The 240694-nt window shown below is 31.6% G+C and overlaps 2 protein-coding genes across 4 annotated transcripts; both read right to left on the reverse strand.

The window, feature by feature from the left end:
* Positions 1 to 20727: 20727 nt before the first annotated feature.
* Positions 20728 to 220460, reverse strand: LOC145293107 (uncharacterized). Of its 3 annotated transcripts, XM_080139496.1 has the most exons (20): positions 220333 to 220460; positions 211355 to 211568; positions 145892 to 145937; positions 133837 to 133856; positions 107741 to 107846; positions 77952 to 78251; positions 67301 to 67427; positions 40077 to 40428; positions 38627 to 38781; positions 37809 to 37872; positions 30772 to 30835; positions 29496 to 29653; positions 28541 to 28666; positions 27854 to 28004; positions 26712 to 27031; positions 26007 to 26114; positions 25623 to 25881; positions 25403 to 25509; positions 25198 to 25320; positions 20728 to 22188 (listed from the first exon to the last, which is right to left on the reverse strand). In XM_080139496.1, exons 2-20 carry the CDS (start codon positions 211421 to 211423, stop codon positions 21988 to 21990), a joined length of 2856 nt encoding a protein of 951 aa, XP_079995622.1. In that variant the 5' UTR covers positions 211424 to 211568; positions 220333 to 220460; the 3' UTR covers positions 20728 to 21987. The 3 variants fall into 3 exon arrangements, with proteins under 3 accessions (XP_079995622.1, XP_079995614.1, XP_079995632.1); XM_080139488.1 differs by lacking the exons at positions 211355 to 211568; positions 220333 to 220460 and adding an exon at positions 196960 to 197382; XM_080139506.1 differs by lacking the exons at positions 107741 to 107846; positions 133837 to 133856; positions 145892 to 145937; positions 211355 to 211568; positions 220333 to 220460 and adding an exon at positions 90338 to 90428.
* On the reverse strand, positions 49231 to 50918 carry LOC145293121 (uncharacterized). Its single transcript, XM_080139518.1, has 2 exons — positions 50789 to 50918; positions 49231 to 49639 (listed from the first exon to the last, which is right to left on the reverse strand). The coding sequence occupies exons 1-2, from the start codon at positions 50791 to 50793 to the stop codon at positions 49285 to 49287; spliced, it is 360 nt and encodes a 119-aa protein (XP_079995644.1). The 5' UTR covers positions 50794 to 50918; the 3' UTR covers positions 49231 to 49284.
* Positions 220461 to 240694: the final 20234 nt, after the last annotated feature.

Consider the following 240694-nt stretch of genomic DNA (forward strand, 5'->3'; position numbering starts at 1 on the left):
GTAAGGGCCTGCCGAACACTGACCGCTTGGTCGCAGAAGAGAAAGAAAGGAAAATAATAAAAAGCGACCTTTACATTTATTGAAGGAAGAAAGAGATTTTCCTCTCTCATCTTCTCTCCACTCACGCCTCTCTCAACACGTCAGTAAGGAGATAACGTCCCCTCACCAGGAATACGAGCCGTCACGTCTAATTAACAGAAGGTCTTTGCCACGCATGCCAGCGCGAGTGGTCCATCAGCACACGAGTCTATCTGTTAATTTTTGGAATTATTTTTATGACCTCATTCTGACGTAGACACGCGTTGTAGTACCCATTCCCGGGGAGGGTGAGGGGAGATCATTTTGATTATCCATCAAGAAACACATGTATTCTGTTTAAAACAACATCAAACCATAATCATCATTATCAGAGGCCAGCCGTGCGAATTCTCCTGAATCCATGTCAATGGGCCACTCAGACTACAAGCTGTTCTTTAATATACTAGCAAGGTCTCCCGGCATCGCCCGGTCCCCATCGGGTCACAAGAATGTGAAATAATTGATCATCATTCAATCGCGGGCAACGTCTGGTCACTCTGCTAGTATATATATATATATATATATATATATATATATATATATATATATATATATATATATATATATATATATATATATATTCACTTAATTCACATTCATATTATTTTATTACTGTGTCTTACACGTTTTTCATTGAATGGCATGATTATACTAAGCAAAGACTTACATGAGTTCTCCAGGTAAAAGATGCAGTTTTAAGTCAGTTTCTCATTATATGTTTGGTATATTCATGTCATTCAATGAAACACGTATAAGGCATAGCAATAAAACAAAATGAATATGAATTAAGCGAATACTTCTGTAACTTTTGAATGTTTAATAAAGTTTCATAATCTGTAAAAGTGTATAGGTGTTGCATAGTGGGGTGTACATATCAGAGTGTGTATATATCGGGGACACATTTATACCGGAATGACATTTATATCAGAGAAGGGGATACATTATTGATGATGGTGGTGGAGGACAAAAAATACTTGGAGGGAATCATTTACCGATGATAAACTAAAACCTTTACCTTTTATTTTCAAAAGACGACAACGAAGACAAGTTTACAAATATTAATGATCATTCTTTATTCTTCATCCAGATGATTGATGTATCAGGAATTCAAGCTTTTACGATTACATGGTGTTATCTTTCCTTCTCGCCTCCGAGAAGACGTAGCTAACTCTAACTGACTGTTTCTGACCAAGTCACTCTCTGACTCTGTCTCTTCTTCTCACTAACTGACTCAAACCCATCTCAATATATAAGGAATTCCCTTCTTTATGACGTCAGAGGCGCGGTCAACAATGTGATTCTCTCACGTTTTAAATTGCACGTGCACTTTGCACATGCATCCATACGCCTTTGGTAAACAAAGAAATTCCTAAATTGAATTGTATCGTTTTTAACCTATTTTATTAATCATTATTTCTAAACTCGTATCGTCCATTCTTTTAACTGACATAATTTAATATAGCCAGTTATTTCTAAAAAAAAAACAATAAACAATCGGTTGCATTCCTAAATTGAATACCTATTATCTTTTTAACACTTGCTTACTGGGTGCGATTCTATCCTTTTCCAAATATCTTTTACTTACTGGGGTCTGTCTCCTTTCATAACAAATCCCTTTTTTTTCGAGCTTAATTAAGTGTGGCAGTTTGGAATAAATTTATTAAATATATACATTATAAGTATATATCTATTTACAAACATACGTATATATATATATATATATGTGTGTGTGTGTGTGTGTGTGTGTGTGCGTGTGCAGCCGCACTGATGAGCTGTGAAACAGCGAAACAGTACTGTATGTGGACGACTATAATGCTTCCTATCTTAGATTGAGCATCCTCGGAAGTGATATACAAATTACCATTAGCGTATGAAGCGATGCTCTTTGTGTAAACAAATTGAGCTTAGGTGTTTGGACAATGTCAAAATATTGTTAATTCACTGCCCGCATAGCAGCAGCCATATATCGGAACAATTAGAAGCTCCGACTGTCATATGGGCGGTCGAGTTTCGATCCTGGCTTGAGGTAGTTGCTTGTCTAGCCGCATTGATGAGCTATGAAACAGCGAAACAGTACTGTATGTGGATGACTATATATATATATATATATATATATATATATATATATATATATATATATGATAATAAAAAGTATTTTTTTAAATCCGGGATCAACTTGTAGGTTTATGGGTTTTTATATTAATAACAGAACACAGAGTGCCGGGATTTTTCCATTTAAGACACCTTGTATTACAGACAGAGAAAACAGAACAAGCATGCGACAGCGCAAAACCACCGACGTATGATTTAAACAGGAATATTTGTTAACGGCAAATAATTAAAAGAACAAAGTTTTACAGAACAAAAATAAAAGAGAGATGCAAAGAGGGGGGGGATCTAGCTCGAAACGAGCAAAGGAAGAAAAAACGATTACCTTCAATCACTGAAAACAGTGTACAAAAGAAAGGATTTAACTTAACACGATGTAGATGGCTGGCATAAAGAGTACTCTGAAATAAGGTTCAGTAAAAAGGAGGGTGAGTTCTAGTAAAACGGTCGGGTGGTCTCGAAACGTTTTTCTTTCCATGCGAACGGGTAATGATGATTTTGTTCGTTCGTAATCGCGACAGAAATTTATTCAGGCAGGATCTAAATTTGTGTCAGGCAGACTTTATAACTTGATGTCGTCTTCGGCAATTAAGGACATTTTCTTTCTTTTCCTTATTTTCGTGTTCGTAGACTTTTTATTTCTCATCTACTACTACTGACATGTTCGCTTCGACAGCTTTTCGCCAAATCACGAGTTCAAAAAAAATGGGTAGGTAAGAAACACTGGCAGAAAGTGATATGTCTTTAGCTCCTCCCCCCCCTCTTCATACACTGTCCGATAAGAATATATGTGATGACAATATACTAATCGCCAATAGACATACACACCAATATACATAACCACCAGTACTGACCAGTGTTATTTATCTATCTATCTACAGGGTGGTCAAAAAGTCAGGTAACATGTTAAAGGTAGAAAAAACAATATGATCCATTATAATCTCTATTCGTTTAATATTATTTCTTGGATGAAATTTTTCCACAACGATGGATTGGTCGCCGTGGCCCAGTTGAATGGCCAGCCAGATCTCCGGATCTTACCCCTCCTGATTTCTGGTTTTGGGGCTATGTAAAGGATAGCGTTTATGGCAAGAAGCCTGATACAATAGCGTCTTTAAAGTTATTTATTGAAGAGGAGATTGCGCGGATATCAGCTGACATGATTACACGTGTTACACAATCAGTGGTTAATCGTTTCCAGCGATTGATAGAGAGAAATGGACGACAATTAACAAAATAAACATATTTCATGTTTGTTTCATTTTATATTTCAATGTATGGTACTTAAATATACGTGTATTGCTAATATCGTTTTTCTTTAAAATGTTACCTGACTTTTTGACCACCCTGTATGTGTGTGTGTGTGTGTGTGTGTGTGTGTGTGTGTGTGTGTGTGTGTGTGTGTGTGTGTGTGTGTGAGAGTGTGTGTGTGTGTGCGTGTGTGTGTGTTTTATAATTTCAACCTCGAGGATTTTTACTTTAATCATTACAAGTTGTTTCAATATACAGGACAATAAATTATCCTGCCGATCTCGTCAGACGATCTAACCTAAAAAATCTTTATTTGCTGGTCGACAATATAGTTTGGAAACATTTGCTTTTTGGCTTAGACCGTCTGACGAGATCGACAGGATAATTTATTGTCCTGTCTATTGAAACAACTTGTAATGATTTAAGTCAAAATCCATGAGATTGAAATGATAAAAACATATTAAGCTCCACTAACGTATTGAGCATTTTCTCCTGTTTTTTTTTTGTTTTTTTTACTAAATATACCTCCTAAGTAATTCAATATAAACTTTGTAAATTAGAAATTACAACAATTTATTATTCCAAAACTAATACAAATTTTTAAAATAAGTTTCTGTTGTGTTCGGAGAAATATATTTTGACACATTTTATTCACGGTAGAAACATTATTACGATACTGAAAGATTTGCTAGTCTTTCCCTGGCCATTTGAACTCAAGGGATGTAACTCAGGGCAAAGGGCCATAACTCAGAGTAAAAGACGATAATTCTTAACTTTTTTATTTAGAATTATGTGCCCTTTTATCGCTATAACACCTCCCCTTTGAAAAGTGGTGGTTGTAGGATATTTGATATGGGTCTACTTGTAGAGTTGAAGTTGGTTTGCACTTCCGTCGTGTCTTTCGGATTTGACCTCCAATATTAACACTCACACACACTCACACACCCACCCACTGCCAGAATCATCAGTAACTATTTATTTCGATTCGAGCAGAAATATTTTTCTTTCTTAGTTCCAGCAGTAAACTCAAAAACTCTACACGTTTTTTATTATTATTTTATTTTTTATTGCTTAATTTAAAGTTAGTATTTTATTCTTTTTCCAAGTAATCGTGTTAACTTAACATTGTATTAGCCAAGTAATGTTACCAGTATCTTAAGAAAAGATGGGAAACCTATGTGGTTCATATGACACTAGACCAGCATTTTGATTAACCTAACAGATTATTTTGATTTACCTTATAGATTAACCTTTTGTTCCGATGACTTATCGTAGGGTTGTATCTAATACCCCACACAAGTAGTTCAAATCTTCGAACACATCTTTTTAGAGGAAAGAGAATATGACTAAGGACTGTGCACATTCCATCTCGTGCAATTGATGGAGGAGGAGGAGGTATAAAAGTAAAACATGTTGTCCAATGAAAGAGTGTGATAAACGTTAGTTTGAGAGGAGGCATTAAAATCAGGCATGGCTGATCACGTATTGTGAAATTTCATTTCACTGTCGCAGATATTGACGGTGTGAAAAGAAAGGAAGTAATCATTGACATCAGATTTGGGTTAAAATAATAGGACTATGCATGACGATCAGGAAAATCAAAATAATCTGCGCATATGTTAGGCTACACTGATATCTTAAGACAAGAGATGGGGAGTATAAAATGTATTAATAAAATGCAACATGAATTAAAGCAAATACATTGAGGATATTGCCAAGGCTGCTGCGAAAAACTTGGGCTCCCTCAACCGTGCTAGAAAACTACTCACACTAGAGAATATCCTACATCCTTACGAAGTTACAATTCTCCAATACATGGAATATTATTGCCACACCAAGGTTGTTGCATCTACCACTAGTCTCTCACTCTTAGACACAGCCCAAAAAAGAGTCTCAAATCCCGCACTATCGAACAAGCTCCAACCTCTGTCACATCACCGCAATGTTGCATCCCTGTACCTGTTTTACAAGTATTTTAATGCAATATTCTCTGATGCACTAACTCATAACACTTGTGCCCACTCGTTGTACATACTTCCGACTAACCTGACAAGCATCAAACTCCCACCCCTTCACCGTTAAGGTCCTTATTCCAGAAAGTTTTCTACTCTAATAGTTTCTTCCCTCGGGCTGCTAGACTTTGGAATTCCCTCCCTGTTCCCTGCTTCTCTGATTGTACTAACCCACAGCAGTTTAGATGTTCTGTGAACAGACATCTTGCTGCTCAAATCCCCACAATTCCTTGTCAGGCATGATCCCAAATAGTAGCCAATACTTTCCAAGTAGTATTATATTTTGTTATAGGTAAAATAAATAAATAAATAAATAAAAAATAAAAATAATTTTTTTTTAATTTAAAAAAAGGGCAAAAAAAAAAACGCTCGCAATGCAGAGGTGCACATTTGGAGCATACGTCACAATTTATTAAAATGACAGTAGCTTATAATTATTAGGGAAAAATTATAACCTGAAATTTTGTAGCTTAAATACGTGGGGCGTTCCAAAAGTACGGCCTTCATTGTTTTTAACTAAAAAAAAACTAAAACGTTGGAGAGTTACGAAAATAGGAGCGGTACCATTAAAACGAGCGACCTGTTGTGCTCCAGAATTTATTTTTCTACATAGTCATCACATTCTCAATGTACTTTTGTCAGCCTCTTTTGATGCCTCGAAATCAATGACCCATTTCTGCTTCTGACGCACGTCTATGACAGGGTTTGCTTTCTTAGAGTCTCACACCGTCAATATCTGCGACAGTGAAATGAATTTTTCAGGTTATGAATGCATAGGTTCAGTCATCATAACAACGTAATTTGTAATCCCCTTTGATCCATTCTAGATGGATAAAAATAAGAGGCATTACTGTTAAAACGTCCCTTGTATTATTAATCAGAAAAGTTTAACAATTTGTTTTTGTTGGACTTGTGTTAGAGAGAGACGGGGGAGAGTGTTTGGGGTGCTTAGTTTTTACGGTCGTAAACAAGGAAAATACTAAAATCATACTAGTCCTTCACCACCTACTCCAGCAATGGTTCTCTCGTAGTGTTTCATTTCTCCTTGCCACTGGACTTAAAACACACACACACACACATTGGGCTAGAAAAGACACGTTTAATGATTGCGCAACTCTAGTTTCACTATGAACGTCTCGCCGCGTCTCTTTCACAGGGTAACGTTTGTACAGAGCGTGCAAAGAGTCAATGAAGGGTTGAAAATCTTTGTCAATGTACTATTAATGATTATTATTTTTTTCTCTCTATTTAAGACATTTTACAGATAATATTTTGGAAATTAATTATGAATAGCATTGAACAACATTCGCAAGCTGTGAAATTGTTTAACCAAAATCAGGGGTCAATTGTTTTGACTCAAACGGCTTATCAACGGCATTTTCATGTAAGAGATAGCCCAAGTCACAACACAATTCAGAACATTGTGCGCTGATTTAAAGATTCTATGTTAATAAGCCCTAAACCTTGCAAGAATTAAAGGAAAACATCAGGAACGAAATAAGAGAGTGAAATCGCAATCCAGAAATTCTGCAATCTGCCATGAATAATGTTTTTGAAAGAGCACAAACATGCGAAGCTGAAAATGGGCAACATTTAATAGACATAATTTTTTTCATGAATAACGATTGCTTGATTTTGCATTTTTAAAAATGTCCTAATGTCTTAGTAAGATTGTTAAAATTACAGAAATATGTCATCAGAAATAAAGAATCAAAACCATTCAGTGACTTTTTTGGACACCTTGTATCTATTAGATACGTGTAAAATTAATGCCTATGATCATAATGTATAAATATTTTGACTGCTCCCTTACTTAAAAATTCACCAAAAATCAGGAAAATTAACCAATTTTAATGAAATAATCAAATAATGATCACGGAATATAATGAACACATTATTTTTACTTGAATCTTAGTGGAAATGTATTATTTTGTTCAAACAAAACTACCTTTACTAAAGTTATGGTTTTCAGTAGTAAAAAAATGCATGAATTTATTTTTGCTTTTTTTATGAAAATAAAGCATCGTAAATTGTAACAATTAAAAATAATATGATTAATTTTTACAGGCACATTACAAAAAAGCCCCTAAAGTTCGTATTAATGAATTCACTATAACTCGAAGAAAAATTAATTTCTAGAACTACCGATATTATTATTGAATTAAGCATTGTTTATTTAATATTTTCATACAAAAAATTATAATTGCAAAAAATATTTCTACTTTATTATTTTTTTTTAATTACATATTTCGCATAATTTTTATATGTGCGATTCTAATAGTTTCCTTGCTAGCATGAATGTGAAACTTTCGGCGTAACATAATTTATATATAATCTTGAAAAATAAAACTTTTTTTATAATTTAAAAGTAGGAACATAGAAAAATAATTAAATTAAAAATGGTAAAAATTAGACAAACGTTAACGATAGGAATGTACGGATACACAACTGGGAGAAAAAAGAAAAACAGTCCCTCTACTTCTCTTTAACTACCTGACGTCATTTTCAGACAGTCTTTCGACTGTCTAAGATTTTATGCTTCCGTATAATCCATGTGACGAGGACTTTGTTTTCTTTTGGGTGAATGAAGAGATAATCTCTTTTGGGGACGAATTAAGCTATTTTTGTACAAACAAGGTGTTTATTATTATTATTATTATCATCATCATCATTATTATTATTTAATTCTATATCTTAGGACTTAATTTTACTAATCATCTTTGAAGTAGATCTAGAAAACTTATATTTATCTTTCAAAGGACTTTTACAGTGAATTTATTTATTAATTGGCTTGCCGTGAAAACATTTTTCATAATTTTTTTTTTTTTTTTTTCGCGTGTACAATTTTTTTTTTTTTTTTTTTTTTTTCGGAAATTAACTTTAGTCTTTAATCTTTCAAAGATAATCAAAAAGTAATCAAAACCTACAAAAAAACTATGATAAATCGGCTTTCAAAACTATGTCCCCCATCTTTACTCTACCATTTTTGGTCGTACATAGTACCTATTTACTTGCCTTCCCATGAGAACAGAGTTAGACACAACGTTGAGTTCTTTTTTTTTTTTTTTTTTTTTTTTTGTGAGAAAAACAAGATCCTTAAAAAGAGGCAATCTCAATTAGAAACAGAATTAAAAATCGTCCCAGTCTACTAAGATTTCTCCTTCGCTGACCAACGACAGTAAAGAAATTCTGGCGCTGTTTTACAATCGTCCACTGCGCAGAGGGAGACAACTCTCTTTTACTAAAAGATTCGTTCATTTTTTTTTTTTTTTTTTTTTTTTCATCTAAGAATTTTGGACACTCGATCAGCTGCGTTTACAATTCCTCTACAACTATAGTCGCATTTTCATTTTCGTAATGTTAAAAAGTAGATGTTGGTGTTATTAATATTAAAATCTTTGTTACAGTAAAAAAAAAAAAAATGTTGCCGCAGTTTTAAAAGTTTCATCCTTTTGTATTTTCTAATTTTTTTAAAAAAACCTTACCATAACATTTACTTTTCAATTAAAAAGAAAAATTTGCCGCAACTTCTTTTTGAAAGTCCATCTCCACGCAGAAAATTAATCGTATGGCGTACGCGCGTTTAACGTCCCGGGAACAGAACAGAGATCGATGTTGATGCTTACAGCATGCTGATTGCTGATCAAATGTCGACTGACTCGTTTGGGCGCAAAATGCCCTTTTTATAGATCCAAACCGACTCCACGGAGACAAAAAAAAAAAAAAAAAAAAAATTATCAACTTTGTTACATTAAAAAAAATCGTCGCAGGTTTCTTTTTTTAATATTTTGATTTAATAAAAAAAAAATATCGTTAGATCGAACATCCTAAATTACGAGATGAAAAAATGTACGAATATCTTAGTAAAAGAGAGTTGTCTCCCTTTGCGCAGTGAACTATAGTAAAACAGCGCCAAGAGAGGTTACACTTTCAATCACGAATCAAATTTGAATCACGGGAGATAATAGTATTTAAATAAATACATAGTTACTTCCCTTTAAAGAAGAAAAAATTTAAAATCAAACGAAAAAAGTGAATTTATATTATTTTTAAATACTGTTACTGAAGTTTTTAATGAAGTTAAATAAAAAAAAAAAAGAAGAGGAATTAATCTTAAGAACTTTGTGTTATTTCCAATATTACGTTGGTAAGTTCAACTAATTGGAAATAAGAAAAATTCTTTAGTTTAATTAACGCTTCTTCGTCATGACCGAAATTCGAAAATCGAAATATTGGATTTCAAATAAAACCAATGGTATCTACTTAATTGTCATGTCTGAAACGAATTCTTTTTTTTTTTTTTTTTTTTTTTTTTTTTTCTTACGAAAAACGATAAGGTGGAAAATTCATTATCAATGAAAATTGTTTTCAAAGAAAATGAACGAAAATTGAGTTTTGCTAGGTAAATATTTTCAAACCATAAAAAAAATTCGATTTAAAAAAGTTGGATCTCTTATGTGTTCATTTAAAAAAATTGTGAAAAAGAAATTATTAATCACCCATATCCTCCAAAAATTCAAACGCTTGCTAAAAATAGTGGGTAACAGTCTTTTTTATGAGCACCGTTGGGCGTTGGTCTGTTACTGATTTCAAAATCTGAAGTCATAAATTACATTGTTGGTTGCTCTTATACTCCACGTCTTTCTAAACGATATTATTTGTTGAGAAGAAAAACAAATGACCAAAAGTCTCTCAGTTTTATAGTGCCTCAAGAATTGACTAACCTGTAATGGAGAAGTAGTATTTGGGATAGAGGGCATTTAGGAGTTAAGCGATCTTATTTCAAACTATGACGAAAATCAAACCAAAACAAATCATTAAAAATACAAGTACGCCCGTGAAAATTTATAAGGGAAATAACCGAAATTATTGCAAACGAGAATCATCTCCCTTGGATCTGTCAGAATTTTAAGTTTTAATGAATAAAATTGAAATTCAAGAAATCTAATATTTTTTTTTTTTTTTTTTTTTTATTACATTTTCACCCCAAACAAGGCAAATTGCCACTTTGGTGTAGGGGGCTACTATCAGGGGCAACAACTACTGGGGTACTATGTAGGGATTTGGGCAGCAAGGTGTCGGTTCACGTTACACTTGAACTTCTGCACGTCAGTACTGTTGGGGAAGCAGGGACCTGGAATGGAATTCCAGAGTCTTGCGGTTCTGGGGAAGAAACTATTGGAGTAAAACGATCTTTTACATCTAGGGACCTCTACAGTGTGGGGGTGGGATCTAGTAGCCTGTCGGGTTTGTCGAGGGTGCTCGCGTCGTGGGGGCACAAGTGATTGCAGTTCATCAGAGCATTCACCACTAAAATACTTGTAGAACAGGCAGAGGGATGCAACATTTCGTCGATGGGACAGAGGCTGAAGCTTAGATGCCAGTTCAGGGCCTATCAGATTTGCGACTCTCTTTTGAACCTTGTCAAGGAGCGAGAGACTAGTAGCAGATGCACCAGCCCAGATGTGGCAGCAATACTCCATACATGGGCGAATGGTGGCCTTATAGAGGTACAGGATACTTTCGGGTGTTAGTAGTTTTCTAGCACGGTAGAGAGAGCCTACCTTTCTTGCAGCGGCCCTGGCAATGCCTTCAATGTAATTGTTCCAACTCATGTTTCCTGTGAACGTTAGGCCAAGGAGTTTGAAAGATGGACTCTCAGATAAAGGGTCGTTGGCCATTGCTATTGGTGGTAGAGAGGGTTTCTTGTAATTATTGAATGAAACTAGTTTAGTCTTGGCAGCATTGAACGCGACCAACCACTTTTGTCCCCATTCCACTACAGATTGGAGGTCTTCCTCTAGTGTTTCTGCCATTTCTTTAGAAATGTGTTCATTCGTCTTCCTGTCGTGTCTGCCATAGAGTGTAGTGTCATCAGCATATATACCCATCTCAGAGGCAATGTTGTCGGGGAGGTCATTTATGAATATCAGGAACAATAGAGGTCCAAGGATAGAACCCTGGGGCACTCCCGCATTTATATCATATTGTTTAGATGTGCGACCGTCGAGGACTACCTGGATTTTTCTCTTATCTAAGAAGGATTTAATTATGTTAAGTATTCTACCAGTGATACCGTAAGATCTAATCTTCCTGAGGAGACCCTCATGCCATACCCTGTCAAAAGCCTTAGATATATCTAGAGCTACCGCTCTGCCTTCCCCCGCTTTGTCCAGTGATTGGTATATACGTTCAGAGATCACGGTGAGGATGTCTGCTGTGGAACGGGCTTGTCTAAATCCATATTGTTTGTCAGTCAGTAGTTTAGCATCTGTAATATAACAATTAGTTTATGGAACATCAATTAGTTTATGGAACATCAATCCTATTTGGTATTGTATTATAAGTTGATAAGAAGGTTCTTGCGGAATTTTTAATTTTGATTTCAAATGATGTATTTTCAAACAAGTTTTCGTTATTTACTTTATATATCATTTTAAACAGCGTTTTTCGCTCTGTCACTTAAAAACAATTGTCTTCTTTTCAAAACGTCGAAGACAAGATGGAAAAAAAATCGCACAATTGTCTTATTTCAATTCAAACTAGGCCGAAAGATTTTGCAAAGACAAAAAAAAACTGACAAATGGGTGCCTCACGAATTGAAAAACAACCAAAAGAAACGCCTTCTTTTATGCAACAATAACGATTGGTTTCTCGATCGGGTTGTGACTTGCGATGAAAAGTGGGTTCTTTGCGACAGTCGGCGATGCTCAACTCAGTAGTTAGACGTCGACAAAGCTTCACGACATTCCTGAAGCCAGAGTTGCACCAAAAGAAGGTCATGCTTACTGGTGGTCTGCAATCTTTTTTATCCATTATAGTTTTTTGAATACAGGCAAAACCATTACAGCAGTGAAATACTGTCAACAAATGAATGAAATGCATCAGAAACTTTGGCAACAACACCCAGCATCAGTCAAAAGAAAAGGCACAATTCTCCACGACAATGTCTGGCCGCACATTGCTAAGCTGACCCTGCAGAAGTTGAACGAATTGGGCTACGAAACTCTGCATCATCTGCCATACTCTCCAAACCTATTACCTACTGACTACCACTTTTTCAAGCATAATGACAACTTTCAGCGTAAAAAATGCTTCAAAGTTTTAAGTCATATCAAAAACGTCTTCAGCAACTTCATCGCCACCAAAGCGCAAGATTTTTATGTTACTGGCAAAAATACATTTGCTTTGCGTTGGCAATAGTGTGTTGATTCTGATGTTGCTTATAATAAAATTTTGTTTGAGTTAAGATATGTTCATTTGAATTTAAAAGTTAAAAACTGCAATAACTTTCTTGTCAATCTGATATTCTACTTTTCCCATCTTGAGTGTGATTTTCACAACGTTTCGGTCGATGTAACCTCTGACCTTCTTCAGGCGTATCTTGTTGAACTCAGGAATGTGGACGGAATTTCGAGTGGAACCTTTTATTTATTTCACAGGGGTAGCATCCTCTTGTTCCATCAGCCATGACTGGATGGAGGTCGTAAGTAATTCGAAATTGTATTTTTTTTTTGGTCACCCACATTAAGGATTGAACCTTTAACCTTCAGGAGAATATCACTTTTTACAAAAGTAAAACTTTAGGTGTCTTGTCAAATTCGGAAATCTTCATTGAACTCAGGAATCTGCATGGAATTTCAAACGGGACACGTTAGTTAATCCAAGAGGTTAACATGCAAGGGTAGAAATATTAGGTGATAAATATTTTCAACCTTCAGAACAAGGTCACAGTTTAATTTACCAAGAACTTTGTTAGTTCTTTACAGACAATTCTAGTATGAATTTGGAGAATTTTTAACTTATTCTTGTTTTTTTTTTAGAAGTATAATCTTACTACTTATCACTAGTACGCATATATATATATATATATATATATATATATATATATATATAAGTGAACGTGTCTGTTTGTGTGTGTGTCTGTGTGTGTACATTTCTCTACGCAATAACTCTGTCAATTTTAAGTCTACAGACACGAAATTTGGCTTTCGTCCAGGCAGAGGAACCACGGACATGATCTTCTCTGCTCGGCTATTGCAGGAGAAATGTACTGAACACCATGTTCCGCTTTATCAGGTTTTTGTTGATTTGACTAGGGCTTTTGATACGGTGAACAGAAGTGCCCTATGGATAATTCTGGGGAAGTTGGGATGTCCACCTCAATTTCTACGATTACTCAGGGAGCTCCACACTAATATGAAGGTTCGCCTGAACTTCAACGGATGCCTGTTGGAACCCATCTCGGTTGACAATGGTGTGAAGTAGGGCGATATCCTCGCACCTACACTTTTTTCAATTTATTTTGCAACTATGTTATCGTATGCCTTTAGGGAATGTTCTCTAGGTGTTTATTTGTGTTTCAGAACCACAGGTAGGGTCTTTGATCTTCGTCGTTTTTATGCCTCTACAAGGACCTTTCAGCACCTGGTTTGTGAATTGCTTTATGCGGATGACGCCGATCTCGTGGCTCATGGTGAGAGGGATATGCAGGGTATCATGGATCTGTTTTCGGGGGCCTGTGCATCTTTTGGGCTTACTGTTAGTCTTAAGAAGACTAAGGTCATGTTCAGACCTCCACCCGGTAGTTTGTATGTGGAACCAAATATTTTTGTCAACAACCAGAGACTTGCCGTGGTTGACACATTTGTGTATTTGGATTGTACTCTCGCCAGAGATGGAACCCTGGATGCTGAGGTCAACTATAGGATACAGCGTGCCACTAAGGCTTTTGGTGGCTTAGAGAAGCGAGTGTGGTCTGACAGGGGATTAACTATTCATACAAAGATCAGTGTCTATAAATCTTGTATTTTACCATCCCTGCTTTACGCTTCTGAGGCCTGGATAACTTATGGTAGACACATAAAAGTCATGGAGAGAGTGCACCAGAAATTCCTGAGACACATTCTGGGCATCAGGTGGAGCACTTTTATACCTGATATGGATGTTCTCATGCGAGCTGACGTACCTTGTATCGAGAAGTTGATTATACGCAACCAGATGAGGTGGGCTGGACATCTGACAAGGATGGACGACGATAGATTGCCAAAGCGCCTGTTCTATGGTGAAATTATACAAGGAAAGCGTCCACAACATAAACCGAGGAAACGCTTTAAGGATAACATCAAAGATAATCTTAAAGCTCTTGGTATTGACGGGTTCAGTTGGAAAAGTGCTTCCAATGATCATAAAAAGTGGTGCTCCTTGGTCTATCATGGCTGTGATAGTTTTGAGAAGAAAAAATATGAGCATGCAAAAATGAAGCGTGATATCCGGAAGAAACATCTGTCGGAGGATTTCATGCAGAACCACACCTGTGATTTATACGGTAAAATGACTTTATCCGGAGCTGGCCTAGCTAGCCACAAGCATTCACATGGAGATCAATCTTTCTTTGATGGGGAAAACATTGCAGGGCACAGATGTTCTGTTTGCTCTGTGGTCTGTAAATCAAGTGGAGGCCTGGAGCATCATATGAGCGTCCACAGTAGAGCTGCATCAGTTGGCATCCCTCAATCTCAGCTTAAGTGTGACCTTTGCAACAGTCTGTAAGAGCAGGGATGGTCTGAAGAGCCACCTTCGTTCCCACAGAAAATAGGAATTAATGCATCTTGATCACATCTCCACATGTACATATGTATATGTGTATAAGTGTATATAATTTTTAAAAAAAATAAAATTTCAAAAATACATGAAAATGAATGAGTAATCAACAATAAAGGAAGGGAAAGATGGTCTTCTTCTGTCAAGAAGTGACAATCACCATATATATATATATATATATATATATATATATATATATATATCTATATATATATAAAAATGTAATTTTTGGTTCGTTATAAGTGAATAAAACCATATTTCTACGTTACCAACTTATTTGAAATTTTCAGACAACCCGTCTTTAGAGTCGAGGTATGTTTTTATGTTATTAAAATAAATTTACCTTGCGAATTATTAAAATATTAAATAAAATAAATATATTTTCGTAACAGTGCGAACCTGTTTTGTTGATAAAACTGAACTTCCGGTTCGATTCATTTCACAGCCACAAATTGACGAAACGAAGTAGATTTCATTTTCTGTTTACTCGATAAGTAAAAAAAAAACAAAAAAAAAGAAACATAATTCATTTGTTTATCTTCCAAATTTTTTAATTTGAACATTTTTTCTTTATTATATAAGGCAAAAAAAAAAGTTTGTCGCTTGCTTTTTGAGTTTTGTTTTTGTTTTTCGATATAAGATTGGTTGGTAAAAGTAGTTTTTTTTTACGGATTGGTAACTTACTTAAATAATATTTCGTGCTAATGCAAAGAGTGGTCCACGCTATTTTTTAAATCGTATTTCTAGGTTTAATTAAAGTTTTATTATATGTTTTTTTATTCAATTGTAAGGTTAAAATACAGATTAGGTACAAAACACCCTCCCCTCCCCATGTTAAGAATGGCTTTTTAAATAATAACGTTATTATTTCAACAGATCACTCTCTGCATGAGTACTGTACTTTCACCTAACAATTTAATAAACAAAACATGGTACTTATGCAGAGAAAGTACCATAATAATATAATAATAGAATAATAACGTTATTTAGAAAGCCATTCTTAACATGGGGAGGACGTTTTGTTACTATTCTATACTTTCACCTAACAATTTAATAAACAAAACATGGTACTTATGCAGAGAAGGTACCGTGCTGAAATAACACTATTAAGAAAGCCATTCTTAACATGGGAAAGGGAGAGTGTTCTGTAACTATTTTATATTTTCACCTAACAATTTAATAAACAAAAGATAGTACTTATGCAGAGAAGGTACCATGCTGAAATAATACCGTTATTTAGAAAGCTATTCTTAACATGGGGAGGGAGTTTTGCATCTATTCTATACTTTCACCTAACAATTTAATAAACAAAAATAGATAGTACGTATGCATAGAAAATATCGTGCTGAAATAATATTATTTAGAAAGACATTCTTAACATGGGGATGGTATTTTGTAACTATTCTGTCCTTTCACCTAACAATTTAAAAACAAAACATGGTACTTATGCAGAGAAGCTACCCTGCTGAAATAATGACATTATTTAGAAAGCCATTCTTAACATGGGGATAGGAGTATTTTGTAACTATTCTGGACTTTCACCTAACAATTTAATAAACAAAAGTTAAACTTAAGCAGACAAGGAACAGTACTGAATCATTAATATTATTTAGAAAGCCATTCTTAACATGGGGAAGGAGGATGTTTTCTAACTATTCTGTACTTTCGGTGCTAATGCAGAGTGATCTGCGCTATTTTTTAAATCGCATTTCCACATTTAATTAAAGTTTTATGATGTTTTTTATTCAATTGTAAGGTTAAAGTACAGATTAGGTACAAACCCCCTCCCCTCCCCATGTTAAGAATGGCTTTTTAAATAATAACGTTATTATTTCAGCACGGATCACTCTCTGTATGAATACCGATTAACGTTTTGTTCTTTGCTTTTTTTACCGTATTTTTTTTTGGGGGGGAGGTCAAGAAAACCTTTTATAACAAAGATTGAAAGTGCACGTTTTTTCCTTTTTTTTTTTTTTTTTACAGAAGTTGTTTTTATATAAGAAAATATGAATGCTTTTAAAGAAATTGGGTACTCGTGCACTTATTGATCCGTGCTGAAATAATAACGTTATTATTTAAAAAGCCATTCTTAACATTGGGAGAAGAGGGTGTTTCGTACCTATTCTGTACAATTGAATGAAAAAAACAGTAAATTTTTAGATTAGGTCCACCTCCACAATTTTCTTTTGAATGACGACTTTTGTAGGTTTTCGACTATGCTGAATACGGAAATCTCATTGAAATTTTGCAGAATAATAAATATTAATAATACAAAATGTAGTCTCTAGCGACTATTAAGAGAATCGTTTCTGTTTTCATATAATTCACGATGCTAAAACCAACGAACAACTGATATTTGCATTAGATGGAAAAATTTTCAAATAAAGCTGTGGCAATTTTTTTTTAATTAAAAAGTAAATGTTATGGTAAGGTTTTAAAAAAAAATAGTCTTTAACCTTAAAAGAAAATACAAAAAATGAAACCTTTAAAGATGCGGCGACTTTTTTTTTTTTTTACTGTAACAATGAATAACATTAATAATACAAAATGTAGTCTTTACGTAACTATTAAGAGAAAACCAACGATATTTTCATTAGATGAAAACATTTTTAAAAAAAAGCTACATTTTGTATTATTAATGTTATCAACTTTGTTATATTAAAAAAAAAAAAAAAAATCATTGCAGCTTTCTTTTTTTAATGTTTTGATTTAATAAAAAATATATAGCGTTCTAAATTATGAGATGAAAAAAAATGAATCTTTAAGTAAACGAGAGTTGTCTCCCTCTGCACAGTGACAAACTGTAAAACAGCGTCCATTATGAATATCTCCAGTATCAAATAATCTATATATATATACTGTGAAAGTTACTTTATGCATGAAAACCAAACAGGGGAAATATAACATATGAGAAATATTTAGAATCCAGTCTCACCTTGCTGTTATTTCAGATCATTTGAAACCATAATAGCAAGTTTTAGTCTCCCCTCTATCAAGGCCAAGCGTTTGGAGGAAATATCAGATATTTTGTGATTTGTATGCAAAACTAGGAAAATAAATGACTATGATTGAAGCATTTTATGACTGAAAAAAATGTCAAAAATAGACTCTGGATGATGGATGATCCCCTTAATGTGTGACCTTAAGGGCAAATGTCACATAGCTAACTATACAATTCAGGTCATTACCTTTCCAACAAGCCTTCATTTGTTAAATTCTTATCAAGTCGCTCAGATATTGTCAAAAATGGTGATCATATATATATATATATATATATATATATATATACTTGTAGCCAAATTGAATATTGAAATGTTCATATCTTTGGTCTTATTGGACGAAACTACATGAAAAATTGCAGGCTTCTTGAAGATTATAATACGATTCTATGGTTGAAATTTTATGACAATTGGTAAAAAAGAACCTATATTTTACAACCAATAAAATATGCCCAAATTTGTCTGCATTTGTGTGTGTATATGTGTGTCCTGGCAAGCCAGCTTTAGTTTTGCTGCTTTGGGATGAATTTTGCTTGGTTGTCTCCCTTGTCAGGCCACTAAAATATATATATATATATATATATATATATATATATATATACACACACACACACACACACATACATACACAAATTAGAACCCTAGGATACGGCATTAAAAAAATAGTAAGAAAATACAGTACAGTATAGTACATAATCAAATAACATTATAAATAACACCATAAGGCGGAGCAAATACCGTAAACAGGGGTTGGAAAACTCATACTCCACATCGTCACCTGAAAAAACCGTATCCTAGGGCCATCATATCGCAGAGTTCTACTGTGTGTGTGTGTGTGTATATATATATATATATATATATATATATATATACAGGATGACCCAAAAAACGAGCCTACTTAGAGTTGGGGCACGGGTCACCCTGATTGAGATATATATATATATATATATATTTTAATATGTTACAGAAAGTATGAAAAACATCCATTCCATTGGTTTCAAATCTAATACAGTCTATGGTCGATTATATTAGACTCTCTTCAGCCTGTTCAGAGATATAAACAGAGGTTGAAGAGAGTCTGTTTTTACTCAAAAACTGTAATTTTTTCATGGACTCATCGACTAAACAATGTGCTCAGGGATGTATAGACAACAAAATAGAAAAGTTTAAGTGTAACATCTTTTCATTTTAACTTCTATTTCCTTCTCTACATTTATCCCATTACTCTTCAATCTCTCAAATCAAGGATTTCCCATCCTTCAATAGAGGGCAGAACAGAATATGATGATGATGATGTGTGTGTTAGTATGAAGGCAAGTTTCAGATCAACAGTTGATGAAAAGAAATTGCTTTAAATGTTGACCATCCTTGATTCATTTTGTACCTGTTGACACTCGCACTTCATCAAAAAGTTGATATAAATCAACTTCACTTTACATATTTGGCAGACAGCCATTATATAATTCAGAGTTGGCCAGGAATATGGGCAACATAATGTGTTCTTAACTAAAAAAATTTCATTTCAGTTATTCTCCATTTTTCTATTGTCTCCTCTTTCCAATATTAAGTCGATTGTGTACCATTATTGTTTAACTCTTTCTCTGACGACAAAAATCATAAAGACAAAACATTTTTGATAAAATTTGCAATGATATAGCTGCAGATCACCTTCTGCCATATATTTTTTTTTTCAAATCCAATAGAAAATATTCATTAGGCTTCTAACTTGCATCCTAAAAGTAATAAAACAAAAATGTTAACTGTCCTAAAATGATCTGGAAATAGGGGATCATTTTACATTAAATCTAAATATATATAAAAGTAACCTTGTCTGTTCGTGTACAGAACAGTCTGCCAAACTACTGTCAATTTTTGGTTGACAAACTTGAAATTTGATATACAGAGGATTTGGACCTGTAAAAGAAATTCAATTTGGTTTTTAGTAAAAATAGCTGCTAAGGGATCAAAATTAAAACTTGGCTAAGGGTGTTATTTCTATGCATGCACAAGTATAAATTTATACTGTTACCGTTACTTTTTGTCTATATGCGTAAGGACATAGTACAGATGGTAATAGATAAGGATGGAGGGTTATAGGTTTTGGTTCTAGCTGATGGCACTAAAGTTTTTTTTTTTTCTTTAAACATTTTAAACCACTACTACATACTGGGTACAATAAAATAATCAAAGAATTGCTTCTATAATACAAAATCTGCATAAATTAAACATCATATTGAAGCGTATTTTACGACTGAGCAACACAGGGTGACCTGCTAGTTTATATGTAACAGATTCCCTCACTCTAAATTCTAAAATATGTTAGCTTTTTTTTTTTTTTTTTTTTTTATAATTTAAAGCTAATCACACTTATTGATAGGTGGACATTAAAATCCTCTTCACTATTGGAAAATTATATTGCAACTCAATACTTTCGAATATCTCTGGCGCTAGACAAAAACTATCATTTTTTTATTCAACAAACTTTTTAATGTTTTAACTCAAGTTATATATTACGTATGTTTTCTTTCTATATTCTAGTCTATGCTTATTATGATCATGCTATCATGGGATTTTATGCATTTTTTAGATGCAAAGAGCAATACTGTCATAAAAACAATTTTCTTTTTCTGATTTTGTAATTTTTGATGTTTAAAATAAAAACAAAACAAGTGTACTTACAAAAGGAAAAATGGTTTTTGTTTTTATTTTACAAGAGTCACAAAAGATGGACAATAAAAATGTTAAAATAACAACCTTCAAAATGAAGATCTTAAATCTGTACAGAACAACGACCAATAAATTATCTATTTGATTGGTCAGTGCATTGTGTTTTTTAACAGATGAAAAGGTATTTCATTAGCCCCACCCACCCCTTTTTTAGAGACAATCTCTGGATGCAGAAGCAAAAGGGGGAAAAAAATGTTTGAAATTTGAAAACTTTCTTGTCTATCATATTGACGAGCTAAATGGTTTAAAGATTAAAAACATTTTAAAATAGCTAATAAAAGTAACAAAAGTAAATTGTTTCCTCAGATCTTTCAACATTCATCAGAAAAACATAGCATAAGACATTTAAATCCTTTAAATATTAGTAATAGTTTCACAGAATCAATTCTTTCTCTTGATCAAATATATAACTTTGCTGTTCTGTTGAATTTATTTCTCTAATGATTGTTAAAAAATCTTACGAGACGATTTACTCAAATGAAGCTTCAACTTTTGTTAGCTATTTTAATATGTGCTTATAAAGAGGAGGATTTTTCTTTATAAGCTACAAGTATTATTGTCTTTAAAAGAAAATGTTGCACAAGTCAAAAAATATCACAAGAGGCAATCCACACCCACACACTTGCACACACTTTCACCTACCCTCCATACACACAGAAGACTGCTGAATAATCAATGCATACAACCTCAAAATGCAACAATGTTCATCTTTTAAATTAAAAAAATGCTTAAATTAAAAAAAAAAATTTTGTAAAGAAAATTTTTTTAAGAAATGTTAATTTTTTTTTTGTTCTTAAATAAAAAAAAGAAATATAAAGAAATAAAATACATAAATATAAGATTAAATTTAGAAGGAATAGCCCTAAACAAGAGAGAAAGTAAACAGAAATTAAATGCTAAAAGCATCAAAAAGTTGGGGCTGACATTTTAAGAGTTTTATGAATGGAGCAAGAAAGAAAAATAGAGTTAAACAAAGAAGCTTCATGCATCCAAAATATCAAAAAGTAAAAAAAGGGTTAGAATGTGGGAGGGGAATAAATTATTTTTTAAATTAAGTTTTATTTCAAAGTCCAACGCGTGTTATTCATGTGTGGGGGCAGGGGGAGGATTTTAAAATGAGTGAAATAAAAAGGGCAGAGGTTCTTAATATGATGCTAATGAGGAAGATGATGATGATGATGATGTGTGTGTGTGTGTATGCAACATAGTTAATGCCGTCGACCTCGACTTCGGCTCCTTGACACTGGTCGACGATTCTGGCGCCAGTTACTATTGTCATCCCTTTTGTCCTTTCGGTTCCGATCTGGAGTAGCAGTATTACCACCACCACCGCCTCTTCCGCCACCACCACTACTTCCACCGGGAGCATTTCCACCACCTCCACCACGTCTATCTCGATCTGGCCGTTCCTTAATAAAAGAAGAAAAAAGGATTATTATAAATGTTTTGTGTGATTTTTAATCAACATTTTTCTCATAGGACATTTACAATTATATGAGAATGAAATTCATTAAAAAAAAAAAAAAAAAATATCAAATTGATTATTTTTTTCTCTCTATTATCAATTAAAGATGGTAGAAAATAAACATTTTTTTTTTTTAAATAATACAAATTCTAAATTGGATAAATAGACACTCACCAAAAGGAGAGTAAAAAAATGGTAAAAGAAATGACAATGTGGGATTTGCATTAATCCAGCACATCATAGACGATTATCTCTAATATGAAGACACCACGCAGTCTTGTGATGCGGAGTTTGTTGACTTAAAATAGTAAATTAATATATTAATTATATAAAATTCTACTCGCTTATTTTCCATAATTTTAGGTGTACACTAATATTTTTTTTAAATGATTTGAAGAACCATATTTCACATCTGCTTCTTTATAAATAAGCACCAAACATTTATTCCCACACAATCATTTTGATCCTTCTTTAACGAGTGTCTAGTTATTCTAGTTAGAATTTGTACTATTTTTAATGTTTTTGTAAGATAAATCTATTCTAATGGACATGGAATTAAATATGTAACCAAGTTAATCAGAAAATAGGATACTTTAAGTAAAACCACTGTTATAATAGGATGACACTAGATTTAAAAATCATGGTGCATATTTAGAATAACACTTATTTAAAGAAAAAAAAATATATAGAAACATCTTTATGGTGTACATTCTCATCGCAGAACAAAGATGTTATTTTCTAAAAATCATGTAAATTGATTAAGCAGATTTTTGTTGTTTTTTTTATTGAAGAAAATTTTACAATTTTTAGCAATTAAGTATATTTTTCAGTTATTGATGAACTCTTATGGAGAAGTAAATCTTGACAGTCAAATCAAATTGCCATCCCTTGAATTTTAATGCAACCTAAAAAATATTGATTACCATATGTCCCCCAAGTAAGCAAAAAAGTTTGATTTTCTTTAAAAAAAAAAAAAAAAACTTGATCAATTGACATAATTTTTGGAATATGACATCATTGCTCTATGACAGGTATATACAAAGATTTTTCTGTATTTTTGTTTTTAAAAATAAGTGTAATTCTAAATAAGAATAACCATAATTTTAAGATTGCGATATTACTTTTGATAATTGATATTAACTCTCTTCAGACGATTGCTGTTATCAAAATTACATACTGTATATTTTGGCATATAAGACAACCTTTAAAGTTAAAAAATCATCTTTAAAAACTAATATTTCATAAGATACCAGGTGTTGCAATCTCTAGCCTAGGCTAAACAAACATGGTTTCATGATTTAGCAGTTGTGTTATACAACCAATATATGGTAAATTTATTAAAATTTGCTCCAATTTTGTACAGCCACCTTATATGCTGAAATATACGGTACTTCTTAATATATTGAAATGCAAAAAGGAAGCAGTAGACAAAATTTTTGTTCACCTTAGTGTTTTCAGAGAGCAATAAAATTGTCATTATTAACATTACTGTATTTGGCATCTGAATGGGAGTAAAATAATCTTTTTCTACTTAAAGTTGTGCAAAGTTTCTTTGGACTAATTCATCTTCGTATTATTGTGAACATGAGTGATGGGAACAGTATTACTCAGGATCAAAAATGTGATTCTGTTTTATTCTACTTAGTGTTGGCTTGGAGCAATAAATATAAAATTACATTTAAAAGGGATAGTTTCAATAAATAAATTACATTATTTTTTCAGGCTACTAAAACGAGAGGAATGAGTTGAGGAAACGAGAAAGATATTACACACACTAACTTCTAATTAATTGTTTGATGGGCGCCAGGCAATGCCAAGTAGCTCAGCTAATATATATATATATATATATATATATATATTATATATATATATATATATAAAAGTGAACGTGTCTGTGTGTGTGTGTACATTTCCCTACGCAATAACTCTCTCAATTTTTAGTCTACAGACTCAAACGATTTGACCTTTGAGAACGCTACAAAACTCCTCCGACAATTTTGGGTTTACGCACTTGAAATTTTAGATATAGGTTCCTTGGACATGGATCTAACTTAATAACTTAATTTGAGCCCAAAACAATAAATTTTAAGGGGTCATAATAGGGGGCAAAGTTTTTAAAAAATTGACCTCTGCGGTCTTTTCCAAATTACTCAGAGAATTTCTGGTCTAAATATTTGAAATTTTACATAAAGGGTATTCAGAGATAGGACAAGCTTTTTCATCAGTTTGGGTCGAAAATTTTTAGTTACCAATATATGTATGTATGTCTGTTTGCATGTCTGCCTTAAACTTTCAATAGAGGCGACGGATTTTACCAAGATCAGTATCGTTTTAAAGTTCGACCTTTCATACGACAAATATCGAAAAATTGGCTAAAAACATTAATATCTTCCCCTTCAACTAGGCACTTTTCTACAGGGGGGGGGTCACTTTTTTCGCCGATATTTTTTAAAGTTATCCTCTCCTTTAGATTGTCTAGCCTTAATTTTTAAAAATGTTACTTCTGGTTTAGCGGTGGTCATAACAGCATAAATGTCAGGTTTTACCCCATTCTTTTCCTCCTTTGCAGTAAGGGTTTGAGCCTGCCTTCCTACTACCACTTTTTTTTTTTGTTTGCTCAACATACACATCCGGGCAACGCCGGGCTGAAATGCTAGTTGAAATATATTTCAGAAGGGGAGGAAAGACCAAAAACCAACAAAATCTTCCATTACTTCCTCACTTAGTTAAAATCTCATGTGAAATCTTTTACATTAATAAAACACGAATGCACTAAACAATCTAATATCCACCCATGTATCAGACAACAGTTGACTGTTGTCAGACTTGTCAATTATACTTATTAAACTCCTGTTTTTGGATAGCTTTATCTACACATAACCTCAAAAGTATATTACTGAATCAGGAGTCCAATTTTTTTCAGTTGACCACACATTAAAAAAAAAATTTCTACCTTTCTCTTTTCCTCCATTTCTCGTCTTTTTTTTCGCTCGGCTTCTTCCTGTTTCTCCAATTCTCGACGCCTTTGTTCCCGTTCTAACTGCCGTTGACGTCGTTCTCGTTCTCTCTCAGCAATCTAAAATAAAAACAATGGTTTTATATATTTACACAAATCAAATTTATTGGGATTTAAAATAGGAAAGTTAAAAAATATTAACCTGAGTTTCTGTCAAAGGCAACCAATATATGTAAGGAGTTGTCTTCGTTTTTCTGAACAAATCGTCAAGTAATTTGGCTGGTGCTTCTTCCTCAACAACTTTTTTCTCTATTAAAATAAAATCACATATTTAATAATTTCAGATTTTGAAGAAGAAAAAAAAATCCTAAATTATAAATTTGCAAAAAAGAAAAAAAAAAGTATTTTATTTATACCCTAACCTTTTCTTTCTCTCTTCTCACGACTCAGTGCACGTCTTCTTCGTTCTCGGGAACGGGATCTTGAGCGTGAACGAGACAGAGAACGTGATCTCCTTCGAAGCTTTCCTCGATCCCATTCACGGACTTTTTTAGTCTCTTCTTTTTTCTTTATTTCCCGTATACTTTTTTCCGTAGGTTTGATAGGTTTCACCATAACATCCTGTTGAATCTCTCGAATGATATCCTGCGGGCCATCTTCTCTCGACCGATAATAATTTACCTGAGAGAGAAACAGAACAGAAGAAATGCAATTAAATAATTTGCATAATTTTTAACTGATAAAGTTAGAATTTGATGCAAAAATAGACTGGTAAAATTGAGGAAGAAAAAATAACAAACCCTTACCTCATCATCTGTAGCATATTCAACACGTAAAATCTTAGGATTTGACGATGGCCACTTAGTTCCATGGAGAGCTTTCCTCGTTAAGATGGCTTCATCTTCGGTACCATACTAAATGAAGTAAAGACAGAAACAATCTTAACACAGAAACTAAATGACAAAAAAAACATTCATGTGTTTTTACATCTTTGTACATCAGTCGTCGAAATAGAAATTGAAATGACGCATCTTATTTTAGATTTTTAGAAGAGGTTCTGTTGGTTAAACATAAGTTTGAAATAGACTTTATATTTCCAGTTCAGATTAATGGATCCTTTAGGAAACTATTTAATAATGTACTTATTTCTGTGGTAGTACAACTGTTACAACCTCTGTTATTACCGATTTGGAATCCTGGATTTTGCCAAAAGGTTACTAATTTAAAATTTATGTCTAATGCCATTAAAGTTCTGTTTTTTATTTCTATTTTGAAAACTAATATTTTTTTTTAATGTTTTGGAATTTTGAATATGTTTTCTCAACAGCAGACAAAAATAGTAATAAGTTGATAATAAAAAAAAGGACATCGACAGCAATGAAATAATAACAATACCACATAATTTATATGGGTTCAGCTAACAAATAAAATTACTTTTCAGTCAAATATGTAATTTAAACATCTAAGTTTAATTAACGGAAAAATGTGATCTCAATCAACCCTATTCTCACCTTGGCAAAACAATGTGATTTGATTTTATCAATCCAGAATCCATTGTCGACAACTGTACCCGTCCTCTTTAAAAGTTCTTTCAGCTGGCCAAGAGTGAATGGACGTACCAAGTTACGGACATGGATTATTTTACTAACTGGATTGTGTGCTGGGGACGGAGAGCGACGAGCTGCCATGGGTTCTTCAGGCTCTGGCATAGAGGATAACTGGTGACTTACTCGCCTGTGTGTAATAGGAGTGGTCAGAGCTGACTTGTTACAGACAACAACAGTTGTTGATGTCTGTTGGGGAGCTGTCGGCTGTGTTGAGGTAACAGGTTCTGAAAATACAATCATGTAAAATAGCACTTTTTGAAAAATGAAATAAAAAAATTTTTATTGTAGTTATAAATAAATTTTTTAATTTTATAAAATCAACAAGGTATTAAAATATATAGTTTTTCAAATTGAAAACTAAAGCAAAAAATATGAATTAAATAGAAGAGTGAACCATAAAAATTAACATTAGTTATAAGAAATAAATATCTGTTTTGCAAAAGTGAACTATATAAAATTTTATAATGGCAGACATATACAGTGGATTTCTAAACATAAGCAAAAACAAGAAAAAGATATTGCTGAATTTTAATATTTTATTAAAAATTCTAAACTATATTTTTAAGATTTCTCAGAAGAGTCTAAAATTTATGAAAAATAAAAAACAAATTTTGATAATGTATTGTATTTTGCTGCTTTGGTAGAATTTATTCTTTAGATAATACAAAAATTTGGTCATATCTAGTGTATTTCTTACATTTCTTGATGATGATGATGATTTTTTACAGATCAGATATAATCATACCCAACGATTTAATATATTTTTTTTTTATTAATTGAAATTACTCTCGGTTAAGTATTAAAATTTAATTTAAAAAGAAAATACCTCTTTCCAATGTTCTAACCTGTCGGTAGGCCAAAATAGCATGTTCACAAATGTCTTTTTGAAATTTTGAGCAAGTGGTTCATCTTATTTACACAAGGAAACCTAACAGCAAATAACCCTAACCTTGACATAATCATAATTTCCAGATGAACCTAGATCAGATGAAACTACTCCTTTCCCCCAACTTAGATATATGATAATAAAGCAAATTAAATCCTACCCTTTTCTACATTAATGGTTGCAGCTCCAGTGGAAAGTCCAGTCGTCACTGGAATGATAGTTGGTTTGTCTAATTCTAAGTCAAGATCCGTTACTCGTTCACGGGTCAAAATAGCTGGTTCCATTTCCTCTTCCTCCTCCTCTTCTTTCATCTGCAACAAAAGTTTAATCTCTTAAGATAAAAACAAAAAAATATGAGAAATAGCAACTTAGATCAAACCATTTATTTTCCAGAAAAAATTGTGATCCTTCTTTATAATAAAGAAGCATCTTGTTTTAAAATCGATCAATTTTCTGTGTTTTTTTTTTAATTAATTCATTAAATTTTAATGCATTTCGATAATAGTTTTTGCAGTTTTTATTTTATTTATTTGAAAATATTGCCCTACTGATTATGCTTTAAAACTATGACAGCACAAAATGCCTACTATATTAATGCTCAACGATGTCAAACCATTTTTCTGATGCTTTGAGATGCCAAATGTTAAATTGATGAACTTTTTTGAGGCAACACCAATATTGTAGCATCTGATGAGTCAATTTATTTTTGCTTTTTATATTACAGAAACTAAACATTTATGTGCACAGATTCTAAAAGATTATGACAAAGAATTTATTTGAAAAATTAAGCAGAAAATTTTTTTATTATATGTGAATTTGAAAATAATCTTATGTGAAATCTTCCTACCTGTACAGTTCTTCTGAATTTGACTTCCGTTTTCTCTTCTTCTGGCTCAGAGAAAGAACAATCATCATGGCCGAGTTCTAAAATTGCTTCCTTAATGGAACTTGGCTTAATCTCTGGAATTAGACCCTACAATAGAAAAGCCAAAATGAGATATTCAAAAACAAAACATATCCCAAAAGTTTAAAATGATTTCATTTTCCATTCAGTCATCAAAATTTTAAATTAGATGAAAGACTCAATCATAATTTTATTTTAGCATACAATATTTTCAAAGGAAAATAAATTTTGCAAAGAACATTTTCTATTTTTACTGAAAAAAAAAATTTCATTTTTCTCCCCCATTTATTCACCTTCTCTGAAAAGACAAAGCTCCTTAAATTCTACTATAGCAAAATATTTTTCTCTAACAGTACATATGCTCTTTTTTAAATTTTTTGAAAATAAACAAGCTTTAAAATTGATAGCAAAACAATCAAAATAAAGACTATTTTATACTTATTTCACAATAAAACTGGAAACTGTGCTATTTTCTATTCAATTAATTTTTTTTTTATATTTTTTATTTAAAAATGCTTTGTTGTTTTCTACTCTTAGGTATAACTTTTTAAATAAGAGAATAAAAATAGTGGTATAACTTACCAAAAATCACTAATCATGATCACAAAAGAAAAACTACTAAATAATAAAACGAAAGCAAACTCAAAACAAAGGTATGAAGGAACTAACAGCAAAATTAAAATTGCAAGAGTGCCAAACTCTAATCAACATTCACAATGGAGTATAATTAACAATGCAAATCAATGTAAATGGATGAAATAATTTTTTTATCTGTCAGAAGTCTTAATGATACAAAAAAAAAAAAAAAGGGGGGGGAACTTTCCTTCATCCCCATAAAAGTAGATCTATAAATATAAAAACAAAACAGATAAAAAAAAAAAAAGAGAAGGGAGGTCACCTTTAGGGAATCTGTGGAAATATCAATGGTTGTAGATTTATTCGGTTTGACACTTGTCCCCCATTTCCGTTTACGTGGAACATTCGATGCTGCTGTCAAGGTTGGTTTATCTTCTGTTTTCTCTTCACCTTCCGTTTCATCACGATGTTGTAATTTCACTAGAATTACAAAAGTAAATAGCAATTCACTAAGTTTTATATACACAAAAATCTTATATGATTTGGTCTGTAACCAAAACTATGTTTCAATTCCCTAAGTCATATTCTCATTCTTAATGATTTTATTGAAAATCTCAAGATTCAAAATTATTTTTTATACTTACATCACATCAGTTTTATACATACACACTTTAAAGCTGCAATTTTACTTGTGGCAATATAGACTGTATGAGATTACTAATTTAAAAATTAAATTTTTATTGCTATAACTACAAGAGAATTTGATTGAGATATGTTGCATAAAGAGATAACATTTTGGATCACTAAACACTATTAAATAGAGAGATGGATCAGAGAAAGGCAGAGCAAAATTGTCTTGCACATCTTAAAAAAAATTGATAGTTCTAAAAAAAATTTTTGAATTGCATGTGATAAGAGGAGGCGCAATTAAAAATTTGCAAATGAAAGCAATCACAAACTGGACGAATAGACTTTCAGTTTGATTGAGATTGTCAGACTGACTTCCTCATCTTGGTTGGCCGAGTGGTCCTAGACGTTGTATCAAAGTTTACAGTTACCCAAAGGTGCTGAGTTCAATCCTGAATGAAGGCAGTGAAAAAAAGTAACATCCAAAACAGAGAATCAGCAACTATGTCCCAGAGCCTAGCTGGAGTCCGAACACGGTACCCCCGTAATAATAATAAAGGGTTGGGTTCAAGACTCCTAACAAACGGTTCCCCAGTTCGATATAAAACACCTGACGAAGGCCGGAGGGCAAAACGTCCGAAACGTTGTGACAATAACAATCAAGATGAGGAAGTCAGTCCGACAATCTCAATCAATGAAAACACCTCATCTCAAAAATACAGACAATTACTAGACTTTCAGTTTCTCAAAAAGGAGGCATTTTGGCACAAAAATAGAAATTGCCTTAGTATAAAAAGGTTTTCCCTACATTGACTAAGGACAAATTAACTTAAGTGTAGCATCAGAACAGATACTACACTTGGATCTTAGCTTAAAGGTCATACTTTATTTATTTTCTTAAAATATCTATCATGGAAAAGATGAAAAGCCTGTTAAACAAATATGATGAAGGAAAAATAGAAAATACTAACGGCATAATTGTAAAGCTGGCCGAGGGGTGCTATCAGTCATCATTGGATCTTTATTTTCTCTTGGCTGAAAATAATAGTGATCAATATTAAAAAAAAAAATACATTTATATTCATTAGATTTAAATTGATAATTATCAAAAGTAAATTACTAAGTTGGCTACCAAAAATAAATTCAGAAATGAGATCAATTTCCCGTTAACTACATAAAATTGCACAATTCCTTTTATAATTTTACAAAGTTATTTGCATTGCTTTTCTTTGGATGATTGTTATTTTCTATGTTTCAGCCGATGTGCTCTTTTGCTTTCTCCAAGTGTATTGTTCATCCTCAGTTGTGTTTTTCTGTATTTAATATTAATTACTTTTGCATACTCTGATCTTCCCTATTCAATATTGATTGAATATTTGTATGTTTCTGAAATAATTAAAATCCAAAAATTGATTAACACTTATGCATAATAGACATGAACATTCTTATATGTCATGCATAAACCTAGTTGAAAAATACATAGGAAAGCTAAGGACAATAGTCAAAATAAAAGCAATGCAAATAACTTTTCATTCCAAAAAATCAATACAAACTATTCCTCCCCAGATTAAAAAATTATCTGATTTTCAAAATATCATTGTTGCTCGAAAATAAAAATTTCTGATTGTTAAGAGAATCCTATAATCTTTCATAACATTTTTAATTATTCTTTTTTCTCATAAAGAGAACTAATAAAAACGTTAGTTGTAATGATATATTTTTTAGTATCATCTTCACAATTGAAACTTGACAGACACCCTTTTTAAGCATTGCTCGTTTTTATAATAAGGTGCGCCCTACAGAAAACCTACAGCAAAAAAAAACAAAAAAACATAGCATCAGTGGCTAAATATTTACTCCATATTCATCAATCAAAATCCATGTCTAAATTTAATTGATTAGAAAAACTGTCAGTCGAATTAATACAATTGATTCACTTAAATTATAATTTAAAAAAAAAATCAAGAGAAATCCTAATCTACGTAATCCCACTAAAACAAAGACACAAAGGTATCATGTAAATATTAATAAAATAGAAAATTAGACACCATTGAGTGATATTTTATTTTGGTGTTAGTTAAAATAAACTACATTAAATTTCACATATTTCTATCTATATTAAAGAAATGAAGTTCAGAAATTTACTGTATTTTCTGCCACACAAGATGCAGAGATTAATTGAAAATGTCAAAAAACAAATGATGCAAATTTGGCGAAATTTTTGCATACCTACTTTTACATCATTAGATGTAAACATTTATTGAGGATTTTTTGTTGTTGTTAAAAAAAAAAAGCCATCTTGTGTGACACAAAATAAAATTTTTTAAAAATGATAAATTATATAAAATTTCTGTTTTTTTTTTTTTTTTGTTTTTTTTTTTGTTTTTTACAATTACACAAAAAATGTTTCATTATTTTTAAATCTAATTTTTGACGTGGATACTCCAATTCTCATAAACTCTTAGAATTTTGATTAAAATGAGAAACCAGTTTGTTTTGTTAATTTTTACTTAGTACACAAGAACATTAGAGGTTGGAAATACACCAAGATTCTAAGAGTTTATAATTCTTTTAGCCCCCATGTCAAAATTGGACTATTGGAAAAATAATGAAACATTTTTTTCATAGCTACGTGATTATAAAAAAGCACCAAATGGCCCCAAAAAATTTAGTATAATTTGAAAATGTTTTTTTTCTTTCTTCTTTTAGGTGTTGGCTATAAACAATAGATATTTTTTTACTGTAAAGTGAACAGAATATTATGTTTAAGTTGTTTTTTTTATTATTTTGGTTTCTAGTAAAGAGAAATGATAAACACCAATAGTAGTAGTAGTACTAATAATAGTAATAATGATGAAGATGATAAACTAGAGAGCCTTTTATATATATAGATGTTAAAAAAAGAAAAGATCAAATTGGCCAAAGTATTCATTGCTGGCCAATGTATAATAAGCATTGGCGAAAATACCAGCCTCAAAAATGTGTGCTCTCTCGCACGCCCTCTCTCTCTCTCTCTTTCTGTTTCTGTTGGTTCCAAAGAGAATGGACAAAGAAGCCACCATGCCGCAGGGAGGGTAGAACATCAGACCACTGTCAGCTCATCTTATAGATCACGTGGTGGTGGTGGTGTTGGGTTGGGTTACCAGTATCAGCAAACAGCATCACAGTGGTGGACCATCAATGGGTATGACGTGAGGGCATGGAACACAAAATAATATCTTCTACCGAGTCAGTTCAGGTATCATTGGTGCGTGATGGTGGCCACTCTGTTTAGGTGTGAAGAGTGTGAGAATAAAAAAAAAAAAGTTCAGTCAAATTATTGGAGGTTTTTTTTTTTTGTTGTTTTTGACACTTTGATCAAAAGTTGACAGAATTGATTTTGGTTCCTTCCTATTTTGATGAAATTTGTGTTAAGGAAGGCATATGAATTAGAGAAAGTCAGAGAACAACTTTTAAATGAGGATTTAGAGTCGTAGATTGACAAACAAATGCTGTCAAATATGACGAGATTTTTTTTGTTGAAATAAGGCAAAACATTGTTTTTTTGTTTGTTTTTTTTGTATTGGCTTTATTTTTTGTATTAGCTTTTTTTTAGTTTTCTCAATGTTCAAATAAAATGTTGCCCATGAAGTTCACATTTTTATGGCTGAGTGTTTACCGTTTTTGATGTTTAAACAAAGCAAGAAACATCCAACAAGTAATAACATTTTTGAAAGTTTAAAAGTCATTGTGGAAAAAAAAAAAAAAAAAATGTTCTCTCCATATTAAAAAAAAAAAAAAATTAGAAATTTCACAAGCGTTGAAATTTACATTTTTGTTTGCTTTCATTTTTTTTTTTTTTTTTTAATAGCTAAAATAAAAAAATCTCAGTCTTTTGTGCTTTAAAAATCAAAATATTGTTTTTAGAGATTTATGTGAATACACTAGAAACATGAATGTGTCAATTATACTTTCAAGCAGTAATAAATTACGTGATTTTGCATTGGTCTCATTCAGTAAGCAGAAAGAAGACAGTCACAAAGATTGTAAGGTGACCAGTAGATGTTTAATGGTGAAGTGTTAGTCTGTAAGATATTCTTTCACATAATATAAGTTGTTATGGTTCCACAGAAGAGTCTCTTTGGAAGACTTTTTTGGTATGAATATTGGTTATTCAAACTCAGACAACATCGAATAAATAAAAAGTCTCTTTTAGTGTCTGCCTTCGAATCATTCAAAAAGAAAAATGGTTGTAGTTGATGTCATTTGTTGGTTGTGCTGCATTTGATTACAGTTTTGCCTTTTGTACTTTTTAATACAATTTAATTTTTATCTTGGAGTTTGGTAATAATTAACTTTCAAGACTGATGACAAGGTTTCATCAAAACTTTTGTTGTCATGGAAAAAAAAAAAACATGGGCCATTTTTTGTGAGGAATTTTTCTAGCACAGTTAAATATGCCATAGACAACATCTTGGAAGAATGCAAAGGCACAGTATAATAAGTTGGTGATGAAGAATGGTGCCGAGTAAAGTTATCATCTGCAAAGACGATCCTTTTTCATTTATAATAAAAAGGACGTCTTCTTGTGTGAAGATAGCCTTTTTCATGGATTGCAATAACAGGTCAATGCGTCCTTTTTTTCTGGTTTCATTCGTAGTAGACAGCTTTTCTCCTGCATACTCAACGACTGGTCATCACAGAGGGGGTCAACAAGGGTGAGAGAGCCGCGTCGGGTAACAATTTCAGAGCAACACCTAGAAGCGCCTGATGGTGATGATCGCCCCTCTTCACTGCTCCCAGAAGATTTGCAATTCTCTATTGCATTGAGTAGACAGTAAGGTGGAATTAAAAACAATGGGGAGGTACTGCACAACAAAAAATAGTATCAAATAGGAGAAAGGAGGAGAAAGGCGCATTCAGTGTTTATCTTAAATTTTGATACCCAAATTTTTTTAAATTCCAAAATGTTAAAATAAATGGGAGCTTAACTGTATTCTGACAACAAAACTGTATTTGACTTTTTAAAATCAACAACTGAAATGTACATTGATAAACTTATTGAATTGACAATTTACATATGAAATGAAAAATATTAATACCAATGAACAGTCTTTACATATGTGCAAAAAGACCTCCCAATATTAATGGATTATTGAATTCTTTGAATTACTTATTAAGCACCAAATTTGCAGATTATGATTTTTCTTTAAACTCACATTTTTAATATTTAGAGAAATCAAATTCAAACTTATTTTAATATAAAAAAGGATTACTGTTGGCCCCTTTTTTATATCAAAATGATTATTAAAAAAGTAATATATTTGAAAATGCCAAAAATGGTTTATTTTTTAATATTAAACTCATCAAACCTACTTAGTAGTGAGCAAGAGTATTTTGATTTCCATTCTTTAGTTTTTCAAAAATCATGCCTTTATATTTGAGAGTTTTTACCAGATTATTTTTAAATAAGACTTTTACAGTTAAATTTAATTAAAGTTCATTAAATTAAGTGAACCAAATTGGTATACAGTTATGTTAATCTCTATAAAATGACTAAAAGGTAAATAGTTTTCCAAACTTTCAATCTATTAATGTACAAAGATTTGCTAATAATTTTAAAGCCAGAAAATATTTTCTATTCAACAGTTGAAAATGCTTCCCCTTTCTTTCAAATTTCGATGAGTTATACATTCATTTTCTTTTCTTTACTATAAACAAAAGATTAAAATGGCCGACTTATTTCAAAGAAATAAAAATGCATTTTTGATTTGAATAATTGATTAATTTGACAAACCTTAATCCCAAGTATGCATCATAATCTGAAAATTTGGCAATAATTGTGTTACTGGTGGGGGGGGGGGTCATATACATGTGTTGTGTACAACAGAAATGCTACCAAAAGACTTAATTATAAAAACTAATGTATAATAAACTAAAAGATAACAGAATAATAAAGGGAGAGAATTTAGTTTTTAATATTAACTTTGAGAAATTTAAAATATTATTTAACAGTATTTTGACCGTCTAACAAAAGATTATAACTGTACATTTCAGTTGATCATGTGTCCTACAAACAATTCAGAATCTACAATGTGTGAGCAAATATGGAAAATAACTGCTTTTAAAGAGAATAAAAAAAATAAACATAAAATGCAAGATTTTAGAAAAAAAAAATACAAAATAGCCAATATCTTCCATTTCATGATATTACAATTTTATATGCATGTAAACAATATGTACGGAAGATTGAAAACTATTTTTAAATAACAATGTCAGCTTAATTGATAAGAAAATTTTAAAATCTTTTAAATCTTAAGAGATTTGTTTTAACAATGAAATAAAAACTGATAAGCAAGTCTGTTTTACCGAGACACACATGAATAGATTCTGAGACAAAATTACTTGCAATTAGAAAAACAAAAGAATACCATCTGCATGAAAGAATACCATAGTAAAAATAAAACCATTTCAAATTAGACATTCAGAATTTTTTTAAATTTTATTCTAAGATTTTGGTTTTTTGATGTGAGGGGGTGGATCTTCAAAAATTCATAGTACTTGACTTGATTTTAAACTTTAATTCAAACCAGAAATTATTTTCTATTTAACAATTTAAAGGCTGTAAAATTATTTTCAATTTTTAAATGCTATTGTAGTAAATAATGTTAAACAATTATTAATACATGGAACAAAAATGTCTGAAGCATGTTTGTTTTTTGACAATGCAAAATTCCAAAATAATTCTGAAATCTTCATGCTGATAAATACAAATTTATGGCTGGAATTAAAGTTTAAAGGCAAAAGTTGAATATCGGTGTACAGTTGTGCTCATAAACCCAACACATGAATTTAAATTCACCCTTGTCATCTCAAACAACCAAAAAGTTAATTGTAAAACACTTTTTCATTATTTATTAGAGAAAAACAAAATTGAATATTTAAGAAATGATATATAAACATTGTTTCTTCATTGTTAAAAAAGAGAATGAAACAAAAGTTCTATTACAAAGAGCATGGAAACATGGGAAATAGTCTTTCAACTTTTGTTATTTTCTGTAAAAACAACAATGTTTGGTTTACATTTACTTTTAGGACATTTCCCCTTCATTTAGCAAAGTATAAAAAACGGGAGAATAAAATTAGGAGAGAAAGTGAAGACAAACGATAGTAGAGATTAAGATCCTTTTACAGACATTTAGAGTTGGGCTTGAATACTTTTGTTATTTAACTGTATCTTTTAGAATTGCCTAGAGATGTCAATAAAATGGAAATGTTCTTTTTTTAAATCATAATTTTAAAATAGACCCTAGAGTAAATCTATGGCTGTTAATCTTCAACTTAATATTCATTATGCAGCCTCTTGACACCCAAACTATTAAACATAGAAAACTCAAAATCTATAGGAATTATCTCATGTTCTTAGATTCCTCAATTCAGTTGTGTAACCTATTTTCACCATGTTTTTGTTTTGAAGTATTTTTGTTTCATTTTTATTTTTTTAAACTTTGTTTTCTTTTTGCACTTAGTTATGCATTTCATTATTATAAACATCTACTCCAGCTAATTATAAAAAATTTGAAACTCACCAATACAATGAAGAGGAAGAGAAAAGGAAATATTTTATTTACCGTAAGAAAAAAAAAAGATAATGGCAAACTCTTTCATGTAGATACACACCCACACACACACACACACAAAGAAGGTGTACATGAATGAAAATATAAAGAAAAACCTATGCAGGACACATTTTAGATTCAAATACAGAGTTCAGCAATCACTTGTATTATTTATTACAAGTGTGAAGAGAATACAGTAGTCAAAGAGATGCCACATTTCAATAGATGGTGGTCAATAAGAGGAAGGAGTTGAGAGGTCAAACAGACAGGAAGAAGAAAAACAGAAATTTAATTTTTTTTTTTTTGCAATTCTAAAAATCAAAACAAAATAAGACAATTATTAAAAAAGAAAAAGGAACAGTATCCTCCCCAAAAACAATAAAGATGTAATATAAAGTACAATATCTTACCTCGTTAGTTTTGCTTACTGAAGAATTGCTCTCCTTATGTTGTGACCCTTCATTCTCTAAATCACTACAAGATAAAAATGGAGAAATTGGATTGGTTTGCCTTTTTTATATCTCCCTCCCCATTTTTGTTTTAGTTATTTAACAGCAATATACAACTATGATTAACAATCCACTGAAGATAAATTGCTTTCATTTTGTCAAGTATTAACTAGGGAGTAAATATTGGTTAATACCTTTCCAACAATTTTAATATGTAAATGGTCACACAAGAAGCAGAAGGATTTGAACAGCCATTAAGATAGATTAAAGAGTAACTTAAAAATCCATTTAGATGTTAAAATAGAAAACTTGGAAAGCAATAAATTTATGCCTTTTTATTCTGAACATGTGTAACTGCCTAGCAAATGGAAGTTTCTAAGGATCTACAGAAATAAAAAAGGTGATTTGTTGTCATATTCAACAAGAACTTTCTCATGTGAACAACTATTCTGCACAATAATCAAATGTATTTATGGATGGTGTTCATGCATAAAACTATTCATGAAAACATTGACGGAATGGACTGACAGATTAGGAAACTTGCGGCTAGGGAGATGTTATTGTCTCAAAATCATAAAATCTCCTTTGAATAAGATTCATCAAGCAAAAAGAAAATAAGATTTTGGACAGCAAAAAAAGGTGTAATGCATTTTTAAGCTTTCTTCAGAATTATCAAATGCATATATAGTTATTCAGATTAATCAAAAACAATTTTCAAAAAATTATATTAGAACCAAGACATCTTTGTAGGGGGCACTCTCTTCAATTCCTACACTAACCTATCATCAGCAGCAATCTCGCCATCTTCTTTTTCTTCCTTCTCTTTCTTTTCTGCTTTAACATCCTTCTCTTCTTCTTTAGCAACAGATTCTTCAACCTTAGGGTTTGCGGCTTTATCAGCTTCCATTGATTCTTCTTCTGGTTCCTTGGGTTTCTACAATTCAAAAATTTGAATTTTGATCAATCAAATCATTTTTTTCTTCTTAAATGAAATCCAATTTAAGCAAATATTCTGTTCATATTCATTCTGGGTTTTAAAACTTTCATAGGATATTGTCATAAGAAGGAGTAATTGGGTAGAAGGAGATGGAACAGAAACAGGAGGTGGTTATATGCTATACATATAATAATAAGCAATTGGGGAAGGGGGGTACAGAGTAAACAGAAACATTAATATTACTGATAGTACAAGAATAAAAACTTGTTAAAATGAGGTAGTTTACTAAATATTTTTGAAAGAAAATATTTTTTAACTTGTGTGAAAATTTTTCCATTAACATTTGCCAATGAGAAAGCTGTGTTTGATCAAAAACAATAACGCATTGAGGATTTAGAGTGTTGTTTGGAATTATTTCAATGCAATAAAAAGTTTTTTGTGTCAATATGTGACAATAGATAAAACATGGATCCACTACTTTGTTCCAGAGTCAAATCAGCCGAGTGGACAGCTGCAGGTGAAAACTGTCAAAAGTGACCAAAGACACAAACATCAGAAGCAGGAATGAGTAGGGTATTTTGTTCAATTACCATCAGAAAGGAAGGACCATCAATAGTGAATATTATACAATATTAAAGATGCATTGAAAGAAATTACCAAAAATTGGATAACAAATGAATAAAAGAAAGTGCTCATTCACCAAGACAATGCACAAGAAAACCACTATAATGAAAAAAACTATATAAATTGTTCACACATTTCTCCTAATCTGACTTTAAGCGACTACTAGCTGTTTGCAGAACTAGACAAAAAAAAAAATGCTCCAGAGATTTGGCTTCAAATTGAGGATAAAGACAAATCCTCATACAAAAAAGACATAAAATTAAAGAAGCATTGGAATCAGTGTATCATGTTGATAAATAAAGTCAAATTTTGCCTGAAAGTTGCTGCTTTATTAGTTAGTCTCGGAACTTATTGAGTGATGTGTTATCTTACAAATTGAATGAATCCAATTGCTATTTTTAAGGATGATAACTATCAAACTAATTCAAGTTATAATATCTGGGTAATGACAACAGTTTTTTTCTATTTGAATAGGATCAAAATTTGAAAATCTTGTTGCTTTAATTTAAACTTGAAATATTACTTTTCTACACAATAAATCTGGATGGCATAAAATCAGAATTGTTATCTCAAAAAGGAGTTACACATGTGATAAACAATACTTGTTAGCAAATCATTGGCAGATTTTCATGAATCATGAAGGAGGGGAAAAAGTGAAGAGAATATACCTGAACATCATCTGGATTCTTGGTTGGTTGTTGTTTCTTTTTCTCTGGAGAATTTGAAACAGATCTTGATCGTGAACGCGACTTGGACTTTGAACATGACCTAGATTGAGAAGGCGAACGAGACCGGGATGCTGCAGGAGACCGTGACCAGGAACGCGATCGCGACCTTGAATGAGACCTTGAATCTGATCTCGAACGTGATCTAGATGACTCCGACTGGGATTTGGACTGTGATCTGGTTCTAGTTTCAGTAGGTTTACTTTCTGGCCGTCTGCTAGGAGAGCTGCCACTTGAAGACGACGACTGCGACCGAGAACGAGAACGGGATGCCTGAGAATGAGAAGACGGTGACCTGTAACAAAATAAAAAAGTAATTGATTAACTCTTAGATAAGAAAAAGGGGAGTTAAATAACTAAAGTTACCATCAACAGTTTTCTTCATTAACCTCATCTGCTGCAATTTTAACAAGATAACAATTGGAGAAAATGTATTTTTAAAAAAATAAAATGTACCCAAAATTCAGACACTGGAATTTAACACAAAATAAAAAGAGGGAAGAAAAAATTTTATTGATTAGGAATAAAAGTATTTCTGGACGGTTTCTTTTAAATATAATCTAAACTGTTAATAAGTATAATTGATATTCTAATGACAAAAGGTTTTATTTTATGGCTTATCACAGTTTGATTATTTAGTGACGAAAAATGAGATTTTCTTTTGTGAGGACAATGTTTATAACAATAAAACTTCAAACCAAATTTGATCTTGAAAAATATTTGAAAGTATTCTAAATGCATCCACACATTTATGAAATGTCTATCATTGTTTAAATTTGAAATAACATTTTCATATCTATACAGATAAACTTGAATGCCTACTAGACACCATCCTCGAATGTCTAAGATCTCTCTGTTCAGGGGTTTGTCAGGATAACCTGGCATGAGGATATTTTTCCCAACAAGTAAACCCTGACTAAATATTCCAAATAACAGTATTCGCTGCCTAATATGTCACCTCCTCGATATGGCTAACCAATACTGACTTTTATGGGGAATGGTGCACCTTCTCTATTACCTCAAGTAACAGCATGAAGCTGGATACATCACCAGAAAAGATGAATTCTTGTACTGGAATCCAGTAAGACTAAGAGACTACAAGAAAGGTATACTATAACATATTTAAATGGTCAATTGGGAAGAGGAAAATTATGGTAACTCCTTTACTAACTCACTGTTTGAGAGGTAAGCAAGAACTTTAATGGATTTTTCAAATATTTATTCATTTCATAAAGAGATCAAGTTGAAGTAAATGATAGGAAAGTGCCACTATTGTGAGCACTAAACAATATCTGATGAAATCCCAAAATCCAAACCACAAAATGATTTCTGAACATCACAAAAGATACGGCAGAACAATCTTCATCACAAAACTAGCCAAACATTTCCAACAAGACTTTCTTACAAATTTGACAAAATCAGAAAACAAGGAAATAGCCAAAAAAAAGTCCCCAAAAATATACTAAGATTTTCATTGAAAAAAATAAATTAATTAAACTGGAACAATGGGCCAATCAACAGTGCTAAGTATTTTCTGGATGAATTGAGTCAGGATTATAGATGAGGAAAGCTCCATAGACTGACTAAAAAGAAGGATAGCCCTACTATGACCAGGAGAAGATCATAATAGCTGGCCAAGATCAAGGCTTGATGACCAATGCTTTTAAAATGAGTGGTCTAAGCAATGATAACAAGTGCAGGTTCTGCCACACAGAAGTAGAGAGTTTGAGCCACCTGACATCCAGCTGTAAGGTTCTGCTGATAATCTATAAAATTCAGCAACAAGTCTTGGGAACATATACTAGAAAAAAAACAGTTGGAAAGAAATCATACACCATCCACTATGACTATGCAATACTTACAGTGACACACCAAGAAAACAGAGCTATTAAACCTGACATAATGATAAAAGACAAATGCTGAGTTAAACAGAGCTGAGAGGGAAAAGATTTAAAAAAATATCAAGGTCTTATGTAATACATGAAAAGAAACTGAAATCTTAGGAAGATCTCCATTATTCCAGTAATTATAGGAACAATCAAACTTATGAAACACTTTCAAAAATTACTTGGCAAATATAGTCTGTGAATCAAATGCAAGAGAGATTGCACTTAAAGGAACGGTTAAAATCTTAAAAAGATGTCAGTTGGAATATATGAGATATTGGATAAATGTCTATCATCCATTAGGATACCCTATCTCCATCTTGGACAAAAAGAGAGACACGTTCACATGGAAGCATCTCCAGAATGCTTCTTTTTTTTAATCTATTTTATTTTTACATAATTTATTTTCATTTTTTAATATCTGGAGAGAAAAAGAAATCATGTTACCCAATGTTATTAAAATTATATTTATATTAAAATTTAGGAGCTATTATTAGTTTTTAAGTTAAAAGTAAAATTAACTTGACTAAAACAGCAGGTTTAGATTTAAACTTTGAAAATCAATTACTTTAAAGATGAGCCAATCAACAGATATAAGAACTTACAAACAAAAAGGCTTCATTTATTTTATCAGTGCATTGTTACACTTTTCTTGTAATTACATTTCAGTTGCTACCAAAGCTTACAAATCCAAATCATTTCTTTCAACAATCATATTGAATAAATACGCAAGTGTGTTTATATAGTTACTTGATATTTTTGTTTTAAACAAAAATAAACTAAAAAATAACTACCAAAGTTGATGGTAACAAAGTCTATTTGATCTATTTATGAAAAAAAAATTGTTTACTGTTGGAATAGATGTGTGAGTATCTTATATAAGAAATAAAAACCATCAGTTTTAAGCAGAATATAAAAATATTTGCTACTAAAAGGGTGATAGAATTAAAAATTTTGCAGTTTGGGAACGTATTGTGTAGTTCACTTGGCACAAGTATATTTTTATATTTCTACATAGTTCTGTTCATGTATTGAGCAGGGCTGAAAAACAAAAATTTTTCCATTAATAAATTACATTGTTCAAAAAAAAAAAAAAAAAAAAAAACTATCCCCATGATGAAGACTGTATTAGCAACATCCACCTCAAATTGAATGTCATGGATTACTTTAAAAATATATTCTATACAGTTTAATTGAATGACAAACAATTATATCCCTTTTTTTTTTTCAAGGAGAAATAATACTAATTAAAATAAGAGATGATTTCTAAGCTATATGGTCTGAAGGGTGAAGTATTTCTTTCTGAAACAGCCAACTTTAAATTCAACCAAGAGTTATTTTTTTCTAAAGCTTGTATAAAAATATGCTTTTTTTTTTTTTTTCTGATATCCTCAATTTACAAAATGCTGAACATTTTTCAAATTAATTTACAGACTGTTTTGAAACTTTGTTAAAGGCATAACAGAACTTAACAATTGAGTTATAATAAACACAAAAGATTAGGATAATGATAAGTATTTAAAATCAGTATTTAAAAAAAAATCATGAGAATGAACTATTTGATATAATACAATATATTCCTTTACATTTACACAAAGTCTAAGAGATTACTTTTATGATGTACAAACAAACGTTTGGAATAATGGAATCATCAATTAAAAAAATAAAATTTTTAAATGCTATTAAGTGGTAACTAAAGTATATATATATATATATATATATATATATATATATATTGAAGAACAGTCTTCAAAATTATGCAATAAATTATCACATTTTAAAGAATTTTTAGTACAGTAGAACCACAGGATACAGCATTAAAAATTGGTAACAAAATACAGGTCAGTATATAATCAAATAACATTATAAATAACACCGTAAGGTGGGGCAAATACTGTAACCAGAGACTGGAAAAACATATTTCACATCATAACCTGAAAAAAAAAAAAAAAAAAAAAAACTGTATCCTAGGGCTACCGTATCCCGGGTTCCACTATATTGTCAAATATTTTATGTAAAATTTAAAGATGTGTTATTGTATGAAATAATTTGTACTATTTTGTATAGTGAGTAATCATGAAAGCAATTGAGTCCTAATTTTGAATTTCAGATTAATATTTAGTATTTTTTCAGTAATTATAGCAATTTGCAGTGTCAAGAGATTACAGGGTGGAATGATAAAATTGTCGCCCTAGAAAAGATGGCATGATTCGATTTCATTGAATGAAAACCGGTTTTCTTTTGTTGCAGACTATCTACTAGTTGACCAGTTGTGTACAAATCCCAAAAGTGATAGGAGCCTTCTATCATGTCTGAAAGTGATACAATGTTCAACAAGCGAGATCTGAGAGGCGCCGCTGTACAACTCATGCTCTCTACCGATCCAAATTATGACAACAGGACCATTGCCAGCACCCTCAAAATGCATCATGACACCTTACATCTTTGAAGTCGGCTTGTAAGTCAACACCAAAGTGTACCTGGATATGCTGCAAAGTGTGGTGATCCCATGGTGGCTGCTGATAGACCCTGATTGTAGCAGCAGGATTCTGTGCCGATCAAGATTCAAAGAGACCCAGGCTTGGCTTCAGGAATGCTACAACTTTGTACCCTTCTCTCACTGGCCCCCTCCTTCCTCAACCTGAACCTGCTAGACCACTTTGTTTGGACATATGTCAAGAACATCACCAACATGACTTCCCACAACGCCAAAGACAGCCTGATCGCTGCCATCCACTGAGTATTTGCCGAGCTTCCAGCTGCGCTTGTGAAAAAGGCATGTTTTCAGTTCCAGACCCGTATCGAGGGGATATTGAAGTTGAAGGTGGTTACATTATATAGATGTCAGCTCCACTACATAATCATATTACCTGAATTGATTTTTTCAAAGTGTTTTAAAATAAAGATGTAGTGTTGTTTTCGTTAGGGCGACACTAATCATTCCACCTTGTATTTGCAAAAACTAGTATTTAGTATAATAGCTTATAAAAAAGAACAATCAATGAAAAGAACTATATAATCAAAACAATTAACAAAGGAAAATCTTTGCTTTAAATTTCTCAAGAATTTAAATAAGGATCATTGAACAATCAAGAGAATATGTCCAATGGGAATTTAACTAAGGAAAAAATGTCTCAGGATGAATTCAGGAATTTAACAAAGCAAGATTTATTACATATCTAGAGAGAATTAATAAGAAATCCAAATACATCAATTGTGTTAATATTTGAGGCCAGTGGAGCTCCTATGTTGTCAAGGTAAACCAGAAAAGCATTAAGGGAGTTTACTGAATGAAATAAGATTGCAGTGGGCAAAAAATACATGAAAACAGATTTCAGTAAAGTGTTTTTTACAAATTAATCAAGGATCACCCTCGATAAGTCCCATGAATAGGTTCGTAAAGGGTTTTTAAGCTACATGATTTGAGACAAATTTTTAAACCCAGCAAGGGGAGGTTTATCATGATATGAGCTGGGATTATTAGTAATGAGTTTGTGGGTCCATTTAAGGTGATAGATGGAGTTAAAATGAATTCCAAATGTTATTGTGATTTTCTAGAGCAATATTTCTTTGAATGTCTTGAGAATCAGTCTTTATCTAAGCACAGATCTACGATCTTTAGGCAAGACAACATACCAAGTCATGCATCAAAGTTTACTAAATTCTTATTGAATGAAAAGGGATTTTTGGAAGATTCTCTTACAGACTGGCCTTCAAATAGCTGGGACTTGAATCCCATTGAGAACCTGTGGAGCATCCTCAAGAGAGATATTCTTATGAAATGCAATTCAACAGCATGTGTGACTTCTGAAAGTCAGTTAACATTGCTGCAAACAACTAACCAGTAACTACAATTGCAAATCTAACATCAGATGTTGACAATAACCTGTAAAGAGTTATTGAAAAGAAAAAACCATTTGGGCAATAAATTTTTGTAGCTTATTTTCTGTCTTACTTTTTAAATTAAGTGCTTTCTTTCCTTTTTTGCCTGTAATTGACAAATTTGTTCTAAAATCTTTTCATATTATGTTTAACAAGGTATAATAATGTAAAAGTATCAATAAATAATTGAAAATAAACTACTGAGTCAATTTAGTCTTGTTTTGTTAACCAAGTAATTTTTTTTCTAAACAAAAACAATTTTTTCTATCACAATATATCTCAGTTAATAATATTGAGAATTTAATCATAATAGAAGTTAATATTAAAGACAACTCTTTATAGCAATTCATAACTTGCATATAATCTCATAGTTTAAAATGTTCCTAATAAAGTGATATATTCTTTTTAATAGAGCTTGTTAACATATTGCACAAAAATTACAAACATTTGGAATAAAAATTAGTATATGCACTTCTAAAAAAGAAAACAAAAGGTGAAAATAAATTAAATTTTGATGTGAATCCATAAAAAAGGAGGCTGTTACCTAATGCTTCATCCACCCATGGACGGATTAAGCCAGCTTCCACTGAGGGAAAAAGTTTCTAAGGCAGATTAAACTCATAAATGGTTCCCAGTTACATGCATAGTCTGAACAGAGGAGAGGACATTAATTTTTAGCAAGTTCTATTTTGTTGCAGAGGTGTCAGTTCTTCTATATACACCTATTTGGTATTGAGCAGGCTAAACATCACTATCTTTTAGAGATCTAACGAGAACCAGTGTGTCAACGTGATTAGATAGTATGAGAAAGGGGGACATACCTTATCACACAAAGGAAAGAAGGAATAAGTGAAAGAAGAAGAATAAACTAGAACAAAGAAATAAAAAAAATTAATGGTAACTCTTAACATTACATTGAGAAAGAATTATGAAGCACATTAAATACTATTTAAACTGAGAAGAAACATTAAGAAAAATTATTTTGCTTATTCAAGACTAAAGTCAGACCTAATCCAATTCACACAAAATTACTCATGAATCGGCACAAGTTGAAAAAGTAACCAAAACAAATTTGCAGAAAGTACTTATCTCCACTACCTACCACCTACCTATGAATATTGATCCAGTAGGTGCTAGAGGAGAATTGTGATAGGATGTAGAAGGAGGAGTGCAGTAAGATCCAGGCAAGGCAATGTAGACTTTGGAGAAAAAGAAGAGTGCCAGAATGATGTCTATGAAGAAAGCTATAAATGAGGATGTTCACTACTACCCATACTAGAGTTGCAAAAGGCAATTACTCACCACTAAGGCCTAAGAGAACAGCCAAGAAATTTCTTAAAGTTAACGTCCAGTAGAGCTAAGGACGCTCTGCTTCTCAAAACCAGGAGTCAACTGATTTACAGTTTGCAAAGTTTTATATGCCATGAAGATCAAGTTTCCAAAGAGTATGATAGGCTTTGAGAGTTTCCAGCAAATGACACGTCATGCCACCTCACATATTCAAAAAGGGAAACTCAATTCAGAGATCTATATTGATCAGCAGTCCACTGTTGTCAAGCACTAGGGTGACTGCAGGAAAGCCATACTAGTAGCAGTATAACTTGGCTTCACGAATATCCAGAAGTGACTAAGAACTTCCATAACTTCAGCAGTATGAAAATCTGCCCTCCTATCCTTATCACACGATTGCAATATGTGCAAACGTAGTTAAGACATCAACGATAAAACTAGCAATACCAAGGAGAATCAGGATCAAACTTGTGTTCTCTCATCTCTCAATATTGTGATGGCCATGCACTTTGTTTAGATTCAGTATTGAATCGTGGTCATGACTCAGAGGATTTCTCAAAGAAACCGATCTAAGAGATACACTTTAAATTTTGAGAATGCATATAATTGATGCAAAGTCATTTTTTTTCTTTTTAAAAGTGTTAAATTCATCTCAAACAATATATACACTTTTTCTTATAAAGAGTTTTCTGAGAGAACATGGAACATCCAAGTGATTTCGCTCCCATTCCCTATTTCAACACTATTTATTTAACATACATAAGTTTTTTAAATTTATATTTCTAGCCTTAACATTTCTTATTCTTTTTCTGAATAAAATAGACTCACCATCTACATAAAAGACATGTTTGTGCGAGTTCATCGCTAATACCTTTAGAACTAGTATATTAAACAATATATCTTCATAAGTTCAACATATCTTCATAAGTTCAACATCTTCATAAGTTCTTGAAAAATATTTGTAAAATTAGTAAGAATACAGATCTGTGCAAGTTACAAAATTAGTAATAAACAAAATATGCCATCATTTAAGTTAGAATAGATAAAATATTTTGTTGTATTCTGAATGTTTAATTCATGTAAAATGTATTTATTGAAATAGCAAAGAAATTAGATTGTAAAAAAAACGATCCTGAGTGTGAGCATTATTGGAGTACAAATTGTTTTTTTTCTAAGCTTTCAAATGTTGAAAATTAAATGCTTTTATTTTATTTGTCACTGATATTTTTTATATTAATACATGGACAACTAAGTGTACGAGAGTTTTAAACAAAAAGAAAAAGTATTTAATTTATTAAATCTTGTTGCAGGTGATCAAAATTTTATAAAAAATGCATCAAAATAAAATAAAAAAGTAGTTCATAGACAGAAAAAAAAGATTGAACTATAAAAATGCCTTACAGCATGCAAGAAGTTAAGAAAAAGAAACAAGAATAATAATACATTTATGTGCAGAGTATACAGAGTGGAGGGGATAATTTAAAAGATAATGAGGGGGGGTCTCTCTCTCTATACTAGACATTTCTATTAAAACAAATATCAGAAAAATACTTTTCAAAATAATGTTAAACCGTTTTAAGATTTCCAAACTTAAAAATTAATGTTTAATTTTAAATCAAAGGGGAACAATAATATTGTATGTTTTGTTTTGATGCTGAATACCCATCAAAAGGAAATACATTTTACTTACAAGGTGAAAATTGTAGAAATTAAAAAATAAGAGGTTCAATAGTATGCATTGATTTCCAGGAAACAAGTATTTAAGTTGATAACTTTATAAAAAAATTCAATTTCACTATACTTACACCCACCCAATCAAGCTTCAATAGATCCTTTATCCTCACTTCAAAAGCTGAAGGTTATACAACATATCAAATAAAGATTTAATGTCAAAGTGAAGGTCAAGATTCCTTAATGAAACTCAGGCAACACCAGGATTTTTCTGCTTGCTCATATATATATATATATATATATATTAGTGTTGTAGCAAAATCAGACACTTTACAAAAAAATAATGAAATAGGCAATGAAAACAAAAATTGTATATACAGAGACCCAACAGTTTATTTAACAACAGTTAAGACTTACATACATTATTTTTCAATGTAACCACCACGGTGAGATGAATAACCAATGTCCTTAACTGTTCGACAGATCGTCGATTTGTGACAACCCATATTGGCAGCAATCTTGGCATAGCTCTGGCTTGAATCACTGTCAATTGTCTCCTTAACAGCAGCAATGAAATCATCAGTCCTAATGGCCGAAGAACGAACTCTGTGGGTCTTTCGTTTGACACTAAACTCCTCTTTGTTCTTACATGCTTTCCATTTCCTCCAAATGTCCATGACCATAGTCCTCTTGAACCCAAACCAGGTCATTACTTCTGCAGGCTTCTTCCCTGCACGAAAAGAAGCTACTACCGTTTCTCTGCGCACATATTCTACCCTGGAAAACGGTAGAGAAAGGGAAACGTTAGTTTGTTGCCAAACTGTTGAGTATCTGAATATACTTTTTTTAATTGCCTATTTCATTTACTTTTGTCAAGTTGCTGCAACATGATATATATGTATTCCACATGTTTCTACGGAAGTATTTAAAGGATGGTGGTATATGAAGCAAAAAATATTGTTTCATAATTATTTTTTATTTTGATCCATTCTCTGCTCTTTGTCCAAAACTGATATGAAATTAATAAAATTAAAACCATTGAGAAAACTGGAATTTTCAACTTTGCACAACACTAATTTTCAATGGCTACACAAAATTGTATGTTTAGGATGAGAAAGCTACTTTGTAATGAGCACTTTTGCAATAATAAATATTGGGAAATATATTCATAAGTTTTGATTATTATATTTAGTATATAAAGTTATCTTGTGGATTTCTTGTCAACAGATTGGATCAGTCAAATACTTATTTTATTTTGCTTAGTAAATCAAATATAGAATTAGTCATATATACTATATCTACCTATACACATATTAAGAAAAACTTTCAAATAAACGCTATTTTCCAAAGCTCAGTAAGATAAATATTCTTTAATTAAAATCTTGTATTGATTTATCACAGAATATATCGATATATAGTTATTGGAGTTTTTTTTTTAGGGAGAGGGTCCTTTTTTTTAGATCACGTATGAAAAAAACTGAATACAGACCAAAAAAAAATAAACATGGATTTTGAAATAAATTTCTTAAAACTTATACTCATTTTACTTATTCAGATAAAAATATACTTTGACTGCTGTCAACAAAAAAAAAATGCTTTTTACTAAAATTATATAGCATTATACCCAACAGCAAGTATATATAAGAGCTTAAAACCCAGATTCTGCATATTTGACTGTTTATTATTTAATGATTTCATTAATTCTTTAAAAAGTTGATAATTAAACATTCTTCCTCTAAACATTATATATTTTTTTTGCTATTTGTATTAAAAAGGTGTTAATTTAAAATTTCTCCTATCATATGGTTAATTTTTTTCTTTATCAGACAGTGTTGCAGCAAAATTTTACCAAAAGAAAAAATAGATAATTAAAAAAAGTGATATATGAAAAGATTTGGCAGTTTATCAACAGTTGGAGTTACGTACATCATTTTTCAATGTAACCACTACTAGCAGAGGTGAACATCTCCTTGTTTATAAACGGCATATGTCTCCACGATGATAGTCTTCAGAGAGTTAACCACATTATGCAGGTGTTTGATCTTGATTACACCTCAAAAGTAATAGTCAAGGAGGTTGCAGTTGGTGAGGAGTGGAGGTCAGTGATGAATGATGAAAAACACTGTTGAGTAGTCATGCCTAGTTTCTCATTGTTTTTTGTGCAGGAGCAGAATCCTGCTAGAAGACATAGGCACATCAGGTAATGATCTTATCCAGCCAAGGCTTCATTATGCTCTTCAGCCTCTTCCAGTAGATCTAAGCAGTGATTTTCAAGCCTGTTTGAAAGAAAGACAAGCGGTATAACATCCTGTTCAGGGAAGATGATGCTAAGGACCCTGTCGAAGGAGGAAAACTTTATATATTTTACCACAGAAATCTCTTCAATGTCTTTACAGATCCACTTATTCTGCCTGTTCAAAATTCTTTTCACCAGAAAAAAAGACCCAACATCCTGACAGACCCATGCTTGAGCTTGTTTAGCAAAGTTGTTGCCTTTAACTTCTTAGATTCTTTGGAGGCATTCGTGATGATCATGTGGTGAGACATGATAGGAGTAACCAATGTCCTTCTTAGTCGTTTGGTAGATCAAAGATTTGTAACAGTCCATGTCAGCAGCAATCTTGACATAGCTCTGGTTTCATATTTTGTTGCAACAGCCTGTAAATTTAATGTAGTGCTATTTAACTACCCATGATCAAATTTTATGTATATTCTATATACATTTTCTTGCTTTATACTACAATTTATTTCTATTATTTTACATACTTTTCAGGTAATTTTTTTTAGGAAATATTATATAAAAATGTATTTTAATTTTTTTTTTATTTCAAGGTAGATTAAACCAAATTACACATTGTTTTATATTGTACTCATTTAAATTCATATTATTGGAATTTGTAGATATTAGATAACTTATTCAAGTAGTAATTTGTTTATTTAGGTTAAAAGTTATATTTAAAAAAGATTTTTCATCTAAATTTCTGTTCAAGGTATTTTGAAATATAAAACCATCCTCCTGTAAATATCTTTTTTTTTTGTCAATCATTGAAGATAGTTTATTCATTATAAATATTCTCGTTAGTCTATATTTCAACTCAATTATTATTTCAACTTATATTAGTATTCAGTTACATCAAAATTTGTCAATTGATTTTCTATATCGATTTAGTATATTTATATTTCAAATAATAAATTAAATCTTTTTCTTTGAATGATAATCTTGTATTTAAAACTGCATGTATCTCAATATTTTAAATCATTTAATTGTTGCATTTGTTATATTTTGTTAAATGGTTAAATGAATCAGAATACATTTCTTAATTTTATATTTTGACTAATATTTTACTGATTTTATATTAACTTTTGTAGGATTACTCTTCAATGGCATTTTATAAGAAACTAGCAGGGCACCCAGCATTTCACAATCGTAAAATATGCTTAAATATGATATTTTGATTATGCAGATTTCAAATTTATTATTATATTGGACCCATTATACAGTAATGATTCAAAAAGTTTTTAAAAAAAATTTTTTTTTTAAATTGTGCGCCACCATCGAGAATCGAAACCAAAACGTTTAGCTTACGATATATTTTTTCCTCTGCCATTAATGACTGAGCAATGAAGGCATGTTTGCTGCAAAGCTAAAAATTAAAACGAAGCAATAGCTACTACATTATGCATGCATATTCGTAATGCTAGCGTTCGATCTTCAACTGGCAATTTTTTTTTTTTTTAAATTATTTTTCACACTTGTGTACCGATTTTCCTGGGCTAAAACCCAAATATAAAGTTTCACATGGGCTTAAATATCTTATATATGATGTTTCATGTCTGTAAAACAAAAACTCTAGGAGTTTGATAGGGAAAATTATTTTAACAAAAATATATACAAATACATAAATATATGGAAAGAGTTTTGTGTTTGCTATAAACTTTTCACGCAAGTATAAATCATATAGAATATCTGCATGAATATAATTACACGTAATTATTCAACTAAAGATGATCATACCATAATAAAACCGAAAAATCTAATAGGGAATTAATGAATGTTTAAAAGAATCTTTTGCTAATGAATGCAATTCCACGTCCTATATATAAGTTGTATTTTCTTTTTAAATAAATAGAAAAAGGGTTTTTAATATGAATATCAATATACAAAATACTCCAAATTTATGGGAGTATAGATTATCTTTTAAAAGAATGAAGAGTTTTATCTTTATAGATTTTATTCTGTTTAGAACTTAAGAAACACTTCAAGTTTAATTTCTGAACAATGTATTCATTTTTGGAGAAACCATACCATCTGTGAACATATTGAAATCAAAAATAAAATAAAGGAAAATTAAAATGAAACTAAAAATCCTATTAAAAAATGCAAACATGACTATATTTTTTTTTAATTCCAGCAATGCTAAATGCATAATGGTTATTCATAAAAATTACAAAATTAAACAAAAGCTGCTTTTATCAATTTGATTTATGAATGATTATGATGTCATTTTAAATAAATTTCCCCTTTATGAGAAGACCAATATAAAATGGATTTTTAAATTTGAAATTAAAATGTAAAAATTCTATGGGAATTCTATTATTTTTGTTCAACAAAAGATAAGACATCCATTAAAAAAAAAAGACTGTCAGACACTTTATGCAAAGTTCTAAGAAAAAACAAAAAAAAAAGGTAACAAATTAAAATGGCGGCCAAGAAACTAATGAATGACAAAAATGTTGAAAATCAAGCTCTTCACAAAGTGAGATGTCAACAATCAACTATTTAAAAATTAACATCAATACAAAAACTTGTATTTCTTGACTTTCTAATTTTAAGTTTGTTGTAGACTTACATATTTTACTTTTTATAGTAAAGCACCAACAATCTTAGAATAAATCTTTAATCTGATACTAATGGTGAATACAAAACATTGACATTTTCGATTTTATAATTGCTGATAACATTTTAAATAAAAGAGAAAATAAAAATTGAAGGAATGTGTCAAAACAGACAAATGGTTTCATACATTTATTTACATTGAAAAAGTCATGGACCATTTTTATCAAGTACACCATTAATAATTTGATACAATAAGAGTTTAAAAAAATAAAAATAGACAAATGTTTCACTTCAAAGTAGTTGGGGTTAGTTGTGTCTTTTAATCATCCTTTTGCTTTTTCATCCAGTTTTTTGTCTTTTTTGTTGTGTCTAATCCTTCTTTTAATTCTTAACCGTTATAATTTCTTGGCAATAGTCAGCTAATGTACTTCCTAACTTCTAGTGTGTCTGCCATCGGAAGTGGTGACAAAGCAAATCAGTTTCTTCGTTTTTTTTCTCTCACGCCTATATCTCTCTTGTACATGTACTTTTTTTTTTTTTTTTTTACGTTTTACCGATCATTCTTTTTTATTTGATCATTGTAAAATTTTTTGGTTTTATTCTAATTAAAATTATTGAAAACACTTTCTGCATTTTTTGTTTTTTAATTATTGAAATCATGTTTAAAAGTTTAAAGAATTATTGAGATTAGTTTTATTCTTTTTAAAGAATTATTGAAAACGTGTTTAAAAATCTTTTTAAGTACTACCAGAAATTTTAAATTATTTTTAAAACATTTCTTATAAAATTTCAAAAATAAAAACTTACTTTATTGTTATTATCAGTGCAAATAAACAATTGTTAATTTTTATTGTATATTTTTCAATGTCCTTTTCTTATATTTTATGTTAATAAATTGCTTTACAATAGAAATATTGATAAATAATAAAAGTGAAAGAATTGATTTGCCTTGTCACACAAGAAATATGTCAGCGGACTATACCCATTGTTTTTATATTCTTATTTTTAAATGGTTTTCTAAGTATTACAATTATAATCTTTTTACTAAATAACATGAATTACAAGTAAATTAGTTTTAGAACATTAATAATTCAATAGAGATGACCAATTAGGAAAATTTGAGAATACGCGAAAAGAATTATAAATGAAAAATCAAGATTTTCTGTAAGACTAAAATTTAGTCACAAATTCCTAGTAAAAAATAAGAAAAAATTCATTGGTAATTTGAGAAAAGTCAAGAGTTAATAGACCAAGTTTTGGTGGAAAAAAGTGTTTTAAAGGAAATATTGCTTTGTTTTCTACTAAAAATACTTTTTTATAATACAATCATGCATTTGTGAAGACAAAACAAAAAAATGAATTACAGCCATCCTTATATTAGTTGTTTTTTTTTTTTTTTTGGAATGGTATCATATAATACTTATAATCTAACTGCTGTACATATATTTCAGAAAAACATTTCATTTTTCATTAATATTCAAAATGCTAAATGTTTATTCTTATTTCAGTTTCCAACCTAATTTTCAGATATAGGACAATTGACAGTTTTCATTAATGATTTTCTGCTTCATATGATTATATTTCTCTATATTAATAAACATTAATATTCATAATTTACTATAAAAACAAAGAAAAAATTTTTTTTTAAGTTATCAGAGTCGTTTTAATTAAAATTCTTAAGATACACAAAATACTTTTTATTCTTTTCTAAAAATGTATTTTGAATAACACCGACCCCTTTCTGGCCACTAATTTTCAATCACAGGAAAATATGGCAATCTTTATTATTTAAAAGCACAAACAAGACGAGACGAATCATCTAGGGAAGAAATTGGAGTATTCATCGAAGCCAGCACTAACATGATTATTTCTGTAATTAAACTACAAACCAGTGCTTTGTTTTTGAATTTATAACTTTAGTCATCTTAATTCCTGTTATAGAAACCTTTTAAACATTTACATCTTGCTAAAGGTTTTTTAAACAGTTAAAAAATTCTTCAAATTCTCCCAAATCAGAGGTTACATGATAAATGGAATTTAACATAAGAATAAAAAAAAAAATGACTAAGTTCAGCATTTGGCCACCCACCCCACAAATCCCCAGTGGACGTCAAATTCTGGTGAAAATAAACAAACGGTGCAGTTTTAGGCCTTATCATATGTAAATTCAACTTCTGCACCATGCAAAAAAAAGAAATGACTAAGTTCATCATTTGCCTCCTCCCCCATTTAGCCCCAAAAGTTCCCATATTTAAATTTGAGTTCAGCATCATGCAAAACTGCTAATTAGACATACACAGAAAATTTTGGACAAATATGGTAAAATAGTCCCAAAAGTGAAGTGTTTTTATTAGTTCTAAAAGAGCCCCTGTGACACACCTAAGAGTTATCGCGAAATATAGACAAACAAAATTATATAGAAATCAGTTACGACTTTTCAGAAAGTTTTATAAAAATCCAAGGCATCAATTTTTTTTAATAAGAACCAAGTGTCAATTTTAGCCATTTTAACCTGAAAGGCATCCCTAGGGAGGCAACCGGAGTTGTCTCAGAAAATTCGTTCTGTTACTTTTTTACTCATCATGTTTAATGTTGTGCCGAATTTCAAAAAATTCCAAGGCGTAGTTATTGAGAAAAGTGTGGACAGACGAACGGACAAGGGTGAATTTACAGGTCCACTCTTATTGTCGGGGGACCAACAAAATTATGCCTTCTATGAAATTTATAAAGAATAAAGTTTTTTTCTCTTTACACAACATAGGCTGCAAACAGGAATACAAAATAGCCACCAAATGGCTTTATGAAAGAATATTACAAAAAAAGGAAAACATTTTAAAAAAGTTTTCTTAACAGTTTCATTTTCTCAACATTTTCTTTATCAGAATAAAAAATTATACAAGTCCAAAAGAATGCAGCAGAAAACAATTTTTAAAATAAAAAAATCACGAAACAATTGCTTCCAGAACATTTCGACAATGTCTAGAGTTGAAAAACATTGTTTTAAACAAAGGTGTTAAAAACGTGGCTTATTAGAACTTTTTTTTTATTTATTCTGCCTCTTTAGGTATCTTATTTTGCATTAATACTATTTGAAGATTTAGGGGAAAAAAAAAAATCAAAAACAGATCAAATTGTCAAATATTTTATCAGACCAAGAAATAACTATGTAAAAGTTTATTCTGAACGTTTTCTACAAGTGTCATTTTTCGCAGAAATTCTGGATTCCTCCGTGCTAAATAATTATTTAAGAAAAAAAAATAAATAAAAGTATTTAACTAAAATCAAATTTTTCATGTTTACAGATGCCAATAAAACCCAAGAAATCTCATTCAAATTGTAAACAGTTCCTAAATACTATTTCTGTGAAATGAAAAGTAATAAAATAGTTGTTCATATCCATTCCACCTAGAGAATAATTTTATGGTTTCAGAACAAAGTTGACCCTAATGAGGCAGTATCCTACAATTTATACTTATCTGTAGAGATTAGATGGGGGAAAAAAAAGAACTTAATCTCCATTTTATCAAGTCATTAAATTAAATAAGATAGAGATTGTATGTAAGTGTACATTATGGAATAATTCCAACATGTTATTAATAAAACAATCTAAAAGTAGATAAATTGTATTTAGACTGTGTCTTTGCATATATGCACACATTGTGCATACGGCTAGTCTAAAAAAATGCAAAACAAGTGAAAAATGCAGAATCCTCAATGTCGAAAGCAGAACGAAATAATGGAGCTAAAAAATGACCATTGAAAACAAATTTCAAACGTTAGTTGTTCTTGAAACTAGTTAAATTTCATCAAGTCTAAATAAATTTGCAGCCTTGCTATTTGTAATCTTTACATGTAAAGCAGTCGTTCTAACTGTGCAAATGAGAGAGAGAGATGGTGTCCTGAACAGCAAGTAAAGAAGGCCATGTATTTCTGTGCAACTGAATTGCAAACGTTTATAAAGGCAAATACAATCAGCCTTACGATAAACTGTTATGAATGAAAGAGAGGGGATAAGTGCTCATTAACAAAGGAGAGGAATGAAGAAAAAAGAAAGAAAAGATCAAAGAGAATTTCCTAAGTTAACACTTACTTCGTTTTACGTACAGCCACAGCCATTGCACTTGTCATACTGGCGACTCCCCAAGAGAAGAATTTCAGGACTTGAGTTCAAGAATCACCAAGAGTCTAGGAGGAGACTGGAAGCAGCAGGCAACGCACAGTTCTTTGTCTTTCAGGGCTGGCAGAGTACAATCAAGTTGCTACCAGATGAAACACACAGCCTCTCTCTCTCTCTCTCTCTCCCACTCATACACGCTTGTTACTGTTGAATTCTAGAGTTTAAGCTTGGGGTAAGATTCAAAATTTGAGGAAATTCTAACTATTGATGTAACCCATCTGGATTGACTCAAATCAAAATTACATTTGAACTTTTTTTTCTTCTAAAAAAGTATCAAATCAGTATAGATTATTGAAATATGAAAACATTTTAATGATCAGTTGGCAGAAAGTTAAGCATGTAGATGGATTAAAAACAGTTTGAAAGTCTATAGAGAAGTAATTGATAAAATGCACTAAAATGTTCAAATGTGAATTTTCTTAAAATCAATTTTTTTTATTATGGAAATGTAGAATTGATATTTTTTTTTGTCTTAAGAGTATGTTTTTTTTTTTAAACCAAATCCGAAAAATAAATTAAAGTTAAATTATATCTCATTCTTCACAATCAAAAAATAATAGAAATTAAAACAAAAATTTATTAGAATAGAAATAAAGAAATGAAAATATTAGTTTTCGTTGCTTTGTCAAAATCAAACCGCCATGAGAGAAAAAAATGTTTTCCTTTCTTCAAATTCATTTTTGGTGTGGGTACTCCAGATAGCCATATTTAGAATCTGCATTCACACAAGTGATTTTATTTTACTTTTAATTAACATTCATGCCTTGTGTTTATTTTCACCCAAAACTTACAAAATACAATTCATTAAAATATGTATAACTTAAATATTTTTCTCTATCTCATTTGTTTTTTGTGATAATCTTATCTCATAAAAAAAAATCAAATTTATATTCAAAAAGGACCTAAACATAAAAATTAAGCTAGAAAGTATCTGAAACTCATAATACTACCATTTAAAATAAAAATTTATTAAAACAGTGATATAAGTTTACAATTATCAGAGTACCCAGGCCAAAAACTACTATTTAAAAAATGGCTTGCTTTTTTTCGTTGTTTGATTATAGTAGCAAGAATAATAGTAATACTAAAACTAGTACAAATTCACAGTTAAGAGGTTTAATAAAGTCCTTAATTAACCATGTAAGTACGATTGTGAAATATACATGCGTAAGATGAGATTTATGTCTTTCATCTAAACATGCTTAGAGAGATAAGGGAAATAATGCAAGAGTTTGAAAAAAAAAAAAAAAAAGCTTAATCCCTGAATTCAACAGAAAAACAAAAAAAAAAAAGAGCAAGCATCATTGAGAAACAACTAACAAGGCCTGTTAAATTGAAACTTCTTTATTTTGTACTTAGAAGGTACAAAGGACTTTATTACAGGTAAATTGCAAAGAGATTTCTGCAAAGTATTTGCTGAGAGTTGGCCAGCCGGACATACATGGGGCATGCTATACAATTTCTAGCATTCTTTGACAATTTAAAAAATAAAATAAACAAAAATGAATACAAAAAAATTAAAACTTTTATTTGTTAAAAACATTTAAAAAATGAAAAATTTAAAGCACCAACTACAACTAAGAGTTAAAAAAGAAAGAAACAGTGTTTTTAGGAGGAGGAGGAGGGAGTCATTGTAGACTGGCTATAAAACGTAGCACAATATAAAATACAATTCATGAGACAGATTAGATGCAATTTATAGAGATGTTGGTGAATGTTCAGATTGCCACCATTTTATAAAGTAATTTTTTTTTTCTTTCTGCGATAAATACAATTGAACCAAATAGAACAAATAATAACTATTAACATGTCCACATTCAGTTTGTCCAAATTTAACAAGCCCCTCAGATTTTAAATTAAAACGTACATTGAAAATATTCCTTTTTTAAAAGTAGATTAAAAAAAGAAAAGCTCATTAAAAAAATGTGAGCACTGCATCCCATATTCATGAAAACGTCAATTGATAACAAAAGTCTAATTGTTGTTTAAGAGTTAGCATAAAATTTTTAAATGATTTCAGAAAAGCAGATTGCAAACTTAAAGGAAATTCATCAAATGATCAGAAATTTAAAGAAAATATATATTGGGGAACAAAATTCTGAATTAAAGAAAAATAATGTTCAAGGCCATGATCCCAGACTATAAATAAAAATTACATTATATTTGAAAATTTCATTTTTTTCTTTCTTCTATGAAGAGTATGATACTGATGAGACCTCAAATTTCTCATCTCACAAAACATTGCTAATACCTGATGCATCATTCCAATGTATTTTTTATAACAAATGGAACGGTTTTATTTGAGGGGGTTTCTATTTAAAAAAATCCCTGAAGAGAAAGTTATTTAGTCTAAAATGCCCAAAGTAGTCACCCTAACCCATCCTCACTTTAACTCCTTTTAGTCCTAGCATGAAGTTCCTGCTTGCTTTACAACATTGAAACTGTTTGTATGGCACTAATGGCAGAAGTACAGAATGTCTAACCAATTGGATGAGATATGAAAAGTGACTTGATGGAAATAAATATCAAGATGAAAAAGAAAAAAATAAATCCCCTGAAGTTTGGATGAAAGATGAAAAGCTAACAATGCACATACATGTACAAGTGTGTGATATATGTATTGTGCAGGTAAATGATCCATGTAACAGCACTAATGGATCATGTAGACATTATGCCAGAATAATCAATCTGCAACGCAAGCTAAGCAAAAGTAACAAAGACAAGAACCCCACCCCGCTCCAAAGCATAAAATGGAAGTCATTTAAAAAATATAATTATGACTTTTTACAAAATTTTGGAATATATATATATATATATATATATATAAAAAAAAAAAAGCTGCGATTAATCAAAGCCCATTTTTTAAATGTGAAAATAAAATTATTTCCTTCTCACAAGTAGGTTTTTGCTAAGTATGGTGGCCTTGAGAATTTTTGAGAAGCGATATTTCTCTCAATTCAACTAGAATGATTTTTTCTGGAAGAAAAATAAATGTTTATATATATATATTATAAAATACTCTGAAAATCGATACATTGCAGTAATATGTTAGAGTATCAGCAAAACATTGAAGAAAAATGCACCCCCCTCCTCCGTTCCAACATTTTAGACAGAGCTATAGAGTGGTCCCCTTTAGGGTGAAGGTTTGAACCTTATCAAGAATTGAGTATTTTTCTTCACTACATACATATAGTGCTTAGTGCTTAACTTTCCAGGTTGCAGTAATTAAAAAAAAAAAAAAAAAAAAAAAAAATGCTTTCTATCATTTATAATGTATCTATTTTCAGAAAGTTTCATTAAATAAAATGTTGGATTTATTTATCTATAAAAACTTAAGTTTAAAGAGAAGGTAACTAGTGAACTGTAACATTTGCATAAAAAGTGCAACAATTGATTTCATACAGGAGGTTTTATGAATGACAATGATTAGTTTCGTTACATGATCAAAAGTTTGTATTATTTTCACACCATTTAAAAAAAAAAAAGGGAAAAGAAAATTGCAGCCAAATTTCAGAGTCAAAAAATTTAAATACAGAAATATACATAGGTGATTTTTTTTTCTTACAACATGCCTTTTATCTTCATCATAATGAAGACTTGCAACAAGGTTAATTTTTTTAAATTTTTTTACAATAATGCCTTGGCGTTTAGTGAAATTCCTTGGTCAGACATCAACATAAAATGGCTACAGAATTCAAGCCACAGAATATAGAATGGGGGAAAAATGAAAAACACAGTTACATGATACAATAGTGGTGCTGTTGAACCAGTTTTCTTCAGAGGCACAAATGAATTATAATAGTTGATTTTGGTCTATAAACTTGCATTTTAGCCACAAACTACTTAAAATTCTTCAAAATCAATTGTTTGTCAACAAAATAAAAAAACAGGTCAACATGATGTAGACAGACATCAATAATGGATTGTGAAGCTTTGAAATTTGTGGATATAAAAATAATTTATGGTGTGAACTAAAGTTTAGAGACCAAAATTGAGCATTATGATTCAGTTGTGCTCTTAAAGCAAAGAAAAACAATATTTTTCAAATGCACTAATATTATATAATAAAAAATGTTCATGTGACAATCTTTATAAAAGGTGAAGAGCCAATGACTTTCACCCCCACATACGAAATAATTGGATTGTTTCCTTAGAAGCCTAAATTACATACACACCTTCCCATGTATAATGGGAATGAAGAGATTAAAAAGCCAGCGTTGATATGTAGTCAATTTTAACAATACATTCAAAATTTAAAAGATAAATTTGGTTTTAATGATTAAAAACAAAAAATGATTAATGCCCGAGAAATTGTCTTTTCTTTTGGCACGTTTGTTTCCAAGAGAAAAAGGAAACCTGGTATACACAGGGCCTAATATATATGCAATAGAGAAAAGCAAATTTAAAGAGACTAGAATTTTATTCATTTTTTTTTTATTGTAAATAGTATTTTCTGCCATAATTTAATCCTTTTAAAAAGGGAAAAATATTGAACTTAAGAGGAAATTATTCAATGATTTTGAAGATAATTCAAATTTTATGTTATTCATATTTATCAGTGTCAAAAAGTAAGTTTTGATGAAAAGTTTTTGTTTTTTGTAAAGGTCTTCAAATTTTCTAATTTTTTGGAAGACAATTCTTACATGAGGCAAAGTCACTTTTAATTCTAGTCAAAGACTTAAATTTGAAAATATTTTAAGTTTTCAATGAAAACTGCATACATAAAATTAAAATAACTTACGTTAGTTACTAAGAATTGTTATCCCACTACTAAAAACCATAAGTATTTTCTATATTCTCTGCCAGATTAAAAGATGAAAAAAGGATTTGTCAAGATGAAATCAGAGACGTGTCACCTTACCCAAACACTTTTGCATTTTAAAGCAGATTATATATATATATATATATATATATATATATATATATATATAGATACATACATACATACATACACACACACACCAGACTTGTAGTTAAATACAATCAAAATGTTAGAAAAGACCAATATTTTAAAGCGATGGCAAAGATTCATGGAAACTACCATTTTGTGTCCAACTACAATATTTTAACTTGAAAAATTGTGAAAGTTTATTATAAATACATTAAGTAATGACAGGTATATAATTTAATATTAAAAATAAGCCTTTTTGTGTGCTGAAGAGGATAAAAAGAATTTAACAGCAATTCTTACAAGATTAAATAAACCAATAAGATGATCCTAGTGGAGAAGTAAAAAGCACCAAAGTTATTGATTTGAAGTATATTGTTTTGGTCCACAAAAATTTCTTAAAAGTGTCAATGTTATCCATAAATAAATTAAACATCAATACTAAAATACTCCCCTCTCATTTCTGTTCCCTACATTAAGAATCATTTAAATAATCAGCTTTCTAAAGAAATATTCTAAGTTCTAAAGCATACAGGGTGACCAAAAAAAAAAAAAAAAAAAAAACAGAGGATATTCAATTGTTTTTCTGAGCATTTTACAGTCAATGGAGAAAAAAAGGCCAAACCCCCTAGTGTTTTGAGGTGATGTTTTGAATATAATAAACTAGTTATGACATAAGTTTCATTTCATTCGGACAAAACACTTAGAAAGAAATGAGGCCTAATTAGAATTGGGGCCCATTTTTTTTTGGGGGGGGGGTCACCCTGTGTGTATGTATATATATATATATATATATATATATATATATATATATATATATATATATATAATTTTTTTGTTTTTGTTTTTTTCCCCATTCCAGTTCATGGCTATCCCTTTACACCTACATTCTGTCTGATTTTACTTCATGTTGAGGTAAGTAAATGATTTTTTTTTTTATTTCTTTCCTTTTTTGAAGTAGTGGGGACGAGGGGCAATGGCCAGCAAGAAAGTCACAATGAAAACAAGTTAGATGTAGATTAAAGATTTTAACAGGAAATTATGAGTGAGGGAAGGGGGCAAAAAAAAAAAAATACAGTATTCACCCAGCCTTCACTTTCACCATTATTTTGATATTGAGATGAAAAGGAAAAGCTTTTAAAAATGAAAAACATTTTCCCTGCAAACATGGACGCCATAAATGTGAAGACATCAACAATTTAAGATGATTGTCAATACAAGGAAGATTCATTTTTAATTTGAAAACTTGTCATTTCTGAAACAGTTCTTTCCGGGATAACTATAAAAATCACGGGGCAAATGTTATTTCATATCAAAGTTTAAAAAAATATTACTTAGATATTTTTATTGAAGAAAAACAACTTTGTATGTTTATGCAGGATTCGTGTTATGGCTTGTAAATAATTACATTCATCCCAAATTAAGAAAATCTATGAAATACAAAATGTTTTAAATAATTAATCAGGAAATTTTATTAGTCTAGAAAAATCAAAATTCAGAACAAAAATCTGCTTGTCCAATAAAATTAAGTGTCTGTACCCTGCGAAATGTAGTCACTAAGGAAATTAAGGACACATCTGGCATATGTACATCTAAGTTTGAAGAGGAGTCAACCATGCAGTAACATAGTGACTGTAGAACACAAGAAATTGGCAGTCATCTGACCTACTGTTGACCTCAAACTTAGATATAACACAACCAAAATATACTAAAACATTTGAGAGCATGTTCCAGTATTTATTTTAAGTGTCCAATACATATAATACAGAGTGAGTCATGGTAAACGGATGTTTTTAGAATGCTCTTTGCTCTCCTAGAGTAAGGAATAGGGAGTGAGGAAGGTAGTCTTTATGTACATAAAATTTTTGTTGAAATATTTGCAGTTTTTTTGTTTTTTTTTTAAAGAAAACAAAACATCCATTTCCCATGACTAATCTTGTTTAATAGTATTATGATAGATTGTTTTAATCATTAATAAATGATTTGGATCAGTGATAGAAACAACTAATTGAGTGGCTCTTCAACATTGCATTTTTGTATGCCACATGTTCTGTTACGCATTATAGAAAATAGATAAACTAAATAGAGAAAGCGAATATTTTTTAAAGGAGATATGTGTGTACATATGTAGGTAAAAAAAACAAAAACTTTTATTACTTTTATAAATGACAAAGGAAATAGATGCCAAAACAGAAGTAAAAAGAGCAAAACGTCACATTGGTGACTTAATATTTCCACGGTTTTCTTTTCGTTGTCTCTCATAAAAAGAGAAAAGGTGCTTACAACCCAATCTCAAATCTGTAAATATGATTCTAATTTTATTATGCAGACAATATAAAGTTTTAGTCAAAAAAAAGTTTTATATATTTAAGATTTACACACTTTTGTACCCTGTGAATATTTCTTCTTAGAAAAACACAAAACTGCTAAGAACGATAACTCAATTTGGCAAAGTTATAATCTATAACAGTTTGTTAGATCTAACAAACATGGTCATGAGAGACATTCTATTAAAACAGTAAAATTTGAAAATATCTTTTTAAACCTACTAGCTTTTTTTTCACTCAAAACTTTAAATGACTTTTTTATCCATTAACAAGTTTACATAATTAGGATTGTATTCACCTTCGGACTGATCTTGGGTTAACTCGAAAAAGAAAACAGGATGTTTATTTTTCCTTTTTAAAGAGAAAAGAGCAGGTAAGACAAAGATGGATTTTTATATGCTGTAAATTATATTATTTCATCAAAAACTGAATTTCTACCAAATTGCTCTTTAGAAAGTTTTTTTTTTTTTTAAACTTATATTAAGTTGTTTTAGAAGAGTAATTAAATGTTTGTTTTTTTTATTTGGATTTTGAAAATTTCAGCAAAAAGATAATATTAATCAAAATATAATTATACCTTGTAAGAAATACAAGTTAATTTTCTATTCATTTTAATATTTAAGTTTTTACAATTATTCAAAAATATTGAAAATATAAAATTGTACCAAGTAAATGGTTGCTCCATTTCAAAACTGAAACTTGTTACTTTCAATAATCTTTATGATGAGATAGCAAAATTTGGTGCTAATTCAGAATTAAACTTATTTTCAAAACAAAAATGCAGAAAAATCTTTAAAAGAACTAATGTACGCACCTGTCATGAAAAAAAATATCATATTCCAAAAATCACAAACTGATCAAGTAGTTTTTTATAGCCAAGAAAATCAAATTTTATGACAAAGTGAGATATGTTTTAATCCATCATGTGTAATAAATAAGCATATGACAACTCAATTTGACTATAGAGGTCAAAGTCAACATTGTAATGGCTAGAATTTCCTATTAAAATCATTAAAAATCAAAATGATTTTGTATATATAAAAAAACTACATCAATTTACATAATTTTTTAAATACATCTTTGTTACGTGACAGGTATGTATGTCATACAGATTTTTCAGCAATTTAGTTTTTTTTTTTTTTTTAAAATAGGTTTAATTTTAAATAAGCACTCAAAATTTGAATTAAAACCAGAAAAAAAATGTGCATGTATGTGTGTATATATATATATATATATATATATATATATATATATATATACACACACACACACACACACACACACACATTTTATTTTTTTGTTTCCATTTCAATTTTGGTATACCATCACAAAGATTAATTTTGAAATTATTTGATACTGTGTATACAACCAACAGTTAGAAAAGCAAACTGACTAACATGCAAAAATAAAAAAATAATTTTTTTAAAAATCAGTCACTAACAGGATTTAAACCTGCATCACAAAGGGTCCTTTATGATAATCAGAAAATGCTTAACCCTTCAGTTCACAATTGCACATTAGGTTTCAATCTGAAACGATTATTTAGTGTTTGATTTTCAGATTATAGGCTGTACACACAGTAAATAGAAAAACCAATCATTCCTATAAAAGTTAACATTTCATTATTTGTATATAGCTTTTGGGGGGAGGTATGGCAATGGGAGAGGGATACATACATATACAGTATTTTTGTGGGGTTATGTACATATACAGCTTTTGGGGGAATTGAGTATGTATATAGCTTTTCAGAGTCATTTGCTTCCGTCATTGTATAATAGATTTCAAGCTGAAATGTTGGTTCATGGAGAGAAATGTTGGTTTTATTGAAATAATGGGGAAGATTTTGATAGTTTAAAGAGATGACAAAGATATATCAAAATTGCTAAAACAGCAACAATCCAATTTGGAAATGTTATTCTAAAAGAGAAAAACTTTAAAAGTGATTATTTTTATAGCCAAACATTGTTGGCTAACAAGTGAAGACATTACAAATTAACCTAAATCTTTTATCAGGTCATTTTAATTTTATGAAATTTGTTGTATTAAATGTTTTAATAAATCAAATTGAATGACAAGTATTATTTCTTTTGTTCCACACTGGTTATTTAAAAGAAAGCTTTCATTGGGGTTAAAGCGAGAGGAATGAACTCAATAAAAAAATAATCATAGTGATGAGTGAAGGCCTAGAAGAAAGGAGGGAAATACTTACGAACTAGAACTGGATCGAGAATGTGACCTTGAACTTGAGCTAAGAGAACGTGACCAAGTTTCTTTTCTCTTTTTTTTATCATTTTTTGGACACGTTTCTTCAGCTCTTTCTTTTCTTTTCTTGTCATCTGAAAGAGAAGACAGATGCCATTGTCAAGAGAAAATGAAAATACTTTTAGATTTTTTTCATTAGATGCATTTTGAAATCTTAGTAGTTAACCAATTATTCAAGGAGTAAAACTAACAGGTAGATAAGGCATCAACCTTTATCAGAAATTTGTTTTAATTACAGAGGAATTAAAGAAATCATTCATTTGACCAAGTTATTTAAAAGAGAATATTTATTTACTTGCTTCTGCACGAGAAGCATGTTAAAGACAAGGTTGTTTTTTTAATGAGAAAATCAAGCTCCTAAAAAAAGGGGAATTCTGAATTGAAAACTAAAAATTGCTATTGTCTAAAAGAATTTCTCTTTCACTGAGAACAAAAAAGATAGTGTAGTATCTGCTCTGATACTACACTTTGCTCTTAGCCAAAATGTCTAGGATAATGCTTTCTTGTTTCTGTTGATTGTTCTGACAAGAGATTTAAAATCCCATTAATCAGGATTGTCAATGACTTATATCTGACTGAAATAAGAAAGCTCTTATTTGTAATACTTTATATTATCAATGTATTAATTTTAGGATAAGGATGTTTTTAAGGATCTGTGAATTTGTCTTTTTTCTGTAAATTTTATTTAATGAAGGAAATTTAATGAATTCATTTTTTTTAAAGTGATATGCAATGAAAATTGACCAAAATAAAATCAAAATTTGTGTTCCTTTTTACTCATCTCCCCAGGAGGGTAGAGTTAAATACAAAATCAGTTTTTAAGAGGGGGGGGGTCACTTCCCAAAAGAGAGGAACTTTAACTTTAGATTGAGACAAAATTAAAACTTGTCTCAATCTAGAAAGGTTTCTTCTTCACTTACCAAGAACAAAAAAGATGTAATATCAGAGCAGATACTACACTTTGTTCCTAGTCAATATCTGTCATTAAATGAGGTTTGTTATTTATATAAAAAAACAAAACCACTCACTGAGACAAAGATTTGAAATTATTTTCTTGTTTTAACTGTTTCATGTAATTTCTTTTTTCATTTGAATTGGTCAATTTTCACCAACTCTTAAAGGAGTACAATTAATTTGACTGAAGCTACAGATCTGCCATTAATAAAATTCATCCATTCAGTTTAGTTCATGCCCATATTTGGGTAAGCATGTTAATCCTGATTTAAAAAAAAAAGAAAAAATTAAATTTTATACTTTGTCCACTAATAACAGTAAACCAGCTGTGAGTTTGTCAACTGGTAAAACAACTGCATATAGTCTAACTTTATATAACACACGTGACTCGAAATGTTGCCCATATGGTGAACATTGTTTCTTTTTTTATTCATGTTGAGGTGACAGTTAAATAAAAACATTAAAAAAAAAAAAACATGTTCTGAGCATCTTCTTAAAGAGTGTGTTTTATAAATTCTACAATTCATGCAATACATTAGAATAAATATTCTGGATCAAATCAATTTCAAGCACCCCAGAACGAACAATGACCAAAAGATATTGCCATCATAAGACAATATTTTAACATAGAAAAAAAAGAAAATGGCTGTAAATCTATCTTTTAGGTTATTAGTTGATCGACACGTCTATCACGAGTTTGAAATAGAATTTGCATTATTAAATGTGCACATTAAATGATGTATTTTATTTTGAATAAATACGAGTAGATTAATCAAGTATTTCAGTTTTCAATATTAATAATTTGCATACTGAAATAAGACTTCTTTTAAAAATTATAGAAAAAAAAAATTAAAACATTGTCCACTAATAACAGTAAACCAGCTGAAAGTTTGTCAACTGGTAAAACAACTGCATATAGTTAAACTTTATATAACACACGTGACTCGAAGTGTTGCCCATATGGTGAACATTGTTCGTTTGTTTTTTTTTCCATTCACGTTAAGGTGACAGTGAAATAAAAAAAATTAAAATACAAACATGTTCTGAGCATCTTCTTAAAGAGTGTGTTTCATAAATTCTACAACTCGTGCAACATGTTGGGATAAAGATTTTTTTCATTATAGATTTGAAGTTTTTATTATTAATACCAAATAAAATCCTTAAATTATTTGCAATCTGTAGACACAAAAAAATGTCTTGTGTTCAGAAAAATGAAAATTAGGAAGATGAATTTTGCTACAAATGATAACCTATTTATACAAGTTATCCCTAAGGTTAAATATTTTTCTTTATAAAAAGGGATCATGAAACTGCTACTGAAAAATGTCATTTGATGTAGCTAGGGTTAAAAAAAAAAAACTTAACACAAAATTCTAGATTTTTACAGCTTAAGCAAATTTGTTTTGATAATGTCCTTTCATGAGGTTTAAAAAGAAAAATATACCAATGTTTGAATTTCATATTTTCCACCAGTTTTATTTTTGTTTTTAAATATTTTGGCTTATTAAATTTTATTACTTGACTAAATGGTAGAGGGCTATTGATGCAAAAAGAGGAAACTAATTTTGTGTCTTTACAACATTTCAACAAGTGTAAAATTATGTAGCTATGATGCCCAACACAATCTAACAATTCATATTCACTATTTTATTATGCAACTAGCAGGCCGCCCAGCATCGCCTGGTCATAAAATACGCATTTAAGCATATTTTATAATAATAATTGATAATTTAATAATTATAATAATTGATATTTAAGCGTATTTTAATATTTTAATATTTTGATTAATGCAGATTTCGTATTTATTATTATACTAGCAGGGGGTACCCGGCGTTGCTCGGGTGTTTGTAGGTGTGTGTGCTCGGGCGGGGGTGAGGGGTGTTAATCAAAACATAAGAATAAGCGACGTAAAAAAAAAACTAACGTAAGGCAAACGAACGATGTTAAATGTAAAAATGGGAAAAACAAAAAAGAAAACACGAAAATCTGGGGGGGGGGGAAGTGAAAAATGGCTTAAATAACCCTGCTTCAATATTAAAATTTAAAAAAAAATCGGGAAAAAAAAAAGAAGACATCTCACACCACGATTCGAAGCCAAAACCTTTAGATAATGAGGCAGCGCTCTAAGCAACTGAGCTAAGATGACATTGACAAAATTAGGTTGCTTTTTTTAAATCTTTAAACTAAATCAGGTTCCGATGTCATTTGCACATGCGTAGAACCGAACTCATGAGAATCGAAACCAAAACGTTTAGCTTACGATTTATTTTCCTTTGACGTTAATGCCTGAGCTATGAAAACGTTTGCTGCAAGGCTAAAAATGAAAACATGAACCAATCGTTATTATGCTACGCAAGCATATTTGTAACGCTGTCGTTCAACCTTCACCTAGAAATTTTTTAACACTTTTGCACGGATTTTCCCCGGTTAAAACCCAAATATAAAGTTTTGCATGAGTTCAATTACCCTATATATTAAGTTTCATGTCTGTAGACCAAAACCTGGCAAAGGAGTTTGGTAAACAAAATTTTTTAAACAAATATATATGCATACATAAACATATATGGAAAAAGGTTTGTATTTACTATAACTTTTTTACGCAAATATTACGCAAGTATAAATCATGTAGAATATCTGCATGAATATAATTGTAACAGTTAACTAAAGATGATCATCCCATAAGAAAGCTAAAAAAAAAAAAAAAAAACTAATAGGGAATTAATTAAAGTGAATACTTAAAAGAATATGCAAATTTGCTACATCTTTTGCAGATGAATGCAATTCCATGATCCATATATAACAAAGTTGTATTTGCATTTTAAATAACTAGAAGAAAAGGGGTTTTAATATGAATATCAAAAAACACAAAGTATAGATTCTTTTAGTACTGACAGTAACCAAAACTATCATTCATTCATTTTACAAAGATAATGAACCTTCCAATATTTCATAAGAGATTAAAAGAAAATTATTTTCACTAACTCCATAAAACATTTAATTACTTGTTTAATTTCAATATGGAACATCTCTTAATTCAGTACTTATGCAATATAAATACTGTTATCATTGGAATCATCTAAGTAGTTTATGGAAAGCGCTGGAAGGTATTAAACTAAAGTTTGATTTTCCCCACAAACACAAAAGTTGGCCAATTTTTTTTCAACAAATAATATATTTGTCAAGATAAAGTTATTATAATGTAAAATTAATTGAAAAATAAAAATAATATTCTTGAATTATTAGATAATTTTTAGAAAATTTAAATTCAAATCAATAAAAAGAAAAATCTTTCATTGTAAGTTTTATAAATACATATTTTTTAAATAAATTTTTATTTTTTCCTTTTATGATAAATATTTAAAGATATTTTTTCAGATAATGAATCAATGTTAGCAAACAAATGTTATAAATTTTTTTGTATTAAGATTATGGCCTCAGTGTTTCAGCACTTTCCAGAATTTTCTGTAAAACGCCAGGATGATTCCAACAATAGCACAATACTAATATTTGCACGATTACTTGCATTTGAATGCAGCATAAAATATCAAGTACAGATAAAAAAGGTTTTCATTTGATCCAATCACTATTCATTCAAATAGCAATTAAATCTTCCCATGATAATATAGAAAATAATGACTACAAACTCAAACATCTCTTAAGTTGATCGACTTGCCTGTCACACTAGTTTGAAATAGAATTTGTAGTGTTATATATGCACATTGAATGATGCATTTTAAGATTGTGTCCTCTTGCATAAATACAAATATTCAAGCATTTCATTTTTTAATATTAATATTTAAACTTAAGCTTATTTTTGTTTTAAAAATTCTATTAACATAAAGAAGAAATTAAAACATTGTCCACTAATAACAGTAAATCAGCTGTGAGTTTGTCAACTGGTAAAATAACTGCATATAGATTTTTATATAATACATGTGACTCAAAGTGTTGCCCATATGGTGAACACTGTTTTTTTTTTTTTCATTCACATTGAGGTGACAGCGAAATAAATAAATAAAAAAAAACGTTCTGAGCATCTTCTTAAAGAGTGTTTTTCATAAATTCTATAATTCATGCAATACATTAGAATGTAAATTTTGGGATCAAATCAATTTCAAGTACTTCAGAATGAGTAATGACTAAAAGGATATAGTTTGCCAGAAAAGATTGTTTTTTTTTTTTAATTTACTTCTGGTTGAATCATAAACAAAACCATATAACTTTGCCTTCACAGATTATTTGAAAATAGAGTTTACAAAATTTTACTATTAAAGAAAGAATTTATTTACAAAAAGTTTTACTAATGGCCTAGAAAAAAATAAATAAATACAGGGTCATTTACAAAACCGTTCGAATCATACACAAAATACACTTTTATGAGTGTCATCAGATTTTTAGTAAAAGTTCTACTATAAAATAAAAATTTACAAAATATTTTTAATTAAAAATGTGCATACGAAAAACTGACCTTGTACCTAATTCCTCCATCGTGGGGAAACAAATAAGAGCATTGCACAGAAAATACCTTTTTCAAAACTAATTGATTTTTTGGGTTAAGTCTTACCTGTCCCCGGGTCAGTGGAGGAGAAATTTTAATTTTTGTCCCAATCAGCAGAGCCTCCTTTTGGGAACTGATTTTCACTACATTAAAAACTGACCTTATATATAATCTACCCTAGTGAAGAAGAGGCAAAAAGCTTGTAATTTTTTTTTTTTATGTATTCTATAAATTTCTAAGGTTGGTTCTAATGTAGCATCCACCCATTCACCCTAAAAAAGAGAGGGCACTCTACCTTAGAAAATTTTAATTGCATCAGCATCGGATTTTTTTGTTTGTTTTTGTATTCTTACTAACATGATGCATCAATCATCAAAACTGAGAATGATTAAGTGTGTCAGAATTTTGGGGGAGTTTTTGACACCCTTAACACAAAACTGCAAATAAAATCTACAAAACTTGTAATTTCTTTTTTTAAAGTGAGTTGCTTGATTTCTTTATGGAACATACTTCCAAAATAAACTAAGTTTTTTAAAAAAATAATAGAAATATTCTTTCTTTTTCAGAGAAAAGTGTTTACAAAGTGCATGCGAGCTGATGCAGCCATTTTTTTCTACGTAATTAAATGAATTGAATTTTACGAATTAAATTTTTTTCAGTTTAAAAATTTATCAAAATTTTTCTATTGGTTCAATTTTTAAGACATTTTCAGGTTTAATGTGAAATTTTATGCTCTTTCCAAAGACAAACATTTTTTTTTAATTCACTCCCACCCCTCATTTTGAAATGTCTATTAAAAAGTAAATAATTTTCTTACCCAAAGTTTATATATCACAAATTGAAGATAAAAGATCAATAAATAAAATAATCTAATTTAAAACAAAAACAAAACAATAGTTATGTGCAAATTTACCTGTAAAGTTAAAAGTTTAAAAAAAAAAAAAAAAAAATCATGTTTTTTTTAAGTTAACCTCACATTTTGAAAATATTGTCATGTAAAACTTGGACACCTACATTAATTTTTTTCTATTTCATTCAATGTTTTTTTTTTTTTTAGATTTTTGGAAAAAAAAAAAATTCATTGCATAAAGAAATCAAATATTTTAAATCAAAAACTCATGTAATTCTTTAAGAAAAAAAAAAAAGAAATGGAAAATTTGTAGGTAGGGTTTTTTTTTTTTTTTTTATAAAGTAAACTTTGATGAGTGAAATATGATCATTTTTCAAATACGGTGACCCACACTTGACTAATTTGATTGTTGACAGTAACCACATGTCAGAAATTCAAAGAGGAGATAAGACACATATCAGCACTTCAAATGTTTGTTTCTTTATATAGTTGTTACTACCGGAAAATATATTTGGTCTGTGTTGTTTTTACGTTTTTTTAATAATTAATTATGACGCTTTTCAGCCTCGTTATTTGTCAACTGGAAGAAAGGAAGGCAACTCCGCTCTGCGACCACATGTTATTAGATTTTAAAACCGCGGTCTTTTCGGATGTTTGCTTAAAAAATTCTTTTATTTAAAAAGTATATAGAATATAAAATATAAATATGGACAAATTCTTATAAATGAAGAATGGAAGACCCATTGATTAGTATTTTTTATAGGCAAGTGATTTTTTTGGAATTTATATATATTTATTATAATTGGAGCAAGTTAAAATTTGTTGAATTTCTTGAAATCTTTTTTTAAAGAAAACTGATTTTAAAAAAATATTGCATATTTTTCTATTAAACCTTTTATTATTTTAAAATTTGGTCTTTGCTCCTTTTATTGAAAAAGAAATTAGGTTTAAATTACATTTTTCAAGTAGTTATAAGCTTCGAAAGATAGGGAGTCTAATTATTCAAATTTTTTTTAATGGCGACATCTGACACTACTAAAGAATGATATAAAAAAAATTAGTTTAAATTCCTAGACTGCAGCTTTGAAAAATTTGCAACCCAAAGGAAGTAATTTTTCATGATCGCAAAACTGTAAATCTGATACAGAATTTGTTTTTCAATATATAAATCATTTCAATTGTTCCATGTATTTTTAAAAAACGTAACTACTTGCAATTTTGTTAAAAATGTAACATTCATAAAAGAACATAAAAAATTAGTTATTTTCTTCAAATATGTTCTTACAAATTAATCATTTCTTCATCTACTACTTTAAAATAAATAAAACTGAGGATGGGGGCATCTCTAAATAGAAAATAACATTGATATACAGATATACAAATTGGAAGTACACAAAATGACATCCCTAAGTTTAACAGTGAGTATTTATTGTTTATAGCTCAGAGGGGCATTAAAATTTTGTATGAGTGGAAGAAACAAGTAATTAGGAGAAACTCATTTCTGGCTTGATTAAAATTTTTGTAAGTCAAAGTAAAATATTGGAATTCTAAACAAAAATATTTTTCAACCATACAAGTTGAAAGAAACAAAATTTCCATGTTGAGTTATTTTTTATTTGCCTCCCCACAAGAGAAAAATTAGACACACGATAGAAAATCCAGCTACTAAAACAACTGCTAGATTTTATTCGAAATATAAGTACATCTGTAAGGTACGTGCAAAATGAACAGCCAATGCTCAAAATGTATAAATATTATGACCTCTCCCTTTACTAAAAATCCACCAAAAATCAGGAACTTAATCACTTTTAATGAAATTTTCAGTGTTTATCAAATAATAATAATGGAATATAATGAACACATTTCTATTTGACTCCTAGTGGAAACGTATTATTTTGTTTAAACAAAAAACACCTTTACTATGTTATAGGTTTCAGTAGTAGTAAAAAAAAAAAATTATAAATTGTAACAATAAAAAGAAAAGTTAATTTTTTCAGGAGCATTATGAAAAAAGTCTCTAAAGTCCATATTAATGAATTCGATATACCTCGAAAAATTAATTTCTCAAACTAAGGATATTATCATTGAATTAAGCATTATTTAACATTTTCACACAAAAAAATTATAATTGTGAAAAATATTTCCCCTTTGTTTTTTAGATTACAGGTTTCACATAATTTTTATATGTAAGATTCTAATATTTTCCTTGCTGGAATGAACGTGAAACTTTCAATGTAACAATTTTTATAATCTGGAAAAATAAAAAATTTAATTTAAAAGCAGGAAGACAGAAAAATTGATTAAAAAAAATAGTAAAAATTATACAAACGTTCATGATAGGAATGTACAGATGCACAGCTTTGGGGGTGGGAACCAGCACTCCCTACCTCCCTCCAACTACCAGATGTCATTTTCAGACAGTCTTTTGACTTTCTGAGCTTCAGTAGAATGCATTCTTAGACGACTGTTTTTGCTTGTGCAAAGCCAGAATCTCTTGTTTTGGAGGCTAATCAAGCTGGGTTTTTTTGTACAAACAAGGTGTTTTTTTTTTTTATTTAATTCAATATCTTAGGACTTTACTAATTATCTTTGAAATAGACTCAGAAAACTAATATCTTACAATGGATTTTTACAATGAATCTATAACTTAAAAATTTAGCTGCATTTGTCAGTTTCTGAATGTTGTCATGAAAACATTTTTCATTATAACCTTTTTTTTTCAGGTGTACGAGGGGTGTGCAATAAGTAATGCCCCTGACTCACTTCCCATAGCAGTAGAGCAACAAAACTTGGCACAGTTATTAGTCTTTCTCTACATAGGAACCACCCAGAGTTATGCATCTCTCATTGTTTGATGCAGCTCTGGAGACCGTTTTTTTAGAACACCCCAGGTTGGTCCTACAACCACAACATGACTTCAGAAATCAAGGCTGCATCATCTGGGAAACGCTTTCCTTTCAAAAACAACTTCATGGCTGGGAAGAGGTGAAAGTCAGAGGGTGCAAGGTCAGGAGAGTAGGGAGGATGGGAGAGGATTTCATAACCACACGCCCATGCTTCTGATGTGGCAACATGCGAGTTGTGGACCGGAGTATTGTCCTGCAGGAGGAGGGTACCTTTGCTGATCTTGCCCCGCCTCTTGATTTTGATAGCTTCCCTTAATTTCCTCAAAAGTGAAGTATAATAGGCTCCTGTAATTGTGGTACCCTTTGCCAGGAAATCTGTCATCACTACTCTGTCCTGGTCCCAGAAGACTGTGAGTATGACTGACAGCAGAGGGCTGCACCCTTGCTTTCTTTGGAGGTGGTGAGTCCAAGTGCTTCCACTGCATTGACTGGGCTTTGGTCTCTGGATCATAGTGATGGATCCTGTGTAATCTGTCTTTTGAAAAACTTTGACTCATATTGGCACATCTCCAAATTCATCCTCAAGCACTTGACGCGTTCTCGCTTTTGGAATGGTGTGAGCAACCTGGGAATTCATCTGGCAGACACATTCATATGCAAATGGTCATGAATGATAGTTTCCACAGACCCTGTACTAATCTTGACATCTTGAGCTATTTGGCGAATAGTAATGCGCTGATCTTTCAAAATGGCAGCCTCAACTTGACGGACAGATGCCTCATCAATGGCAGATGGGCGACCAGGTCTGGGAGCTGTTTCCACAGACTTCCGGCTATGTTTGAATTCACGATGCCAGCGTTTTACAAGGTCATATGACGGGGCATTATCACCATAAGTTTCATTTCATCAAAAGTCCTGTGGTGTGCATCCTTTCAAATACAAAAACCAGATCACTGCTCAACATTCAATAGGCTCCATTTCACACCCGACTCAGTTCAAACACCTGTAAAACACAAACCACAATTAGTTCAGAGCTGTAATTTGCCACATAACCCGTAGAGATATAAATCATTGCACATGCAAAATTTCAGCTAGATCAGACAACTGGAAGTGGATCAGGGGCATTACTTATTGCATGCCTTTCATACAGATATTTTTTTTTTTCCTTTTTGAAAATAACTTTAGGCTTTAATCTTTCAAATACTATCAAAAAAGTAACCTATAAAAAAAAAAATTAAACCAGCTTTCAAAACTATGTCCCCCTATCGTTTTTCTGTCATTTTTACCTGTACCCAACATCTGCACTTCCTCAGGTGACAAGCAATACCATTTTGTCCCCTCCAAAAAAAAGAAACCTGAGAGGATGAGCTTGGAACAAAAAAAATAAGTTAAAAGGCGAGATTGTATTAAATGGTCATCGCAAAAAAAAAAAAAAAAGAAAAAAACTTACCTAATTTTATGCCATCATTTTTATGTTCTTCGTCGACTTTTTTCTCTTTCTTTTCTATTTCTTTTTCTACATTATTTTCATTAACAACTTTAGCCTTTTTCTTAGCCATTTTGTTATTGATGATATTAGACGGTTCTCTAACTTTAGAATCAACTAAAGGAACGTTCTTTTCGATGGTCGCCTGCTGGATGTCTTTATCGACCAAAACTTCTTTTACTTTATCTATAGTTTCACTGGACTCTTGAGAACTTTCATCGACTGAGTGTTCACTCTCACGCTGTTTTCTTTGCAATTCTTCTTCTGCAAAAAAATCGGTAAAAATAAAGAAGCATTAGTTTACTCATGCTTTTTTAATAGAAATTATATGTATAGATAAATAGTAAACTCACACGCTCCAGCTTTTTTTTTTTTAATGTATTATTTGACAATTTAGCCTAATTGATGGTAATTCAAAGATATTAAACTTTTTTTTATATAAAAATGAGAGCGGGCGGGGTCAACTTAAAATTATCAATCCTTTTAGACAAATAATTTTTTTTTTAAATAAAAACATTGGCATTAATATTGAACAGCATTTTTACTTAACTTAAAAGAAACCAAAATACAGTGTTTGATTTAATTTTGTATTTCTTTAAATCAGATTTTTTTCTATTACATTTTTTAATTCAATAAATAGGCTTATTTGATAATTAATTTTGAAAAATAAATTTAATGTACAAATCAGAAGAGTACCTAACTCAGCAGCAAACAATGTTTAGTCACTAGGAATATATTTCTTTGTGCAAAAATCAAAATCTATCTATATAATTATAATACTCAAATGATCTTGTAACGGGTGTTGTAACCCAACATTCAGTTTACGACTTCCAGTTGCGCATGCATACATGAACAAACAATCAACGCGACAATAAAACGTACTGTTTTATTGTGTACATTTTCAGCGTCCCAATTGTTTTGGGGGGTTTTTTCACATTTAAATTATCCAAATAAATTGTTAATACTTTCTGCATTTTTTTTTTTTTTACATCGTTCATTTCCGTATTACGTTTAAGTTATTTTAACGCAATTTTCTTACAAATACATCTACTTTAACCCGTTGACAATCATAAGAGCATTTTACGACGATTTACCCACCACCTTAATTTTTTGTTTTAAATTTATTCTCCATTTTTTAATACATCTTTCTTAAAAAATATTCACACATTTTCTTCTACACTACCAACATAAATAAATAACCCCGAAAATGTTTTTTAATTTGTGTTACAAATAAATAATCAACGTGACAATAAAACATATTGTTTTACTGTGTATGTTTTCAGCGTCCCAATTGTTTTTTGGGGGTTTTTTTCGCATTTAAATTAATATATATTAAAATTTCAATTTAACTAAGTATTATGGTATTTGTTCAGTGCACATTTACCTATAAGTATGGCAAACCACTTATAATTCAATGGCTGTAAATTTTTTTTTCAAAAATAAACAATTATAAACAAAATGACTTGTAGAAATCTATGTATATTTTTTTTCATTTTAATATACTTTCATAGAAATGTTTCTGTTATGTCACAAAAAACTATTTTCTTTTCGTCACAAGTGTCACGCTCATACATTAATTCCATAACTAATATAACATACTGATCCAACGGGTCACGGCTAGTCTAGTTTTAAGTAAAATTAGTAACGTCATTATTTTGTGTAAATTTGACAGTTGGTCAAAAGCGTTAAATATAAATAATGGAAGTAACGTCTTTTTGCTTTTGTTTTGTTAGATTACGATATCTAAACAAATATATTTATTACAAATTTATTATTTTAAAATAAATATTTGTCTGCTGGGACTTTTTTTTTTTTCTGAAATATGTAAAGTCAAATGGCTAAAATATAAGTTTTACATTATGTTAACATAACTTATTTGTTATAGGTTCCCATATTTTTTTTTTGGGGGGGGGGTCAATCGCTGTTAAAATCTGAAGGCACTAGTATCAAATAAATCATTTTTACAATATACTTTTAAATTGGTGATTTTGATATTTTACAGATGGTAATAACCATGTACCTATATTAAAAAAAATTTTTTTTTTTAATTGTAACCTTATTCTAAATTCTATGCTTAAAACTGATCATTCAGAATTATCGAATTTAAATCTTTTAAAAATTATTTTGGAGAATTTTATTTTTTAGCACTTTAATTGATTATATATCATTGAGAATTTTTTTTTTCTTTTTTCTTTTTACAAAACATAATATAGAATTCATTTCTATTTACGAATTCAAGTAAAAAGCGAATATTGGGGGGGGGGGGATGTTGCTCAAATATAATTAATGCAAATATTTGTAAACATTTTGGTGCTTCTTCATTATTGTAGCGAAAGTCTGAAATCGAAAGTGAAACCCGTAGTATCTAATGAACTGACATGTCACAGTAATTAAAATATCCAAAACGCACAGAAAATGAGGTAGAATTTAATAAAAAGAATTTCCGAAGAAATTAGAAATTTTATCTATTTCCATTGTGTTTACGGCCATTAGCCAAAATCATTTTTTTTGTTGAATCATGAAAGACTTAATTGACATGACAATTAGGTAGATAATATTGTTTATTGTTGAAATTGACAAAAAATGTAAATAATTGTGTTTTTAATTAAAAATTAACTTTTCGGCTGTCGGATTTCACTATTACAAAGAATCATCCATTTTATCAGCCAACCTGTACAATGAACACTCTGCATAAAATTTTTTGGTACTTTTGCAGAAATTGACCCAGATCATCGTGATTTTCCATCAATTATGGCTCGGGCTTGACCAGTAGTCACCGGATGAAGCTGAGCAAAGTAACAGACACAGACAAATTTCAAAAATAAACCAGAAAAAAACTGAAATACAATAGAAAATAAAAATCTACTGTAAATTTACTGTATATATATATATATATATATTTTTTTTTTTTTTTTTTTCAAGAAAAGTTGAATTTTGTATTGTTTATTTACATTTCAACCGAACACATGCATCAGAAATTGGAAGATTATGTTAGGTCTGTATGTATTAGCCAGTTACTGTCGGTGAAATCAAGAATCTGTGGAACGTGTACAAAACAACTGGTAGTACTAAATATTTAGAGAAAAATGGACTCTTTCCTTTAAAGATGTTGCAATTGTGACGGTGTTGCTCATAGGATGTAATGTAGTATTTTTATATCACGACTGAATATGTCCAAAATGGTGTTCGAAAGCTACATAACATAGTGGCATCTGTTGTTTCAAACCTATGATACTTTGGTCCAGAGGAGAATTTCTGCAGTCATTTTATATATGGAGATGATTTTGAACCAAAAAAAACTTAAATATGTTAAAAACACACACACAAAAAAAAAAAAAAAAGAAACCATTCAGATAGGTAAAAGGGTAATTATCTTGCCTTTGTTAACATTTATTTAGGTATGAGAACTAATAAAGGCAGAATTTTCGATCATCATAACAAATAAAAACTTGTAAACTGATTTATTGTAATTTTTGCATTATCCTCAAGCAAAAAGATTCTAAAACCGGTGAATTTTAAAAAAATTACCCAGAAAGTTAAAAACAGGAAAAATGGAACCACATGTTATTTGTACATATTTTGATGTAAGTAATGAAAATACATTTTTTTAAATTCTCAAAAATCAAATAATTGATCAATTTCATCAATTTTAATTCAGAATTATTAAAAAAAAAAAAGCTGAACTATATATAAACTGAAATAAAATATACAAAACAAAATAATTCCTATATATCTCACCTCCCAACGCGATAATATTAGAATATGGGGGGGGGGGCAATTTTTTTTTTTACGTTTAAAAATTTACTGGAATGATGAAATAAAATATTTTGGGTCACAAACATTGCCAATTATTTGGAAAAAAGTTAGAAAATATTAAAATTATTAAAGTTTTAGGGAAAATGTTTAAATTATTTACTTTTGATAGTTTTTGCCTGTAATTTCAAACGATTTTCAAAATTTTTTTTAACGATTGAATTTTTCAAGGTTTGTGAAAAAAATGTGGAAGATTTGATCTTAAACTTATTAATGAATAAAATATTTTGTGACGTTCAAATCAAATTTCATCTGTATTATTTATTCAGTGTAAAATGTGATTAAACCCTGGGCCTTCCTCCTAAATATATAGAAAAAATTATGATAGATTAATTTAATTTTACTAGTTTTAACTTGTATCTTTTGTTATGGGCATCAACAATTTTTTTTTTATACCTATTTTTGGTTTTGTTGGCTATTGTTAAAAATGTCCGTTTGGGTTGTTTTTTATTTATATAATGAACCATCTTTTATGAAAATATTTTTTTAAAAATATTTTTAATAGTTTTTTTACAAGAGTGGTTAAAAATACTTCTTTGTTCATTATAAATACATAATAGTGAAAATGTTTTGGTGCTTGAATCGGTAGATCGATTTTTTTAAATGTCGTTTTAGACAGTACTTGTCATGTCGAAAATAGTAATATACCCTCAAAATTATAAAAATTCATTGAGTAAAATCGCTATTGTGTTTAGTAAAAAATGTCTATCGCTATGGTCCAAAACAAAACGTCGGCCATTGAAGTGGTAAAAAAGAGATAAGTATTTCTTAGTGTTCGTAATATTCAAGGTGTTCACATCTAGGAAAAATGCAACTTCCCTCCAACATTAACTATAATTTTCTACTCAAATTTTTTAATATACTACTAGGCGGACGTACACGATTAAGGCCCCCATAGCAAAATACGCATCAACTCCGATGTTGTACATAGCATGTTTATTATTTTGAAAAGGAAAGAATTTTGGCATCTGTGATCTTTAGGGACTGCCAAACGAATGTGAAGAATTGTGAAGAACAGAACGCATAATCCCATGATGTCAAACTTGTGTTAACTTTACGAACTATGGAAAAGCAGAAGCGACTTAATGATTTTTTTTTAAAAGTTTGTTTATCTTCCTCAAACTGCAATTAATAATTAATCTTTGTTATAATTTTGTTAGCTTTTAAGATTTACAGTTTAATGATTAATATCATAAAAATTTGTATATTAAATATGAAATAAAGTTTTACTAAATATATACAAGTGTTCATTTGGTTAATTACCAGCTTACATACTTTTGTTTGGAAAAAAGATACAAGGTATGAGAGTGGTCTACAAAATGTTTATTTTTTTTGTGCAATAATATTTTTAATTGGTTTTAATCTGGCGATAAAATAGATGGCAAGAGCCATGTTTATATTAATATTTTTTTTTTAAATTTAAACAATTAAAAAATTTATGTTGTAACAGAACATTTTGAAATAATGGAATTTTAATCTTTTAAAAATCAATTTTTAGGAAGTTTCTTTTTCTTGGCAATTCAACTGATTACAGTATATATTAATTAGAAAAAAAACGCTATTTATAAAAAACAATATTAAATTTATATCAATTTTTTAATTGCAACTTCAAGGTAAGTTTTTGTTTAATATGTGTATTTAAATTTTTAAAAGATAAATATTTTTTACTTATTTGAACTCATATTTCATAAATAGAAATATCGATCAATGTAAATATATTTTTAAATTTCGAAGTGCCTTGTGGTCTTTTTTTTTTATTTTGGCTTGAAGTTTGCGCTTTTCGGATTATTTTGGATTTTTTTTTTTTTTGGACGGAGATCATAGTTAACGATAATTATTAACAGGAAGATTGGTGCAAGTCCGGAAACAAAAACCTTATCGAGTAGGTTTTTTTTATTCAAGAAAATAAAAGGTACTCATGCACTTATTGATCCGTGCTGATATTATTTAGAAAACCATTCTTAACATGAGGACAGGAAGGTGTTGTGTACCTATTCTGTACTTTCACCTAATAATTTAATAAAACATAACTTTAAACTTGAAAATACTATTTAAAAAATAGCGCGGATCAATGAGGGTACTTCTACAGTTTATCGTGGAAAATGGAGACCACATTTTTTTCGAGCACCTGTCGTTAAAAATCAGAGGGAGAAATAAGTATTTTAAACTATGACCAAAGTAGGAAATAACAAAAAGATTACAAAATTGTTTTATTAAAATTATATTTCCTTACAGACTTTTCAATATCTTTACAATTATATTGAGACATTTTTATACAATAAATGTTTTGGTTTTCAAATAGTGCTCGCTCGCCCAGTTTAAACAATTATGAATATGTCTTTTTCATTTTCTGTTTTTAATAATAAAAACATACGTTTCATGAAAAACTTTCCTGTTTTCATTAATTAAATCGAAATATTTCCAATTAAACAATTACGGATATACGTTCTCTAGGGTCTGCCAAACGATTGTGAAAAACGGATCGCATGTTTCCGTGACGTCAGATTTGCGTTAACTATACGAACTATGGAAAAGCAGAAGCAACTTAATTATTTTTTAAAACCTTTGTTTATCTTCTTCAAACTACAATTAATAATTAATCTTTGTTATAATTTTGTTAGCTTTTAAGATTTACACAGTTTAACGATTAATAATATTATAAACATCTGTATATTAAATATGAAATACGGTTTTACTGAATGTCCTTTTGGTTACCTACAGGCTTCCATATTTTGTTCGGTAAAAAGAGACGAACAAAATATGAGGGGGGGGGCTACAAAATGCTTAATATTTGTGCAATAATATTTTCAAATCGGTTTTAATCTGGCGATAAAATAGCTGACAAGAGCCATGTTTATGTAAAAAGTTAATATTTAAAAAAAAATTCAACAATTAAAAATATATGTTGTAACGGAACATTTTGAAATAATGGAATTTTAATCGTTTTAATCTTAAAAATTAATGTTTACGAAGTTTCTTTTTCTTGGCAATTCAACTGATTATAGTATATATTAATTCGAAAAACGCTATTTAAAAAAAAATGTTTCATAATAGAAATTTCGGTGCTTCTACACTTTATTGCCGAAATTGGAGACGCCGTTTTATTTTTTATTTCACGCACCTGCTGTCCAAATTTAGGAGAGAAACCATTATATTATAAACTATGGCTGAAGCATGAAATAAACAAGAATTTAACTGGCGAAAAACGACTGCCTCCGGAAAGGAAAAGAATAAATTTACCTAAAATTAACATTTATTATATTGACCCTTCAAAAGTGCTTTAATTTTAAAAAAATGTATAAAATTATTTGTTCGAAAAAACAAAAAAAGCTATTTTATAAAAATCCAATGTTTTCATTACAAAATTTTTTTTTATTAAAAAAATTTTTTTTTTTTTTACGCGAACTTTTCAATGTTTTTCCAATTATATTTTGATAAATTTTTATACAATAAATGTTTTGGTTTTCAAATGGTGCTCGCCCAGTTTAAACCATTATGAATATGTCATTTCATTTTCTGTTTTTAATAAAAAATAATAAATAAATAAAATGTTCCATGAAAAACTTTCCCGTTTTCATTAATTAAATCGAAACATTTCCAATTAAACAATTATGGATATATGTTCTCTTTCACTTCCTTTATTTACTTTTTTTCATAGTTCTTTACGGGAGTTTAATTTCTTTATTTATTTATTGTTTACTTCAGTCATAGTTTAATATGATTTCTCCCCTAAATTTGGACAGCAGGTGCGTGAAATAAAATGGCGTCTCCAATTTTGGCAATAAAGTGTAGAAGCACCGAAATTTCGATAGATTTAAATATATTTCGTTCGAATTTCGAAAGATAAATATGGGGGGGGGACGCATTAAAAAAATATTTCCCCTCATATTTTACGGAAACTGCATTTTATATGTAATTTCATTCTAAAATGGATAAGTATCGAAAATTTCACGAAAATCTGACGATTAGTTGATTTTTGCTAGATTTATTAAACACGGGTATGTTTTCACGTTCGGAATGTCTACTACATGGGAACGTTATTTTAAAGCGCTAATTATGTAAACATGATTTTCGTCTCGCAATTTCATTATTTTCGTTCGATGAAGAAAAAATTTTTTTTAATTATTACTGGTTTATTTTGCCCTTCGGGTTTGTTTTACTGTACACAGATCCGAAAAAGTTGTCACAAAACAAATATAGAACAAATAAATTATCAAGGGCAAGATAAGTTACTTTTCTACTCAACTGGATATGTTTTTAGTGTTTATATTTAATGTAACACGTTTATTCAGCTCGAAAAATATACAGTGTTTACCGATGTATTGGAAAATTTTAAATGGCGGCCGACTCTTTCTCGGAGACGGTAAGTTTGGGAAAAGGAGTTATAAATAAAAAAAAAGTCAAAATACTGTTAAAAACCTGCCGAATATATGTCAGCCAATGTCACGGTAACATATATTGAGCGAGTTTCAGTTTCTAATAGTATTTTGTCTGGTTTTTTATTTATAACTCATTTCCCAAACTTACCGCCTCAGAGAGAGAGAGTCGGCTGCCATTTTAAATTTTCCAATCGGTAAACACTGTTTTTCGAGCTGAATAAGCATGTTACATTATATAAAAGCACTAAAAACATACAGTTAGGTAGAAAAGTAACTTATCTTGCCTTTGATAACATTTATTTGTTATATATTTGTTTTGTGACAACTTTTTCGAATCTATGTGTACAGTAAAACCAACCCTGCCCTTCTTTTAAATGGTACAAAAGTTATACTGATAATATTAATTTATAATAAAGTTACATCGTATTACATATAGGGTGGGGTAATACTACTGTGGTGAATTTTGACGGTCCCTAATAATTACCTATAACTATAATTCCGTACCCAAAGAAAATATCCATAAAAAAAACATAAAATAATCCGAAAAGCGCAAAGTTCAAGTCAAAATAATTATAATAAAAAAAAAAAAAAAACAAGACTACACACGCCAAAATTGTTTCCTTTTCAAAACAATGAACGCTCTCTCGAACGTACTACTGCTTGCGCACAACATCGGAGACCATGCGTATTTCGCTATGGGGCCCCCTAATTCGTGTACGTCAGCCCACAAAATGTTTTAATATATAAAGTTTAACGTAATTAAAACTCATCTGAAATCATGTTGGTGCTAATGCACTTACTGATCCGCATTATTTTTTAAATCCTGTTTCCAAGTTTAATTAAAGTTTTATGTTTTTTTATTCAATTGTAAGGTTAAAGTACAGAATAGGTACAAAACATGTTAAGAATGGCTTTTTAAATAATACTATTTCATTCTCCAAAAACGATTATTAAAGAAAAATAACGAAGATAGATTTTAACCCTTTTGCACTGAAACTACTTCTAAACAAAAAGTCAGGACAATCGAGTGAGATTCGTTTTTGTCAAATTGTCTTTAAAATTCTTAGCAAATGCTTAAATGATTTTATAAAGTCCAAATAATTTTTAGTATCAAACAATGTCGTAAATGTAAATCTTAAATACTATTTAAAAACAAATAAACAAAACAAAAATGAAAATAACGCCGGGTTGGCACATATATAGTATGCGTGCATACACACACACATAATTCGTGTGTGCCTATGGGCTCTTGTCAATCATGTACGCATGTGCCCGCTCTTTTTATGAAAATCGAAAAACTGGGTCAGCGTTCATTGTTTAAAAATGTTTGAAAAAAAAAAAAAAAAGACGTTTTATATCATCACGGTGGTCGAGTTTTGACATGCTCTCAGTTCAAAATAAATTAAAAAAAAAAATACACGAGAAATTAAAATAAGATCCATCGGTTCATCAATAGAACAATTGCGAGTTGCGCGATCGAAAAAAAAAAAAATCGCCCTTGTGCAGTTTAACATTCCTAACAAATTACGAAAGCCATTTTTAACATGGGGATGAGGGGGGGGTATTTGATAATTCTACGAAATTCTAAAATAATAACAGTTTTGGTACTTATGCACTTATGCTACCGTGCTGAAAAAAAAACATTTAGAAAGCGATTTTTAACAGGGGGGGGTTGTAATTATTCTGTACTTTCACCTAACAATTTAATAAAAAAATTACAAAACTTGAAAATATTTTAAATAGAACGGTAAAATAAGCATAAAAGCATCACATTGGGGGGGGGGCTATACTAAACTGCCGTAATGTTTACACACAGCGGTCTAGAAACATAGCCGCCGAGTTTAGTTTTATGTAACAAGGGAAACTAAAAAAACTACCATAAATACATATTTGAAACACAGATTCGTTAATTTGGACGGAGGTGAACGAGTGAACGAACGACTAATTTGGGAGTCTCACTTTGCTGTGGTTTTCTTTGTTTATTCTTAGCCTCGTCTACTAAATTAGTGTAGTAAGATGATTTCCTCACAAAAAAAAAAAAAAATGAAAAGAAATGCTGGTACTTATGCAACTACAAACCGTGCTGAAATAACGTCATTTTTGTTTCTATACAGAGACCATTGTGTGTAAACATTGCACTACTGACAAAAAATAATTTTGAAAGCAATATTTGATTTTGTCCAAAACTTTCGTTTTAATTCCACTTTTTTGTAGTTCAATGTGATAGCAGGCAGTTACACAGAAATCATCGCAGACAATTTTCCAATCTCTATATTAAAAACTATCAGACAAGATATAGGGTTTCTTGTAATTATTGGAATCAAAAATAAGTAAACGCTACTTAGTTTTGAGGAAACACAGCTAAGAAATTAGTCAAAAATAATTTATTTTGTTTACCTACTCATGTGTGACGTATTTACGTTAAAAAATTAACAGAAGTTATTCACATTTTAAGTTCCATAATTGTTACAAGGGTGAACCCCTTATTACTTTACTAACAACCAATAATTACGGAACTTAAAATAGTATACTGATAAATTTTAACGCAAATACGTCAAAAATGAGTAGGTAAACCAAAATGGTTTTTACTTATTTCTTAACTGTATTTCTTTTAAATGTTGTCAATAATGTTTATCGGTAAACTATTTATATCTTAAAATTATTAGCTATTTATATTTTTTTAATGTGTAAACATAGACTATTCTGAATTATTTTCCGAGCAATGTCGAATAAATACCGCTAGTTAATAAAGTGAGATGGAATGCATTATTATTAGTGATATTGAAATCTTTAAATTAGAAATTTAATAAAAATCATTTATAACGAAAAAAAATTGATTCGAGTGTTTTTAGCCGGCGTCACTATTGTACCAATGAACCGCCATTTTATTATTAGTTTCTTGTGTACTGTACTATGAAGAGAAAGACAAAAACACAGCACATGACTGGTTTTTAAATAACAAAAAAAAATTATGTAGTAAAAGAAATCAGTTTAGTTTCAAAATTTAAATAGATGCTAATTTATAGTTTCATAATAAAGTATGAAAGATTTTGTCAAAAGGACAAAAAAAGAAAAATTTACAAATATGTCCCCCATTGAACGAAGAGAAGACGACCTCCAACTAAAATTTTAATTTCAAAAGGTTTTTTATGTCTAATTTGATTAATGTCAATCCATTAAACAGAAGCATTAAGCCAATAAGGTTTCTTTTATATATATATATAGATATATATATCCAAAACGTAGAAATAACTTTTATAAAAGTAATTAAAGATAAAACTTAATCTCTCTTTCTTCCAAGCCTAAATAGACTTCATTTTGCAGGGAAATCAGTTTAGCAGTAGTGTGGCTATAAAATCGGGGATCAAAGTACTACATTCTAACAACTACATAATGATCCCCCACTATTTTACTAGTGGAAAGTTCATTTCTACGCAAAGAATTGAGAAGCGATCCCTCATTTTATGATCACATCAGTTTTAACAAGGTTTTTTTAATGTCCTATTTGATTTCTAATGAAGATCCATTTCGAAAATGAATGCATTTTTTAATTTCCAGTAAAGATGGTTGGATATATCTTTTTAGTTAAACGTAATTATTCTAGAAACGAAAACTAAAATGATTGGCGCCAACCTTTTTCCTGATAATATTTGAAAATTATTGGGAAATAAATAAAACGCGATCCTTTCAAACAAATGGTTTAAGATTATTCCCATTGTTAATCTTGTTTTCCTTGGTTTTATGATGAAGTGATTTCTTCATGAAAAAAATATTAGAATAAAAAAAATAATAATAAAATACCGGCCGGCCTTATATATATAGGTTTCAACAAAAGCTAAACTTTAATAATAAAAATTTTAAAGAAAAAAATATCAACTTTTTAAACCGTGAAATTAAGTATATTAAAATGGTTAAATAAAAACGGAAGAAATTATTTTCTTTCGTTTTTTTTTTTTTTTTTTTTTTTTTTTGTTTAATATTTCGTCTAGCCAACGATAGAACAAATACTGAAATAAACGTTTACTAAAAACTAGAGACTAAAATCGTGTCTCCATTTTCTTATCTGAAACAGTTTATTATATTTACTAGGTAATAATATAATATTTAAAAAAAAAAAAAAAAAAAGGGGATAATTATATATCTCGGTCTAATACTTACATTTGTTTCTGGAAAGTGTTGGAGCAGGAGTGACGAGTGAGAGAGAAAGGTCACATGTTCGTATAATAGATTTGATTATTCTAGAATAAGTGACCAATAATGAGAATAACGGAATGACTGGGTGAGAATAACGGAATCATTGATCAAAAAAAAAGGTAATTGGGTTATTCTGTTATTCCACTGAACCGGAATAAAACGCAGTTACATTAAAGCTTCTTTAAAGAGTTTCCTTTTCACTTTCCACAATTTGTTTAAATTCATCGAAAGAAAAAAAAAAGTAATATTTTTATTATCATAATTCAATAATTGAAAATTACAGTTTGTCAAAAAAAAAAAAAAAAAAAAAAGATGACGATATATTTCCGTATTCATTCTATGATTCCGAAACCAGTTTATACGAATAGAATAACAGATTGGACATTTTTAATGAATATTAATTGAATATATAGTGTACCTATTTACTATGCCTCCCCACGGGACAGAGTTAGACACCAGGGTCGTTTTTTAACGTGGAGAAAAGGTACAAAAATAAAAATTGTCTCAGTCGTGAAGGATTTCTCCTCCACCGAAAGAGAACAAGAAATAGAAGTGCAGCAATCTGAAGAACAGATACTACACTTTGATCTTAGTGTAGTGTACATTAAACATGACTAAGGGGCCCTATATTCTTGCTCCCAGGTTACCATTTCTAAATAAATTCGTTTGTGCGGTTTTGAGTTTATGAATAATGAGTGCGAACAAAAATCCCACAATATTTCTGTAAAATTCTATTATAAAATCACTCAGTAAATTTTACTCAACAAAGAAGTGTTAATGTTCGATTTTAAGGAAGAACTTTGTTTTTATAATTGCCTCCCCATTTATCTTATATGGACGGACAATAAACGTGTAATACATAGGGATTGAAAAAATAAATACACAAAAATCAGAAAATTATTCGATTTTATTAAATAAACAATGAAAATTTCCTTAGCAAAAAAAAAAAAAAAAAAGTGGGAGGAGGAAGGCAGGCTCGAACACGTACCATGAAGGAGGAAAAGAACGGGGAAAAAAACGTGACGTCTTTCCTGTTACGATCACCGCCAAACCGGAAGTGACATAGGTTTAAATTAAGGCTAGACAATCAAAACGAGGGGATGGCTTTCGAAAATATCGGTGAAAAAAGTGACCCCCTCATTGTAGAAAAGTGCCCAGTTGAGGGTGAAGATATTAATGTTTTTAGCCAATTTTTCAGTATTTGTTGTCTGAAGGGTCGAGCTTCAAAACGATACTGATCTTGTGAAAATCTGTCAAAAGTTTTAGGCAGACATGCAAACATACATACATACATACATTTATATATTGGTAGCTCAAAAAAGCTTGCCCTATCTCTGAATACCCTTTATGTAAAATTTCAAATGTTTAAACCAGAAATTGTCTGAGTAATTTGGTATAGACCGCAGAGGTCAAATATTTTTTAACTTTGATCCCTATTATGACCTCTTAACATTTATTGTTTTGGGCTCAAATCAAGTTAAGTTAGATTGATGTCCAAGGGACCTATATCTAAAATTTCAAGTGTTTAGACCCAAAATTGGCAAAGGAGTTTAGTAGAGTTCTCAAAGGTCAAATCGTTGAACTTTGACCCCTTAACAGCCAAATTTCTGGCCGAAAATGGATTACAAAGATTTTCCCAAATCTCACTACTCCGTATATCAAATTTCGAGTCTGTAGACTGAAAATTGACAGTTATTGTGTCGGGAAATATACACAGACACACATTTTCACTTTTATAGATATATAGATTGAATGGTTGTTTATTTTTTATTAAAATGCGTTATGTATTTAAAAAATTATTAAAATCAATAAATAAATACAAGGTCGCTTAAATTGCTTTATTATTGATTTCAAAGGTGAAATTCATATATTATACTCAGTTAAAAACCACCTTTTGTAAAGATAAGATGCAAACAGGAAAAAAATAAATTTCGGTGGAAAATAGTACCCAAAAAGGTATAGCACCATAGTAGGTGGAAAACATTTATATATACTGTGGTCTACAAACAATCGTGAAACCCTATCAGAAGTAACAACAGCAGAGAAATGATATATGTAAAATATTCCACGTCTATTATTTGAAATACTTACTATTACGTTTGCATCTGTACCACTGTGGTACTACAGTCTGTGTCGTCAAAAAATGTTTTTTTCAGTCGGTCAACGCTGATCAAGTCATGTATGCCATTCTTATCTATCACGAAATGTTTTGGATATCTTTTAAGAACCTTGTAAGAACCGAAGGAGGATGGCTGCAGGTGCATGAGTACTCCGTCGTTTCTTACGAAGGCATGTGTCCATGCGTGAATGTCTTGAGGAAAGTGAATCATAGTTTTTTGAGACCTTGCTTTGACGTGCATTGCTCTCAACATGTACTTCTTTAAGCGAGATGTATAGCTTATCGGGTCTAGTGTGCTTTTACTGCCGGTCGGTGCAATCATTTGTCCTAGTAAGGTCAGAGGTGTTTCATACATGATCTCAGCAGCTGTAAGTCTGATGTCCATTTTAATGATAGATCTGATACCGAGAAGTACAAGACGAAGAAATTCTATCCAATTATTAGGATCGGAATATGCTTTCAAAGAAGCTTTCAGTTAGCGATGGAAACATTCAACCAAACTGTTCAAGGATGGATGATAAGGTGTGGTCCATATATGCTTGCATCCAAAGTAAACGTGAAAGTTCGGCAAAAAGATAGGAATCAAACTGTTTACCTCTGTCAGTAGTAATAATTTCCGGAACACCAAAACTTGATATCCCCTGTGAAACAAGCGTTTTGGCGACAGTCTCGGCAGAGATGTCAGTGATGGGTAAGGCTTCAAGCCATCAAGAGAATCTGTCGACACAAGTGAGCAGATATGTAAAATTCTTCAAAGGTGGTAATGAACCCATGTCAATCTGAACATGTTTAAATCGAGACTCAAGAACAGGGAACTTTGATAGGAGGCTCTTAATATGTTGAGTGACTTTGGATTTCTGGCAAGAGATACAACTCCGTGACCAGTTACGTACGTCCTTGTTAATAGCAGTCCATATGAAATGTGATGTAACCAATTTCTGTGTTGCCCAGATGCCTGGATGCAATAAATTGTGAAGTCTCAAAAAAAACTGTTCATCTGATTGGAGAGGTACATATGGACGTTCATGTCCAGTCGAAGCGTCACACCAAATAAAATTGTTTGAGGAAGTTGAAATTGGGAGATCATCATAAGTTGTTTAATTCTCCATCATTCTCCTGATCCTTTGCGATCTAATGAAGATCCATATCATAAACAGGCTGAAAGGCATTGATGTGCATACATGATAGTGTGTCAGTGGCCATATTTTTGGAGCCTTTAATATATCCGATGTCCAAAGTAAATTGTGAAATGTAATTCAAGTGACGAGCTTCTCTGGGCGAATGTTTGACGGACTTTGCAGATAAAGTATGTGACAGTGGTTTGTGATCGGTAAAAATAGTGAAATGTTTTACCGCGGAATAAGTAGCAAGCAATTTCCTTCCAAAAGTACTGTATTTTCTTTCAGCATCTTGAAGTCTTCTAGAAAAGAAGGATAAATGTTGCCAACAACCATCAACGAGTTGTTGTAAGATGCCCACATCGGAAGCATCTACGAATAACGCAAGCGGAGCGTCTGTCTTGGAAAAAAAAATCAACAATGTAGCGTTTGCTAAGGTCTTTATTAAAACTGAGAAAGAGTTTATTCATGTTCGCTTGAAGTAATCCCTTCACCTTTTTTCTTTCTATTCCGGAGAAGATCGGTAAAGAGCTGTGCCAATTTGGTGCAGTGAGATAAGAATCGTCTGTAAAAGTTAATTAAACCAAGACATTCCCATAGTTTACAAAGAGAAATAGGAACAGGGTAATCAATAATAGATTGAACCTTCTCAAGCACGAGACGAATGCTGTCCTTGTCAATAATATGACCAAGAAAAGATAATGACAAAACACCAAACTCACATTTGCTAGAGTTGATAATCACGTCGTATTCCGATAGTCTGTGAAATAATTCATTAAGGTGCTGAATATGCTCCTCTGTGGGTGAGCTTGCCACTAATAAATGGTGATGTGTAAGGCAATCCACATGTAACTGCGTCTATGAAGTGTCGAAAAGCCTGGGCGCTGTTTCTCAAAAAGTCCGAATAGAGTAGTGATGGCGCTATTGGAGATGTCTTCAGGATCAACAGGGATTTGATTGTATGCGGGCACGAGGTCAATTTTAGAGAAAACCGATTTTCCGTTGAGCGAATTGGAAAAATCATGCAAGTGAGGAATTGGGTAATTATTCAGTACTGTTCGGTTGTTAAGTGTCCTATAATTCCTGCAAGGACATCAGTCACCCGGTGTCGTCTGAGGGACCATGTGGAGCGGTGATGACCAGTTGCTTTGAGATAGACGAATGATGACTAGGTCCAGCATGTGTTGAAACTCTTGCTTAACTGGCTTCAAGCGGTCAGGTCGGAGTCTGCGCAAGCTTGCACTTCACTTACAGGTGGACCTCGAGTCTGTATATGATGTGTGATATCATGTTTGACAGTATCGTCCATGTCAATAGGTTGTGTAACATTTGGAAAACGTCAAAGTATTTTAGTATATACGTCTTCCGTGATTTTTGATATGACTGGGCTTATTTTTGCCAATTTGCTGATTCTGCCTTGCACTGATAATCTAGTATATTCTCCCACATTTGACGTCGATGAGTATGCTGAAACAGTGTAGGAAATCTGCCTCAAGTGTTGCAAAAGGGAGCTTCACTACCATGAACATCCATTGAAATGTGCATTTTAAACCTAGGTCTAATGTCATCAATTTGTGACCATAGGTTGAAATGGGGGAATGGTTCCCTGCTTGTAAAAGAAACAGTGTCTGTACATCGTTTTACTAGCTTGCTTGGGATAACACTATATCAACACTGTATCAACGAGACAATGTATGCCTGAATTCTTGTCAGTGACGTAGAAAATGTGATGTATACGATGTCAGCCAGGGGTGTCAGTTGCATTTACCACCTGACCATGTCATTTTGCAACGATTTAGATGTTTGTGTAAATGCACAGGGCTGTCAGTATCTCACAGATTTTTCTCCGTAATGCCGATGATAATAGAATAATCACATATCATCGTTGTTGTCTCAATAATAATCTGTTCCAACTCTCAGAACATTGGCAATAAAAGTTGTTCTATTGAGGCTTGTGCTGCCTCGTGGTCAAATTCTGCATCTGGTTGCTTAACTCCTGTACGCATTTAGCTTGTTTTTTAAGCATCTCTCCAACATCCGTGGTGTCTTTATCAGCTTCAGATCTTGTGAGGGAAATGGTCTGAGTTGCAGTTTGGTTGATTGGGGAGACTAACGCTGTAATCTCCATAATTTTGTCGATAAGGTCATCTCCCGAGTGGGCGTGAGTATCATTTGGACTCCGGATGGCAGTCTATTGCCAAATAGCTGTTTCAAAATGTCCGGTTGCAGTCAGCTCTCACCTAATAATTGTTTCATCCTTCTCAAAAATTGAGATGGTTTCCTATCACCCAGTTCTTCCTCCATGAGGACCTGGCGAAGGCGTTTTTGTTGCAAATCCGACATTTGTTTAACCAATTCTGACTTAAGTGTCCCAGGTGGGGCCATGATTAAATCACCCACTTCAGCCAGTACTTTGTGTGATAGTGACGTCACAACATGGTTGAGTTTGGTAAGTTTGCTATGAATCCTTTGCATATAAAATTGGGCTTCCACATGTACGAACCAGTGTGTGGGATCATCTGCCTAAAAAGATGGGACTTTAACCAATGCCAGCATGGTTAAATTTGATTACACTGTGTTGTTCTCCATTATGTGCCACACAAGTGTTCTGGTTTGCCGCTCAACCAGTAATTCCTTGATCACAGTCCACATACTGCAGGAATTATGATTTAATGAATTTTGTCATTATTATTTATTCAGTGACGCTATTCAAAATGAGCAGTCATATTCCGCCTGAGTAGTCATCAGTTTCCGGATTCATGAGAGGGTCACCAATTTGTAGGTCTCCGGATGGGGAGCGCCAAGGTCGCATGATGAATTTATATAAAATGAACAACAGTTATGATCATGTTAAGAATATTAATTCAAATCATTCCAACATAAGTGTTTTCTTGTAATGAGCGTTCATTATGCAGGAGCGTTCATAATGAGGATTTTGTGAGAATTGCATGAAGTTTAAGATTACTGACTTTTATGAACAGAGTGTTACACATGGCTTGAAATTAAACAGTCTTTAAAGCATGTAAGCATGTGTGTGTTCATTACATTAGGAAACAGTAGTTCAAGATAAAAAGATTTTAAAACAAAAATTAATTTTTGTTTGATGTGGTAATTTCAATGATGAGAATTAAGGTTCATGTGCGTAGTGCACAAATTCAAGGCAGGGGGATTTTAACGCCTCTCAGTGATGGAGTTATTCTAACATCCAGTCTTGGGGTAGACAAGAGAAAAACTAATAAACTGATTTGATTTCCGCGTCAAATCTTTATATACAGATATTCTTGAACATTCCAGCCTATTTGCCGTATCACTACAAACGGAAACATAACATAGTTCCTTTGTTCCATGTGTGCTTAGGCATTCTGATACTCGTGGGCATTGAAAACGGCGATTGTTACGAAAATGTTCCCGCCAAAGATTTGTTCCGGTTATATGTAGTGGTCACTATAAACTTCTGGAGGAATAATTGCCGTTGATGAGTATGCCGAAACAGTGTAGGAAATCTGTCCCAAGTATCGGAAAAGGGAGCTTTGCTACAGTGAACATCTACTGAAATGTGCGTTTTAAACCTCGGTCTTCTAGGTTTTAAACCTTCGGAATCCCTGGCAGATTGGAGACCCAGGGCACATGGTGGAAGTGGACAAATTTGTACTTAGATGGAAGTACAATGTCAGAAGGGTCGTTGAACCACTCTGGATCTTCGCATGATACAACCCTGCTGACAAGGAGAGTTTTCTAGTGACAGTCCCAGTTCGTAAGGCAGAAACCTTCCTTCTGATAATTAAGAAATATATACTGCCATGGACCACGATAGTCTTTGACTGCTAGAAAGCGTACAATAAAGTATGATCTGAAGGGTACAAACATCTTACAGTAAACCACAGCCTTAATTCCGTAGAGCCTACGACTAGGGCTACCACAAATCATGTGGAGAAAATGTGGAAAGAGGCAAAATAAAGACATAAAAGAGAGTGTGGAAACAACCACAATCTGCTGAAGTTATTTGATTGAATTTATGTGGAGATAAAAATTTGGAAAGAATCTTTTTGTCTATCATAAATCATATTGCAGAAAGCTACCTGGTTGACGAACTTCTTCGTTCTACATTCCCTAAGAAGCCTATTTTGCTTTCCTTCAACTGGCAGAAACTACTATTCCTAAGGAAATAGCTTCTCATCAGGAACCAAAAAATTGCCAAAAAAAGTGTAAGAGGTTGGAGCTTAGCTGATGTGGATGACCTATTAGATTTGAGATTCCTTTTTAGACTCTGTACAAGAGGAAAAGACTCTTGGTAGATGCCCCAGTTCAAATGTGGCAATAATACTCCACTCATGTGCAAATGGTGGCTTTGTAGGCTTGTAAACTATTCTAGTCAATTCTATTAAAACTGAATTTCGATTATTACCGAAATTAAACTTAAACCAATCAGAAAGCCTGGTTGGTTATGTTACACAATCAAGATCAGCAAGATCGCATTGTGAGTTATTGTATTTTGTCTTAATGCCAAACTGACAAAACCTTGTTCCAAGCAAATATAGACAAAGTAGCAGAATCAGAAAAAAAAAAAAAAACAAGCAGCAGAGTCAAAAAAATAAAAATAAAATAAAAATAACGATTTCTGTAAGATGCACAATTTTGATTGGCTAACTGCTTTAACTCTGATAAATTATCAAGATCTGATTTTTTTAAATATAAAAAATTCTAATTTTCAAATAAGTGTTTATCAACAAACAGCATCAACAAAAAAAATTAAATTTAACATACCATCAACTCAATTCAGATTTTGTCAGACAACAAAAAAAAAATAATTTAAAATATATTTATGCTACATAGACATACCTTTATTTTTTTTTATTTTTATTCAAACAGAAAAATAAATTCAATTTTTACAAGAAAATCCAGTTAGTACAGATAAAACGAGTTAATGCACTTTGCATATACACATCACATTTATCTCAACCAGAGCGAATATCTCAGATCAACCTGCCTTCTTCAACATATCTCACTATTGAACCATTTCAATTACAACCTATGCTACCAACATTGGAAGGAGCAACAATATTTTAAGCTAATTAGATACATCAAGTATCATCCAGATATAAAATCAATCAAAATTCCTGAAAAATTGCAATTTATGAATTTTTTAAAGAAATGAATGATCATCTGTGGAACAGCACAGACTATTTTATCCCAAATGACAAGTGCTGAATTGTGAGGCAAAAGTTGCACAATCTCTAACCACTCCTCTTCTGAGTTGGTTCCAGTGGCAAGAAATCCAGGATGACTGGAAACAATGCCAAGGTAAACAGAGAGCACATACAACACATGGTATTCCCAAATGGTTACCCATTTAATACTGACCAGGTTCAACGATGCATAACTTCAATGATCCAATGGAAACCAAAATAGTTCCCTCATCGACACCTATATTACATATGCAGAAATCAGAATGAGATCTGGAGGAGTTGTTACACAATCATTGGGAAAATGCAGTTTCGAATTACTAAGTTTTCCTTCTGACTAATAGATAACACCTTACTGATAGAACACTATTCCGAGTAAACAAAAGCAACAGAAGCAGAAAAAAAAATTCTTTAAAATACTCCATTTTGATTGGCTAACGAGATCCAATTTCAGTTAATAAGAAAAAGTTACTCTAGGAGCCAAGCACCTATTGGGTATGACTACAACTACCAACTTGCCAAAAAACCTCCCCCCCCCCCGTTTTATCATTTTATTCTAGCTGGGGATGAGGCATCACACTGAATGTTAGACGTGCATCCACATTCTCACATATTCCAGCCGAGAGACCTTTTTAAGATTCTAACCATCTCTTTAAGCGCAATTGTTCGAATCTCTCTTGCACTTGGTTCACTGGGTATATCTGCCAGTTAGTTTTTGAAATTCAGTCATAATATAACTACTCAGACATCAGCAAGCAAATCAATTTAACCTTGGCAATGGGCTCCTGATGAAGACATTACACTGTTATTGTTATGAAAAATATTTCTTCCACACTTTGCTGAATTGGCTTTAATGAAATAGTGGCATGGCGCACAACTATTATCAAAATCATATCAACAGGATATTTCACAAATTATTACTGACAAATGAACGAATGACCCAAACCATCAAGAAATTTTCATTTCACTCAGCAGACAAGAACTGACTATCACGAAATTGCGATCAAGACCTACAAAATATTATCAATGATACAAATGACTGGAGAATGTCAAAATATCGCTATTATTGCTATTGCTTTATAAAAAATAAAAAACATGAGTTAAAACTTTCATCAAAAACGTTTCTTAGCAGAAAACCATTTTCTTTGAATATTATTTGAAAATAAATCATTGAATTAGTTGTTTCTTTCTTGTCACCATATGCTTATTAGTAATATAACAGCTACATGAGCAAGAACCCAAGTACAGCCTGCAATTAGAGACTCAACTTGCATAAGAAACCATTGTCAGTCACAACACTGCAACACAGATTCCTTGCAGGCAAATTAAATCAAACTGGCTGTTAGATTACAGACATCTCAGTAGATGACACAAGAGTTATGGATTACTAAATATAGCGGCATGTTAGTTTCATAAACTCATTTGCACACAAGCCCACACACATACAACACTGAACTCTTCTTAATTTTAATTGCATTATCATCTCGTAAACAAATCTGATATACAACGTGTCTTCAAATGTAATTGAAGAATCATCTTCGCAAATGTTCAAATTGATGACCATTATTATGCAGCCAATGCTAATAACATAATAAGTGTGAGTACATATTTTGAGACAAGTTGTATTTATGCATAGACAAACTACGTAATTTCTTAGATTAGATGCTCTTTCCACAAAATAATTGCATAAGTGGTCTTTTGGTCTTATAAACGGACTTATTATTCCTGGTTACGCTAAGTCAATTCTTATCTCAACTATTTTTTGCCCATAAATATTTTTAATGTATTCCTTTTTAACATGAATGGTACTAATCACGTCCTCCAACTAATCCAACCTTTTCTTACAAAGATACTGATTTACCTCAATGTTCTCATGGCAACTCAGTAAACATGCGCTCGTCTGTCTCTACAGCATGCAACAGTGAAGAGCATGCACATGGAGACTATATTTTGACTAATTTCATCAAAATGCCACATTTTCTTATATATCATTACAATTGGACAGAATTAAATTGAAATATCTTTATTTTATACAATGTGGTAACTTACATTTTCCAATACTGTGGTTGGCTGATCAAAACATTTTTAACTTTTATTTATTATGCAATCCTGAACAGGTTTTCCCCACAATATTCAATTGTTTCGCCTTTTTATCGCTTGTTAAAAGGGAGTTCTGAATGAGATATGCTGTACTACCTACCAACGTGTCTTCCAAATGAACTAATCAGTTTTAAACCAGAAATAACTTTTCTATTCATCACTAAATGCTTCCAAATTCCTTTACAGTCACAAGGGATCATGAATTACTTCCTCTTTCAACAAAACAATTTAAAAACATTGTTTTCTTACAGTTACAATGATATTAGTTTCATTTTCAGCCTTATTTCTTTTTATTTTTTTAGCATCAACTGTCATGCAAATTGTTAAGTTTCAAATACTATATACAACATACATTTGGATCTTTGCTTGACAAATTGTATTTTTTTTTCTTCGTTGTCTTTTTTTAAAAAAAAACATTATTTAAAAGGGTTTTCACCAAACTACATGCCTAAATATTTTTATCACCTAATACACAATTCTGTTGTTTTTTTGTAATATATATATATATATTTGCAAAACATGCTGATTTAATAATAACTTTAATTCACACAATTTGGGCAAAATATGTGTGGTATTCCAACAGCTTATACTACAAATAAACTTTTTTTTTAAAGAATTGAAGAGGTGGAGGGGGGGGCCAATCAAAGTAATCCCAGTCAATGCCTGGTCGGGATAGCTAGTATATAACAAAAAGTTTATTATAGAGATTGTTTCTATATATATTCCTATATTGCATCCAATGAATAGGTGATGGCCATTGTTGCTTAACATACTTGGCTTTATCTGTGATAAGTGGAATAAATTTAAAAAATAATCCCTTTTCCTCTTAAATAAGTTTTCATATCTTTTTAGTAGATCCGTCTGTCATGCTTAAGTTTCTTTTTTGTTTGTTTTTTTATATAAATTTTAATATTTTAAACTACATAACTAAGTTTTAAAAGAATTGCTATTAATTATAATAAACTTGAATATGTAAATTATATTAACTCACAAGTTTTGAAGTTCGTTTATCAAGTTGAAGTTTGAAATTCATTGCATCGAAGACTAAGCACTTTCCTTGGCTATATCAAAAGACTATCATTCCATTTGGTAACTTCTCAGTGCCATGGTCAACCATTGGATAATTAAAAAATTGATGGTACTCAAGAATTTGTTTCACGATACCATTTAGCATAGTGTTGCAAGTAATGATGCGAATAATTCCAATAATTTTCCTGATTCTAATACAAATTCTAAAAATTTAGCTATAGAGTTGTTTTTACTTTTTTCAAATTACCATAAAAACCCATGTAATATATGTAAACGTGAAAATACACTTGTGGGAGATGGTGTATATATTTTAGTTTTACTGGTAGTTTAAAATCAATTAATATTTATCATTTTATCATTAATATCAGCAATGGAAAATTAAGTTTGGAAAAAGAAAAAAGAAAAGAATCATTTTTGGCATCGGAAAATAGGCATAGATTTTTATGATTTTAATACTGATTTCAACATCCCCAAAAGTTCTGATTTTCTAATTTTGATTAATCATCCCAGTCCTAGTGGCAAGGGACTCTCCCAGTGTTAAAATGGGATAATATAGGATGTATCCACCCACCCACTCACACACAAAAAAAATAGATTATGGCCTACGTTGTGTATTTTCAGATATGTTTTATGATCTAAAAATGTTCCACAACTTAAACCAAGTAATGAAAAGAGTTGAACAGACCTGGCAGCAAAATGAAGCAAAGGCCAATACATTCAAGCAGACACTATTGTTTTTTCTCAGAACCAGAGTAAATGAAGAGAAGAGTCTTACTAAAAATTTACAAACAGTTTGACAGTTCTAATCAACAACTCTTAAAGAGATACTAGAGTTCACTCTAACAGGTAGAATCCATGTATAAGCAGGGGAAAGAAGGTTGCTAGTTTATAACTGCAATACCATGTTTCGACTTCGACATTGCATTTGTATCTACCTTTTGAAGGGGAAGAACCCTTATTCATGCAGGAGTGAAGACAGGCAATATACAGGTTACTTTTCTTCCAAGTGCAAATAGTTACTTCAGCTAATAATGATTTTTTTTTCAAAAAAGGAAAGAAAAATCAAAATATTCAAACATTTTACAAAAATTGTAATATCAAGGGGAAAAAATAAATAAAACAAAAAAAACATGAAAGTGGTTGAAAATTTTTAATAAGATTTAAAAATGTCATTTTATTTAAATTAAAAAATAATGCGAAAACTTTGCACATTATGATAGACTTGTTTCAGAATTTGAGACAAGGATTCATAAATTTGTATTATTCAAACAATTATCTTGGTTGTTATATTCACAACATGGTTCCATGGCGTTACGGTTATTAGCTTGGTTAATAATCAGCAGAAGTCTTCTCAAGATTGATGGTTCAATACTTACTGTAAGCAAAAATAACTAAAAATTAACACAAAGAATTAAATAAATGGCTCAATTCGAAATTCCATAGAGGTTCCCAAGTTTGATTATTAGGTTTCCAACTTTAACAAGATCTATTTGAATAAGGTCTGAGGTTACATTAGCTGAAACATGAATATAACAACCAAGATGTGAATAATAGTCTGAATAATCCAAACAATACATTTGAATTTTTTTTAATAATTCACCTCCACAAAACAGTTATTGCAGAAAAAAGACCAATGTCTTTTGGGATTCTATTTTGAAGTTCATAGTCTCAAAATCAATTTAAGCTAATTATATCTGAAACTTCTTGACATTAAAACTGTCGGACAGAGTAAGCTGAAATTCGCTAACATAGATCTCTTTTCTATAATGGGTTAGAAAAATCAAACTTGAACATCGATTTTCACATCAACTTTGCAAGTAATACACTGGCATTTCTTATTGACTGAATAATGTTATTTTTTTTCCAATTTTCACACACTTACAATTCTTAGCACTTTAATTTTTTTTTATTGCTTTTAAGTATTTATGTATCTGGTCTCTTGTATTTGTTAAAGGTTCCAAGTATGAACACATCCTGGTACAGGTATTGTAATTAGTTAAAGTTGAAGTATAAAATTGATAATTTTTAAATAATTTATTTTTGAACCTCGAAAGCCACTTATATGGGATACACTTGCTCCAACCATTTCATGGCATCAAGAATTACAGAATCTGTTGCTAATCCTTGCACCGCAGCTCAGTTCGCTAAAACTAGAAAAATGAAACAAATACAGCTCACTAACCAACCATTTCATTTTGTAACCCGAGTTGAAACATTAAGAGTCTTCAGTTCTGATACTTTACATTTCATATATGGCATTGGATGGATGATAATCACTTGTAGTAATAAGCCCTGAGAGACTGCTTGGATGTCCCAGCATATCTTCCCAGTTATCATTCACCATGGCACCATGTTCATTTAAATCTTGATGAAGAAAACAAAGAACTTTGTCCTCGTGTGGAAAATAGTAAATAGAAACTTAGTGAAATAATTCTTTTTATTGTCCACAAATAATTTATTTTACTATTTTTTTTTTTTTCTTAAATCTCATTTATATTTGTTTTTAAATCTACCAACAATTTCTCCTCATTTTCGTTTATTTTTTTTGTTTTTTGGAAGATAAAAATTATAAAAGTGTAGTTTTTCTTAATTTATTGCTATCAAAAACAAAAATATCTTACATTTTATGATAAATTTATATGATTCATATTTAAATCATATACATGTTCCCAACAGTTGCCCTTATCTGGGTTGCTGCCATTTGCTGTTGAACTAATTGGCCTTTTTCAACGCCTTTGTCATCATAACTTTCTATGAATTTTCAACAAAATACTTTATTCACACACACCAGGATAAACTACTCTAATTCCATGCCTTTTTAGATATCTTGCATCAGTGTATTCTTACTAGAAGTTCTTTCATCAGGCATCAAACCCAGAATTTTCGGATAGAATATCTTTTAATAAATGTACTCACTGTAGGCAAATTTAAGATGACTTTCTGGAATTTATAAACTGATGGTTTTATATGATTATTTCTATATACTCATATTGCATGCATGTGGTTATTTTATTTTTTTATTCCAAACAAGACATATTGCCACTTAGAACATAAAGGGCTACTATTTGGAATCATATCTAACAGGGAACTGTTGGGAATTGAACAGCAAGTCTGTTCACATTACATTTAAACTTCTGCAGGTTAGTACAGTGAAGGAAGCAGGAAACAGGGAGGGAATTCCAAAATCTAGCAGTCCAAGAGGAAAAACTATTAGAGTAGAAGGATTTCCGGCATTTAGGGATCTCAACTATTAATTTTTATTACTATTATAAATTTTTAATTCTCAGATCAATTATAACATGATTCTTTGCTAGGAAGTGTAACTTAATGTGTCCATGCTATGGGGTCAGGTTACATTCTCAAATTATATAATCAGCTCCCTGGTTGTAAACAATAGGCAACATTCCCTGTATCTGAAGGGGTTAATACCGTCTGCAGTTTTGACGGAGTTTTTCGACTTTTAGGCATCATTAATTCTCTTCAGAGAATTATTTGGGTTCGCACCATCAGCTGAAATAAAACACTTGCTAAAAAAGAATAAACAAAACATTTTTATAGATAAAACCATACCATTTATTTTTACATTTCAAAGAGACTTATAAAACCCAAGAGTTGGCTGAGCTGGCTTCATTCGACCAACACAAATAAAATAAAAATTTCAACTGCAAAATCTTCTCACTCGTAACAATAAAAAAAAGAGACATGAATACACATCAAAAGAGAAAGAGAGAAGACAATAGTCATTGGCAGTGTTACCAGTTCAACATATCCCAGGCAGCAGTTCATATGACCTTTAATCTAGTAGTCAGCAAATCAAGTTGTTGATATTTACTGCTGTCCCAATAATGCCTGGCAACCTATGACATCATAACAATTCTGAATTGAAGTAAACTGACACAATGTTTTAATATAATTTCGATTTTAATCGTCTCCCCACAAATACAGAGAAAGTTAACAACAAGGCTTTTAAATGTGGTGAGCTCCAGTTCCTCCACAAGGCTGCTTATCATTGCACCATATAATTGCTATTTCTTTAATTTATGGGCTCCAATATTATGTTTATCTTTATACCTGGTTTATTCAAGCGGTCACTGGAATCCAACAAATGCACTGACTTAAGAGTTTCTTGATCTTCTAGTGTTGTTCTATCTACTATTTTGTAACCTCATTTTATAGGGATTGGTGAACTCCTTTTTGTATCCATGTATAATCAGCTTTGCTTGATGTTAATGTCTTCCTTCAGACTATGATTTTTGGACATATAAATAATGTAAATCAAAAAAATTCTTTATCTTAACAATAGTGTCAAATATTTAGTTTGTCTTTGACTTTTTATTTGTGAGGTTGATCCACTAAGGCTTGAAAGATGAAAGATGGATTCATGTCTTTCCGAAGGGAATTAGTGAAAGTAATGGCAATAATGTAAAAAGAACAAATTTAAAAGAAATCGCAAAAGGTTGTTGCAGATAATTATTTTAATAAGTTTTATTTGCCTTCATTAGCAGAAAGCATTAAAGAAAACTTTTAAAAAAGAGAAGATGCAATTAAAAAAAAAATTTTATTTTCTGATTCTTGTAACTTTCTCTATTCACCTTCTTTAATGCGGAATAGCTTTTTCTTTTAATGATAAATAGACCTTTTGTGGGTCATTTAGTGCTGACTCCAGATTCTTAATATAATTTGTAGTTATATAAGAGTAACTAATATAGATAATTTGTTCAATTGTATATGCAGATTCCACATCTTTAATTTTTTAGTATCATTTCACTTGAATAGAATGTTGTCTATATTGATGTCTTCAAAGAGGCTTTTCAGGTTTGCTATGTATAAGTGCTGTTAGCTTTTCTATAACATAAGAAATGACAATAAGTCTGCAGATAAAAAAAAATTATCTTACTAAATACAAAATATTTTCCATCAAAGAAAACAAAAAGAAAAACAAAACATTAAAAGAATTTTTTGAATCCTTTTAAATAATACAACTTTTGGGATAGCAGCACTTCAATAGTAACTTTTGGAATATCAGTAATAACATTTTATTTTTATTTTATCGTATTTACTTCATAAAAGAATTATACACTTTTCAACTGTGTTGTTCTCCTATATACAACCTGAAAGTAAATCCTATGGTAAGTCCTCAATTTAGGAACATTTTTATACTTTTTACTTGCACAGGTTCACTTTGACCAACAGCAGGAGTATCTAACAGTGTCCCACCTATGTGAAAAATAGAATCTATCATTTGCAGATTATAATAAATTAATCTGTAAATATTTTAAGATATTTGGAACTTGAAGCATAAAAAGTTTTACCAAAATGGTTAGGCATTAAATGACTCCAAAAGAATCGATAGGCTTTAAAAACAACCAACTAAACCAATATTTGTGTCTGTATTAGACAACAGAGGCAGACATATGGTGGTGCTCCGTGAACCTCTTCTTTACAGACATAGAATAATCTATATATATAAAAACAGAAATAATTATTAAATAATTTGTTTTATCAGTTCTCATTTTTTTCGTTGATTTTAAAAATGAACTATTTTAAATTTTCTTTGGTTTATGATCATTTTTTTTTCATTTGTTTTATGCAATTGTAAGCTTAATAGAATGAGAAAAAACATGGCTGAAATTCATGCCTTTAAAAATGAAATAAAATTAAAAGTACTTTTTTATAAAATATACATGACAAGTTTATGACTATTGAAATATTCATATCAAAATTTGTACGATTTATAAAAAAAAAAAAAAATCAAAAAAAAGGTGCTTTTATTCATGATCGTGTCTGGAAGTCGGAAATCTCCTTTAAACTTCCTTACCTTCAACTCTTTTCTTCACCTGTCTCTGCATTTCAAACAGTTTCTTTTGCTGTTCAAGATATTGCTTGATGAATTCGCTTTGCCCTGTAACTTCATCATTCTGCAACTAGAAAAATACAATCCATATAAATAAAGGAGTTCCAAAAACAAGTTGTTCTTTATATAAAAAAGAAAAGTTTAATTATTAAAAAAAATTCTGATCTAAAAGGTTGAAAAGATGCTTAGTATTTTTTTTTAAGAGGTGAACTTTAAAATAACATCTGCAATCAAATTGTGAAGCAGCAAACTTGGCATCATGAACCTGGCAGAAGAATCGTTGTTTAAACCAGTAATCTGGTTGGTATGCTATGTGGCATATCAACTTTTTCTAGGTTATTTAATGCTGAACCCCAATATTTATAATATAAACAATTGAACACAAGTTGCTATTTTTATCCATACATGAGAGAAAACTACGAGCTTATGCCTTTCCCGGGAGTATTGACATGAAACTGAACACAAAATAAATCAAAAGTAGGATTGAAAGACAAAACGATACCATTTAAAATGCAAAATATTTATAGTGAAAAAAGGGTTGCGTAGTCTCCTACTGCACTCATTTTCCTTTTGCAGTACGAATAAAAGGACCCTTAGTGACTGCAGAGTCACACGATAATGAGAGAAGTACTTTATCTTCTTGATCAGCAAGTTTCATTGAAGATACTCAACTCATAGTGTGTCAGAGGGTGTGTGTAAAAATGTCCAGACTGATCATCACAACCCACACAGTATATTCAAAATTTGTAAGAATGCTTTGTATTTCGGAAATTCGAATTTGGGTCAGTTAACATTAAACTTTCATGAGAAACTAAAAAACATTCTAAAATTTAAATGCCCAAGTTTTCAAAATTAACAGAAAAAGTGATAATTTAATGGATCTAATAATCTGATAATTTTAGAGAGGGGGGGGGGGTAATAATATCTTTCAACTCCACTGTGATATGTACATTCAACTTATTTAGCCAACCTTGTAGTTGAATCATGCAAAGTCAAAGGCGAATATCTATTGTATACAATTAGTCGAACAGAACCTGCTATTTTACCCATAACTAAAGAGAGGAATTGCAGATTAATTCTGCGAGGATTTCAACTCGCCACAGCCAATTCAATGGTTTGTGATGCTTTACACTATGCACTTGGCTTCTGTACAGATTAAGGCCAAAAACAACCATTAGCATTTTAGTATATATCATGCTCCAAAGAAATATAATGGTCAGCCTTTGTCTCAAAGATGTCTAGGATTGTTATTTTTTAACAAATTTTCTCTATTAATAAAACTGTGCAACTACTTCTCATGTGTCTCGGCATCTATATTTCTCATCGTCACATAATTTACATGTTTGTTCTTTTTACTACTAATTGGTTATTAAAATAAAAAATATGATAGCATAAAGTACCAAAAAATAACTTGAAAAATATTTTATTTAGAAAATATAATTTCATTGCAAAATTAAATATCCCATAATGCATTTTTGTTTAATTCAAACAAGTCAGCCATTTTAATAAATAAGGTAGATATTTTAAAGAATATTTTCTTCAATCAGGTGTTATAAATACTAAAAAATACATTTTGTATAAAATAATCAAAATATTTAGAAAAATGTTTCATTAGTTCAATTGAAATATCACTTCAGTCAATTATGGAAATGAGTCAAGAGATCCTGAATTTTTAAGATGAGGATTGGTTATTCGTATTATTTGGATTGATCAGACTACTATTCCCATCTTGAGAGTAATTTTCGCAACGTTTCAGTCGATGTAACCTCCAACCTTCTTCAGGTGTATCTTGTCGAACTCGGGAATGTTTTGTCAAACTCGGGAATTTGAACCAAATTTCAAACAGAACCCTTTATTTACTGCACAAGGGCAGTATGCTCTTGTTCCGTCAGTCATTAATTAAATCGCAATTGTATTTTTCAGTCCCCCACACTGAGAATTGAACCGTCAATCTTCAGGAGAATATCACTTTTACAATAGACTAGCGAGGGGTACCCGGCGTTGCCCGGGTGTTTGGAGGTGGGGGGGGGAAGTAAGTATGAGGATCAAACCCGAACCATTGAGGCAAAGTTGTAAATTAAAGTGTGAAAAAAAAAATGTGCGACGTTAACCATTGCTCCACCGCGAGATGCTAACGGAAATACGTTTGAATTTATTTAATTACTTGGATTTAGCAGGTGCCCGTTTTAATGAGTTAATGAGGTCAAGTTTGACTGCGGGATAGTATTCATTTACTGCTGAACGCTTTTTTCGCCCTCCCCCAAGATGTTATAGGAAAAAGACTAACCCACATGCGGCGAGCGACAAATATTGAATATTTCTCTTCCCGAAATCGAGCAAATTAAATAGACAGGCGATCTTCGTTGTTAACTGTGAAATATTACGATTTATATGTGATATAAAAAGTTTTAAAAAGTTGTGAAGCAAGCAACCACTTCTCTGAAAAAAGCCTTTTGTAGACACACAGAAAAAGCGAACACACATACATACATACATACATACATACATACATTTTCGCTTTTATATTTATAGATTTTTCCAAGTACTCTAACCACTGTACCACAGGTCCTTGCAGACAGTTCTAGTACAAATTTTAGGAATCTTAAACCTATTCTTATTTCTAGTTGTAAATATCACTATTTACTTGCATATAGTATCTATTATTTATAATTAACAGTTTCCATATTGTATTAAATTCTATACTAGGTCTACTTGGTAATTGGTTGTCTCCCAACATGTGTTGTTTATTTGAGTAGCAATACACACGGACGATAAAAACGCTTTGGATAATTACGGATTTCAAGGGGGTTCTGCTAAAATCGTCATATTTTAAAAACCAAAGCATCTTAAGTCCTCAAAATACCACCGTTTTGTTCGAAATTGAATACACTTTCCAATAAATTAATACATAATAATGTACATTATATATTTTAAAAGTTTTAAGCAAATGAAGTGCTAAAAATGTTAACACATAAAACAGCGTTTTCGGTAAGATTTTGTAATGACCCCCCTCTGATTTGTAAATGGTCATACCGCGATTCTCTTAAGAATTTTGTCATGAAATTTGGAAATTAACTAGAGGAAATATCACTTTTAATAGATTCGGTTGTCCGAAATTCTTTTGACAACTCATTTTTTTGTTGTGTTAAAAAAAAAAACTTGAACATGACGAGTTTGGAAAATTTTGGAAATAAATTTCTTTGGACACCCACTGTTAAATAAATCAATCTTTTTACTACATTTATCTGTTAAAAATAAAAATGTAATCAGCTTTATCTTGCAATACGGTACCGAGCAATTTAAAATCATGATACCTGGAAAAAATCGTTCTATTTTTAAAAAGAATCTAAAAACGATCTGTAGAAGCAGCAGCAGCTACTATTGCTGATATTAATTACTTTACTGTAAACAAACTTTTTTTGTGTTGTTTTTTATTCCAGAACGAATTAAAAAATTAAAAAAATGAAAATATGAATATAAAAAAAATGTTCTTACATATTTAGTTGAAGCTCATATCATCAGCACATAATTAGCTTAACAAGAGCTATTCGGTTATCAGAATATATAATTTTAAAGCAATCCAGCATTATTTTTGGTTGAATCTTAAAAATATAGTTGCAAAAGAAGTATGTAACGTGTGCACTTTTATCCATTAAATTAGTTTTTTTTAATGGTGAATTAAACAGTCTTTTGTTTCACAAAAAAAAAAAAAAAAAACGAAAATGTAAAATATGATTTTTTTTGCTTCACGTGAGCGAGCAGTACCCTCCCTCCCACTCCCAATATATTTTTCGTCTTTTTTTACAATTTTTTTCAACAGATTATAATCGAATGGACACTACCCAATTATATATATATTTAAAAAAAAAAAAAAAAAATACAAAATCAATATTTAAATATTTGTAGGAGATGCTCAGTTTCTAGCTAAGTTCTTATTTACTTGCCTCCTCACAAGGACAGTTAGACACAAGGTGAGGAAACTCCAGCTTCCCAAAAAGGGTCAATCTGGATAAAAACAAACATAAAAATTGTCTCAGTCATGAAGGATTTCTCCTTCATTGACAGAGGACAGAAAAGGCGAAGTGTAGCATCAGAATACAACACTTTGATCTTTGCCCGAAGTCCAGGTAGAAAAATAAAAAAAAACGTCTTAAACTGGAAAGTTTAACAAAATAATGTGTCACTGTGTCACTCGAACAAGAAATGTAATTGAAAATAAAAACCAAATTAATAAATAATTTGTGAACGATTTGTTAGCTTTAGCAAAAAATATTTTTTGATATTTAAATAAGTGGGCAAAAATACTTAAGTTTTCCAAACGTCACGTTTTTTTGTTAGTGACGTCACTTGTTTCAAATGAAATTTATTTTTGTCTATTTGTTGTAATTCTTCACACCCCTTAAGAATTATGACAAATAAACAAAAATAAATTGCATATTTAAAAGTAATTTGATGTCCAAAATCTAAGGTATAACATTTTCCAAAGTCAATAATTATGACCCACTAATCGTAAACACCTCCTTAAAAAAAAACTTCCTTAATCCTACCCCTAGGTACGAGTGGCAAGCCTCCTCCTCTTAAAACCTTCTTTAGCGCTAACAATTATGCTAAGTCTAAGTGGCAAGCTCCTCACTAAACAAAGTTCCTTGGTAAGCTACATATAAGTGTCTAAAAAAAAAAAAATCCTTCCTTAAAGAAAAGTGCACCATTTATCACATATCATAAAAAATTATCACATATCATAAAAAATTAGTCAACTGTCCTAAAACGCTAGAATGGTCTTGAAATGGTCAATTATTTTACATTAAATTTATGTGAAAATAACCCCCACTCTAAATTCTAAAATTGTTTTTATTTTGTTTCTATCAAGTTTTTAGAGTATTCACACATAATTTTCCGTAGCTCTATCATTAACCCAAAGTCAGCGTGGCCACCTCCCCACCCTCTCATAATTGCACAAAGACCCTCTTAAAACCACGCATAATCGTCTTTAGAAAAAAAAAAAAAAAAGCGCACACAAATTATCTCCGATAAAAAAAAAAAAAATGGTTTACTGCCCGAAAACACTAGAATAGCTCAAAATGGGGAATCATTTTTCATTAAATTCTAAAATAATACTTGTTTATCTTTCATTAAAGTTTTTTAAGGTATTCACACGTAATTGCCTACAAAGGTAAAATCGCATATTTTGAAGAGGTGGTCAGATGGAGGGGGGGTAACGGAACGTATTAATCTACAATAATACCAAAGAAATATTGCAATATATTCATTTTTAAACAGTCCTAGATTTCGATTTCAGTTATTTGTACATATAATGCATTACAATTCAGCTCTGAGTTCTTTAAGTTCTTTTAATGGATACATGGCATTTTTAAGGAATTGAAGCATATTTATGTGCATTTACTGCAAATTATTTGGAAACCATTCAATTTTGGAAATTTTCAGTAGCATATTCTAATCCCTAGCACAAAAATACACTTATATGGTAAATTTCATTGCTTAATCGTCTGTTTTAACAAAGATCTGGCATTTTTACTGAAAAAGTAGTGTAAAAAAAAAATGTGACAAAATGCATATGGTCTTAAAGAGGGAAAAAATATCCAAACATGTGAGGCACAAAAATAGTCATAACTTCCTTAATTTTAATTGGATTTAAAAAAATTTAAAAAGATTCTTTCTTAGCTCATCAAGCTCTTTCTATAGATACCAATATTGAAATATTTTAAGCTATTTCAATTTTTTCATGTCTATTGCTATTTTGAGTCATCTTACTCTCCACCGTTCTTCTCTATTTATAATTTTTATTTCGTCCCATAACGGTAGATGGTTTCCATTTTCCCTCATATGGTCAGCTATACACGGTCTTTCAATCTCACCACCTACTATGGCTTTTCAATGTTCTTCTAACCGTACTTTTAGTGGACGACATGTCTCACCTTTGAACAGTTTTTCATATTTACATAAGATCTCATATATACAGTTCTTAGTCATAATTTTTTTTTGTAGGCTCATCCATATTTGCTTGCCTTTTTTTTTTTTTTTAAATCCATTTCTGGTGGTAGGAATCCCAAAACTAAAAGGGTCAAGCAGTGCTCCACTACCATGGCCTTATCAAATGGCAGACTCATCCTTACAAGGTGGAGGGGGTGTTGAGACATGTTAAGCCTTGTCTTTGACTCTCATCCTCTCTCTTTCTCCCTACATCCTCTCTTTCCCTTGATTCAGCCTCTCTCTCAGTTCTTTTACTAGTGTGATAATTAAAACAAAAAAAGCAAGATATATCTTCCGTTGACAAAAAAAAAAAAAAGTGAAATTTAAAATGCTTTCTTTCTAAAACACATAATCCAATGCTGAAATTATGTGACAGTATACAGATGACATAAACCCCTGACCAATGTAGGGGTCAGCACATCTAGGAACAATAATATGTTGCTATATTTTTTTTTTCATAGTGAACTGTATAGTTGGACGGATCAAGTTTACATTGTCTATTAATGTTTGAATAACTTCCTGATAGGGCCAGACTATGAATGTGTCATCCACATATCGCAACCACATTGTTGATTTTAGTAATGTTAATCCCAACACCATTTCCTCAAAGTATTCCATGTATGCATTGGCCAGTACTGGGGACAATGGTGATCGATATGCTGTGAAAATTATACTTAAGATGAGAACAGTAGTCCGATGAATTCAAATAATACAAGTCAAGAGTTGTTTTGTAAAATGTTTAAAGAGATTTTATTTTTTCCCCTCTAAATTAATACTATTTAATAAAGGCAAAAATGAACTTCTTTAACAAACAAATTCATAAAAAGTGTCTGGCACAAGTTTCTTTTGTGTGCAAGTAAAATTTCAATTCAATGGAAAAAAACTAAATAAAACTACCTATGTTAAAGTACTTAAAAATGTCAGGAAAATCCCACTGCAACTTATGCCCCCAATAGTAGCCCCCTACTTTAAAGTGGCACTGTGCCTTGTTAGGGGTGAAAATTGATTTTAAAAAAATAAATAATAAATAAAAATAAGGGGGAGAAAAAAGGGTGTGAAATATGTAAAGAAAAATTAACTTTTTAAATGTCCAAACTACAATTTCATAAGCCATGATTTAACTCATTCGTCACCCCTCCCCACCAGCACCATCTGAATTCAATTGAGAATGATTTTAGACAAGCAGCAACAGCAGCTGCCGGCTCCAGAAAAGGGTATACATGTGTTCCATTTTTCAATTCTGAAATGTCAGCTTGTAAATGGTGGGAGTGGGGTGCTATAGGGATGACATGACAATGAAATGAAATATTTCTATTCTTCTTCAGATTGAAAAGAAGATTAAATGTCTGCATTTCTTAATCAGGTAAATTAATCAGAAACCAGATCTAGAAATAGATTTAATTATTTTTCAAGATGGTGGACACAACTTGCCTTAACAGAATTATCAACCCAATGGAGAGAGAAGGACTAAACCTGGAAATAAATGCGAACAAGCGGATCTTTCTCCAAAATGGCTTCCTTGTGTTACACAAGGAGCAACATCCAAAGTTTCCATTATGTGCTTTTCCAAATAACCTCTAAATCTATTCAAAAGCCTTGTTGTATGTTTATTTTAGCATGTTTTTAATAGTATGACATGTAGTTGATAAAATGAAAAATAATCAAAATCCCACAACTGAAGAAACATTGAGGTACTTTTAATGCTGTCAAATAATGATAACTAATATATATATATATATATATGCGTAGATCACTCTGACAGATGTTAAAAGCATTAAAAAAAAAAAAAAAAGTTTACATTTCAACAGTATTTCTCGTGGTCAACGGTGACCGAATGGATTAGGCCCTTGCTAATGAAGTCAGAGGTGGCTTCCGTTGCCGGGTGGGAATCTATCGACCAGTGTTAATCGTGATACCCTGCACTGATGATTCCTGAAAGGATGAAACACTAGTATCTGTAAGCATTTTATGATTATTATAGTAAATAATTATATATATATATATATATATATATATATATATATATATATATATATATATACACACACACTAGCATTTCAGCCCAGCGTTGCCCGGGTGTTTGGATGTGTATGTTGAGCAAAAAAAAAAAAAAAAAAAAATGGTAGTAGGAAGGCAGGCTCGAACCCGTACCGCAAAGGAGGAAAAGAACGGGGTAAAACCTAACGTTTATGCTGTTACGACCACGGCCAAACCGGAAGCGACATCTTTTAAAATTAAGGCTTGACAATCTTAAGGAGAGGATAACTTTAAAAAATATCGGCAAAAAAAGTGCCCCCCCCCCCCCCCGTAGAAAAGTGCCTAGTTGAAGGGGAAGATATTAATGTTTTTAGCCAATTTTTCGATATTTTCGTATGAAAGGTCGGACTTTAAAACGATACTGATCTTGGTAAAATCCGTCACCTCTATTGAAAGTTTAAGGTAGACATGCAAACAGACATACATACATACATTTATATATTGGTAACTAAAAATTTTTGACCCAAACTGATAAAAAAGCTTGCCCTATCTCTGAATACCCTTTATGTAAAATTTCAAATATTTAGACCAGAAATTGTCTGAGTAATTTGGAAGAGACTGCAGAGGTCAATTTATTTTTAACTTTGACCCCTATTATGACCCCTTAAAATTTATTGTTTTGGGCTCAAATTAAGTTATTAAGTTAGATCCATGTCCAAGGAACCTATATCTAAAATTTCAAGTGTGTAGACCCAAAATTGTTGGAGGAGTTCGGTAGAGTTCTCAAAGGTCAAATCGTTGAACTTTGACCCCTTAATCGCCAAATTTCTGGCCAAAAACCGATCACATCGATTTTCCCAAATCTTAGTACCCTGTATATCAAATTTAGAGTCTGTAGACTAAAAATTGACAGAGTTATTGCGTAGGGAAATGTACACAGACACACACACACGTTCACTTTTATATAGATATCTAGATGCCCGCCAAATTCACATCTACAGGCACTTGATTTCTCTTAATTCTTGTGTCAATTGACAGTGGCCTTGAGATAGAATGCTTGCCTATGAAGCCAAGGGGTGACTTCGTGACTGGGTTTAAATCTTCTAACAGTAATCATCACTTCCTACACTGATAATTATGTAAGTATAAAACACTAGTCTGTAGGTATAAAAATAATTAACATGCACTAAAAACCAATATTTGTTCAAATGTGCTCAATTGGGAGGTATCCAAAACGACAGTAGGCAGTTTGAGTGGAGAGAGGTGTTGTTAAAAAAAAGAAAAAAGTGGTAGTAGGCAGGCAGGCTCGAACCTGCAATGCGAAGGAGGGGGAAAAAAAAGTAACACCTTGGCTGATGCGCTCATGGCACAAGCAGAGGTCTAGAGCATTGAAATTAAGCGTAGTCAATCCAACAGAGATGATGACTTGTAAAAATGTCGATGAAAAAAACAAACCAAAAATGCTCCGTTTCAAATGCACAATGCCCTCCCGTCATATCAAAGAACCTGCTGTTGATTTTATATGTTGGACCTTTTGGCTTGTGTGGTAATAAAACTTCTTAAATGCACTTGTGATGTTAGGCTGTGTAAGGTGTTAACTTTGATTAAAATTGACAGTTCCTTCTTTCATCGGTTTATTTTGATTATTGATACTTATTGAAGATATTCAGGTATAAAATCCAAGAACACTGCCAGGCACATAAATTACCTTCATGTAAAATTTCATAAAAACCGACCCGCCCATTTTCAAGTTCATAAGGAACAAACTTACACACAGATAAAGTTCCTTTAATATAACAGTAGAGATATATTACACATAAAAAAGATTAGTGATTACATTGGTGAAAACTTTGTGAGCATAACACTCAAAATGTGAACAATAATCCAAATTATCAATCCTCATCGCAAAAATTCAAATAATTTTTGTCAAAAATGCAAATTATTTTAAATCTAAAAAATACCAATAAAAATAATGACTAAATGATTAAATCTACTTTTAAATACATTCTTAGCAGAGATAGTTAGTGCTAAATTTTATGAATAAAAAACAAATTTATTTAAAAAAAAATAAATTTTGTTTCTTTACATTCCATTTCAGTTATTTTATGGAATTAATCGATGCACCTAGTGATCCCAGATGGATTAGAAGGAAAATTTCAATAGTGCTTAGATTTCTGGAAAAATCTCATGCTTACTGAAATTTATTTGAATGTTCTATCAGAAAATTTTTTATATACTAACAAATTACCACTTATCAAGGCCACACAAGGATATGCTGAATGAATGTCAAGAGAACAGTGAGATTACAATGTGAGGATGGGTAATAATTGTTGTAGAATGATTATTTAATAGGACAGCTCAACAAGAAACACTAAATTTGAAAATGAAAACGTTGTATTCAGCTGAGAAGCAGACCCATGGTATTGTGTTCCACAGATAGGCAAGTTCTTAGAAAGCAATTTTACTCATGGAAGTTCAATTTAGTTTTAGGTAAACAAAATGAAAATTATTTACAGTGGTTGTAGTTAGACGAGATTTTGTTTTGAATGTTCCACAGGGAAGAACCATAGATTGAAGCTCAAACACCTACCATAAAAATAACAGAGCATCTATTTCGTTGAAAGCAATTGAAATAATGATTTCTGTGAGCAATGGTAGCAGCACATTCATTTTTTTTTTTTATTTTAGTTTTGTTTGAATTTTATGGAAGATATAAAGCACTCAATACTGACCATTAACCACTCAGTTATATCAGAAATAATACAGGACATGGTCTTTTTAAAAAATTTTTGATGATAATACAGGACATGTTCTTTTTAAAAAATTTTGATGATAATACAGGACATGTTCTTTTTAAAAAAATTTGATAAAATCTGAAATGTTTCAGTCAGTCATCAAGTATCAATACACTTTGCGATGAAAATGAACATTGGGGGTCTTATTGCACTTTGCTTTGATCTAAATTGAGACAACCGAGTGATCAAAAGAAAACAGTGGAGGCAGAATAGTGGATGAGCATAGTTTAGAAGTTGTCAGGAAAAGATCAAGAACACTTGCAAAATTTTATCAGCATCAAGTACACAAATAAGTTTGTCAACAATCTGTGTTAGATTACAAACAAGATAAAAATCATAAAATCTCCATCATGAGTCTTGTTTGAATGGACTAACCATTCAACATCATGAACATTAAAGTCACTGTGGATATGAATGCTGGCAGAAAAGTGAACAAACATGATACGACAAATTTTCTTAGAGATACTTTCAAGGATAGTAACTGTGACTGCTATACAGATACATAATAGGACAATTTAGAGTATTTTTTGGAGATGTCTCTATTACATGAAAAGCAATCCCTAATATATGCACAAATACCATATCCATGGCAATTGTGGGGGTTGAGTTTTGATGTCATGTTTGAGTAGCCTTAAATCATCAGGAGAAGCTAAAAGGCTAATTAAGTTTCACACAAAACAGATCTGGTTTGGTATTTTGTAAGTAGATTTCAACCTCTGGAAGGTTGAAACATCTAATGTTGGAATAGGAGACCTGATCGTATAGATACACATTAGAAGCAGGGGAACAGGGCCAAAGCTTATTCTTTGTTTTAGAACTTTTTATGTTGCGATTTGTAAAATTGGTGGAAGAGATCATTAAAAGAGTTGAAAGACGAAACACACAGAGACTGAGTAAGAAGATTATCTTTGTAAACCATTGAAGAAAGAAGAGCCATTGCAATTCCCACATATATAGCATCAAGACGCTACACCTGAAACTACTGCAGAGCCAAGACTATTTACAAACTAGCAATACAGTAGACCCAGTATTTTACATCTGCCGATAGGACACTCTTTTTGTGAGTTACTCTGAGGTTTGGGCCCTTGAACTATCAAATGGATAACATCAGGCCAGATAAAACAGTTATCTCCAGCACCTTTATTAATGACGTGACAACAAAAATAGTGGAAATAAAATTTACTCAACTCATCTTTATGTCTGGCTAAGACTAACCAACTCAAGAAACAAAATTTTCTTCCCTTTTTGTTAGAAACATTACTTTTGGAGGGTCAAAACTGAAGAAAAGACTAAGTGCAGTGCGAGTAACAGGGCTACCGAAATTGTAGTCATGGTACAGTTTCTACCTTTCCATTAGTGTGAGTAGACAAATTAAATGACAGTGTTGCACAAATCACACAATCGCTCACTCCTTCTATATCTGATTTCCAAATGATTGAAAAGGCACAATGTAGAGCACAAATTTTACACCAGAGCTTTCTTCTAGATGAAAGATTTACTGATTCATCTCTCCAAATGCAATAACTCTGCGTCTGAGTACTATGCCATGTATTTCTGTGCATGCACAGGGGGAAAAAAAATAGTTTCTATCTAGAATAAGTTTTCATATTTCTTCCAAAAAAGAAAAAAAAAAAGAAGATAGAAGAAAAACAGGGGAAAGGAATGGAGGATAACAAGAAAAAATTCATGGATTAACAAAAAGTGACACAAACATCAATGAAGGATTAGGTAAGCTTAATATACAAATAAATTTATGTAAACATCTATGTCAGCTAGTTATACACACAAATAAATGTATATAATTCTTTATGTAAATTTAGTTTTGAAAGCCAATATTAAAAAAAAAAAAATATGTGAAAGATTTTAAATTGTATTCACCCCACATCTGAATCTAAATGCATTTTAAAAAGGTCATTTTGTAATTTAATCGAATTAGAATTTCTTCTTAAATTTACTAACCATCTGTTTCAATTTTATTGATTTTAAAACTTTATACAAAACATTTTTTATCAATTTGCTTTTGTCATGTTGCAACACTTTTTGCTTTTTAAATCAATTCAATCATAAAAATGTATGCTTTTCTATTCCTAGATATTTGAAACAGTTTTAAAAATTAAAACCTCAATAAAAAAATTAGTATTCTTCAATTGTTTTCATTCAATTTGCATATTTAGTGATGAAAATGGTATTTTATAGTTAAAAATGACAAACTGTAATCACATATTCACAACTATTATCACAACGTCAATTTCTATAAACTATATATCAGGGATACGAGTGACCAATGGTAAAAAAAAGCTGAAATCAAGATGAGTTCCACAATCTGGACAGAGTCATGGTCTTCTCTCCCTCCAACCTGTACAATTTAAATTTTTTTTTTCTTTTTTAGATGATTCTAGCACTTTTGGATAGTTACCAAAAAAGTTTACTTTGCTATGGGAAATAAATTATGTCACTACCTTATCCATGAAGAAATTGCTAAAGTTGTTTTACCACATGACATTCCTTAGTTTGAATGGATGCATGCAGAAATTTGTAAGCATATCTGGGCAAAGATATGGAAATAGAAATCAAGAATATTCATCAATCATAATGAGTAGATATGTATTTCTGATTTTTTATTCTAAAGAACATTTAAAATTCATGTTTAGCCTTTTGAAGAGTTGAGTGGCTTTTATAGGGATATTTATTGTTAGGCTATAATATCATTTGTTCACCACAGATTCAGTATGGGATATTGTAATCTTCCTTGATAAAGCAAGACAAATTTCTGTTTCATACTACATGTGTCATTCTGGCTATGATTAATTTTGATTCTTGACTTGATATTAACAGAAATAAAACTGATTCTGAAGCGATACCAGATTAGGTATTCTTTCCATTTCTTTAATTCCTCTATGATAATGGAGGCTTTTTTTTTTTATTGACAGCTGAGTGTTATTGTTCAACCTACAACAGGATTTTGGGGGAAAAAAAGAACAATCAAGTAAGCATTTTACTTCAGCAATGCAGGAATGTGACTCAAATTCATAAAGAGTTCTTCAGGCTCCATCAGATGGCCAATAATTTTTTTTTATTGACAGAAAACAGTTGAATCTTTTGCTGTTATATAAACAAACAACTCCATGAATAGTAACATCTCTCAGCAGTGGCAAGAGTAGCAGTTAGATGTTTTTTTTTTCTCTTTGTGACTAAAATAATAGAAGAGATTGAATATAACAATTATTTGCTCAGAGATTTGGTATACTTTTTACATTAATTTACAGCAAATGCATCTGCATCTGTCTGGCCAACTCATGTAGGTAAAGTGGTAGCCTCAAAAGCAGACATCCACTTGCTTTAACACCAACATAGAATAATTGATATTGCAACTAGATGGCCCAAACTAGAGAGATTGGCAGGTCTATAACAAATCTCAGAATGTGTTGTTTTTTATTTTGGAGAATATCTCAACAGCAGAGATAAGATGAAACTATTAGTTTGTACGAGTGAATATATCTTCTCTGAAAAAAACAAAACAAAATACTTCACTGCACATAATGTGCAAACATGCCCACAGCTCACTGAAGTGATGGCATTTACATTAATTTACAGCAAATACATCTAAGTAAACTGTATCCATCTGACCAACTCATCTATGGCAGTCAAGCAAAGGTTTAAATTATTCAGCATGTGGCCTCATCTCTGTGTACTCTTTGAGACTTCCAGTTTTCACAGCAAACATACATTTGTTTACATTATTTAATATGAGATTATTTGTTAACAGTTGCTATGAACCATTTCAGATTGTGATCATGGTCTGATCGAGTCTACAGACTCTTTACATCATCAACATTCTGATCCACATCTGGCATCAATTGAAATGAATGGCTCTTGTCTTCAGGAGGCCTCAAGTTTTGACAAGCTTCTGGGCTTGACCATTACTCCTGATCTTAAATGGAACATGTACATCAAATCTGTTGCCAAGGCCGCTGGAAAAATGGTGGGATCTTTCTATCGATCCAGTAGATATCTCACTGCTGATGCAATTCTCTATCTATATAAGAGCCAGGTACGTCCAAGGATGGAATACTGTTGCCACATCTGGGCAGGAGCTGCTAGAAAGGACTTGGCCTGCCTTGATAGAGTTCAAAATAGACTTCGTAGCCTCGTAGGAGATGTCCTTTTCTCTTCCTTGCAACCTCTATCTCACAGAAGAGATGTTGCGAGTTTGTCTCTGATGTATCGTTATTTTCATGGAAAGTGTTCGACTGAGCTTCAATCTATGGTCCCCCCTCGCCAAACTTTCACAAGAAACACTCGTCTAGCTGTAAACACTATCAATAATTCCCCCACTCTTTATCTGTGCCTAAACCTAAACGTAGATTCCATGAACAAAGCTTTTTTATTAGAACTGCACGCCTGTGGAATTGTCTTCCGTTTTCCTGCTTTCCGGCTGACTACAATATGGTTGTCTTCAAGTCTAACGTAAATAAGTTCTTGATGAGCCGTTCCATATAAGTTATCAAATTTAACAAATTTTCATTACTAATGATTATTATATTGTCCAATTTCTACTGTACACTCTTTAACCCTTATCCTTGAGTGGCCTCTTGGCCTTGATAATGAGTTGATACCTATGAAAAAAAAAAAAAAAAAAAAAAGAAAAGAAAAAGTCCAATGTGAACAAGTTCTAATTGAATCGTCCCCCTAAGTAATCCAAGTTTCAAAATTCCCACTGTTTACTATGCTAAAATCACAATGACTAATGTATACCTATTAACCCTTATCCTCGAGTGGCCTCTGGGCCTTGATAAGTGGTGACACCCTTGTAAAAAAAAAAAAAATCTACGTAAGCAGATGTGTTATACAATTTTAATTTTTCAGAAGAAATTATAAATACCTGCATCTCCCATGGATACTGATTTGATTCAATAACTTCTTATACAAGTATTTTCAATACTGAGGTTGTAATAAATTGAAACCGTATTAATACTAACTTGATTCTACTGTAAGAGTGTTCTAGTCTAGTGTTAAGCCATTAAAAAGAGATAGGTGCTGAAAGTTAATTGCAAATTTTCAAGCTCCATTTGAATTTGACAAAGGAAATTATGGAACTAGAGTGCTGACATATCATATCCTAGTATTATGCTGCAATAAACATGCTTCATTATTGTTAGTTTTGTACAAATGTAATAATTAATTTTTAACTGAAGTTTGATCAAGTAGTACCAATTATTTGAGTGCACAAAATAATATTTCACCACATATAAATCTATGTAGCTGGTAAAACTGTTATAATATGGTTGTCCATAAGTACATTGTTAAATTTTCTTAGTATGGCTTTTGAAAAGCAATCTTGAGATGCAGCAATTATGACAGAAATATCAGAGTGACTCCTTGTTTGAAGGAATGCAGATTGGCAGACCTTATAAAAATATCATTTTTTTACATTAATGACACCTGGTGTTTCTAAATAAACAGGAATGTCATGTGGAAGAGAAATTTTTTTTTTTGTAGAAACTGCCATGGCTGGTTGTTAAAACGAAGAAATCTGGTCATGAGAATTTGGCATATAAAAAACAGAGGCTCTGAGTTTCCCCAAGTTAGGAGACTAAATTGTGGTCCGTTTTGTTTGTAGACAGTTCTTAATAGTATAGTCATGTTTTCAAAGTCTTTGCCATGCTTGAATATTTTTACAAGCTATTTATGAAAGTATCCATGTTCATCCTGGCATGGATTGCTTTAAAATTACTCTTTGCTTATAGCTTAGTTCAATCAAGTAGTTACTTTCTGCTTACAAGTGGAAAGTGGGTGTTGGGTAAAAAACTTTTAAAAAACTTTTAGGTCTGATAGATTGTGTGCAACATGTTTCTAGATTGCTTGTGGCGAGGGGAATCTAAAACAAGTCCATCAGCTTTGTCATACTTATTTGTTCTAACCATTTCTACAGTTTTCAAAGGCGAGCAGTTTTGTGGTCTCATGCAGTGTTCTATGTTTTTTCTTAGTTGAATAAAGTGTAATGCAAAGACGAATGAAGAAACAACTTATATTAATGAGTTAAAAAAAAAAAACAGACAAATGTGATGCAATATCACTAGGTAAAATAAATTGTTTATTCTGATTGACCAATAAAATAATGAACAAAGTTCAAATAGGAAATAAGACAATAGAAAAATCAAGAATATAATTTAAAATTTTTTTATTTCAATTTTATTTAAAAAAAAAAAAAAAGATTAAATTTTTCAATATTCATTGTGCTAATGAAATACTTTTACTCAATGATTAAAATTTAAAAAGATGCAGACAAGCTTTAAAACAATTTCAAGTTTATTTGCATTGCTTTTTTTTCTTTTACATATCACACAATTGTTTATTCTTTTCTTCAGTTACAGTAGCAAAACCATTGATCATGAAATGCTTTGGATAATCACAGATTTCAAGATAGTTTTAGTAAAATAGTCTTATTTTAAAAACCAAACCATTTTAGGTCCTCAATATACCACAGTTTTGTTCAGAAATGATTATTCTCTCACATGCTTTAATAAATAATAATCTACATGCTATATTTGAAGAGTTTGGGATACATCTAATAAAGTAAATCAATAATGTCTTTATTATTTCATAACTTCTTTTTTTTTATGGACCCCCTCTCTTTAAAAGCTTGGTACGTTTGTTTGAGGAATTTTATCAAGAAATTTTGAAAACAATCAGAAAAACATCAACCTCACTTATTGTTGAGTACAAAATAAACTGATCCATTTGTTATTTTATTGTCTGAAAACTTCAACATGACGTGTATCGAACATTTTTTCTAAATATCTTTCATACCCCAACTAATAAGTAAATCAATGTCTTTATTATTTTGATGCATTAAAATGATGATTCGATGTTGATTTCTCTTTTAGTAGCTGCAATTTTTTTATTAGTTAAACTCTAAAAAATGTAACCCTTTTTTCAATAAAAGTAAACAATTTTACTTGATCGCTCATTGTTGGCTGTTTACTTTGAAATTGACGATAGTTTTGTGAACTCCGTTTATAGGTTTATTTTAAAAAAAAAACAAAAAAAAACAAAAAAAAAAAGTTTTTTGTTTAAAATTAATACGGCTTGTGGTTCTTTTATAAAATAGTGGCTATTTCAAGAAATATTCGTTCTTAAATATATTCAACTTTCAAATTTTAATTGTAATAATAAATGACTTTCTAGCTGCCAATTAAAAAAAACTAAACCAGATTCTTTTTTTTTTTTTTTTAAAAAAAAAAAAAAAAAAAAAAAAAAGATTATGTATAATACCCTAAAAAATACTTGGTGGAAACAAAGGAAAAATTGACACAAAAATCATTTAGAATTTAGTGGGGGTGATCAGTTTCGTAAGTTAATTTAATGTGTAATGATCTATTTTCTGGCCATTGTTGACTTTTAAAGCAATTAATACTCCAAATTCTTTTGATATTAAAAGAAAAAAAAAAAAATGGTTTCGTCCTAAAACATTAGAATGCCCCTGAAATCTAAGATTATTTTAGATTAAATTTTTATGTTAAATTTATTTAATTTATTTTGGTTCCGTTGTCACAAGATTGTCCTCCCATGAATTGGTTCCTCCTTGTTAAGATGTAGGTATAATCCTCTCTGCCAGCACCTCCACCTTTGAGGGAGAGGGATAATGTACTGTTTGTTTTATTATGGGAGGTGACATGGACTGTTGACTTGGATGTTCTCCCAGGCTTTCTTTTGGAGGGGGGAGGTAGCCTATTTTCATTTGTCCTAATATATTCATCCTAGGTATTACCTCAGTGTATGTAGTTTATTACCCACTAGCAGTACCCATTAACCAGCATTGCTCAGTTGAAGTGTGCCTCCCACCCCCGAAAAAAGTTAAAGTACAGCTATTGTTGTTGCTGCCAAACCCCTAACTACTTCATGTTACAATGGCTTTTGGAATATTTAAACTATGCTCCTTTATTCACTGGCCCACAGTAACAAAATCAAAATAAGGTCATGTTTTTTTACTATTTAAACCAAATCAAGAAAGAACATGAGACCCGCATGCATGGTTAGCAAAGGAACGATTTTTGCAATCCTTGTTGATTTCACTGTGTTTTTAAAAACGGAAAAAAGAAAAACATGTAAGCATATATTTATAAATATTAAATTTCACCTTTCCCCTCCCCTCTCCCCACAAAAAAAAAAAAATACAAAAAATACAAGAAATGTGGATTATATATTTTGTCTTGTAAAGTATTTTTGAAAGTTTTCTAGTTGGTTAAAATGTAATTGAGGTAAATATAGGATGGTAAAACCGGATATGATGTAAAGAAAGATGTGACGTAATGGTTTAAATAAATTAAGTTTTTCTTGTTTCTATTTGACAAAAACAAAAAAAAAAAATAAGCCAATTAAAAAAAAAAGAAAACACATCAAAAATAAATTAAGTTTTTTTTGTTTCTATTTGACAAAAACAAAAAAACAAATAAGCCAATTAAAAAAAAAAAGCAAATGTAACTGTTTAATCAGAAATTGAAAGTTTTAAAAATGGAAAAAAAAAAAAAAAAAAAAAAACACATTAGCGTACGTTTATAAATAATGAACCCCACCTTCCCCCATCCCAGCTGAAAAAAAAAGTATATAAGAAAACGAAAAATACAAAAAATGTGAAGTATATCTTATGTATTGCTAATTATTTTTTAATGTTTTCTAGTTGGTTAAAATGTAATTGAAGTAAATATAGGACGCTAAAACTGGATCTGATGTATAAAAAGCTGCAACGTAATTGTTTTAAATCTAACAATATGTAAATAACAGTAACGCATGTAATGGGAAATGGCATGTGTAATCCTAAAGTGATTAAATGATTTATAGCAATGTGTGATGCATGTGTAAGTTTAAATGGAATAAATCATGTATAACAATGTGGAGCGATTGAACTACCATAGTGAATTAGGTGTTCGTATTTTGGTATGTGTGTGTATAATCCAGAATAGAATGTCATGGTTGAAGCCAATGACATTAGGTGGATTGTTATCGGGGGAGAAAATCAGTACTATTGAATAGCGGAGTCTGCTGGTACTTGTAAGTGTATGAGTGCGCGATCCAGTTAATAACGGTGCAGGTCAATATAGTTATAATGGTTATATAGGTACGGGCAAAATGAATGCCGATGCTCAAAATGTATAAACATTTTGATCTCTCCCTTTACTTAAAAATTCACCAAAAATCAGGAAATTAACCAATTTTAATGAAATTTTCAGAATTAATTATTTATATTTAAATCTTAGCGAAAATGTATTATTTTGTTTAAACAAAAAATACCTTTACTAAAGTTATGGTTTTCAGTAGTAAATAAAAAAACGCAAGAATTTATTTTTGCTTTTTTTATGTAAATAAAGCATCGTAATTTGTAACAATAAAATAAAAATAAAATAATTTTTACAGAGAACATTACGAAAACAGTCCCTAAAGTCTGTATCAATGAAATCAATATAACTCGAAGAAAAATTAATTTCTCGAACTACCAATATTATCATTGAATTAAGCATTGTTTATTTAATATTTTTACACAAAAAATTATAATTTCAAAAATTATTACCACTTTTTTTTACGCTTACATTTTTAACGTAATCTTTACATGTAAGATTCTAATATTTCCATTGCATGCATGAACGTATAATTATCAATGTAAGATAATGTTCATACAATTTTAGAAAATAAAGTAAAAAAATTAAATTGAAAAACAGGAACATAGAAAAATAATTTAATTAAAAAATGGCAAAAATTATACAAACATTTGATGTCGGTAAGTACAAATGCACAGAGTTGAAAAGAAAACAAGTCTGTTTTGCTCACCCTCCTCCTCTCTTCAACTACTCGCCTGTTTGTTTATCAATTTTAAATTTCACGTAAACATTATGATAAATTTTAACGTAAGTCTATTTTTTTAGTGTGTAATTTTTTCAATAATTATAAATTGTTTTCTTAACCAATTGTAATTCTGTATTAATATTAATAAATAATGGTGCTAACTTTTATTTTCAATGAATTGTCAGTAGGAAAATTAATGAATTTAACTTTTATGCATTTTTAAATGAAGGAAGGAGGGTCTGCGACTAAAAAAAAATAAGTCACTCTGTATGCCGGAATGATGTTAAATAAAGAAATAAATGTCTAATTTGTCCTTCCATACATATTTGAATTTTGCCGCCAGAGTTTTTTTTGATACGATAAATAAGTCTTGTTCCTACAAGTGTCACATAATTATTACTTTTTTTAGCAAAAGTTAAGTACATTTATTGTAGTAATTCATTATCTTAAGACTTTAACTTGGAAATAATTCCAGGAAACTTAGATTTTTCTTGCCAGAAAAATGTAAACACGATCTTTGTCATAATGAATTTTTACATGAAATGTAGAGTTTTTCAGATTTTAGATAAAATTATTCCATGTATTTTTTATTTCACACACTTTTTTTTCTTGGAGAAATTAACTTTAAACTATAATCTTCCAAATACAATAAAGTAATCGAAAATTTAAAAAAATCATTATGATTAATCGGCAATAATAACTATGATCCCCTACCGAAGCAACCATTAAATTGCCCATACCTATGGTTATAGAAGTACCCAGTCCTATTTAGGAAAGTGGGAGGACTTTTCAGTTAGAGGGAAAAATATGAACTATTTCGTCTTTAGGTCTTGGCAATCGTGATGATGTCACTCATAGATGAGATTTTATTATAACTAATAAATGCATTCATAAATTACGTAAAATGGTGGGTAAAAGTTTAGACAAAATAAATTTGTATGTGGCATCTGTTATTGCAAACCTATCGTAATTTGATCCCGACGGGAATTTCTGCAATCAAATTATATAGAGGATTACATCATCCTGACAGCCTAGCAAAAGTATTAGACAGGAGAGAGCATATATTTGTTAGTTTTATATTCTCTTTTTTTTTTCTTTTTTTTTTTTAATTATAAAAATTTAATATTAACAAATATATACAGACTCCATATGTATATATTTGTTTGTATTAAACTTAATTCAGCTAACAATGGTGTGCATCTAAACTAGACATTTTTTTTATATCCATGGTTCTTATCAGAAATATATACTTTAATACTAAAGTTGTCATAGTTTTAATTCTAGAATAAAAAAAATATGAATTGTAATAAAATAATTATATTGGATAAGCCGTTATTTACTTGCATTTGAATGTGTCACTCCAAGTCGAATCTCAGACAAGAATTTTTCAGTAAAAAAAAAAAAAAAAAAAAAAAAAGAAAAGTATATTTCATTATATAAGTGGTTAACAAAATTTTTTAAAGGAATTTTAAAGGGATGATAAATTAAAATTATCTTTTCTTTATTTCTCACTCGGGAAAATTGAAGATAATATAAGCAAGCATTTTATATAAATACTGTAGATTTGTCTTATTTATGATTAGCAGGGGGTGAGCTGATATTGGGATTGAATGATGATCAACAAATGTTTCACACTCCCATATTTTTATTGTCATCGAAATCTATGAAATCTACCATTTTTCAATCAAACTGATTGCCGGCTCTAATTGGGGACCCATCATGGTGCACTTTGAGGAAGCATCAGATGCCTCTCAGTGAGTTAGTTCACAATATATTATAATCTACATTGCACTGTAGAGAACCTACTGTTGATCTTATAAAATTATTTTTTACACACATATAATATATATATATATATATATATATAAAATGGCTTGCATTAAATTTTAAAATGCAAAAGTCAAGTATCACGTTTCAATTGTGCCCTAAACAAAAACATTGGTAATAGTCAGCTAACTTCCGGTGTGTCTGCTACCGGAAGCGGTGACAAGGCAAATCAGTTATTTCCCTTTTTTCGCTCATGCCTATATCACCTCTGTGCATATACTCTAATCATTTTTTTTTTTTTTTTTTATTAATAATTGAAAAGTTTTTCGGTCTTATTTTAATTAAAAATTATTGAAATTAGTTTTATTTTTTTAAAGAATTATTGAAAACATGTTGAAAAATTTTAATCAAGAATTATTGAAATTAGTTTAATTTTTTTAAAGAATTATTGAAAACATCTTTTTAAGTAATGGACCATTTAGTTTATGAAGCAATGCCACCCACAGAACTGTGCATCATCAAAATAGTAATGAAATACTTATTAGACAAAACTTTGAACACATTTAGTGCAATGCGATGGTTGGCAAGGCGTGGCTTAATAGCCAACAAACAAACCTGCCTCCTGATCAAAGGAGAATGAATATTCAATGCAGAAAGGGCAAAAGATGTGTTGATAAATATTCTTGACATTCTTAACATTAAATATAAGAGCAAGTTCTTGATTACAATAGTTTTATTTTTATACTTTCATAAACATGTATTTATTATATAAATTAAAAAAAAAAAAAATTATACTTTGATAAACATATTTCTTATAAAATTTCAAATAAAATAAAAACTTTTTTTTTAAACTCTTATTACAAGCACAAATAAAGCCTAATTGTGTTATTTTTACCTGTATAATTTTGTTAACTTTTATTGTATATTTTATTTCAATAAATCGTTTTACAATAAAAATACTAAAAGAACAATAAAAATGAAGGAACTGATTTGCCTGGTCACTGCTTCCAGTAGCAGAAGTTAGGAAGTATGTTAGCTGACTATAACCGAAACATTCATTTCAAATGCGAGGAAAATTGCAGATAAATTTTGTGTAACAACAAAACATCTTTTTCTTTTAGTTATTACCGTATAGTTTAAATAGAATATTTTGTGAAAATCTGTATATTATAATGCAATACTTTTTCTATAACTGTTGGTTGCATTTATAAAGATTAACAAATTTCAAAGTATAATTTAGAGTAGCATATGTGTACATAATAGAATTTAAGAAATGTGTGTGTGATTTTCAGTTTTTCATTGATTATATGATTTTTGCAGTAAGAATGAAATGATTATTTCCCTTTATGCAATAAGTTTCATAAATAAAATAGCCAATGGAATATCAACTCTTGTCCATCAAAAATGCTGAAGCATAATAATACCTATTGCAAATGATTATTTCTTTTTATATGTGAAATCTCTACATGAATTATATCTATGTAGCTTGCACATTTCTTGTTCATTATTAATAGATTTATTGAAATCAAAAATACAATCGTAAGATAGTAAAACTAAAATCCTACATAAAGAAATATTTTAATTACAGAATTAAATCCATCACAATGTATTTTTGTTTATTTGTAATCAGTCATTATAACCTTTTGTTCAGTTAGGAAAAAATTAAATTACTTTAAGAAACTCTTCAAAATTTTTAAGGAATTTGGAAACATTTAAACTGTTAAACAGAAAATTATTTCTGGTTTTAAAATTCTTAGCAAATCCTAATGTTGACAAATGATATCGTAATTAAATTTTATTTTGAAAAAAAAAAATTTTTTTTAAATAATTAGATAAAAAAAATGCATGTTTAAAAAGAAAATGTGAAACAAAAACAAAAGTTAAAAGAACTTCAATATTTCATAAAATAGCCAATGAATATAAACCTTTGCATTTGTCAAAAAATGCTGCTGAAGAATAATACTTATTGTAAAGAATTATTTTTGTTTAGATGCGAAATGTTTTGTAATGGAAGTCATCAACGGCATATTAACTTTTTTGTGAGTCATAACTGTTTAAGAAGCATAAAAGCTCGTGTATGGGACAGAAATGAAAGAAAAGTGATGGGAAGAGTTTATCGAGCACATGTACACAGTTTAATCATGTATGAAAATGAAAGTGAAATCCAGCAAATGAGAGTGGAGAACATGTACTGCAGTGAGAAAAATATGAGAATGACAAAACAGATGCGTAATATGAGCCAAAGACAGACTTCGTTTTAAGGACGTAAGAGGAAGATTAAATCTGGACAGATGTGTGCAGACAAAGAGACTTCAATGGTATGGTCAGATTGAAAGAATGAATGAAAATTCCTGGTTTAATTGAACAGTTAAGATAGAAGGTCCAGTTCACAGGAGAAGTTCAAGGAAAACATAGGAGGAAGTGATAAAAAATGAACTGGATAGAAAGAGGGATAAATAAAGATTTAGCCAGAGATAGGTTAGTTTGGAAATCAATTTTTTAAAACAGTCGAATACATCAACGGAGCTAAATTTAAGACCGTTTAACAAAGATGATTTGATCAGGATCACTGACAATGGGGACTGACCATGTGCGCTGTTGTGATTGATTATTGCCTGGTTTTAATTATTGACTACCAAGTGTTAAAATTAGATATGAAAAAGGGTTCCACAAGGAATGACTTGTATTAGATGCTAGTAACTAGGATGAACAATCATTTCCTTTTATATGTGAAACATTTAAAAATAAATAGTGTATTTATATAAATGCATTACATCTTTATTACAAATGAATCATTGAATACAAATTGTTTTTTAATGTAGTTGGAAAAAATTCAAGGTATCATACCGTTCCTCAATACTACTGAAATCCAATTCAAGTTTGTATGCCACTCACAAATGACATAATAAATAGCGTCAATTATGTTTCAGAATTTTGATATGAGGATTGATATTTTATTATTTGGATTATTTTCATCTTCACTGTTCACAACATTCAGCCAATGTAACTGATGGATGTTCAAGTAATGACTAAGAATAACAACACTTCTACATGGCTGACAGAATGGGAACAGTCTACCCTCATTGAATAAATAGATGATTTAGATTGAAATTCTACACAAATTCCAAAGTTTGAAAAAATGTAACTGAAGATTTGAGGTTATATCAACTGAAAGATGAATATAACAACTAAGATGAGAATAATAGTCGGGATAGTATAAATAAAGTCAGCATCTATTAACTTTTATATACTCCTAATACAATCAGAAGAATAAATTCTGTTCAAAGAACTGTTGAAAAAGGTGTTAATGCCTTTTAGTACGAAATATCTGATACAAGAGTATGTAATAAAACAGGACAAGCCAAATTAAAAAATTATTACACAGAGTATCTCCAAAATAATATGGGTCAAGATATAATAAAATAATTTTTTTTAATAATTTTTTATTAAAACATATCAAATGATTTAAAAGGAAACGATTTTTGTAAATAATTTTCAAGAATAGATTAATATATTTAATGCTGCATATCTTAAACTGGTGACCAGCTCACTTGTATAGGACATATATAAAAACTAATAACAACAGAGAGAAAAGAATGAGGGTGTAAATGAAATTGTATCCCTTCCTGTGTGCAGAAATTGTTTTTAACTGGTATACATACACAAGCAGGATTTAAAAAATGCACTCACTTTTGAATTGGGAACAGTATCTGAAAGAGGAAAAAAAAAGCAGATATAAGAAAAATACAAAACATACAAGAATTAATTGAGTATCAATTGAGAAATTTGCAAAAACAAATACCTTATTAATGTTAGAAAAAATAAATTTACAAATATATAATTCCTCTGATAAAAAAAAATGATTTAACCAATTTTAGATAATGAGAGGATTTTGCAAAGTTTTCATAAAGTTACATTTATGATGTTGTGGTAAATGTTAATCAGTATAACATACATCAATTTACCATTGTTGCATGGGGTTAAAGTCGAGTCACCAGTGTAGTTGATGTGTCATTAACACAAGACAAGGGAAATACAGCTGTAAGAGAAGAATTTTGATTTTAAAACTGAAGAAAAATATTAAACACTTTGGTTAACAAACTTATGGAAATTACTTTACATAAAATACACTTGTGGATACAGAAGAAAAAATAAGTGATCTCAACAATGACAACAAGTGCAGATTCTGCCACACAGAAGTAGAAAGTGTGAGCCACTTGACATCCAGCTATAAGGTTCTGTTAGAGGATGTCTACTATACAATGCAACACAATGGACCGTGTAAATATCTCTGCAAGATCATTTGTAAAAAGTATATCAAATGCAGCAGCAAATCCTGGGAACATATTTCAGAAAGAACAGTTGGAAATAAGTCATACATCATCCATTTATGACTATGCAATTCCTACAGCTACGTACCGTGAAAATGGAGCGATTAAACCCGACATAGTAATATGGGAACAGAAGGAGAAAGAAGCAACCTTAGAAGTTATAGTCCCCAATTATACTGGGTTAAACAGAGCTGAAAGGGAAAAGATAACGAAATATCAGTGTCTTATGTATGACATGAAAAGAAACTGGAATCTAATCTTAGAAAAATCTATCATTCCAGTAGTCATAGAGCAATAAAAAAGAATTTCAAAATCTACATGGCAAATATACCTTGCGAACCAAGTGCAAGAGAGATTCAAACAATTGCACTTAAAGGGACAATTAGAATTTTAAAATATTTCAGTTGAAATAACTAAGATAACGAGTAAATGTTTGGCATCCCGTAGGATGCACCATCCCCAGCTTGAATAAACTGATAAGAAAATTGAAAAAAAAAAAAAAAAAAAGATAGGTTGCTTGTATAAACAAACTGAAAGACATGACTTTGGGTTTACACCAGTTTCTGTCGGTTAATCTGCACGCACTATAAACAAATAGTACAAGGTTGATTTTTAATATGGGAAAGATTTATTCTAAGAAAAAAATGGCATATGTTTTGGGGGAGTTTTTTTTCTTTTTCTAATACTTAGACAACAGTTCAATAAACAAACCATTGTCCCCATTTTTCAACAGAAGATTCTATTTTTCGGGTTGTTTTAAGCATTTGAAATTCTCATTTTCACATTATTTCTCTGATAAATATGAACATTTTTTTTCTTTTAAGGATAAATAATTATTTTACATTTTAATATCATTTTTTGCAGGCATTTTAACTTTTAGTATCTTCAATTCACTATTCAGTCTGTAGTTTTAAAATTATGGGCGCACCCAAGTAATTTTTCATTTTACCTCCCCACAAAAGTGGAATTAGACTAAGAAAACAAGTTTGCATATTTTTTTCTGTAAAGAAAAACAATTGAAATAAAATTTAACTTTTTTTTATTAAAACTATTCTGTGCCGTTTTGTTAATATCTTTTTTGTTCTGAGTCAGTTAAGAAATCCTTTCAGACTGAGGTAATTTTAACTTTTTTGTTTCAATTCAAAGTGTCCCATTTTGGAGGAAACCGGATTTCCCCAACATTAAAAATTGACTTTAGAAATTCATAACATAGTACATCTTTACTTAAAAAAAAAAAAAAAGTTACAAATTTTTGATCTTCCAACTCGAGTAGATTAGACACAAAGTCAGTTTTATAAACTATAAATTGAATAATGAAAAGTGAATTTGAGATACTAATTCCTCTCTCTCTAAAAAAAAAAAAAGAAAAAGCATATGCAACCCGAAAAATAAAATGTTCAGTTCCGACAAATATGAATTATGATGTATTTATTTATTAAAACGTTTTGTTTAAAAAAAAATCATAAAAATAAATATGTAGTATCCCTCCCTTTTTTCTTTAAAATAAATGTTTCCTTGTATTAAAAATTGATCCCGTGACGAAAAACAAAACAACCATTTGTTTACAGTACACACAGGTCAATCAGAAGAAATCAGGGTAAACCCAAAGTCGTTGCTTTCATTTTGCTTATTTTTCTAGGATCTTTGAAACCTAATTGATGTATAATGCCATTGCAAATAATATACTTGAATTTCTTCTTTTTCATTATGTAATATTTTATTTGTTTATGACCTATTAATCGCAATATATTTCAAATGTTTTTCCTCAAGTTTTTGGCTAATACATTTTTTTTCTGAAATAAGCAGTATTATACTAACAAGTAAACATAAGAGATGTTAATTCATTTTTGTAAAATGATTAAAGTGTCCACAACAAAATAAAAATTGATATTTAAAATTAATAAAAAGACAAAATTTCTGAACATAGGATGCTAAGAAGCTGTCTGCAAAAGTACACTGTAGTTTATGGTGGCAATTCAACAGATACGCAAGCCTCTAGAATTGGAAAAAAAATATTATACGACATTCCATAATCACAATAAACCTGAATTATAATTCAGTTTTTTTAATGGCATCATTCAAAGTAAATAAAAATAAAATAGAAGTTGAATATATAATTCAGTGTTAGTTGAATAATCAAAATTTTAATTAAGTGTTATTGGTTGATATCATTGCAAATTCAGAGGAAGAGTAATGTTATCAGTTGACAATTATGCAAATTCAGAGAATGGACAATATTATCAGTTGATGAATAGTCATATAAAAATCTCATTTCAAGCCGAGATAATTTATTAATGACAAAAACGGTCAACAAAGATGCATAAATATTTATGGTGGGTGAAAATTTAACTTAATTATAAAGTTAACAGAAATGTTTCTAAAATATAATTGTTTTTAAATTGATTTTTTTCTGGTATGCAATGGAACAAATGGAAAAAGTAGAATAAAGAAAAACATGACAGAAAAACAGAAATTAAAGAAATCAATCAGTTGAAATTATTAGTGTATACACTACTCCAAAAATATGTATTTGGAGTGGTGAAAATGTTATAATAAAAACAGAAAATTAAAGTTTCATTCAAATAAAGAATTAAGGATAGACTATAAACATCAAAGATTTCATAAGATTTGACTGGCAAGTAAATTATATTTACTTATATAGATGAAGGAAGAGACATTAACTGATCCTTCATGTGGGTATAATCAACTGTGTTCGGATAGCATTAACAAACTAGCCTTCTTGTTGTTGATGTTAATTACTGGAGTTGCTTTCCCCTTAGAAACAGATTCTGATAATGTTTCTTCCTTAAGAAAAAAAAAAGATGGAAAGTCTGTAGTACTTTTAAAAAGCTATTTAATTCAACTTCTTTAAAATCACAGGTAAGAAATATACATGAAAGAATGTTGTATCAGTTTTTACATACATCCTCATTGTCGATCCTTAGATTTCTTTAATTTTTTATGCAGTGACAGGTATTGTTTATCAAAAGATCTGTCAGTTTGTAAAAGGCAGAGGCGGCTGCCTTTTACATTCCTAACTAATTATTGTTTCCATTAAAGAATCACAACAAAATTCCATTTGTATGCCATTCACACTCTACACTCAACTAATAATGTAGTCAAAATTGACCAACAAACTAAAGCTACAATGTGAGAAAGTTATAAGTAGATATATTAATACATTATTAAATGGATTGAAATCTACAATGTAGTTTTTTCAACATCAAAGACACTAATGACTTAATTACTTCAATGTTTTATAAAAAGAAAAAAAAAATAAGTTTAGCAAGATAAATACAAATTGAATGCCAAAAGATTTTTGTGCTATTAAAACAAAATGTGAAAATGAGATGTTAACAAAATCATTCCATCTGAACTCCCTAACGAAAGGTGATAATGCTAAGATTCTTTAAAAAAAAAAAAAAAAAAAAACTAAATACTAACTTTAATCCCTGGTCCTTGTGAAATCATCAATAAAGTCAGTATGAATGCAAGATAGAATATGTACCCTTCCCTACAAAAAGACATATTTTCCAGTACTTTACGGTAAGTGTAACATATTCCAAGGCACAAATGAAAAGGAATGGACTCTATAGATTCCTAATTTTAGCTTTTTTAACATTAAAGTTGTCACTAAATGTGCTGTTAATTCTAATCTGACTTGAAGCATTTCTGTATATTGCTTGGTACAAACTTCAACTACTTGCTTGCCCCTAATTTATAAAAAGATATAAAAAAAAAAAAAACACTAGAAATGTTATGACACTGTCAAAAGCTTTTTCCAAATAAGATATTTCTCCTGCATTTGTCTCAGGATAAATATAGCAATAATGATACTTTGTGTAGTCATAAAACCAAACTGCATGTCATCTATGTTTATCCGATATTTTTGTGATTAATTATTTTTTCAAACACATTCAGAACATGATCCAGTAACTTTAAGCCTCTGTAATTACCTCTATATAGAGCTCCTTTGTTACCCTTATAACAGTTCAGAATTATACTAAAACTAGCAGTTCAGCCCAACTTTGCTCGGGCCCTATGTACTATTCATAATTTTATGTGCATACGTATGTATATATTAAAAAGTTTGACTCATGTCCAGGAAACCTACATCTAAAATTTCAAGTGTTTAGACCCAAAATTGGTGGAAGAGTTTGGTAGAGTCTGCAAAGATCAACTCTTTCAACTTTGACCTCTTGGCAACCAAATTTTCGCCCAAAAACTGATTAAAAAACTAGCTGCATGTCTAAATACTCTATGTAAAATTTCAAATGTTTAGACCCAAAATTACTGAGTAGTTTGTTAGAGACAGAAAAAGTCAAATCTTTTGAACTTTGATCTCTGGGCAGCTCAAATTTTCAGCCAAAAACCAATTAAAAAGCTTGCCCTATATCTGAATACCCTTTATGTAAAATTTCAAATGTTTAGACAAGAAATTCGCTGAGTAATTTGGTAGAGACCACAGAGGTCAAATTTTTTTTTTAACTTTGACCCCAATTTTGACCCCTTAACATTTATATTTAGGGGCTCAAATCAAGTTAAAATGTTTGATCCATGTCCAAGTAACCTACATTTAAAATTTCAAATGTTTAGACCCAAAATTGGCAGAGGAGTTTGGTAAAGTTTTCAAAGGTCAAATCGTTGAATTTTGACTCCTTTGCAGCCAGATTTCTGTCCGAAAATCAATTAAAAAGATTTTCCCAAATCTCAATACCCGTTATGTCAAATCTCGAGTCTCTAGACCAAAAATTGACAGAGTTATTCGGGAAATGTACACACACATATTTTCACTTTTATAGATATATAGATAGATTGCAAACTTTCAGTACAATCTCTTCCTTCAATTGATCATCTTGGTGCCTGTTTCAACTGCAGCCTTCAACATTGCTGAAACAATACCTGAGGATCCTGCAGACTTATCCTTCACTTTACAGAATTTCTTTCTCAATTTTTATGGGGAGGGGGGGATTCAGATACTGCTTCTATAACTTATAAATTTTATTTAGTCCTATGAAAACTCAGTATTCATCAATCTTTAAATAATAACATTTCCAAGCATTCCTCTTGTTCTCTTCAGTTGTTGTTAGCACATTATTTAAAATTCACTTCTCTCTAACAATATATTTGTCTATTATGAATACTCTTTTGGTTATCTCTATGCAATATATTCGGAAAACAAAGTTTGTTCAGTCTCCATTGTTGTTCTTGCTTATATTTGAAATGTGCAATTCTACGATTGACTTTTTAATATTAACTGGCTTCATTTTCCAATTTTACAACTTGAAGCATTTTAAATATTTCATTCATAACACTGTTGTAAATACAAAACAAAAATTGTATTTTATAAATAAACCTTAAAAATTTTTTCTTTGATACAAATTTATCTTTTACATATAACCATAAAGAAAGGAAAGCTATGGCGTGCTTTGTTTTTCACTTAAAATTAAAAATGGATCGCATGTTGATATTCGAGTCAGTCATATTAAAGAAAATGTCAGAAAGGAACACTTGAACACAAATGTTAAGCATTTATCTACAAAATAAAATAACACTGATAAACAGAATTATTTGTTACATTTAAATTAAAACAATTATTAAATTAAAAAATCAAGACTTCATTAATAAAATGTCCCTTTTTAGAAGAAACATAAAAAGTAGTTAATCATACAGTTGACATTGCATATACATAAATAGTATTTAAAAAATAAAAGGCATACATTGAGTAAAATTGAATTTGAAACAGGGCTTTTGATTCCATTGTTAATGCACGAAATGAGCCTTTTCACATTTATTCATTTCAATATATATATATATATATATACACACCACACACACGCTATAAAACAATTGACATATATCCTCTAATTAAATTATTATCCTTTAACTTGATAACTTACCTTCATGAAAGTTTTTAGTTTCCCATAGTTTGTAGTATTTGCAATTGATACTATTTGCACTGATCATTATGATTGTACATTTAACCATGTATGATATCAATTATCTAATTTATTACCCACAATATTTCATCATGCTACAAAATGATAAGTTGATTAAAATTGGTCAAAATTCAAAGAGAAGTTATTGGTTCATGATTCTTTCCAATCGCCAAGGTTTGTCATGCCATTCAGGTAAGATGCAAATCAAAATATAAACTTACTGTTTAACACGATCTCAGGCTAAAAGTTCAGTTTAGAAATGGAAAAAAATATTTTCTGTGATTAGTTACACTTGAAATTTAGAGATTTTTTTCATAATTTGATTTTATTTTTCTGCCTTTGTAGAAATTATTGTTGTGATGTTGATCATACAATATAACTCTGTCATCCAGAGATATAAAAGAGATGATGTGCAGAGCATGCAGGAGAGTGTGTATTCCATTAACATGGACTTGTAGCTAACATCTACTAGTAGTATTGTAAATATGGTTTGTTTTTGTTCCACTAATTAATAAAGTAGTTATCTACTTTTACTGTTTGTTGGGGTTTTTTTGTGTGCAATGTAACAGATTGGCAACAGAAGGATTCAAATTTATTATGAACTAACAAATCTAAAACATTGTTCACAAATCAAAATGAGAAAAAATAGAGGATTTCAAGAACAAGTGAGATTATGCCAATACGAAAAGTGTGTGAGAAACAACATTTACAATATTTAAGAAGGCTTCAAGAAAGTATCAGAACGATAATGCATTACAGCCCTTGGCAGTGCCTATGAAAAAAATAAAATAAAATAAAAATTTATGCTGATTATTCTACCAATCTAAAGAATTGAAAGGAATAAATTATCCTTTTCCAACAGCAGAAGAAATTTTTAAAAACTAAATGGTGGATGAACATTTTCTAATTAGATTTGTCAGAGGCATATTTGCAAATCTTGGTGGAAGAAAAGTGTGCAAAATCATTAACCAATAATACACAGAAAGGATTATTTAAAATAAAAAGACTATAATATGGAACAAAGGTGGCACTCACTATCTTCCAACTAACGATGAATATAATGTCAACAAACCTGGACTTTGCAACTGCTTATTTAGATGATATTCTAATAAAAAGCAAGTTATGATGATCATGCAAAATATGTAATGGAAGTGTTCAAAAAAATACAATTTAGTTTTACACTGAGTATGGAAAAATGTGAATTTTTTTCTACAAAAATATTATATATCTAGGACAAGTAATTGATGAAAACGGTAGAACTCCTAATCCAAACTGGCTAGACGCGATAAATACATGCTCGCACCGACTACCATCATTACAATCATTTTAGGGTTTAGCTAATTACTACAATAGCTATATACCAAATTTCCTTATTTTAAGAGACCCGTTAGATCATTTATTAAAAAAAAAAGTAAAGTGGAGTTGGACAGATGACTGTCAAAAGGCATTTGTTAAACTAAAAATTGCATTTACATCAAACCTTGCTTTAACGCATTACAACTCTAACAAGAAAATATATGTTGCAAGTAATGTAAGTAATTCTAGCTGGGGAACAGTTTTCTTATACAAAGATGACGGTAAACTAAAACCAAGCTTTTGGCGAAAAAGAATTATTCACAAATAGAAAAAATTTCATAAATACATGGTAGAGAATTATCTAACCATTGTTAGCAATATTCAGTTAAAAGAAATGAAGTACTAATGCATACTGATTCATTTACAGAGATGCCAACAGAGTTTCTAAATTATTCTTTCAAAATGGAATCTTTAAGGGCAAAACAGATCACACATGCAGATGCTTTATCCAGATTAATACCAAAAAATAGTGAACCATTAGAGGAAACCGCCATTGCTTCCTTAAGGTCCAAGCTGGATGTAAACTATGTTCTATATAAACAGTAAAAGAACGGCTAGTTACTCGGGGAGATAAAATTTAGAACAAAATTTGATAGGTTCATAAATCAAACAATAAAAGCAGTTAGGGTATCAGAAAAATAAAACAAACAGTATATTTTCATTATGTAATGGCATATTGATGTATGGAGACCGGATGGTCGAACCTACAGTGCTAATAAAGAAAATTTAAAGAGATTTTTACACCCGCCATCCAGCAATTTGTAAAATGAAGGCACATGCCGAGTTTTGTATACTGACCAGAGATGGATAAGGTTATTGGAAATATGGAAAACTACACATTTGTAGCAAAAGCACTGCCAATAAAATTCAGTCCTTGGCCTAAGACAGAAAAACCGTGGTTTCATCTACACATTGACTATGCTGGACCGATAAAAAGAACATACTTTTTGATCTTGGTATAGACTTTTACTAAATGGCCAGAAGTTTTCAAATGCAAAATGCCAAAAAGTACAAACACAAACATCTTACAGGAACTTTTTGCAAAATTTGGAAACTATTGTTTCTAACAATGGCATGCAATTTTCATTAAAAGAAAATACTCTTGATAAATTACCTAAAATCTGCACCTTATCATCCAAGATTGAACGGACTGATTGAGAGATTTATTGGCATATTCAAAAAACCGATCAAAAAAAAAAAAAAAAAAAAACGATCAAAAAAAAAAAAAAGAAAAAAACAAATGGTATCAAGTATCAAAGCTGAAAAAGAAGAATTACAAAAATTCTTATCTGTTTATTGAATAGTACTGACAATTAACACTGATGCAAACATGTCCCCTGCAGATTTAATGTTTGCTAGGAAAGTAGGTTTGGTTTTTGATAAATTGATCCCTTCGAAAACGATAAAATAAGGAAAGAAATAATGCCTTATTTCGAGTTGTAAGTCATTTTACTTTTAGAAGAAAAATGTTGTTCGAAGAAAAATCGCAATATCAATCTAGAGAATCTTTAATTGTAAAAGCTTGAAGACAAAGAGCAGAGTTCCTTCCCATGTGAAGACAAAACTTTATGTGCAGAAATCTTAGGAGATTCAATATATTTTATAGATTCAGATTTCTGATTGGTTGGTAGCAGAGCATGATTTCATCTGATTGGTCAATTCTTATCACCTATGTTTATAAATATATTTTTTGTAACCGTAATCTCCTAGTTATGCCAAAAATATTGCAACATCTTAAATAAAACTTAATAGTGTAGGCGAAAAAAATTTCTTAAATTATTATTTAGGAAAAGCAACATAGAGGGCATAATTGAAAGAAGAATGGCAAATATTATATACATTATAAAGCATTCAAAATGGAACATATGTAAACATTAACTAAAAAAAAAAAAAAGATATACCTCAGACACAAATGAACAATGAGAAGAACCTATCTGTCATTTATGATATGTTTGAGGTACCCATGCCTTCAGCAATAAAAAACACAAACAAACAGAAATGTATCCCAATGGAAACTATAGAAATAGATCCCATAAGGAAGAAATATGATGTTCAATGGACATAAAAAACTTGGAGAAAGAGGAGGAGGGAAGAGGAGACGTGGCTCATACCATGACTTATAGTCATCCAGAGATATAAAAGAAGGTGCATAGAGCACGGAGGAGAGTGTATATTCCATTAACATGAACTTGTAGCTACGATTGTAAATACTTTTTTTCTTGTTACACTACTTAAAATAGTTATCTATATTTTCTCTTTATCGTTCTTTTTTTGTGCAATATAACAGTTATTAACCCGATTTTTTAAATGTGATAGAATGACCATAACAGAAGAAAATCATAGCAAATCTTTTGAAATTGGACGATACAAAGAAAAGTTCCTACTTACTTGCCTCTCCCGAGGGCAGAGTTAGATACAAGGTCGGTTTTTAATGTGGGAAAAATCCAGCTCCCCAGAAAAGGGCACCCTGGATGGGGACAAAAATAAAAATTGTTTTGGTCATGAAGGATTTATCCTCCACTAACCAAGGACAGAAAAGGTGAAGTTTAGTATCAGAACAGATACTACACTTTGTTCCTAGGCAAAAGGCCGGGGAAATCACTTGAGTATTACAAACCAGTCAAGTTTAGAGTATGAAAACACGTAAATATAATGAAATATCATTAAATTTTCACAAATTTTATTATTTAGTGGTTATTTTGACCAAAAATTTGAATGTAAGCAAAATTTACATTTTTCTTGTACAATTCTTCTCTTGCGTCATTAATAGTTTTGTTGTTTTTTTTCTTAGCGGACAGGAGGGGTCTACTTAAATTACTATTTTCAGTGATGGGAATTTTTTTTAGTTTTAGTTTTCAAACTTGGCTTTGCAATAGTGTGTGTCTATGTATACAAAGATAATTTCATCTTAAAAGAAAAAGGGCGACTCATCAATAGTGTTTCATGTGGCTTCTCACAAAAAAAAACATCCACGTTAAAAAGTTTAGTGAATAAAATTTTTGCCAGATCATCAAACTGTGTTTTTGTTTGTTTTATATGGTCTTTATTGATTCATTATTAATAAAAAAAAATCTAGATTGATCTCTAATGTGTGGTAAATAAGAAATTTTAATGTAAGTTGTTGAAATGAATCTCATATGAACAGTTAAAATTGCACTTTGTATAACATTTTTTGCATGATTTTTTTCTCCCAAGTAATAATGTGATTCTGACAAATAACTGGTTTGATCTAATAATTATTGCTTCCATCATAATTTTCATTTAACACAACATGACATTAAATTTGTAAGGAAGCCGGCATTTTTAGTAATACACCGAGAAAATTGCTTTCTGGATCAACAGCACACAAGATGGCGAATTTTCTCATTTCCAGCAAGTCCTAATTTGGTGGTTAATTACATTACCAAAATAAATTTGGTACCATTGTTCATGCTTTGCAAATGTCTATATGCCTACATTAAGTTTTTAAATAAAATTTTTGCTTGGGATATCACTTAAGGTTTCTCCTCCCTCTAAATCCAGATTTCATCCATTAAATTGGTGATATGGATCATGATTAATACTGTCAAAAGAAAAAAATAGGAGAGGGGTTATATCAGACTCTTGATGCATCATTAGGCCTTCAATCCATTCAATTTATGTGTTTAGTAATGGAAAGACTATTTCAAACTTAAGCATGAAAGATCAAATATCCTTTTTCAAGCTTAACAGACAGCCTGTCAGTAAAACTTATGAAAATACTTGCATAGTTCTAAAAATAAGATGCACCATTCAATTTGCTCATCTAACAATAAAAAAAAAATGCTATTTCATACCTAAGTATGACAGACTGAATGAATCAAAATAACTTTTATGCCAACCAAAGAATAACAGAATATTTTTGTTCATTGAAGTTTAGTAATAAAAAAGAAAATAAAAAAGAAAAAAAGAAAAAAAAGGAAAAAAAAGAAAAAAGAAAAAAAGAAAAAAAAAGAAAAAAGAAAAAAAGAAAAAAAAAGAAAAAAGAAAAAAAAAGAAAAAAAAAGAAAGAAAAAAGAAAAAAAAAGAAAAAAAGAAAAAAAAATTTTTTAAAAAAGATAAAAAAAGAAAAGAAAAAAAAGAAAAAAGGGGCAAGCTTACCTTCTTCATCGACTGGTAAACGCTGTAATTTTTCTAAGAGGAGTTGCTGCAAAGAAAAGCAAAACAATTCATGGTTTCAATTCACAAAGTCGTAGTTAATAAGGAAATAAGAAAAGTATATAAGAAAGAAGGGTAAACAGTAGAAGAGAGAGAAGAGAGGGAATCATCACCATCAAAGCAACCTTCTGAGAAATGTAACTTTTATATTCTATTATAATAGAGGTCATGCATTGGTCTGTCAATGAAACAATGTTACTGTCTACAAAAGTTGGGCAGTATGACAATTTTAGATTGAGTATGTACTCCCCCCCCCCCTTCATACCTTTTGGTTTTCAATTTGGTTTTATTTTTGGAGGGATTTAAGTTTTTAAAAAAAAAATTTCTAAGGAAGACCTTTCTTCTCGTATGATGCAGATGAGTTATATAACTCGTGGAATTATGCCACTTTTATCATAATAAGGAGTTGATCAACTTTGTGACAATAATGCTTTCATTCAAGGAATTAAGTATGATTCATTTATTTTATTTTCAAGTTATGTTTTTAAAAACAGTAACTATAATAACAGATTTCAAAGATTTTATGAAGAATAAATCTAACCTTTCATTCTGTTAAAACTTGAGTTTATGAGGAAGAGTGAGGTCATAACTAAACAGCAAAAAACAAAACAATTGGTTCAGATTTTAAAGTAAATTAACTATGCCCTCTTTTTAGAATTTCATTTTTTGTGAAATAATTGTCAGTTTCTATTTATTTTTGATACAATTTACTAATGAAGCCATGTTAAAAGAAAAATTATTGTAGTTTGCAATTATATTGCAAATAAGTATAAAATACTTTCAGTTTTAAATTTATGAGTTTCTGCCTTTTGATTTTTAAGTTTATTTAAATACTTTACTCTTTTCTATGTATATTGCACAGAAGTTTTAATTTATGTGGTTTTGATTTTTATTTCATTTAGGGAAATTGTATCATAATTAAGAAATCTAAATTATTCTTTCAATAAACATGCATATTTAATATTTGACCAAGATAAATTTTAAGGAACCTGAAATTAATATTACAAGAGATTTCCTTTTATTTATAAAAAAAAAATTATGCAACAAATTATTTGGCTAATATTTCAGGACTTAGATTAAAGTTTAATCATGAAACTTTTGATTAAACTGTCAATTATAAATACCATTTATTAATAGTTTGGCAACATATGAAAGAAATACATAATGTTAATAGAAGAGTAGAAATTCCAGTTGCTTAATGTTTGTTTTTTTTTGTCACCATAAAAATACTTATCAGCTTAACATATTTTTACATAAACTAACTTTTTCATCTTTGTAATTTGTCTATATATTGTAACAATTTAAATAAATTTAAAATAAATAATTTACTTATTTAAAATTGCGACCCTAAATTTGGCTTGATCTAATTCATACAAAGGTGACAGTTAAGAATACCAGCATCATGATTAAGACCTTACATTCAACTTGGTCTCAAACATGTAGCAGTAAAGGCAATTATTTTTGATTGATGAGTAAATATTGACATAAAGCATTAAAATATACTAAGAAAAAATTTAAATTGTTAACCGTTGTTTCTTGCGATATCTGGTCAAGAGCTACGATCATTCTATGTCAAATTTATATAAGAAAATAATCCTCTACTTTAATTTCCAAATTATGTGATTATTTTAATTTACTATTTAAGAGATATATTCTCAAGCTGTTTATAATTGTGGTACTTATGCACTTTTGTTACTGTGCTGAAATAATAGCGTTATTACTTAGAAAGTCATTCTTAACATGGGGAGGGTGTTTTCTAACTATACTCTACTTTCACTTAATAATTTAATAAAAAAAAAAGATATTGTAAAACATAAATTAAACTTGAAAATACTATTTCAAAAATAGCACAGTAACAAAAGTGCATAAGCGGCATAATGGCCTTAAAAATGTATAATTTCAGTTTTTAATAAAAAAACAACCCTGAGTTAAAGATTAGAAATTTATCCATTTTTCTCGTGTCTTCTAAAACAAGAATGTCAAAAACTAATTGAAAGTTATGTATCAATGACAATTTAAAAAAAAAATTTTCCCTGTGGTTTAAAATAATTTGTATAATTATACTCAGCTTAAAATGATGCATGTAATATAATGCAACAAAATATATTTGCTAGTATAAAAGAAGGATACTTCTTTGTCTGTTCATCTAAAATACCAAAACTAGAATATTGAGATCAAATGCAAATATTAATTCAGTATCTTTGTAGCAAAGTTTTTTCAACATAATTATACCTTTATATCAACAAAGCTATTTGCAAAAAAACTATGTGGTAACATTAGAAATATACAAAATATGGCAACAGTATTCACCATTACATATACAAATGTATTTTAAGTTTTACCCAGATTTTATATATTGTTGATGTTATTTTTCAAATACATGCAAAATATAAGGAAATACAGGGTGAAACGATAAATTTGTCACCCTAAAGAAAACATTACAGTTTTATTTAAAAACTTTTATTGAAAAAAATCAAATCAGGTAACTTGATTATGTAGTAAAGCTGACATCTATTCAATGTAGCCACCTTCAGCCTCAATATGGATCCGGAAATGGGAGCATGCCTTTTCCACACACACTGGCAGGAGTTCAGCAAATACTTGGCGGATGGCGGTGATCAGGCTAGCTTTGGTGTTGTGAGAGATTATGTTGGTGAGGTTTTCAATGTATGATCAAACGAAGTAGTTCAGTGGGTTCAGGTTGGGGGAGGTGGGGCCCAGTGAGAGAAGGGTACAAAGTTGTAGCAGTCCTTCTGAAGCCAAGCCAGAGTCTCTTTGGACTTGTGGGCCAGCGCCGAATCCTGCTGCCACACCCAGAGTCTGCCAGCAGCTACCTGATTGCACCAGATCACCACTCTTCAGCACATCCAGGTACAGTTTGGTGTTGACTTTCAAGCCGACTTCAAAGATGTGAGGTGGTACGAGGTGGCCCGCACTTGAAACCACACATAAGGCCATCCGATGCGTTGAGCTGTACCCTCAAGTGTTGAACTGTCCGGATTTGCATTTTGAAAACGCTGGCAATTATCCTGTTGTAATAACTTGGATCAGTAGAACATGAGTGGTAAAGGGGTGCATCTCCGATCTCGCTAGTTGAACATTGTGTCACTTTCCGACATGATAGAAGGCTCCTATTGCTCTTGGGATTTGTACACAACTGGCCAACTAGTAGATAGTCTGCAAGAAAAAAAGAAAACCGGTTTTCATCAAATGGAAATAGAATGTCATCTTTTCCATCCTGTATAGTAAATTGCAAAATAAATCCATCCTGAATTAGACCATTACTGGAGAGATGGGACTTTATGCATTTTACACTAAGGTTTCTTAATATTAATTATATTCATTTTTTATTACTTTTTTTTAATGTAAAATATAGACAAATCCAGATAAGCTTGCTAGTTTGTATATAAAAGTGGTATGCAAAATTGGTTGACAAAAAACAAATAAAAATAAACACATACTCCAAATCTATAATACCTTATTATCTCCACTTCAAACAACAGTCAAATGAAAATTTTATATCAGAAAGATATAAAATCTTAAGCAAAGATAACATTTTGAGACCGTGAGAAATTTTAAAATTATAATTTTTATAATCCTTGAAATTTGCTCATGGGTTTTGAATTGCCACCAAAACATATCCGTTTTTGCTAATTGGTAAACACAGATCTATTATTCTTGTGTTAGTTAAAATGTGTTAATGTTAACTATACCATTATATTTTGTTAAAGCTTTCTTGCACTTTCCATAAGATACTAACTAGGTTTATTACAATGCCAAAATTAAAAAATAAATTATAATACTTTTAATTAAAAGAAACACTTTAAAGGATAATTAAAAAGGATTAAAATTTATTTTTTTAATTTTGACATTGTGATAAACTCAGTATCTAATGAAAAGTACTAGAAATATTTAACAATATATAATATATATAAAAATTATTTTAAAGTAGTAATAATGCCATGTGTTGCACGGCATCCAATGACATTTAACAGTTTCATACCAAATTTCACTTGTTTTAGGCTATGACAGATTTTCAAACATTTGTAAAAAAAAAAAAAAAAAAAAAAAAAAAATGTATTAAACTGTTCAGAAACCAATTCAAATAAAAAAAAATTTTTTTTAAGTAAACATTCATTTAAATTCTAATTTTTGATCTATGGAAGAATCTACATCAGGAAAATACAGACATAAAAATAAAATAAAAAATCGCAATTTTCAATCAGAACAAAAGACTACAGTTTAATAACGTCATATAAAAAAAAAAACATTGCCTGATAAAGAGTCTCATATGGGTTGAAAAAAAAAAAAATTTTTTAAATCCGCATCTTTACTGGTCTCTGGAAGATTTCTATTTTTTTTAAATTTCAATGCTTTCAGTGAAAATACTTCTACAATTTGTGAAAAAAATGGCATCAACATTACATTTCCAAGACCTACTAATTAAGTGGTTACAACAACTGTTTGATCAAGATCAAAGTGTAGTATCTGTTCTTCAGATGCTGCACTTCCATTTCTTGTTCTCTTTCGGTGGAGGAGCAGTCCTTCACGACTGAGACAACTTTTTATTTTTGTACCTTTTCTCCACGTTAAAAAACAACCCTGGTGTCTAACTCTGTCCCGTGGGGAGGCATTGTAAATAGGTACAACAACTGATTAGAAATTATTGCATTTTAACAGCTTAGCAACTGTTACTCCAGAAATACTACTTGAGTTCATGTGGATATTTTTATGCTGGGTTTGTAACTAAGGAGTTTGGATTTATTTATTTTTTTACAAAGGAGTTACTACTTATCAAGGCCCAGAGGTCACGAGGATAAGGGTTAATGAGCAAACAGTGGTCAAGAGAAACATGTAGTAGTCATTGTTAGTAGTGGAAATTTGGTAAATTCGATTACTTAAGGGGATGGCTCATCAAGAATGTGTTCAGGTTGGACTTGAAGACAACCATATTGTAAAGCAGGAAAACAGAACAGAGTTCCACAGGTGAATAGTTCTAAGAAAGAAGCTTTGTTCATGGAATCTATGTTTAGGTTTAGGCACAGATAAAGAATGGTGGAAATTATTGATAGTGGCTTCAGCTAGACTAGTGTTTTTTGTGAAAGATTGGTGAGGGGGGACCAGAGATTGGAGCTCAGACGAGCACTTGCCAAGAAAATAACGCTAAAGCAGAGACAGGCTCACAACGTCTCTTCTGTGGGAAAGAGGTTGCAGGGAAGAGAAAAGGGCATCCCCCACTAGGCTATGAAATCTATTTTGAAATCTGTCAAAGCAGGATAAGGTCTAGCATACCTGACCAGATGTGGCAACAGTACTCCATCCTTGGACATACTTGGCTCTTATACAGGTAGAGATTTGCATCAGCAGTGAGATATCTACTGGAGTGGTAGACTGATCCCACCATTTTCCCAGCAGCCCTGGCAACAGTTTTGATGTACGTGTTCTATCTCAGATCAGGAGTAAAGGTCAGACCTAGAAGTTTGTTCAAACATGGAGCCTTCCCAAGACGAGCAATTCATTTCGACTGATGCCAGATGGGGATCAGAGGTTGATGATGTAAAGATAGAAGCTTGGTTTTAAATGCATCAAAATTAACCAGCCACCTATTTCTCCATTGCACCACATGATCAAGATCAGAGGAGAGAGAATCAGAGAACTTGGTCATTTATTGCCTTTGAAGTGTTTCCATAGATGGCAGTGTTGTCAGCATAAATGTCTACAAATGATTTAAGGATGTGATTTGGGAGATCATAGATGTAGATCAGGAAGAGAGTTCAGCCCAGGATGGACCCTTGAGGGACTCCAGCATTAATACTAGGAGCTCCTGATTTTTGCCCATCAACCACTAATCTTATAAACTTATCAGAGAGAAATGATTTAATAATTGAAAAGACATTTCCAGCTATACCATAGCTGGAGATTTTGTGGAGTAAACCTTTATGCCATACCCTATTAAAGGCCTTTGATATGTCAAGGGCAATTCTCCTAGAAAAGAAGCTTCCATCAAGAGATTTGTTAATCCTATGAGATAATTATTAGCACATCTGCTGTAGATCTAGCAGAACGGAAGCTATATTGCATTTATATCTTTCATAAATTTTGTTGCAGTTTCTACAAAGGATTTGACATTTTTTTTTTTAAATTTGCTAAATTGTTTTCTTATAATAACAAATGGCTGAAACAGTGGCTTTTAAAGGTAATATTTGTCATGCCATCGAGATCAGTAAAAACAATTCTTTCATTGAAATGGCTTAGAAACTTTTGCTTTAAATATTGAACCTCACAGGACTTTTCATTTAAATTTACCTTCTATCTTTTTTTAAACTTAACTCCCGTTCTATGCCGGGCAGGAACAACTAGTAGTAAATAAAATAAAAAATTATATGTGTAATTAACAAAGTGATGTTGATAACATAAGTATACACACACACAAAATTGTTACACAATGTTATCAGCACAAAAATGAAAAAGAAAAAATTCTGCTCCAAATAAAATTTCTAAATGAATTGCTGTTAGCAAAAGATGAGGGAGTGAAAGACTTACCGCCTCTTCATTATATTCTTCTTTTTACTCCTAAAAGCAAACCGTTAAACTCTCTTCCCATACATTACCTCCTCCTCCACTAACACTAAAATCCTTCTTTCTAATTAGTCTCTCTGAGGAGAAAAGCTGTGTGACTAACTGCATTAAGATTTCAAAGAAACAATACTCAAGCCAACATATGACTCGTGATAAAATATAATTCACGCATAATAAAGAAGCAAAGTTTTGTTTGCCACACTCAATCATCAGGTCATTTGGTTTGAAAGTAAAAATACAACGATTAAAATATGAACATACTAATGTTTTGGTTAAATACTTTCGTTATTTTCATCTCAAAAAGTCATAACTTTAAACTGAAGAATTCATCTTTTTTATTTATCTGTTCTATGTTAAAAATTATTTTGATAGCGTCCCTTTCTTTTTTACAAATTGAATACAAATCATCTGAAGTAATTATTACACATAGAAAAAGAAAAAAGAAAATAAACATGCAAATTTTTTTTTTAAGCATTGCCTGGTCCTTGGAACCTGTGGTTGATCCTAGTTGCATTGCATTTCTTAAAATCTTTTTTCATAATTTACAAATATACAAATAACTAGAATGTACCATTTTTATATTTTATTCACTCTTGATCACAATATTAATATCTGATGATTATGACTGGCCATCAATTTTTGTTTTCATAAATCTATAATTAAACAATAGAGTTATAGTCAGATAAGGTACTTCCTAACTTCCGGTGTAGTACTACCGGAAGCGATGATAAGGCAAATCAGTTCCTTCATTTTTTGGGTTTTTTTATCTCATGGCTATTCTCTCCTGTGCATATACTCTTTTTCTTTATTCGGTTTTGCCAATGTTTTTATTAGTGGTGGCACGATTAATCGGAATCGTTAATCGTAAGAATCGTGTTTTTTGGGGGGTATCGGAATCGCATCATTAAAAAATACTTTAGATTTACGATTCTTTCATTACGATTCTCTTATATTTTTAAGTTGAACTGTTTGTTTGAAGTGCTCTCAAAAATTTATGATAAAAACATCATAGAACTTTTCATAACATATTTAATATGATGTACAAGAATTTTATTAACTACTTTAAAGGTAATCTTTATCTTAATGAGTTTCAAAATTTCTTTGAGTTTTTTCTTTCTTTAATTCTTTGAATTAAAAAAATTTTCTTTTTTTTTTTTTACTTTTAACTTGCTTTTACATTTCACCATTTCGTTTTTTAGTAATAAATGCTTCTCTACATTAAAAACCGACCTTGTGTCTAACTCTGCCCTCGTGGGGAGGCAAGTAAATAGGAAATAATATGGTGACTGAAAAACGTTTTTGACCACCATAAAAGTATTACAAATGAAGAATTTCCGCCATGTGCACTTGTTGTTCTAAGTTAACTAGCCACTACTTGTGTTTCAAACTTAAAAAAAAAAAAAAAAAAACGCGCTTTAAAATAGTAAAAATACTAAAGCTTTTTTCGTTTTGGAAGGGGGGTTTCAGGCGCCCCTATTATCCCAAAGAACCAGCCATGTAAACACTTTGCAATATTTTTCAATAATTATTCAAAAAAAAAATTTCTTTACAATCAATTTTTATTTAAAATTAAGAAATTATTTTCCAAAATATTTTGTTTACATTTTGTTTTTAAGTAAAATTAAGAAATTAATTTTTAAAATATTGTTTATATCCATCTTCATTCAAAAGGGTTACTTTTCGGTAGCTTCACCGGTTGTTAACCTAAATTTTCCAAATGTCAAAACGAGGCTCGTCTGCGGGACCTGCTTATCTAAGCTTCACCAATTTTTGTTATGATTTATCTGGGGGGGTTTTTTGTCTTTTTTTGGGGGGGGGGATATTTTTTTTTTGCTGGAGTTTATGTAATTATTAACAGGAAAATTAGTGAAAGTCAAAATGGAATCTGCCCTATTTTTAAATATTATTTTCTTATTGTTTTTGTATTCTTTTGTTATTTTTATTTATTTATTTATTTATTAATGGTTTAAGTGCCTCGCCCAATGTTTGATGAGTTTCTAATTGTCTTTTTTAAGGAAAATTGATGAAATTCAAAATTAGCACTTGTGACAATAAACACAAATAAACAAAAAGCTTTAGCTAGTACATACCTATCATGGGATGTCATAGATCAAAACACATTGAAATGTTATTTGGTGCTAGTGTACTTATTGATCCGTGCTATTGTTAAATAGTACTTTCAAGTTTAAAGTTTTACGATACCTGTTCTTATTAAATTGTTAGGTGAAAGTACCCGCACTATTTTTAAATAGTATTTTCAAGTTAAATTAAAGTTTTACAATATCTTTTTATTAAATTGTTAGGTGAAAGTAAAGAATAGGTACACAACACCCTCCCACCCTCATGTTAAGAATGGCTTTCTAAATAATGCCATTATTTCAGCACGGCTCAATAAGTGCATGAGTACCTTTTATTTTCTTGAATAAAATAAAAACTACTCAACAAGAACACTAGTGTTTTTGTTTTAATAATTATTTTTTATTTAAAATTAAAAAATAAAAATTTCAATTGTTCAAAGCATCTTTTTTTTCCAAAAGCTTAATTACCATATTTTTCATCAACATGCTCTTTTAATTATCATATTTTTCATGAACATGCTCTTTTAATTATCATATTTTTCATGAACATGCTCTAAAAATGTTTCAAAATTATCTAATATTTTTTCACTTTTCATGTTATAAGCCTCTCTATAAATGGCCTCATCGACATGAGACCATTTCATTTCCCCTACTGATCCCGATATGTATTTCAGTCTTCTTTTAATACGAGACCAGTAGGCTTCAATATTGTTGGTGCAAACACCAGTAAGCAGATCCACAAAATTTTGTGAATGCTTCATAGTCCTGTGAACATAATTAAACTTGAAAATAATATTTAAAAATAGCGCAGATTCCATTTTGACTTTCACCACTTTTCCTGTTAATAATTATATAAACTCCGGCAAAAAGAAAAATATCCATAAAAAACACAGATAAAATCATAACAAAAATCGTGCGCAAATTTCAAGCCAAAATAAATTTAAAAAAAAAAACTAGGTCGCACACGCAAAAATTCTTTCCTTGTAAAAATAATAAACTTCTCCCTCAGTCGAACAACGTACAACATCGGAGCCGATGCGTATTTCGCTACAGGGGTAGCATTCATGTATGTCCGCCCTTTTTCTTTATATTTTTTGATATTTAAAATAACTCCTGAAATTGATTGTTATTAATTTCATGGTGCATGTTTAATTCATGGTTAAAATATGTTTTGACTTATCTTCAATGAAAGAAATTTTACAAAAAAAATCAAATTGTTTTCGAAATTCCCTTAATTGTATTTCCACTTTTTCGCTGTACCAAATTTTTTTGCTACACGAAAACTTTAGATTATATAATGGTATATTTCAAAACAACAATTCCACAGGAATCGGAATTGTACTTGGTATCAAAATCATTAATCAACATTTTCCTGGAATCAGAATCGGAAAAAATTAAGGAATCAACCTAACACTAGTTTTTATACCTTCATTAACATATTATATAAATTCAAATAGACTTTTATTTTAAAATTTATAAAAAAAATTATTTTTATAATTTCATAAACATATTTCTTATAAAATTTCAAATAAAATAAACTTATTTCTTTAATTTTGTTATTAAGTGCAAATAAAGACCGTGTTATTCTTATCTGTATAATTTTGTTAATTTCTATTGTATACATTTCAATAATGTCCTGTTCTTATATCATTATATGAACTGTTGTAAAAGAAACTAAAGCTAGGACCTTGCCAATACTCATGAAAATAACTGAACCAATTATAAATCCATAATAAAGCAGATTTCAGCAGGTCACTCATTAATTTGCAATGGCTGGTGAATTATGTTACCATACAGAATAGAAATATGTGCTGAAGAGAAAGGGACAACAGCAATCAAAATAAATTTTGAAAACTTAAGATTTAACTGATTTTCTGAAGGCAGAACAGATACTACACTTTGAATTCTTTATTTCCTAAAAACAAATACAATTTTAACAAATTAAGCACAAGACCCTCAAAATTGTGGAAAATTATCCTCTATCTTATAACAAGACGCATTCTGACCCATTGCCTCAAACACCATTTCCTTTTTCTTTTTACATGGGGGTCACTACTTATCAAGGCCCGAAGGCCACTCAGGGATAAGGGTTATTGAGTGTACAGTAATCTATGTGATAGTATTGTAGTAATCATTAGTATTGGGGGTTTTGATAGAGTGTCTTACTTAAGGGGGCGGTTTATCAGGAATTTGTTTATGTTGGACTTGAAGACGTCCAAGATGTAGTCAGGTGGGAAACAGGCAAGCGGCAGAGAGTTCCATTGGCGTGCAGTTATAAGAAAGAAGCTTTGTTCATGGAATCTACATTTAGATTTAGGCACAGATAGAGAGTGGGGAAAATTATTGACAGTAGTTTCAGCCAGACGGGTGTTTCTCGTGAAAGATTGACGAGGGGAGACGAAGGATTGGAGCTCAGACGAGCACCTGCCAAGGAAATAACGATAAAACAAAGACAGGCTCGCAACGTCTCTTCTGTGGGAAAGAGGTTGCAGGGAAGAGGAAAGGGCATCCCCCACTAAACCACGAAGTCTATCTTGTACTCTGTCAAGGCAGGATAGGCTGTTTTTTGCAGCTCCTGCCCAGATGTGGCAGCAGTACTCCATCCTTGGACATACTTGGCTTTTATACAGATAGAGAATTGCATCAGTAGTGAGATATCTTCTGGAGCGGTAGAAGGATCCCACCATTTTCCCAGTGTCCCTGGCAACAGATTTTAATCCAATATACAAGTAAAACTAGAAAACGTTTTGTTTTTTTTAGTAAAATCACCCATCTCTGCTAATTATGTATAATGAACACAAATTCTACTCAAAAAGTTGAAGCTTGAATAGTGTAGTTACTTTCACAATCTTCAACCTTATGTCTTATGTATTTTTATTTAAAAATAAAAAAAATGTTATCTAATAATCTAGACTAAATATTTTTAATTTTCTCAATGAAGATCCAAATAGGACTCAAAATAGCAAAGACTTAGTCATTTGGATTTAACCTGTTGGATTTTTAGACCATTCATCTATTATGATATCAATTTTTAAGTAATTATATATTTTTCTTTCTTAATATGACGTCATGAAGGATCTTTCCCCTCTTTAGTTGCAATGGACGACATCACTTTTTGTGACATCATCCACTGTGTGAAATAAACAAAATCCACAGATTAAATCCTAAGAATTTATTTTCAAGTTGTTACTGTCACTTATTTTTTTGCACATTTATACTGAAGATGGTAACCTTTTTAGAATTTAAAAAAAACTTACAGATTTTTTTATTTGGATTTTCACATGCTGAAAGAATATTTCATAAAAATACTTTAAAAATTCTTGTCAAGTTATTTATCAATAGTATTGATTTAACCAAGGATTGAACTCAAAACTGCAAAATACCTAGATTTGCAGCACTTTTATCCATGCAAGATTAATGCCAAATAATAAAATGGCAAGAAATAACAAACCGCGCATGCATGGTCTCCCTCTGGTGCTGCATGTGAGATGACACCACAAAATAGTGAAGAAATGATGAATGTGAGAAGTGTGAAGGGCCAACATTGCTTTTACATTTTTGCCAAGTTTCAGAAAAATCTAATGGATGGGGCAAAAGTTATGGGGTAAAAGTGTAATTTTTTACAATTTCGGGGCATTTGTGACCCTTTTTGAGCTCCTGGGAATGCCAAATGGTGCAGTTTCACGCCTTAAAACATGTATATTTGAATTCAGCACCATGAAAAACCACTATATAGACATACATATCAAGTTTTTGAGTAATATGAAAAAAAGCTCAAAAAGGCATGTTTTTTTAGTCCTAAAAGTCCCAGAGGGATGCAAACCAGAATTTTGCCAGGGACACCCACATTAAATTTATATTAAGAACAATGGCCTCCACATTATGGCCAAGTTTTAGGTAAATATAATAGATGGATCAAACGCTATGGGGCAAAGATTATCATCTTTGGCCATTTTGGGGCATTTTTTTTTTTTACCTCTTTTGAGCCCTTGGGGACACCAAATCCCAGTGTAAATGAATAATGGTACAGTTTCAGGCCTTAACACATGTATATGTGAGTTGACCACCATGATTCCACAATATAGTTAGACATAAGTTTTTGTTGAGAAATATGAAAAAAGAGCCACAAAAAGGGGCTTTTTAGCACTAAAAGTTCCCGGGAATGCGAACCAGAATTTTGCCAGGATCACCCATACTGGATTTATATTAAGAGCAATGGGCTCCACATTTTGACCCAGTTTCAGAAAAATCTAATGGATGGATCAAAAGTTATGGAGCAAAACGTGTCATTTTAGGGCATTTTTTACCTCTTGAGCCCCTGGGAATGCAACGGGAATTTTTGCCAAAAAATTTTTTACTGTGCACATCTATTTAATGAAATACAATTTGTGGCAAAATTTTGGGAAAAACTAATGGATGGCTATCTGGCAATCATCCAGACGCCACTGAAAACATAGGTCTCTTTCCGATAAATTGGAGGACCAATATAATCTCTAGAAGTGTAAGCCATGTTTAGTTTCAGAAACGTTTCAGATGGTTAGTTGTTCTAAACAAGTCTTGAGAGGTGACTGGTTTGCAGTAGACAGAACAGTTTGCGACGGTTCGTTGTTACACACAAATCCTGAGAGGTGACTTGTTTGCAGTAGACACTTCCACAGAGAAAAATATTCTTAGTGTTGAAACAGAAAAAAACATGGGAAATTGCTCCAGAAAAGGTTTAATATTTATGGAGCAATTCTGGTTTCTGATTGGTTGGTAGCAGAACGTGAATTAATTCGATTCGTCAGTTCCTAGCAGCCTCGTTTATAAATAGAATCGTCCGACTATGTGGGATCATACCCCATTACACGTCCAAAATATTGCAACATCCTATTTTTTATAATGGGGAAGTCCCTTGTGTTCGTTCTGCTCAAAAATAAATATATATTTTTATATTCAATAGCAAATTATTTTTATATTCAATAGCAAATATTTTTATATTCATAACAAATATTTTTATATTCATAACAAATAAGAAATTATTTGGATCTTAGAATTTTAGCATGTAATAAGATGCCATTTTTAATTGTGTTCAAATGTCAAAACAGATATATGTATACAGAGAAGAGAAATAAAAGAAATGGAAGGTATTTCAACCTTAAAAAGGGGTGGGTATGTGAAAAAGAAGCCATTTCTTAAATTTGATTATGCAGTTTTGTAAAAAAAAAAAAAAAAAAAAAAAAAGAACGCATACATATAAATAAATTATACATGCAATATGTACCCATTTAAAGAGTTTCTTTTTTTTGTTGTTGTTAATGAAAACAATGCAAAAAAAGATAGGACATTTTTGAAAAATAAGAAAGAAAACTAATATGCACAAAAAAAAATAAACGTCAATTGTAATTTCTGCACGCCTTAAAATAAGCATGCAAAAAGTATTTTGTCGAAAAGGAAAATTACAAAGAGTTTTTTGTTTTTTTTTCAGCAAAAGTATTAGTTACGCATTAGTAGGTTAATGTGTTAATATAAATAAAATGGATACAGTTTAACGTATTGTCCAAGACAATTTTTTTTTTTTTTAATATATAGAAATCTATATACATACAGGGCCGTGAAAAAAAATAAAAAAATAAAAATTATTCAGTCGAATCCCCAACAAGTTTTGAGGAAAAAAAAAAAAACGCTGTAACTTTATTCTTGTTGCGGGTTTCGTGAATACATCAGCAATATTTTGTTTTGATGATATGTAATTCAAAATAATGAATTCCTTTTTCACCTCATTTTTTTATGAAATGGTATTTCATATCTATATGCTTAGATCTTTGGTTGATTATCATGTTCTGTGCTAAGACTATACTGGCTTGATTATCACAATTAATTACTACGGGGCTTTTAGTTAATTCTGGCTCTAAAATAGTCTTTAGGATATTTTTAAGGTAGAGTGCTTCCTGGGTCGTGTGTGTGATCGCGATAAATTCTGCTTCACATGTAGAGAGAGATACAATCTGTTGCTTTTTAGATTTCCATGAAATAATAGGCCCATTTTCTGAGAGTCTGAAATAATATCCAGATATACTCTTGCGATCTTCATCGTTTCCCCAGTCTGAATCCGAAAAACCTAATTTTAGGGGATTTCTTGATTTTCTAAATACTAACTTCTGTTCTTTAGTTCCTTTTAAATAACGTAGGACCTGTTTAGCTCTATTTAAATCCTTCATTGTCGGTCGTGATAATTTTTGTGACAGTTTTGTTACTGTATAGCATATGTCGGGCTTGGTTGCAGTCATTAAATATATAAGACTACCTATAATTTTGCGGTATTGTTTGTCATTTATTATTTCAGATTCTGTGTGTATATTTTTATTAATATCATTTTCGACCGGTGTAGAGCGTTTCTTGCACTCTCCAATTCCAAATTTTAATAGTATTTTGTCGATGTACCTCAATTGAGTTATCGTAACAAGTCCTTTGCTTTGAGTAAATTCTATCCCCAGAAACCAGGATATTTTGCCAAGACTGGTCATTTTGAATCTTTTACTTAATTTGTTCTTAACATCAGTTAACATTATGTCACAATTTGATGCGATTAAAATATCATCGACCCACAAAACCAAAATCAGTAGTTTATCGTCTTCGTGTTGGGTATATAAACAGGAGTCTACAGCGCATTGTCTAAATTGTTGTTTAATAATATAATCATGAAATACTGTATTCCAACACTGAGCACTTTGCTTTAGACCATATAATGACTTGTTAAGTCTCCACATTTTTATTATTATTATTATATATATTATTATTTATTTATTTTTTATTATCAATCCCTCTGGAGGGGTAATATAAATTTCACAGTCTATTGGGGCATTCAAATAAGCATCTTTTACATCCATTTGATGGATGTTTAGGTCATATTGTGATGCGATTTGCAGTAAAATTCTGATTGTCGTTAGGTTTGTGGTCGGTGAAAACGTATAAAAATATTCTATACTGTAAATCTGACAGTACCCTTTAGTAACAAATCCTACTTTGTACTGTTCTACGCCTGATGCTGTAGTCTTTTTTGCAAAGACCCATCTTGTAGAAATAACATGTTTATCTCTTGGGAGAGGCACTACCGTATAGGTATCATTTTCGGTTAAGGCATCTATTTCTTTTTTCATGGCAATTTTCCATTCATCACAATGTTCTGAATTAATTGCTTCGTTAAAGCTTTTTGGCGCATTTTTCATTGAATAGCAATAGTCGATTTGATAACCTTTTATCTTGTCGACCACAAAAAAATCGGGTCGCCTTCTATTTCTTTTGGGATATCTTTCGACTTTATCATCATCATGGACACTCTTGTCTCCGTCATTTTTATTGTCTTCGTTTGTTTTAATTATTTGAGGGAATAAAATTTCATTTTCTTTATATGACGGGTTTTCGTCTGTAAAATTAAACGTGTCTGTAAATTTTACATCGGATTCTTTTTATTTTATTTTTTTTCTGGAAAAAATACTAAATTGGCTCGACTGTTTTTATCGTATCCAAAAAATATATCTCTGTCGGCTTTAATATTCAATTTACTCTATATATGCGAAGCAAGTTGAACCAAATATATGCATTCTGCTTAAATTTGTTTTTTTTACCACAGAAAGATTCATATGGAGTTTTAGATAGTGTTTTGTTAAAACACCTGTTGCGTATATAGGCTGTCGCCATAAGTGCGTACGTCCAGAGGTTTTTAGGGAGTTTTGATTCAATGAGTAGGCATCTTGCCATTTCAAAAAGTGTCCGCCACGCACGTTCAGCAGTCCCGTTTTGGTGTGGCGATCTAGGAGCTGATGTTTCATGCCTGATATGATGGTTAATTAGTAAAAGTTCAAAGTCTTTATTGGTGAATTCCGTACCGTTGTCAGAGCGAATACGCTTGACTTCACCGTAGGGAGCCATGTCGGCTAGATATTTTTTAGTTGCTAGCAGGGTATCAGATTTGTTCTTTAAAAAGTAAACCATTATTAAACCTGAATGGTCATTTACGAAATTCAACACATATCTATAATGTTCTCTGGCCATCGGTTCTACGGGACCGTTCAAGTCACAATGCATCATTGATAGGATTTTTTTGGCCTTTTTGTCTGGTATCTTGCTTTGATAGTTTGTCATTTTCCCTTGTGTACAGATGTTGCAGTTGAAGTTTTTTGATGTTTGCATTTTCATTCCATCAACTACAGTCGGCAACTTTTTGATATCAGGAATATTGCAGTGTCCAAGAATTTTATGCCATGTCTGTAGATCATGGCAGGCGGTTTTCGATGTGACTACGCTGTTTAAATAATATAGTCTTCCATTTTCTTTAATGTTAAATACAGTTCCATTCGGGTATACCAGTTTTGATTTATTGGGGCTAAAGTTTATATTTACACCTTGTTTTGTGGCAGCTTGTACAGAAAATATATTTTGTTTAAATTTTGGGATTAGAAGAGCATTTTCTAGAATACAGAAACATAGTTCACCTTTATTGTTCTTTAGTGAGATTTTAGCATTGCTTCTTTTCAAAACGATATCATTTACTCGACTCCTGTCAGCTAGTTCTACAAAATGATTTTGTGGCTTAAAGTTGGGGTCAAAATTGATAAAATCAGATTCCTTTGTAATCACGTGCCATGGCTCCACAATCGACAAGAAAATTGTTTGTTGAAGGATTAAACGTACACGAAAATAAAAATGTATGTTCGCTAACAGAGCTCTCTACATTTCTAATGGAGTCGCCATTTTGAGTCCTGTATCTACATTTGAAACTCTTATGATTAGGTCGTCCACAATTATAGCAAATAATTTTTGTACTTTTCTAAGGAGAAAAATTGTTTTTGGCAAAGTTGCAGTTTTTATTCCTGGCATGGGTATAATTTAATTTTGGTGTTTTTATGTGTGTATTTTTAAATTTCATGATATTTGTGGATTCGTTTTGTTCTGTGATCATTTTTTTTCAGTTTCTTCATAACTTCTGAGTGCTACCTTGAATTGGCTAAAAGTTATGGGTTTTTCTTTCTGGGTTATCACGGTGGTAAATGGCTTGAAATCACTTGGTAATCCCTTAAGGACCATGGAAATTAACAGACTGTCACTTATAACTTCACCAGACATTTTTAAAGAATTTGCAGTTGTTTCGGCTCTTATAATCAGTAATAGTTTCGGCTTCCATTCGTTTTAGAGAGGTCAGTTCAGTGTATAAAGAAATAATTTTGGGTTTTCCTTTCGATAAATAATGCTCTCTCAATATGTTTAATGCTTTGCAGCCATCATCTAGGGCTTCTCTCATTACCAGTGATAGACTTTGGTCATCTAAACACTGTATTAATTCCGCAAAGACAGTTGCGTTCTTTTCAATGAAGTCAGGGTCGTTTCTATTTTCAGGTTGTAGCTTTTGGATTCGTAGATATCCTAGAAATTTAACTTGCCACAATTCGAATTTTGATTTGGATCCATCAAAATAAAGACGCACGCTGGGCCCATAACCTCTAGAAGTGTAAGCCATGTTTAGTTTCAGAAACGTTTCAGATAGTTCGTTGTTCTAAACAAGTTTTGAGAGGTGACTGGTTTGCAGTAGACAGAACAGTTTCCGATGGTTCGTTGTTACACACAAATCCTGAGAGGTGACTTGTTTGCAGTAGACACTTCCACAGAGAAAAATATTCTTAGTGTTGAAACAGAAAAAAACATGGGAAATTGCTCCAGAAAAGGTTTAATATTTATGGAGCAATTCTGGTTTCTGATTGGTTGGTAGCAGAACATGAATTAATTCGATTCGTCAGTTCCTAGCAGCATCGTTTGTAAATAGAATTGTCCGACTGTGTGGGATCATACCCCATTACACGTCCAAAATATTGCAACATAATCTAATTTGTTTGATACTTGTGACAAATCTAAAATGACAACTTTGAAATTGATAAGGATATAAGCTGTTAATAGAGAGAAGATAAAGAGAGCAGGCAATAAATAAAGCTTAACATCCAAAAATCGAGTAGACAATTTGGAATCGAAAGAAACTAATCTGGTTAAAATAAAATCTGATTCCCATCATAGAATTTCGATTTAAAAAACCCAATTCCAAAAGAAATTGCAAGCTCTTAAATGCAATTCTGTTGAAAAACATCTAAGTTTAAATATACATGTACTAGCTGGCATTGCCACCTTGATTTCGCTCTGCAAAATTCTCTACTTCAAACAATTTAAAATAACAAATATTTTATTCATAACTTGGTTGTAAACAAAATCTTTCTCATTCATATAAGAACATTAACATTTTGGTAATTTAAATACAAATTTATTTAATGTGACCATAAAGAAAGGAAAAGGGGAAAAAAATCGATTGGACTTTTCACTTGCAATTTAGAAAAAAGTCAGTACCTCTAAAAAAGGACCATTTGAACAATGCTAAATATTTGTTCAGGAAATAAAACCATATTGTGAACTTTTTGTTATAGTAAAATCAAATTAAAACATCAAAATAATAATTAATAATAAAATGTCCCTTTTCTAAACGAATATGCAAATGAGTTAATCTTGCAACTGATATTGCATATTATTATTTTATGAATCTACATAAAATTTTATATACGAGGGGCGTGCAATAAGTAATGGCCCTGACCCACTTCCAGTTGTCTGATCTAGCTGAAATTTTGCATGAGCAATGATTTATATCTCTATGGGTTATGTGGAAAATTACAGCTCTGAATTAATTGTGTTTTCTGTTTTACAGGTGTTTAAACTGAGTCAGGTGTGAAATGGAGCCTATTGAATGTCGAGCAGGGATTCGTTTTTTGTATTTGAAAGGATGCACACCACAGGAGACTTTTGATGAAATGAAAGAAACATGGTGATAATGGCCCATCATATGACCTTGTAAAACGCTGGCATTGTGAATTCAAACATGGCCGGAAGTCTGTGGAAACAGTTCCCGGACCTGGTTGCCCCCCACCCCCACTTCTGCCATTGATGAGTCATCTGTCCGTCAAGTTGAGGCTGCCATTTTGGAAGATCGGCGCATTACTATTCGTCAAATAGCCCAAGATGTCAAGATTAGTACAGGGTCTGTGGAAACTATCATTCATGACCATTTGCATATGCATAAGGTGTCTGCCAGATGGATTCCCAGGTTGCTCACACCATTCCAGAAGCGAGAACGTGTCGAGTACTCAAGGATGAATTTGGAGATGTGCCAAGAAGATGAGTAAAAGTTTTTCAAAAGACTGATTACTCAGGATGAAACCTAGGTCCATCACTATGATCCAAAAACCAAAGCCCAGTCAATGCAGTGGAAGCACTTGGACTCACCACCTCCAAAGAAGGCAAGGGTGCAGCCCTCTGCTGGCAAGGTCATGCTCAGTCTTCTGGGACCAGGACGGAGTAGTGATGACAGATTTCCTGGCAAAGGGTACCACAATTACAGGAGCCTACTATGCTTAACTTTTGAGGAAATTAAGGGAAGCTATCAAAATCAAGAGGCGGGGCAAGATCAGCAAAGGTATCCTCCTCCTGCAGGACAATACTCCGGTCCACAACTCGCATGTTGCCACATCAGAAGCATGGCCGTGTGGTTATGAAATCCTCTCCCATCCTCCCTACTCTCCTGACCTTGCACCCTCTGACTTTCACCTCTTCCCAACCATGTAGTTGTTTTTGAAAAGAAAGCGTTTCCCAGATGATGCAGCCTTGATTTCTGAAGTCACATTGTGGTTGTAGGACCAACCTGGGGTGTTCTACAAAAACGGTCTCTAGAGCTGCATCAAACGATAGCAGAAATGCATAACTGGGTCGTTCCTATCTAGAGAAAGACTAATAACTGTGCCAAGTTTTGTTGCTCTACTGCTATGGGAAGTGGGTCAGGGGCATTACTTATTGCACGCCCCTCATATCTATTTTGAGTATTTACTTTAACAGCACTCGATATGCAAGTAGAGCTAGGGAATCTATCTATAAATATAAAAGCGAAAATGTGTGTATGTATGTGTGTGTGTGTGTGTGTGCACTTTTTCTGGATGTCTGCAAAAGGCTTCTTTCGTCGGCCTTCTGGTCGGCTGGCTCCTTAAAACTTTTTATATCACGTTTAAATCGTAATATCTACGACTTAAGAACGGGGATTGCGTGTGAATCTAATTTGCCCGACTTTTACTCTAGCTATTTTTTTATCGCCACGTTTTCGAAAAGCGAATGATGGGGCGGGGGAAACAGTAACTGGCTTGCAACGCAACTTAACATGCTTATCAATTCTTCTCCCCTTGTGGCCGAGATGGTTAGGTGGCTGGCTTTTTTTCCCTTTCGTTTCCACCTTCACGTCAAGGCTTCAGGGTTCAATCCTACCTTCCTACTAAAACTTTTTTTTCTTTTACACCTCCAAACACCCGACCAACGTTCTTTTTAACACACACACGGGCAACGCTGGGTACCCCCCGCTAGTCTATAAAAGCAAAAATATGTGTATGTATGTATGTTCGCTTTTTTTGTATGTGCGAGAAAGGCTTTTTTCCAAGAAGCGATCGGTCAACTCACTTCTTAAAACTTTTTATATCACGTCTATCTACGAGTTAATAATGGGGGGGGGGGATCGCCTGTCTATTTAATTTGCTCGACTTTGAAAAGATAAATATTCAACATTTTTCGATTGCCGCATGTGCATTAAGCTTTTTCATATAATAAAAGCGAAACTAATTCTGGCGGCATTTTTTTGGAAACGTCCGAAAGCAATCAGTTTTGATCAATGTGGAGTTTCTCCTTATATCACACAATTGCTATTCAATTTAGACAATCCCCTTTTTATGGGGAGCTAGTTTTCCCCACAACATCTTGGGGGAAACAAAAAAAAAAAATCCTGCCCTGCAGTAAATAAAATACTGCCCCGTAGTCAAAGTTGACCTCATTAAGTACGGGCACAAGCCAAGTTTTAATACTTAAATGAATTCAAACATGTTATTGTTACTATTTCGTGGTGGCCCAGTTGTTAACGTCGCACATTTTTTTTCACACTTTAATTTCCAACTTCGACTCAAGCGTTCGGGTTCAATCCTTCATACTTACCTACCAAAACATTTTTTATTTTAACCCCCCCCCCCCCCACACACACAAACACCCGAGTATTTTGATTTACCTAAAACCACACACACCTCCAAACACCCAGGCAACGCCGGGTACCCCCCGCTAGTCTATAAATATAAAAGCGAAAATGTGTGTATGTATGTTGCTTTTTGTGTTTGTGTATGTCTGTAAAAGGCTTTTTTCGCTGGACCTCTCGGTGATAACTATAATTTAGTCTTGTGATGTCATGAACATCGGTCTGTTGAAATTTGGTCATGTGTCTCATGACTAAACCGGAAGTTGGTTTAAAGTTTTGGAGGGTTAAATAAATTTAAACATGCCGTCGAGATGTATAGTTCCAAATGCTGAGGTAACTACGAAAATGGACCAAAAGTTACCGTGTTTTCATTTCCCAAAAAAAAAAGGAAATAATTTACCAGTGGATTAATGCAATAAAAAGAAAAGATTTTACTCCATCTAAATATAGCAGAGTAAGTGTTAAAATGTTTGAGATATTTAAAAAAAGAAAAAAAAAAAAATGCGCCTTTTTTTATTTTTATTTATTTTTTTAGAACGCATTTTAAAATAAAAATGAAAGTATGTATATAAAAAATGAATTTTACATATAATTTAAGTTATGTGCTGAAATAATAAATTATTATTTAGAAACTTATTTAAAATAGGGAGTATGGTAAAAATATTATGTACTTTCACCTAACAATTTAATAAAAGCGATATCGTAAAAACGGAATTCCTTGTTTAAATAATTCTAAATAAGAAAAATCATTTATCTTTTTAGTTCAACTATTTTACTGTGCAATATTTATATCAGCGTGAAATAGATTAAACTTTTTTTTTTAAGTTTATGACCGTTTTTGTTATCCCAAAAACTTAATGATTATTTGTGGTAAATGTCGTGGCCCTGTAAGTGTCAGAATTTTGGAGAATATACTTCTAAAATAAGCTATTAAAATTGTTTAAAAAAATAATAGAAATATTTTTTATTTAAAAAAAAAGTGTTTACAAAATGCCGGCAATAAAAAAATATTTCTATTATTTTTTAAACAATTTTAATAGTTTATTTTGGAAGTATATTCCATAAAGAAAATAAACAACCCACTTTAAACGGAGAAATTACAAGTTTTGTATATGTTATTCGCAGTTTTGTGTAGGGGTTGTCAAAAATTCCCCCCAAATTCTGATACTGCTAGTGGCGCTGTAAACGAAAATAACGTTTAAAATTACAGCAAATGAGTAGTTTCCAAGATATGAAGAAATGTTAGTTTTAAAAAATGGGTGATCACTTTTCTATAAAATTTTAACGTAAAATGAGCACCCACTTTATGGCCATCGTTTTTTTTTTTTTTAGGGCGCTTTTTCTTTAACAAATAAAAGCGGAGAAAAATGAGTATGGCCACCTTTATGTTGGGGGTTTTTACATTTAGTTGTGTTCATTCCTACATCAAAGAGGCACTTCGCCTTGTTTGAGGCAAAACTGTAATTTAAAAAAAATTGCTCGTTGTAAAAAAAAAAAAAAAAAAAAAAAAAAAAAAAATGGCCATAATGTGGGTAGTCGTTTTAGGTTAAATTATTCCCCCCCCCTTTTTTTAACTAATATCTCTTTATATCTTGGAAACTACTAGTTTACCATAATTTTAAATGTTATTTTCGTTTTCAGCACCCCCGAAAACCTATAAAAGTGGTAATTCAAAAGGATTTTTCGAAGGTGGACTAATTCTGCAGATTTACCTTATTTCTTTATTTTATCGTTTTTTGTCATGTAATTTTCTTTTTTTTTTTTTTTTTTTGTATTAAGTCTAACATGGTACGATTTTCTTTTAAATTATTTCTTTAGGTATGTGAACTTCATTTTCGACCTGAAGACATATAGCGAGAGGCATCAGCATTTGATGAAAGGACTGGAAAGACAATTAGTGTTACATTAAAAAAAAACTATCTTAAGGATGGTGCTATTCCTCGAATATTACCAAACTGTCCCTCCTATTTATCGTCATCAACCACTTTTAGAGAGTTTCCTAACACAAAGAAAATGCGTTTAGAAAATTTTGCTCTTAAGCGTGCATTATGTGAAAGTGTTGCTGACGAGTTAGAGTTACGGAAACGTAAAACTTTCCATAATATTGATGATTTAAAAAATAAATTAACGTTTATTGATAAAAATTATTGGACTTCTATTAGGCAAGACAATACCATCATTATATGCCATATAAAGAGATGCCCATGCTCAAAAATAAAAATGTCTATGGTGATTGAACCGGACTTGGCCTTTAGAGTATTCTGTAGTGATGTGGAAATGAGTGCTATAGGGGAGTATAGAATTCCTAAACATGTAACAGAGGAAAATACTCTGCAGATTTTGATGGGAAACATGAAAAAAATGGACATCAAAGAACAGGAAATGAAAACTTCTAATATAAGTTCTTTATTAAAATTAATCTAATCATTTTTGCGATTAGTGCAAGATGAATCATTTAAATATTTTAATGCCATTAAGTTCATATATGAACAAATTAACATAATGACAATGAATAAGGTTAATTATTCGAGTGAAACGATGGTATTTTCTTCCTTATTATATAACTGCTCCCCTAGAGGGTACAGACTGTTAAGAGACACTAAAAATGTAATTTTACCATGCTATTTAACCATTCAAAGATTAACCTTATCAACTTCTATGAATCCTGTCATTGAACAACACGATAACAATTTTCTCATGTATATTAAAAGTAAGTTCAAGTTACTAATGCAGAATGACATCACAGTATTTTTACTTGTTGATGAAATACATTTCAAACCTTATCTTGATTATAAAGATGGTAATATTGTTGGCTTAGCTAACAACAGCAATGAACTTGCCACAAGTGCATTTGCTTTTATGCTTAGCAGTGTATTCTCACATTATAAGGATGTTGTGCATGTTATGCCAACTAAATGTCTTCTAGCTGAAAACTTATTTGACAGAATTAAATGTGTAATAATTGGCTGAGAAGATATAGGGTTTAAAGTATTATCTGTTATAACAGATAATAATGCAATAAATAAAAAAGCTATGTCTTTCTTTTGTAGCCCATCAAAGCTTTCAATTGTATATCCCCATCTAGTTAGAACGTCTAGCCCTCTTTTCTTCTTATTCGACTTGGTGCATATATTAATACGGATTAGAAACAATTGGCTTGGCCAAAAAGATGAACGTAAATGCATGATATTCCCAAAGTTTTGTTATAATGGAAATCATGAATTAGATAAAATCCAAAGTGCTCCATTTTCTAGTTTACATAAACTTTATGCCCTAGAATCTCAATCACTTGTGAAATATTGCTATAAGTTGACTTCAAAAGCTCTTTCTCTGACTACTTTTGAAAGGCAAAATGTTAATTTGGTTTTGCAAATTTTCAACGAATATACTATTCAAGGTTTGCTAACCTTAGGAAAATAGGAATACTTGCCAAATTATGCAGAAATCGCAGAATACATTCAAATATTTTATATTTGGTCGACAATACTGAATGTGAAAACACCATATAAAGGTTGTCTACTTCGTAATAAATATGCTAATCCACTTACATTAAATAATGATAATTATAGTTTCCTAAATGTATTCTGTGACTGGTTAGAAACTTGGAATAGCATTCCTGGAAGAACTGGTAAGTTAACAAAAGAAACATACTGCTTTGCACCATACTACTTACGTAATTTTAGAATTGACTAAATATTGCATAAATGTACTGAACATGGTGTATATATTACCAGAAAAGTTTCAGACAGATAACCTTGAGGTAAGGTTTGGCCAGTATCGACAACTTAGTGGAGATCAGTATAATATATCGATACGTCAGGTGTATGACTGTGAAAAAAAAACTCAGAATGTTGTTAGTTTTAAAATTGAGCTCACCAATTAATAATCGAACTATTGAATTGAAAAATTTAAAAGAAACTAACTGGGATTAAATGACAAGGGAGCAAGAGTTACATGTTTATAAATTTAACATAGATGTAACAGAAGATGATGTTAATCAATGCAAGGAAGTACTTCCTGTTATACTTAGCAGGTTATTGCTCTCATGCAGTTTTCATACGTGTAATATCCGTCCTAGGTAGGTAAAATATTCTTTTGCTTGAAATAGCAAATGATACATAGACATTAAAAATTCCTCTCTCCTAAGAATAACAAATATATTCATAATCAAATTCAATTTTCTTTTTGTTTATACGGTCCCAAGCAATGCCGGGTAGCCCCGCTAGTCTATATATATATATATATATATATATATAAAAGCGAAAATGTGTGTATGTATGTATGTTCGCTTTTTGTGTATGTCCGCAAAAGGATTTTTTTCGGCAACTTCTCAAGGCCGTCGCTCATTTTTAAAACTTTATATCACGTTGAAATCATAATATCTACAAGAACGGAGGGGGGGAGGGGGGTGGGGGGTTGTCGCCGATCTATTTAATTTGCCCGACTTTGGAACGTTAAATATTCAACATTTTGGGATCGCCGCATATTGCTTTCATTTTTCGGTATAAAAAATGCGAAACTCAATTAGAATCACTGGCCGTGGGCCAGTGGTCTCTTGAAAGCGATGTAACGTTTGGTCAATGTTGGCTTACCGTCGTCATATCAGACGGTTGCTTTCATTTTGAGACGAGACACTTCCCTAATAAACGGGGGAGCTGGTTTTCCCTAAAGTTAGGTAAAAACAAACAAATCGGTTTATTGACCTCATTAAAAATTGTCCCGCAGAAAATGTTAACTGCTGAATAGCTATTGCTTACAATCGCCACATGTGCATTATTAAGCTTTTTCATATAAAAAAAGAAGCCAAGAGACTCACTGTAAATAAAACATTGTCCCACACTCAAAGCTCACATCATTAACTCGTCAGAAACGGGCACCTGCCATGTCACACATTTTATTTTCACACTTTACTATTTTCCAACTGCACGTTAAGGCTTTTTTTTTTTTTTTAAAACAACCAACGATTTTTCTTTTCAATTGCCTAGTCTTAATTTAAACCTACGTCACTTCCGATTGCGATGGGCGCAACAGCTAACGCATCACGTTTTTTTTTTCACTTTCTATTTCTCCTTTTCGGTACAGGTTCGAGCCTCCCTGTCTACTACCAATTCTTTTTTTTTTTTTGCACTCGCAATTTTCTTTTTCTTTTTTTTTCCCCCTCAACAAACACCCTTACACACATCTCCACTTTCTTTTCCACCTTTGAGCCTGCCTGCCTACTACAACTTTTTTTTTTGTTTGTTTGCTTGACACACACCTACAAACACCTGGGCAACACCGGGCACCTGGGCTAGTCTATTATATAAAGTGCAAAATGGGCGCGATCGTTTGTGTATGCCCACGAAAGGCTTTTTGTATCGGGCTTCCTGCATCGATTAGATTCTGCAAGAAGTTTTAGCATACTTCCCAAATCATAATATCTCGCATTTGCAAACGGACATTGTGTATCTTTTTTTTTGATCAAGTTAAACAAAATTCCCACTATGCTGTCATCTCCAGTGTTTGTCTTTTTTGTATAAATAAAACCAAACTATTGGAATGCAAGCCTTTGGGCTGGATAGTACCTGTTCTGTAATTTGTCCTTGGTCAATGTAGGGGAAACCCTTCATACTGAGGCAATTACTATTTATTTGGATATTGCCAGAGTGCCCCTTTTTGGGGAAGCTGGTTTTCTCCCTCACATTAAACTAATTTGCTTTCATGGGAGCTTTAAAAGCAACACCATTTCTGCAAGTCATCTTGTTTTTCATTAACTACATTAAATTTGAACGCTTTAGACTTCCGGTCATGTCATGGAGTAGCGGTAAGACGTCAGATTTTCTTTCACTATTTCTGTCTTCACGTCACGGGTTTGAGCCTGCCTGCCACCATTTTTTTTTTTTTTTTTTGCTCAATACACACCTCCAAACATGCAGACAACGTTGGGCACCATGGCTAGTCGAATATATAAAAAGCAGTGTGTGTGTGTGTGTTTGTATATCTTTTTTTTTTTTTTTTATTACATTTTCACCCCAAACAAGGCAAATTGCCACTTTGGTGTAGGGGGCTACTATCAGGGGCAACAACTACTGGGGTACTATGTAGGGATTTGGGCAGCAAGATGTCGGTTCAAGTTACACTTGAACTTCTGCACGTCAGTACTGTTGGGGAAGCAGGGACCTGGAATGGAATTCCAGAGTCTAGCGGTTCTGGGGAAGAAACTATTGGAGTAAAAAGATCTTTTACATCTAGGGATCTCTACAGTGTGGGGCTGGGATTTAGCAGCCTGTCGGGTTTGTCGAGGGTGCTCACGTCGTGGGGGCACAAGTGACTGCAGTTCGTCAGAGCATTCACCACTAAAATACTTGTAGAAAAGGCAGAGGGATGCAACATTTCGTCGATGGGACAGAGGCTGAAGCTTAGATGCCAGTTCAGGGCCTATCAGGTTTGCGACTCTCTTTTGAACCTTTTCAAGGAGCGAGAGACTATTAGCAGATGCACCAGCCCAGATGTGGCAGCAATACTCCATATCTTGCAAAAACTTTCAACCGTTTGGCACAAGGAGGAGGGGGGGGGTCACCTTTTAGCCAACATTTTAGCAAGTCATCATCACCTTACATTAACTACCCTTAATTTCAACGTTTGCGACTTCCGGTTTTGCCATGGATGCATTGGCAAGAATGTCACTTTTTTTTTATCACCTTTTTTTTTCTCCTTCACATTATGGGTTTTTTTTTTTTTTTTTACATGGGGGTCACTACTTATCAAGGCCTGAAGGCCACTCAGGGATAAGGGTTATTGCGTGTACAGTAATCAATGAGATAGTATTGTAGTTATCATTAGTATTGGGGGTTTTGATAGAGTGTCTTACTTAAGGGGGCAGTTTGTCAGGAGTTTGTTTATGTTGGACTTGAAGACGTCCAAGTTGTAGTCAGGTGGGAAACAGGCAAGCGGCAGAGAGTTCCACTGATGTGCAGTTATAAGAAAGAAGCTTTGCTCATGGAATCTACATTTAAATTTAAGCACAGATAGAGAGTGGGGAAAATTATTGACAGTAGTTTCAGCCAGACGGGTATTTCTCGTGAAAGATTGGCGAGGGGGGACGAAGGATTGGAGTTCAGACGAGCACCTGCTATGGAAATAACGATAAAACAAAGACAGGCTCGCAACGTCTCTCCTGTGGGAGAGAGGCTGCAGGGAAGAGAAAAGGACATCCCCCACTAAACCACAAAGTCTATTTTGTACTCTGTCAAGGCAGGATAGGCTGTTTTTAGCAGCTCTTGCCCAGATGTGGCAGCAGTATTCCATCCTTGGACATACTTGGCTTTTATAGAGAATTGCATCAGTAGTGAGATATCTTAGCGTTGATGATGTAAAGATAGAAGCTTGGTTTTGGATGCATTAAAAGTGACCAGCCACCTCTACCCCCATTGTACCACATGCTCAAGATCAGAGGAGAGAGAATTAGAGAGAACTTTGTCATTTACGGCCTTTGATGTGTTGCCATAGTTGGTCGTGTCATCAGTATAGATGTCAACGAATGATTTAAGTATGTGTTTTGGGAGATCATTGATGTAGATCAGGAAGAGAGTTGGGCCCAGAATGCATGTCACTAAGAAAGTTGTTTCTGTTGAGGTGGTTGACTACTTCTTTATTTAATATGGATTCCCTTTTTTTGAGCCTTGATAAGCGGCAACTTAGTATATAAAAAAGACACATTTTAAGAATATCCATTCTTGAGTTTTTGTTTTAAAAGACATCAAGAGATCCAGTAAAGAAGGAATATTATAGAAATCTCTAAATATAAAGTAGAAATAGATTCAATGGTAAAAAAGATGTTGAGTAACTTTAACAAATCACTATAAAGCACATGTGAAAAGCCCCAATGCGGCTCTTATAAAATCATGATAACTACTAGCAAAACACATTCTCTTCTTCCATCTTAATTACAGAAGGTTCTTCCTCATTCATTATGGAGATTATATAGTATAAAAAAAATAACATTTCATGTTTCGAGAATGTATATATAATACTAAAACTGATAAGCTTGCTTGTTTGCACAATGGTGGTATTATGTATGATCCACCTCACTTGAGGATTTCAACTTGGAATTTATTCCTGTATTTGTATGGTGTTCAGAAAAGAAAAAATGTAATATGCCCGTCGTGGAATGTTACAACCCAAATGGCAAGGTAATTGAAGGTTCTTTGATCAGTATCGGCATGAAATAACCCAGAGCACAATTCAACAAGACAAGAAGAAATGACCGGACATAACAAGATTATACATCAGTATTTCTGTATACATTAACCATTTTATTATGCAATAAAATTTCATTAACACAAAACAAAACATAGAATGCAATGTCTCAACAGGTCAAAACAAAACGGGGCGAATGAAAGAAGTCAGCTAGTTCCTATTTACTTGCTTCTCCATGAAGGCAGAGTTAGATACAAGGTCGGTTTTTAATGTGGGGAAAATCCAGCTCTACAAAAAGAGGCACTCTGGAAAGGAACAAAATTAAAAATTCTTTCAGTCATGAAGGATTTCTCCTCCTGACCAAGGACAGTAAAGGTGCACAGTGTAGTATCTGTTCTGATACTACACTTCACCTTTTGAGTGTAGCATCAGAACAGATACTACACTGTGATCTTGTCACAAGTTAATGTCTTTCTTTTCTTTCTCAAACAGGATATAGAATGCAATGCTCCAACAAAACGGAGCAAATGAAAGGCCAGCAAGTTGACCAATGTCTCTTTTCTCTCTTTTTCTTTTCTCTATATTATATAAAATAATATTTGGTCAAACGAAAACAAATGTCTGAAGATTTTAGTTCGGCTATAGGATCGAGATAAAAGGGGGGGGGTAATAATCACAGAATACTTATCTTTGGAAAAGGTATAATCCGAATAAAGTGAAGGATCTAACAGAAATAAACTATTCAAGGGAAGTAATCGTCCAATTCTAAGCTTCCCAAAATTTTAAGTTCTTTGAGGTTCACAGTAATAGGCCCACTCCTCGGTTTGAGGCAAGCATGGTTTTTTGGGGTGTTTGCCCTTTTCTGCTAAATATATATAGGCGTAATTTGCCCCTTTCTCTAGTGCAGCTATCTCCAAACTGAGTTGATTCAAGCGTGTGGTGAATTTGGTGATTTCTCCATCATGGATTCTGGTAACATCTGCATTCTACAGCATTTGGACTCAATGTTTTTTTTAATATTTTCTCTCCATCTGGTTTCATTTGCGCGCTAACTTTATTTCAAATTACTTGCCCTCTCTCTCTCTATTTACCTTAAAGGTGACTCTCGTACTGGTATCAACACTTAATCGCACTCGTATGTAACAATTAGATGATTGGTGGAAGGACAAATTAAATGAAAAATGGTAGGAGGAGAGGAAGAGTGGGCTATTATTGGTGGTAATAGTAGTAGCAGAACAGCAGTAGTTAGAGGCAAGACCAAACCGAAGTAGATTGCTACTAGGATTCAACCAAGGCAGTGATTAGATGGTCAACAAAGTGAACTCCTGTCTAACATGAATGTACCCAGAAAGTCTCCAGTGATTGGGAGAAAAAAAAACTTAGCCAGCCAAAAATCTACTGTAGAAAGATCCAACGATTTTTAGTCGCGTACACAGTGGCCATCACTCCAACCTGAAGTATTGCCTTGCTGAACTCAACTGAATAATGGACAACAAGTGTTTTGATGGGATCGCAGATATAGAGTTTATTCAGCAACATTTGAAATCAAATTTTTTTTTTTGTTGTTTTTTTTTTTTGTAATTGACATCTTCAAAATGTATTTGTAAGACATTGTTAATTTCTATTAAATTACTCAGAAGAGAAAACAATATCAGAAAATAAGCCCCAAAAAATCTTTTTAAAAACCCAAAAGAATAAGTGTAGTAGAGTTGATAGATAAAATCAATTGCTCACTGCCTCTGGTGGTGGTGGCCATACTCATCAGGCTTTGTATCCTATGTCTGCAATGAAAGTGGTTTAGTGACTTTCCTCAAACAAACAAAGCAACCAGCATAACACTCAAGAATGTCTGATTGTAAACAAGTAGTCAAAAATGTTGACTAATCTGTATTGTCAGCTTTGCAGTAGAATTGTTTCATCAGTCAATCAATGACAAGAATAACGCATTCATAAGCAAACCAAATTTGGCTTGTTCACTAGTCTGTCTTCTTTATATGTCATGTTGAAGTGCTGGCAATTCTATCTTGTGACCTTCTTTTCATGTTCCTCATGATTCCATTTTCATTCTAAACATTTGTTACCTTGATCCATTTTTGAAAATCTAAAAGATCCCTGAGTTTATTCCTGAAAATTGATGACCACAAACTCTATATTATTTAGATAAAACTGATGCCACTAACATTTTGATAACAATTTTTGGAAGCTTTTTGTGTCAGTGTTCATCCTATCAAATATAAAAAAAGATAACAAAACAAAGATTTAAGTAAAGATTCCTACACAATGCCAGGCTGATATATATATAGTCTTATTTATAGTATTCCGAATTTTACTGGGTTTATATCATTGAAAATTCAGTAATCGTTCATATACCAATAAGTTTTAAGTCAAAATGAGATAAACTAAGCTACAAAATTATCATATTTCATAATTGAGCATTCATATATTGTTTTAACAAAATTAAGACATCAAGGAATAGATTGATAGCAACAAATAGTGTATTTCATCGTTAGTTACAATTGTTTCAAAACTATTCGGACAAATTCAAACATTATGTCATTTGAAAATTTTCACAAAAACAGCTTATCGTCAGACATATTGAATAAAAAACACTTTAACAATGAAAAGTATGGAGTCCATTTTCCTTATGTAGAAAAACATGGGAAAGTATTTTACCTGTATCTCATCCTTTCAAAGTTTTTTTTTTTAAATCTTTAAACTTTGGAAGGATGAAATGCAGGTAATATATATATATGACCATAATGAGGGCAGAATTTTCAACCCCCATAACAAATAACAGTAAAAACTTGTAAAATAAAATTTATTCATCATAATTTTTGCTGTAATCTCAAGAAAGATTATATATATTAAAAAAAAAAACTTTATTTTTTTTTTTACTCTACATAAAAATGGTGAATTTTCCAAAAATTCTCCAAAAAGCTAAAAACAGGAAAAATGGAATTATTTCTACATATGTTAACGCAAACAATGAAAATTACATAAATTTTTAGATTCTCTCAAAAGTCAAATAATTTATCAATTTCACTAACTTTTTTTTACAAAATTATGAAAAAAATAATTTGAACTATATATAAACTGAAATAGAATATGAAAAAAAAACAAATATAATTTCTAAACCAAATAACTAAAACAATCATAACTTGAGAGTTAATTAAATTTCTTTATGCATGTTTTACAATCAGTTAATAAAAATGTGACTTATTACAAAAATTTTGAATTAAAAACATTTTCCAATAAAGTTAAGATTTAAAAAAACTTAGTTTTAGAAATTAAAAATTAATATTTCCTAGAATAAAGAGGAATTTAATAAAAATAATTTAAATATTACTTTTTTCGGCCTACAAATTACGATATTGAAAATTAATAATAAAGGAAATTTTGTCAGTTGACAGGTGCCATATCAAACTGGAAGTTAATTGTTGTCCGCTTAAATGTGACATTTTTCTGGATATTTATATCTATATATGTCTTTTTCATAATATTTCACTTGAATAATGATTGAACAAAAACTTAGTGGCTTATTGTTCCCAACTTTATGATGTGCGCTATTATCTCAATGGTGACAGGCTAATTGTTTATATAGTCAACAGACTTGTTTGTTAACGAATTTGTCCAAATTGGTGTCCAAAGTGAATCCAATCTTCCTCTCCTCCAAAATAGGAAAGTGTTTACCAACCTGCTGAATTAAAGTATTTCATGGTTTAAGCCCCTTCCCCTATCTTCCAAACACAAATAAGAACAACAAAAATGAAATTTACTTTAACTGACACAAGTAACCAGAAACAATGTATAAAGATTTTGCTTTTTTTCATACAAGCATTACAAAATCCATGTTTTCTTTTCAAGAGCACAGATAAACTATATTTGTGTGACCCCCCCCCCCCGACTTCATTTAGTTGATGTTTCAGCGTATATTGTAGTGATGGTTGTGAGAGTAAAACAATCTTTGGCAAGCACTTAACATTTTCTATGCATGTGATTAATATCAATTTGCACTGGTGTTACATTCTATGTGAATTAAAAAGGTGCTTTGATACAACACGAGCATATTCATAAATTCATTTTTCCTGTAGATTATGGCCATAAATCATAATACTTTGCCTTTAAACTACAACTAAAACCAATGAATCACCTTTCAATTTATAAACCTCCCAAAAGTAAACACTGGACTAGACATTCTTATGTAATAAAAGATTAAAATGGCAGATAAATTATGTACAGTCACAAAATAATGTAATTGATTTTGAAGTCTTTAAACTGAAAATTAGAAAGTAATTTCTCTCATAAATTAATAGTTACAGGGGAAAAAAAAAAAAGGTAAAGTATGAGGGTGCATTTGTATTCCCAAACTTGGAATTTTCACTTGCACTTTGACTTTATAAAAAAAAAAAGTTTGGATAAGAATCCTAAAATATGGGTAATAGAACTAATATGCAAAATGAACAACTCATTGCCTTCGACTGTAAGGGTTGACATCATCAAACGAAGTGCCGCCACTTTGTGTATTGTCTGATAGCTTTCACAAATAAGCAAAGATGGTCCAAACCCAGGATTGCTTCATCAGACTTCTGCATTTTTTTTTTGTGAATATCGAGTTAACGTACTGGGGATTCACTTTAGTGACCTCTTATTCCTGTTGTTTTGGACCATTGCTGTCCATTTCTGAAGATCTAAAAGTTCATGGTTCTTTTGATTTTGTATAATGCGACCTGAAGTGACTCAATTCAATGAGATTTATAAAAAGTTGTTACAAAATATTTTTTTAAAATCTTAATTAAAAAAGAAAATTTGAATTTTTTTTATCCAACAAAATTCAGTGATTCATCAATAAGAAGTGCAAGAATACTAAGAGGTTGTTAATAAAACGAATCCATGTGATGCATAGGTAATGATTTTCCAGGAAAGTTAAATTACAATATTCCCTATATATATATATATATATATATATATATATATATATATAAAATGAACTCATTTCCCCCCCCCCTATGATTTTGAGCTTAATAGGATTAAAAAACAAGACATTTTATGCAAATGTAATATGCACAAACTGTAGCACAATATCTAAGGTGTGTTATAGGCATATTACCTCTCCACTTCCTCGATAATCGTAGATTCCTATATTTTTTCTGGTGATAGTTCACTGTCACAATCGGTTAAGATCAATGGAAGTAGTAAAATCTTTTCCCTCTAATAAATTCCTCCTTTTCCCTACACCATTTCCGGGATCATTCACAAGGGACAGTTACGAAGTAACGTCAGTTTGGATTTTCTTTACTGCGTAGTTGCTTAAAAAAACTGGAATGGAGTTTTACCGTGCCTTTCCGTTCTATGCTTTCTACTGGGTGAAACGCACCATGGACTTAACCGAATCGAACGGTTGTTTATACCATTTTTTTTTTTTCATTTTCGCTGTTTTTTGTTTTTCCGAACATGTCCATCATTTTCTCCCCTTATTTTTGCCTTTTGTTTTTCCGATTTCTTTTTTAAAGAAGTTTTACGTTTGTTCGTCATTTTTTTTTGTTTTGGTTTTCCCGATTTTTTAAAAGAAGTTTAACATCGTTTTTTTGGGTTTTTTTTTTTTAATATTTAAACATGGTTATTACTTCGCTTATTCTTTACTTTATAAAAATACAAATAAAAGGTTTCCTTTTTTGTTTATATACATCCCTTCATTCTACTTTAAATTAGCAAGTTGCAGTTAAGATTAAATCGAACAAGAATAGGTAAAAGAATATATTTTTATTATCAACTAGCGGGGGTACCCAGCATTGCCCAGGTGTTTGGAGGTGTAAAAGAAAAAAAAATGTGTTAGTAGGGAGGGAGGCTTGAACCCGAAGACGGAAAAGAAAGTGAAAAGAAAGCGAGATCTTACTGGTACGCCACGAGGCCATCGGAAGTGAAAAGCGTTCAAATTTAGTGATGTCAATCAAAAAGTTGACTCGCAGAAACAAACATTAGCTGGAGGCCAGTTAAGCTTTCTGCCGTTTCATTTATTTGTTTGTTTCCCCATGATATTGGGGAAAACCAGCTCCCCACAAAAAAGGAGTGTCTAAATGAATAGCAATTGTCTGATATGAGGGGTTTCCCCCAGATTGATCAAAGCTGATTGCTTTCTAAACGTCAATGTAAATAAATGTAGATACAATGTGCATTCGCAAATCGTAGATATTATGATCTAGAGAGTATATAAAAGTTCTAAAACATAGTAAACCCCCGCCTAGAACCCCAGTAAAAAAAAGTCTTTGCTGAACATACAAAAACGTGCATGGCTGGTTTGTCTGTTATATATATATATATATATATATATAGATGAAATTATAAAAGATTGAATATGAGAATTTTGCCTTTTAAAAAAAATTACATTTTTTTAGAGAAAATTGCAGACTAGTAAATCATGGAAAAATTCAAGAGTTTCTGCATCCATTTAGATTTTTATGCATCAGTGATGCAGGACACATAAACCTCTCAGAATCTCTGAAAATGCTACAAAAAATAAGAGAAATTCTCCTTATCAAAAATAAAAAACCCAGATCAAAATTTACTCATAAAATTGAAAGAATAAATACAAGTCAGTATAAGATTATTCAGAAACAGTTTCCAAAGTTGCTTCATATTTTCCAAGTAAAATGATGATGGATAAAGAGAGATATTCTTTTAAGATGCATTCATTCAATCCATGTATTCAGTGATGAAAATGATTTTACCAATTTAATTGTGACAGACAGGCAACTAAGAAATGCTTTCATATCTTTTTCTATTTCCTTATTTTGTTCTAGTTGGGGATGGGGTATCCTACCAGATGCCAAACATTCAGCTGCTATCTCAGACATTCCAACAAAGTGATTTTTTTTAGATTCTAGCTGTCCCTTTAAGTGCAGTTGTTTGAATCTCTCTTACATTTGATTCACTGGGTATATTTGCCAAGTAGTTTTTTAAATTCTTTTTCACAAGTTTAGTTTCTCCTATAATTACTGAAATGATAGGAGACCTTCCTAAGATTTCAGTTTCTTTTCATGTTGTACATAAACCTTGGTAAAGTTATTTCTTAATTTAATATGATCATAAAACTTTGTGTTTAAAAAAATATTTTTTTAATTAAAAAAAACAGAAAATACTTGAGTTTGAGTGAAAGAAAGATCTAACAGATTCAAAATTGGCTGATGACAGGATGTATGCACTATTTTTAAATATTATTCAATGTTTTCTTTTTTAATTAAAAATAGCAAAAATAGGATGCATTGTCATCATGAATTCCATGTTTGATAGTGTAAAAAACTGGTTTAAATGAAACAATGAATGGAATACATTTTAATTCTTTCTTTTATATTAATTAAAAAGAGAACGTGTTTTGCATTGTAGAAATCTTTATAAGTTCATTATATCCTTGATTAAAGTGGTAAAAGTAACTTTGATAGTAGATACATAAACAATATCTAGTCTTGGTAATTTTTTTAGATGGAGACCAATAATTTGTATCATTTAGACTACTATTTTCATCTTATTTATTATAGTTATGTTTCGGTTAATGCAACCTCTGACCTTCTTGAATTTGGAAACTTTTTAGTCTAACGCTATCTGGAATGGATTTGAAATTGTACTTATTCAATTAGCAATACACATGGACGATAAAATGCTTTGGACAGTTACGGATTTCAAGGGGGTTCTGCTAAAAATAGTCATATTTTAAAAACCAAAACACCTTAAGCCCTCAAAATGCCACCGTTTTGTTTAAAAATGAATATATTTTCAAATGAATTAATAAATAATAACGTACATTATATATTTTAAGAGTTTTAAGCAAATAAATTGATAAAAATGTTAACATCATAAAACAGCGTTTTCGGTTAGATTTTGTAATTACTCCCTCCCCCCCCGATTTGTAAATGGTCGTACCACATTTCTCTTAAGAATTTTGTCACGAAACTTGGAAATTAACTAGAAGAGATATCACTATTAATAGATTTGAATGTTCGAAATTCTTTTGACAACTCATTTTTTTGTTGTGTTAAAAAAGACTTCAACATGACAAGTATGAAAAATTTTGAAAAAAGATTTCTTCGGACACCCACTGTTAAATAAATCAATCTTTTTACTATATTTATTCATTAAAAATAAAATTGTAACCTGCTTTCTCTTGTGGTACCAAGCAATTTAAAATCATGATAGCTGGAAAAAAAATTGTTCTATTTTTAAAAGAAAAGTATCTAAAAATGATCTGTAGATGCAGCAGCATTAATATCAGCGATAGTATTGTGTAAACAAACGTTTTTTTTGTTTTTTTTTTGGTATTTCTATTCCAGAACGAATTAAAAATTTCAAAAAATGAAAATAAAAAAAAATGTTCTTACATATTTAGTTGGAGCTCATATTATCAGAACATAATTAGCTTAATTAGAGCTACTCGGTTATGAGAATATATAATTAAAGCAATCCCAATCAGTCCAGTGTTATTTCTGGTCAAATTTTAAAAATATAGTTGAAAAGAGAAATATGTAACAAACGTGTGCACTTTTATCCATTACATTAGTTTTTAACAGTGAATTAAATAGTGTTTTCTTTAAAAAAAAACAAAAAAAAACGAAAATGTAACATGATTTTTTTTTGCTTTATGTGTGTGAGCAGTACCTCCAACCCCCCACCCCAATATATGCATATTTTTTTTCATCTTTTTTTACAGTTTTTTTCAGCGGATTACAATCAAATAGACACTAATCTATCTAATTATATATTAAAAAAAATGCAAAATCAATATTTAAATATTTGTAGGGTGCTCAGTTTCTAGTTAAGTTCCTATTTACTTGCCCCCTCCCCCCGAGGACAATTAGACACAAGGTCAGTTTTTAATGTGAGGAAAATCTAGCTTCCCAAAAAGGGTCAATCTGGATAGAAACAAACATAAAAATTGTCTCATTCATGAAGGATTTCTCTTTCACTGACAGAAAAAGTGAAGTGTAGCATCAGAATACTACACTGTGATATTGGCCCGAAGTCCAGGTAGAGAAATAAAAAAACGTTCTAAATTGGAAATAATATGTCACTCGGACAAGATTTATCCCAAATTTGTGAACAATTTGTTAGCTTTAGCGAAAAGTGTTTTTTGATATTCAAATAAGTGGGCAAAAAATACTTAAGTTTTCCAAACGTCACATTTTCTGTTAGTGACATCACTTGTTTTAAATGAAATTTATTTTTGTCTGTCATAATTCTTGTTAAGTTTCACACTGCTCATTTACGTAAGTTTACATATTTAAAAGTAATTTGATGTGCAAAATCTAAGGCATAACATCTTCAAAAGTCAATAATTATGATCCACTAACCATAAATATGGGTGTCAAACGCCCTCTTTAAAAAAAAAAAAAAGAACTCCCTTAATCCTACCTCTAACCCTAGGTATAAGTAGCAAGCCTCCTCCTTCCTCCTCCTCCTAAAACCTTCTTTAGCCCTAACAATAACGCTAAGTCCAAGTGGCAAGCTCCTCACCAAACAATGTTCCTTGGTAAGCTACATATAAGTGTCTAAAAAAAAATAAAAAAATAAAAAAAAAAATGGTCAACTGTCCTAAAACGCTAGAATGGTCTTGAAATGGTCAATTATTTTACATTAAATTCATGTGAAACTAACCCCCACTCTAAATTCTAAAATTGTTTTTGTTTTTTTTCTACCATCTTCAGGGTGTTCACACAATTTTCCATAGCTTTTATCATTAACCCAAAGTCAGAGTGGCAATCTCCTCACCCTTTCATAATTGCACAAAGACCCTTTTAAAACCACATAATCGCCTTTAGAAAAAAAAAAGTGCGCAGGATTTATCTTCTATAGAAAAAAAATGGTTAACTGCCCTAAAACGCCAGAATAGCTCAAAATGGGGAATCATTTTACATTAAATTCTAAAATAATACTTGTTTATCTTTCATTAAAGTTTTTCAAGGTATTCATGTGTAATTGCCTACAAAGGTAAAAATCGCATATTTTGGAGAGGTTGTCAGATGGTGTGGGGGTTAACGGAAGGTATTAATCTATAATAATACCAAAGAAATATTGCAATATATTCATTTTTAAACAGTCCTAGATTTCGATTTCAATTATTTGTACATATAATGCATTACAATTCAGCTCTGAGTTCTTTAAGTTCTTTTAATGGATACATGGCATTTTTAAGGAATTGAAGCATATTTATGTGCATTTACTGCAGATTTTCAATAGCATATTCTAATTTCTAGCACAAAAATACACTTATATGGTAAATTTCATTGCTTAATCTTCTGTTTTAACAAAGATCTGGCATTTTTACTGAAAAAGTAGTGTAAAAAAATGTCACAAAACGCATATGGTTTTAAAGAGGGAAAAATATCCAAACATGTGAGGCACAAAAATAGTCACTTCCTTAATCTTAATTGGATTTAAAAAATTTAAAAAGATTCTTTCTTAGCTTACCAAGCTCTTTCTATATATACCAATATTGAAATATCTTCAGCCATTTCAATTTTTTCATGTGTATTGCTAAGTCAATCTATAGGAAATACTATCTTAACTTTGACAGTGTTCCATCCATATAATGTAAAGAAAGTAATTGTCTATTGCCTACAACATTGAACAAAGGCAAAAGCTAGTAACAGAAATACATATCAAGAAAAGATGGACAACCTAAGAGAATCAAAATAATTATCCATGGTATCAATGTTCAAGAGTGACTCAACTCTCCGAAAACATCTTGTAATGAGTCAAGCCTTCTACAGAAAATTTAATGACCACAAACTATGCATATTCTATAAATGTGCAAAAATATACCAAGGTGAAACATGCCACCAATTAAAACTGAAGTGAGAAGAACATCGAAAAACTTGAATATGTGAAGAAACTGAAAAGTTAGATATGGCTGGTCATATATAGAGCATAAAGGGAAACTATTTGCTCTTGTATTTTTTATGTGAAAATGGAGAGTAAAGACATGTCTGGTGACAATGGCCTCGTAAGTAGATCTAGTATAGAACTAGCATTTCAGCCCGGCGTTGCCCGGGTGTTTGCAGGTGTATGTTGAGTAAAAAAAAAAAAACGGTAAATTTTTTTTAACTTTGACCCTTATTATGACCCCTCACCATTTGTTTTGGGCTCAAATTAAGTTAGATCCATGTCCAAGGAACCTATATCTAAAATTTTAAGTGTTTAGACCCAAAATTGGCAGAGGAGTTTGGTAGAGTTCTCAAAGGTCAAATTGTTGAACTTTAACCTCTTAACAGACAAATTTCTGTCCGAAAACGGATTACAAAGACTTTCCCAAATCTCAGTACCCTGTATATCAAAATTTGAGTTTGTAGACTGAAAATTGACAGAGTTATTGCGTAGGAAAATGTACACAGACACACAAACACGTTCACTTTTATATATATAATAGATTGGATGGGACATGAGGACCAATAATTATATATAGATTAGATCAATAAGAAAATTAGATCAGTAATGGTAAAAATTTTTAAATAAAAACACACAACATAAAAATAATAGTAATTATATACTACTGTACTGAAGCGGTATTTATCCTAGGCAGAGTGAAACAGCTCTCTCCAAAGTTTTAAATTCACAAACGGTGTCCAGTTATAAATTCTATAGTAATACTAAGCATCTGGACAATATTAATTTCAAGATTCAAAAGTCACACCAGGCTGGCCCACATGGATGCATCACCTAATGGTTAAGAGCATAGGTCAACAATCAGTTCCAAGTGATGCACTTAAAGATCAGAGGATACATCAGGTGAAACATTGTAAATATAACTATGACAAGAGTTAATAGTCAGAATAGTGCTAAAATAGTACGGACATAAAAAAAAAAAAAAAAAAAGAAGAAAACTTCAAAATGATTAAAAGAGTTTTGCTATTTTTATTGTAAATAGGGCTATGGAGTCTGGACACTTTGGACTGAGACAAAAATAAAGACTAGTTTAAACACAGACTTAAGGTTGGTGTTGAGATTAAATTAAAGCATATTTTTGTCATCATTAGGTAAATTAAAAAATGGTTCATACAGTACAACATGTCAAAAATGTCTAAGCTTCACTTCATGCAATCCACTCCCTCTCTCTCTTTTACACTATCTGATCAGAAAATAGGTGATCTTTCTTGATAAATTTCTATAGGAATGCAATCACCCATTTTAAAGTTTAAATCATGAAGGTTTTTTTTTTGGGGGGGGGGTATTTTGCAGATATGTTTATAACCAAAATTTACAAATACGATTTCAGTTTTCATTTTTTGATAGAAAAAAAAAAAAACTACTTAGAATTTACCAAAACAAATTTTAGGGTTACATTGAAGCAGTTCACTTAAAAAAATGTCTGCAAAACTTTATTGATTAGTTTTGTCTGTCCTTGCAACAGGTGATAAGGCAAATTAATTTACCCTTTTAATTTGTCTAATTTTTTTTTCATTTTGCCAATATTAATTCATTTCCAGTAAACATTAACCTACTTAAGCATAGCCTACATTGATAGAAAGCTGTTCCACTAAAGTTACATAATCTGCTGACGTCGCAGAATACAGTACAATGGCCACAGTAAGACGATATACAACTATATTATAAGGATTATTTTAAAACAGGTTCACTTTAAAATTAATAATTAAATACATTTTTAAAAAATAAAACTTCATTACAGTATTTTCCTGGCAAAAAATACTCGCTTTTAATTGCATGTGTCCAAATATACAATAATTATCTCCCGGAAAAGAAAATAGTCATTTTTAGATCAGTTTTATAAATGCATTGGTAATTTCTTTGAGAATTGAAACAGAACTAATTATCCTCATAATAATCTATCACCTAACCATGGTTATTATACTTTATTCTGTGAAGTCAGCAGGTCACGTGACTTTAGTGGAACGGCCTTCTATTTACACGCATGTGTTTACTTCATTTCTTGAGTTTTTTGGATATTTTTTATTCTAATTTTGTAAATATCCCAAATCATGTTGTGAAACGTGTTTAAATAACAGAAGAAAACTACGACAAAAACTAAGTCTGAGGGGAAACTACTTCTTTTCGATTCATTTGGAGTTTTTTTGTTACTTTTTTGGAGGGGGTGCTTCCACTCAACCTAAAGGTTAGTGATAAGGTTAAGGGAGACTATGCTGTTGTAAGAAACAAAATCAAAATGGTGTTTATTCAAAATGAAATTAAAATATATTATAAATAAAACTAATATCAATAAAGGCAGGAGATTTTTAACAATTTCCAATAAAGTAAAAAACTTAAAATAAAAAATTAAAAAAATCAAAACTGTTAGCACAATCAAGTAATTTTTCTACCTCCTTCATTTTATTACATTTTAAAATATTTTAAGGTACTTTTATTTGCCTGTTTTGTTGAGGGCTTCTGGGTGTTGTAAAGCTGCCGGATTTTACTCTAAATGAAACCTTGAGTTTGTAGAAACACAGATTTATGCCCCCTGCTCATGTAACTATAATTTAATATCATCATCATCATAACTTTTGTACCATTTAAAAAAAGAAGCTCCAAATAAACTAGTGATATGTTTTTAAATTTTTATAGCATACGAAAATAATGAAGTACGAGGCCAAAATCGTACTTATTTATCGATACTTTAAAATACTGCTAAAGGCATAAAACAAATTCATATTTTAAAAAATCCAGCAAAAATAAACTAATGATCAGATTTTCATGAAATTTTCCAAACTTATTAAATTTTAAATTAACTTATACTTCAAAGGCAGTTTTCGTTAAATATGTGAGGGGAAATTATTTTTGGGTGTTCCTCTCCATATTTCATGTTACGAAATACAAACAAAATAAATTTAGGTCCATAAAAATTGCAACATTTTATAAAGTTGAAGAATTCAAATAATTAAAAAATAGTTTGTTTTTTTTATATATATACACCAGCATGGGTGCCCGGAGGTGTACGCTGAGCAAAAAAAAAAAAACGTCAATTTTTTTAACTTTGAACCCTTAAAATTTATTGTTTGGGGCTCAAATCAAGTTATTAAGTTAGATCCATGTCCAAGGAACCTATATCTAAAATTTCAAGTGTTTAGACCCCAAATTGTCGGAGGAGTTTGGTAGAGTTCTCAAAAATCAAATCGTTGAACTTTAACCTCTTAACAGACAAATTTCTGGCCGAAAACCGATCACATAGATTTTCCCAAATCTCAGTACCCTGTATATCAAATTTCGAGTCTGTAGACTTAAAATTAACTGAGTTATTGCGAAGGAAAATGTACACAGACAGACAGACACGTTCACTTTTATAGATATATAAACCCAGTACTTATTTACTCACCTTTAAGTTGTAAATTAAAAAAAAAAAAAAAAAAAAAAAAAAAAAAAAAAAATCAATATTATGCTTAAAAAAGACCAATGTTTTTTTTCACAATAATCTATATATTAATACGATAGCATGTATGTTATTTTGTGTCACGCTTACATCTTTTTTCTTCTAAGTGACTGGCATTTAATTGTTATGACCTTCCATTTCTTGTAATAAATAATTTTACCAAGAATTCTTCATAAGTTTTGGTTTCGGTTATAGCTGAAGGAAATCAAGCTATATATTAGGTTGGTGCAAAAATGCCGTTTTTTGGCATTCAACTATATATATATATATATATATATATATATATATATATAAACAACATTATTTTTGCACCAACCTAATATATATATATATATATATATATATACACACACACACATATATTTTGGTTTCGATTATAGCTGATGGAACTCAAACTATATAAGTTTTGGTTTCGATTCAAGCTGATGCACCCCAGTCATATGGATATATTTTTTTATTTTTGAAATCAGAACTTTATAATATATAAAAATCGATAAAAAAAATTGACTATAATAATATATCCGAAATCTGCATGAATTAAAATATATTTAAGCGCATTTTACAAGCGGGGTATGCCAAACGTCCCTGCTAGCTTAGATAAATATTTTTGCAGTTTTAACAAAAGAGCTACAATAATATCAGAGCGTCTCCATTTACAGAATGCCAACATTATATATTACATATGAAAGAGTTCCTGTGGAATTTCCACAGGTTTCGCTAATATACTATAATTACAATAAAAAAACAATTCTAAAAATAAATAATTTTTAAAAGATTTAAATAAATTCCAATATTTCACAATATGAAGTTTTAAACAGACTTTTCAGACACAAAATGATGACGTGGCTGATAGTGCATAAAATGATTATTACACAACAATTTGGATATCCCTATATAGAATAACTAAAAAAAACTGAACAAAAATACAGCTAAACTATCCAAAAATTTTATTTTGACTTGATCTGTATATTTCAACTAACTAAATCTGTTTTTCGATTTTTTAGTTGTTCTACGACCTCGCGGTTTCAAATTGATAAAAATCTAGCGCTATTTTTTAATATGGCAGACTTAGAAGACTCAAAAGACATTGGAAATACATGTCAATAAAAACACTTAAAATACTTTAAAAACACAAAAGATTAGGCAGGTCCACCTTAATATTCACCTTTAAAATGACGATTGGTCTAGGTTTTCAGATATGCTGAAAACGAATATCACATTCAAATTTGGGGTAGATAAATAGTTTTCTGGATATAAAGATATTTTTTCTTTGTATTACTTAATAAATGTCAGTGGCGTTCGCCATTCTTAACATGGTAAGAAGGCATGCTTTGTAACACACATGTGCATTAGTATTTTTCAGTTGAAAAAAGAACATGGCCACCAATAAAAACACAATGGATTGCATTGGATAGTAAAGGTCTTAATATCCAGAAAATTACTCGTCTGCCCCAAATTTAAATGTGATATTCGTTTTCAGGATATCCAAAAACCTGAAACAGTCATCATTTTAAAGGTGAATGTGAAGTAAAAAAAATACCAATAAATAAATAAATGCGCTTCTTCGGAATAAGAACGAAAATAGAAAGCTGCAAAATTGAATTTCCATTAAAAAATTATTATGTACTTAATTTTATATCAATATCAACCAAAAGCAATGTTAACTACTTAATTGTCATGTTGCAATTAGTAATATATCACTCCATTACATAATACATTGTACTTTAACGATTTCACGATCCATTGAGAGGCCATTATTTTGAGAGGAAATGTAACATGACACTGCAGGTTAATCTGTTTATTATTTGGTCAAACTCCCCCCAAAACTTTAAAATGATGACTTTTCACGGTTTTCAGTATTTTTTCATTTCAATTTAGGATACTAATAATGCTGTCAGTAAGTTTACTTGTAAAACTTGTATAGTTTTTAACAGGTGCTTCTGCCGTTTAATATTTCGTAAAAATTTTGTTTACATTAGGGAGTGGTGGAAGGACGGGGAGGGGGGTTGTGGCGGCCGCCATTAAACTGCCCCTAATGTAAACAGAATTTCTGTGAAATATTAAACGGTTCTTCTGCTCGGTTAATGTCGGCGCTTTCCGCTTTACTTACGGAAAAACAGTTAATTAAACTGAAGTACCTGTTAAAAACTATACAAGTTCTATAATTGAATACCACCTCCAAAATAACAAAAAACAAAAGTATGTTTTTGTAAATTGCTTGTGTAAACTTACTGACAGCCTCATTAGCGTCCTAAATTATGATATGAAAAAAAAAAAAATAAAAACAAATGAACGCATCTCTTAGTAAAACATAACGCCGGTTTTCGGGGGTGGTGAAAAGGAATATCACAGCTAAATTTGGGTACTAGTGCACTTATTGATCCGTGCTGAAATAATAACGTTATTATTTAAAAAGCCATTCTTAACTTGGGGAGGGGAGGGTGTTTTGTACCTATTCTATACCTTAACCTTACAATTGAATAAAAAAAAAAACATATCATAAAACTCTAATTAAACTTGGAAATACGATTTAAAAAATAGCGCGGATCACTAAATTTGTTTATATACAGAAATTAGTAGGTTGCCAGAAAGTGGGTGCTCATTTTACGTTAAATTTATATTAGAAAGTGATCCCCACTTTTTGAAAAAATTCTACATATCATGAAAACTACTTATCTGCCCCCAAATTAAACGTGATATCCGTTTTCAGCACCCCCTAAAACCTCTAAGAGCCGTTTTAAAGTGTTTTGGGGAGTTGGAAAGAAACTTGACATTGACAAGTAAAAATTGCAACTTATTTTCGAAAACTATTTTCATTAATCATTTTTTCGTAATTTTTAAAAAATATTTTATTAATTTAGATTTTAATTAAAAATCAATATTTGGATTTTTGATCGATCTTATTCCGAAATATTCGTAGTTATGGTAACAGTTATTTGTTGACTGTGGGTGTTGTTTGTTTGTTTTTTTACCTCGTTTTTTTCTCCGTTAGACTTCTAACTCATCCAAAATTAATATTTGCAAAAAAAAAAAAAAAAAAAAAAAATATTATAATAATAATAATAATAATAATAATAATGTGGATCAATTTACCCTGTCACTAGCTACAAAGTCAGGTAAAACTAATCGATAAAATTTGACAGTCGTTTTTGGAAGCTAACCGCCTCAATGACTTGATTATATTTTCTCTGGCATGGTTTATCACGTGACGTACACTTTTTATTTATTTTTATTTTTTGTTGTTTTGTCATTATGGGTTCATTAAGGCAAGTAGGACAGCAAAAATATATACATCGGACGAGGGAGGCACATAAGAAAATAGAATCCCAAACGTACGAACAACGAATAAAATGCTGTTTTCGCTAAATATGTGAATGAAAAAGACAATCAGGAAAAGCATTTTCCCGCTTTTTGTCTAAACGAGAGTTAACGAGAGAGGAGGGGGGGTATTTTTATTTATTATTTACTCGAGCAAATATCAAGAAAACCACGACAATATTGGGGGGGGGGGCAACGCCGATACTTACTACGTAAAGTACGAAAAAATATTTAAAATAAGTTTATTCGCCATTGCTGAAGTGATGAGAAGGTGGGAGTTGTTTCCATGGAACCATGAAAAAAACAACCGCTTTTGTCGAAAAACTCGAAATTAAAATAAAATGGTTTAGAACTTGTAATTTTTTTCCTTGACATGAACTTGCAGAAAAAAAAACGAGTTTTAATCCTTGTTTCTTTAAGATACTGTTTTCTTTTTTTTATTATTTAAAAAAAAAATACTCGATTTGGGCAGATAATGTTTAATTCTATCCAAAATTACTTGCATAGATTTTTCTGTGTGTATATTTGTGTTTTTTTTTTTTTTAATTAGGTTGGACCTGGGACTAGCGTCCAAACCATAATTAAATGAAGATGCAGTTTACTAAAAACTTAAATGTAAATGTAAACACATCTTTCTGCTTAAATACCCAGTTTGTTTGCCACCTGTGCAAAGTTTAAAATAATTTGACTTTTTTATTGTTGTTCAAAAGAAAAACGTTTTTACAGTCATAATGAATAATTATTTTTTAAAAATTCATTTTATGAAAATGTACACTTCAGAGAAAAAGTGACAGAATTACACTTATTAAAAAAAAAAAAATATATGTATGCCATATTCCAAAAATCGCGTAAATCGATCAAGTAATTTTTAAATAAGAAAATCAAATTCTATGACTAAGTGAGACGTATTAATTTTTGGTTGGCCATGTTTTTGATCCAGCATAAATGAGGAGCAACTCAATGCGAAGTATCGAGATCAAATTCAGCCTTATAATACATTTAGTATTAAAATCGCTTAAAAATTGTTTTTTTCTGTTTTGTTTTTTTTTTTTCATTTTTTAGTTAAACAAAAAAAAAACTACTTGATCAATTTACACGATTTTTCGAATATGACATCGTTCCGTAACGAGTTATCATAAAAATGTTTCTGTTTTGTTTTATTTTAATAAATGGGTACTAGTGAGTGCACTTATTGATCCGTGCTGAAATAATAACGTTATTATTTAAAAAGCCATTCTTAACATGGGGAGTGTGTTTTGTACCTATTCTATACTATAACCTTACAATTGAATAAAAAAAACCCATAAAACTTTAATTAAACTTGGAAATACGATTTTAAAAATTACGCAGATCAGTAAGTGCACACTGCACTGCAGTTGCCTTAGCACCAATAAATGTAATTCCAAATAAGCTAAAAAAATCTTTAATCATGTTTTGTTTTTTGTTTGTTTTTACATGATTAAGAAAAATACAGGTTCTTTTGTAGAACAGTGACTCCAAAGGTTTTTTCATATTTAGTTTAAAAAACCATAATACTCAATAAACTGTAATAGAAATTACTTTCTTACTAATTAAACCCACCAATTTAAAAGTTTTAAAAACACTATCAACGACTATGAGCATGGCATTTTTTTACCTCAGCCAGCACCAGCAGTACATCAAAATCAACAGGGATACATTTCTGAAATGGCCATTTTCCTCTCGATTGCGGTATGCTGATTGCTGCTGTCCCGTGTAGTTCTAGGAGGTCCACTCTCCTAGGCTCTACCTTCTCCCTTTGAGAAATAATTAGTTTATCACTAGTCGCCTGAGACGGCCCTACCGAGGAATGCCGATAGCGCTTCTCAGCCTCCCTTTTTGATCCTGCCGTGTGGGGGGGGGGATAAATACCGACACTGGCCAAAGAATAGCGAGCGAGCGACAGCTTTATATATATTATGAAAACAAATAAATCCGACGTCGGTGGTTAAAATCGAATGCGATTTTCAATAAAATATGCTGATCAATTAAACAGCATGATGTCGAGAGAGGGTGGGGCAATATTTTAGAAAAGAATATAATTATTTAATGAAACGAAGCAAAGAAACAGAAGGTGAGAAAAATTTTTTGAAAGAAGGTGGGGTTGTTGGCCGATATTTAATACACCTGATACAAATAATCCATAAATTTGAAAACATAAAATGTCACACTTGGTTTTTAGTTTACTTAGTAATTTAGTATATTAATAAATTATTTACATTTGCACAGATAAAAAAAAAGAAAGCATTGTTTAATTTACATGCATTTGGCAGATTTTTTTTTTTTTTTTAGATCTGAAACACTATATATACGGATTAAATATTAAATTTAAGTACAAATAAAATTATTTTTAAAAAAACGATCGGCATTGATAAGCGTTTGTTTTGGTTTTGGTGTGTTTATTATGTAAAAACACATTAAATGTGAATATAAGGTAAATAAAAAAAAAAACTAAAAAGATAATAAATAATAGTAATACGAAGAGAGCTAAACGTCAAACGTATATATATATATATATATATATATATATATATATATACCGACGCTTCGCTTTTCATATTTGCCGCCTAACTGGTAAAAATATATAAAATTTTACACAACTTAAACTAATATAAAGAAAATGGATTTTATTTTAAAGTTATGTAAACAATTGAAGTAAACGAGAGATATATAAATAGAAACGATAAGATATATTTAAAAGCAGGTTAAACAAGGGGACAATAAAAAAGACATTTTTAAAGGGGGGGTAAAGCAAGGAGGAGTAAAAAGAGAAATTATAACGGAAAAAAGGGTAACAGTTTAAAAAAAAAATGATAAAAATCAAAAAAGAAGGAAATTTTAAAAAGTGGATGACAATCGAAACGGGGGAAATTTAAAAAAAGTAAGCAATAAAAGTTGGAATAAATCTTTTAAATAATGGTCAATATTGAAATTTGATGAATTTATTTTTATGGCCAGAAGGTTTGTGTATAATATATAAATACATGTGTTTTGTTTTTTACAAATTTTTTTGTTATTGTTTTTAATTTAAAAAAAGTAAACGATCCAAACTAAGACGGGGAAAACTGGCTTATTATTGAAAGAGAAAGAAGAAAGAATGAAGAGGAGGGGGGGAGAACGCACATTTTAATAACAAATAAAACGGGCACATATTTACAATCAACGCAGGAGAATAAAGAGTCTAATACTGCATACACTAGACCCCCAGGAGGGAGCTGTGATAGCAATGGGCTCTTCTTCGTTTAAAAGGGCGAATAAAACAATTTAATATGAGGTTTATACACACGGAGACGAAGAGGCAAAACCACGGACAAAACCAGAGTGAGAAAAAAATGGAAAGGTGTAGTCGTCAATTCGGACCAAATAATGGCGGAAATATCCATAAAAATAAGAGAATCAAACTTACTGCTTTCAGCCTGTCTACTAATTGTGGTTTACTGCCACTTTTGGAAAGGCCTCGTTTGTCTAATTCCCTTTTCAGATCTATAACTCGTAGGTCATCAACTGGTTTCCCGTCGAAATGAATGTCTTCGTCGTCCGCCATTTTTGTTTGATGTTCAATGTTCGGCAATCTCCGGCAATTTCCGTAATATCAACAAGACGGCGAAAAACCGTTAAATCAAACATATTTTCATTCAAAAATAATGCATTTTTGGATGGAAAACTTTTTTATTAATCTTCTTTGCATTCAAATGAGCGAAATAAAATTGTAAATTAAGGAAATAACTTTTACTCGTTTCATCGCATCAAGTGGGGAGGGCAGGATTGTTTTGATTTTTTAATAGTGTTTGCTTTGATTTCCTTATTTTTGTTATTTCGGGTCTTTAATAGGACAGGCTGTATTGAAAAGGTGAATCCAGATTTAAAAAAACAGGCGAAACGAAACCAATTGTTTGAGAAAATGAAAACAAACACTTTAGAGTATTATCTTTTGTTTCTTATTTTTTTTTCAATAAAATTCCTCACTATTATTTTTAATTTATCGTACAACGTTGAATTTAGACTTCTGTTTCATATTTTTTTTTCAGAATATTTGACCCTTTTAAAAGTACATTTTTAAAAGTACAGTTTTAAAGTACAAGAAATTCTTGTTTTACTTTTTTGATTTCAGCCCAAACGCTCACAAATTAACTATCTAAAAAATAAAGATAGAAATTACTGCTTTTTGTAATTATTAAAACATTATGAAAGCTTTTCTACCCTTCAGAGTAACAGAATATTTTATGCGCCTAAGAGAGGAAAGACCAAAGTTAGTTTAAATTCTTACTGAAACAAAATAAGGCATAGTCGGTATGACGAGGGGAGGGGGAGTATATCTTTGATCGAATTTGTCAGGATCCCCCGATAAGGGTGCATCAGACGAGTAACTCACACACACACACACACACATATATACACACACACACGAAGAGGACGTAATGCCTGGGAGGATATTTGTCTTGGAAAATTCCTAGTAAGAAAAATTGTGGCTTACCATTAAATACTCAGACCCAAGAGTCAGGTTCCTGAGAAAACCACACAGACCAAAAGTAGAGATCCCACACAAATACATACCCCTCCACCCACAAAAGATAAATTAAACTTCAAAACATTTCAAGTTCACTAGTAGTAAAACCTGGTGTTGTGTCCTTATTGAGCTCAGCCAATAAAACTACCATATCTTACTATTTTCTTTAACGTTTTTTTTTCATATTTTATATTGTCAATTTTTCACCACACAGGACACAGATACGTTAACTGTGGTCTAAAAATGCAAATAAAACTGTAATAGAATAAACTACTCATAAGCTAGTAGCACATCTGTTTCGATTGTCAGGTAGTAAGATTCGGGAAGGAAAAAAAAACGTGAGTTTATAAATGGATTCTTTACATGCATGTGGCATTGATTTGCATATGAAAATAGCGACTACAAGAACAAATTGGAGAGGACAGCGAACAGAAATTTTGACAGTTAGGCACATAGACATTGAGAGTTGGTATTGTGAATTAAGAGGAGTTAGTACGAATTGTGAAGTGGGTGAGGAGTTTTGACAATTTATTTTACACAATTTATTTCATCAAGAGTTCATGAAACTAGGGATGCTGAAATTGGGCAAAGACATGATATAACCTTTTAATGAATAAGGTTATGTACCTATTTACTATGCCTCCCCACGGGACAGAGTTAGACACCAGGGTCGTTTTTTAACGTGGAGAAAAGGTACAAAAATAAAAATTGTCTCAGTCGTGAAGGATTTCTCCTCCACCGAAAGAGAACAAGAAAATGAAGTGCAGCATCTGAAGAACAGATACTACACTTTGATCTTGACCAAATGTTAACGCCAATACAATTGCATGATTGGCTAGCTTAGCAGAATACCTAGAGATAGAGCTGGATCAAACAGCCAGATTGACTTTCATTACAGGATTCCCAGACGACGCATCAGCGGCACTACAACAGTTACCTCACATGTGCTACAAAAAAAAAAAAAAGGAAAAAAAAAATTTTCCTATCTTTCCTCTCTTACTTTCCCTCTCTGCTCTAACCAAGTATACTGACCTGTTCCACAAACCCCAAAATCCTCAACATGAAATATCTCAAAAAAGAAAACACGAATAAACCTAGAACCCCATTCTCCAACATAGACCCCTACTACCATGTCTCCTTCTCCAACATCAGGGGTCTACGTTCTAACCTTCCAGAGGTTGAAACCCAATTACAGGAAACGAAACCTGACATATTCTTCCTAAGCGAAACTGGAATAGGGCCGACCACCTCCCTAGATGAGTTCATAATTAAAGGATACTCTAACCTAACATCTAAATCTGACCCCCAAGCTCACCACGGGCATGGAATATGTGCCTACATTAAAGATAGCTTCCCATGTGGCAGGGATATCTCCAGAGAAGACACTAATCTACCTTATATGCGCTTCCGGGTTGCACTTGCTTACACCACCGCATTTATATTTGTCCTCTATCACCCCCACAACAGTGGAGTTACTGTCTTTAAGAGTATATCAGAAAAAATTGACCACATCCTGTCTGCTCATCCCTCAGCTAACATTCACATTTGCGGTGACTTCAATGTCCATAATGTGGAATGGCTGACCCACTCAAATAAGACTGATGATGAGGGGAGATTCTGTCATGATTTTGCCATTGCCTAGACCTCACTCAGATTGTCCGCGAGCCCACCCGTGTGCCCGATAGTACTGGTCAGTTCGCAAGCCTCCTAGACCTTTTTCTATCCACTTCCCCTGAGCTATGCTCGTGTTCCATTCTATCTCCTCTGGGATCTTCCGACCACTGCGTCATATCAGTTAAGATAAAAATGAAATATAATAAATCTACAGACGTACCTCTCCACTGTACTGTATACTGATACTTTATGGCGGACTGGGATAGCTTCCGTACATTCATGTCTGATCTCCCTCTCCATTCCATGTTTAAAAAGGATGTGTCCTCTATAGTATCAGACCTGACCGAATGGTTACTTGTAGGTATAGACCAATTCATACCATCCAAAAAATTCCAACAAAAACCTAACAGCCAGCCATAGTTCTACCCCAAATGTGCTGCTGCCATCGCACACAGAAATCACTTTTTCCATAGCTACCAACATAATAGATGCACTAAAACTAAAGCTGCTTTCAGAACCGTCAGCAACCACTGTAAAAGAGTAATAAAATGCAAGAGAACTATATGCGCAATCTGTTAAGTCCAAAGTAGCTGAGCAGTGGCTTGGTTCCCACCAGTTCTGGCAAATAGCAAATAGGATCCTGAACAGAAACGTGCGTTCTATCCCAACCATTATCAATGGACCAGAGGTCATCTCAACAGCATCCGACAAGGCCAAACTATTTCCAAAAACTTTGCGGCAAATTCTACCGTGTGACAAAGGCCATCAACTCCCCATATTCCCTCCTATAACAGACAACATGCTATGCAACATACAAATATCTGTGCATGAGGTCGCCAAGCTAATCAAGAACCTTGACTACAGTAAAGCAACTGGTCCCGACGGTATTTCAATTATAGTGTTAAAAAAATTACAACCAGAACTTGCTCCCATACTTTCCAAACTGTTTAAGCGTTGCCTTAAGGAGAAGTGCTTCCCAACACCCTGGAAAACCTCATCAGTATGCCCTGTATTTAAGAATTCAGGAGATAAGTCATCCCCCTCTCAGTACAGACCAATAAGTCTCCTGTGTGTCATGAGTAAGTTACTGGAATCCATATTAAATAGAGAAGTAATCAACCACCTCAGCAGAAATAACCTCCTTAGTGACACGCAATATGGTTTCCGCTCTGCTAGATCTACAGCAGCTGTGCTAACGGTTATATCTCATAGGATTAGCGAATCTCTCGACAAAGGCTTCATTTCTAGGGTAATTGCTCTCGACATATCAAAGGCCTTCGATAAGGTTTGGCATAAAGGCCTACTACACAAGATTTCCAGCTACGATATAACTGGAAATGTTTTCTCTATCATTAAGTCATTTCTCTCAGATAGGCTCATAAGAGTAGTGGTTGTTGGGCAGAAATCAGAGGCCCACAGTATTAATGCTGGAGTCCCTCAGGGGTCCATACTGGGCCCAACTCTCTTCCTGATCTACATCAATGATCTCCCAAAACACATACTAAAATCTTTCGTTGACATCTATGCTGATGACACAACCATCTATGGCAACACATCAAAGGCTGTAAATGATGATGTTCTCTCTGATTCACTCTCCTCTGATCTTGAGCACGTGGTACAGTGGGGAAAGAGGTGGCTGGTTACCTTTAATGCATCTAAGACCAAGCTCCTATCTCTACATCATAAACGCTCTGATCCCCATCTGGCATCAATTGAAATGGACGGCTCTCGTCTAAGGGCGGCCCCAGGCTGATAAGCTTCTGGGCTTGACCTTTACTCCTGACCTGAAATGGAACACGTACATCAAGTCTATTGCCAAGGTCGCTGGAAAAATGGTGGGATCCTTCTACTGCTCCAGAAGATGTCTCACTAATGATGCAATTCTCTTTCTATATAAGAGCCAAGTATGTCCAATGATGGAGTACTGCTGCCACATCTGGGCGGGGGCTGCTAAAAACAGCCTATCCTGCCTTGACAGAGTACAAAATAGACTCCGTGGCTTGGTGGGGGATGCCCTTTTCTCTACCCTGCAACCCCTTTCCCACAGAAGAGACGTAGCGAGCCTGTCATTGTTCTATCGTTATTTCCATGGCAGGTGCTCGTCCGAGCTAAATTCTCTGGTTCCCCCTCGCCAATCTTTTTCAAAAAACACCCGACTAGCTGAAACCACCGTCAATAATTTTCTCCACTCCCTATCTGTGCCTAAATCAAAACGTAGATACCATGAACAAAGCTTCTTTCTTAGAACTGCACGCCTGTGGAACTCTGTTCAATCTGCCTGCTTCCCACCTGACTACAACCTGGATGTCTTCAAGTCCAACACAAATAAATTCCTGATGAACTGCCCGCCCCCTAAGTAATGACACCTTACCAATTCATCAATACTATTGCTACACTATCCCTTTGATTACTGTACACACAATAACCCTTATCCCTGAGTGGCCATTGGGCTTTGGTAAGTGGTGAACTCCATGTAAAAAAAAAAAAAAAAAAAAAAAAAAAAAAAAACAAAGACAAAGAAAACTGATACCAACTGCATGGCTTTTAGTCAGCAAAAAACTATAGAGACTGGGACAATCGTAACGAGTGCATAAAGTAATACACGGAGAAATAAGGTTTAAAAAGAATCAGCAATCAAGCATTCAGTGATTTAGATGTTGAGAACCAAACTTTATTACAGATTGTACAGAGACACCTAGAGCTAGAGTAATGTGCTACAATTGTGAAAAATTTGCCCACATTCCAAGGTATTTTCCTCAGATTCAGGGAAGGGGGAGCTTCTGTGCCAGTGACTACCTCAGCAACAAAACTGGCCTTTTCCAATACGTAGTGGTGAATAATACAATAATGACAGCACTTGTCAATAATAGATGTACCACCACTTTGATCAAACTTATGAGTGGATGCGGTAGAAGTGGCAATGTAAAAGCAATTGATGGGAGGGACATCAAATTTTAAAAAAAAAACACAGCAAGTGGAGATAAAAATATGTGGAGTACAAATAAAAGTGGAAGTATTATTAATGAATCACATCATTGATGGGATTGACATCATAATTGGAATGAACGTGATCAATGAGATGTGAGGTGTGACTATAAAAAAAGCTGAGGTAAAGTTCGGAGATGTACACTGTGCCATAGCTGCCCATTAGCTGAATATTTGCAAAATTGAGGATAAAGACTTTGAATCAAATTTTGATGGAAAGAAATGAACAGTAAGATGGAAACGGAAAGGAGAGCCTCCAGTGTTATGGAATAGAGTAAAATATAAAAATTCACTGGAAGGTTTGAGAAAGACGTGGATAGATGGATAGCGGATAATATTCTTTTACCATGGAAGGGAGAAGGAAAAGGTGTATTACCATTAATGACTGTTCCAAGCCGCAAAAGGGAAAGTCAAGGTAGTGTTAGACTTCCGTGAATTGAAACATTTTGTGGCATGTCATACAGGGAGCGACATGATAGATGCGTGTGATGAAAAGATAGAAGGAACTGTGATTGTGAATCTTAAGTCTGTCTACATACAGCTACATGTGGAAAGGAACTATAGCATTACCAGCTGGTCTGCTCTAAAGGAAAAACTTATTGCCTGACACAGTAAGGATTAGGATTTAAAGATTATTGCAGCCATTTTAAAAATTGTCTAAAGAAAGGAAACAAAACGAAAGAGTTCACCTAATCATACATCGAAGATATCATCATGGATGTGATGAAGATATCAACAAAAGAAGTTGTGAAACATTCAAAAGGCTTTGGGCTAACAGCAAAACTTTCAGAATTCCTGGGCAGTGGAGCAGCACTGGGTCTTAAGTTGATGAAATGAAGGATGGGTGAGCTAATATTCAGAAGAGGCAATGAGATCCCAGAGATAGGAGAAATTAGTATATGGGAGTTATTTTCTATCTGTGGCAAACTTTCAGGGCATTATCCAGTTGCTGAATGACTGTGAATGGCATGTAGTTGACCGGGAAGTTAATTGCAAAATTGTCGAAGTAATATGGGAGATTATAGTTGCTGTGGAAAAGTAGAACCCTGCTACTGGAGCTTGACACATACCTAAAACAAAAATAGGAGTGGCATGGTGTGATACAAGCAATATTGGAACAGGCGTCATTGTGGAGATTGGCGATTTGGTGGCAGGAGGAAAAAGAATAACTGTATTAACATGACCAAATTAGATGTTGTTCTTAAAAGGCATCAATTTAGCTATAAAATGGGGATTGAGAGAGATCGAAATACAAACTGATTCAGCTATGATACTAAGTTGAGTGTACTCTACAGTGAAGAAGAGTGGAAGAATAGGAACAATGGGTGCTGGAGAAATGATTGTAAAGCAAAGATTAGGGATGCTAGGTGAGTTAACATCAGAGTTTGAACTGTGAATAAAGGCAGTGTTTGTGTCTTCAGAGAGAAACAAAGCAGATACATTAACACAGATAAAAAAAAACCCTGGTTAGTTGAGAAAGAAGAGATTCTGGTATGTTATCTAGGAATTAGTGAACTAGACAGGTTGCATGGCCTGCATGAGAGTGGAAAGAAGATTATATTTGGTATGGAAAGTTGATCCAAACGTAAAACGGGAAAAGTTCAGAAGGCTGTCAAAGAATTGCATTCGATGTTAATCAATCGATCAATCCCGACCCAAATATACATAATCCTGGGAAAATTGGAACTTCAAAGAATTGGACAAGATTAACTATCGACTATCATATGGGGAGCATACTTGTCAAGGAATTAGAAAAGGTGATGCTTAAACGAGGTCCAGTAATAGAGGTAATAATAGACAATGGCAGTGTTTTTGTTCAGAAATTCTTCAGATAATGCTTAAAAAAAAATAAATAAATAAAAATGGAAGATAAGCTATTACAGGGCAGCCTGTAGACCAAATAGTGGATCTAAATCATTACTGAGAGAGGAAGAGTATCACCTGAAGAGATCACATTCTGGTACAACATATCTCTTAAGGTTAACAGAGAGAAGACACTGTGCCGCATAGATCAATTTTTAATTATAAATATAGACACCCAAGAGATACATCTTCAGAAATCAATGAGCAAGGACCAGCTAGAATCTAAATAGGAAAAGAGGTTTGGGTGAAATCACCAAATGCATGATGTATGATGCAATGGAGAAGAGTAATTATTGGAGTGCAATTCCTTAACTATCCGAGTGTAGACGGAGTGCCACAGCATACTTTAGATTTAAGGTATGTGGTCCATGCAGATGAAGATGTAAGTGCCGAGTCAGAGGAGAATGAAAATCAACCAGCAGCAATGCAAAAATCGCAAAGAGAACGTAATGTGCTAATCTGGGCACAGGACTACATAATGTGAAATGATCTTTAATGATCATAAGGTGGGGGGGGAAGGGGGTTAAAGCCAAATAAAAATGCTGTGATAGAATAAACTACTAACAAGCAGTAGCATGTCTGTTTCGACCGTCAGGTTATGAGATTGGGAAAGGAAAAAGAAAAGAAAAAAAGCCGCGCGTGTGTGGTCCCCTTCTGGTACTGCTTGTGAGATGACGCCACAAAAAATAGTTAAGAAATGATGAATGTGAGAAGTGTGAAGGGCCAACGTTGCCATCTCATTTTCGCTAAGGTTTAGAAAAATCTGATGGATGGGGCAAAAGTTATGGGGTAAAAAGTGTAATTTTTTGCAATTTTGGGGCATTTGTGACTTCTTTTGAAACGCGAATGCCAGTAAACGCGAATCCCAGTGGAAATGGACAAACGGTGCAGTTTCACAACTTAAGACATATATATTTGAGTTCAGCACCATGGAAAACCACTATATAGACATACATATCAAGTTTTTGAGTAATATGAAAAAAGAGCTGCAAAAAGGCATGTTTTTTTAGTCCTAAAAGTCCCAGAGGGATGCAAACCAGAATTTTTTGCCAGGGTCACCTATACTGAATTTATATTAAGAACAATGGCCTCCACATTATGGCCAAGTTTCAGGAAAATCTAATGGATGAATCAAACGCTATGGGGGAAATGTGTCATTTTTGAGCCCTGAAGATGCCAAATCCCAGTGTAAATGGACAACGGTGCAGTTTCAGGCCTTAACGCCTGTATATTTCAGTTGACCACCATGAAAAACCACTAGTCAGATGTATCAAATTTTTGTTGAGAAATATGAAAAAAAGAGCCACAAAAAGGGGCATTTTTAGCACTAAAAGTCCTCGGGAACGCAAATTAGAATTTTGCCAGGATCACCCATACTGGATTTATACTAAGAACAATGGGCTCCACATTTTGGCCAAGTTTCAGAAAAATCTAATGGATGGATCAACAGTTATGGGGAAAAATGTGTCATTTGTGGCCATTTTTTTGAGCCCTTGGGGACGCAATGGGAATTTTCGCAAAAAAAAAATTTTTACTGTGCACATCTATTTAATGAAATACAATTTGTAGTAAAATTTCAGGAAAAACTAATGAACAATTACCTGGCAATCATCCAGACTAACGAATGCACACCACTAAAAACATAGGTTCCTCTCCGATAAATCGGGGGGACCAAAATGGTATCACAGTATTTTCATGCACTTGGACAACACCAGATTGCCTTGCTGGTAAGCATGAGGGTTAGGTGTTAGGTGTAGTTAGGGGTGTTGACACTTGGCCAAAATGTCTCATATGCCCAGAGGAAAGATAAAATATGTTTTTGTTGAGATATCTGAAAGAATTAAGTTGAAAAATCCTGAATCTTAAAACAGTTATGTTAAGTTTAAAAGCACCCGAGTAGTTTAAAATTTCCACTGCACGATTGTATGTGAAATATCTTAAACAATAATTATTTTTGCTTATAAGAAAGTGATCTCTGAGTTGTTTTTTGATTTTATTTTTTTTTTTACAAGGTGGTCACCACTTATCAAGGCCCGGAAGCCACTCAGGGATAAGGGTTATTACGTGTACAGTACGTTAGTGTTGAGATTTGATAAAGTGTCTTGTTTATGTTCGACTTGAAGACATCCAGGTTATAGTGAGGTGGGAAACAGGCAGGCGGAACAGAGTTCCACAGGCGTGCACTTCTAAGAAAGAAGCTTTGTTCATGGAATCTACATTTTGGTTTTGGCACAGATAAAGAGTGGGGAAAATTTTTTACAGTGATTTCAGCTAGACGGGTGTTTTTTGTGAAAGATCGGCGAGGGGTAACCAGGGATTGGAGCTCAGACGAGCACCTGCCATGGAAGTAACAATAAAACAAAGACAGGCTCGCAATGTGTCTCCTGTGGGAGAGAGGTTGCAAGGAAGAGAAAAGGTCATTCCCCCATTAAGCCACAAAGTCTATTTTGTATTCTGTCAAGCAGGATAGAGTGTTTTTAGCAGCTCCTGCCCAGATGTGGCAACAGTACTTCATCCTTGGGCGTACTTGGCTTTTATATAAGTAGAGAATTGCGTCAGCAGTGAGATATCTTCTGGAGCGGTAGAAGGATCCGACCATTTTTCCAGCGACCTTGGCAATAGACTTGATGTACGTGTTCCATTTCAGGTCAGGAGTAAAGGTCAAGCCCAGAAGCTTATCAAAGCATGGAGCTTCCCCTAGTCGAGAGCCGTCCATTTCAATTGATGCCAGATGGGGATCAGAGCGTTGATGATGTAAGGATAGGAGCTTGGTTTTAGATGCATTAAAAGAAACCAACCACTTCTTCCCCCACTGTACCACAAACTCAAGATCAGAGGAGAGAGAATTAGAGAGAACTTTATCATTTATGGCCTTTGATGTGTTGCCATAGATGGTCGTGTCATCAGCATAGATGTCAATGGATGATTTAAGTATGTGTTTTGGGAGATCATTGATGTAGATCAGGAAGAGAGTTGGGCCCAGGATGGACCCCTTAGGAACTCAAGCATTAATACTGAGGGCCTCTGATTTCTGCTCATCAACCACTACTCTTATGAGCCTATCAGAGAGAAATGATTTAATGATCGAGAAAACATTTCCAGTTATACCGTAGCTATCATTGATTATTGAATTGCTGTGATTTGAAAATACAGTTATTTACAGCACCAACACCACAACCAAGGCTACACTGTATGGAGAGAAGCAATATACCAGCCATTCACCAAAGCACTTACAAAGAACTCAACCACAGCATCTGACAACAGTCAGCTAACATGTTAAAGGTATTGCAACCCGGGTTTAGGGTTGTGGGTGTTTTGTGCACTGAGAGTGCAGATTTTCAGTGACAAGTTAGTGTTAGGTCACATTTTGAAGGGTCCATCACTAGACAAAGATAAAAGCGTAGCTACAGGGACTTAGGGTTAGTCGTGATTACATTAATGAGTCACGTGATGCAGGATGTGCCCTCTCCCCTCCGACCTGGTTACAATGGGATGGATTCTTTATATGCATGTGGAATTAATTTTCATATGAGAATAGCAGCTATAAAATTGGAGAGGACAACGAGTTGAGTTTTTGACAGCTGGCAGAAAAAGCATAGACGTAGAGAGTTGGTGGTGTGAATTGAGTTAAAGGGAGTTAGTACAAATTGCAGAGCTGGTGAGGAAGAGTTTTGACAATTCATTTTGCATAACAGGACCCAATAATCTCCTCAGTATTAATTGAGTAGGAGGAAGGTGTGTATAAAAAAAGTTATAATAATTTAAATAAATTTGGGTTTTAAAATTACTGAGACACATCCAGCATTTCTCCAGACTCCTATGTACTTTTGCTCCAAACCGTGAACCTTGTATTAATATTTCTATTTGTTTTTTTAATTCGTATAATTTTCAACTTATTTAATTCAAACATTGTTCTATTATCGTTTATTATATAAAACAAAAGTTGTGTGACCAGCTAAAAATAAACCAGAAAATAGACTAGACAAGACAAACTGATATACCTATTCTTTTGCAGCATGGAATTGTTTCAGTAAAAATATAGACAGTTTTTTTTAATCATTTGCAAAGAATAGAAAAAGAATTATAACAATTATTTATTTATTTTAAAAATAGGAACGTATGTCATTTCGGTGCTTCTGAATGGTTACGTACATATGAAATATTTTAGTCTTTAATTTATAAGAGTGGCATGAAAAAGGGAGATAATTCAAACTTGAAGTGGGATGAAAAGGGGGATAAATACAAAATCAAATAAAACTTGAGCAGATACGTTAACATTAAATAGATTTATTGAAAATTTTATTTTCTAAATAATAAGCCAATTTTAATAAAAAAAAAATTTTTTAATAGGTAATTGAAATTAAGTAAAGTTAAACTGAAAGAAACATAAAAATTTTACAGTATTGCTTATGTCCAAATTTGGAGAAATCAGATTTGACATATTTTATTTGATTATACATTTATCTCCCCCTTTCATCATAAAAAGAATTTGAATTATCCCCCTTTTTATGTCACTTTAAATTAAAGACGGAAATATTTCATAAGAACACAGAAGCAATGTCATTTCTTTTTAAGGAGGATGATGACCATGAATATACACTTCATAATGTTTTTACTCACCTTTGATAAAAATGAAATGTACTTATTCTAGTACTCAGGGTACTTATATGGTTATGGAGATCTATCTTCAATACCTTACAAGGAGTTTGAAAATAAAAAATAGACATGAATGACACTATTTTATATAAACAAGTTTTCGAATAGTGTTTATAGATTTTTAGATCTGACACTCAAATCAGATGGGATTGAATTCAAAATAGTACTCATTTGCATTTGACATATGTTTTTTTATTTCAAATTATGTTCATATTGAAACGCTGTCAACAACAAAGGAGAAGATATTTAATTATTTTTCAAAAAATTCTTACTCCAATCAATTTTGCTAGTTTTTTTTGTTTTTAGGATTTAGAAAGTAACTGCTTTTATTCAAGACAGTAAATAACCAAGATTTCTGATTCTTTCTCCTCTGATCTTGAGCATATGGTGTAATAGGGAAAAGGTTGGCTGGTTAATTTTAATGCATCTAAAACCAAGCTTCTATCTTTACATCATCAACACTGACCCCCATTTGGCATTAATTGAAATGGATGGCTCTCGACTTGGGGAGGCTCCATGTTTTTACAAGCTTCTGGGTCTGACCTTCACTCCTGATCTGAAATGGAACACGTACAACAAATCCATTGTCAGGGTCGCTGGAGAAATGGTAAGATCATTCTACCACTCCAGCAGATATCTCACCGCCAATGCAATTCTCTATCCGTATAAGAGCAAAGTACATCCTAGAATGGAGTACTCTTGCCATATCTGGGCAGGAGCTGCTAGAAGCATTCCATCCTGCCTTGATAGAGTTCAAAACTGACTTTGTAGCAATGTAGAGGATGCTCTTTTCTCTTCCCTGTAATCTCCTTCCTACAGAAGAGACGTTGCTAGCCCTTGTCTGCTCTATCGTTATTTTCATGACAAGTGCTCATCTGATCTCCAATCTATGGTTTCCCTTCTTGCCAACTTTCGTGAAAAATACTCACTAAGCTGAATCACTATCAATAATTTCCCCCACTTTTTATCTGTGCCTAAACCTAAATGTAGCTTCTTTCTTAGAACTGCTTGTGGAGTTCCATTTGTCTGCTTTCCAGACTACAATATGGAAACAGGTTCTTGAGGAGCTGTCCTCTTAAGTAATACAATTTACCAAATTTCTGCTATTAATGATTACTATTTTATTGTCCCAATGACTACCGTACACTCATTAACCGTTATCTTCAAATGGCTTTCATGCCTTGATAAGAAGTAACTCTTTTTTTAAAAAAATCTTTATCTTATTGTTACTTAAAACAATTTACTTAAACGCAAAGTGTGATTTTTTTTTCTTGTTTGCAAAAAGGAGGGTATTGTTATTGTGTTCTTTTTAATATTTTTATTCATTTTTTCAGTTATCTATTTATTTGCTTCCCCACTGAGCAAATTAGGCACAAGGCCGTTTTTTAATGTGGGGAGGAAAAACCAGCTCCCCCAAGGGGGCACTTTAGCAGGGTCCAAAATTAGCAATTGTCTGATATGAAGGGTTTCCCCACATTGACCAAACTAATTGACTTAAAAAGAAATTGTCCAATATGAAGGGTTGCCCCCACATTGACCAGAACTGATTACTTCCTTTTCCGCTCCTGGCCCAAAGGCCAAGTTTTTTTTTTATTTTAATTTTTTTTGTGTGTGAAAAATACTCACTTTTTGAATGTATGGACCCTAGCCAGTCCCCCCCCACCCCATTCAATTATAGTAAGAATTTATACTTAAATGCACCTGAGCATACTAGTCTGGCCATGTAACAGGACTTGGTGAATGAACCATGCCTTCTTTAAAAAAAAATTTTTTTAAATATCCTAACTTAAATGGCATTTTCATTGAATTACAAATACCGAAATGGTATAATCTGCTTCAATTTCAACCTAAATATGTTGATAGTTTTTAATCTAATTTGTTATTTACAAGTTTTCTTTCACTGAATATCTTGTACAAATATACAAATATTTTGTGAAATGCCTTCTACAGAAGATTTATTTATTTATTTTATAAATAAATCTTCTGTAGAAGGAATTTCACTTTGCAAAAACTTATGCCACCTTTTACAGAGGCAGAAATAGTAGCACTCAAATATAAAACAAAAACATTTTTCTTTTTATAGTCATATTTTTAAGAATGTAATACTATAAGAATAGATAATACAAAAACGAAAATATACAAAATCTAGCTAAGTTCAAAAGTATCATAAGTTTACCTTTGGTAGTTTCAGAGTTTTAGCAGAACACACAGTGTTACATTTTGATATCTGACTTTTGACAACCATTGCTGATTATTCCATTTTTCATAGTCCACATATGTTTGCAATACAACTTTCTTTAATTACTTCATCCATGACTGAGCAATTGATCACCTTCTGAACTGTATTGGTGCTACCAGATCAGGCTGTCTAAAGACACCGGTTTATTGACCTAAAATACACAAAACACTGATGTTATTATTTTGGTTTTTTTCTCCTTTGCAAAACTAAATCATGTCTGCAAAATCAAAAAACAACACTTTTCCTCAACAAAATAACTAAATCAAACACCATGAATAGATATTTAAAGATATGAAGAACGTGAAGCATAAAACCTTTTTTATCCAAAATTACTGGATTCGACATTAAATAAACCTAAAAAGCTTGATATGTTGCAAAACAAAAGAACCAAGCCAAACCAAATGAAATTGCTTTTCACCAAGTAGATTGCTTTTGCTAAAGTGATTGACAACTTCTTGATTTCTCTGATTCATACAGCTTACTAATAATGCAAAGAGACTGATCAGTCTGTAATGAGATGAAGAGTGCTCACCAGTATTTTTAAATACTGGCAAGCTCACCAAAAATTTTCCAAGCATTTCTCATGAGCAACACTTGAATAGCTTTGCAAGAATAGAAGCAAATTCCAGCAGCAGATTCTGAAGCACAATGACTGGAAAGTTGTCAGGACCAATTGCCATGTTGTTATCAAATTTTCTTTAGAAGTTTGGAAACATCCCTGATAGATATATAGCCTCTTAGGGGATTTTCAGTCAGGAGAAACTTTTACATCTATTCAGTTGTGAACATGCCCCTGTACACACTCACTGCTGTGATTGTTCTATACGTCATGTCAAGGCTAAAGTTGTTCATCAATTTATCTATTCAGTACTGTAATGAAAAGTTTGTATCCCAAGCAAAACAACTCAAAGTTCAATTTATAAACAATAATAATGTTTTATTTTGGATAAGTGGCACTTTCAACAAGGTTGAATGGTAGACCTGCAAAATGAGATGTTTTCCTGACCAAGACTGAAAGACACAAGTCTCATTTACAGAGGGTCCCAAAGGACCAAACCATCCTGGAAAGGCACATTGGCTCAACTGCTTGGTAGCAATTTTTCGTTTTGGTATCTATACCAAAATTTTAAACCCTAACCCAACCTGGTTTTGAATTTTTATGCTTTAGTGTTGTCTACTTTTTTTTTTTACATTGGTTTACAGTTTTCAAATCTGTTGGTTCAGTAATTCGCAATTGGAAGCATTCAGGTCGATATGGGTCTCCAACTACAGAAGTACTATAATAGCGTGTAAGTCACATTGAGGCAAGGCACACATACACAAGAAGTTGTTTCATAATTTTTTTAATACAGAGACAAGTTGTTTTGAATACATGCCCAATGTGAATAATAAACATATCTAGACTTAAAAACCTGTAAGCTGGGAAATTACAAATGAGTTTAATATAATTTTGTTTTAAAGCAATATGGCCCTTAAAATAAGATCCATTTCTAGGGCTTTGTCTGTCACTGTCAACAAGCAATAATACTTAATATTTAATTCATTTGTTAAAGTTTACACAACTGTGAAATGTTACGACAAATAAAATAAAGAGATAAATTGACAACAAAAATATTTTAAGTCAATTTTATAAAATTTAAATGTAAACAAATTTTTTATAATTTTACCCTCGGTCCTCATGCTGTCAAGGGAAAGATAAAATAAAGGTTTTATTTTCGTACAAGTAAACGTGTACATATTGAGGAAAAAGTCACTTTGTTATACAAAAGTAACATAAAAATATCACCATTTCCTGAAAAGATAGTTTAGAACAGAACGAGCAGTCATTTTAGAAATAAATGATTACCAGTTCTGTGAGTAAGAATTGAGTGATCAAAACATGTTCTCTTCAGGAAGTGAATGATCATTTTACATTACATTTATAGAGTAAAAGTGATACTAATCCTCCCCAATCTTTTTTTTCTTTTGATTTTTTTTAGTGTTAAAATATAATCACACACAAAAAAAATATAAACCCATTTTCATTTTATCCATTGGCAATGTGAGGGTAAAAGGTACAATTTTACCAAATAAACTTTGCTTACAAACATTAAACAAAAATATTTTGGTAGAGAACAGATTTGTTTTTTTGTTTTAATCTGACCGAAATATCAAGGAAATAGTTTGTCATTTAGGGTTTTAAATAAATTAATTTCTTTTTATTTAGGTGTAATAGAGAAATGTAAAACTTGTCGAAAGCACTCTGTTTTGGGGTTGTGTTAAAAATGGAATAGAAATTTAAATTTCATTCAGTTTTAATCTTTTTTTTTTAATAGCACATGCACCAATAAAATTGAAAATAATTGATAAAATATAAAAATGAATTTAAAAAATGGATAGCATAACCACCAATATGTGCACAATTTGCAAATATGAGAATTTTTATACAATTGTAAAATTTTAGGAGCAAGCAGATTCAAGGGAGTTTCTAAAAGAACATGGTGTATTGCCCAAAACTTTTATATGTCGGAAGTGCCAAACACCGTGTTCTTTTACGGAGAAAAGTCAAATGTGGCACTGGACAAACTAGGTGTTATCCACGCTCAAAACATTGAGCGCTTGTAGCATAACATTAAAGAGTGGATCAAGAGACCTGACATTCATCAGGAATATATTAATACTTGGCCAGGTATCTCTTCATCAAAAGTTTTTCATTGAGTGTGGAAAATTATATATGCCCCAAAAGTTACAGCATTTTCTTTAAATTTATTTTTGTTTGTTACAAAAAAAATAAAAAGGGGGTGGGGTAAAATATTTTTTTTATGTTAAGAAAAAAATTACAGCTTGTTGCACTGAATTTTTTTGTTTAAAAAATCTTTAGTTTTTTTTTATAAAAAGTACAGCAATCTTGATTAAAGTCATATACAAAATGGCAGCCACGAACGGATGTAAAAAATGGAACGGAATTCAAATTTTAGCAAAACGAAATTAGCGAGTCGACTGCACAGCTTAGCAAGAAAAGAAAAAATAACTCAACTGCTGATAACAACTAATAATAAGCATGTTTAATTTTTAACTACTCTGTACTTTTTATGAATATGTTAATAATGAAATGAAATAACTAAGAAATGTTTATTTTTGTTTAAACTAGACTGTAGTTTCACACAACATTTTAATAAATAAAAGATATTGTAAAAATTGAATTTCATTGTCCCTTCTCTGCATAATTACCAAAACAAAATAATGAAATGAAATAACTAAAAAATAATGCAATCTTCCAGAATAACAAACAAAGCAATTTTAATGTCTTTTTTCAGTTAAGAATAAAAGCAGTATGAAAAAATGTAAATAAATAAAAACACAAAAAACTTATCTAGTTAGGAAAAAAAGTAACTTAGCTTGCCTTTGATAATATTTGTTTTTGTTTCACCCATTATTTTTTTTTTTTTTTTGCATTGTTTGTTATTCTGAAAGATAACCAAAAATAAATGTGAAAGTATTGTGTAATTATTGAAAGAAACTATTTTATTTATTCAATAAATATTTTTTTTTATATTTGAAAATTTTACATTGGATAAATCAATGATATGCAACTAAGCATTTCGCCAAATTTATTAATGCCAATGCGTTGTCTCCACATAAATTCCTCTAGGTAGAACCTAAAAAGTGCTTCTGATGTGCTATATTGGCGGCATAATTTTCGTTTAGCCCAACTCCACACATTTTCGATAAGTTGGGTGTTAACTGTGGAATCGTTGGGATCCACAAAATGTCTTTTGTGAACCACAACATTATGGCTATAGATTCCATGGTCTATTTCTGAAATGCTAGCATATGTCCGTTACCTAGTGTTCAAAATTCTCATGCCGAGTAAAATCCATTGACAAATTAAAGGCACAAGTGTCTTAGCTTTTCTGTCCGCTATCTCCATAATAATACATTGACCAGAATCTTGTTCAACTGTACGAAACACCCAGTAGTTGCCTCTGACGGCTTCTCAGTGATATTTCCTGTGGAAGAATTTAGATTCGTCAATGTTTACTTCTTTGCGATGTCCATCCTCTGAAATGCCTCCCCTCATTCTATGGGGCTTCATTGTAGGAACTGACTACATGTCTCTGAAAAAATTACACCAATCCACGATTCATGCCAGTCTCTTTTGAAACTATCTATTGCGGAAAATCATAACTCCACAAATTAGAAAAAGAATTGTCTGCAAGGAAAGTTTGCTTCATTCGAAATAAGAGTTTTTTTTCATATTGAACGACAATATCCATTTTTATTACAGCTCCATCTCCAACATCAGTTACCTGCGAATAACAAACCAGTGTACATAGGTTTCACACCGCCAAGAATTAGCTATTAAGCAAGGTTTGGTAAGCCACTGAATCATTTTAAAATTGTCAGCCAGCTGCAAGCTAAGTTGGAATATTGCTATTTCCTCAGTCTGCATGAAGTCAGTGTCGTAAACATCACTGATAAGGTTTGTTGGATTCATTCTAACAGACATTTCTTATTGCTTTCTCTGAAATATTAAAAGGTTACAACTGGTTGATGTGTAATGCTTGTAGCTTTGTATTTTTTATGATGGTGCTTGATCGAAGAGAGGGGGCCAATTACAATTTAAATTTAAATGAAAGACTTTATCAGGGAGCGGAGGGAGTTAGAAAAGGAAGGGTACTAACTCACGCCATTTGCATTTTAGCCTTTATCCAAATCGAATTGTATCTCTATGTAAAATTTTCAAATATAAAAAATATATTTATTGAATAAATAAGTTTTTTTCAATAATTACACAATACTGTCACGTTTATTTTTGCTAAGCTTTAAAATAACAAAAAATGAAAAAAAAAAATGGATAAAACCTTTTCGATAAACAAAAAAACAAATGTTACCAAAGGCAAGCTAACTTACTTTTTTTTTTACCTAACTAGATAAGTTTTGTGTTTTAATTTATTTACACTACTTTTATTCTTAACTAAAAAAAGATATTAAAATTGCTTTGTTTGCTATTCTGGAAGATTACATTATTTTTTAGTTATTTCATTATTTTGTTTTGGTAATTATGCAGAGAAAGGACGATGAAATTCAATTTTTACGGTATAAAAATTAAAACACGCTTATTGTTATCAGCAGTCAAGCTGGTTTTTGTTTTTTTCTTGCTATCAGATTTTTTGACATCCCTAACACAAAATTGCGAATAAAATATAAAAAACTTGTAATTTCTCTTTTTAAAAAGTGGGTTGTTTATTTTCTTTATGGAATATACTTCCAAAATAAACTATTAAAGTTGTTTAAAAAATAATAGAAATATTATTTTTTATTTTTTAAAAAACACTGTTTACAAAGTGCCTGTGGCAGCGCGCCTTCATTCAGCCATTTTTTTTACATAATGAAATCAATTGAATTTTGCGAGTTAAATATTTTTCAATTTTTAAACTTTAAAAATCTATCAAAATTTTTCTATTGGTTCAATTTTTATATTTTCAGGGTCAATGTGAAATTTTATGCTATTTCCAATAAACCAAACATTATATTTTAGACAAACGATTTTTTTAAATTCACCCCCCCCCATTTTGAAATGTCTATCAAAATTTAAATAATTTACATACCAAAGTTTTATATATCACAAATTGAGGATAAAAGATCAATAAATAAAATATTCTAATTTAAAACAAAAAAAATGTTTTTTGGAAATTTACCTGTAAAGTCCAAAGTGTAAAACCTTTTTTTTTAAACCATGTTGATTTTTTTTTTTTTAAGTGGAAGCTTATGTTATGCTTAGATGGTCAAGTAACTATCGGACGCTTACAACAATTTTTTCTATTTCATTCAATGTTTTTTTTTTTTTAGATATTTAAACAAAAAAATTTACGAGAAGTATTAAAAAATATATTAATCAAAAACTCATGTATTTCATTAAGAGAATAAAAAAAAATTAAATAGGTAGAGTGTTTTTTTTTTTGTTTAACAGCAAAAACTTATAAGTGAATGTGTTCATTTCCGACTGAGGCCCAAAAATACAAATTTTAGTTTACAGCACGCAATAGAAAGAGACATTAATTGTGGTGCTTGGAAGTCACTGGAAGATAAACGAGAAGAAAATCAGATATTTGTCTCCCTTTATTTGAACAGTGAAAAAAATCTGAGTTTGCGTTTTTTTGGAATCTTTGTTTAAAAAAGTATTTTATTTAAAAAGGACATGGAATATATGTAGAAATATCGATAAATTCTTAACAATGAACAATAGAAGTAGTCATTGAATAGTATTTTTTATAGGTAAGTGATTTTTTTGGAATTTATATATATTTTTTATAATCGAAGTAAGTAAAATTTTGTTGATTTTCTTTAAATCTTTTTTAAAGAAAACCGATTAAAAAAAAAAACAAATATTGCATAATTTGCTGTTAAACCTGTTTTGTTTTTTGTTTAATTCTGGTCTTTGCTCTTTAATTAAAAAAAAATTAGGGTTTGAATTATATTTATTTAAAAAGTTATAAGCTTTGAAAGACAGTAAGTCTAAATATTCCAGTGTTTACCACAAATTTTTAATGGCGATTTCTGATACTGCTAGCTGTACAGTTGATTCGCTAATTTCGTTTCGCTAAAATTTGTGCTCCATTCCATTTTTTACATCCGTTCGCGGCTGTCATCTTGTGTACGACTTTAGTCAAGATTGCCAAAAGTACGGTTGTTGACATTTATCTTTTTTTTTTCGGTTATTTTCGATTTTGTTGGCGCATGCGTAAATAAAAAAAAGATTAAAACAGAACACAATTTAAATTTCCATTCTATTTTTAAAACAATCCAAAAACAGAGCGCTGTGGACAAGTTTTACCTGTAAATTTTAAAACTAAAAAATGTTGTTATTGCTATATATCGTTCATAATCAGGAACATATTAAAAAAAAATGTTTTGTTTTTGAGTTTTCGAATTTTTCATATCAAAATTTAAGGTGCTATGCGCATATGTTGTTACCATGCTTTTTTTTTTTTTTAATAGTATTTTCAAGTAAAATTCAAGTTTTACGATATCTTTTTTTATTAAATAGTTAAGTGCAAGTACAGAATAGTTAGTTACTTACAAAACACCTTGTTTATGATAAGAATGGGTTTCAAAATAACGTTACTATTTCAGCCACGCCGCCACGGTAGCAGAAGTACCAAAATAATAACCAAAATTCAAGTATCAAAGTCGACAAATCGATTCTTTAAACATATTGCTGTACTTATTGCACTTTTGTTACCGTGCTGAAATAATAACTTTATTATTTAGAAAGCTATTCTTAACATGGGGAGGGGGTGTTTTTCCAACTAATCTTTACTTTCACTTAATAATTAAAACTTGAATTTCACTTGAAAATACTATTTCTTTTAATAGCGCGGTAACAAAAGTGCATAGGTAGGTGTGTCAGAAACTTCGTGAAAAATATTGAATAATTCGACCCCCTGTATTTCCAAGCTTATAACTACTCGAAAAATGTTATTCAAACCCTTTTTTTTTTTTTTTTTTTCAATTAAAAGGGGCAAGGACCAAGGTTTCATTAAAAAAAAAAAAAATACAAACAACGTGTTTTTTTGTTTTTTTTTTTTAAAAAGGTTTTAAACTTCGGACTTTAAATTTTGATAGATTTTTAAAGTTTAAAAATTGAAAAATACTGGACTCGTAAAATTCAATTAATTACATTACTGTTTTTTAAAAAATAATATTTCTATTACTTTTTATACAACTTTAATAGCTTATTTTGAAAGTATAATCCATAAAGAAAATAAACAACCCAGTACCCACTTTTAAAAGAGAAATTACGAGTTTTTATATTTTATTCGTAGTTTCGTGTTAGGGGTGTCAAAAATTCCTACAAAAATTCTGATACACCTTTTGCTTAAAGCGATATGGGATTACGTACTAAGTGTCATGTTGAAAATAGTAGTATATCCAAAAATTACGAAAATTCATCGATCGAAACAGCTGCTTGTTTCTTTGATTAGATTATTTTTATCTATTGATTCTTTAATGTCGTTAAGAGCAAATTTTTCTTTCAATTGTGGCATCGGAACTGTTGAAATGTCTTACCTTGTGTTTTTTGTTTGTTTGTTTTGTTTTTTTTCGCTCAAAACCAGAGATAAAATTTACTGTCGATTTTACATTGTATTTTTTGTCATAAAATAAAAATTTAATTTACTTTTTAAAGCTTTGAAAAGTTAACTTTAATTCAATGTTTTAATCGTTAACATTTTTTATCTCTTTTTTTTTTTTTTTTTTTTCACACAAAAACAAACTTTCGTTGTACGCACACACACAAAAAGTAACTGTTTATGGAATTTAACAAATTTAAAAGACAAATGTTAAAACGCAGTCGATAATAACAATTAAAATTTTAAAAATGAATTAAAATATAAAATGGTGGTTATTGGAGAAAATTATTTAAAACTTCAACTTCATAGAAGTTAAGTAAAATAAAAATGCATGGACAATGTTTATAATTTAAAACTGATTTTATCCAATATTTGTGCAGACGAGATATTCCAACTAATACAATTGAACTAGACTTTAATTTTTCCACAATTTCTCTTGGATTTCTTCAAGGTTAGAAGTCAACATTCACACATTATTATTATTATTATTATTATTATTATTATAATAAATTAAACGGTTAGCTAGATTTTTTTTTTCTGTTTTTTTTATTATTATTAAGTTTAGCAAGCAAACAAAAACACACACACACAGACTAAATCAAATTTAAACAAAATAGCAAAACTTTAGTGGACGTAATTTTTTTCCGACAAAAAAAAAAAAAACTTTTTACGATTATTGAGTAACAAAAATAATAAAATAAAAGTTAAAAGAGGGAAGAGTAAAAACGGATTTTAGAAAAAAAAAAGTAGAAGTTAAACCTTTAATAAATAAGACCACATGAGACGTATAATCATACGAACCTTTTCATGATAGATTTTTGTTTTGTTTCGTTTAGAGATGCCACGTAAAAGAAGTCGTTTGTTTGAAACGGTCTGCTCGTTAAAGTCGCCATTATTACAAGACAAACTTTTTGATGTTATAGAAAGACGCATGCGCCGTGGCTTTTTTTTTTTTTTTCCCCTTCTTTTTCTTTTGCGGATAATTTGATTTCTCAGCAATTCTGTTCTTTGATATGACAGTGACACGCGAGATAATTAATCTTTTCGCTTTAGTTTTGCAGCGCAAATTAACCGTATTACTTGATTTTCGTCTTTATTACGTCAGCTTAAAGACTTTAGAATGCCGTTATAATTCCGAAGTGTCACGATAGAAAAACATGTCAGACATTTTTTTTTTTTTTGAAAATGTATTAATTAATAGATTAAAATGATTGATACGTTTTAATTATTATAATTATACGGCATAATCACGTTGATACACTGGTTCCTGTTAGATTAATAGTTAAGCAATCGTTTGATCTGGTCAGTACTAAAATGAGTGACCATTTGAAAATACCAGTTGCAGCATATGCTCTCTGCTTATCTCAGCATTGTTTCCAGTTGTCCTGGACTTCTCCTTGCCACTGGAATCAAGCGGTGGTTAGAGATTGTATTGTACAACCCTTGCTTCACAATTCAGCGTGTGTCATCTATCATCCCTCCAGAGTGATCAGTTGGTCCTGGTCATTCTAATGAGTGAGTAACATCCTATTATGATACCATGCCACCCTCGCCCATAATTATATCTGTGCACTTAGCTAGTGATATAGGCGTCATCAAATTTGTAGAATAATAAACGGGGTCATCAATGTTGTGTGGAGAAGAAGGCACAAGAGTTTGGAAAAACCCAGACAATCTTTAGAGTGAAGTATATAAATTTTATTAACAACTTGTGAAGACAAGAATGATTTGTTTTGTATTTATGTACAATCTCTTGTGTAGTGATTGGTTTGTGGTTTGGTTAGCTAAAACAGTCATGTTAAAACTTGCATAAACTTACGTCAGGCAATTCGAACACATCTCCACATGCTCAGGTTTCCATTTCTGCACAGCTTATTTGCATGCAAATATGATTCAGTTCCAGCTGCGATGCAAACCTGACAAGATGTCATATTGCCTTCCTTGTTTGTTGCCAGGACTTGGCAGGAGGCAAGATACAAATTCATGCTCAAGACCAAATCTGAATTCAATTGTATTCATATAATATATGCCTTCTGAACCAACTTGTCTCACATTCTTATGTTCCTCTATTGTGTTGATTTAATTTTAGTTGTAATTGGTATTTTATATGGAAATCTAATGACACTTTTCTTCATTTTACACCAACTCAGCTGGATGTATACAAATGCTACTCCAAAAATGGCTATCTCCGATATTCAACTCACGTCAACCACTTTTTACAATTAAAAGTAAAGTGCTGATAGATAATGAGAGTTCAAGGTGTCTAAGAGTGCTCTTGGTGAAGAAAAAGTTGTCTATAAGAAGTTTTTCTTTGTGTGTCTTAGAAGTATACAGTCATACTTTTTTGGACACAATCTTTCGTATTAATGTACTCTGTTGCAATATTGCACAGGTTGGGTAATAGAAAGCAGACAAGATAGTGCTGCATGCTATGATCCTCTTCCACATTCGTAGATGGTTAGATTTGTTTTGTAGCCCACTCTGGTTATAGTAACTTTTGATCACTCCATTCCCGTTCTCAAGCAATTGAGGGTCTTTCACTGAACCCAGGATGTTTCTGAGCTAGGAGGTTAGGTTTCTGAAGGGGATATTCCCATGTCAGTAGGACGACGTCATTCTCTAGCCCTCTGCGCCACAGCTGTAATCTTATAAGAGCTAACTCTGACATAAATTGACATAATAATTTCTAAGCAAAGGGTCACCAAAAGAAAAGCCCTTTTATAAAACCAAGTGATATATTTATTTAAAAGATCTACACCATGTGGTGTAGGTTGCTAGAAGTTTAAACAGTGAAGAAAAGAACAGTAATATGGTTGGATGCCAAAAGTTTTCTTAGAACAGTATATTTACAAATGAAGATAGCATCGCTCAGTATCTAGCTGATAAAAGCAGGAGAGAAAAGGTCTTTCTTCATGGGTGGCTGGAAGCTCTCTGCCCACTCTGTAAATCCCAAAGGGTCTGAATGTAGTCCTTCAAAGGTTTGGTCGAAATTAATATACCCAGGAATCTAATTGGTAATCCACCACCTCATAGGAGCTGTTCTCTGTGAGAGGAAAGCAATCTCAATATCTATGATTGCTACAGTCTAATGTCTTTATGAGATGTTGTTAGGGACTCAACATAGCCGAGGAAGCTTCTCCTTAACTTAAATTGTCAGGGTGTTATTTCACATCCATAAAGGAGATAGCATTCATCATCAGTAGTCTTTGTGAAATCTATTTAGCCAGCAACTGTCCATCTCACATTTGCAGAAGAAATATCAGCAAGGAGATACAGATTATTCAGGTTAGTAGGCTTCATGTAACCAGTGATCAAGTCATAGTTGTTATCTAAGTATAACTCTATTTATTGGCATTGATTAATCTATTCCAAACAGCACACACATATTTGCAGAGGAATAGTACAGAGCCAAAGCAGTATTGTGTTTTTCTATTTGGAATTGATCAGTTTACATAGAATGTTGTTCTGAGCATTACTTTCAATTTTGTGCTTTTGATATGTTCATCAAATAAGAGAGTGTGGTCCAGCGTTATATTAAGATGGACAGGGTTTGTGCAATTCTCAAATTGTATTCCAGATCATATGATGTTAAGGTGTTGATCAGCTTCCCAGTTTCTGAGAAGAACAAACAAACTTAAGTCTTTGCAGGGTTTTCATAGTTGAGATTTGTTTCTGTTTCTTCAAATGCACTCTCTTGATATGCTACATAGAGATTGCTAGAATAGATGAACCACTCAGTGTTCTAGTTCATTGGTTGGTCATTGGTGTGCATGTTATATAGTAATGGAACTGGCATACTACATTGAAGTAAGCTATTCTTTTGTCGTCATCAACAACTTTATCTGTTGTATAGGATAATATAAACATGCCTGTCTTTTAAGATGGTTTCGATGATTTTAGTAGTGCCAGATCTTTTATCAGAGTCGATGGTTCACAGTGTCATGCATAATAGAAAGATCCTCTTACCAGTCCTTCTGAAACCCATCTTGAGATTTAAGTGTTGGCTTGTTATGGATTTGCTAGATCAGAACTGTGCTTATTAAAGGAATGATGGTCAATCTATTGATGCTCAGGTGTTCAAACAGCTTAAAGAGGTGGCATAAAAGGAACATTGAGCAAAAACTATTAGCAGTGTGCTGGATTTGCTTAAGAAATAAAAGAAAGAGTGAGGATTTTATTTTTTCTCTAGATGTTTGGAATATTATTTGTTTGCATGCAGTCGTCAAATCAGCTCAATGATCCATTTATGTGTCAGAGTTCAAAAATGTTTGAAGTATTGCAGTTGATCTTCCTTTAGTCTTTGTTGTTTAGAAGTGGATATTGAGCAACAACTGACGTGCAACTTGGTTGATAGTGATGGTGTATTGCTGTTAAATTGGAGTTGATGGGTCGTTACTAATTTTTCACCTGTTTACTATTTTTCATCATATCAGTTGTTTCGAACAGATTTTGCTATTTCTGATGGCAGTCTTCTGATAAGGAGGTCATGAGTTTCTTTTCTACTTTGATGGTACTTTCAGCAAAAGGGTCAGATTCATATAAGTGTTGTTATTTCTCATAGAGTCATAGAGTTTTCTGCCTTGGGTATCAAGTCCAGACATGTATTGAGTGGAGTAGCTTTCTGAGATGTTCTTTTGGGCTGCTTATCGCAGAAATCTGGTAAAGTTGTCATAATTTTGAGACATACTGGAAGACGGACAATTTTCCTTTCAAGATCTTCTTGGAAGCCAGACCAGTTTGCTTTCTCAAAGTTGAATCTCTTTAGAAATAGAACTTTGGCTGGGATGATTGTGATACCAATCAGGTGGTATTGGGTTTTGGGCAGTGAGTTTAGTACCAGCTTTTTGTTCCGTCCAGTCAAATTCTGACTGGCAAACACAACATCAAGATTATGCTCTGCTTTTCATCATCCATGTAAGAAATTAAGGAGCAATGTTTGTTTTGGCTGACACAGTGAGTTAGCAGTGTGTGGAAGAATATGCAAATTGAGTAGGCTGTGTAGAGGTGTGCATATATTAGCTAGTCTTTGTTTTATTAGTGATAGTGTGCATATGAACTTGAGTGTATGTGCATTTGGTGAATAGCAAGTGTGTGCTGCCACTATGCATATAGTAGTTTGTGAATGTCTTTTGTCATGTGTATACTACTTGGTCTTGATTTTGTCAGTGACAGAGTGTGTGTGTGTGTGTGTGTGTGTGTGTGTGTGTGTGTGTGTGTGTGTGTGTGTGTGTGTGTGTGCCATTGTGGGTACAGTAGTTTTTAAAATTGTTATTGCATCTGCCAGGCCTAGTTTTTAATAATATGCATGCGTGTCACGTCTCTAAGGAAAAAGTGTAAAAAGAGAAAGAAATTTGTGCGTTTGATAGCTTATATTATGCACAAAATTTGGAAGTGAATATCCTTACACTTGTGATTGCTTAAAAGAAATTTGAGCTTTCGTCCAATCAAGAACTGATACATAAAAACATTCACTGCTGCTGCTGATGAAGTTGCTGCTGCTTACAATAAGCTAACCACTTTCATACTGTAGTGTGTCCAGATAAGGGTACTTATTCAGGTGTAAAACCTTGTAAAAACTCACACTTTGCTGCAAAGAAGGTGGGCTCCCACTACTATGCTAGAAAATTACTCACACAAAGGAGAATCCTATATCTTTACAAAGCCACAATTCGCTCGTGCATAGAGTATTGATGCCACATCTGGACTGGGGCATCTATCACTAGTATCTCCTTCTTGGACATTCCAAAAAATACTTTCAAATCTAATAGATCCTGCATTGTTGATCAAGCTCCAATCTCTGTCCCATTCGCACAATGTCACATCCCTGTGTCTGTTTTACGAGTAATTTTAATGAAATGTGCTCTGATGAACTCATAGCACTCCCTTGATGTACATACCCCCAATTAACCTGACAAGCAATAAATTCTCACTTTAATATATAAATGGGTTTAATGCATAATGTATATAGAGTTATTAATCCCTATTTAATTCTTTTCAGTTTTTACATTTATGGTTTCTGTCAATAATTCTTTACTCATTCATAAGAGAATTATATGTTGTTAGCTTCATTTCTTTAGGTTCAAATTATGGCACATCAACCCTTCTGGGTTTCACAACAAATGTGTTCATTACAATATCTCTCATCTCTTGTGTCCTCAAATGGCTTGCGTCTGTCCACCGTTCCTCACCCTCTATACACAAAAGCCTTTCAAAGTACCAATAAATAGATGCAGGTCTCTTATGCTTTTTTTGAATAAAGTGAGTTTATTTTTGCATTCCATTGGGTTTACATGCGTCGCCAACTTTTCACTAGTCCCTCATCTTAGGGGGGGGGGGAGTTCTCCAGTTCTTGCTACATTTTAACTGCAATGTGAATTCTTTCTTCCCAGGAAAATACTGCCATGTGTCATCGCCACTTGAACGAGGCAAACTGTCTGATCTGCTTTCATTGCTATCCCAGAATAGACTGTCTTACTCGCTTTCGAATCTCATTCTCGAATGTGAATCTCATCACAAATCTTGCCAACTCTCATTCTCACGAACTTAGTTCTGTGATATCACAATCTGATGACACCATTTCATGTGTCAATGAGTGATTTGCACTTGTTCGACTTAGCAGTGCAACCCCCATGATTCCTTTTCCCCAAAACAATCTGCAGTTGTGTTTGTGACAGATTTTTGAACTCAAAATAACTTTCAAAACTAAAACAATGGGTCCCATTACTCAAATCTATCGCCACTGTATTAGTTAAAACTGTCAGTCTGTCTATATGGGGATCCATTATACAACACCATTTCTTTACTGTTAAGATCCCTAGATACCAAAAAGCCTTCTACATTAATGGTTTCTTCCCTCAGACTGCTAGACTTTGGAATTCCCTGAACTGTTATCTAGGCTTCAGCCTCTGTCCCATCAACGAAATGTTGCATCCCTCTGCCTGTTCTACAAATACTTTAATGGTGAATGATAAACTACAAACACTTGTACCTCCTCGACATGACTACCCCCGACAAACCCAACAAGCAACTAAGTCCCACCCCTTTATAGTAGAGATCCGTAGGTGTAAGAAAGCCTTTTATTCCAATAGTTTCTTCCCCAGAACTGCAAGTCTTTGGAACTCCCTTCCAGAATTCTGCTTTCCCAACTGTACTGATATGCAGAAGTTCAAGTGTAATGTGAACAAGCATCTTGCTACTCATCTCCCTTATGTCCCCGATAGTAGCCCCCTACTTCAAAATGGCACTGTGCCTTGTTTGGGGTGGAAATTGATTAAAAAAAAATTTTTTTTAATTACCACCTTGTTTCTTGCTTCCCCAACTGTACTAATCTACACAAATTTAAATCTTGCTGCTCAACTCCCTAGAGTCAACTGTTAGACATAATTCCAAAAAGTAACTCCTTATGTTCCAAGTGGTAATATGTTGTGTTTTGGGTGAAAAAGAGTACAAAAAAAATTTCAAATCATATTGCAGTAAGTTGCACATTAAAAACAGGGCAAAAAAGTTTTAGTAAAAGATTATCAGAATGACAAAGAAAAGTGAACAAAAGAAAAGTGGACACAAAGGTACATCTTTCGTCAAATCAGAAATATTATTTATGACGTCAGTGTACGGTCTTCTGTTTGGGTTTGACATGCAAATCAGTTACAACCACTGGCGTAGCTAGGGGGGCGGGGGGGGGGGGGGCCGCCCCGGGCGGCACACCTGAGGGGGCGGCATTTTGAGAGGGTAAAAATAGAAAGTAGAAAAAATAAATAAAGATAAACAAAAGTTAACAAAAAATATGAAATTTTATACCAAAAAGGTTGTAAAAAATCGGAATTTTGGTGGGTATCGGAATCAGGAAAAATGTGTCCCTATTTTCTGAGCGTCAGGGGAGGGGCGGCATGGGAGCAGCATGGGGGCGGCATTTTGAGATGGTAAAAGGGGAAAATCGAAAAAAATGCTAACAAAAAATCTGAAATTTTATATCGAAAAGGTTGTAAAAAATGGGAACTTTTGTAGTTATTGAAATCGCAAAAAGGTGTCCCTATTTTGCAAGCGGCATATGTCAGGGGGCGGCATTTTAAGAGAGTAAAAATAGAAAGTAGAATAAATAAATAAAAATAAACAAAAGCTAACAAAAAATATGAAATTTTATACCAAAAAGGTTGTAAAAAATCGGAATTTTGGGGTATCGGAATCAGAAAAAATGTGTCCTATTTTCTGAGCGTCGGGGGGGGGCGGCATGGGGGCGGCATTTTGAGATGGTAAAAGGGGAAAATCGAAAAAATGCTTACAAATTTATACGTAAAGGGGAACTTTCATATAAATTTTTATCGAATAGGTGCGAAAAGAAAGTTGGATATTTGGGTGTATATACACCGACATCAAAGAGGAAATAACATTAGATGCGAAAGTTTGAATTCATTAATTTTATTACTGTCCAATTCATGAGGCTAAGACTTTGAAAGTATCAAACGTTTGTTTTTGTAGCATACTTTTTATAACTCCTTGTAAACTTTACAATTGCTAGCTGGGGGATCGGACAAAATCACCCCGGGCAACCCCCACCATCTACTTAAAACAAAAGGAAAACAGATACAATCTCAAATGAATAAAAAATATTAAAAATCAGTTTTCATATTTTAATTTTAATTTAATTGAATTTAGGAAAATTAGATACCGTAGAACTAATTTTTACAAGGTATTAAAATTAAGCAACTACAGAATAAATGTTAACTTAATAATAATGGAGCAGTTTTCCTACCTAGCAAAAAATGGACGAATTTTTCATGTGAGAATTTTCCATGGACGAATTTTCCGGGCACCCAAATGCCGGGGGGGGGGGGCAATTTTACTACCGCCCCGGGCGGCAAAAGGTCTAGCTACGCCACTGGTTACAACCGTCATATCTCACAGAAACTAACACACAGAACATGCAAAATGATACTTTACCACTGGAAACATTTGATTTGCCTCAACAAAACACTCTAGTCATGCAGAAGGAACAACCTAGGACTTAACTCAAGATATTATCTATGAAATCAGTTTACATCCAACACTGTGCAACAACAATACAAATTTATACAAATAAAATAGCTGATTGTTCATCTAAAAAATTTAAATTACATTTTAGTTATAGTTGCTAGAGAATCATCATCATTATCATCAAATCAACTTTAGTTTAATGTCCATTTTACACGTTGGCATGTGTTGCACAGCTGTTAGAAATTGTCTTCCAAACTAACCTATCTCTGGCCAAGTCTTCATTTATCCCCCTTTCTCTTAAATCCATCATTATCACTTCTTCACATTTTTTGTTGGCCTTCCACTGTCAGCTCATTTCTTTTATATCTACTAACCCAAGAACTCTCATCCAGTCTATCAATGTGGCCATACCATTAAAGTCTCCTGTTCTCCATGCATCTCCTGATACTGTCCTGACTTAATCTACGTCTGAGATCATCAAATCTAAAGCCTGCCTTTAAGATTCATATATACAGTGCTGGCAAAAAGAAAGTCTGCATTTGTAATTTTTTCAAAAACTGCAAATTTAAGCTAAATTTTATGTAACTGTTTAAACAACCTTAAATTCTTCGTCTTCCTCCGACGGACGTACTGCCTACCATCACTGCCTAGCCTATTGAACTTGCTTTCATCGCTAAAAAGCACTTTGGACCAATATAAAGAGTCATGATCTTCATTGCATCTGATGAAGTCCACATGGTGCTTTTTGTTCTTTACAGAAATCATTGGCTTGCGTCTTGCAACATATCCTCGCAAATTAAATTCCTTTAATCTGTTCTTGACAGTAAAAAGAGAGCACTTTTAAACAAGATTGCACTGTTGTTAGAGTTGGGGAGCCGTTTCAAATCTGTTTCTTAGGCTATGGATCTTGATAGCATTGTCTTCCCTGTTAGAAGTAACTGTAATACAACCAGATTTAGGGGCATCACGAACACTGCCGGTGTTTTGGTGCTTTTGCACAGTCTTTTGTACCATTTTCTCATTAGATTTCAATCTGCAGCCAATTTCTCGATTGGATAAACCAGAAAGATGGAGATTAATGAGCTCCTGATGATCACTAAGAGAAAGTCGTAGTATATGGACTAAATGTTACGTTGTATAACCTGGAACAACAACAATTACAATTAGAGATGCTTTGTTGCCTGTTGGTGGATATTTTAAACTGATTTAGGGGCGATAATTTAAGCTGGTTTTAAGCGAATTTGTTGCTGTGGACTTTCTTTTTTCCTCCTCAATTTGAAGTTATTTTTTTAAATTGACGTGAACACTAGAATATTCCAATTAAAAGTCAAATATAAACAGGTAAAATTATAGAGGAATAAAAGGCGAATCAAATGAGGTATAGTTTGTTTTAACAGTTACATTAAATTTAGCTTAAATTTGCAGTCTTTGAAAAAATTACAAGTGCGGACTTTCTTTTTGCCGCCTGTGTACATCTATTGTATCATTCTCATATCATTTCTTTCCATGCAAAACAACCCTCATTGTCTACATTTCACTTCCATAAATCGTCAAACTGCATGCATTGTTCATAGATTCTTCTCTTGGTTGACAGTGGTAATGCTTTACTAGTTAGTAATGGAAAAAGTTCCCCGAACTTATTCTGCACATTGTAATTCTTGCTATTACACTAGAACCTGCTTCCCCTTATGTTTCAATGGATCAGCCAGATAGAAAAATTTCTCAACAACCTCAATAATTGTGCCACTGTCTTATACTTCATCTTTCAACCTACCAGTAATCTCACTACACTTCTTGTGTACCCAACGCTTACAAGAAGACAAAAAATGGAGTTGCAATAGAGTCCCTTTCAACAAAATGAGCATGGGAAATTTCCTGTTTCTGGGAGATTTCCAATACGATAACCACTGATCATCACTTCGGTTTTGGTGACATTCACTCTCAGATTGTTATTCTCTGAAGGATTTCCTCCAGTTAACTTAACAAGTAGATACATTATTTCACAGGCCAGCAGTAAATTATCAGTAAAGAGCATCTCTTCCAGGCAACCTACATGCAACTCTCTGGACAATACTTCTAAGATACAAATAAAAAACAACAGACTCAGTAAAGAACCCTGATATACTCCTACTTCAAGATTAAAGCTGTCACTAAATGTACTGTTTCTTCTAATACGACTTTGGGCATTGAACAAATACATTGCTTGAACACCCTTTACAAACCATTTGTTTGTTCCTAGTTTATACAATGTCTGCTAGACAATATCTCTTGACATTTTATCAAAAACTTTCTCTAGATTCACAAAAGCTAAATACAGGGCCGTTTGCTTTCCAAGTTACTTCTCTTGCAATTGTCTTGGGATAAATATAGAAGCAGTGATATTTTGCCCAAGCCAAAAACCAAGCTACATTTCATCTATAGTTATTATTTAATTTTTTATTTGCTGCTTAATTATTCTCGCAATCACTTTCAAAACTCGAGCCATCAACTTAAAATTTCCATATCATAGTTTACATTATGTGATTCAGAAGAGTATATGGGGACTTTCAATTTAAATTCGCTTTTAGTCAAAATATATATTTGATATGTTCGTACTTTAACGTTTACATCCTCAATATAAAAATGTGTTTTATCGCATTTTGCATCAAACTATTCACCTATCAATAAATCAAGTCCACTTTTGTTGAAATTCTCTCGGTTCAAGATAAAGAATTACTTTACATTTTGTTAAATAGATATAACATTACAATAGAAAAATCCGAACATGAAAAGTAATATGGTTAAGCTTAAACATGGAAAAGTAAAGGACTAGTTGTTAAAACTGAAAAAGATAAGGACAAAATATTCGAGTAAAATATATAATAAATTTATAACTTAAAATATTGCAGCATTAAGAATTGGTTAAATAATGTTATAAATTGATTTTTTTTTTAAATTTTAACACTGCAATATTTAAAGTTATAAATTTTTATTTTTTACTAGAATATCTTGTCCTCATCTTTTCCAGTTTTAACAACTAGTCCTTTACTTTTCCATGTTTAAACTTAACCATATTACTTTTTATGCTCATATTTTTCTTTTGTGATCTGTGGTTTTTCCAGGCTTCCAATAAATTCTCTGTAATTACATCTGTAAGGGGTTTTCAATAAGTTTCCAGACATTTTTTGTATGGGCACTTTTATTGATAGTAAACACATGAAACTCTAGGGCCCTTCAAAGTAATCTCTTTTGGCTGCAATGCACTTGTTGTATCGTTCCAACAACTTCTGGAAGACCCCATGGAAGTCCTCTTGTGTGAGCATGTTAATGACTCTTGATACAGCCTCTTTCATCTCCTCAATTATCTCATAACAACAGTCTCTAAGGTTTTCCTTGAGCATAGGGAATAACCAAAAGTAAGAGAGAGCAAGGTCTGAACTATAGGAAAGTAAGTTGATTTTATTTGATCAGGTCAGCCATCTCCCTGCTGTCATAACAACATCTTTCTTTCTGAGCATGCTTGGGACAAACTTTGTGCAAATCTTCCATATCTTAAGTTCCTCGTGAATAATTATGTGTACAGTTCCCACACTGACATCAAACTGTACATTTAATGTCTCTATAGACACACAACGGTCCTTATCCATGAAATTCTTTATTTGGCAAATCAACTCTGATTTTCTAATTTCCTTACTTTTCCCACACCTCTAATCATCCCTAACAGACTCCCTGCCTTCTTTGAATCTCTTATGCCACTCAAAAACTGATGCTCGATTCATGCAAGATGGTCTAAAAGTAGTCTGAAGCATTTCACACGTTTCTGTGGCATTTTTTCAAGTTTAAAACAAAATTTTATTGCATATCGCTGTTTTAAAGTGTCCTCGTGTCCAGATTACAGCTGTGAAAATCAGGCTTTAGTAGGGTGTGTTCTAATTCCTGTTGTAGCTGTTCATTTGAAGCTGAAATCATAAAAATTGGTCAGTCATCTTTTAAGATGTATAGCAATAACATACTGAATTTTCAAGAGTCTACAACAATTTTAAATGCCCGTACAAAAAGTCTAGAAACTTATTGAAGGCACTTTGTATCTAGGACTTCTCATTTACCTTTGTGACAATTGTATTAATTTCCCAGTCTTTCTTATTAGGATGTGATTTGTCAAATGGGTGATCATCTCAATAACTGTTTCATTGACAACCTTCAATATTTCTGCAAGAATGCCTGAGGATCATCCAATTTTACCCATCACTTCTCAGATCATTTCTTTCTCCATTCTTATAGCTGGACCAGATACTACTTTTGCAATTTCTAGATTTTCTTCGTTCCATAGAAACTCAATATTAAAAAGTATTTCATAATGATATTTGCAAGCATTTCTTTCGTTTTGTCCATTTTTTGCCAATGCTCGAATGTCATTTCTCCCCAACAATATCTATATTTATCTTCTTCATCTGTTTGGCTATACTGAATATTTCATTCTTTTGATCATCCTTCATAGTATACTAGGTGTTATGAATGGAGGTGTTGTGAATGGAGATGTTGGTATATCGTAACGATTAATGCATTTCAAAAGATTATGTCCAAAAATGAATATGTGTTTGCATGTTACATGAATGACAGAAAATAGTGGAAGAAATGAATGGCACTCACAGTTGACTCGGCGGAGACAATTTATTTACAAAGAGACAATGCACACAATGATACAAAACACATTTATCAGTCTTAGTCTGATATTACTTTAGCTTGTGTGTCACAACTATCATGGATAGAATTAATATATCTACATCTGCATTTACCTTGGTTCAAAGTCATCTTTTTCTTAGCGCCTGCCAGCATCTGTCTCATCCCGTTCTCGTGTCTCCACATGAGAACTCATATGATAGCAGTAAAAGGAGTGAAGTAACTCTATCTGAAACAAAAGGAGTTAGCTCCCCTTGATCAAAGTTTAATTATCTTAACAGCTCTCCTGCAAATTACATGATACAAATGAATGGTACTCACAGGTGACATTTATTTACAAGGAGGCAACATGTAGAATGATACAAATTATATCTATTAGTCCAAGTGCAATATTACTTGAGTTTGTGTCACAAGTATCAGCAACAAAAGTAATGTATATCCATCTTCATTTACTTGGATTAAAAGTCATTAATTTGATGAACTCACTGTCTGGTTCTGTTCTCATGTCTCGATGTAAGAACACACATAACAGAATTAAAAGGAGGGGAGGTAACTCTGTCTGAAACAGAAAAACGAATTAGCTTCTCCCCGAGATCAAGTTCTATCATCCTAACCCTAGGAAATCTGGGATTTAATGAGGAAAATTATCTCCATTAACCCCTTTATGATTACATAATAATAAAACGCAAGGAAAACAGCCGAGTTGCTGCAAGAATCACATACGTAAAGTTTGCCAACTGAATTTCTGGTAAGCAGAAAAAAAAAAATTTTAATTCGTTTTTATTTGTTATGTATGCATTAATTTATTTACCTAATTGTTTTTCTTTTACACTTGCCCCCTACCCCTCCCCACAAAAAAGAAAACTACTGTTAAAATTTATAATTGGAATTTATTGTTGTCAATTTGCAGTTTGTGATTCGCTTGCTATTTTTCTCAAAATGAACACATTCTACAATTTTGAATTAATGTGTCCATTCCTTCTTTTGTAATAATAAAAAAAAAAAACTGTCGACGCTACGCTATTCCCTAGTAGGCTTTTTAAATAGTCATAATAATAAAGTGCCACCTAGCATTGAACATGTTAGCAAAAGGGGTAGACAATTTCCATTCAAATCAAGTCAGAAATGACTCAAGGAAAACAGCCAAGTTGACGCAAAAATTACATACATAAACTTTGCTGAGTTCTCCCTTTATTTCAGTTAGTGAGAGGGAAACCTATCACCATACTTTACTCTAAACATGTAAATCGAACTTCTATTAAGTACAATATTTATTATTATTACCTTTTTTTTTAATGGAAAGTAGACAATCCATTGTGGATGTGTTATCGACAGATTTTGTAACTCTCGCTTCTCCTAATTTGTCCCTCAGTCCTCATTTAGAATGAGTGATTTTTTTCACAAAGGGAGAAGAAAAAGCTGTATTCTAGTTCGGCAATATTTTTGCGTGAGTAGTTGCCTGAAATTTTCTGTTTCTATGTCTATCCTTGTAACCATGTCACTAATAATGTTTCTGGAGGTAGACGTTTTAACTGGGCTGACGTTATCTGCCTGATAGTCAAGAACCCAAACCTTGGATTTACCACTGAGGAGACCATCCTAACAGCAGGTGCAAAGTACTGGGGCTGCTGTATTGCCATTTGGTGAATGGATTCTGAACCGTGCAGTAGCTTTTGGTGGGGCTTCTTGATGCCATATTAGTGGGTAATTGTTACAGCTTTACCTTCTCATGGGCTACAAAAAAAAAAAAATATTTCTTTGTGTCTTTTTCTCCATTCCAAAAACTCCATCATGAAAAGTCTCTAGAGAAAATACATGATTAAACCCAGATCTCCAACTTCCAAAAAAGGGATCTACATTCTAACCTTCCAAAGGTTGGAACCCAATTACAGGAGACCAAACCAGACCTATTATTCCTAAGCAAAACTGGCATTGGATTGACTATTTCCCTATTAAAGGATACTCTAACTTAACTCCAAATCTGACCCCTAAGATCGCCAAGATGAGCATGGAATATGTGTCTACATTAGAGATAGCTTTCCTTGTGGTAGGGGCATCTCCAGAGAAGACTCTAAATTATCCTATATATGCTTCCAGGTCACACTTGCTCACAACACTGTGTTTATCGCCCCCACAACAGCGGAGTTACTATCTTTAAGAGCATATCTGAGAAAATTGAGTTCTCCATTGCTTATGATCTAACTCAGATAGTTCACAAACCCACCCATGTGCCTGACACTGACAGTATGCAAGTCTCCTAGACTTTTTTCTCACAACTTGTCCTGAGCTATGTTCATCCTCCATTCTGTCTCCACTGTGATCTTCCAACTATTGGGTTGTATCAGTTAAGATAAAAACAAAATGTAATAAGGCCTCATGGCGTAACCTCTCCTTCATACAGTATATCAATACTCTTTGGGATAGCTTCCATTTCTATAGTATCAGACCTGACAGAATGGTTAATTATAGATATAGACCGCTTCATACTCTTCAAAATATTCCAGCAAAAATCTAATAGCCAGCTGTGTTTCTCCTCAGATTGTGCTGCTGCCATTGTGCACAGAAATCACTTTTTTCATTGCTTTCAATGTAATAGATGTACTGAGACTAAAGCTGCTTTTCGGACTTTTCTGAAAACATTATGCGACATACAAATATCTAGGCATGATGTTGCCAAGCTAATCAAAAACCTTGATTCCAGTAAAGCAACTGGCCCTGACAGCATTCCAATTATAGTGCTGAAAAAGCTCCAACCAGAACTAGGTCTCATACTTACAAAGCTGTTTAAGCATCGTCTTAAGGAGAATTGCTTCTCAACACCCTAGAAAAACCTCATCAGTATGTCCCATATTTAAGAATTCAGGTGATCGGTCATTTCCTTCCCAGTACAGACCAATGTCTCTTGGGCATCATGAGTAAGTTGCTGGAATCTGTGTTAAACAGAGAAGTAATCAACATTCTCAGCAAAAATAACTTCCTTAGTGACATGCAATATGGTTTCTGTTCTGCTAGATCTATAGCAGATGTGCTAACAGTTATATCTCAAAGGATTAGCGAATCTCTCGACGGAGGCTTCCTTTCTAGAGTAATTGCTCTTGATATATCAAAGGCTTTTGATAGGGGGGAACGGCATAAAGGTCTGCTTCACAAAATTTCCAGCTACGGTAGAGCTGGAAATGTCTTTTCATTTTTTAAATCATTTCTCTTTGATAGGTTCATAAGAGTAGTGGTTGATGAGCAGAAATCAGAAACTCACACTATTAATGCTGAAGTCCCTCAGGGGTCCATCCTGGGTTCAACTCTTCCTGATCTACATCTATGATCTCCCAAATCACATCCTAAGATCATTTGTAGACATTTATACTGACAACACTGTCATCTATGGCAATACTTCAAAAGTTGTAAATAACCAAGTTCTCTTGGATTCTCTCTCCTCTGATCTTGAGCATGTGGTACAATGGGGGAAAAGGTGGCTGGTTAATTTTAATGCATCTAAAACCAAGCTATCTTTACATCATGAACACTCTGATACTTGTCTGGCATCAATTGAAATGAATGACTCATCTTGGGGAGGCTTCACGTTTTGACAAGCTTCTGGGTCTCACCTTTACTCCTGATCTGAATTGGAACACGTACATCAAATCCGTTGCCAAGGTCACTGGAAAAATGGTGGGATCATTCTACCGCTCCAGTAGATATCTCACTGCTGACACAATTCTCTACCTGTATAAGAGCAAAGTACGTCCAAGGATAGAATACTGTTGCCACCTCTGGGCAAGAGCTGCTAGAAGTACCTTATTCTGCCTTGACAGATTTAAAATAGATTTCATAGCCTAGTGAAGGATACCCTTTTCTCTTCCCTGCAACCTCTTTCTCACAAGAGTCATTGCTAACCTGTCTGCTTTATTTCATTTTTCATGGCAGGTGCTCATCTGAGCTCCAATCTATGGTCCCCCCCCCCTTGCCAAACTTTCACAAAAAACACTTGTCTAGTGAAACCACTATAAAAATTTTCCCCCACTCTTTATCTATGCCTAAATCTAAACGTAGATTCTACGAACAAAGTTTCTTTCTTAGAACTACACGCTTGTAGAACTTGCCTCTACTTCCCTGCTTTTCAGCTAACTACAATATGGTTGTTTTCAAGTCCAATGTAAACAAGTTCTTGATGAGCCATCCCCCTAAGTAATCCAATGAAAGAAGGAACAGGCGATTTTGACCAAAGTTAATACCTTACAAAGCGTAACATCACAAGTGCATTAGAGAAATTTTATTTCTACACTAGCCGAAGGGTCCGCATAAAATCAATAGTAGGTTCTTTGATATGGCAGGGGCGCATTCAAAATGAATGTTTCTATTTAAAGCACAATTGCACCATGATACTTGACTTTTTCATTTTAAACTTAAATTCAAGCCATTATCACTGCAGAAGCAGTAAGGCTAGGCATATAAAACCAACAATAGGTTCTTTAATATGACAGGGGTGCATTCAAAATGAATGTTTCTGTTTAGAGCACAATTGAAGCATGATACTTTATTTTTTGCATTTTAAACTTGAATTCAAGCCATTATATATAAAAAATAATTTTATAAAATCAATAGTATGTTCTCTACAGTGCAATGTAAACTGTAATATATTGTGGACCAAGTCACTGTGGGCAGGCATGTGAAGCTTCCTCTCAATGCACTGTGATGGGTCCCCAACTAGAGCAGGCAATTTGATTACTATGTTACTGATTTCAATGACAATACAAATGTGGGCGTGTGAAACAGTCTTTGATCATCATTCAATCTCGGCAACACTGGGTATCCTTGCTTGTAAGAAATAAAACCTGGGTCAGCCAAAGAAGTGAGGTGAAAGTGTATTTCTAGTTAAAATTAAAATTATATCTACTCTATAAAATTATGTCAGCTAAATCTTAAACTTCAAACCTAAATAGGATCGTAATCGACATATTGATATTTCATCTTGTTTAGCAGTTTGTCTTTATTTCAATTCTAACATGTTTTTTGAAAGATTAAAATGTCTTTGCTTTGGTTTGTTTGAAAAAATAATCAGTTTGCCTGAAACAATTGTTATGATAGCAACACTTTTGGTGGAACTTTACTATAGTGTGCTGTTTGACCTAATCATGTATTTTCAAACAAAGGCATTTCAGGAAAAAACATTACATACTTACGTGTCATGTTGAAAATAATATAAATTCCAAAAATTACGAAAAATGATCTAGTTGAAGATATGATAAAGCTGATTTTTGGAAAAAAGCGTGCAGTATCAAGAAGCAGGATGGCCGACCTGAAAGATAGTATTATCAGATTCTGCACAAAGCAACTTAAACGGTAGAATATAATTACCTCCCCCTGATGTTCTAAAAAGGTTAATTTACAGTGAAAAATCACAACTTCAAAAAATTCTGTTTTATATGTTCTACTGGACTATTTTTCGTAATTTTTTAAATTTATACTAATTTAAACATGACATTTAAGTATGTAATAATGTTTTTTTTTTCAAAGACACTAGAGTGAAGTTGCATCGCACTTTCAAATAATGACTCAAATAATGCAAGGAGGATAATTTATATTTTAACCTGCAAAGACATCTCCCCTTTATAATTAAAAATATTTTTTTAAAAACTCTATCTATATAAAACTGTATGTATGTGTGCATCTTATAGAAAAAGGTTACAGAATCTACATAAAATCCGAAAGTGTGTTTTTATGTAAAATTAACTGGAGAAGACAATTCTCCAATCTCTAAGTGCACATCTAAGGCGGCTATGGTGCAGATTTTGTTATTGGGTTGATATTTTCAGCCATAATTTGGAAAGAAAACATTGTCATTTTAATTTATTCCTTCTACTCAGCAATTTCTTTTAAAATTATTTAATGTTTCTAAAGCTTCTCTTTGGAAACTACTGAAAGCATGCTTTTAATAATTCTCTGGAAGCATCTTTAATTTTATTTGAGTCTTTTCAGTAGCACTCTAAATAGAAGCAATAAATGTAAGATTAGTTTTACACATGGTAAGTCGTATATAATAATACACAAATGCTCAACATTCTAGATAGAGCAGGTGTGTTTAAATGTAGCATTGCCTGAGAGAAAGAACTGTCTTTTGTTAACTCGATGTTGCCCAGTAGTCATAACAGTAATAATACAGTATTTGGTAAGTGGTATAAGTTAATCCAAAGTGCTCAATTTCATAGATAGAGCAAGTGTATTTACTCAGCGATTCCTGGTAGTCATCAATATCTTAAATAGGAGTTTTAATATAAAGATCTCACACATTCTCTTTGACCTCTTCTCTTAATTTTTTATGGCCCTAGACAACATTGTGTAGATCTAGTAGTTTTTTTTTTTAATGACAGTTACAAGACAAATGTAGATTATTACTTGCAAAACCAATTTTTTCAACAACATGCATTCAATTATTTTTTTATCTTCAGCAAAGTGTTATTTTCTCACAATTAACTTAAAAAAAAAAAAAAAAAAAAAAAAATGACCAAGAGAATAAGTAAAACAAACACGAAAATAAAAAGACTTCTCAGGAGGTATATACAACTAGTATTTTTATTAAATGACTTCATATGTTTTAATTTATGAACTTTATATTTTTAAAATATTATTGTAGTTTAATGTATTTATAATGCAGTTAGTATCTAAAATGAATTATAATTTTATGGATAGATAGGCATGATATTCTTGTGTTACTGCTGATATCTGCCATTTTGGTTATCTTTCAGAGGCAAGGTTCCTTGTTTACTTGTGATTGTAACGATGTAAGATTCCGTTGTACGGAAGACCAAATCGGCCATAATTTAAATATTTAAATTTATTTACTGAATTTAAATATTTAAATTGATATACTGTTTAAATGATAATATACGTCTACGATGTTTTTATTGGCGCTTTTCTTCGTATTTTTTAATAACATTTTTTTGCACCATTTACAAGTTTGTTTTTTTACAAATATTTTTTTAATACTGTAATAGTAAAATTATTTTAGTAAAATTCTATATTGGATATGTTTTTTTTATGAAGTTTAAGTAAAAAAAGTTCACTTTTTTTATTATTAAAAATACATTTCATGAAAACACTCATTATAAAATGTTCACGTTGTTTAATTAAAAGTTCTCAATTTTAATCTAATAGTTTTATAATTTTGTTACAAATTTCTAATAAAGATTATTTTAATTTTAACGGTAATTTGGTTTTCATTATAAACTCCGTCATGTTAAAGGCTTGAAAATCACTTTAAATCAATTTTAATATTAAAAAAAAAAAAAAGAGAAATCAACAGGAAAAAAATCTCGTGTGAAAACATTACGAGATACTTTTTCCGTATAATTAATAAATGTATCTTTATTTTACTATTACAGTATTAAAAAAATTATTTGTAAAAAGAACTTGTAAATGGTGCAAAAAAATGTTATTAAAAATACGAAGAAAAGCGCCAATAAAAACATCATAGACATTTTGGCCGATTTGGTCTTCCGTACAACGGAATCTTACATCGTTAAAACCGCAAGTAAAC

The sequence above is a fragment of the Euprymna scolopes genome, chromosome 2, assembly GCF_053919585.1.
Source record: "Euprymna scolopes isolate OS-2025 chromosome 2, ASM5391958v1, whole genome shotgun sequence".
Taxonomy (NCBI): domain Eukaryota; kingdom Metazoa; phylum Mollusca; class Cephalopoda; order Sepiida; family Sepiolidae; genus Euprymna; species Euprymna scolopes.

Excerpts from the sequence above, each read along its gene's own strand:
- LOC145293107 (XM_080139488.1), bottom strand. The coding sequence starts at position 197,097 with ATGGCGGACGACGAAGACATTCATTTCGACGGGAAACCAGTTGATGAC. Across the intron at positions 40,429-67,300 it reads TCTCGATCCAGTTCTAGTTC|GTCACCGTCTTCTCATTCTC; the intron begins GTAAGTATTTCC and ends ATTTTGTTACAG. Across the intron at positions 28,667-29,495 it reads TTTCCACAGATTCCCTAAAG|GGTCTAATTCCAGAGATTAA; the intron begins GTGACCTCCCTT and ends TTTCTATTGTAG.